Source organism: Artemia franciscana, chromosome 17 (genome assembly GCF_032884065.1).
Source record: "Artemia franciscana chromosome 17, ASM3288406v1, whole genome shotgun sequence".
In the NCBI taxonomy this organism is placed as follows: Eukaryota; Metazoa; Arthropoda; class Branchiopoda; order Anostraca; family Artemiidae; genus Artemia; species Artemia franciscana.
In genome coordinates this window covers 8,070,752-8,319,533 of record NC_088879.1, presented here as the reverse complement: position 1 = coordinate 8,319,533, position 248,782 = coordinate 8,070,752, and the positions used below count along the sequence as shown (strand labels likewise).

Genomic DNA, 248,782 nt, shown 5'->3' with positions numbered 1-248,782 from the left:
CATGATAATACTCTAGTATGCTCAATAGTGCGAACTCTTTGATATCTTAATGACGAAACAAACAAAAAAGTTTTTGACACGAGATTAGTGAAACAAAGCAGCCAACCCCAAATAAACGAAAGAACTGAGGATGGATTCAACATGTCAGTACTGGTCACTGATCAGGTCATTCAGTGACCTAATTTTCAAGATGGCTGAACTGTTTTCCGGTTTGGCTAGCACACGGCCACCATCAGTCCAAACATTCCGAGCTCCAAATTTGTTGTGTGCCAGATTCAGCAGTTGCTTACGTTTTGGCGTTAAATACTCAGATATATTTTTGAAAATATATATTAATAAGTATTTAAATATTAAAAAATAAGTATTAAAAATAAGTATTTTCGATCGCCCGATCAAAAATACTTTCGATGGGGCGAGCTTCTTTTTGTTCATGAACACGCGCTTTGCACACTCAGATGAATGAAAAGTGACGAGAACAGGCGGGATAACATTTTCTGATGATCTAACTCGAGTACGTAAGCGCTCAGTTGACTTGATGTCACTAGCAAGCACACGGATCTCCATCTTAGCATTGAATAGCTCTAGAACGCTATTGGGCAGCGTTTCTCCACCTATCTGAGACAGTCCATGGATTAGAAGAACGTTCGATCTCCTTTCCTGTTCCAAATCGTCGTTGCGGTATTTTAGAATTTCGATGCGATTTTCTAGCGCCGTTATTTGAGCTTGAAACCCCTTGAGCATCTTTTCAAACTTGCAAATTTCGAACTGTAATCGAGACTTATTGCATCATAGATCTCGGTAACAATAGTGTTAATTGCTTGTTCACTGATCACGCCTTTGTCACCTGAACATTTCTCAATCACCTGTTTGTGAATATCCTGATGAAAATTTTCTTTCAATCTGGCAATTTCACTCTGCGCATTTACTAGGGTAGACGAGAGTGAAGATACACTCCTTGTCGAAGCAGCACCAGCAATTCCCATTATTTCTTGATACACATCCAGAAATGTGGCTAGTTCAGTAAAAGCACCTTGAACTCCTTTCGACTTTTTCTTTGAAGCTTCGGGGAAATTTTCTTTGAACAGCAAAATGAATCCGTTACTCAGTGATGCTTTTTTGTATGATCCGTAGCAAAATACTTGATAAGATTTTCCCTTCTTTGATGCAGTTATACCAACTATTCAAACAGGCCACAAAGGGTAGCCGTAGAATTTGCCAAACGCAACATCATTAACACTGTAAGACATCGCAAACTTGATAATGTCTAATTTCCTGAGCTTCCAACAAAATGGGAAGTGCGGGACCTGGTACACCTGTCCCCAGCAGAAACTTTTTGATATTTCAAAAACAAGAGACTACCAAGTTGGTATTTTCACATATAAATTTATTAATAATATACTTCCCTCTTCTTTCAAAAATTGTTTCTCCATTAATTGTGATCTTCATAGCCACGATACACAAGGGGCATCAAATCTGGTACACCCATTTAGAAATACAGCTAGAGCTTCTTTTGTGATTAGAAATTTTGCCCCCTCTGTATGGGATATTATTCCAACTGAAATAAGAAATTCGAGTCATTTGGCTTCCTTCAAGGCTGTTGTTAAGAGATTCTTCCTTGCAAAAGAATAGTATGATAATGATGCAAAAGTATAGTAATAATGCGTGAGTGTCATAAGTAGAATCTTTGTATGTAGTAATATGCAGAGTAGAGATGACTGCCACCTGCTGCCAACAAGCCCCTCGGGGCTTTCTTAGCAGGTGCAGCAAAATGTTTTGTATACATGTTTTTGAAATAAATTAATCTAATCTAATCTTAATGTTAGTATCTAAATCACAGACAGATTTAACCTAAGACAAGTTTTGAAGAGCAGAATAATTGTATTTAAATAGGCTAGGGTGTAGAGGTAAATTTTTCTGTATTTAAATTTTTTAAAACAATAAGTTTTCAAAGATTGTAGTCAGCCAATCCAAACTAGAGTAAGATTCTAGACTACTTTTTGATATCTTGGAAAGTATTTAGGTTAGGAAACAGAAACTTTCAGGGATAGATCAACAGACTAAATAAGGTCCTTGGAAGTTTTTTTAAGTACCCACCTCTACATCTTCCCCATCAAGGGGGCACTGACCTTCAAAAATCTTTGTTTTATAAAAGTGAAACTTTACAAAATAAATCTTCTGCTTTAATGAAGCACAAGTACCCACCTCTACTCTTTCTCTCTCTAGAGGGTCCTGACTTTTGATGACCTTTAAAAATGTTTGTGTTATAAAAGTGAAAACTTGCAAAATAGATCTTCTGCTTGAATGAAATACAACAAAATTATTTCAGCTTCACAACTTTGCTCAATCCCAATTTAGGCTATAAGGCTTTAAAGCTATGCAAATACATTTCCTAAATTTTTGAAAAAAAAACTGATATGGCTCAGAATTCTAATCAAATAACAGAAATTGCATTTTTAGAACTAAAGGCAGAGAAAAGGCAACTGATTACCAAAAATTAAGGTAAAATGTTGTTTTGTCAAATTTTCAATAGGTATAGACCTGTCAGATAGGCAAATTTCAGGGTCCTTAGAAAGAGAAGGCGCGGAGGTGAGTAGCATACCTTCCTGGGACATACTTTATCCTTTAGACCCATCCATGAAAGCTTCATCTTCCTGACCTAACCCCTTTAAAAGATATCCAAAAGTTAATCAACTAGAATTTTACCGAGAAAGGTGTCCTATTCTGAGCAATAAAAACTGGAAGGGAATAGGCCTAGAGAAAGAAGCGTAAAAACATACAAGTTAGCTTAGACTCTAGATTCTTTCCTGGAAGTTTCATAAGCCTATTCTAATTTAACCAGCCCAGCTCCTGAGATAAAAAATAGCTTGCAATTTATAAATTTACACGGACTATTTCCACAATTAACCCCCCCACACTTAGAAAATTCTCTAACACAGCTTATGCCTCTAAGCTGTAGGTAATAAGGCCTGAAAATTTTGATAAATCTAAAAAACTAGTTTCAAAATACCGTTTAGAATTTTAGATTCCATTTCAAGATTTTTAACAACTGATTTTGTCACAAATTAAGACACGTTGAATAGATTTGAGGTTTTCGCGTTAATGTACAGTGTTGTCGCTAAGGTATTCATGATAAGAATCCACCTCAATAGTTATTTTTGCAATAGAAGAGAGAAAACAAAACAAAATGCATATATCGTCTTTGAAACGTAGTTTTCATATTTATACAACCCTATTTTGGTTGTTTCTTCTTCTATGCCCATTGGCTTATAATTGATTGATGTTATTTAACTGCCTTATGAAGACAAGGGCCCTCTCAATGATTTTACTTACCATTCCTCAGTTTTGCCAAAACTGTGGTTGTAACACACATCTGTAAATAACAGAGTTATTTTATAACTCTGGGTTTAATTCATTATCGTATAGCATAACGTATTCTGATTCATGCTCTAATCTGGGCTCATGGAAAATTTGTTTCAGACATTAAATTATAAGCAGAATTCATTAGAATGTGAATGAGCTCACTAAATTAAGGTTTGGAACGAATCCATCAATTTTTAATCCTTTTATAAGTAAGCTCCAAGCTGACCTAGAAAGTCTTGATGTTTTTCGCCCCTATATGCAAACGGTACTTGCCATCATCAACTACTTGCTTGTAGAACATAACGACAAATACAAATTTTGTCAACGATTTGTCAATCTTAGTCGTCTATCTTCTTCACGGCAATGTCCCCCCCAAGCAATTCTCCGAAATCACTTTCGATCAACTAAGTTCACAGCACTCCGATGCGCAATTGACTATTAACTCTATTATTGACTATAGAACGAATCCCTATATAATAGTATAATACCGAATAATTATATAATAGTCAATAGCCATTGACTGCTCACGTTTTGAACAATTAAAATAAAGAATGTTAGCCCCAGTGTTTTTCTTAATTCTTTGGGGATTATTTCAAGAATTTACAACATTTATTACTTATTTATCCATCAATTGACGAAAGCGTCCTCTACTTTAGACTTCGAAGTGATTCACTGATACTGAGGAGAGAAGAGCACAAATAAACAAAAAGAGTGGACCAAACCGAAGACTTTGTTCCAGGCACCTTACAACATCTGATTTTCAGATGCAAAATTACTGCAAAGTTGTAAAACAACTTGTTGTAATCAATAAGAAATACTTTCTTAAGGCTTAAAATAAAGCCATACACAAGTGAGCTGCTAAATATCAAGCTGCCAAGATTAAGGAGTCCGAGATATTAAAAGTTATAATAAGCGCATTAATAGAGATTAAAGGCCCTTACCGCTAAAACTTGCTTTAATTAATTGTGATCAGGTTACTCTGAAGAAGAAGAAGATGGAACGAATATAAGTCGGTAAAGATCTCTCCAAACCCAAAAGTAGCCCAATTCGGATTTCATTTGCCGATTTTAAGAAGAGTAAGAAAAAGAATTGAAAGTTTATTGTTTTGTTGAAGAAGAAATAATGTTTCATTTATTTTTCGCTTTTAATTTCATTTGTAGTGAATGATTGCATACATTTATTTATTAGGACCGCCAAAACAGGCCTGTAATACGCGTGGTCTATGTCAAGTACCGAAGTTTTTTTCGTTATTAAATAAAAAACAAGTTTTTTGAAATGAAAGTAAGGAGCGACATTAAAACTTAAAACGAACAGAAATTACTCCTTATATGAAAGGGGCTTTTCTCCTCGACACCCCGCTCTTTACGCTAAAGTTTTTTATTGTTTTAAAAAGTAGAGTTGCGAGAAAGAATCAAACTTTAGCGCAAGGAGCGGGGTGTCGAGGAGGAAAAGCCCCTTTCATATACGGAGTAATTTCTGTTCGTTTTAAGTTTTAATGTCGCTCCTTACTTTCATTTCAAAAATCTTGTTTTTTTTATTTAATTTCTGAAAGATTTTGAATTAATGCATGTCTGATTTTGGCTCTCCGTACATAGATTATTAAAATGAAATTTGTATATTAATTCTTTTTTTGGCTAAATGGCTTTCTCTTAGTTTTGATCAGACGATTTTGAGAAATAAGGGGTAGGGAAGGAGGCCTAGTTGCCCTCCAATTTTTCGGTTACTTAAAAAGGCAACTAGATCTTTTTTTTTAACGAATGTTTTTATTAGTAAAAAATATACGTAACTTAAGAATTAACTTACGTAACAAACTTTATATCCTTATATTTTTGATTATATATATGAGGGGGTTGGTCCCCTCGTTAATACATCACTCTTCACTCTAAATCTTGTTTTGTCCCAATTCTTTAGGAATGACCCCTGAATCAGAAAGGCCGTAGAACAAATAGTTGAAATTACTTAAAAATTTTTTAGCATAAAGAGCGAAGTATTTATCTCCTCCTAAGTACCTCGCTCTTTATGCTATAGTATTTTTAGAACCCCTCATATGCGTAAAAATCTCTGTTCGTTTTAAGTTTTAATGCTTCTCCTTACTTTCAATTGAAAAAACTTTTTCATGTTTATATTAATGCTAGAAAATCCTGCGCCCTTTTCATTGAATTTCTCTTCCCCCATGAAACATTCCTCCAAGGACAGATCCTCTCATATAGCCCCCTCCCCTGAACCCCACACCCAAACCAAAAGAATCCCCCTGATAAAGTCGGTACACTTCCCAGTAACCATTACTGTATGTAAACATTGGTCAAAGTTTGTAACTTGCAGCCCCTCCCCCAAGGACTGTGGGGGGCAATTCATCCCCAAAGACATAGTTACTATGGTTTTCGACTATGCGGAACAAAATGGCTATCTCAAAATTTTGATCCGTTGACTTTGGGAAAACAATGAGCGTGGGAGGGGGCCTAGATGCCCTCCAATTTTCTTGGTCACTTAAAAAGGGCACTAGAACTTTTCATTTCCGTTAGTATGAGCACTCTTGCAACACTCTAGGACCACTTGGTCGATACGATGATCCCTGGAAAAAAATAAATAAATAAAATGAACACGCACCCGTTATTTTTCTTCTGGCAAAAAATACGAAATTCCACATTTTTGTAGACTGGACCTTGAAATTTTTTTCTATAGGGTTCTCTGATACGCTGAATGCGGTGGTGAGATTTTCGTTAAGATCCTATGACTTTTAGGGGGTGTTACCCTTATTTTTCAAAATAAGGCAAATTTTCTTAGGCTCGTAACTTTTGATGACAAAGACTAAATTTGATGAAACTTATATATTTAAAATCAGCATAAAAATCTGATTCTTTTGATATATATTTTAGCATTTTTAGAGTTTCGTTTACTATTGAGCCGGGTCGCTCCTTACTACAGTTCGTTACCACGAACTGTTTGATTAGTTCGTCTTTTTAGTTACGATCCAAAGTTAAAAGTTAAAATTTTTTTTAGTGTTACAAATTTCAAGTTCAAAATTTGAGCATTATAACAGGCCATTGAGCCCTTTGGGATATTGTTTTTTTTATTTTACGAAAATAAATAGAAAAAAAATAGCAAAAAATTTATACTTCAACTAAAATTTCCTAAATTTAAATATGTTTAAATTTGCGGCTTTATTTTTTTTTTAACTCGTTAATTTTTTTAGACTTACAAATTTCGAATTCAAAATTTGAGTACAAAATTTATGCTTTAATTAAAATTTTCCGAAATTTAAATATTTTTAAATTTGCAGCTTCAAAATTTTGAAGGAAAAAAAAATTCAATTAGCTTTGGATAAGGCTAAAAAAAAAAAAAAAATAAAGCCCCTTTTTATATTTATAAATTGTGTACACTGTAAATAGTATATAATTAATTAATTTTATATATTCGGATTACTCAAATTACAAAAAGCAAGACACTATCAGAGATTAAGAATCAGAACAAAAGAAAAAAGCTTTAAACAAAATTATACATTTTGGCACAACAGTTACGGTACCACAAAAGGCAGTATCTAAAAAAACACAAATTGTTATTGAAGATCTGAACACTGAAAAAACTGTCACTATTTTTTTTACTTTTATTAATAGATAGCTGACTGTAAAATTAATAGCTTCTTATAAAGTATAGCAGATCTAGTAGGAAATATACCCTTCAAAAACGATCTACATAGATCACCAGTTTGAGAAAATTCGTCTAGAGGTTTAATTTTGGAAAAAAATGTATATGAGTGACGTCATATATTATGACGTCATACTGTGACATGCACAAAAAAATTGCTGTCACAAAAGGTATTATGTAAAAAAAAAAAAAACACAAACTTTTCCAAAGGTCAAACAATTTGTCATTAGTTTTTTCACTCTTATTGATATATAGATGACTGTAAAGTTAACAGCTTCTTATAAAGTATAGCAGATCTAGTAGGAAATATACCCTTCAAAAACGATCTACATAGATCACCAGTTTGAGAAAATTCGTCTAGAGGTTTAATTTTGGAAAAAAATGTATATGAGTGACGTCATATATTATGACGTCATACTGTGACATGCACAAAAAAATTGCTGTCACAAAAGGTATTATGTAAAAAAAAAAAAAAAAAACACAAACTTTTCCAAAGGTCAAACAATTTGTCATTAGTTTTTTCACTCTTATTGATATATAGATGACTGTAAAGTTAACAGCTTCTTATAAGATATGTCAACAACTGTTTTGATATTAAGAGTTGCGATTTCGAATTCTCTCTTGGTTGAGATAAAAACCTCTCCCTCTCAAATTTTCACGACTTGTGTTTCTGTTCTTCCCCCACCCTCCCCGCTTAGATTTATTTGTGCCCAAGACCATAAGCTCAAATAACATTAAAGGAAACAGATCAAACTAATCAATACAAATTTACATTGTACTGTATCAGATTAACGACGCTTCTTGACTACTAAGGTCCCTGCGTCGGCGCTGCAGTGCATTCCTGCAGCATGATTCGATCTCTGGGTCCCGTATTACCAAGCTAAGGTCAAATCCACTGCGCCACCACAGGACAATACAAATTTACACTGCTTTTGGGGCAAGGAGTTTAAACCTTCGCTTTCACAAATACGTTAAATAAAACCTTTTGAACTATTGTAGATGGAAAGTGCACTTATCGATTATCCAGTGTGTAGAAACTTAAGAAAATATAAATAAAATTCGTGAGATATCCAATTCCCCTGTTGTTAAGCTTCAATTCAATGTTTATAAACCCTGTAAATAAATCTGCAACCAATAAGATTTAAACCCAAGACCTGCACTATTCTAGGCTGCAACCAGATGGATCAAAAAGGCACATGTAACGAATATATTATCAATCCAAGGCATTTGGGCAACGATTTTTCGCTCTGTAAAACATTATAATATTTTTTTTCTGGGATGCAACACCATTCTAGGCTGCAACCAGATGAATCACAAAGGCACATATAACGAACATACTATTTGTCAAAGGCACGTGAGCAACGATTTTTCTTTCCGTAAAACATAATAATATTTTTTTCTGGGGTGTAACCCCATTCTAGACAGCAACCAGATGGATCACAAAGGCACATGTAACAAATATGCTATCTGTCAATGGCACATGGGTAACGATTTTTCTTTCTGTAAAACTTAATAATATTTTTTGGGGGGTGCAACCCCATTCTAAGCTGCAACCAAATGGATCACAAAGGCACATGTAACAAATATACTATCTGTCAAAGGAACGTGGGCAACGATTTTTCTTTCTGTAAAACATAATGATATTTTTTTCTGGGTTGCAACCCCATTCTAGGCTGCAACCAGATGGATAATAAAGGCACATGTAACAAATATACTATCTGTCAAAGGCACGCGGGCAACGATTTTTCTTTCTGTAAGACATAAAAATATTTTTTCCTGGGGTGGGAAATAAAATATAATAATATTTTTTTCTGGGGTGCAACCCCATTCTAGGTTGCAACCAGATGGATCACAAAGGCACATGCAACAAATATGCTATCTGTCAAAGGCACGTGGGCAACAATTTTTTTTCGGGGGTGGGAAGGACATAAACACAAAAACTATTTTATAACTTAAATAAGAAGTGCCCTGAAATTCAAGAAATTTTGGGATTTCAGAAGGAGTGAGGATGCCCGGTTCTAATCCCTCCCCACCTTGTTTTGCTCCAATAACAGAACTTCCATCCGCCCTATAGTCACAACAGCCTTATTAAATTGCAGCTTCACCATTTTATAATAACTAAGATAATATTTTATAATAGATATTGTCACAAAATAATCAAAAAGAGCAGCAATGCTAACATATTAATATCGTAAAGGTATTACAAGCCGATGTGATAACGTAGAAGGGACAAATAATTGACAAAGATTTCAGGGGTGTCAATACACAAAAACGTACGGAGGGGAATAAAATATTCTTCGAAGTTTTTTTTTTGCTTTTTTATTTTATTCAATGAAGATACCAAAAAAAGGTATCTTCCAATGAAAATACCAAAAAAAGACGTTTTTTAGTATCTAGTGCAGAGCTGCACTCAGCAGCTGAGGGCGAAGAGCAATTGCACCCCTGATAGATTTAAAAAAAAAAAAAAACAGTCGTTATTATTTCGAGGATGTTACAGGAGAACCAATGCTATTTCCAAAAATTTTCTTCCCTCTGAGAGGTGAGAAAACTAAGATGTATAAAAACTCACTTTAGATATAATTGCTTACATTTCCTATATACATAAATGCCCACTCTTATTCAGACATACAAACTGAAGCAAAGGGGAGGGGGAGACGATAACCATTCCCCTAGATCTTTAAATACGCTTCTTGGTATCTTCATTGAAAAAAGCCCGTAAAAAACTTTTAAGTTTTTTCCTTTTTTGTTGCTTCAATAATGAAAAATGATAAGATGGCAAAAATGATAAAAATAAAAAAAAGCTCCCTCTGTTTTCGTAAGTTGGCGCCTGACTATAAATAAGTAACTATAAATAGGTTAGACATTGAAAATATACGAGATTGTCTACAAATAACCTTTTCTCATGATGCTACCCCTATAAATAAAAAAAACTCGTATTAGATGTAAACAAATAGCAGAGAAAACTTAAAAAACTAGGTCCCCCTGAAAAATAAACATATTTTTCTTTACGTAAAACATCCCCTAACTGGCTACCATACAAAGTTTATTTTGAAAAGGCACCATTTGGAAGCACTTCTAATCAAGAATCACTAACTTATTTCTGGCAAGATCTATAAAATTCAGATTTCTCGGAGATAAATGTTAAATAATCAGTCATTCTGTTATTCAAATATGACAGTTCGTCTGATTGGTTCTTCAGTCGGCTTTCGTATTTGTTGTATTCTTCTTCCATTTCTGAAAAGAAAGTGAATTATTAGCTCTAACTAAAGATTCCTGTGTTTATACCAAAGATTAAAAAAGATTTATATAATATTGGAGTTTTAAATTAGTATATATTAGTATAATATCAATATATTAGCATAATTAGTGTACTGTTTTAATAGTCCAATATTAGCATAGTATATCAGTTTGATCAGTATAATTTTATACTAGCACGATACTAGAATAATTTTATTTATTTTTAGACAATTTATTTATATAGTGTAAAATATATTTTATTTACTTTAAATTTAGTTATTTTATTTATTCATATATTTATCATTTATAAAATTTATTTATTTTTGGGCATCAAAACGAAGTACTGCATGTTTCTGTAGCATACGCTGTTTTGATGACGATAAAGAAAAATAGCAGAGGAGCTGCCAGTGGCAGCAATAGAACTTTTAGGACCCTGCGCAATATCGATTTGTAAGGTCCCAATGGCTATTGTTACATACTGGAGAATCGCATTTAAGTCACTTAGTCTATTAAATCTTATTGTGTAGGTGGTATTGTAGTCTCAAATGAGATTTCACGGTAAGTTTCCACCATGCAGCGTGAAGGACCCTTCTGCAGTATTAGCATGTAGCGAAGAGAATGCAGGGTATTCACGCGGCCTCGCATTTAAGTTATGCCTACAATGATATGCGAGGCCCCGTGCAGCAGCACAGTTATCACGAGCCTGGCGCCACCATTACCTGGAATACCAAACAAAAGCATACTTTTCCCCACACGGACGCATCTTAAATATATTCATACCTGAATTCAGTTTTAAATAGTTAATTCAACTCAATTTCAATAATAATAAGTCGTTGTTTTAGTTCTCATAATGGGGAGGGGAAGCAAGGCATACCATAGGAGTTTAAAAACATAAATTAAGAGGAATTTTTATCTTTACATACCTTTAAATTCCTGAAGTTTCCCCAGCACAGACGTTGCCAAACGACTTGCACGCTCTTGCAACCTCTGAGACCTCTCTCTAGCTTGAATAGCTAAATCTGACTGAGATTCAAGAGTTTCGGTAGCTGTCTTATATGCTTTCTCTAGATCAAGAGCGCCTTCGCGAGCTCTCTCAGACAACTGTATTGCCTCGTCAACTTCTCTTGATGCCTCGCGAACATCGCGATCGTTCTTTACGATGGTAATCTGAAGATTCTTCAGTCTGCTGCTCAGATCTTCCACATCACGAACGGAGTCACTTGCTTTCTGTTGAGCGTCAGCGGTTTCGCTCGAAATCTATGGAATATAAGGGGGCATTATTGAAGTAGGGAAAAAAATAGTTATGCGACGAAAAATCATAACATTTGAGTAACTTTAAAGTCCTAAATACGATATATAATAAATACGATTAATAAATATATTAAGCATTCGGTTAATAAACATAATGAATACAATTCCTGAATGCCACTACTACTACTAACTGCAACGGACTCACTGCAGCACCAAAGCGTCTGAGGCCAACACAGCTATGCACGCTTCTCCTCCGCCCCAATCTATTCAAAGGCTGGCTCTTTCCCCTCCCAGGAAGTTCCTATTTCCCTTAAATATTTCCTTACGACGTCCTCCCAACCCATTTGGAGATGACCTACTTTTCGATTGGCCCTCGACGGCTGACCGACAAGGACTATCTTTAGAAATATGTCACCCTTCATACACAGTACTTGGCCTATCTCAACCTTTCTCTCATTACAGTCCTAGATAGCAGGTCTTAACCGCCCTTTTTGTACAGCTTACTGTTTGAGATACAGTCAGTCAGTCGGGTACCCAAAACAATCCGCAGGCAATTTCTATGGAAAACAGCCATCAAGTCCTCCTCTGTTTTTCGGAGCACCAACGCCTCAGAACCATACTTGACCACTGTCATCACTGTAGCTCCCAAAATTGTAATCTTGGTTTGCAGAATTGTCTTCCTATTCTTCCACACTTTTTTCAACTGTGAAAAAAACACCCTGGGCCTTGCCTGTTCTACTTTTAACATTATCACTGCTCTTACCGTCTTTACTAATAATACTGCCTAGGTAGGTGAAGCTGTCCACTTAATCAATCTGCTCTCTACCCAACGTCACCTTTTCTCCTTCAGTTATTCCATAGCGACTTAGTCTTCTTAAGATTATTTTTTCAACCCCTTCCTACATTCTAAACTCGCAAAGCCGCAAAAAGTTCATTCATTTTGCAAACGTTTTCGTCTAGGATGCTTAAACCATCAGCATAATCTAAGTCCAGGAGATTTTTTGCCACAATTTATTTGAATTTTGGCTTTCTTGCATATTCAAAAGCGAATCATATTTAACTATAGGCTTATATAAAACAGGCAATAAAGAAAATAGGCCATTTAGTCCTTCAGCATTGTGAAGAACTGTCACTATGTGACAGTACTATGTACTATGTGATAGAACTGTCATGGATCTGTAATGCATTCGAATCCAAATTTAAAAAAAAGGCAAAATATACTTAAACATACGCTCGTGTAACATAGGCTATAAAAACAATAGACTCTTTCATTTAAATACAGGCAATTAATGTGTTAATATACCTTTTTTCATTTAAAGATTCTTTAGTTATTGAGGCACTGTGACGTATGTAATAGGATCGTGATGGCTCTCTATGAGCGAATACAATTCGCACAAGGACGAAAATAAAACGATTTCTTTCAATATTACCAACAGATCTTATTTGTTTTTTTGTTCATCTGAAAAATATTTGTAAAATTTATGTGACGTTCATGGGGAATAATTTTTTTTTTAAATTGATAAATGTATCCCCCTCCCCCAGTAGATTTGAAAAGTTCTCTTGTTGGTATTTCATTGAAAAAAAAATCGAAAAACAACAAGATTGATCCTAGATTTTGAAAAATAAATTTTGCCCCCTATTACATTTTCGTGAGTTAAGGCCACTGGGGGCGCACCACATATAATAAACTTTCCCATAATCATTTTTATTATCGATCAAAATTATCATTTAAAGCATTGTTTAGTAGCTATCATTTAAAAGCTTTCTTTATTTTATTATCTACTATTCTATTATTTGAAAATAAACTATTATTCAGTACGACATAATTAATATTAATCTCTTATTTAATTTTATTATTCTAATACTTAATAATAAATTTGAATATTATATACACGAGGTAAAGTTTTGCATGATACAGTTTTTCAAATGCCCACGATTAAATTTCCTAGCGGCCGTCTTGATGTACAGATAGAAACTCTGTGTAGTTAAAGGAGGGCCTGGGGCACTATTTAGATGGGGGGAGGTAGAAAAAGGCCCCCATCACCCTGAATTTCGAAAGAAAGTACCTTTCGCGATCCTCGGAGAAGGATTAAATTCAGCACCCGTTAAACATTGGATTATACAATTTTGTATATAAAATAAACAGTTGTCTCTCTACATTTCCATGAAGTGGTGCCCCCTACGCAGGGTTCTTGAGATCGACTCTTACAAACGAAAATTTGAAGATTCTTTCCCTTAATATATATTTAATGAAAAGAGAAATCACCAATGCAACAGCACAAACACACACACACAAAAAAAAGCAGAAGGAGAAAAGGAAGACTGTTTTCCTACATTAGTGATTAATATAGATCAGCACTTGAATAAGACCTTAACCCTATCATCCATACAATCACATAGGTCAAACAGCATAGCCACACACAATCAACCATAAAGAATAATCCATGGACAGGCAGTATATATATATATATATATATATATATATATATATATATATATATATATATATATATATATATATATATATATATATATATATATATATATATATATATATATATATATATATATATATATATATATATATATATATATATATATATATATATATATATATATATATATATATATATATATATATATATATATATATATATATATATATATATATATATATATATATATATATATATATATATATATATATATATATATATATATATATATATATATATATATATATATATATATATATATATATATATCTGTCTTAAGCACAAATATATTAGGTAACAGGCTAAATGGGATGTATTTTTTTTCACAGGCGATGAAGTTACAAAAAGGCCAATGTTGGTTTTTCTTCGTACTATCAAAATACGCGTGAAATACCTCAATTAATAATTCATGGCTAGCAAAATGAACAAAAATGATTTAAACCTACTTTCCCAAACCAACACATATTTGTAAGCACAATAGGTGAGCATCGGAAAGTTCCAATAATAATTGCAACAAAGGACCCTCCAAAAATTTAAAAATTTAACAAAATTGAAATTTCCATTTGTTTGATAATCTTTTGATATGCTAAGGGTTGAGTAAATGTGAACTTGACATTACTATACACACTGATGAGTTGCTTCAGACTTTCAAATAAAAAAGATTTTGTATATATATATATATATATATATATATATATATATATATATATACATATATATATATATATATATATATATATATATATATATATATATATATATATATATATATATATATATATATATATATATATATATATATATATATATATATATCTGTCTTTCTGAAGATTTCTTCCTCTTTCCTTTTTTATAAGTTTGTGAAATTACCACTTTATATTACCTGTGCCAAATCCTTTTCAACAGCACTAATATCTGCAGAGGCATTATCTATAGCACCACGAGCTTCTTCCTGAGATTTCGTTGCCTCATCAAGTGCCTCCAAGACCTCTTGAACAAGGTTCAATATTTCCTCAGCATCTAATCTATAAATAAAAGAGTATAAAGCGTTTACATACCTGCACAATTTAGCAAATTGATGATCATCATGTACTTTTTTTTATTGACTGATATAACAACCACCACCAAGAGAAGGCACAAGTGTACTTGATAAAAGACAACTGTAACCCTTTGAAACTTCATCAATTATTGAGTCATTTAAAAAAAACAAAATTCTTCCATTATCCCTTTTTCGTAAGGTCTTTGTTTTATTAGTTTATTTATTTAAAAAAAATCTTTGTTCATTCTAAATTTAAATTTTATTTTGAATTTACTCATAAAGCATATGCAAATAATAAGTAGATGTTTTTTTATACTTATTTTTTAAATAAAAAAAAAAAACAATCTCGTTTTCTGGCTCCTGTTATGGCTACATTGAACATTCTTATATCCAACCTTCTTAGTTGTATATTAGTTGGAATGGGGTAAAGCTTTGGAAGTACCTCGTTCGTTTCATCGTATCCCAATATCCTACACCTATTCACATCCAATACCAACAGCGGCACTGAGAAATGGAATATTTTTACATTTGAAAAAGTTGCTTTTTTTTATTTCAACGACTAAAAAATCAGCTATTTTATTTCATAATAGTTTGTCACTATGCATAACAGGAAGAAAAAAAAAGAAGAATTAAAAACAAAAAGAAAGAAAATAAGCGAACAGAATTTAACAAATGAAAATGTAGAGAAGAACAAACGGATATGATATTCAAATAAAGCAGCGGACCAAAAAAGATTAAAAGAATAAAAGTCCAAATATTCTATTTCATAATAGTTTGTCATCATGCATAGCCCGAAGAAAAAAGAAGAAGAATTAAAAACTAAAAGAAAGAAAATAAGCAAAGAGAATTTAATAAATGAAAATGTAGAGAAGAACAAACGGTTATGATATTGAAATAAAGCAGTGGACAAAAAAAAACTTCATATAATTAAAGTCCAAATACTCCAAAGACTCCAAGTCCAGGAGGCTTTATCAACGGGAAAAAATGAATTAAGCTAAATTAAACACAACATAAAAAAACAATTTTTTTTTCTCTATATATTTTCATTCGTTAAATTCTGTGAATTGAAAGGTAGGGTGGTCTAAGAAACTATTAGCGAAGAAACAGAGAGTATTAAAAGAAAATAATTAATTATAAGTAATATTAATAAATTAATAAAATAAATGACATTTATTAAAAAAAGGCAAATAAAAGTACCCAATCTCAAGATTACTTACTTTGCAGTATCGGCACGGGCCTTCAGTGTGTTAGCAGTTTTCAGGTCATCCGAAGTAGCCGCTAAGATATCATCAATATTTGTGAGGGATGTTATGGCGTCATTAATCCTTTCTGATAGCTCAGTAATTTGCTCAGGTTGTAGAGAAATAGCTCTCACCATAACCTGAGAATGAATTATTCAATGAGTGAATTTAAGTGAGCAAATCAGTAAATACATGACTGAGAGAATACAAGTCAAACAACAGAAAGATAAAAACTAGGACAAATTTTCTTGAAAATTTATTCCAATTCATCGTTATTGATTATTTTAATAATTATTAACTAATTATTTTATTATTTTATAAATTTATTAACTGCGCCCTCAACTTTATGTAAGCTCAAGTCCAAGTCTACATAAAAATATAATATATTTATATGCTGGCACTGATGCCACTAATTGTATATTTAGTCTTTTAATTTTATTCGGCTTTTTTTTCTATTTTGATTCAACATTTTTAGTGTTGTTCTTTGTCGTCTTTGTATCCTTTTTACGGTTTTCTTCTTTTTTCTAATCCGTGTTTTTTTTAATTTCTTTTCGCTGTTTTTATTTATTATCATAGGATTAGAACAAGTAACGTCAATTTTTACGTTTGGTACCTTTTAATTCTCTTTTTGTATCTCGTTAGACTCATATGAGTGAAAATAGTACATCAACCTTAGTAGAAGTGTATATAGATGCATCCAATAGCTAGTGAAATATAGTAAAAAGTAAAGTAACACTTAACATAGTGATAATGTGTATCAATTTGACTGAAATTATATATCAATTCTCAATTCTCCTGACCTCAGGTATTTCTTGTTATTTAAGGAGAAGAAGAAGAAAAAGAAAAGCCAGCTGAACAAAACCACACAAGGACATTTTCAAGCCAATGATCAACAATAATGATTTTTTTTTTTGACTGGGAATTATCTACGTTTGACCCTTATCTTTATATTTTTCCCCTTTCCATTTTTTTTCGCAAAATATTATATGGATTTTAACCAGTTGTAGCAGAGTGGGTTGATGCTCTGCTTGGCAATACGGAGCACCAGGGTTCGTTCCCCGCTGCAGCAAGGTTGGGCGACAAGCTTGCTACTTGTCTCTGTAAAAAACACCCAGCAACTGAAACGTCGAGTCGACGCCCTAAGGACCAGCAATGGTACAGGATGATCTTTATCCTAACAAATACAAAGTAGAGACAATAGGGAAAATCTTTTCAAGACAGTGGAAATTAGTTCTGTGGATATTTCGGCCCTATGTCCAAGTGCCGTCTTCAGCACAATACAATATTAAGAGAGAAATTATCTATATATATATAAATGAACTTACATCAAATTGTGAGAATTAAAACTAAATAATTAAAAACAATTTTTAAAACACATTTTTATATGGATTTTGGATTTTTTTTTTTAAACGTTATGGATTCAGCTTAAAGTCCACCGATTGAGTAACTATAAATTAAGGCTTATAAGTCTATAAATTACCTCACTACCAAGCTGTATAATATCTGATACTGAACAAAAATGAACCAGGATGTTTTTAAGCCAATGAAGAACTAAAATAGTTTTTTTCACTGGAAATTATCTTCGTTTGGCCTTTTTCTTAACAACTTTTACCCCTTTAATTTTTTTCCAAAACGTTTTGTAAAACCACTATTATCTCAGAATGTATCGTTGAATAAGTCTATGTATCGATCTATTTAATAGATTTTGATTCTGAGTGACTCATATTGCATACCACCGTTTGAGTAACTATAAATTAAAGCTTATAAGCATATAAATTACCTCATTAGCAAGCTGTCTAATATCTGATACTGATGCCCCATTTTGAGACATAAAATCCTCAATTTGTTTCACCAAATCTTCTAATTGAGACTTTACTGTTTCTGATTGATTTTTCACACCCAAAGCAGATTCGTAGGCCACTGTGGCAACATTCAAAGCCTCAGTGGATTCTTGTTCTGCTTGACGAACCTGAAATTCAAAATTCATTGAAAATATGGAATTATTTTGTGTTAGCATTTCGCTGGTTATTGTAAAATCCCAAAACAAAACTTTAAGCTTTGCTTAAACTTCCAAGAAAAACAAAATAAAGTGTCCACCCCCCCCCCTCTCAACACATCTCAGGTATATTTATACTTGAAAAACACGATTTTCCAATATTTTTCTTTTGGTTGCCTATAAACTATGCAGTTATTAAGGGGGTACCATATTTTGGTCAGTATTGACACGTTGAGTAATGACACGTTGCGCGCTCCGTCTCCAGTTAGATCCGTTCAAAGCTTAATTATCAACCCCCCCCCCCCCTCTTGTCAAGTTCGAATTTTATTTAAAACCTTTCTTACGAACATTTCCCAACTCATTTGAGGAATTTGGATTAGATGGACACCAAAAAGCACAATCTTTGGCAATATATCATCCGTGGCCTAGCCATCTTAATATTTCTTTCATGGAACTTGTAGGCTATAAAGTGAGATAAAAACACATAAAATTTAGAAGATTCTGAATAGGTTAAAAACTAAAACTGAAAGGAGACAACGGACTGTCAGTAGATATAGCCAGCCTGTTTGAGACAGTTTAATATAATAGAGATTTTTTAAGGCTTTAAATATAAGTTTTACAATAAAATCACATCACTTTTTTTGAATTAGTGCAGCCTATTCAGTTTCGGTACTATTCATTTTCATTTTTCTTTTTTGCCTCCCCTCCAAAATATCTAACTGACCACAAATAAAACAGAAGAGAAGTAGATTTAAAAGCCAAAAGAGAGCTAGGGACATTTGCCCTCTAGGTCTTTTTATGCTCCTTCCTCCTAGATTTAAAAAAATATTATTTTTTTTATATGTTATTGAAAAATATCTGTTTTTTGCGCTTCCATCGGTAATAAATTGAAAAAAAATTCTCCCTTCTAGATTTTACAACTATTCATTTTTATGAAATTGATTCAATGAATGACTATTTAAAATTGAAGATGTCTATATTTAATTTTTTTGCTAGTGACTTCTTTTTTCTTTTCCACACCAAAACTAGGTGGGTGCATTTTTTATACACTCATTTTTTACTCACATATTTTCATTCACATATATACACCCATTTTTTATTTACCTATTGGGCAGTTCTTTTTTTTTCCAAAACAACAGGCAAGCAATACGCAGTTAGTTTCAAGAGACATTGGCATGCACGGCCATATTCTAATGACTTCTTATGTGAACTTTTAGTTGTAGAGGTTGTTCATGATATGTATGGGAAGCTGAATACTCAGGCTGAATATTCAGGTTTCTTCCTTCTCATTGTTTATTATTATTCTTTTTTTTTATTCGGCTAACCTTCCAAACATACAATATTTTGTTTCACGGTTAAGCGCTCCGGTTAGCGCTCCAAACTTGAAATCCTGAGGTCAGAGGTTCGAGTCCTGGTGTCCTTGGTTATTTGATTTGGAACTGGGGTCGATGGTGTGACCCTGTAAGCTCAGCCAGAGTCAACCCAGCTCTAAATGAACACCTAGAGAAATCTCGGGGGAAAACACGGGAAGTTTCGGAGGATTACACCAAGCATTGCACTGCACTCCCGGCTGAAGGCATCGAGTCTGTATCTGCGCTACGCAGAACTTAGGTCAGTGTGCGATAGTAGAATGCCGACAAGGTTGACATTGTTTTATGTCCACATAAAGTAAAAGAAATTGAAATAAAACAGAAGAGAAATATAATTAGTAAACAAAACAGATACGAAAAGGAAATATATTAAATTACACTAAATGAGAAAGGAGAGACAAATCGAGCCACTTAGTAGACACTGGCTAGTTTGGGGGAGTCTGCTTTAAATCTACTACTGCTAACAACTCATCACAATACCAAGCCACCTGAGGTAAACACGGCTACGCACGCTCCTCCTCCATCCTAATCTATTCAAAGCCTCCCTTTTTACAACCTCCCAGTAAGTTCCCGTTTCCTTTAAATCTTTTTTATGACGTCCTCCCACCCAAAATGAGGACAGTCTGTTTTCCGTTTAGCCCTAGACGGTCGGCCAAAACGGGCAATCTCCGGCAATCTGTCATCCTTCATCCGCACAACTCGCTCTAGCCATCTCAATCTCTCTTTCATCATAGCCCTAGAAAGCGGAATTGAACCACATTTTTCGTACAACCTACTGCTTGAAATACGGTCAGTCAGCCGGGTACCCGGAACAATCCGTAGGCAATTTCTCTGGAAAACATCTAGTAAATCTTCATCCGCTTTTCGGAGCGCCCATGTTTCAGAGCCCTATTCGACCACTGTCACCACTGCACCTTCTAATATTCTAATCTTTGTTTGCAGATTTATCTTCCTATTCTTCCAAACTATTTTTTAACTGTGAAAAAACACCCTGAGGCTTGGCTATCCTACTTTTAACATCTTCACTGCTCCCACCGTCTTTGCTAATAATAGTACCAAGGTAAGTGAAGCTACCCATATGATCAATCTTTTCGTTACCCAACGTCACCTTTTCATCTCCATTTATTCCTAGCCTTAGTTACTTAGTCTTGTTATAAATTATTATTGATTCCAAATTATATTATTATTTTTCAAACCAATTCTAGCACTCTGAACTAGCAAAATCTCTAAGAATTCATTCATTTTGCTCACACCTTCGTCAAGGAAGTTTAAATCATCAGCGTAATCTAAGTCCAGGGGAGGTTTTCCTCCCCATTTGATTCTGTGGTCTCCCATTGGTTTTCCTGTGCTTCTTAATATAAAGTCCATCAAAATAATCCATATAAAGGGGGATAGAACACAACCTGCTTAACTGCTGAATTATTAAAAAACCAGTTGCTAACCTCATTTCCTACCTTAACCGCAGCAGCGTTATTCTCGTACATAGCATTAATCACTTTCATGTATTCTTCTGGCATATCATACAAGGATAAGACCTTTGCTAAAGCTCTTCTATCAACAAAATCGAACGCTTGCTCATCTATATATATAAAAATAATCTATAAAACTGAGGACCAAAGGTGGTTGACAAATCAGTCACTTCTCAATTATTAACCTAAGAGTGAAAATTTGCTCGAATCATCCTTTACCTTTTCTAAAACTGCACTGTTCTTCTCCTAAAACTTTGTCTACAGCATCTCTCAGTGTAAAAAGTATCATATTACTAAGTAATTTTCTACCTACAGACACCAGACTAATGCCTCGACAATTACCACACTCACTTTGATCACCTTTAAAATCTAAACTTAAGAAAATCAGATAACAACTTTTGAATTACCACAGCTGATATAGATCAGGGATTTTCTTTTTTTTTTCACTTACCTAGATAAGATATTTTAATTTCAAAAAATGACTATCACAAGCCCCAGAGGACCATAATTAAAATAGATTAGACCACTCACACCACGTAGCATTTCCTCAGCTTGTGCTTGCTTCCCTCTTAAAATACCCTCTGCTTCTCTTGCTACGTTAAGAGCATTGTCAGCTTTTGTTACAGCACCATCATCACAAGGTAAAGCCCCACATTTTCCACAGCCTGCACCACCACACTGTGAGTCACACGGATCCCCACGTCCGTCACACACCTATAATGCAAAATTTTGACTATGAATAAATAATTTTTCGAAAAGGCCTTTAACTCATGTAAAAAAGAGTAACAAGTACCAAGGAGTAAATATAGATTTGTGGGAGAGAGGTTAAATTCAATGAACGTGATATATGCCGTTGATAATATGAGCAAAATTTCAACAAATATTAAACAAAACCATGACACATAAACAAAACTATGACGCTTGGGGGTGGCGGTAGGGAGGGCGATCTCTCTACATACGTACCTAACGATTAAAGGATAGTGCGTTTCCTAGGTAACAATAATAATAAAAATTAATTTTTACCCTCTATACTAACATTTGCTGTTAATTAGGAGTAGACAATGAAATAAAGCATAAAATGTAAATATAATAAATGAAAAAAAATTCGCCCATAATTCAAACTATATATTACATAGAAAATAAGTAAATGAAAATTAGTTTGTTAAATAGCAACATTTAAGGGTACAATGAAGAGAAAAGTCAATAACACGCATCTACGCTTTTGGAATACGTCTCTACACTTTCGGATAAGGAACAACATGTTTCTACGCTTTTGGAATTTTACCAATAGCTCATTCATTTTATCTATTATGTCAAACACCTTATATTTATCGACGATACAAGTATTCCTTGCCCAAAGCGGAGGGCCAACAAAAGACTTAGAGTATCTGAAGCTCTGTCTTCGGATTATAAGTTGTTCAGTCTTGTTAACGAACTGCCAAACTGGAGAAGTAGTAAAACATGTTGCGCACAAACTGCATTGCAAAGGCTTCATAAAAAACTCCGATCAAACTCCCCTTCTAGCCTGGCAAGCTTACGACAAAGCCTTTTTTTCTATAAGTCCAGGGAGACCATGCTCCAGAAATTTGATCAATTAGTCAGTGGTCTAAGATCAAGGAGATATAGGGAGAGGGGGGAATAAATTTTTTAAAATTTAGGGCTCAGTTTTTATGAAATTTCTATTATTTCAATGAAATAAACAAAAAGGCAATTTTTCAATGGAAATATAAAAAAAGGTGTTTTTCAAATTCTAGGAGGGGTGCTAATCACGTTTCTGATAATTACTAACACAAGAAGCATACAAATCCTACACTACAGTTGAATCACTAAAAATGAAATGACTTTAGTACCTTATCATTAAGATCTGGTATCTTTTGTTCCATTTCTGTCAACGTTGCTTCTAATTCGCTCAAAGCTTCTCTGTTCCTGTCTTGAGTTTCATTGAACTGCTCTGCAGAACGAGTCAATAACGCTTCAGTTCTTCTTCGCTGCCTTTCTGAGTCCACCACGTGAGACTGACTCATTTCGCAACGATCCTGAGCTTTTTGTGCTCGAAGGCGAGCTTCTCGAATAAGAATTAGGGCGCCTAAAGAAAAAAAGGGATTCAAATACTAGGGATTTCTGATTAGGAAGCAGGGGTACCTGTAGGTTTTTTTTTACATTTTTTATGCATATGTAAACTACTTGAAATAGATCTGACAACAGTAAAAAATAGTAAAAATCCAAAATATAAACAAAAACAAGTGACAATTCCACGTTATCAAACGATCTGTCTTTATGCTAATATCAGTAATTTTAGTCAAAAATTTTAAGGGATTTTAGCACAAATGAACTAGTATAGCATGTACAGGACCGGATTTAAAGCTTTGACGCTCCTAGGCACAAGTGTTTTTGCCGCTCCGTTTTAGCAACATTCTCGGGGAAGTCCCCGAAATTCGAGGATAGTGCAAGCACTGAACAGAACGTAACTGATGAGCCAAGAGTGATCAAAGAGAGAATTGATACCAAACTCTCAGCTGTCATTCTTGGGAGACATCTGACAGTTTATAAGTGGCAATGGAATTCCTGTGATGTTTTAAAATCACTTTTTTGTGAATAGGCTGCACGGCAGCGGAGTGAACCTGGCACTTTGATGATAAATCACATCGGTCCAGTTTTGTTCAGAAAAAAACACTTAGTGATAATTTATTGCCCTCCTAGGCTCGGTCCTAGTGGACTTATTGGTAAATCCAGGCCTGAATATGTACTAGTATGTACAGTATGTAATAGCACTAGTAATAGTATCACAACCGAAAAACTTATTAGAATCGAAGTATAAAAGCAAACCCTTTTACGTAAAATCAGTCCATTTTATGCACTTGTTGTGTCCTAAAGAGCTGTAACAGCCATCCAGACGAAATACAACTTTTTTGGCTTTTCTAAATTGATTTACATGAAATATAGAGTCTAGTAATGTAAGGTCGTTTATTATAACAAAAGAATAAAGCCTTGTCTTAATTAGTACAATAAGGACCTTAAGGTTAATTGGTACGGTAAAGACTATAACCCTGGAAAGCTTTTACACAAATTGGATACCAATTAGAATAAAGTTAATTAATTCTAATTGTATATACAATTGAGTGATATTGTCCCATTCCTTCTTCTTTTCCTTGTTTGGATTGGCAGGGAAATTATGTTGATGATTATTTTATGATGATGATTTTATGATGATTATGATGATTGCAAATTTATATTATTATATGTGATTATATTATTATTATATTATAATTATATTATGATCATAATATGATTATATTATTGTATGTGATTATATGTGATTTATATTATTACTAGCTGTTGGGGTGGCGCTTCGCGCCACCCCAACACCTAGTTGGCGGGGGCACTTCGCGCCCCCAAGCCCCCCTGCGCGCGTAAGTCGTTACGCGCCATATTAGTTACGCGCCATTGTAGTTGTGTCCCTGTGTCCCATCTGTGAATATAGATAAAAGAGAAAAGATTTCTCTTTTCGTTATAGATATATATGTTTTTAACTACGTAAAACTTGCGAATATACAACATTCTTCGATGTCCCATTGTCTGTGCATATAAATAGATTGTCAGGTTTACCGACTCTTGAACATGCAACATAAATTGTCCATGGGAAAAACAATCCGTATTCAGATCTATACCTCATTATTCTAATGATTGCCCTTGAGCTTTGTTGATGGTGATTGCTAATCGAACATTCCCTGTGTCCCGGTCGTCATTTATATTCCCAGTATCCCGGTCGTCATTTGTGTCCCAGTGTCCCAGTCTGTAATTTCTCTTTGAGCGTCCCGTTCGTCATTTATATTCCCTGTGTCCCGGTCGTCATTTGTGTTTTAGTTTTAGTTTTTTTTTAGTTTTTTTTGTAGTTTTTACCTTTTTTTAGTTTTTTTTATTTTTTTTATTTTTTAGTTTTTTTTTACCTTTTCTTGTTTTTTTTTTTGTTTTTTAGCTTTTTTAGTTTTTTTAGTATTTTCTTTTTGTTTTTTTTTGTAGTTTTTACCTTTTTTAGTTTTTTTCTTCTTTTGCATTAATGCTAAAGCAAAGGTTCAAATCTGGAGCCTCTCGGACCTAGAACCTGTTTGTGTCCCAGTGTCCCAGTCTGTAATTTCTCTTTGAGCGTCCCGTTCGTCATTTATATTCCCTGTGTCCCGGTCGTCATTTGTGCCCCGGTGTTCCGGTCTGTAGTTTATCTTTGAGTGTCCCGGTCGTCATTTATATCTCCCGGTCGTTATTTGTGTCCCAGTGTCCCAGTCTGTAATTTCTCTTTGAGTGTCCCGGTCGTCATTTATATTCCCTGTGTGCCGGCTTTTAGTTTTCTTTTTCTCCTTTATTTTTCAGTTATTTTCCTTTTTTTAGTTTTTTTTCTTTTTCAGTTTTTAGTTTTTTTTTCTTTTTCAGTTTTTAGTTTTTTTTTAGTTTTTTTATTAGTTTTTTTATTAGTTTTTTTTAGTTTTTTTTGTAGTTTTTACCTTTTTTAGTTTCTTTTTAGTTTTTTTTCTTTTTTATTTTTTTACCTTTTTTTGTTTTTTTTTTAGTTTTTTAGTATTTTCTTTTTATTTTTTTGTAGTTTTTACCTTTTTTAGTTTTTTTCTTCTTTTGTATTAATGCTAAAGCAAAGGTTCAAACCTGGAGCCTCTCAGACCTAGAACCTGTTTGTGTCCCAGTGTCCCAGTCTGTAATTTCTCTTTGAGCGTCCCGTTCGTCATTTATATTCCCCGTGTCCCGGTCGTCATTTGTGTCCCGGTGTTCGGGTCTGTAGTTTATCTTTGAGTGTCCCGGTCGTCATTTATATCTCCCGGTCGTTATTTGTGTCCCAGTGCCCCAGTCTGTAATTTCTCTTTGAGTGTCCCGGTCGTCATTTATATTCCCTGTGTGCCGGCTTTTAGTTTTCTTTTTCTCCTTTATTTTTCAGTTTTCTTCCTTTTTTTAGTTTTTTTTTCCTTTTTCAGTTTTTAGTTTTTTTCTTTGTTTTTAGTTTTTTACCTTTTTTTAGGTTTTTAGTTTTTTTAGCTTTTTTAGATTTTTTTAGTATTTTCTTTTTAGTTTTTTTGTAGTTTTTACCTTTTTAGTTTTTTCTTCTTTTGTATTAATGCTAAAGCCAAGGTTCAAACCTGGAGCATCTCGGGCCTAGAACCTGAAACATAACGCTTTACCAACTCAGCTACTTCGGCTTGAATACATTCTTTTTCAGCAGCTTCCTCGGGTGTTGCCATTGTAGGTTCTTCAGTCATTTTACAATTAGAAATTTCTCTTTCAACAATCTTCTTACAATTAAAAATTTTTCTTTGAACGATATTCTTAAATACCTGTGTCCTGGTCGTCATTTATATTTCCTGTGTCCCGGTCGTCATTTGTGTCCCGGTATCCCAGTCTGTAATTTCTCTTTGAGTGTCCCGTCGTCATTTATATTCCCTCTGTCCCGGTCGTCATTTGTGTCCCGGTCTGTAATTTCTCTTTGAGTGTTTTTTTCTTTTTAGTTTTTTTTTAGTTTTTTACCTAATTTCTTTTTTCAGTTTTCTTTTTCTTCTTTATTTTTCAGCGTCACTATGAAATACATATCGCCGAACCTTTGTTTTTTTTAACTAAAATCTAGTAGGCATTGATGACCTTATCCAAGTCAAAATCCCAAACCCAATCATCATCGGTATCATTTTCAGTTTTGATATGTTTTGACTCTCGCTGTCCAGGTGGATTTTCATCTAACTGCGCGGTTTTGCGTTCTTTAGCCGCAAGCCTGTTTTCTTGCTGTTCTTGTGATTCCTCGGCACGCTTTCTTTTCTTACTTTCTCTATCAGCCGCAACTTTTTTGGCATAGACTCTTTGAGCAGCTTCCTCGGCTGTTGCCATTGTAGGTTCTTCAGTCATTTTACAATTAAACATTTTTCCGTCCACGATCTTCTCACAATTAAAAATTTGTCTTTGAACGATTTTCTTAAATACTTTTAGCCTTCTTTTTTCACTTTCTCTTTTAGCAGCAAGTCTGGTTTCGCGTTGCTCTTGTGATTCCTCGGCACGCTTTCTTTTCTTACTTTCTCTATCAGCAGCAAGTTTTTTGGCATAGACTCTTTGAGCAGCTTCCTCGGCTGTTGACATTGTAGGTTCTTCACTCATTTTACAATTAAACATTTTTCCATGAACGAATGTCTTAAATACATTTAATGACGTCATCGTCATAATGACGACATGACGACCTGATGACATGACGTCACTCGACACACAGACAACTTATTTATTTATATATATATATATATATATATATATATATATATATATATATATATATATATACATATATATATATATATATATATATATATATATATATATATATATATATATATATATATATATATATATATATATGTTATTTATATATGTGATTATGAATGATAATTATGATGTTTTTATGCTTTCGCATAAAAATCATCATCAGGCCTGCTGAGTTCGAACACTAGACCGTGTATTACCAAGCTGAGATTAAACCCACTGCACCACTACAAGACTGTTCTCATTCTATTTCTGTTTGTTTTTAATTTGAAATTTAGTCCAGTTCTGTGGTGACACAGTGGGTTTGATCTGAGTCTGGTAATAAGGGACACAGGATTAGAACCCAGCTGTAATAAGATACTGCAGTCCGACGCAGGGACCACAGTAGTCAAGAAGAGTCGTTAATCTGAACCATCCATAAATTTTAATCCACTGATTACTTTTTATGGGATAAATATCTTTTTATGAAGTAATTTACGTCCGATTTTTTAGTGACAGTTTCCGCAGTAATTTCTGCCTTTTATGGACAATAATAAGCCGTCAATTTTAAATCAAAAAGTATTTTTTAATTTACTATTTTAGTTTGTTTTCTTTTTGAATGTTTGCTTGTAGGCCTATTATTATTGGCAATCAATAAGAATCATGGCGGATTGTGTTGCGTCTTAATTCATTTATAAGAAAATTAGAAGAGACCATCCCTCCTTCTTTTATCATGGTTACAGTATCCGCCACAACCTAGTAAAAGGCGAACTCTAACCCATAGTAACGAAGAACTTTAAAACAGCCAATTGTAAGATCAGCTTGAGAACTAAATATATGGAATGGCGAAGGGTATTAAAATAAAAACTTTCAGTGCATGTTAAGGGTTATAATGACCTAAATTAAAGGACACTATATGCATTATTTTCAAACCGGCGTGTCAGCAATATCGCAGAAACTGCTAAGGGTATTAAGTGGAAACTATCAGGGTATATATGAATTAAATGAATGACACTATAAGCATACAATGTGTCAAAAGGTCATATCAGCAAACCTAGGAAGTTGCTAAAGGCATTAAACTGATAATTTCAGGGCTAAAGGTATCAAGTTAATTCTTTCAAGGAATGATGAGTTAAATCAAAAGACACTATGCGCATCTGGGTCGTTGAAGGGCCGTGTCTGCAATATTTTAAGGATGGCTTTCTGGGTCGTTGAAGGGCCGTGTCTGCAATATTTTAAGGATGGCTTAGGTCATTAAGTTGAAACTTTCAGGGAAAGTTGACGGGGAGTTACACTAAATCAAAAGATTCTACGTGTAACCAGGTTGGCAAAAAGGCGTATCAACAATATCAATCGAAGGGCTAAGGGAATTATGTTGAAACTTACAGGAAATTTTTAGGAAGATATTGGACTGTTTTCTAGTTATGGGTAAGTTAGGTAAGTCACTTTCAGGTTACCCTCTTTCTAATACCCGTTCAGTTAAAGAAAAATAACGGTTCCATAATAGCATACCTTCCACGTTCGCTTCCTGTAGCTTAGTGGTATTATCCTTGAGTAAATTGGCAGTGGATCTGAGATCAGCGACCTTATTACGAAGGTCTGACAAATCGAATTGAGCAGATAATATTCTTTGTGTAGTACTATCAACGGCAGAGTCCAAATCGTCCATGTCTCCACGCATCGATGAAAGTTGTGTCCTGCAAAATTATTAATTCTCTAAATTAAATTCAGGTTTAATAAATCAAACTGTATCACTTCCGGTCATATTATTCAAATTTCCCTGAATACTCAATAAAAAGGTTAAGCAATTATGAATTATGTCATCAAACACACTTCCGAAGTCATAAAACAAACTCTCTGAATGTTAGACTCGAGGACCAAATAAAACAGGGCTTTAGATGCAAGAAAGATACATTTACAGTTTTCTTAGACATGAAGTCTGCTTTTGACCGAGTTGACCTGCATAAACTTTTAAAGAAAACAGGGGAAATAGGTATACCTGCCAATTGTATAAATTGGATTTCTAGCTTTTTGAGAAATCGCGAGGTTAGGGTAGCTTCTAGTGGGTATAGTACAAATTTTCAGGTTAAACATGATTTGGGTCTATCCAAAGGGGGAGTTTTAACTCCTATTCTGTTTGTAATTTATTGCAGTGACTTGGACATGTCCACTGTCCTTGGCTGCAAAGCTTATATATATGCTGATGACATTGCCCTGGTAACAACTGGGAAAACACCTCTTCTTTTAAAGTCAGTGATGCAAAAAGCATTAAATAATGTTCAACAATGGTGTAGCGAGAATAACATGACATAATCACCTTAGAAAACACTTGGTATGCTTTTCTCAAAAAATAATAATACTGCAGTACCACAAGTAAATGTTGTAAATCAGCCCATTAGGCTGGATGACTCTTTCTGCTACCTAGGCCTAATTTTTATAGTAAAATGACATGGTTGAGACACATTGAGTATTTGTTAGGCAATATTAGGAGTAGATTAAACCTTACAAATGTAATGCACCTAGGGAAAAGGGGTGCTCCTTTTAAGTGTCCTTTAAGTCCTTTAAGCTCCTTTAAGTAAAATTATAAATGCTGTTATTGTTAGTAAGCTTGATTATAGTAGCTTTATATATGGTGATGCTAGTCAGAAGAATCTAAAAGAAATAGATACAGTGTTCCACAGTGTACTTAGGCGATCCATTGGCTGCCTAAATAGTACCCCTAATCCAGGTATGATGATTGAATTGGGGGTGAGCCCGCTTAAGGTACGACGTGACAGGTTACTTGTGAAGTATTTCACTAAAAAAATTACTTCAAATGAGGATATAATCAAGATGGAAATTATAAATATATAATAGTGATGTTACTTTCAACGATAGGAATACTCCAGTCTTTTATAGGTGTAATAACTTGCTTTCAAATGAGTGCCTAAATATAGTACCCATTAATGAGATAGCTTTTGAGAATAATATTGAATAAGCTAAGTGCAATAAAGAATAATGTGTATTTCCCTGTACCTGATCCCTGATCGTGGGGATAATAATAACTTGACTCTCAAACATGACTGGCTAAGACAAACTGACCACCTAAGAGACTATATACAGGTTTTTACTGGTGGCTCCAAGTCAGATAAGGGTGCTGGCTGTGCAGTGGCGGTCCCCAGTATGTCAGTTTCATGTAGTATTAAGTTACCAGGCAGCCTGTCTATTTTTTTAATTGAAATGATTGCTATATATAAGGCATTGGAATTTATTAAGTCATATGGGTATGCCTGGAGTTAGATGACGTGCTCTGACTCAGCATCAGCCCTTAAGTACCTGATGAATGAGCATGAACCTAGTCGTGAATTAGTTTGTAATATCCACCAAATAATTAGGTCTTTAGAGCTTGTGGGAAATAATATATTTGTAGTCTGGGTCCCTGCACATGTGGAAATTGCTAAAAATGAATCTGCTGATATAATGGCAAAGTGGGGTATTTTAAATGGTCAGAGTATAAGTGTAAAACCCACTCAAAATGAATATTTTGCATGTATTTATAAGGTGTTATGTGATAGAAAGACCAATAATTTTATTAGACGTTGCATAAATCCAATTTTAGAACTTTATGACTATAAGGCACCACCTGATGGACTTGTGCACGATATTAGATCTGTTGCTGTTACTGTTTTTAGATTGAGGACAGGTCATGCCAAAACCCGTTCAGTTTTACATAAATGGGGGAGAGTTAGATCGCCCTTCTGTGATATTTGTAATATGATGATGTTAGGCATATTCTCATGAAGTGCACAAACTATGAAGTACAAAGAAATTTGTTTAGAAACCAAATTATAAACTATTTTGGTGCATTTACAATGAGAGTAATCCTAGGTCAGGCTAAGTCCCCTAAATGGATCCATTGAAAGACTACGTTGTTGTTGACTAAGTATATAAAGAGTTGTAATCTGCATAACATTCTCTGATTTTTTTTTTAAATTATAACGTATTGACTTTTATGTTCATTGTATTGACCTTTCTATTTCGTATTTACGTTTAATTTTATAGATGCTTTAATTGTAGTAACTGCATTAACTTCTATTTTTATTGTATTGACCTTTTATCTATTTATTTCTTCTTGTATTTTAGCCTTATTTAAATCTGAGTATGTTTCTTTTCACATATATTTTAAGCAATATTAGCCGAATAGAGGTATGATATTCATACTAGTGCCAGTGATTTAAGCAAGAACACTCTGTACAACGTCTTAATACTCTCCCAAGACATCCTAAGTGTTGACGTGGCCTGTGCCAAAATTTTATTTGTGTGTTTCTCAAAGTGACGTGGCTTCATCAGCCCAGGTTTTAAAAGAGGATCGCACGTATAAGAGCGGTTGATTCGCTCAAACGTCAATTAAACAACAATATATCTCTGAATTAGGTGTTTAACAGCTTCGGAATGATATTCAAGCTAATACTTTTCAAGTTTAAAAATACCGTCGTTATTTTACATGTGGGGAAAATTTTCAAGGGAAATTTTCGATAGACTCCGCGGGGAGGGGAATTTCTCCTATCAAAATTAATTTGATCTGTATATCTCCAACGTAACACCTTAAATTAGGTATTCTTTTCTCAGACCACACTGCCTTTCTATAAAGAACAAATAAATGTTCAAATTGGGATAAATCCATTTATTTAGATAGTAAAAACAGGTACAAAAGTCTAGATATTTCGATCACATATACAGCGACCGTCATTTCTACTGGGGACGGTCTCTATATATGTGATCGAAATATCTAGACTTTCGTACTTGTTTTTACTGTCTAAATAAATAGATTTATCCCCATCTGAACTTTTATTTGTTTGCATATCTCTTTCTGACTCTTTGCATGTACAACTAAAATTAAGTAATTTATACAGATGCAGTGAATAGGACAACTCTATTTAGAATGGGATTAAGTCTATTGTGGAAAGCCTGATAGTTGAAAAAATGGACACTCACAATTTACACCTCCCCCCTACAAAAGCAACAAGAAACCAACGAGATTCCTTTCTTTCATATCTTTGATGGTTCCTTGTCATGCATTAAGTAATTCAAAAGTATTTTAAAATGAAGGTAAGGAGATGTAATGGAACCCAAAACGAGCAGAAATTATCTAGCTAAGGAGTGGGTTTACCGTACCCTAGGTCCCCCATCCTTTGCACTAAAGTACAACTTAGTCTTTCTTGAGGCTTTGGTTAATGTCAATAATAAATTACGCATAAACATTAACCTCAATATCAATATTCAAAAGCTATAAGAAATTTTAATCTGAAAAAATTTAGATATTTACAAAAAGAGTAAACTTTAATTGTATAATTCTAAATTATGCGCATAAAAGACAGCATTAAATAAACTGCAGAATTATAAAAAAGAATTAAAGCGTTTTTGAATATCTTTGTTTAGTTCAACTTCTCCCCTCCAACATACGCTGAAAATTTTAATTTAATACCCTTAGCCGTTACTAAGATATTGCAATTACGCCCTTTCATTATATGGATCCAGATACACATAATGTCTTCTGATTTAGTTGAACATCCCCTATAGTATTTCCTTCTGTTTCACCTTTATACTCTTGGCCGTTTCGGACACACCCAGGATCCAATATTACTTCCTCTCCCAATAATAAATCATCTATATAAAAGTTGCTACTGCATGACTTATAGCCCTTTCCCCAGGGGGTGATGTGGAGTGGTGGGGGTCAAGTCATCCATGGAGGCATAGTTATCGGATCTTTCGACTACTTAGAACAAAATAGCTATTTTGAGCTGATGTATTTGGGAGAAGGACAGCTAAAAAAGGGAATGGGATGGAGGCTGATTACTTTTCAATCCCTTTTTGCTCTCTAACAATGGCTCTAATTTCCAATCGAATGAGCCCCCTGCTAAGTTTCTACAGCAACTTCTCCAAAAAGTGACCTGGTGAAAAAAAGAATTTATATTACGCTGAAGCTATATAGTTCTTTACTTAGGCGGCGTTATTGCGCTGCCTTTGGCTTACGTTCGTTTTTAACTGAGTTTTTTTTTTGCAATTTTGATTAATGCCTTTTATGAAAAATAGCTTTATCCTGTTTAGCTTCTTAGTTTTTAATAGTTTTATTCAGTTCAATCATGCTTTTGGTAAACTTTTTAATTCAGTCTCGTTTAGTTGAAAATCTTTGACTTCCACCAACTTCGGGTCAAATCCTAGCCCTCTGCATTGTAGGTGAGCAGTCTACCAATATGCTTATGATATAATACTAATAAAAAGAAAGTAATTAAAATCGATGATTTAGTTGGTTAAACGTAATTTATTTATTCGCCTTTTTCGCTCATTTTAAGTGTCAAGCTCCCTCTAAGTTTCGCGCAGAAAACTTTACTTTTACAAAAATCTGAATTCCAATTTAAAGTTTAAAAAAATATTCTCATCACAAATGAAGAATCGTAAATGTAATACCGATAAAAACAATATAGATTGGAATTATTTGTTTAATTGATTAATATTAATCGGATGTAATATATTCGTTTTCAAAGTTTTCGCTCGTTCTAAGCTTCAAACTTGCTCTTTGTTTCTTATGGAAACAATTTGCTTCAAAAATTCAAATGAAAAGGTAAAGGAAGGAAGAAAGGGAGGGAGAGAGAGAGAAAACTTATTATATCATTTATCTGACCGTTCAAACGCGTGTACAGCTATTACGTTCTGTGTTTTATGCAAGGTTGCTGGCGAAATATCTTAAAGTGTGAAATATCCAAGTAATCGTCCAGCCAAGATTCAGCCTAATCCACGCGGTCAAAGTGCCAATGGTTGGCCATAATATCAGTATGAGGTGCTTAACTATAAACATTAACGGTGGGTTCGTTCAAAAGTCTTCAGTTTTGATGAAGTCGTGTCAAAACATGACGTGATTTTCTTACAAGAGTATGTCTCAAGTCAGTTAAGCTTCAGTCTTACGGATACCACAGATAAGTTAGCTTGCTACACAACACGTGCTAAGCAAAAAAGCGCTGGTGGTAGACCGTCGGGAGGTTTTATGACTTACGTTAATTCCATTTTATGTTTGGTTCTTGTAGATCCCATTGATTACTTTCCTGCTATTAAGGTTGATAATGTGTTTATCTGTAACGATTATTTGCTGACTAATTACCATAATAATACGTCTGAGCCTTTTTGCTCTTACCTCCGATTAGTTAGGCAGAAGCATTTTAAGTATTATTTCTAGTAATTCTGCATGTCTAATAGTTGAGATTTGTAACCTAACTAAACTGTAACCTAACTGCTCTATCTTCCCGCTCTTCTCTGGTTGGTGAAATATTTAATAATCATTTGTATGTTGCTGATAAAGACATAGATCTCACATGCATTCACAATTCCTTGTCCACATCAAACATAAACCATTTTATCGCGTCTCTATCCTTAGATGTATCTCAACCGGAGGTTCTTGGTGATTGCTTAATATCTATTCACCTGCATGTATCGTTTTCTTTCTAACCAAATCAAACTTCACAGATGCCTACTGGTGACCCAAAGATACCAATTTCATCATATATACGTAATTGGGCGTTAGTCAACACAGAACTGTACCGAGATATTGTTTCTACAAATTTCTACAATCCTTCCCAAGATTAAAGTACCATCTGTCCTGCTAATCAGTTACTCACCGCTGCCCACTGAGGAAAAACGTATTCTCCTTGGTATTTATTGTGCAGAGATATGCCACGCTTTACAATATCTAGAATCTCGTGCTGTCCCATTGAAGCGTCGCCATCTAGGAACTGTTCCAAGGTGGCACGAAATTCAAAGTCTCTTTCAATGACATGATTCAGAAAAGTTTTGGCTACGTCTACAGATTGAATTCAACCAACCAAGGCCCGGTCCTGTTAATTTTATCCGCATCGCAACAAAGAAAAAGTATGCCAAGGAACTTCAGAACTACCACAAGCGAATCACAGAACTGTCAGCACAAAAAAAAAAAAAAAAAAAAAAAAAAAAAAAAAAAAAAAAAAAAAAAAAAAAAAAAAATCAAAGATAAACCCTTATTTCTTTCGATCAACACCCCGTCCTAGGATCCCCCACATCTCCCTTTCCGCTGCTGATGGTCTTCTATCTGAGTGGTATTCTTTCTATGAGGTCGAATTCTCTCCACCAGATCCCCAACTTGAACACAAATATTCTGAAGAGCTTGAAAAATTTTTGCATACATTCTCTGGCTCTGATTTAACAGTGTCTGTTACATCTGTGGCTGATGCTCTATGCGCCTTAAGCCAAAAATGTCACGAGATATGGATGGAATTCACGCTCCACATATCAAAAATGGTGTTCCTGCGCTTTAAGAACATCTCACGTTACTTCTTCAGATGATACTTACCCAAGGTTTGGTTCCGTCAACATTCCGTTTGGGAATCAACATTCCGTTGCAAAACCTCCAATCAATGCATATCCTTCAGACCCATGACTGCATCAACCAGTTTATGCAAGCTTTATAAAGATCTTGAGAAAAATGTTCCATACACCTCCACATCAATTTAACTTTCAACATGGCATTGAATGTGCAGACTCTCTTGTGGTTGTTGCTAACGTTCTGATTGATGCTTCTTGTACAGGTAGTTCACTCGCACTGGTGAGTCATGATGTGCACCACACCTTTAACTCTTTGATCCACCACTTATACTTTTAAGTGCTGCTAAAAGAAGATTAAATCCGACTATCACCGGATGTCAAAGGGATATATATGCTAAAATACGAGTTTGCCCTGAAACCCCTCTTAAGAAACATGTCATGGCAAGGCCAATAGATAGAACTATACCAGTTAAGAGAGGAGCCAGGCAAGGTGCCACTGCCACACAACACCGGTGTGAGATGTCTTCTGTTCTTTTATGGCCAGACAGGACCAGTGTGAGATGTCTTGCGTTCTTTCTGGCTCGATGACATTTTTAATCTCAGCCGAACTTGGGAAAAAATTTCTGAAACTTTTCAAAAAAGACAAACAGAATACTTGAAAATTAGTCTTGAATTTAATGCAGAAAAGTCCGACGCAGTGCTTTTTAACTGGAAAGGCCCACTTCCTGATGAAACTGTAGCTGGAAATTCAAAGATCCGCCCGTCATACCAAATCGTTTATATTGGTATTCCCATTCGAAATACAATGTCTCAAACTTGTCATCTCCTAACAGAAGGTATCAAACTCCACATATAAGCTTCACATGCTTCCACAGTCTCTACTTACCTTCGTTTCAGTCGCCGTTATCTAGCAACGCTGTACAACATTGTTGTTCTGCCCCACACCCTCTACATTGCACCATTTTGGAAGATTCCGACACACGCTGATGAGTTAAAAATTCGCTCCACTTTCTTCCGTTTAAAGAAAATACCTACTAAGATATCCAATTGGGACACGCAGTTCAAAGCTTATCAACAGTTTTGATATAGCAGATCCAACTATAGTCGTTTATGGAGTCGATTTATGGAGAAACACAAAAGAAAGATTTCAAAACATGATTGGAGCCAACTACTTCTACACAAGTTATATTGTTATAGTTGTAAAGTGCTCTTTTGCTTTTGTTGTTTGTAGTACTCCGTTATTTTCTTTTTCAATGAAGACGGGTTTACAATAAATAATAGCAATAATATGACAAACGACAACTAGAACTTAACGACCGCCCCAGTAGTTAAAAAACTTGTCCGAGGAGTTAGCAAACTACACAGTAAACGAACACGAAAAAACTCACAGTTCACAACATAATTCTAAATCAGCACAGAACACAGAACAAACAACAGCTAAGAGCTCAAAAATACCTCAATTTTTCTAATTTTCCCTCTCCCTTCAGCCCCCCAGATGGTCGAATCGGGGAAAACGACTTTATCAAGTCAATTTGTACAGCTCCCTGACAGGCCTACCAATTTACATCGTCCTAGCACGTCCAGAAGCACCAAACTCGCCAAAGCACTGAACCCCACCTCCTAACTCCCTTAAAGAGAGCGGATCCAGTCCGGTTACGTCAATCACGTGTCTACGAGATTTATAAGCGTTTTTCAAGATTTCCGTTTTCCCCATCCAACTCCCCCCAATGTCAACAGATCTGGTCGGAATTTGAAATAAGAGCTCTGAGACATGAGTTCCTTCTAAATATCAAATTTCATTAAGATCCGGTCACCCGTTCTTAAGTTAAAAATACATATATGTTTCTAATTTTTCCAAATTAACAACCCCCAGCTCCCCCAAAGAGAACGGATCCGTACCAATTATGTCAATCTCTTATCTGCAACTTGTGCTTATTCTTCCCATCAAGTTTCATCCCGATGTCTCCACTCTAATCGTTTTCCAAGAATTCCGGTTAAGATTTCTGTTCCCCCCCCCAAACCCTCTATGTCCTCGGATCCGATTAGAATTGAAAATAGAGCATCCAAGACATAAGATTCTTCTATATATCAAGTTTCATTAAGATCCGATCACCCATTCGTAAGATACCTCGATTTTCACGTAATCCAAGAATTCCGGTTTCCCCCTCCAACTCCCTTCAATATCACCGGATCTGGTCAGGATTTAAAACGGAAGTTTTAAAGCACAATATCCTTCTAGATATCAAATTTCATTAAGATCTGATCACCCATTCGTAAGTTACAAATACCTCATTTTTTCTAATTTTTCCGAATTACTCCCCCCCCCCAACTCCATTAAAGAGAGCGGATCTGGTCCGGTTATTTCAGTCACCTATTTTGGACTTGTGCTTATTCCTTTCACCAAGTTTCATCCCGATCCCTCCACTCTAAGCGTTTTCCAAGATTTTAGGTCCCTTCCCCCCACCAAACTCCCCCAACGTCACCACTTCCGGTCGGGATTTAAAATAAGAACTCTGAGACACGATATCCTTCCAAAATTCAAATTTCATTAAGATCCTATCACTCTTTCATAAGTTAAAAATATCTCATTTTTTCTAATTTGTCAGAATTAACACTCCACCCCCCACCCACCCCCCCAAATCCCCCAAACAGAGCAGATCCATACCAGTAATGTCAATCACGTATCTAGGACTTCTGCTTCTTTTTCCCACCAAGTTTCATCCCGATCCCTCCACTCTAAGCGATTTCCAACATTTTAGGTTTCCCCCTCCCCCGACTCCTCCCAATGTCACCGGATCTGGTCGATATTTAAAATCAGAGCTCTGAGACACGGTATCCTTCCAAACATCAAATTTCATTAAGATCCCACCATCCATTCGTAAGTTAAAAATACTTCATTTTTTATATTTTTTCCGAAGTAACGGGCCCCACACTTCCCCCCAGATGGTCAAATCGGGAAAACGATTATTTTTAATTTAATCTGGTCCGGTCCCTGATACGCCTGCCAAATTTCATTGCCCTAGCTTACCTGAAAGTGCCTAAAGTAGCAAAACCGGGACAGACCGACAGATCGACAGAATTTGTGATCGCCATATGTCACTTGGTTAATACCAAGTGCCATAAAAATCATAGAAATTTTCTCACCTCAAAGCTTGAATTAGATCTTCAAGCATATTGAGTTGTTCCGAATCGACGTTGGCCGTATCCAGTATTGTTCTAATCTGACCCAATCGTTCTTCCATATTTTCAAATTCAGTGGTATATGCACCAGTGGCACCGGTTTCTCGGATCTCCCTAGCCGATTGGACTATTGTTTCTGTCTGGGCTACAAAAAAAAGTAAAAAAAATAAAATAAAGTAAATATTCATCAAAATTTTTGGCACCAGGTTAGCCATATATACATGGCTAAAAGACTTAATTATTAGACATTTCTAGGGGAACTAGTTATAACATAGATTCTTCTTACGAGAAGGCTAACATCTTACGATGAGCATTCAAATTTGGAAATTCACAAATCAGTGATAAAAGGAAATTAAAACCTTTGGCTACTAGACGAGGGGAAAAGGGAGGACAAAACATGAAACTAGGTCCCGTGGGGAATGGCATGTAAGACAAGTGCCCCATAAACATCATCAAAGCTGTATCCAGGGGGGCGGTAGTAGGTTTGGACCCTTTTGGGTCCAAAAGTTTGAGTAATTGGACAATCCTGGATACGACCTTGACCATCACTGATTGTGACCATTTTAAATTCTAGTTAATTTTCTGGCGGTTGTTTACATGCTCACATGTTATAATGGTATTTCTACATTATATGATACCTATTCTGTTACTGAATGTGCAAAACGGCATAAAAACAAGCACATTATCCAATGGTTTTGACCAGGTTTTGATTAGTAGGCTAATTACAGATTATACATTTGAATTAAACAAATAAATTACAGCATTTTGTTAATCAGAGCCAATCAGAGCCATCTAAGATGAAAAACCAGCCTAAATGCATTTGATATTTAAATGTTTAAGCGTTTTCTAGCACATAAAGTGCCCAGTCTTTAGCCTATGGGGACGATATGAAAAGAAGCAATGACAGTTTTTTATTTAATGTAACCTGTCGCAACGTAAAGTGTAGCGACATGATATTAAAATTTCCTGTCTACTTATAATTAAGAAAACTAACAAGAATATTCGCTTAAGTTACAGCAAGCTTGTCTCTAAAGTTTAGCCTGGACAGGAAGATTCTTGAAAAGCTTTACACCGCTTTAACTGCTTTATGTATCTGCTTTATGGGACTGTTTCACGGAAACTGATAGTTTGAATCTCCGGCCTGTTTGCTGTAAATACCAAAGAGTATGGGTAACTGACAAGAATGGGAACTAGTGTGACAAAAAAAAATCATCAACAACATCAAGCGTTTGGCAACACCAGGTGATTTTTTCAGTGTAATAGCAAAAATAATTAATTTAATTTATGTAGTTAGTAAAATTAGTGTAGCAACAAGTGTCTATCTCAGTTATTGACAGAAAAATGATTACAAAGCTTGAAAAAATGCCAAGTGTCGCCAAACGCTAGACGGTGTTGATATTTTTGTCAATACTAGCGCCAGTTGCAACTCTTTTAAGTTGGTAAATAGCAAAATATTTGCTTCGATACCCGCCAGACGAGAAGAAGACATTCTTCTTTAGATATCAGGAAATAATAGCAAGGGAAGCCAGAAGCCAGGCCTGGTGACGTGTGTGACGCCAGAAGCCAGGCCAAGGTGACGTGTGTCAAGCGTCAAGGACACTGCGGCAGAACTGATATTTATGTCAGGTGGCGTGAAGGGTGCCTTCCTTCGTATAGTAAAAGCCGTTGTCGTTGTGCCAGCTGTTGAAAAAAATTACTTAAGAAAAGAAGTTTAAAACATTACTTAAGAGTAATGATGAAGAAGTTATTGTTTGATTTTATTTTGTTGGGTTTTTTATTTTAATTTTATTCGCATTTTATTCAATTTCATTTTATTTTTTAGGTTTAGTTTGAACTATTCTTGCTTTTCTCTTTATTCTTTCCTATTACTCCGCTTTCATGTTTGTTTTTTTTCATGAGCAGGCAAAAATAATAAATGCTATTATGTTATTTAAATATCAATACATTAAATGAAATATTGCTATATTTAAAATCCGCTGAGTATTGTCAATTTCTTCTTCGTTTTGAACAAAAGGCCTCGATACTGGGATTCTAAAATTTCAAATAGTAACACATCTTTTCCTTATGTACCAAGCTTAGGTGAGTTATTTCTGCGTTATTTCATCGGATGCCAGCAAAGGGTTATTTCTGAACAGAATGATTAATTTTTGTTTTTTAACTGTTTTTTATTATCTTATCGTCAGTTGATTCTGTCTTCTGATGGGAGTAGCTTACATACCGTGTATTCTACTTCCTTAGTTTTTACGTGGAGTAGTTATTGTGCATATTATGTGGCGTGATTTTGTCAAAATCTGGGGGGAAATCCCAAGTAAAAATGAAAAAATCCCAAGTAAAATGAAAAATGATCCACGAAAAAATTGCCTTTTGCCCATAAGGACAAATGATAAACTAAAGAAAAATATTTCTTTCTGCGGATGCTTGAATTATTTAGGCCTATCTTAGTTTCGATAAGATCTTTGAAGACGCTAAATTTCAGCTAGAGAGGACGAACTAGGGTTTGGTGGAAAGTTGTCCCCCTGCCAAATAAATTAGGCCCCTGTCCATGTTGGCTTGATTTTTTTCTCTCTTCTGATCTAGATTTTTTCTTCTGATTTTAGATATTTGTTTGATAGCTCTTTCGTCTCCTATTAAGGAGACCTCATACCTCATAAGATTGTACCTCATAAGATTGGCAAATGACATCAATGGTCAAACAACCTCATCAGATTGCCTCATAATGTTTTCAAGATTTATTTCTTTGATTTTAAAATAAAGTTGAGCATTGAAATCCATCTTTACACAGGAAGGGAGACGGTATAAGTCTAGATTAGGGGCTATTGAGAAGGAAGCATGTCAACAAGACAATTCTTACTTCATAATATACTGAATAGTGTAGCTACACATTTTGACCGCAGTTCCACTATACTGTATCCCCTACCTCCTCTGCCCCTAATTTGCAAATAAATAGCCCAATTATATATTTCCCATGGGTTGTGCCAATGTATTTCTCTTGTTTCAACATAGGTTGTCAACTTTTTGGTCCATGAATGTGTCCCCTGAGCATCCAAAAGGGGCGGATTTAGAGCAAAATCTTAGGGAGGCCAATGTGATAAGGGCGCCAATGAGCAAAATCTTGGGGGCCCTTTGCGACAAAGGTGCCAATAATTGACCAAATTGACAAATTTATTCTAAAAAAGAGTGAAAAAAAGAAAAAAGGTGAAGATCCGCCAGTGGTATCCAAAAATGATCATTTTTAGCTAAAATGTGCCCATCTTGAAATCCCAAAAACGAGAAGTTATTTTTTTAAGAGTTGTAATATTGACCAAAAGACACTTTGCAAAACGAAAAAAAAAAAAATCCATGTAAAATATTTATATAAATGACTAAGAGTGAAAGCACGAAATTCATGTAAACATTTAAATCCCTTACTTTGGAGAAAATTCGAGAAAAAAAAACGAGAAGAAGCACTACCTTGGTGAAAAGGGAGATTTTTTTTTACCGAAAAATATATCCAGTTGGAAAATGTTTTGTTTTATTTTGTAAATTTTACAAAATGTGCCCATATTTATCCTTTTATGACGTTGTGTCCCGGCACATGGTAATGTGTCTTTTTGACATATAATGTGTGCAGTTGGCAACCCTGGGTTCAACCCATGTGTCCGTAAATTGAATTTATGTGACGAAACAAAAACAGGAAAAACAAGAGTGACAGGTGGTGGGATGTGTTGGAAATTTATGATTTGGGATTTGGCTATATATTTTCAAAATAGGTGGGGGGAGGAAGTATAGTGAAGCTGCAGTCAAGATGTGTTAACTAGAATTATTCTGCATTTTATAAGGTAAGAATCGTCTTCTTTACATGTTTCCTTTTCAATAGCCTCTAATTTAGGCCTATACCAGGGAGACAATTTAAGAGTTAATCTTCTTTGAAATTATGATATTAAGAGAAACAAATCAATCGCACTCCAAGCCATATAAGATTGTTCCAAGTTGAAGCTTATACTTAGGTTTATTTAAATTTAAATGAACTTTGTCAGCGAAGATATCAGATTATACATACTCTATAGATAAATTGGAGAATGAGATCCTCAAAATATTACGTAAACTCTGTTCAGTTCTATATTTCATTGATTTTTTGTTTTACTTTTTTTTTTTTACTTGATTTTTTGTTTTGTCAAAATTACGTAGCGCATCTCTAGATTTCTCAATGAATAATCTCGTGCAGACTGCTGGAAGAACTGCTTCATATGGCGCTGCATCTCCATTTGGAATGGTCTTCCGAAGGATTTCATCCCTGAAAACCCGTCTGCCGGTTCCTTCAAAAAGAAATTCAACAGGCACAATTCTGCAAAGAAAACCAAGGTGGACGGCTGAATAGCGGCGCCAGGTGTCACGAATTGACTTACAAAAAAAATTCATACCTAGCAGAAATATCCTCAACATCTTACCTAAAGTCTTTCAAGTTCTATCTTGGTTAAAATAAAAAATTATACATCATTTCTTCAGATTTCTGAATGAACATACCTTTCAAATCGGCCAAAATTACATCCCAGTTATCAAAACATTCTCCACAGGGAGAGCACTGTGGGGCCTGTCCAACATATCCTCTATCGCATACGTCACACTTATAGCCACTGATTCCTTCCAGACAGACACACTTCCCAGTTTCGCGGTCGCACTGTGCGGTGGCTGATCCTTCCAAGTTGCAATCACAGGGCTGACAGCTGTTGAGACTTGGGTCTCCCCAATAATCAGTCAGACATTCGTCACAACGACGACCACCAAAGCCTTCTCTGCATGTGCATTGTCCAGTGTACTAAAAAAAAAATTATAGACAAATACGTGGTAAAAACCCCCTCTTGTACACAAAAGTTGGGTCATTGGGTTTGTACTACACCTTGAAACCTCGAGTTTGTAAAAGTTTGGTGATTCTGTTGATTTATATTCTTTTTGGTACTATATCTATCCAGCGCTTTTTCATAATGAGAAATAAAACCAATCTAAATAAAATTAGCATGGCGTTGTATGTAGTCTTCTACTAATATGACTCTACTAACAACTCACTGTAGCACCAAGTCACCTGAGGTAAACACAGCTGCGCAAGCTCCTCCTCCACCCCAATCTACTCAATAATTTACTTGTACCCCCTCCCATTAGGTTCTATTTTCCTTTAAATATTTTCTCATGACCTCTTCCCAACATATTCCCGGACGACCAGCTTCATGTTCAACCTCAGATGGATGGCTGAAAAGAATAATCCATGGCAATCTGTCTCTCTTTCTCCGTAAAACGTATCTTTGCTATCTCAGCCTTTCTTTCTTTATAGCCCTAGAGAACCATTTTTCGTACGACTTGATGTTTGATATACGGTCAGTCCAAAAGGTACCTAAAACTATCTGTAGACAATTCCTCTGGAAAAAATTTAAGCAAGTCCCCCTCTACCTCCAGAAGCACCCCAGTTTCAGAACCGTTCTTGACCACTGTCATCACCGTAGCTTCCAGTCTTCTAGTCTTGGTTCTTGGACTAACTTCCTTTTATTCTAAACTTTTCTTAACAGTGAAAATTTTGAATATTGACTTTTCTACATTTCACCTCTTAACTAACAGTACTACTACAGCTTAGATATACAATACAGTTATGAAGACTCGATTTATTTTTGGGACACAGTGCGCGGTAGCGATCCTAGCGTCTAGAGACAGGAAACTGGCAGTCTGAATTTAAAAGTCGGAGTATTTGGACTGACGTCGTGAATAGAATCGCAAAGCTGTGATTCATTGCTATGTGAAAATTATGCCGGTTGGAAACAAAACAAAATTGCGTTCCCGCCTATGGTATTGTAGTACGATCTACGCGTCGGAGCGCGGGCTTGGAAGAGGCGCCAAGTTCAGAGCTCTGTGCCAAAAGCTTCTCATGGGCAAGATAGAAGTCTTCATAAGTATATCTAAGCTGTGAGTACTACCCAGGAAACCCTTGGTTCCTATTGATGCGATTTTTTAACGCAAAACGGCTCACGGATAGCGGATGCAGGAAAATTGCACACAGAAATGGTTCATAGCAGCCGTTAAATTGCAGTCAATATTAGGAAATATTTAAAAAGAGAAAAAATACATTTTTATTTCGTAAAAATATTATTTGGTATTTAAATAGCAGATACATAGAATATGCTAAATCAAGTTCTAGAAGCCAAGAGCAGTATTCAAAGGTCTATGTAAAAATGCAGTTCTTACCTTGTATGTTCATTTACCTGGAAATATTCCCCCAGGAACTAAGGACTAAAATCTTGGATTAGAAAGACATGGCCCTCTTGTTTTTGTCAAATATTAATGAAAAACTTAAGAGACTTGATTAGGTTCTCAGTTACTTGCAATTTATAGGTAGGTTTACTGTCACTTAAAAATAAGAAATAATGTCATTTATTGTTCATTTCAATTTTTTTTATTTGTGCATACTTTCATCTATACTAATTTCTACTTTTTTAAGCTAGAATTATGGTTTGGCCATAATTTTAGTCGTTCTAAGTTTTAAAAATGGCTCTCCCTTTTCTTTTAAAAGCTTCTTTTTTGAAGAGTTTTAATTACTACCCCACTACTGCTGGCAAAACTGCAATACCAACCCACCTGTGGCCAATGTACCAGAAGGAGTCACTGAAATCTAGGCTTTCAATTGCAAATTAGAGAAGAATAGCTCTGTGGACTTCTAATATGTTTTCCTACTGCAGAAAGAGGAAGCAAAAAAAAAAAAATAAAAAATAAAACGTGTTCAATTAGTCTTTTCAGTTAGGATTAAAATCTTGGATTATAAAGACATAGAAAAACATCTCAGTTAACATAGAACTGGTTCTAAAATGCTTTCAATTCAGAATCATGGATGGAATTTTCAACGGCTCAGTAGAAATATTTCAACTCAGCCGTTAAATCGTTGTGACGCATAGAATTCGAGCAAGAAACGGAGGAAATTTGACGGGTCAAGCAAAAACGACCGTTTTTAAGCGAAATCGCATCAGTGGGAATCCAGGGTAAGTGAAGCTATCCACCTGATTATTCTTGGCACACAATAACCGATTTTAGAAGTCAAAGTTAATAATGTAGAGTCGACTTAGTAAAGAGCAATGACTCCTATGCAATTGTTTTTTTTTTGTTCAATGGGCTACCACTATAGAACTCAATCTAAGGAAATTGAGAAATGACTCATTTATAAGTGACAAAACTAACCGGGTGAAACCCAACTGCCAAAAGTATAAAGAGGAGTTTCAAAAACTAAATCACCGTAACTAGCAGACTCTTTCAGATGGTTACATCTCAAGCGGAACCGAAATGTGTGATTTTTGCGTATTTTTATCAAATTTTTATTTTATTATTTTGTTTTGATTTCACGTATTTTTTTTAAATCGACTTAGTTTTCATAGAGTAGACTGATCACGTTCTAGAGCGGTTTAGTCCCACGGGTGCAGCTAAAATTTTGTCATAGGGGGGGGGGAAGTCAGTCATGCAATGGGGCATAATCAGCGTCTTTACTTTTTCATAAAATTTTGTCATAGGGGTGAAGAAGACAGCCATGGAATAGGGTATAATCTACGTCTTTGATCAGAGCTTAGATTCAGGTAAATTATCCGATTAGCTGAATATTGGGTACTTCCGTATTATATGGTACACATTAGAGAATTCGGATTGCGAAGATGAGACAATAATCGGTTTTCACAGCCTTTATACGAGACAATTAACTTCGGCTCGGTGGAAAGCCACATTGCTGCTATATTTTAACTAAATATTTAGTTGGTTTTATGGTTGGTATATGGTTAGGTATTTAATATAATGCGTTCTGTGCAGCCCCACTACTTTAATTCTTTGTTGTAGTTCTCATATTTTTGGTATTCAAGTATTGTATTTTCGTCACATTTTGTTTATTTCATTAGCATTCACCAAACTTCACTTCTCGAGTGTGTACCATATAATGCGGAAGTACCGAATATTGACATTAGCTAAGAAAATTGACATCCAATTAAAATTATAATTTCCTCTTGAGCCAAAATATAGCATGCATTTGCGTCGCAAATGAACTTTACAACTTTACCCCACTCCACCCCCAACTATCAAATACAGGCTATAGCCCAAACTTTCCTTACGTCACTCTTTTCTTCAAAATGATTCAAAAGAATATCAAAGCAATAAAGAAATTCAGTGCATATATAATTCAGGCTATATATTTGACCACTATGGGGGGAGGGGGAGGGAAGGCTAAAGTTCATCTGCGACGCAAATGCATGTTATATTTTGAGTAGGATGAAATTATGATTCTTAAGATGTCTATTTCTTAACTATATCAAGATCGGAAAATCTACATAGATTCAAACTCAGGTCCGAGGATATAAGGTAAATTTAAAGAATACGATGTAAATCAGAGAGGAAAAAGAAAATGTTCTATTAAATTCCTCATTTAATGTTCTTCCCAAATATAATAATCACTGCAATCACAGTTGCCCACTCCCAATACAGCCTGACATAGCCCTAGGCTATCTACAACGGTTTGTTGATTTTTCTTTTTAATTGGCTTTATTTGACATTATGAACCATCAGTTGATGATAAATAACCATACAAATAACGTTAACCCGAAAATTCAGCAAACATTCGCACATAGCCCAAGGCAATATCACACTCTAATAGGGGACTGGGGCTAGGGGCCGTGATTATTATATTTGGAAAGAGTATGGTAAACAAAGAATGGTATATTTCTTTCTGTTTGTATGTTTTTCCATCAGTGCAGTAGATGTGTAATGTAAAGAGCTATAATTGTGTTCATTAATAAAGTATCGTATCGTATCATTAATTTACGCATTTTTCTAGAAGCCAATGCGTTTTTTAGAGAAAGGCGGGCATCATCTACCCTTGCCTCCTATACGCACCCATGCTTAGCCCGCTTTTAGTCAGCCCAATGCCAGTCCGAGAGAACTTAAAGCCCTGTCAAAGCTCTTTCTTTGATTACCAGTTTCACAGAAGAAACAAAGGAACCTACTATAAATACTGAAATCCACAGACAAATGTTTACAAATTTTTGCATCATATCCAACTCCTTAAGTCGACTGAGAGGAAGGCAAATTGAGATTCAGCTATAAGATGTTGACTGATTCACGAGTATCAGCGAATACACGCAAGGTAGAAACTCAAGTTTTTCTAAGGAGTTGCACATTGTCGGTTTCAGATGTACACGACTTCATTCCTCCAACTGTGCTGTTGGTTCAACCCCTGTCGTAATTATTGGCTTGGATGTCCGTCTGCGGGCTTAATATTCGTGCTTCTAGTCCTCGCTCTGTACTCCTGGTATACATAAAATGATCTAGTTCGCAACCCCTGGCATTTTTCTGACTGACTGTTTAGTTCGTTTAATTTATGATGACGTTTGCTTATGCAGAATTTGATGAAGCAAACGAAACCGCCCTATGAAGTATTCTTTCCTTAGACTACCTAATTGGTGGGTTGCTGTATTCCCGTCAAAACAGATTAACTAAATTGAATCATTCATGGTTAAGGGGGACAGGCATTTAAGTGAAAGTTGTTTCATGTTGAGGGGGAGAGGGTAAAACCACTTATTTGGTAATTCAAATATAAACTGTCCAGAAATTTAGCAAAATTTGGGATTTTTTAGGGGGGTGAGGCAGGGCAAGGGCCAAAGGGTGGCTCCTTGGTTATATCCCTGGAAGGAGGGTATACCTGGTAGAGGGTAATAATCGCGTATCTGATTTTTCCAAGCCTTTCATTACAGTTGAAACGCTTCGCATAACTGAAAGCACCAAGAAACTAAGAATAAAAACAGTCCTGCCCCCTTGACCCATCTTATGTTAATTCAGACGACATTGAACGATGCGACATCGTCCCTGAGACCCTCGCCTCGTAAGAGATGCCTGGATCCTGCTGTCACTACAACAAAGTCTTTTGTACCGTCAATTCAGGTAAACAGGGGGAGTGGGGATATATTTTCAAGATTTAGGAGGGGGCGATTTTTTTCAACGAAAACAACAAAAGGTTTTTTTTCAATGAGAATACAAAAAACAGGCTTTAGTACTCCTATACCCCCAATAAATTTTCAACAAAATCTTTAACTGGAATTTGATCCTTTGAAAATTATTTCAATCGCTGATTGGGAACCTTTTTGTCCAAATAGGGGTATTACTCTGTTTATGGATCCAAACTGTCAGTATGAGTAACAATTTTGTGAAACGTTTAATTTCCCCATGGTTTCTTGGGATTTCTGGCAAAAGTAGGATATTTATTAAGAATCTAGATACATGTGTGAAGCCTTTTTTGGGGGATTTTACAACATACAATTATCCGGTCAAGTCACTGCCCAATTATTAACCCATTTTCTGTCTAACTTTTTACCCTCTTTGAAGTAATTAGCAATTGTGCTGTTATTTCTTTTTGTTTTGTTTTTGTAAAGAGAGTTTGCTTTCCACAGCAAAATAGATTTATCCTTGGTATTAGGGCGTTTATCCCCCCTTTTTAGGATAAAGTACAGCTTATAATGGATCAATTTTGGAAACTATCATTCTTCATTAAAATCTACGTTTTTGCAATAGAAGAACTACCCCTAACAGCACCCATATTGCACTGTTAACCCTAAAATTTCCCTTTCAGTGGGATATAGTAGATTAATCACTGGTTTTAAATCGCTACGAACCTGAGCATAACCTGAGCCTAAAACGTACTTTTGAGGCTTTAGTCTTCTTCCCCCCATCCGCTACAATACTACAGATTAAATTTAATCTGTATTTTCCGATATATTTACTTTTTGCATTACTAAATAAGAAATTACTACTTTATATCTGCTGTTTCGAAGGTTTTGCCCCCCCCCTCGAAAAAAATTCCTGCGTACGTGCCTGGAAAGGGATTATCCCCTCCTCAACGTCCCGCTCTTTACGCTAAAGTTTGACTCTTTGTCACAACTCAACTTTTTAAAACAATTAAAAACTTTAGCGTAAAGAGCGAGGCGTTGAGGAGGTTGTGGCCCTTAAGATAAATACTAGATTGCTAGCTACCGCTACAGCCCAGATATAACCAGGAAGCTGAAACACTTTTGAACCATAGTGTGAGCCAAACGCCTTTGTAAAAACAGAAAACTACAACAGAAAAACTAAAAAAAAATACATTTCCAGCTTTTTGTTTCTATTAATAAGGATTCAAAAAAGCGTACTGAATTTTGGTTACCATACCATTTATAAAACTTCCAGAAATTCGATGTGTTACTAAATAATTATTTTGGGAAATCAAGCACTAAAGAAAGAAAAAAAACGAATTCTTTGAGAATGGAAGAATTTAATCATAAGTAGGCAACGTATCGCTATTAATTCGAAATTAGATGTTTAAATAATAATGTAACTGTAAATACAGCAGATTTCTATTCATTAATTTGTATGTAGCAGAATTCCTGAGAATTAGAAGCCTATTGCAAAACCTTCCTTCTTGGGATGTAGTGACTCTCTAGGCGAATTTATCAAAAATCTGAAAGTTTTGCGCCATTATGTGGGCCTCAGACGGTTTTGTAAAAACAGAAACCCCCCACCCCCCCCCCCCAAAAAAAAAAGAAACAGAAAACCTAAGAAAAGCATTCCAAGCTTTTCATTTTATTAACAAGGATTTGTTTTTCATTAACAAGGAAACAATAAAATTAATTTTTGACTATCCAAGGTAATTTAAGCATTTTATTTTCAGGTCGTTTTTTTTTTTCATGAGTATAAGGTTTATGCTCTCTGTATAAACTTTTGCTATATTACCTTTCTGCAGCCTGACGATTTTGATCTTCGAACGTAAGACAGTTATCATTCGATAGGCAACACTCACTTGTATCCATCAACCAAGTCACACCACACTTTTAACGTTTTTTTTTTCAAAACTTGAAAAATATGCAGAACAAAATTAAAAAATATAAAGGATGTAAGTGACAAAGGCGTTTTTACAAGACACAAATCTTGCAGGAGGACGAAAAAAACTGAAAAAAGTACTTGTCAGGCTTCTCCTTTTTATTTATTAAATAAAAAACAAGTTATTTTCAACTGAAAGTAAGGAGCAGCATTAAAACGTCAAAACAAACAGAAATTATTATGTGTTTGAGGGGGGTTGTGCCTCTCTTCAATACCCTGCTCTTAACGCCAAAGTTTTTTAGTACTTTTGCAAAATTTATTATTGTTCTAATTAAAAAACATAAAGGGTGTAACTGACAAAGAGCGTTTTTACAAAACACAAATCTTGCAGGAGGACGAAAAAAACTGAAAAAAAATTATTGTCAGGCTTCTCCTTTTTGTTTATTAAATAAAAAACAAGTTTTTTTTTTAACTGAAAGTAAGGAGCAGCATTAAAACTTCAAAACAAACAGAAATTATTATGTGTATGAGGGGGTTGTGCCCCTCTTCAATACCCTGCTCTTAACGCCAATAACGCCGAAGTTTTTTTTAGTACTCTTACAAAATTTATTACTGTTCTAATTAAACGATTCTCGTGTTTTAGGAGGCGTGATTAAAGAATTGGGACAAAATCCAAACTTTAGCGTAAAGAGAGAGGTATTGAGGAGGGGCAACCCACCTTATATACTTAAAAATTTCTGTTTATTTCAAGTTTTAATTGAAACTTGATTTCAAAATCAAGTTTAAAAAACTTTTTAAGTTAAAAAACTTTTTAAAGGAGTTAATTAATTAACTCCTTACTTTCAGTTGAAGAAGCTGTTTGTATTTAGTTAATTTCTTATCGTTTTTTAAATAATGCCAGGAAATCCAGCTCAACTACCAAGAAAAAATCTCCCTTTCCCAAAAAAAATTTTCTCAAAAAAATCCTTTCGACAATTCAATCCCTGCTAAAAATTTCCCCCGAACAATCACCCTTAACTTCTCCACGCGTAAAATTGAGTCGGAAGAGGGAAAGTAAGACAAATAAAAAGAATTTCGCATAGGAATTCTGAAAAATCCCTCAGTGTAAACTTTCCCTTAAAAATTTAATACCCTGAATATTCCCTCCCCACAAAAAATTCTTCCCGTGGAAGATCACCAAAGCACAAAATTCCCTGTCTCTCCACCCAAAAAATTGTATGCATACTTCCCAATAACAATTACTACAAATAACCAATGGGCATATTTCAAAACTTAAAAGACCTTTTTCCCAGGGAGTGTGAAAGTGTTACAACAGTTACAATGTGATTGTAAGGGTATTTGGTCAATAGGATCACCCCTGGGAAAAATTAAAATAAACACGCATCAGTTGATTTTTTTTTTTTTGGCAAAAATTACCAAGTTTCCCATTTATGCAGATAGGAGCTTGAAACCTCTACAGTAGTGTTCTCTGATACACTGAATCTGACGATGTAATTTTCATTCAGACTTTTTCATTTTTAGAGTTGTTTCCCCCCTTTTTTGAAAATTAGTCAACTTTTCTCGGGCTGGTAGCCTTCGATTGGCAACAATAAGCTTAATAAATCTTATATATTTGGAATCAATATAATAAGCTGATTCTTTTGATATATCTATTGGTATCAAAATTCTTTTATTTCGAATTTTGGTTAAAATTGAGCCACGTCACTCCATACTTAGAGTTTGTTATCACAAAAAAACACCCTGAGCCTTGGCTATTCTACTTTTAAAATCGTCACTGCTCCCACCGTCTTTACTAATAATACTACTATGGTAAGTGAAGCTGCCTACCTGATCAGTCTTTTCGTTACCCAGCGTTATCTTTTCATCTTCACTTATTCCTAGCCTTAGTGACTTAGTCTTCTTTACAGGTTGCAACAGATTGTGTTTTCCGGGTATTCATCTGGGTCAAGGGAAAAGAAGGTCATCCCCAAATAGAGGACAACAAGTCACAAGGGAGGAACTAAAGCGGAACTTCATGGGACAGGGCAAGAAATTGACTGGGGTGGATCAGGAGCGAGCAGAGCCGTGCTGGCCTCAGAGACTTGGTGCTGTGGTGAGTTGTTATCAGTAGTATAGATGTATATTTGTATTAAAGTCTATCTATTATGTTAAATTATTTATTAAATATTTATTCGTTAAATATCTACGTTTCATTCATTTATTAAAATATACTTTGTTAAAATAATATTTTTAATACACAACATTTTTTTACAAAAATAATTCTCTTATTTTTTTACACTTTTACCTTATATTTTATTTTTATAATAATATTTTATAAATAATTTTTTATGTCTTCTTGCCCTACTTTTTGTTAGGCATCCTTTTTACGTTTTTCTTAGCTATTAAGTTTCAAAACATACCTCGTTACACTGAGGTGATTCAGATCCAATTGAATCGCAATCACACGCCTCACATCCTTCGCCACTGGCCAGTTTCCAATGAAGAGGCGCACAAGTGTCACATTGCCACCCAATCACATTTGGCAAACACGGACACTGACCAGTAACCCTGTCACAAGGGCCCTGTGAAGCATCAGTACCTAGAAAATAATGTATTCTAAACTTGAAAACAGTTTACCTTGTCCAGGAGGCTGGAAATTACCAGGAGGTAAAAGAAATTAAGTTTTATATTTTTATTTAACTAGCTGCGATTCATCCTCAATTATTTCGAAATTAGGATCTTACAATAACAAAGCAACATAAAAAAAAAAAACACCATCTTTGACACGGAGACTATTAAACAACGCCTATTTTCTATATGAAGAGAAGGACAAAAAGCCTCACCTAAAATGTCGCAGGTACATTCAGCGCAAGTCTTATTTAGAGCGTCACCATAAAATCCTGGTTGACAGACTCCACAGTCAAATCCATCTGTATTGAACAAACACTGTAAGCATTGACCCGTAATAGCATCACAGTTCCCAGGTCGTCCTAGGTCAATATTTCCATTGCAATTGCAAGGTTGGCATCTACCACCCGGTGTATCTGGATTACCATAGTAATTGTCATCACAAACATCGCAACGGGGGCCTGAAAAGAGAAAATAAATACATAAGGGATATATGTACATGTGGATGAATAAGAAAAACCTTCCTATAAGAAAAACATACTACAGTCGGGGGCACTAACTAGGAAGGGGTTACTTGATTTCCGTATATTTTGAAACAACTCTTTTGATATTCTCATTAAAATAATAAAAAGTAGTACCCCCCCCTAGATTTAAAAGTACTTAAAAAAAAAAGAAAATTCCCTGTCCCTCTTCCAACATTTACATGAATTGGAACACCTGACTACAGTTAACAACACATGAAGCTATGCTTCACCATTTCTTTTAGATTTGTATTTACTTGTTCTCTCTGAAAGTACTTTCAGTTGTTGAACCTTCAAAGGTCAAAAAATTATCAGTACCAGAGAGTAAAGAAATGAAAGTAGTATTTAGAGTGTAAAGAGTAGGGAGGTATGTGGTCAACTAAATCACGCAGATGTTGCATGGTGAGTCATATTTACCCATTGCAGTAAGATTAAATAGTTTTAGCATTCATAATTTATCTTCATAATATTTATTTCCTTTTATTAGCTTAATGTTTTAGTATAAATTAACTAAATAACGTATTATAGTCGGCTAAAATATTATTAGGAAACTTTAGCCCTTTAGTATATCATTTAAACTATTAGGATCATATTTATCTGAATTTTACCCATCAATTCTAACATCCACTCTTTTTTTTGAAAGTCAAATAGACTAAATTATCTATTCTCCACGAAGCGTTATTCTGGAGAAATTAAACTGTAACGTAAAGAGTGGGGTAGGATGGGGTAGTAGCCCTGCTCATATTTAGGGTTACTCTTGGCGTAGTGCAAAAACATACAGAATTTAGAAAAAAGGTGACATTAAAGCTCAAATAAACAGATAATACTCCATATATGAAGATATTCCCCCTCCTCAACTCACTGCTGAAACAGTAGCCCCTCTCCTCAGCTCCCAATGCTTTATGAGTGAGTGTTCAAACGAAAGTTCAAATGGAATGGGATAGAGTATTTTCGGAAAATCCAATAAAAGAAATAAATACTATAAATAAAGAATAATGCTATAAAAAATACTATAAAAAGAAAAATACTATTAAAGAAATGCGAGAGCATATTGATGCACATTTGCTTAAGAAAAATAAAAATTTAGTTTAAATATTTTAAAAGCAACCAGTAAACAAAACACTTGCAGTTATCCATTAATTTCGCCTATTGCACTCATATGCCAGGGACAGGGACAGGGACTACTTGTCCCTGTAAAAAGACCCAGCAACGGAAACGTCGATTCGACGCCCTGTGCACCAGCAATAGTTCTAGAGGATCTTGCCCTCATAAATGCTTTTAGTATAGCACCATAAAACTTTAGCGCAAAGAGCAGGGATTGAAGAGGGGGCCGACGCCCCGTATAGTGAATAATTCCTGTTCCTTTTGAGCTCAATGCCCCTCTTTACGTTTCATTGAAAAAAAAATGCGTTTTAATTAGATTTTTAAACAGAAATGACATCTCTGTAACAACAACAGCTACTACTACTAATAACCATCACAACATCAAGCCACCTGAAACGCATACAGCTTCAAACGCTTCTCTTCCACTCTTCTCTCCTCCTCCTCCCCTGCTCTACTGAAAGTTTCACTTATTAACTGCTGAATATATGATAACGAAGAAGATCACACTTCTTTATCATCATGCAAATAATAAAGAGGGTAACGCAAAGATAAACTTTTACTAAAAATCAATTATAGAAGGAAACCAACTGAATATTTCGGCAATATGTCAAATACCCATCTCAGCAAAACAAAAAAGTAGAAAAAAGATAAAACTCAACTTACAATGAAAAAAAAAAGAAAATTAAAACTTCAACCATCAATGCAACAGTCCTAGCATCTTTATTTTAAGCAGGTTCAGCAAGGAATAACAAACAAGATGATTTACCCAAACACAATCATATTAGGAGCAAAAATTGTTTTAAAAACTTCCTATAATAAGTCAAGCTTTCTTTATTTAAATTTACATGTGTCTTTTTAGATTACAGCCGCTATTTTAGTTATTTGTAAACTAAAAGTAAAATAACTTGAGTGGTAGTTCACGGGACAGTCCGTGTAGCAGTCCACAAATATAAAAGTCCTCTAAAAGAAAAGCTAGGTTTACCATTCCAACTGACCTTAACATCACTTCTAATATTACTTTCAAATCCAATTTTATTATACCGTACCAGCATATCCTTCTTCGCATTCACAAATTACGTCCTGAGATCTGGGGTCCAGGGTACATCTAGAGGCGAAAGAATGTCCTGAATCAGCCGTTCCGGGACAAGGACAGGGTCGACAAGGTATATCTATTCCCAATCTTGGGTCTCCGTAATATCCCTCCAGGCATCTATAATTATACAGACAACGTTTAAAGGGTTCATTTTGCGAATAGTTCGTTTTTCTTAAAATGAAATGATAAAATGTTAATTTCTTCTTCTTCAGATAACATTCAAATTTTGAGAACTTGAAAGCGTAGCTTTTCAAGTAATCAAAATTTTACAGCCCCATTTCAAAGGGTATTAAACTCGTTAAGAGAGGGGAGGGCTTATGTCTGACAAGCATTTTACATACAATTTTCTGCATTTTACAAGAAAGTGTTACCTATTTTGAAAATTTTCTCCCCAAGGCTGCTATATTTAAACAATTGATTTGTTTTCAATTTCCACGTTTCTTGTGTATGTTTTCCACAGATTTCAAACATCTTGACTTTACTTTTTATACTAATAGGGGGGAGGGCACTCGTGCCCACCGAGCATTTTACGCACAATTTTTTTCATTTTAGAAGGAGGATTTTATCTCGTTTGGAATTTTTTCTCTCAGACTCCACCATTTGAACTGCTTTTTTTCGATTTCCATGTTCCTTTAGAATATTTTTTCACTTATTTCAAAAAATGATTAAGAAATATTTCAAAAAATTTCATATATATATATATATATATATATATATATATATATAAATATATATATAAATATTTATAAATATATATATATATATATATATATATATATATATATATATATATATATATATATATATATATATATTATATATATATATATATATATATATATATATATTATATATATATATATATATATATATATATATATATATATATATATATATATATATATATATAGACCTTCTTCCTAATATTTATCCAAGACCGTATCCAGGCAGGAGGGGGGGAGGGTATATATATATATATATATATATATATATATATATATATATATATATATATATATATATATATATATATATATATATATATATATATATATATATATATATATATATATATATATATATATATATAAATATTTATAAATATATATATATATATATATATATATATATATATATATATATATATATATATATATATATATATATATATATATATAGACCTTCTTCCTAATATTTATCCAAGACCGTATCCAGGCAGGAGGGGGGGGGGGTTAACAACGTGACAAAAATGAATATAAACAAATTTCGATACGTTATTTTGAACTTTTTTCTGGAACTCTTCCTCCCCCCCCCAGACCCCCAGAACAAGTCTTGAATACGGTCCTGTATTCATTATCTACCCTTTCTATGAAAAAAAAAGATAAAAAAAGGAAAAAAGTGCAGTTTATGCTCTTTTCAAACAGTTCGTGGTAACGAACTGTAGTAAGGAGCGACCCGGCTCAATAGTAACCAAAACTCTAAAAAATGGAATTTTGATACCAATACCTACATCAAAAGAATCGCATTTTAATGCTGATTTTAATTATATTAAGTTTCATCAAGTTTAGTTTTACCCATCAAAAGTTACGAGCCTGAGAAAATTTGCGTTATTTTAGAAAATAGGGGGAAACGCCCCCTAGAAGTCATAGAATCTTAACGAAAATCGCACCATGAGATTTAGCGTATTAGAGAACCCTACTGTAGAAGTTTCAAGCTCCTATCTACAAAAATGTGGAATTTTGTATTTTCTGCCAGAAGGCAGATCACGGATGCGTGTTTATTTGTTTTTTTTTGTTTTTTGTTTTTTTTTTCCAGGGGTGATCGTATCGACCCAGTTGTCCTAGAATGTTGCAAAAGGGCTCATTCTACCGGAAATGAAAAGTTCTAGTGCCCTTTTTCAGTGACCAAAAAAATTGGAGGGCACCTAGGCCCCCTCCCACGCTAATGATTTTACCAAAGTCAACGGATCAAAATTCTGAGATAGCCATTTTATTCAGCGTAGTCGAAAAACCTTATAACTATGTCTTTAGGGACGACTTACTCCCCCAGAGTCCCCATGGGAGGGGCAACAAGTTACAAACTTTGACCAATGCTTACATATAGTAATAGTTATTGGGAAGTGTACAGGCGTTTTCAGGAGGATTTTTTTGGTTCGAAGAGGGGTTGAGAACAGGGGGATATACTGGGGGAACTTTTTATCGATAATTTGTCATGGGGGAAGAAAATCCCCATGAAGGGAGCGCAGGATTTACTAGCATTATTTAAAAAAAAAACAATGAAAAAATAAATATGAAAAGTTCTTTCTGCTGGAAGTAAGGAACAGCATTAAAACTTAAAACAAACAGAAATTATTACCCATTTGAGGGGCTCACCTCCTCCTAATACCTCGCTCTTTACGCTAAAGTATTTTTTGTAATTTCAACTATTTATTCTACGGCTTTTGTGATTCTGGGGTCATTGTTAATGAATCGGGACAAAATTTAAGCTTTAGTGTAAAGAGCGAGGATCTGACAAGGGGGCGAACCCCCTCATATATATAATAAAAATATGAGAATACAAAAGTTCTTTACGTAAGCTAATTCATAAGTTACGTAAATCTTTTACTAATAAAAATATTCGTAAAAAATTAAAAGTTCTAGTTGTCTTTTTAATTAACCAAAAAAACGGAGGGCAACTAGGCTTCCTCCCCCACTCTTTTTTTCTCAAAATAATTCGATCAAAATTATGAGAAAGCCATTTAGCCAAAAAAAAAAAAATGCAAATTTCGTTTTAATTATTCCTCTGCGGAGAGCCAAAATCAAAACATGCATTGATTCAAAAACGTTCAGAAATTAAATAAAAAAAACAAGTTTTTTTAACTGAAAGTAAGGAGCGACATTAAACTTAAAACGAACAGAAATTACTTCGTATATGAAAGAGGCTGCTTCCTCATCAACGCCCCGCTCTTTACGCTAAAGTTTTTACTGTTTTAAAAAGAAGAATTGATAGACAGAGTCAAACTTCAAAATATTTAGAAAAGTTATATTCATTGCATTTGCAGAGTCTCTTTAAGTTTAACTATCACCCCTAATGCCTAGCTATAGCCCTTGAGTAGACACAGAACTTTGCGTCAAATAACTTTTAAATTGGTAATATATTGGCATTACGAACGAGCTTTTGATGAGAAACGAGTCCAAAATATATAAGACAAACCGGTAAATCCGGCAAAACTGGTAACACAAACCGGTCACAAAAAAACATTTCATATAGCCTAGGGTCATAACCAGGCACTAGGAGAGGGGGGGAGTTGGATCCTCAGTTGCGATTAAACAGGAAGTAACCCAAGAAATCCAATAAACTAAAAATGTCTTAATGTTTCGAAACAAGAAATTTGTTATTCTAAAGTTTAGTTCACAATACTGCTTTTTTAGATTTTAGTTCACAACAGGGGATAAACCATACTGTTTCCAAACAGAATGAGTTTAATATAGAAATTACAATCATAAGATATTTACATGAAGTACAAAATAAATATATCAATTAGTTCAGAAATGACAATACCTAATGTAAATACAGTTTATAACATATGATTCCAATTAGGAATAATTTGGTTATGTAAAGAGAATGTAAAGAGAAGCAGCTAAAAAGAGACCACATTAAATCACATGAAAAATTGGCCATATAAAATTTTTGTTACCTCTATTCTAGGTACGCATTTCAAGAGTGGTTTTAGGACATGGGGATTTGAAAAATATGTGAAGTATGTCGAGAACCAATAGCATTATCTAATAGAGATTTTGGGAGGGGCCCAGGATGTGGAATTTGATTATACATAATTTCATTTGACGAAAAAATTAAAATATTACTGAATAAAAAAAATTTCAGAATCTAGAGGTTCTTTAGTGTCTAAACATTGATCAAGAAAAGATAAATTCTATTTCAATCCTTTTAAAATATAATGGAGCATAAGAGCGGTTTGTCACATGTTGACAAAGCATCTTATTCTGTCAATGCTGCTTGCATTAAATGCCCTTTTGTCTATACCTTTTTCGGAACATATTTGCAAGCATAAAAACATCTTGTTGCATGTTGACAAAACATTTTGTTTCGTCAATGTTGCTAACATCAAATGCCCTTTTGCCAATGCCCTTTTTGGAATACATTTGCAGCATAAAAACAAATTGTTGCATGTTGACAAAACATCTTGTTTCGCCAATGCTGCTGACATTAAAAGCCCTTTGATCAATGCCCTTTTTGGAACATATGTGCAGCATAAAAACATCTTATTGACAAAACATCTTGTTTTGTTAATGCTGCTGGTATTAAACATTTCTTAACTGCTACGTGTATATAAAGAGAGCCCCTTGTGTACATACTGGATAATATTTGAACACAAAATGCTGTGTGACGAAGAAGCAAAAATTTAGGGAGACACAACTTTCATTGAAAACAAACCATAGGCAAACTATATGAAAAAAAGATATACTTGGAACAAACCCCAAAATCATGAGTTTTCACGTATCCAAACGCCTCCCCATGCTTGCATCCCTGGCTTAAAGCATTTCAGTGTCAATTGTTAAAATTTTATTTAAAATATTAGTGCGATTTTTAGAGCAAAACTTTTATCATATATAATTCTTTATTCACACTTTATACAGCTTTTTCAACTTTAGGTATTTTATTTAAGTTAATTTCATATAACTTTTTACACTTTAAAACTTAAAAGTTTTGGGACTCACGGAGGAAATCCTCAATCTATTTCTTTTCTTTTAATTTTAAGTTAACATATTTATGTATACCAACTACTAACAAAACTGTTTTAATTTTAAGTTATCATACTTATGTATACCAACTACTAACAAAACTGTTTTAATTTTAAGTTATCATACTTATGTATACCAACTACTAACAAAACTGTTTTAATTTTAAGTTAACATATTTATGTATACCAACTACTAACAAAACTGTTTTAATTTTAAGTTATCATACTTATGTATACCAACTACTAACAAAACTGTTTTAATTTTAAGTTAACATATTTATGTATACCAACTACTAACAAAACTGTTTTAATTTTAAGTTATCATACTTATGTATACCAACTACTAACAAAACTGTTTTAATTTTAAGTTAACATATTTATGTAAACCAACTACTAACAAAACTGTTTTAATTTTAAGTTATCATACTTATGTATACCAACTACTAACAAAACTGTTTTAATTTTAAGTTAACATATTTATGTATACCAACTACTAACAAAACTGTTTTAATTTTAAGTTAACATATTTATATTTGCCAACTACGGACAAAACTGTCTTTTAACTTAACATATATATGCATGCCAACTACCGACAAAAAGTATGGAATTTTCGTTAACATATGTTAACATTGTGTAAAGGGGAGGGGTACTCCTATCACAAAATTGAAAAACTGCGGCTGAAAACTGTGCTTTAAAGTACATGGATCTCCCCTCCCCCCGTGTTTCATAGCGTAAAAACCTTCAGTTTAATAACGAGTTAAAATTCCTAATACGAAGTATATTCTTGGAATAATTACTACCTGTCACATCCATATCCTTCTGTCGCATCTCTGCAGTCAATACATTTTCCCGTTTTAGCATCACATATATCAGCATGACCGTTACACTCACATCGTTGACAATTTGGGAAATTCCAATATCCAGGTTGGCATTGGTCACATTGACGACCATAGGTGTTTGGACGACATCGACACTGGCCAGTGGAAACATCACAGAAATTGTCAAGCGATCCTACTGGGTTACAGTCACAGGTGGTACAACCTTCAGGGCTAAAACCATAAGTTCCAGGGGCACATTTGTCACACTGTCTGCCGACGACATTATCTTTACACTGGCAAGCACCACCCAGAGGATCACAGATGCCACTTAGAGAACCAGTTGGATCGCAATTACATTCTAAAAATTAAACGGCAATTAAACACGCCTAATTAAAATAACGAAAATTTATTTTAAAAAATCAATAAAAAAACCAAACAGGCCAATTAAAATAAAAAATAATCATTATAGAACATTTAATATTGCATATCTGCCTTACGTTATTTTTAATGACAAAGTTCATATTCCCAAGCTGCTAAGAACTGAAAGTCAGCCTTCACCTATGTTTTCTCCTTAGAGCTGCGTCTGTTTATTTCCCCTACACTGTCAGTCACAGAATAAAACTATAACAGATACAGTTCCTTTATAGTACTAAAACATATTAATAAATGACGCAATAGGGATTATGACGTGCTTAAGAAATTTAGTCACAGTCTTAGACTTGCCATTATGTGTCACAGATGCCACAGAATCAAACCCACTTTCTATAGATTTTTTTTTAATCCGTCTTTGAATTGAGGTTCCCTTGGCCAAAAGACTTGGGGATATAAGTTTCAAGTCAAACTGAGAATAAAATTTTCGGCCCTCTTTAGTAACATGTATGTTTTTTTTTCGAGGACAGCGGATCACCCGCGAACTTAAAATATCTCATATATATTAGGGGCTCCTTGGTCCAGTGGCTTACAGTTGTAAGTTTAAAGTCGTTAAAAAAAAAAAAAAAAATTCGGCCCTGTTTTGGGTTCCAAAATCATCAAAATCACATTATATGCAGTTTTTCCAATGGATTGGGTTCACAAGAACTTACAGATATAAGGCTCAAGTCAGAAAAGTTTGTTGACGCTTTTCGGGCTGCATTTTAGGCGGGCTGTGCCCCTAAAACATTTTTTTTGTACATATGGGTCTCCTTGACCTGGTACTTATACACAAGTATCAAATTTATCAGAGACGAAGGAGTTTTTTGCCCATTTTCAGGCCCAATATACCCCTCCCAATAAATATCTAAAATCTGTAATCTTCTTGGCCAAGGAAATGATCCTTGAATGTTTTTAGCCAAATGAATAGTCCTGATTCAACATCCCCCCTCCTTTTCTCCATTCTGAACTGATCTATAAACGAAAGGTGATTTGAACAATTTAGATCTATTGCCCCAGGGTGTGTGTGGCTTATACTGACCCCACTGTCACACTGAATATATTTTTCAATTATTCTGAACGAAAGGACAGTAAAAAAACAAACGTAAACAAAAAAGATGTACTCACCAAACCCACTTCCAAGGGTATATATACCCATGCTGAAGATATACTTTTTACAGTCTTCAGGGACATTGTCTTTTGCATTGTAGAGACCATAGAAATGCTCTCCGCATCTATTATAAGAGTACTCTTGAAGGCGAAGGTCCGCGGCTTGGTCTCCGTGGAAGAATGGAATAGCATCAGCCCGAGGAATTAAGGCAATCTGTACATAAAAGAAATGCGTTTATATGAAAAGGAAAAAGAGCTAAAGGAAAAGTCATAAAGTAGTACTTTGTATTGCTTGACAGATTCTGAATACAGTCAAGGTCTTCTAGGACAGAAATTTTCTCTTTTCTTTTGTTTGTTGTTTTTATTCGAATCATACTGTCCATAAATACTGGTTCTTTGGTGGCATAAGCCTTAAGCAAAAATCTCATTGATTGTACTAAATACAATAAATGTCGTAAAATATACATTAAGAGTTTTATTTTTAAACCTAAGATATTTGTATACAAATATTTTAGATATACTTTAATCATTATAGTATACCTACAATACTACAATACAGTATAATAACATGTGACCTAAGCGCAGCCTGCGCAATATCCCCCCGTAAAATATTGGCCCTTTTACAACAAAAAGTCGCCGACCTATACCTTAAGGGTTTAGAGCATTTTTACAGAACCATATTTAAGAATTAGTGCCCTTTGAATTTTAGCTATCATCTTTGGTGGCATGTATCTTGACACAGACTTTTATATTTTGGCACAACAAAAATGCCACTACACGATTTATTTTTAAATTTTAGCAAACGTGAATAAACAAAGCCACAAAGGTAAAAACAAGCCACAAACTTTTTTATAAGCTTTTTTATAGCCACAAACTTTTTTATAGCCACAAACTTTATTATATACAATTTTAGCATACGTGAATAAACGAAGCCACAAAGGTAAAAACAAGCCACAAAACAGCCACAAACTGAACCCTTATAGAATGCAAGTTTCATTCTAAACTTTCAGATACTATTATTCTATTCATACTTGCTTAGGTATTCCCACACCGACTGGAACATAAGGCGACAACGGCGCCCCTCTACGATGATCTCTCTAGTGCTTTAGACTAAAGATCTTTCAACAGACGACCTTGACAAAGCAGTACCCTTTTCAGAAATAACGTCTAAGTGTTGCTCTCTATCTCTGCATCTTTTGATCCCGAGAAGAACCTAACGCTATATATTATATGGTGGGTGATTTTTTCCCATTCTTACTATGTGCCTCCAACAGCATCATCGACTACCTTTAGTTTATTAGTCATTAGTGGTTGTTTTATCTTTTCTAGATACAGACAATTTTTGAGCCTGTCTGTTATGTGAATATCAAGGATGCATCACAGATAATTATTTTCAATTCACTACACTCACTTTTCAAGCTGCTTTGTCCATACCGTGACTCATATTGATACATCAGCACAGAGAGCGTTGCTGTTCAAAAGCTGAAATTTATGTTACAGGGAGTATGCTGTGTTTCTTTTCTAAGTGGATTAACTTGTCAAAGTCTTTTTCTGAGCAAGCAATACGGATAATTCTAGTAGAAATATTTCTAAGAAAGAAGCATAGAAGGTTCGTGGCTTGGTCTCCAAGAAAGAATAGAACAGCATCTGCGCGAGGAATTTACCCAATCTACGCATAAATGAAAGCATTATAGCCCGATGTATAAACGTAATTAAAAATTTTGTACATCACGTCAATCATAAAAATTCGAAACAGACATACAAGTAAGAGAAAGAGCGTTACTTCTAATAAAGTGTTATAGAAGGCGTTTCATTGACAAAGACCTAAGGCTAGGGCTATCTGAATGGGATATCATTAGCTGTCAAATAAAACAAAAATCAATATCTGGAGTAAAAAAAAAGTTTCGTATTGCCAAAAATTACATTTCAGGTTTACAGTTTTTCCAAAGAAAAAAAAACAGACAAAATAATAGAGGGAAAAAACGAAGTTGTAGTCTTAATAACAGAGGAATAACTGACTTGTCATCAGGGGTGTAATTTGCTATAGGGCAGGGGGGACTGCCCCCAGACATCGGTTTGTCCCCACCTCCCGACCAGATTTATGAAATTTCTCCAGCTTAAATTTAGCGTCTTCAAAAACCTTTTCAAGACTAACATATGCCTGCATAATTCAAGCATCACAGAAACGGATTAGTTTTCTTAAGTATATATTTACCTTTATAATACTATAAAGTGTCTTTATGGTATCTTTATAGTACTATATAGTACTTTCATGGTACCAAATGGCTCATTTTTCAGTTTTTACTGTCATTTTTACTTCATTTGGGAAAATTGGCTCCAGCTCCCCCCCCCTCCCCCCAGGATTTTGACGAAATTACGCCACTGCTTGTCATACCGGCTTGGGAAGACAATTGCATGCTCTTTTTGATAACCCAGCTACAAAAGCTAAAGTGAATGGCATGAAAAAGAGGATAATCAATAAAAACGAAGCTCAAATAAATGTGATAAAATAATTATTGAGACCACACTGGCTAATCATGACAAATCAAAAAATTGTGAAGAAGAGAAAACGAGAACAATAACAGCCAGTGAAAAAATTAGAAAAACTACGCAAATATTTCGGTCAATACCTCCACTTGACCGTCCTCAGTGCAGAAACAATACCGATAAAAATATAAAAGCCAAACCTTAAAACAAATACAAACTAAAATAAGATGACCCTTTCAGGGTAACAGTGAGAGGGTAACTGAGATAAAAAACAAAACTGAATACCATTTCACATTTTCCTCTTTCGTTTAAAAGCTAATCGCTTGCCAGATAAAGTATTATATCGGTCAAGCGGAGGTCTTGACTGAAATATTTGCAAAGTTTTTTTTTTAATTTTTTTACTGGCTTTTATTGTCCTCTTTTTCTCTTCTTCGCTATTTTTTTATAAAAATGATTAGAAAGCAAGCGAAAGTAGAATCGCAATAGCTAAAGCAAAAGGCATAAAAAAGCGACACCAAGAATCATATTGCATAGCAAAATAAAATTTTGAACAACGGTCTACGGTTAGAGACGTTTTTTGGTATCTATGACGTCTTAATAATTTATGGAAGAAGATGCATGAATCTAAACTGAAAAGCAAAAGCCTACATTTTCATTGCACTTGTTTTCTATTAATAGTTTCTTTTAATGTTTTAATGTTTCCTTGTTTTATATTAATAGTTTCTTTTAATGTTTTAATGTTTCCTTGTTTTTTATTAATAGTTTCTTTTAATGTTTCTTTAAATTAATAGCTTTGCATTTAATGTTTCAGATAAAATCCATATGTGCATAAAAAAAAAAAAAAAAAGAATTCAATTACAGAAAATCAGATTTTAGGCAACTAGTTCTTTCAGACTCCAGGGTGGAGCGGTTCTATATTGATCTCTGCTCCTTTTTTAATCCCTACCTAATAAATAATTTCTTAGACCACACTGCTTTTCCATTTACGAAACAAATAATTGAAGAAAAACAACGGGTTTAATTTTTTTAAATAAAGCAGTGACAACAAAATAAAATAAAAACTACACTTTAACTAACAAAAAATAAAAATACTCCGAATATTTCGGCCCCACCTCCGGGAGCCTTTCTCAAACGGGGAAAAAAAAAACAAAAAGGGAGAAAATTACAACAATTTAAGACTATTTTAAGACATTTTAAAAATGCCACGACAACTAAACCAAACTAAAAATATAAACAATCAAATATAAAAGAAACAAGAACTCACATTTTTAAAACAAACACTCCCGCACTTGACTGTAACTTTAGAAAAAAACTGCAATAATTGTTTCTATTGGCACTTTCCTCTGCCACAATCGCTGTATAAATGGGGTTATACAGCATTATCGCTGTATAATGGTTTGTTTTAAAAATATCCCCATTTATACAGCGATTGTGGCAGAGGAAAGTGCCAATAGAAACAATTATTGCAGTTTTTTCTAAAGTTACAGTCAAGTGCGGGAGTGTTTGTTTTAAAAATATCCCCATTTATACAGCGATTGTGGCAGAGGAAAGTGCCAATAGAAACAATTATTGCAGTTTTTTCTAAAGTTACAGTCAAGTGCGGGAGTTGTTTGTTTTAAAAATGTGAGTTCTTGTTTCTTTTATATTTGATTGTTTACATTTTTAGTTTGGTTTAGTTGTCGTGGCATTTTTAAAATGTCTTAAAAATAGTCTTAAATTGTTGTAATTTTCTCCCTTTTTGTTTTTTTTTCCCGTTGAGAAAGGCTCCCGGAGGTGGGGCCGAAATATTCGGAGTATTTTTATTTTTTGTTAGTTAAAGTGTAGTTTTTATTTTATTTTGTTGTCACTGCTTTATTTAAAAAAATTAAACCCGTTTTTTTCTTCAATTATTTGTTTCTACCTAATAAAGGTAGGAATTCAAGAAAGGTGGCTGATATACTGCCGACCATGGTTGTCATTCTTCCTCTTTCGAGGTCTTCCGCGTGGTCGACGCTCTTCAAAAGTCCCGTCGAGTGAGATTTTCTTCTCGATACTTAGATTTTCTTCTCAATGCTGAGATTTTCTTCTCGATACTGAGATTTTTTTCTCGATACTGAGATTTACTTCTCGATACTGAGATTTTCCTCTCGATACTGAGATTTTCTGATCGATACTGAGATTTCCTTCTCGATCCTGAGATTTTTTTCTCAATACTGATCTTCAATCCCATAGGAACATCTTCGTGTTTGGGTATATGTTTTAATGATCGTATTCATAAGACGTTCAGCTGTACGAAAAATATGGTTCAATCTCACCTTCTATTACTATAATGAACACAAGAGCCAAGAGATCATACGGCACTTGTGACGAGGTCCTAGCATGTCAAAAAGCACCCAGCTCGCCAAAGCACTAGAAATCGCCCGAACTCCCCCAAAGAGATCAGGTCCGGTCCAGATATGTCAGTCACATATCTAGAACTTGTGTTCATTCTTCCCATCAAGTTTCATCCCGATCTCTCCACTCTGAGCTTTTTCCAAGATTTCCGGTTTCCAAGATTTCCGCCCCCCCCCCCTCCACCCCCAATGTCCCCGGATCCTATCAGAATTGAAAATGGAGCATCGGAGACATTAGATCTTTCTATATATCAAGTTTCATTAAGATCCGATCACCAATTCGTAAGATAAACATACCTCAATTTTCACGATTTCCCCTCCCTCCAGCCCCCTCAGGTGGTCAAATCGGCGAAACGACTGTTATCAATGTCCAGAATGCACCGAAATCGCCAAAGCACTGGAACCCCCCACCCTCCAACTCTCCCAACGAGAGCGGATCCGATCCGGTTATGTCAATCACATATCTAGGACTTGTGCTTATTCTTCCCACCAAGTCTCATCCCGATCTCTCCACTCCATGCGTTTTCCAAGATTTTCGGTTTCCGCTCCAATTCCCCTCAATGTCACCGAATCCCGTCGGGATTTAAAATAAGAACTCTGAAACACGAGATCCTTCTAAATAAAAAACTTGATTAAGATCCGATAACTCGTTCGTAAGTTAAAAATACCTCAATTTTCTAATTTTTCCGAGTTAACCATCTGGGGGGATGGAACATTCCATCCCCCCAGATGGTCGAATCGGGGAAGCGACAATTTCTAATTTAATCTGGTCCGGTCCCTGATATGCCTGCCAACTTTCATCGTCCTAGCTTATCTGGAAGTGCCCAAACCAGAAAAACCGGAACCGACAGACCGACCGACGGATGGAAACTGCGATCGCTATATGGCACTTGGCCGACGGCCAAGTGCCATAATAAGATTAAAATGGCTAGGCCTAGTTTATGAAAGGCGATGGCTTTCCAAAATCTTAGTCTTTGGCAAACGAGTTGGAGCCAAGCGAAAAATAGGGCGTCTTCGAATAGGTGGAGGATCATGAAAAAAATTAAAGTGAGCATGGCTGTTTGGCTTCATGGGAGGTTGTGAAGAGTGAAACCCTAAAAAAAGTAGAACTGAGGCGGACCGTACGCAGATGTGTTGGCTTAGGGTGGCTTGGTGCTGCACTGAGTTGTCGATAGTAGTGTGCAATGTTTTATCAAAATTTCGCATTAAACAAGTGGAGCAAAATCTTACCGAGTCGACTTGGTGCTGCGATGTCGACGACAGTGGCTTGGTGCTGCCCGCCATGGAAAAAATATAGCAATGCTACTCGACAGTTTTCAAATTTGTTGGCAGATTTTGTCTGAAATTACCATTTCCACATATAAAAATACTTTTTGCTCAAATAAAATATGCCAAAACCCAAGTTGTGCTGCTAAAGTGTCGACACCTTTTTGAATTCTGTCAAATTTTGCTACTTGCAGCTTTGGAACTTTGTCCATACATGGGTGCTGCAATGAGTTGTCAATGAAAGTGTACCAAGTCGACTTGGTGCTGTAATATCAACGATGGTGGCTTGGTGCCGCAAAGAATTGTCAATAGCAGTGTATAATATATAATCGATACTAAACGAGTGGAGCAAAATCTTACCGAGTGGACTTGGTGCTGCAATGTCGGCGACATTGGATTGGTGCTGCCCGCCATGGAAAAAGTGTAGCAATGCTACTTGGCAGTTTTCAAATTTGCGGGCAGATTTAGTTTGAAAATGCCATTTTCATATATACAAATACTTTTTGCTCAAGGAAAAGCTGCCAAAACACAAGTTGTGCTGCTAAGGTATCGACAGCTTTTTGAGTTATGTCGAATTCTGTTACTTACTTGCAGCTTTGGAACTTTGTTCATACATGGGTGCTGCAATGAGTTGTCGATAAATGTGTACCAATTCGACTTTGTGCTGTAATATCAACGATGGTGACTTGGTGCTGCAATGAGTTGCCAGTAGCAGTGTATAATATATTATCAAAATTTCATGTGAAAGGAGTGGAGCAAAACCTTACCGAGTAGACATGGTGCTGCAATATCGAAGATGGACCTGCAATGGGTTGTCAATAGCAATGTGTAGTATATTATAAAAATTTCACGTTAAAGGAGTGGAGCCAAATCTTACCGAGTCAATCAGAACGGATGCCCTTGGTTGTTCTCCTTGTGTGTCGTAGCTCTTGAATTCTATTCGAACTTTGTACTTTTTACCCCTCTCAAGGCAAGTTGGCGGGTAGGCAATTACATCACGGGATCCTGCAAGTAAATAATTAAACAGGGTAAAAAAGAAAACTATCCTGGTGGTTAAAGGGACTTAGAATCCCAATTGAGAAAGAAATTTGAGACAAGTTCCCTAACGAATTTTTAATGTATTAATACAAATTCTGTTCCTCCTAAATAATAAATAGGGTTACCTACTACCTTTAGAAAAGTTAAAATTTAGCTCCTTAATCCTTTAGTTTACTTTTCTCGACAAAAAAAGTGTAGAGGAAACGTGCATGCGATAAGTGCTATTACCCTTCCACTATCCAATGAAACATATTTCTTTTTATTTTAACCACACAAAAAATGTTACAGCTTTTTCTTCCGTCTTATTTCCTGTTATAAGTAATATCTAACTTTTTCTACCCTCGAATGGAAAAGGTTGAGCTTGCGTACATAAAAGAGAAGATTTTCCTGATGACATACACAGTGCAAAATGGATGAAAGGCTTGCATTGTGGCGAAGACGGTATATAAATAGTTTAGTGCCATACCCTAAGTGAGATGTAAGTGAACATTTCTAAAGTCAAATCCCATGATATTTATAGGCAGTTCTGACGGTAGAAGGATTATGTCAATCACTGCTCTCAACTTCGGCCAATAACATAATTTCTTGATTAAAGTGATCATATTTATAAACCTTTCCACTGATTGACTTAAATTTACAAAACTGTATTTGGGTTATAAGTCTTAAAACTGAAATTGTAACAAAGCATATATAGGAACTGGGCTTTAGTTTGTTCTTGGTATTTCTGTTTTTGAAATATTTGATATATAAATAAATTATTCATGATATAACGAGTTACTGCTTTACCTGCTAGATGGCAATTTAAGTTGTTTCAAGTAAACCAAAACCGAGTTTTTTACTCTATTTAGTTTTTATTCTATCCAAGTTTTTATTCTATCCGCAGTACAAAAAGACTACAAAACTAAATCGACTGCGTAATCTTACAGATTCTTTTTTATGAATGATGCCTGTATGAATATTTTGACATGATTGAACATATTAAGAATGAAATCGTCAACAACATACGCTGAAATACAGTAAACACAAGCAGGATTTAGTGTATTATTAGTCGCGGGCATATACTTAGAAATTAAGTATGGAGGGGGGGGGGGGGTTAAAAGGTCTGGGAGGGCAGTTACACTCCTGTCTCATAGCAAATTACGCCACTGAACCCTAATTTCAATACTAGATTTATAGCTACCGCGTACGTGCGGTTATTTAGGTGTCAATATGTTCACCCTTACCATAATACTTTACCGTAAGTTTCAAGCCCTGTGCGCAAATTTTTGGTATATTATTTTTCTGAAGCCCTATAGTTTTAATGTTTCAATGCAGAAATTTGATCTACATTTTTTTAAATTGCAAAATAGTCAAGACAGAAAAATTTCCTCCCTGAATTTTGAAAATATGTAAAATAAGTGAGATAAGTTCTGATAAGTGACAACTAAATTCCTGCCTTTAGTTTGTCATATTTTACATCCGATCGGACTGCTTATCATGCAACATAGGAAAATAGGTATATTATAGGGAAATTGGTATATTACTTTTCTACAGTCCTATAGCTTTAATGCATCAACAGTGAAGTTATGCTATAGTTGTCGAAAGACGACAGCTATACTATCATTCGATAATAGGAAAAGAGGCATCAATACCAATTTGGTATCAATCCATCAATTGGGCATAATCGGATTTCTGATTTTACGATGTAGAACGTGGTATGATTCCTTTTGAGTCGGTCCAAAAGCGTTAGCTCAGGATCATTTACAAAGAATGCAAAATTCTATACTCCTTCCTCCTTAAAGCTGCACGCATTACCACCTTAAAAGAAAGGAGAGAAAAAATTTGCCTGCTTTTCGCTAAATCAGTCATTTCCAATCCCTGTACTGAGGACTTACTCCCTGATTTTCACAATCCCATTAGACTCCGACTCCCCCGGTCAGCCTCCTTAGCAATCCCAACTTACTCTCCGATCCATGCTGTTACAGAAAGGTTTCGTAAAAGTTTTATACCCTTTATTCTGGAACACCTTAATAATAATTCGTGATTATGTACTTGCCAAATTCCCCTTTTCCTCTATTGCCGTTTTTATTCTTTTTGATTTACTGCAATGTTTTGTAATTTAATTGTTAAGTTTACTGATTTGCTCTTTATCTTTGGTGATTTTGCTTTTTTAATTCCTTTTAATTTTAAGTGTTTGACTTAATGTACTGTTTTGATTTTTTTTTTCTTAGCCTTTACTGACATATAAAGCGAATTCGGCTCTATAGAGCTTGTGATAGTCTTTTGAAAATAAATATTATCTCTCTTCTTATTATCTGTTCTTTTGTGAGGAGTCTTTAGCTTTCCCTGGTATGGTGTGATTTTCCAGTCGCATTTTCAGGCCCGCTCACTACTCTATTTCTCGAATGCGAACATATATGTTCCTGAGAGGTAAAGTCTAGACGGTATCTGACCTTTAACCTATTTCTAGGCCCATCTGCACAGCATTCAAAGTTCCTACAAACAAAATCACATGGAAAATATGTTCTTATATTTTGCGTGATGTGTTATTCTTAGAATTCCAGGAAATCTTATTTGCCAAAAATGTTTTATATCCTGACTAAGATTATTTAGTTCCAACCACTCTAGAATATCTCATCATCAATCAAGTCTACTGGGACAACTTTTAAATTTAATGGGGGATATCATATTTCCGTTTCTTCAAAAATTGTTTACTTCGCGTACGGTACACATGTGGTACAGAGAGACATGATTCTAACATGGTTTTGGACCCCCCCCCCACCTCTCCCCGTTAGACAGGTAATTTCTACATTCTCTCACGTTTCATCGAATTTAACCCTCCTTATGAGATGTCCTCACCACTCAAATCTAAATCTTTGTGGTCTTACACAGACCGCAAAGAATAAAGTTAAACGGGCTGAACCACGGGCCTATCTTGTTACAAGCTTTTCTTCGGGACAAAACAGTGGTTGGAAACAAAGCGCAATATCATTACAGAATAAAACACCAGTTGACTGCACCCCTCTTTAAAAACAAAGCGGTATACCATTACACAATTTGTGACGTAAATTTTGCGATAACATCGCAAAATTTAATAACTTATTTAATTATATTATATAATTAATATTAATAACTTATTATTTAATAAGTTTAATTTTAATTTTATTAATAACAATTATTAATTTTTAATTTTAATTATTAATTTTATTAATAATAAGAATTAATTTTATTAATAATTAATATAATAACTTATTAATATAATTAAATTATATTAATAACTTATTTAATTATATTATATATTATTTAAAAAAATAACTTATGTCTTTTTTTTTTTTTTTTTTTTTTTTTTTTTTTTTTTTTTTTTTTTTTTTTTTTTTTTTTTTTTTTTTTTTTTTTTTTTAGATCTTAGTGTCTTGAATTTTATCCTGATCTTCGCAGAGTTCCAAATCTTTGCCAGGTGATTTTGCGGAAAGTGCTCCAGGAAAGTAGCAACGGCAGGGTCGTATACAGATTTTAATTGCTTCTTTTAAGCCGTCAATATGGTAAGAAGCCCCTGAACGTTCCAAACATGTGACCAAATCCATATATGACTTGAATACTGTATATCCGAAAACCGCCGGTTTGTGCTGGCCAAAATTATCCCCGGTTTTTTCAATTATAGATTCGAAATCCGCAAAGATTTTGTATTCCATATGAATTATATACAACAAACTATTAGATTGGCGTTGGTTTATCTTTTGGTTGCGTTTTTACTACCTGTAGCCCGTGAGGGGAATAATATTTCAAATGGTCCCGTAGCCCCTCCTCGCTAGATTTCAGAGCCTAGAGCGGGGTTGTCTCAAATTTTGAGGCGGTACACGGGAAGAGGAGGTTATGGGACGCAGTCTTTTCATCATATTTCAGGGAGTTTATGTATCCCTTCGGATCGTCTAAACAAAGTAAATATTAAAAGTTTCATGAGTTTTTTACCTTTTGGGAGATTTCCTATGAAGACCCACTTTCTTTTGGTAGGTAGTTCCAGGAGCCCAAAACATATATCACTCTTTTTTCGTTAGTCAAAAATTTCTATCTTATCAATTTACATCAAACTTCTTTTGTCAAGGTCGCATGACTTAAAGGTGGGGAGTAGGTTCTACCTACTTGATGGCAGTGTTCAAAACTTTCTTTCGGTTTTCTTCTTTTTTAAGTTGTGTTAGGACAAAATTACGATTTTATGACATATTTTCATTTTTTTTTATGGTAATACCTTTTTTTTCAACTGTTATTATGTTTGGATTGATGAAACGCATAATTTTCTCTATAGTTTAAGATTTCTTTAGCATTTCTCTAATAGGTTTAATTACATGAAAATTCAACTTCATAGATAGAGTGGCAAAGCGATAGGGGGTAAAATCGGCCAGATGTTACAAAAGGCAAGGGGGGCGAATACAGTTGGAATTTTGAAATTCTCAAAATTCTCTGGAATTTTGAGGCGTTGCATGGATGGAGGAGGTCAAGGGGCGTAGAATTTTCATCCCATTTCAAGGTGGCTTTTTACCTTTCGTGGTATAGAGTAGAATTCTCATCGCATTTTGTATTGACAAGAAAATTATTGACCTTTTTTTCAACCCCTATAGCACCATTAATTTCCGAATAAGTTCTCCAAAGTTTGTTTTCTACTACTCAAATATTTGAAGATATAGTAGAAAAAATACATTTTTTTCTGTATTTTCACTATTTTTTAGTTTTTACATTTTTCGAATTTCAAAACCTTATTTTACATTTTCATGGGAGGGAGGGGGGATTTAGATTTCCCAATATGGAGTAGCTTTTCTATAGCATTTACTTGCTGAGCGTCATTTTTTCATATATCAAAGACTTGATGCTATTATTTTCTTTTTCCACGAACATGATTTTTACTTCTTGAACGCACTCTAGCACATGCGCAATCCATCACATTGGACGGGATATCAATGTAGCGTTTCTACAAAGTTGTTTTCTGGTACACAAAATCTTACAAACAAAATTTTTTTCCAGATTTTCTCAAACTCGAAGGGGGGTAATACCGGCCAGAAGTTACAATGACGGAAGGAGGGCCTATACACTTGGAGTAGGGTTGTCTTGGATTTTGGAGCGCTACATGGAGGAAGGAAATCAGGGAATATAGGCTTTTAGTCATATTTCAGGGAATTTATGTATCCATCTAGATCATCAAAACAAAACAAACATTTAAAGTTTCAGGAGTTTTTTACTTTTGGAGGATTTCACATGAAAACCCATTTTTTTTTTGTAGGTAGTTCCAGGGGTAGAAACATATATCACTCTTTCTTCGTTATGCAAAACTTCAGCAAATGAAGAAGTAATAACCACTATTTCCAGTGTACTTGGTAAGAGCATGTGACGAAAAAGAGGCAATTTTAGACCCAAATTTCTTAAGAATTTTAGTGAGCCACCAGATAAATATAGAAAGAGTGGGGGTATGCTAAACGGAAATAAGTTTAAAAAGATGATAATCTTCTAATCGAATAAAACAGAAAGTATAAGAAACTGCGACAAGAAGAAACAAATCTACAGGTGTTGTATAAAGAATAGCAGACCGTACGGGACGTACTCTCCCCTCCTAGACCTTCTTACCTCTCCCCTGAATTTTTAAAATATGGAAAACAAGTGAGATAAGTACTACTCAGTGAGTAATACCTTCCTGTTTTTATTTTGCCGTATTTTACCTCCAATTACACTACGTATCATCTCCGTAAAATAAACCCCACTCAAAATCCTTTTACTCCCTTTATAAAGTTACTCCCTTTATCCCAATCCTGTAACGACGAGTCATACTGTCATACGCAACGGGACATCTGAATCAAAATCAAATGAGTAGCTTGCTTGACGTCTTTATTGAGTTCAAATTTTATTTAATTATTTCTGTTATTATTTTTTATTTATTTATTATTTTTTTTAGTATCATATAGCCCTTTTTCTTTCTCTGGGCTATTAATTAAATGACGTGCCCCCCCCCCCTTTAAAAGCCATGGAGAATTTAGGGAAATTAGTGATGCGTAACTATTTTGCGTTTAATTACATTTGTGGGTGCGTATTGGATATTTATTGATATGTGGTCAATTTTCAATAAATTATTTTTATATGAAGAGTTTTCAACATTCCTTGAGATAAATTTGATTTGAAAATCGAATGAAGTACGATGCAAATAACTTACCAGATTCGAGTTGCACAAATTTTATATCATCTTCTGGAAAGGCATTAGCACAGGGTCCGTCAGGATCAACCGGCTCAAATCTATCGACTATTACTCTCACATCTTCCCATCGGCCGGGCAACTAAGAAAAAAAAATCTTAAATCTTAGATTCTATACGAAATATGGTTCTCTGGTGGGTTCATAGCCTCCTCCCAATTCTAGATAATTGACTGAATTCAAGCTTATTGATCATTTAAAAAATTATCAATTGTTAAAAGCAATCACGAATTCATTGAAGGAACGTTTAACTTTAAGGCTAGGATTTCAAATCTCGGTGTGGCAGCAAGGTGTGTGGCAGCGCTGTGGACAGAGCTCAAATCTCACTGGTAAAAGCCGGACTAAATACCACCAAGTTTAAGATGTATTGTTATCAATTATAGGCGTAAATTGAAACTACAGTTTCAAGAATTTATGCCGGAGAGTTAAATTCCAACTTCGCCGTTTCTTTTCCGGCAAATAAGGAAAAAAAAATTACGAGTGGCTGGTACTTGATAAGCAGATTGACACTTGAAACTCAATTATCATCTACAAAAGACATAAAAATAACTTTATATCCCTCCCCAAAAAAAAATTCTGAATCTATGCAACTCCTTCCCCACGATTTCCTGTATTTCTCACACAATCTTTTTTTTTTTGGGGGGGGGGTGTTCTATTGAACAGGAACGGGGTCCTATACACAAGGGGCCTCAGTTAGTCATATAAAAAATTAAATGGTTTAAAGATAATAATTTAGTAAATTAGTTAAAATAAGTTTTATTTTTCAAAAAATTGATCTTTGGATGCTAAATTACCCTGATGAAAGGGATTAAAGTGCTGGATGGAGCACATGTCCAAAAACCTTGCTTCAGGCGCTTCAATCATATAGATTGAAAATCTTTGTATAATTCTGAAAATGGTGCAGAATTTATTTTTAAATGTTAACACTATTTATTTTATTAAACGCCTTAATGTTAGGGAAACAAGCATATACAATTTGAATAGCTTTATATCCTACCTGAACCCCATGAAATACAAGATACAAAATTTTAATCGTGTCCTGACAGAGACCAATTGAACACTAGGCACGATAAAAGCAATTCACTTGAGAAATTCCAACTATAATTATTTTGAAATTTTGGGTTAAACTTTTTTTTTTAATTTCCAGGAAGGATTTTTGTTACTGACAATTTTGATTCCAAGCCTAATTTCATTTAGTAAATTAAATTTTAAAAAAAGTTTTTTTAAATGAAAGTTAGGAGCAACATTAAAAATGGCTATCTCAGAATTTTGATCCGGTGACTTTTGGGAAAAAATGATCGTGGGAGGGGGTCTCGGTGCCCTTCAATTTTTCGGTCACTTAAAAAGGGCACTCGAACATTTAATTTCCGTTAGAATGAGTCCTATCACGACATTCTAGGACCACTCAGTCGATGCGATCACCCCTGGGGAAAAAAACAAAAAAAAACAAAAAAAACAACGCATAAACAAGCATCCGTGATCTGTCTTCTGGCACAAAATGCGAAATTCCACATTTTTGCAGATAGGCGCTTAAAACTTCTACAATAAGGTTCTCTGGTACGCTGAATCTGATGGTGGGATTTTCGTTAAGACTGTATGACTTTTAGAGGGTGTTTTCCCATATTTTCTAAAATGAGACAAATTTTCTCAGGCACGTAACTTTTGATGGGTATAAGTGATATTGATAAAACTTATATATTTAAAATCAGCATTAAAATGCGATTCTTTTGATGTAACTATTGGTATCAAAATTCCATTTTTTAGAGTTTCGGTTAGTATTGAGCCGGGTCGCCCCTTATTACAGTTCGTTACCATGAACTGTTTGACAAAATATACTTCCAATGTTTCAGGTATTCTCATGAATATTTTTTGTTTTCTGGGTGTTTCCTTACTTTCCAATTTCAAATTGAGAATAAGCTAAACTCTCCCATGACTCCAACTCCCAAATTTAATAGCAGACAAATTTTTATTTTACCAGGTGTATTTGAGAGAAAAAAAGTACCCCTCCTGGTTTTAAAACACTAAATAAAACACTAAAGTGAAAAACTAAATAAAACCAGAATTGTTGATTCATTTTTTGTAAATATAAACTTGTTCATTAATAAAATATTGCCTCTGGCGGTTTTCCAGCTAAATTAATTTTGGAATATTTTTATCAGTTTCTGTTTCTTCTTGATGAACGTCACCAAATTATAAGTTGGGATTTATGGAGTTTTAGGGAAAGGTATATCCAGACAAAAAGAAAATATTCATAAAATGAAAAATTGCGTTTTTTGTAGGCAGAAATATTTTGATTGGTCCACTTGAGTTTTCACCCAATGTTCGAGGGGATGGTTATTCAATCCAATATAAAAAGAAGTTCCCACACATTCCCTATTCGTAAGCAGGCAAATCAAAAAGATTCTATATACACATTTGAAGATCCATATAATAATAATGAAATTTCATAGAAAATAAAACTTAGAATAGGTTTTACCTGCGGTTCATATCTAATCACTAAATCGTAGTCCATACTCTGTGGAATACCATCAATGTCAAACTCTAAGAAAGAATCTTTGAAGGCCCTTACAAATCCAGGGCCTGACCACGTTTTATCCCTTCCATCTCTGTATGGCTCACGAATAATAAGTTGACCGCTTTCAGGAAAGTTCGAATACTCAGCTTCGAATACTTGGTAGTCGGGTAGACCGGCAAAATATCCCTGCTCCAGCTCATCACAACGTCGACCCCGAACGTTTGGTCGACATCTAGAAAGATTCCCTGTTAAATTCACATGAAAAATCTTGTCTGTTTAGATTACAGTAAAATATAATACATTTTCACATTCATCATACTTACTTGTGCAGTAACATACTTACAAGTACTTGTGGTACTTGTGTAGTAACACCCACCATATATACCAGAATTTTTTTTTTCCTCAAATTCGTCAAAACATTTCCAAAAACGTCATTAAATTTTGCATAATTTTGTTCCCCTTATTCACCATGTTATATTTGCAAAGCATATTTTGTTTGATTTAGAATAATAGTAATAAATTTTTACATTCATCACGGCGCCATCTTGCTCTAATTCATCATAACGTCTACAATGAAAGTTTGGACAACATCTAGGAAGAGTTTATGTTATGTTTACACAGGAGATTTTATTTAAATTTGAATAAACGTGATGCACATTTTAATATATAAAACATTTGAAGATAAGGCGAAAATTAACCTTTTAGGCCACAATTTATTTCCGTTTTTTAGTAGCAGTTCTGGCTCTTGATGATTTATAGGCTAAGCTATTTAGCAAGTGTTTTTGTATATTTTTTTTCTTCTCTTTTTAAGTGCTTGATCAATATTTGATAGGTTTTGATTGTAAGTGTTATCATTTGTATTTTCTTTATATTATATTGTAGCGTACTCCTCATTTTTTGAGGGAAATAAAGAAAATAAATAAATAAATTTGCAACAGTCAGAGGGATAAATAGGTAATTGCAACTGAAAGAAGGGAAGTCACTATGATTCAGATAGAGAAGCAGAGTTTTCCTGCTCTAGTTCATCCCAAAATCTACCAAGAAAGCTTTGACGACACTTTCGAAAATTTAGTATGAAAGTCTTCATGCTAAATTTACGTAAAAAAATTTTGTTTATTTAATTAAGAATGAAACGTAAGACATTTTACACCCATCATAGGCGGGTAGCGGTGTAGTAACACCGACTATATAATGGGTATTCAAAGTTAGTTGACTAGACAAGCAAAACGTCCCTCCCCTAGCTCATCAGAACGTTTCAACGTCATATATTTTTACACTCATCACAGAGAAGTAACCGGGTAGCGACACGCCTTAGAGAAGGGTAGTCCAGCAGCTCTTTGTTGCTCAACTTTACGATAATATATGCCGTGACAGATCAAGCAGCATCTAAAAAGTTTTCGTGTTAAATTTTCATAAGAATATTTTGTATGTTTAGTCAAAAATAAGACCTAGGGTATTTTTACACCCATCATAAGCGGGTAGCTATGTATTAACACCCACCATATATGAGTGGTCACATTTAGTCAGATAAATTAGCAAAATTTCTTCCCCCTAGTTTATCACAACATCTACCACGAAAGTTGATCCAACATCTAGAAAGGCTCCACGTTAAATTTACAGACATTTTATTATTTAACTAAGAATGAAACGTAATATATATTTATAGCCATCATAGGGTATAGTTGTGTCGCTAGACCCATTATTTTCCCCAAAAATTCATCATAATATCGATAACGTGGGTTCGGGCAACATCTAGAAAGATTTTCAATTTTATACTTACAAGAAGATTTTGTTTAACTTGGAATAAAATATTACATATTTACACCCAGTATAGATGGGTAACTAGGTAGTTAGACCCCAAATAGAAGATAAACCAGGTAGATTGGTAGTAAGGTAGGCTAGCAACGTTTTGTTGCACTAGTTTAACAAACGTTAGACCCCAGATAGAAGATAGACCAAGTAGGCTGGTAGTCGGGTAGGCCAGCAACGTTTTGTTGCACTAGTTTAACAAACATTAGACCCCATATACAAGATAAACCAGGTAGACTGGTAGTCGGGTAGACCAGCAACGTTTTGTTGCACTATTTTAACAAGCGTTAGACCCAATATAGAAGATAGACCAGGTAGACTGGTAGTCAGGTAGACCAGCAACGTTTTGTTGCACTAGTTTAACCAACGTCAACCACGAATGTCTGTTCTACATCTAGAGGGATTTCATGTCATATTTATTCTTTTGTTTCACAAAGAACAGAATGCAATAAGTTTATGCCCCTGTTAGATGGAAGTAGTCACGGGGTAGATGGGAGAAATCTTTACAGGGGGCAGAAAAATAAACTAACAAAAAAAAATTGTTGCCTTAATTCATCACATTATTTACTACAAACATTCGCGCAAAATCAATGAAATTATCATTTTATATTTATACAATTCGTTATAAATAAAAAATTAAATTTAAGATATCCTCACTAGAGATATCTGAGCCACGAGTCCTTTTATAGACAGCTCTTGAGTTACAAAAAAATTACCAAAAATAAGCTCTCAAGTTGCAAAAAAAAAATTACCAAAAATAAAACAGAAGACTCAAAAGTCTATTCGGAATTAGAATAAAGATTGTAATATAATTTATTTCAAAATAAATACGAAATAGGTCCCAATCACAAAAAAAATATAGCTGTCGCAACATTTTTTTTTTCACTTGACAAATCTGTGTTAAATTAAGAAAAACTTTACACAAGCCAAAAAACTAAGCATAAATTACAAATAAAAATACATTTTTAAAAAGAACAAAAATTAAAAATACAATGAGTCCAAAAACTAAATCTCACCTGCATTGTCCACTAACAACATCACACTGATTATCGTACGCGCCACCTGGGTCACAGTCACACGGTTTACACCCGTCAGGGTGCTCAGACAATCCATAATGCTCAGGCAAGCATACATCACAATCTCTTCCAATCACGTGACGCTTGCACGAACAACTACCAGTAATGACATCACATCCAAGGTTTCCAACAGTTCCGAGAGTATTGCAAGAACATTCTAAATTAAAAGATTGAAAATGGGAATTGTTTTCACTTAATTGATAATTAATTTGGAAAGCGGTTAATCATGTAAAAGTCAAACTGAAAGAGAACAGAAATTACAGGGATTGAATACACTAAACCAAGAAACAACTGAAGTTAATCAAATCAAATTTAAAGCGACCGTAAATTAATTTGAATAAAGAGATAAACCTCAAACAAACAAGAATGAAAATAAATGACCAAGTCCAAATACAAATTAAAGCCTAAAACGAGTAATAATGTATAACTAAATATATAAAACCTGAAACGAACAAGAATTTAGACAACTAATCATGTCAGACTTAACGTGACAAAATAGATAGATGAAACCTAAACAAACACAAATGCAATTGAATAAGCTAGTAAAAATTTGAATTAACAGAAGCTACCAAAAAAAAGGGTGCAGCTGCCAACCCTTAAATATTCCAAAGGCTAGATGTATATTTTTGCTACACTGAAAACGACAAGTCTTAAGTAGCGGTTTTTGTTATTGCACTAACATGATTCTCAAAATAAATGAAATTTATAGGAAACAAACCTACAATTTCTTAAAACTTTCCTATTTTAGTTTTACTATTTCTATTATCTTTTAATTTTTCTATTTCAAAGAACCCTTTTCTGTTTCGTTCCATTTCAATAAAAAAAATTTATATCAAAACATCCCCGAGAGTTTGGGAAATATCCAATTCTTTTAAATTAGAATGAAACAGAAAAAAATATGAACAAAATATACTCTGTTTTCAGAAAAGTGGACATAACATTCAATTGAAAGGGTTGAGGAAGTGGCAACTCCAATTTATTTTTAATCATTTCTGTACATTTTTAAATTTAACTTGCTTATACATTTTAATATGTGTTAGTTTTAAATTTCATCTATTCTTTCAGTCAACTGTATAGTTTAAAGTTAAACTTTTATTTTATTTCCTGTTCTTTTCAAGTTTCAGAAGCATTCAAGTATATTTTTGCTTCTTTTAGTTTTTAATTTAATTGGAAAACAAGTTTTTAAGATAAAGTAAAGAGTTAAAACATGTAACAGGAACTATGAGCCCCTTATACTCCTTATCAAGTACGCTAAACTTAGAATAATGCCTAATGGAAAGTATTTTATGGGTTCGGCATATATGACAAGTTATTAATTTATGCTATACTACTTTATGTTAATATATGTTAGTAATATAGGTAATTTATAGCAAGGTGGTAATTTAAGTTGGCAATAGCAAGTTAGTGATTAAGAGCGTTTATTTACCGATTGCCATTCAAAAGCTTCGAACTGATGCCAATAAAGAAGCCGTTCAAGTCTTGAGGCATATGTATAAAACCAATTAATGTTTGTATTCGATTGCTACTGTTTTGGTTCATCCGTTACAAAAGGTACAGAAAACTTATAAGATTGGAAACAGACGCTAGCGTCGAAAAAGAAAAAAATCACGACGGCGACTTTATTTGACCCAAAACTGATTTACACTTGAATTTTCAAGTACTTCAAAAACCAGACGGGGGAGGGAGGAGGAAGTAGAATTCTGTCCCCAGTATCCCTAACAGCTTAAAGTCAACTAGCCTACTTCACCTGCTCACCAAGCTAACCAAGGCCTACTTTGCGCAGACTACATTTTGACTTAATATAATTCTTGAAAATAAAGACGCTGGTTAGTTACCACTTACAGATAAATTTTAGCTTTAATCTATTGCATTGTAGATTTATAATATTAAATGTTCTTTTTTTCTTTACCTTTTTTTTTTAATGAAGTCACCAAACGCTGCAGTGTAAGTGTCACTAGTAATTCTAAGCCCCTATCTCCCATTTTCTAAGCCCCTATCTTCCCATTTTAAATCACCAAATATTCCCTCCTTGTAAGTTTCCTATTCTTTGTTATTCGTTCTTTAAGCATCGGAACAAAAATTCAGGCTTTTGAGCAAAAAGGAGTAGGGTAGCCAAGAGAATGGAGCAAGTAACCTTCTCCCTGTATGACCCAATTTATACCGTTTTAGGTTTTACTGTCGTTGGTTATTTTCGTTTGAAAAAATACTGTCTTTGCTTTATTTTCTGTTCGTTTTTAATACCATATTGAGGGATATCCCAAATAACAGTATTTGCCACCTCCTTAGACTTCTACTCTTTCCGCTTAAGTTTAACTTTACTATAGCCATTTTTGGAGAAACAAAGGTTTATTTGGTTCATTTTGGAGAAGAAGAAGGGGATGACATCTCAATCAAACACCCATACCTTGCACGTAAGTTCAAACTTGAGAAACAAAGGTTCATTAGGTTCATTTTGAAGGAAAACGGAAGATTACACCTCAATCAAACACCCATACCTTACACGTAAGTTCAAACTTGGAGAAACAAAGGTTCATTTGGTTCATTTTGAAGAAGAAGACGGAAGATGACACCTCAATCAAACACCCATACCTTACACGTAAGTTCAAACTTTAACCACAATGTTTAAACACTTAAAAGAAACGCAACTTAGAAACAATAAGGAAATTTTTCGAAGACAGTGGAATTTAATTCAGTAAATATTTCGGCCCTATGTCCAAGGCCCGTCTTCAGCACAACATCAGAAAAAAAATGTATATAAATATAAAAACTTACATTAAAATGTGAAAATTAAAAATGTTTTAAAATAACTTTTTAGAACAGCCCTAGCATCCTTACTTCAACGAAGTTCATCCAGGACTTCGCTGAAGTCAGGATATTAACATTTTGCTTTTAGTTTTATGCGAAAAGACATGAAAACAAAGGACATACACGAAAAAAATATCATAATAGCTAAGAGTTATGCATCAAAATTTAAATGGCGAAAATCCCGCAAGCCAGTGGCACGACCATGTTCTTATTTCAGAAAAAATCAATGATATCAACATGCACAAATCACTCATGTAATCACACATACAGAATAATGAATTCGCACATTAATTATTATTAATGTATTAATCATTATATCATTCATAACAACATTGTTTAACAACAATGTTAATTAATAACATTGTTAAAATTATCAATAATAACTAATAAATTGACTATTCATGATAATGATAAGTTAATTAACATTATTCATTGTTTTTATAAAATTGACATTATTAAGATAATTGTTTTAAGTTGCTTTTCTCCGTTATTTTATTTTTCATCAAAATTTTCTTGGACGATATATTATTTAAATTTATTGCTCAGCACTAAGTATTTAAATCTGTCACGAAAGAATCTAAATGACCTTTTAAGCTTTAGATGCTTATGATGCTTATATATTTTTAAGCTTTTGATATTCATTTAAATGTTTTTTTGTTTTTTTTTTAAAGAGCTTTGCTTTTCCAATTCATTCGAATGACTATATGACTGTCACCCACTAATCGAATCAACTTTCATAAAAAAAAGAAAAAAAAAGTATTTTTGAAGACTACACTGCCTTTCCATGATGTACAAATAGCAGTTCAAATAGGGATAAATCCTTTTATTAGAAGACGATGAAAACAATGACAAAATATCCGGATATTTTGATCACATACACAGTGATCGTCATCAGCAGATAAAATGTACATGTGATCGAAATATCCAGAGATTTTGTAATTGTTTTCACTGTCTAATACAAGGATTTATCCCTATTTAAACTGTTATTTGTAAAAAGAAAGAAAACAAATATTAACATAATAATTAATGATCAACAAAAAAAACTTAAACTCTTAAAAAGATAGCAGAAGTATTAATGATTAATAACACAAAGACTTGATGAAGTTTCCAAGTTCTAAGAAAGAAATAGATAAATAAAGATTTTAGGCTACACCACCGAAAAAACACACACAACACTCAAAAAGCACATGTAATATAAATACTTATGGAGCCCATGTATTTGACTATTTCTAATAGATTTAAATGTCAGACTAGATGTAGTCCGAATTGCGGTCTGCGGACTGGTTCGGATGGATCAGACATCTACTAAAAACATATTTTACGCTCATATCTAACGGGTCTAGCCAAAGCTTCCACGAAAAAAAGATGGTACATCGAAGGAAAACGTTTCGTACAAAGCCACATAATATTAGCCATATAAAAGCCATAAAAAAGCCACATACAATTTATATATTAGCCACATAAAGCCACACGTACAGTAGCATAATATTGTTTTATGGTTAAATAAGGGAGAGAATATGGCATTTTATAGTCGCTACCAGCGGTGCACTTCATTTCAAGGCTTTTCAGCCAGGAAGTGCAATGAGGAGTTCGGGGCTAGCCATCCCGTGCTTTAGCACACCCTTATTGTTTACGCTCCCCAGATTTTTCTGGGTACCCATTTAGAGCTAGGTCGACTCTGACTGAGCTTACGGAATCACGCCATTGAACCTCGTCCTCATGGACTAAATAGCTAGACGGGAAGTTAACACATTTAGTAATGGTAATGTTTGTAATTGTAATTGATGCTTTACTCATTGTATATCAGGAATGATATCAACCAAATGGGTATATCACCCAGTTAGAGCTAGGTCGACTCTGACTGAGCTTACGAAATCACGCCATTGACTCTCGGTCTCGTGGACTAAATAACTAGGTGGCAAGTTAACGCATTTGGTAATGATAAAGTTTCCAATTGTAATTGACGCTTTACTCATGGTATATCAGGAAAAGATTTTGTAGAAGATTTGAAAGAAAAGACTTTTAATTTGACAACTTAACAACAACAGTTGTGACAATAACATGAGTCGTAACAATTTAACATGACAAGTAGAGTTTGCTGAACAAATAACAATTAAATTAAATGTTGAAGAATCAATTCTTTAACTTCACTCTTTTGTTTTCCCTACTTCAGTTTCTTCCATAAACCCATGGCAAGACCCTAACTTCCTCATATGGTTGTTTAGCTTTTAGAATCTTACCTTGGCATCCATCAGGATTTTCAGAAGTAAAGTTCCAGAAACCGTTCTTACACCGATCACACTGTCTTCCCTCAACATGCCTCTTACAGTGGCATTGACCAGCGTCAAGCCCGTTTCGTACATCGGTATAGGAGTCACAAATACCTTCGTCGAGAGAACCTCTCATGTCGCAATTGCATGCTAAAATGAAAACAGGAAAAGTAATCTAAAGGGAGGGGATCTGAAATGTCAAAAATCATGTTTTAGACATAATTATTTGAACTTTTCTGTTGAGAAGGGGTTCGGGAAAATTTTATTCCAGGGTAAATGTAGCAACACACGTTTTGATAAAAACTAGCTAGTGAATAAAAATTGACCCTTGTAGCTGATTCAAAAATGGTAACTATTATCTTGATTAGTCTTAATAGTAAATGTTATTCTGAAGCCAATTTTATGGTAGTTTTGAGGAATAGCCTGAAATCTCCGAAAAATTACATCTATTTCCATTTTATATTTTCTAATTTTTACATTATTGCCCTTTTTATTGGAATGAAGACCAGGCAATATTAAATCACATCAAAAATTAAATATCGAGACGTAATTTCCATTTTTTAAGCAATTGGGTTTTTCTTGAAATGGAAAAATTAAAAATGACGGGAATGTAAAACAGGAAACAGTCTATATCGGGGGGCATAGAAAGACGTACGGACTTATCCTTAGGGCTTAGCTTTAAGGCTTAGGGAACAACGATAGATTTAAGTTGTTCCGGAGCAATGTTCTGTATGTTTTGAGTTACTCTACGCAATGCCTAAATTTAACTGCAGAAAGGGAGAAACGCATTACTGCATTTGAAAATAATTATCTTCACCTAAGGATCAACTGGAGTGAACATGTCAGTAACGGTGAGGTTTGTGCTCATTCAGGCCAACCAGACGTCCCCTCCATTGAGAGACAATGAAGATGGCAATACCTTGGATATACACTCCACATGCCAAACCATAGACTCCCAAAAATGCGGTTACACTGGTACCCAGAAGGCAACCGTCACCGAGGAAGACTAAAGAACACGCTCCTCACGACGTACGAACACAACAGAAGAGCCCTTCAGACGATTCACATCCCAGAGGGGAAGAAAATCTACGCAGCAGCCCACCTGAGGGAAGATTGGAGGCTACTCAATGACGCCCTGTACCTCTGAAGGCACTGGATTAACTAAGGTCTAAGAAAAGGACTCGGAAAGTCTGAGCAGTATTTTGCAATCCAAATTTTTACTATCCTTTTTCTCCGACAATTTCTTATTGATTTAATATTTTATAATTAAGTGGAGGAACAAGTTAAGGTTTAAACGCTAATGCTCATTTCGCACGATCCGTAAAATCAACCATTTTTTGAAGGTAAAACTATTTAAAGGTTACGTTATAGCAATAAGATTATTTCAGCATTGGGTTAAGCGGCTTCCACGCTATATAAGTAATTGTCTATGCTAAGAAGTTAAGTTACGTTACGTTAAGCGTATCCTTTCACATTTAAATAAGACCTATCCATAAAAAATTTTAATTATCGTCTAAATCGTCACAATCATCATAAGCAAACCATTCAAAAATTGAAAACGTGGAATAGAGATATACAAGCTCTGATCAAGCGTATAAGGCTTTCTAGGAAACCTTTGTAAATTATATTTCAATACTTGTAAACTTCTCACCCAGAAATTCATCTTGTTGCCGCTATATTGAACTTTTTCATTACATGATATAAACTTATGCAGATCTAAATTTCAAGTATAGCTCAAGTTTACTCAGCACTGACTACGTTACGGACAAACATTACTCCGTAAGATAACATAACGCAACATAAATTCTTAATTTACGCTAGCGTGAACGATTTTGAGGCATAGAGTGAAAGAACCATTATGCTCGGACGTCTCACTTTAGCATCTAGCAGTTCACTGGAATGTAAATGCAGGGTCGAAGTACCTTTTATCCTTTATTAGTGTGCTAAACACGTCAGAAAGTAAGGCAAATAAGGTTAGATAATAATAAGGTTAACAAATAAGGTTGATAATAAATAATATAATAGATAATAATAATAAGAATAATAAATAATAAATAAAATTAGATAAGGCGACTCGCGTTTTATTCACTTTTTTCCGAAATTAAATGAAAAGAAAAGCTTATAAAAAATAAATTTTAATAGATAAATCGACCCTAAGTTATTGTGCGTTTTTATCAAAGCACAATATAGATTTTTGTCAAAGAGCATAACAGATTTTAAAAATAACAAATTCAAAGGTTATTCTATGTGAAATGCGATGGTCAACCTAAACTCACTATTGAAAGCACAGTCAAGTTTGAATTTTCTCTTAATTTAAAAAGGAACAACAAGCACATTTTCCAAAATTAGCGCAAAATTTCCTTCCATTAATCGTAGTGTATGTCTTCTCAAATCTAAATTTCAAGCTCTATCAAGGTGATTTTACCCTTGGGTTACATACTGCACGTTACATGTACACAACGCACGCTTTTGTGCGTTCCAAGACCCTACCCAGAAAGTAGAATTGAGACATTTAATTTCAATATTCTAGACCTTCTTGCATTTATTATTTAGATTTTATTCACCCTAAGGTTGCTACCTTTTTAAAACCTTAAACTACTACCACTAACAAAACATTGTCTGAAGCTAACACAGCTTCCACCCCCCCCCCCCCATCCCAATCTATCCTGTTACCGTTAATTTATTTTAAACCGTTAGAACGTTTTTTTTCGCAAGGAATTTCAACTTCTTAATGGTGTTTACCATCTACATGAAATATAACTCAAAAACTCAATGTTTTCAAATTGTCCCGGAATTTCTAATATAGCTTCATTGAAGATTGGAGTCTAGCATATAAGACTTATCAAACAGATACAAGTTCCCCTGCTCCTGAAAACTTATGTTATAGTTTCTAATTTTTCTATATAAATACCTGTTTTAAATAAAAATTTTTTTTTTTGATGAAATCTTATAGCAAACTCGAAAACAAAATCTCTATTTAGTTGAAAGAAAAGTCAAAATAAAATTCAAAGCTTTTACCAGCGCAAATAGACGGATCTTGGATGTCTATTCCAGGCTGCTGATAGAAGTACGGTTTGCACTGCTCGCACTGCCTGCCCATGGTGTTATGTTGACATCCATCACAAACACCTCCACTTGTTTGACCAGTTGCCTCAAAAACCACAGGATCAAAATGACAAGATGTTGCATGATTGTTGCAGTTGCAACCTAAAAAAGAAGTTCCATGTATTTAAAAACCTACTAAACTATTTCAATGAAAAGATGTTGCATGACTGTTGCAATTACAACCAAAAAAGAAGTTCCATGGATTTAAAAACCTACTAAACTATTTCAATGAAAAGATGTTGCATGACTGTTGCAATTACAACCAAAAAAAAAGTTCCATGTATTTAAAAGCCTACTAAACTATTTAAATGAAAAGATGTTGCATGACTGTTGCAGTTGCAACCTAAAAAAGAAGTACCATGTATTTAAAAGCCTACTAAACTATTTCAATGAATAGATGGTACATGACTGTTGTAATTACACCCAAAAAAGAAGTTCCATTTATTTAAAAACCTACTAAACTATTCTAATGACAAGATGTTGCATGACTTTTGCAGTTGCAACCTAAAAAACAAGTTTTGAGAATTTAAAAACCTACAAAACTTCAATTTGTTAACTTCAACTTGTTGCCGATTAACATTGGACTACTAACCCTTTTATAAACTATGCAGTCCCCCCCCCTCAATTACACTATTAGCCCAATAAACCCAATTAATACAATTGGTGGACTCACTAAACTCAGTCCATGCTCAAACCCAAAAGGCAAATTGTCTCCCAAAGAATCGCATAGAATCATATTTATGACAATTTTGGAGCCGTAAAAACATCTATAAACTATAGATACACTTCAATAAAAAAGACAATTACAGGAAGCTTGAGTTGAATAACACCAAGCAAGTGCCAAAGGCATTAACAGCTACCAAATAGAGGGAATGTTATTTGTAGTAGCTCCAAACGAAACAAGTGGCCGAGTTTCAATGAAGATTTCCCCCCGGTCTCACAGGAATTTCCCATTTGCTTATATGTGCTATCAATTAATGAGTATTGAGTTGTTGTTTAGAGAAAACTAAAAATAAGCTTTCACGTTAACGTTGTTACCAAAATCAAAACAGTAAATATTTCAAATGTTACTGCCAAATTGCAGTACAATAACTAAATGAGCGTAAATAATCAGGTAAGCACAGTACGGCTTCCAGCTAATATACTTCAATCGATAAAACAAGGAAGGGCTTGAATAGATTATGTTGGAGGAGGAACGTGCGTAGCTGTGTTGGCCTCAGGCGGCTTAGTGCTGCATTGAGTTATTATTAGCAGTAGTAGTAATGGTTTACGTTTATTTACCTTGCATATGCTGTCAATTGGTGTGTATCAAGTTTTCTTTCTTTTCCTTGTTGTTAGGAACAAAACTAAGTAGATGCTTACACCTCTAGTTTGGCACCAGAATTAGAAAAACTCAAAATATTCAAAATTTACTGTGAAATTTCACAACAAAGTTACTCATCAATTGAACGCATTAATCAGGTAAAGCCTCATTCACACGAACGCTCAGCCAGACAACATCTAGGTTAATCATTAAATACCGATCCTAATTTCCTCCTATTTTTAAGCCGCCCTGATTGACCTGAATCAATAATGGCTAGATATTTATGTCAAGCTAAACATATGTTTGGACGAGGCTTAAAGGTACACAGTATGCCTACTAGCTAATACAGTCCAATACATGAAACAAACATCTCAATAGAATAAGAGTCCTTTTCTTACGTTTGCAAGCATTTGACTGTCTTCCCACAGCTGGTCTCCATGGTAAATCATTATAAAAATCTTCACACCTCTCACAGTTCAAACCAGTTGTAAAATGCGTACACTCGCACCTTCCATGTACCATATCAGTTTCCTGTAGATCAGAGCCATCTAAAGGGAGACATCTTGACGCATGACCATAGCACGAACATGACCCACGGACAACCATTTCATAAACAGCATAGTAGTATTTCTGGTTAATATCTAGGCGATTGTCTAGCAAGTCATCACCAAGAGTGTGGAGCTTGGTGAAGTTGACACGTAAATTGGTGATTTTTAACAAATCTTGCACTTCTGGTGCGTAAGGATCTCGGATTTGAAGATTCGGAGGTAAAACTCTGAAGATTACCTAAAAATAATATACAAACAACTCAACAGTCTAGGAATAATCTTGTGTTTCGTGCATGATTTTCTTTCTTTCTATTTCTATCTTGCTTTCTCGCTCTCTCTCTCTCTCTCTTTCTCTCTCTATCTCTTTATATATTTCTGTTATTATACGAGTATATCCCATATTTACACAAACCTCGTTTGGTTTTTGTGTTTTAAATAGAATATACTATACAAATATATCTATATATATAAAAATAAGTTGTCTGTGTGTGGATCTGTGGATCAGGTGACGTCATGTTTGTCCGCATATGACGTCTGAATTATTTCACACTAATACAAAAGAAGAAAAAAACTAAAAAAGGTAAAAACTACAAAAAAACTAAAAAGAAAAAAAAACTAAAAAAGCTAAAAAACTAAAAAAAACTAAAAAAAGGTAAAAATCTAATAACTAAAAAAAAACTGAAAAAAATAAAAAAAGGCAAAAACTACAAAAAAAATAAAAACTAATAAAAAAACTAAAAAAGCTAAAAAACTAAAAAGACTAAAAAAAACCTAAAAAAAGGTAAAAAACTAAAAAAAACTAAAAACTAAAATAGAAAAAAACTAAAAAAAAGGAAAAAACTGAAAAATAAAAGAGAAAAAGAAAACTAAAAAAATATGAATAAATATATATAAAAATAAGTTGTTTGTGGATTATGTCTGTCTGTCTGTCTGTCGAGTGACGTCGTGTTTGTCCGCATATGACGTCTGAATTATTTCACACTAATACAAAAGAAGAAAAAAAACTAAAAAAGGTAAAAACTACAAAAAAAAACTAAAAAGAAAAAAAACTAAAAAAGCTAAAAAACTAAAAAAAACTAAAAAAAGGTAAAAAACTAAAAACTAAAAAAAACTGAAAAAACTAAAAAAAAGGCAAAAACTAAAAAAAAACTAAAAACTAATAAAAAAGCTAAAAAAGCTAAAAAACTAAAAAAACTAAAAAAAGGTAAAAAACAAAAAAAAACTAAAAACTAAAAAAGAAAAAACTAAAAAAAAGGAAAAAACTGAAAAATAAGAGAAAAAGAAAACTAAAAAAATATTAATAAATATAAAAAATATAAATATAAATATAATATAAATTAGCAATCAACAAAGCACCGAGACACAAATGACGACCGGGACACAGGGAGTATAAATGACGACCAGGACATAAGCAAAAAAAAAACTAAAAAAACTAAAAAAATGGTAAAAACTGCAAAAAAACTAAAAACTAATAAAAAAACTAAAAAATCTAAAAATCTAAATAAACTAAAAAAGAAAAAAAAGAAAAAAGGAAAAAAATAAAGGAGAAAAACAAAACTAAAAAACGAATGTATATACAGACCGGGACACCGGGATACAAATGACGACCGAGACACAGGGAATATAAATGACGACCGGGACACAGGGACACAACTACAATGGGGACGCCGGGGGGCACAGGGGGATATAAATGACGACCGGGACACCGGGACACAAGGAATATAAATGACGCCCGGGACACTCAAAGAGAAATCACAGACTGGAACACCGGGACACAAATGACGACCGGGACACAGGGAATATAAATGACGACCGGGACACAGGGACATAACTACAAAGGGGACGCCGGGGTGCACAGGGGGATATATAAATGACGATGGCGACTCAGGGAATGGTCGATTAGCAATCACCATCAACAAAGCTCAAGGGCAATCATTAGAATCATGAGGTATAGATCTGAATACGGATTGTTTTCCCATGGACCATTATATGTTGCATGTTCAAGAGTCCGTAAACCTGACAATCTATTTATGTGCACAGACAATGGGACAGCAAAGAATGTTGTATATTCGCAAGTTTTACGTAGTTAAAAACATATATATATATATATATATATATATATATATATATATATATATATATATATATATATCTATCTATATTCACAGGTGGGACATAGGGACACAACTACAATGGCGCGTAACTAATATGGCGCGTAACGACTTACGCGCGCGGGGGGGCTTGGGGGGGCGCGAAGCGCCCCCACCAACTAGGTGTTGGGGTGGCGCGAAGCGCCACCCCAACAGCTAGTAATATATAAAATGAATCATAGCACAAGGGGGGTGAGATTAGGGGGGAAGATCTGAGAGGAAAGGATTCACCCTGACAATGTTTCTGATAAAAATTATATGAAAAATGAAACATTGAATGACAATATATTAAAAAAAAGGCTTAATCTTTGGCCTTGGGCCAGAAATTCGATAGTAACCATAAAATATGAAGCAACAGATCCTCTTACAGCTCTTATTGAAGGATAAATTAAATTCAAAAGTTCGCTTCATTGGAGCCATGATTTTTACATATTATTTTATTTTCTTAACGTCTAGTGTAACTTCTGTGTAGTTGTGCTTAATTCACGATTTTTATTTGTTTTTCTTCTGTTTTACTGATTTAATATTTTAAAATAAGAATAGAAATTATTTTATTCTTTTCACACTTTGAACGTTTAATTTATTTTGAAATACGAGATTTTATTTTATCTAATTTAGTTTTAAAGCAATTTGTATACATTTCATATATTCTGAAACGCTTAAATATATTTTGTACTCCATTCTATTGTAGAATTTAAGAAATTAAAATAAAGCAAAAAAGACGGGTAGCACCGGAGACAACCTAATCTGTCACTCCGTGTAGCGCATCCATGCAGTTTGCACTACCAGTCTATTGGAAGTGATATTGATATTGGTTCAGCGATATTGGAAGTAATTAAGATGTATGTTTTTCCTTTATGTGTTGTGTTTAATTTAGCTTAATTCATTTTTCCCGTTGGCAAAGGCTCCTGGACAGGAGTAGAAATACTAAGATTTTTTAAAGTTTTCTTTTTTCCACGGTCTTGTTTAAATACTATACCTGTTTTTTCTTTACATATTTTCATTTGTTTAATTCTGTGAATAGAGAGGCAGTGTGATATAAGAAATTACTTAAATTCTACTGTATTAAAAATACTTTTAATCACTATTGTCACAAAACCAAGAGTCGGTCATAGCTGACAGGTTATCAACTTTTAAAATAAATGACATCTTACCTCCCCCTCAGTAGATGGCGCTACTCCTGAATATCGAGATTCGCAGACAACATCAGTTAAGTTTCTTGACGGTCCTCTAGGTACTCCAGGGAAGGAGGTAGCACAATCATAGGCAAAGTAGCGGTATATCTAAGAAAAAAAAAACTTGATGAAAGTAAAGTAAAAACTCGATAAAATTAAAGTAAAGCAAAGTAAAAATTTGAAGATTCCAATCTTCTAGCTCTCTCCTCTTTAAGTAAGAAATAGTTGCAAAATTTCTAACAATTTCATTTATGGTGGACTACTTCAACAAACTAAAACAAAATGATGTATCTGACAAAAAAGTGGCACAATCATAGACAAAGTAGTGGTATTATGAAGAGAACAACATGGTTGAAAGGATTTTCCTAGATTCTAACCCTTTCAGCATTCTAGCCCCCTCCACCAACTTGAGTATATAATAGGTAAAATGTTGGTAATGACTTTATTGCTAAGCTTTTGTGTGTGGGAATATTTCTATAAGCCAAAAACTAAAGGGCATATCTGGGAGGGAGGCAATGTAATCAAAGTAACAGTGGCGGTACAAAAAAGAAAAAATACACTAAAATAAAGTTAAAAGTAGATTAATCAGCTTTTACAGCTCCAATATTCTAGCTCCCTCTTCTTTAAGTGTAGAATAGGTATAAATTTCCCTATAATCTTACTATTTACCTATATGAAATTATTTTGGCAAGCCCAAGCAAAATGACGTATCTAAGAAGAGGGTCACACAATCACAGGCAAAGTAGCAGGATAACCCAGGACAAGAAGGAACTGAAATAAAATTAAAAGCTAATTCCTTGACTTTAAAGGCTCCAATATTCAAACTCCCTCCTCGTTAAGTCACAGAAAAGTGTAAAGTTCCTAAAAATATTTTGTTATATGTCATTATTTCAGCAAACTGAAATAATGACATGTCTGGGAAGGAAGTGGCACAATCATAGGCAAAGTAGTGGTAATTTTAAGATTAAATCATGGTCAAAATTATTTTCCTATGCTTTAACACTTTAAATATTCTAGAGCCTCCCTCCTTCTGAAGTACATAAGTGGATGTTGCTAATAAGTTTATTTTTTATTTGCGAGGGAGTATTTCGAAAAGCTGGAAACTAAAAGAACTATCTGGGAAGCCGTTCAATCATAGTAACAGTCGAGGCATAAAAAAAGAAAAAAAAAAGAAATTAAAGTAAAGTTAAACGTAAATTCTTCTACTTTAACGACTCCAGTATTCTACCTCCCTCCCATTGAAGTACAAATTAGGTGTACGATTCTCAATAATCTTATTGTTTATGTATGTGAAATTGTCAGGGAGGTAGTATAATCATAGGCAAACAAGCGGTATACCTAGAATAAGAATAAGGCTAAAATAAAATTAAAAGCAACCTCCTTGACTTTAATGCTCCCTCCTCTTTATGCACTAAATAGGCAAAGTTCCAGTAATTTCATTGTTTAATGGTGTTGGACTATTTCAAAAAACTGAGACAAAATTATGAATATGGAAAGGAAGATGCACAATCATTTAAGAGTAATTTTTAAAAAGTATTTTCATTTTTAAGAGTAATTTTAATTTTTAAAGAGAATATTTTTGAGAGTAAAAAATAGTTAGAAATGTTTTCCTCGAAAGTAACCCTTTCAGTATTCTAACCCAAACCTAACTCAACGTAGATAACTGCTGGTGATGGACACTGTATATGTGTTCGAAATATCCAGTTAAAAAATTTTATATTTGTTTCACTGTCAATTAAAAGGTTTCATCCCTATTTTGAACTGTTATAATATCCTTCCTCAAGAGTATAATAGGTATGTTACTAATAACTTTATTGCTTATATGCGTAGGAATATTACGATAAGCCAAAAATTAAAGCTCGTATCTAAGAAGAAAGCCGTACAATCATAGAAAAAGCAGCAGTGTAATAGAGAAAAAATAGTGAAGCTAAAATAAGGTTAAAAATAAATTCTTTGACACTAGTTATTTCAATATTAGAGCCCCCTCCTCTTCAAAAACCTAATAGATACAATGTTGTAAATCATTTTGTTTTTTTTTATTTCATCAAAACCAAACAAGGACGCATCTAGAATGTTTCCAAAACGAGCAGTAAATTGAAAAATATTCATATTGGGCTTTTTAATCATTGATTTAGCTTCCAGAGGCATATTTGCCACTGCTATAAAGGGTGTAATAGTACAGACTTACCTTCCAGTTAGAAAGGTATAATAGAGGTTAGACAACAGGATTGGAGAGAGGTGGAAAATAGGCTAAGGGTGTAATAGCACAGACTTACCTTCCAGCTATTACCCAAATCATCTGCACAGTGTGCAAGATGTGTAATAGCACAGACTTACCTTCCAGCTATTACCCAAGATCTGCACAGTGTGCACCCGTTTTCTATCTGTACCTGTTTTGAATAAACATCCTCATCTTTCAATTTTCCTATTTTCAATAAACTTATTTATCTTCCAATTTTCCCTAAGAGGGAAAATCTTGTCTTTTTTAATCTATTGTAGAAAGGTATAATAGAGGTTAGACAACAGGATTGGAGAGAGATGGAAAATAGGCTAAGGGTGTAAAAGCACAGACTTACCTTCCAGCTATTACCAAAATCATAAGATCTTTCAACAAACATCGCTGCTGGGCGGAAGGTCTTGAAAGTCATAATTAAATGAGTGAAGTGGAATTCTGCTTCCAAGTCAAGCTGAATGCTGACTTCCTCCTTGCCATTTTCTGATTGCCACCATGATCGTTTCCTCGTACTGCAATAATAAAAGCATAAAAAGAATAAAAATATAAATTATTATAATTACAAATAATAACAAAAATGACTAGTACGGTGATTATCACTATGAATGAGTGCCTGGAGAAATCTAGAGTAAACAGGAACTAGGTAAACAGGATCTATCTAGAGAATCTAGAAATCTAGAAAAACAGGAAATCTACAGTAAACTAGGTAAATCTAGAAATCTAGAAAAACAGGATATCTAGAGTAAACTAGGTAAATCTAGAAATCTAGAAATCTAGAAAAACAGGAAATCTAGAGTAAACTAGGTAAATCTAGAAATCTAGAAATCTAGAAAAACAGGATATCTAGAGTAAACTAGGTAAATCTAGAAATCTAGAAAAACAGGAAATCTAGAGTAAACTAGGTAAATCTAGAAATCTAGAAACCTAGAAAAACAGGATATCTAGAGTAAACTAGGTAAACAGGAAGAGCGTGCAAAAGCAAAGGGTGCTGGCCCCCAGCCCCCATTGCACCTCCTGGCTGAGGATCCATGAAACGGAGATCAGAACCGCCGGGAGTCTAGTGTCGCATCTTTTACATTTTTTTCCACCAGGGTAAGCCACCCAGCAGTCTGTTGGCTTCGCGATATGAGTTTTATCAAAACTTTAAAGACAGATTATAACTAAAAATCACATTTACATCTTTTGATGTTCCATGCGTCTACTATCTTGTGCAAGCCTCTTTTTATAATATGGCTTCTATACTTACACCTAATATAATCGAAATATGTTATTTTATTTAAAAAAAGGACTAAATACATATTTCTTGAATTAAGTTACATAAGTCATTATTTAGATTTTTTAGGAAAAAGGCAAGATTAGAAAAAAAACTCTATTTGTTTTCATTTATTTGATTTGGTTGAGAGTAAAATGGTTGCAGTCGTCTTTTATTAGGCGATTTGTTGGCTTCCCTCAGCGGTTTTTATGATAGATTAATTTTTTACGTAATTTGTAAATAAATCTATTCAGTTCAGTTCCAACAAAATTGAGTTCTAGCTACAGCCTGCCTCCTCCGTGGACTCTTAAGAAGAAGAATAGGGACAGTTGCAGCTTAAAGCACACTTTGACTTGACACTTCAGAGCCCCCAGCATCTGAAAAACCATTTGATCTTCTTGAGAGGTTCAGAGTGCATGCATTTGTACTATTATATTATTTATACAATTATCTTATAAATTGTCCGAAAAAGTTATTAAAGTCTTGGACAACTATAATCATATTCTTAGACGGAGTTAGTAGTGAGAAAGTGGATTTAGATTACTTATTGTCTGCTAAATGTTGTTGTTCAATATATTGTATACAAAAAAGTAATTTTAAATGTTTATATATTGATGCCATATAAATTTGTTATTTTATCTTCTTCACTGATGGGCTATCAAGCTATTGCGTGATAAATTTTTCTCACAGCTAAAATGAAAGGAAGCAGTAAAACCCATAACTATATTTACTTCACGCCAGTGGGTGATAATTAGTTTGTTTTTTTTTATATAAAAACGGAGAAGCAAACCAAAGAAAGAAACGCAGCCAATTCTATTCTAGACTTTTACTCAAGACCTGAAATTGCTTCCCAGAGTGTATGGATTCTCCCTGTCATAAAGAATGATTATAATAGTAATAGAAAAAAATTAGACTGAGACCTGAATAAGCAAAATGGTATGTCCAATATTTTGGCTGTAAGGACAACATGTGAAAAGATGAATCTTAAATAAGAATCTTTACGTGAGCCTGGTCGTCCCAGTGGCGCTAATTAACGAAATTGTAGGGAGGGGAATAAACTTCAAAAATCTAAGAAGGGGGGCAGTTTTGTTGTTGTTTTTTCCAATTTGTTCAATGAAAACACCACAAAAGCCATTTTTACTGAAAATACCATAAATTGATTTTTTTTTTTAGATCTAGCTGGGGGGGCAGACATCTACCCCTCCTCCATAGAATTGAAGCCGCTGACCGCCCCACTTACATTTCCATACGAACAGGAACGAATACTTGGTTTAGTGTAAACGATCGGCTTTCCGATAAGCATTCCTTAAGTATTTCTTAAAGACAGTATTTCTTAAAGATAGTATTTTATTAAAGATAAGTAGTTATTATTCAAGCTTTATTTTTATAAAATATGGGTGATATATTAAATATTATTTACATATTAGATAAATAAAATACATTACATGAACAGAATACTAAACAAGTAAATTTGTTTACATTAAATATTAAACTATATATTAAATAAATAAAATATAGGTGAATAAAATTTTCAGACATTTCTATGTTTGGTATCTGAACCGACTTTCAAAACTTTCCTTCACTTGACTCTCCTGTTTCCTTAAATATCAATGAAAGTTTGAATCCAAAGCGATTGCTTCCCTCCAATAGCAGAAAGTTCGCAGTTCCAGACTTAAACCTCTTTGACAAAAAATATATACAGAATGCGTAATTGCTAGACTAGAAATTTATTTTTAATTAGCCAAACCTCATTCAAAAGGCTGAGAAAATCGAAAGGGTTTAGAAGAGCGGAGGATTAAAGTATGATATTTTTTCCGTTATGTCATGAATAATACTCAAACAGTGGCCGGTGTTAAATTCTGCTTATTTTGGGTTTAATGTTACCCTTCACTTTCATAATAAAAACGTAGACCAGAAATACTCCCAGAAATCATAAGGGAGTAGATATTATTTTCACATTTTTGATGCATTTTTAGATGTTTCTTTTGTATTCCCCGAAACCATCCCCAACAAAAATCCTGGTTACAGCCCTGGGGATTGTATGTTCTATCTTCACCCTATTCGTCTCTCCCTTAAAACTAATTTTCTATTTATTTCATGGCTCAATGAGAGCTGGGACAGGACGTTTTGGCATTAAAATGCGTATCTCCCTCCCTGCGGAGGGGGGAATTATTTTCTGCGGGGGTATTTTCCACGGGATTTGGTGTTTTCAGAGGGGTATTTTCCGGGGAGAGGTATTTCCCGGAGGGATAAACGCCTAGAACAAATTCAACCCACCAGGAAATTAAAGGAGGTGGTGGTTCCATTCTTATTCGCGGTAAATGTTGCTGGTTCTTACGTTTTGTTTTTTAGGTTTTATCTATTCAAACATAGCAGTAGGACTATTTATGATTTTTATGTTCGCAGTGCTGAGTTCATAGTGTAATTTTAAGGGAGCTTCTTCTTGGGTTATCAATTGTAGAAATATTTTTTTAAAAAGCATGAAAATATAAAAAATCCGCATTGGGTGGATTTATGCGGGGGGGGGGGGTATTTTCTGCGGCTGGTGTTTTCCACGTATTATTTTCTAGGGGGGTTATTTTCTGCGGGAAGCATTTACCAGGGGGAAGTGCAGAATTCACAGTGTAATTTTAAGGGAGCTTCTTCTTGGGATATCAATTGTAGAAATATTTCCAAAAAAGCACGGAAATTTAAAAATCAGGGGCAGTTTCAGCTTAAAACACACTTTAACTTAAAGCTCAAGATCGATCAATAAAAAAAATCATCTGATTCTCCTCAGAGCTTTGAAGTGCATATACGACTTATACACACAATTAAATTATGAGCTATGTGGAAAAGTTGTTAAAGTTGTCTGGCAGTTTCAGCTTAAAACACACTTTAACTTAAAGCTCAAGATCGATCAATAAAAAAAATCATCTGATTCTCCTCAGAGCTTTGAAGTGCATATACGACTTATACACACAATTAAATTATGACCTATGTGGAAAAGTTGTTAAAGTTGTCATCAAGTTGTCATCAAAGTTGTCATCATCTATGTGGAAAAGTTGTTGAAGTCGTCAAGACCTTTCCATCGGAAAGGTCTTCAAGTTGAAAGTCATCAAGACCTTTCCATCGGAAAAATTACATCATTCAATATTCTGTTGATAAAACGAAGCAATTGAAAAAATAGACACTAATGTCATCTTCATATTATATGCCATCGCAATGACGCAATCGCAATTATATCGCAATGACGATTGCGATTGCGTGATACATTTTTCTCACAGCCAAAACGAAATGATACATAAATATCTTTTACACATATTCAATAACATGTAGTTCACACCAGAAGGTTCTAAATATTTTTTTTTCTTTTACTGAAACAAACAAAGATAGAAACGTAGCAATTTTTTTCTAAGACTGTGAAACATAAAAAACGTTATTAAGCGTTTCAACTACCACGTTTTAACTCTTCGTGTTTGTGGTTTCAAAAGTGCTGATGACAATAACCTAAAAAATGTAAATACTTACAAAAGTTTTTTTTTCAGTCTTGGAAAAATTGTTATGTTTCTTTCTTTTTAACCCCCCCCCCCCACCAACTTATTACCTAAAAAATGTAAATACTTAAAAAAAATTTCAGTCTTGGAAAAAAGTGTTATGTTTCTTTCTTTTTACCCCCCCCCCCACCAACTTATTACCTACAAAATGTAAATACTTGAAAGTTTTTTTTTCAGTCTTGGAAAAAATTGTTATGTTTCTTTCTTTTACCCCCCCCCCAAACTTACTTATTAAAACCATTGCTTTAGACACGTAAATGTAGGCACGGGGCGCAATACTTTACGTGTAACGTAGAAACAACAAATTTATAAACAACACTTTAAAAAATGTTTTGATCAACAACATTCTATAAACAAACAACAAAATCTATAAATGACTTGCAACTCTATGCGACAGTGAAGACGAAGGGCATTCCCTCCCCAAAATTTGTTTTGTCGTTGAAAAGATCGTCAAAGAATAACTTTTTTTGTATTTTCATTGAAAAAAATAGCTCCACCCCCAGATTTTGCAAAGTGAGCATTTGCCCCTCCCTTCTCCTTCCTACATCTCCGTCAATTGACATGTAACTATATATCTAACTATAAATTCAACATTTCTTTTGCAATTAGAAGACAGAGAAGGCTGTGTCACCTTCATTGGAAATTCAATTTACATTTAGGTAAGACTTAAGAAGAGAATTTAAATCTCAAGACCTTGAATGAACCCTGTTATTGAACTCTCTCAGAAAAATCTAGGGAATGACCCGGAATTTAGTTATTTTGCTTTGTATAAATATCTTAGTTCTATTTTAATACCTCATTATTTCTACTGATTACGATCGCTGTATTGATCGAAATATCTAGATTTTTGTACCCGTTTTTACTCTCTAAATAAATGGACTTATCCCCACTTGAACGTTTATTTGTTTATACTGAACAAGATAGCCCCTTTGATCAAATGTCTTTGGGAGGAAATGTACGCGGGAGGGGAGGGTAGTTGCCTTCCAATCACTTTCAACTCTTAAAAATGGCACTAGAATTTTCACTTTCAAATCAGATGAGCCTCTTCCGAAGTTTCTACGAAAAATCCTTCCATACGAAGTGCCTCGGTGAAAAAAAGTGCGCAAAATGCACAGAGCGAAGTGTACCCACTTCGCTCTTTACTTAGGAAGCGCTATTCCACTGAATATGATGTCCTAACGAATAAAAACATATAGCTCAAAGTATTTATTTTTAGTTTTTCAAAATTACAGGTATAAATTAATGATATTATCTATAAATTATTATACCATAATAAGTTTTAATAATTCTAATTGTTACTCAACATAAAAATTCAAGTAGGCTTACGATTAATCTGCCATAGAGAATCAAACAAACAGACAGCCAATTCGGCGAAATGCAGGGAGGGGAGAATTTAAAACCGATATGTTCAAGATATACAAAAGGATATTCTGAAAATCTAGAGGAGGGAAGCAATTATTTTCACTAAATTGAAAAAAACGTATCTTTTCATGCATTTTAAGGGCCCTATAAGCTCATACATAAAACCAATCCGACAAAATATTCAAAGTAATGATCAACACAAAAAAATACTAAGGTAATAACTCCTTACAGAGAGTTAACTTTCCTACCAGCCATTCAACAGCCCAAAACCTCTGGCAAAAAAAAATATTACCATTGGGTTGGGTTACATTATATAAAAGTATAGTTGACCATATTTAGTTCACTATAATATATAGGTCTATACAGGGGTGTCTCAAAGGGGATGAGCGGAAGGGGGGTGAATCACTCCCTTGGGTTTTTACAATGTCATATAAGTCGTTTATTTCGGCCTCATTGAGGTCCCAGGCGATCAATTCTGAGACACTAAGTAGTATTCCCTTTTGAAAACACTTATGCATTTTCAAACTTCTCGGTACAGAAATGGCTAATTTCGATAAATATCCGCTTCAATTGTAAAAATCAAATACCGAATTCACATGTGAATAGGGTAGAGTCGTTTAAATTAAACCAGGTTTAAGGGAGTTGGACTGGTAGCTACTCATTCCGTAAAAACCTGCTTATGCCCGCGTACGGTTTGTTTTTGTCAGGTCATTCAGATCTACTTCATACTTTTTGTGAAGTCATTTAAGTCGTCATTTTTGGCCTTATGCAGTTCCCAGGTGCTCAATTCAGTAAGAGACAGTCTACGTTGCATTTTCCTTATCCCGAGAAGACTTTTGGATTTTCAGACTTCCAGTAGAGAAATGGTTGATTTTAGCCTTGCTGAGCTTCAGTCGTAGAAATCAAAAACTGAATTTGCATATAAGTAGAATAGAATCGCTTCATTTTATCGTTTATTTCTTCTTTTAAATAATCTCGGATTTAAACAGAATATTTTAAATTAAACCAGGCTTAAACGGACTGGTCTTGTAGCCAAAGAACAGGCCTTAAAAATCAGTTTATGCTCGCATTTGATTTATTTCTCTCTGATGGTTTAGTAGTTTGGGAGAATTCAACTGAAGCCTGACAAGTTCATATGAACAAACAAAAAGCAAGAGACAAGGTTACACACATGGATTTTTCGGTTTAACTTTGACTGCAAGTGGAAAAAAAGGCAAAAAGTTTTCAAAACAATAGAGACGTAATTAGAATTCAAAGAAAAGGAGCCCCATGAGACCCTTTCAAAGCAAGTGTATACAGATAATGAAAATAACTTGATTACAATACGAGGTTGAGAGGCATACAACGCTTGAGAAGGACAAGCAAGACTCGGCTATGAACCCAGAATTCTTCCCCTGGGACAGGAGTGTTTTTGAAGACTCTGGGATAGCTAATTCAAGTCAGGAGGTAAGTTTTTACCTGGGATGAAAGTAATGAGCATCACTAAAACTTATAACGAACAGAAATTAGATGAGAAATTATTCCAGATGTGTGTCTCCGTCTCTTTACGGTAACTTCGGTGTTACGCCATCGATCAACACAGATTATGAGAGGGAGTCAAATACAGGGAGATACATTTCCGATCAAACACTGAACAAGGTATTTCTTAAATGTTTTACCAAGCTCGAATACATTACATCATTAGTTGTTGGTTCCAATAAAATTGTTAAGACTGTCTGGGAGTCAAACATAGTCATCATGTTCAGTGTTTGAGCTGTGTAACAGTCGATTTAACTGAAGAACTTCAATTTCAACGATTAGAGGAGTTGTAGTCGAAAGCTGCAGTGACGATTTTGAAAGTGTAGTTCACAAGGGTCCAGCAATAAGGAAGCCAATCTCTAGTGAAAACGAAAGGAAGTGCCTTATTTCATGTGGTGTTAATCAACCAAATTTGACTGTCCTCCCAGTTGATCCTTCAATATGAAAAATGAAACATTGGAGTTTTCATCCGGGATGGTATGAGGATTACCAGCTCTTAGAACACAATATTGCGATAGATGCTACCTTCTGCTTCCTGTGTTTCCTTTTCTTTAGTGATCCCAGGAGCAACAGATTCGAAAAAGTTTGGGCGGAAGTCGTTCTGCGGCAAGGGCATAAACCGAAGAGCAAATAAAAGGCAGAAAAATGAAAACTGGTTTGTTAACAATTTGCCGAGAAATGCCGCAATTGATTTTTGACTAAATTCCTTATGTTGTTGGCGAATGAAAAGGACCTCACCGATGCCACTGATTCCTTATGTTGTTGGCGAATGAAAAGGACCTCACCGATGCCACTGATTCCTTATGTTGTTGGCGAATGAAAAGGACCTCGGCGATGCCACTGATTCCCTATGTTGTTGGAGAATGAAAAGGACCTCACCGATGCCACTGATTCCTTATGTTGTTGGCGAATGAAAAGGAACTCACCGATGCCACTGATTCCTTATGTTGTTGGTGAATGAAAAGGACCTCACCGATGCCACTAACTTAAAAAAGATTGCCCCGCGGTGGTCCAAGTTGAAAAACAGGCGAATGGAAACAGAGATATCCTTAGTTACGCTTGGTGCATTCCGTTTTAGCTTTATCTTTGTCTTCGTAAATAAGTATAAGTTTTAGAAGGTTAATTATAAAAAATTTTCATGAGTAGTATAATTTGACCTAGGAGTCGTTTAAATGATGGGATCTCCCAACCCCCGGCCTTGGCACTCCGAGCTACCCCTGGGCTAATAATAAATATATACATACCGTAAGTAAATTATTTTTTCTCTTTTCTTTTTACATGATCTAGAAAATTTACAATCTATAGACGTGTTTACCAAGTCAATATTTCTATGGAATTTGAAACTATGCTAATGAATTGCTGAAAGAAATCCCTATGTTAGAGTAGTATGGATTCATTTTGCTAGGTCAATCTTAGACTGATCATTGTCAGACCAAAATGTAGTCTTAACTTTTAGCCTTAGACCTTTTGTTTCTTTCTCTGACGAAAAAAAAAGAATCTGCAAATTTATAATTAAAAATTACGATCAGATAAACTCATTTTGTTAAATAAATTATTAAATAATTTTACTAAATAAATTAAATAAATTATAATAATTAATTATAATTAAGACAGCCATATAATTAAAAGAGCCTGTAAATATATATAATATAAAAGAACATTCGTTAAAAAAGAATAATCGACCACGTTTCTAAATATGTTTTTGAAGCGGTAAAAACAAGATTGTAATATAAATGTTTTTTTTCTTATTGTTTTTGTTGGGAGGGGAGGATAATAAATACTTATTTCATCATATTGCGACGTTCTTTATTGTGTACAATAAACATGTTGTCCTTTGTATTAAATGAAGGTTTCCTAACACTGAAATAATAAAAATTATAAAAAAAAAACAGTTTAAAAGATTAAAACAAGTTATTTTCGTGGTCCAAAAAAACTGATAGGACTATTATAAATACGAGTAGTTTATACTCATGTGAGCAATGCCATTCAGTCGACAATCAGCTTTTTACATCAGTGGCAACGATTCACATAAATATACGAGAGGCGGAGGGGCCGAGAGGACAAAAATTCACTTTCAAATTTGAAGATTATTTTTTCCATGATTTCAATGAAGATACAAAAAAAAACATTTAAGATGAAAATAGCATATATATATATATATATATATATATATATATATATATATATATATATATATATATATATATATATATATATATATATATATATATATATATTAAAAATAAAGGGAGGGAGTGGAAAATATTCGGACATGGCAAATATCCCTACCGTGTTGCCACCACCGTATAAGGTACGTGAAATATAGGCATAGTCCCGTCGATAGTTCATATGTTATGAACGAAAAAAAGAGAAAATTTAATTATTTAAATTATTTAAATTTATTATTTTATTTATTTATATTATTAATATTTAAATTAATAATTAATTCAATTTATATAATAATTAATTAATTAATTTAAATTAATATATTAATATTATTTAAATTATTAATTATTTAATTATTAAAAATTTTATTAAATTAAAAAAGGCGTCTTACCCTGGAAAGTATCTATAAATAAGATTTTCAACTCTATGGGAAAGAGAAGGCTTTTTCCTATTCGCTTCGGTCGAGTGGCATGAAAAGCATTTCTTGGTATCCTGTAAATGGGACACAATGCAATATTTTTCAGGCACACTGAGGCCACAAGTAGAGGTGGCACTTAATTGTTCATCTCGGCCAATCAAAAGATTTCCTGTAGCTGGATAACATGATCCCTGCTCACAAGGAGATGGTCGCTGAGAGTTTATGCCTGGAAAGTATACAAATAAAAAAGAATTAACAGTATTACAGTGTTCCAGCAAAGAATAGGTACTATATAGTAACAAAATTAGTTTTCAGAAATGGGACAAATCATAGCGCCTTACAGGGACGGTGGATCAGGGTACATAACTAATGATTATTTTCGTAATAGCTTCATTCGCAGAGCATTGGTGACCAGCCATCGCTAAAAATTCTTCATTGTGGAAGCGCAAAGGCGGAGTCAAGATTAACTGTATGAGACATGATGCGTTCCAAAACTCTTCAATGGAGAAGATAGGAATTCTTGTTACTGTATAGTACAATGTGGTGTGCCCGCATTATGTTATAGCTTTGTAATACTGCACTATATTATCATAGATTGATCTGGATGCGACATCCAGATGCAATCTGGATGTCGCATAAGACAGTCAGTGTTTTCTTTGAATTAATATTATTTAAATTATTAATTATTTAATTATTAAAAATTTAATCAAATTAAAAAATGTGTCTTACCCTGGGAAGTATCTATAAATAGGATTTTCAACTCTATGGGAAAGAGAAGGCTTTTTCCTATTCGCTTCGGTCGAGTGGCATTTTTTTTTCAATCAATCAATATTTATTAATTCAAATTAAAAATATACAAAAACAATATTATGCCCCAACAGAGAGCAGAGCTCGTAAGGCTGGGGATTCTTCATTGTGGCATGAAAAGCATTTCTTGGTATCCTGTAAATGGGACACAATGCAATATTTTTGCTTGGAGCTATTGCCCGAAATAACACACCATGCTTTCATTGCCTTCAAGGCCAATGGCTTGATTTGCCCCAAGCTAGTATATTTATGTCTCTATCAAACAGTTCATGTTTATGAAATTTGAGTAAGGAGCAAATCGGTCCAATAGTAACCGAAACTCTAAAAAACAGAACTTGAAAACAATTGACACACAAAAGAATTGGCTTTTTGTGCTGATTCCAAATATTAAAAAAGTCGCTAGGTCCAATGTTAACCATCAAAAGCTACGAACTTGAGAATATATGCCCAATTTAAAAAAAGTGGGGAGGGGGTGAAACACCCCCGCACAGTCACGCTATCTTAAAGAAAAACCACATTCTCATATTCAGCATATTGAAGATCCTTCTGTAGATTTCAAGCATCTATCTACAAAAAAGTGGGATTCTGCATATTTTGCCAGAAGAGAGATGACAGATTTGTTTTTTTTTTTCTTTTATTGGGATGACCGTACCCAACCAATGGTTAAAGGAGATGGGGAGAGGGCTCATTCAAACGAGAACCATAAGTTCTAGTGTCCTTTTTAAGTGATAAAAAAGATTGGAGGGAAACTAGCAGGGCTGTAAGTTTCGCAATTTGCCCGTTATTCACATACAGTATTTGTTATTGAGAAATTTAAGGAAATTTTATTGAGGGTAATTTTCCGTGAGGGCAGATGATTTTCTGTGGGTAGGAAAGTTTTTGGGAGAAACATTCCATGGTAAATTTTACACAGGGGCGGGGAAGGGAAGGGGATTTCCTGACATGGTTTGAAAACTGTCAGAAACTATTAAAAAAAATTTTTGACTGAAACTAAGGAGCAACATTAGAACTTAAAACAAGCAGACTATTCCGTACATGAGAGGAACGCTTCTCTCTTCTACACTTTTTGAAAGTTTGACTTTCAAACTTTCGACTAAAGTTTGACTTTCTGTAGCAATTCTTTAAGAAAGACTGTTCAAACACAAGGCCCGCTGAATTTCAGTGAGAAGTGTTTTTAAAGAACTTTAAGACTTTAGCGCCAAGAGCGAGGGGTGAGGAAGGGGTAGTTCCCCTCATATACAGAATAATTTCAGATCGTTTTAAATTTTAATATTGCTCCTTACTTTCAGCCAAAAAACTTGTTTCTTATTTAATATATTTAAGCATGTATATCGCTTGATTCAATCAAGGTATAAATGTCATCATGTTAATGAATCGATGATAAATACTAACAAAAATAACAGTTAAAGCAAAATGACCCATGAGACCACACTGGCCAAGCTTGACAAAAAGAGAAAAAAATATGCGTAAAGAAGAAAAAATGAGGATAGTTTCAGTCAGTGAACTAATTAAAATGGAACAAATAATATTAAATATTAAATATTAAAATATTTTAATAAATATTTTAAATATTTTAATAATTATATTAAAAATATAAATCAAAAATAATATTAAATTAAATAAGAATATTAATATTAAATTAATATTAAATAATATTTAAAAATATTTTAATAATTAAAATATTTAAATATTTCGACCATGACCTCCGCTCAGCCGTCTTCAGCGCAAAAATAAGAAGATAAAAACCAACCGTAAAAACGACCCCAAACATAAATAAAATACACCGTGAAAAATAAACAGCCTATTGAGACAAAACTACCATTTGAAGTTGATTAAGAGATCATAACTAGGATTTCCATATACTAGAGTTGTAAAAGTTTATTATGAAAACAAATCAATGGGAATTTCAAAAAAGCCTTAAAACCAAGAGCGTATCCAGGGGCTTAGAGGGCTTGAACTCCACTTAAAAAACTTTTTTTTAATCCATATGAAATTGTTATATCAACGTGCTTTCTGTAATTACAAAAAATTATATTGAAAATGAAATACGGTTTTTGAGGAAAATAACATATCGGGTAAGATAACCTATTTGAGTGACCCTGCTCTCTGATTCCCTTGGGTTCGTTCTTTAATCTTTACTAGACTTGGTTGCAGTTACCGCTGCAAATCCTGCTAAGAAAAACTGCTAAAAAATCCTGCTAAGGTTGCAGATCCTGCTAAGAAAAACTCGAAGGCTTAAACCTGTGTGGAATATATATCTATACTCTGTGGACAACAGGATTTTGAAATTGAATTAATAGAGTAATACATTTTTACAATTTCATAATCTCTCTTTGCTCCGTTATGGGTTTTTACTTAAAAATTTTTACTCTGAAGTTTAATATTCAATCGTTCCTGGAAAGTTTCTCTCAAATTCTCATCCTGGAGTCTACCAACATCATAAATTCCCGGGAGGTAGTTACCCTTCCGAAATTTCAGCTTTAAATTAACCCTAGACACTACTAGATGATGATTTTAACATTAATAACAGCTATAGGGTGACTAGATTTTAACATCAATAACAGCACTCCTATATACCCTAGTATCTTGTACTGATGACCCTGCCAGTCTTTGGTTTATTTTAATATAATATATAAGGTTTGCTGTCTTACCATTTGAAGTTGATTAAGAGATGATAACTAGGATTTCCATTTACTACAGTCATAAAAGTTTATTATGAAAACGAATCAATTGGAATTTCAAAATAAAACCTTACAACCGAGGGCGTATCCAGGGGGTTAGGGGGCTTGAACCCCCCTTAAAAAATCATTTTTGATCCATATGAAATTGTTATATCTACGTGCCTTCTGTAACTACAAAATATAACATTGAAAATGAAATACGATTCATTTTGTATTTCATGGCCCATAAGTTGACCATGTCAACTTATGGGCCATTTTATGACCAAACACCGTATTGGTTATAACTAGACTGTTATACCTACAAGATTGCAAAAGTCAGTAGCCATTACTGTTTTCTTTTCCTACACCAAATTTACCTAGGCTAGGATACCATCTATCCCTATTTCTACCGACATGGACGTTGAAATCTCCTAGTAAAACACCATATTTCTACCTGGGACTCTGTCTATTTGCTCCTGTAACTGTAAGCAAGATTCACCTAAGTCACTAACATCTCCATTATTCGGTTCAACAGGGGCATATACTACTATAACAGATACCCTGAACTTTTTAGTCATAAAATGAGCAATTATTATCCTATTATTAGACCTTCCCAGTCTAAACAAGACTCACGAAAATTCAACAATTCTTACTACATAATATGCAGAATATTTGTACCTAACACATCAGGTTTACAGACCAGATATACTTTATACCCTACCCCACCCCTAATTTAAAGTATGTCGCACAAATTTGTTTCTAAAGTATATTTTTATCTGTACTTGTCGGTTATATAATACACAATAGAAAATTTCCATTGCGAATGATTTGAACATGACACAAGAAACTGGCCAAGCAACTTCTTAATTCCAGACAAATAGCTTCGGCTTGCTTGGAAAATAAATTGTTTCAGTATTTAGTTGGTATTTCGGTCCAATTAGGTTACATATTTAATATTTGCTATGCTTTACCTCCACCCCTCTAATGTACAAATATATAGCCCAAATTTGTTTCTAAACTATAATATTTTCATCGCATTTTGTTTGATTTCATTAGCATTAACCAAACTTCACTTCTTGAGTGTGTATATATAACCGAAAAGTAATTTTTATCTTACTTTGATATATTTCATTAGGATTGAGAGTTAGAGAAACATTAAAAGAACATTAGGTAGAGCGTATATCATGCAAGTACCTGCTTTATAATCAACTTCGTACGTCTAAGGAATGACAAATAGGGTGTTCAATTCATTCAATTTCCCGGAAGTGATAAACGCCCTTTCAAGAACATGATAAGAGATTCTCCAGTGTGAATATTGGCTAGCTCAGCATTTCTTGCATAATTTCTTATTATGGTTATCCATAGAAGAAAATACCACCGTGACATATAACGTGACACAGTTTTTATGAGTTCATAATTTCCTGACTTTTCAAGGAGCAGTGAGAAAACAAATTTGGCCACTGGGAGTCCTCAAGGCATTTAAATGCGACTCCAATCCCCTTTTGCAGATATTCATCTCATTTATTTATGCAGATATTACATACAATTTGCAACGATCGTGTCGTAAATGGTGTCATGCATTCAAAGCCGTTCCCGGGAAGAGGGCAACTGGGGTAGTTGCCCTGGGCTTAGTGGCTTGGTAGGGCACCACGGCTAGAGAATAGCCCATTTTTATTAAATTTCCACCTTTGATTCGGCTTTTTTGCTTATATTTGAGTCAGGAGGGGGGGATGTAATTAAATTTTCCCCGGGTGCCACCAACCCTAGGATTGGATCTGCATGCATTAACCACATATCGTCACTGTCACCCCTAAAGGATGTATCTAACATGTTCAGTCTTTAGTTATTGTAATAAATTGTATTTTATATTAAATTATGATTTGCTAATTACAAAAGGCAATAGATATAGCAATTTCCTTTAAAATGAGCCCACGCCTCTCTCCGATTTTAAAGTGCCCGGCTAGCAGTGCAAAAAAAAGAGAAAAAAGAAGACACATCAGCGCTACCCAGGCAAAACAGGGATTTACCTTGATATTCCAGCCAAGGGGTTGTAAGTTATCTTTACACGGTTTTCGGCCATGCAATTTCCGTTGTGTAGTTTTATGTCGATCCAGTGCCGTTTTTTGGGAGGGGGGGTCAGGCTATTTTCGATATTCATATCATTTTTTACGAAATAATATATTATTATCGAAACTAATCGAAATAATAGCAACCATTCCTAAATAACGTCTCAGCAGACATATTTGCACATTTCTCTCTTTCGCTGGCTGCGATTTACCACGTTTTTCTTCGTTCTTTTACGTTATCCTATTTTGTTAGGTTAGAGTTGCTAGATACTGTTTAAAAAAATGGAAAAACCAAATTTAAAAGATGAAAAACATAATTTGAAAAACCAAATATTTGAACAGGCACATAAAGCGGAAAAATTTCACGGTAAAAGTGAAGAGGCTTGGAAGAATAATATTGAGTATGTGTGTGGGTCCTGATGACCAAACACGATATTTAGGCCGTAATATTTACTGTGCCACTCTACTCTAGCCAGTTTGACTATTATATTCAAAAAAGCTGAAACAATCGCCAAACATTTAACATGTACTTGGCAGATCTGGATTTCTGTGTCTTTAATTTAATTATGCTCATATTTGTAATCAGTAGGCCTATAAGCCCTTACAAATTAATTTTGATGGGGAATTCCTAAAAAGTGTAAAAAAAAATTACGGTTGTAGCCAAAGTGGCTTGGGAAAAAATCATGAAAGCGTGGTTCCTTCAATACCAGAGACGTTTATGCGCTATTTTAAAGATATATTTTATTAAGGTACTCTTTATCAACCACAGGCAACACACACATAAAACTGATGCTTTCTAATCTCGTTTATTGAGCCGGTAACCGGCTCAATAGAAACCGAAACTACAAAACTGAATTTTGATACAATGGTTACATCAAAAGAATCGTATTTTAATGCTGATTCTAAATATATAAGTTTCATCAAGTTTAGTCTTACCCATCAAAAGTTACGAGCCTGAGAAAATTTGCTTTATTTTAGAAAATAAGGGAAAACACCCCCTAAAAGTCATACCATCAGATTCAGCGTATCAGAGAACCCAACTGTAAAAGCTTCAAGCTCCTATCTACGTGATCGTGATCGTGTCGACCCAGTGGCCCTAGAAGGTTTTGAGAGGGCTCATTCTAACGGAAATTAAAAGTTCAAATGTCCTTTTTAAGTGACCATAAAATTGAAGGGCACCTAGGCCCCCTCCTACGCACATTTTCCACCAAAGTCACCAGATCAAAATTTCGAGATAGCCATTCTGCTCAAATTAGTAGAAAACCTAATAACTATGTCTTTGGGGACGAACTAATCCCCCAAAGTCCCCGGGGGAGGGGCTGCAAGTTACAAACTTCGACCATTGTTTACATATAGTAATGGTTACTATGAAGTGTATAGACGCTTTCAGGGGGACTTTTTCGCGTTAGGGTGGGAGTGGGTCGGGGGTTACGAGCGAGGATATTTCCATGGACGAATTTATTACAAGGGAAGAGAATTTCCATGAAGGGGGCGCAGGATTTTCAAGCATTATTTAAAAAAGAAGAATGAGAAAATAGATAAAAAAAATTTCACCTGGAAGTAATGAGTAAATTTAAAACTCAAAACGAACATAAAATATTACGTATACAAGGGGGTTCGTCTCCTCCACAATACCTTCCTCTTTATGCTAAAGTGTTTTTAGTAATTTTAACTATTTATTCCACGGCCTTTGGGATTCAGGGGTCGTTCTTAAAGATTTGGGATAAATTCAAGCTTTAATGTAAAGAGCTAGGTATTGACGAGGGGGCAAACCCCCTCATAAATGTATTAAAATACACAAATATAAGTTCGTTACGTAAGTTAATTCGTAAGGTACGTATGTTTATTACTAACAAAAACGTTCGTACAAAATATTAAAAAATCTAGTTGCATTTTTAAGTAACCAAAAATTGGAGGGCAGCTAGGCCTCCTCTCCCCTCCCTTTTTTATCCAAATCATCCGATCAAAACTAAGAGAAAGCCATTTAGCAAAACAAAATTAATATTCAAATTTCAGTTTAATTATTCATGTACGGTGAGCCAAAATCAAAACATGCATTAATTCAAAAACGTTCAGGCCTGTAAAGGCCTGTAAAGGCAGCTTACAGTCCCCTGACTTATGAGAATTAAAAAAAAAAAAAAAAAAAAAAAACAGCCTAAAAACCCAAGAAATGTTGTCAGATCCAAAAGATTCAAATCAGGGGACTGAAATTTTCCTTTAAAGGGTTTCTGGTCATGCCAATTCCATTGATTTATTTTTTATAACCATATAATATTTTTTTATATTTTTATAACTACTACAATATTTATTGTTGATATCCAATGGTCATACCAATGGTTTATGTTTTGTTTGGATCTGACACCATTTCTAGGGTTTTTAGGCTGTTTTTTTTTTTTTTTTTTTTTTTTTTTTTTTTTTTTTTTTTTTTTTTTTTTTTTTTTTTTTTTTTTTTTTTTTTTTTTTATTCCCATAAGTCAGCGGATTGTAAGCTGCCTTAATAGGCCTTTCGGCCATGGCGATTGCAATGACGTATTTTTTGTTTTTATCCGACGCCATTTTCGAAGGTTTTCAGGCATTTTTTTTGCAAAATTCCCAATTATTTTCAAAATTGTTTTTGAAATAACATATTACTATTAAGACTAATCGAGAAACCATTCCTGAAATCAGCAGCAAAATGCATTTTTTTTATTAGCTAGTTTTTTTCATAATTAGTTATTATAGCAATGGGTTAAGATTTGTTCTTTACTAGGTTGCAGCTTCTGCTGCAACTAAAAACCGTGACCTACACTCTTCTCCAAGGGACGATTAGCAGGGTGAATGACAAGAGTAAATTCTTGATAGAACATACATCCAGGGTTGCCGCTCCTAGTGATTTTTTCTATTGGTTAAACAAAAAAAAAACCCACTAACTCAGCACATAACTCACTAGATTATTGAAGAAAATCACTAAATTAACCAACAAATCACTAAAATCTAGTTATTTTTTTCCTCACCGGGTGGTAACCCTGCATAAATTGCCCTACTGATCCGCTCTTCGAGAAGACCTTAGTAGACGGTCTTAGGCGACGGTCATTTCACAAGTTTGAAAATGTTAGATGCAATATTTAGGCTTAACATAAGCGATATACTTATCGACATGGAGATTGAATCAAGCATTATTACACGTTGGAGCTCATATTGCTAATATAAATAATATGATAAATACAACAATCACACGATTATTTATTAATTCATAATGTGGTAAATTAACCTAAATATAGATTTTGTGCTATTAATTACAATTTTATGTTAATTATTTCGTATTTTTGTACATAGGATCCCGAATTAAATTAACAACTCCATTTTAGAGTTCTAGAATAAGGGTAAATTTCACCAGAGCCACTTATTTGGGTTCCTTTCCCTCTTACAATTTCTTCAATTAAAAATTTTTGAAAGGCAAATTGAGACCAAATAAATGTTATGTACTTGAAATTATTTATTTGCTTTACTATTGAAAATAATTTACAATATATGCTGCTATAATATATTCTATATGAAATTATTTATTATTTATATACAACATTTTGTGCACTTAAATTATAAATTTATTTGAAAAAAATATTTATTTTATTTGTTTATCTACAACAAAACATATAAAGGACGAAGAGACACTGGGGGGAAAATGAGCACACGCAAAACGACCTTCTACACAAACGAAACAGCAGTATCACAAAACAACAACAGACATGACACAAAAAGAAGAAGCAGCAATTAAGAAAAACAGATAAAAGACAAAAAATGATAAACAGCCGTAGCAGTCCAAGAGACTGTAGTTTTTTGTATTCAACAGACTAAGTCTTGAAGACTTAGGATTTTGGATTCCTAAACAATCTTGGAAACCATGAAAAAAAGCACATGCTGTAAGTAACTGAATATAAATTGTGTCTAGTAGTAAGTATTATCAGGACCTCGTATGTAATCAGTGGTGTTGATTCGTAAGAATTCGGGGGTAGGGGGCAAAATTTACTTTTTGAATCTAGGTGGAGGGGAATTTTTGTTACGTTTTTTCAATTTTTTCAATGAAAATGCCAAATAACAACATATTTTCCAATAAAAATAGCAAAAAGAGTATGTTTAAAAATCTGGGAAGAAAGAAAAGTCTCTCCCCCGTAAGATGCCACAATATATATTATAAGTTGGTAATAAGATGAAACAACATTCAGCACAGCGTATGTCTCAACTATTCCAGTTACGCTCCAGTGAGAATCTGTCGAAGAATTTAAACAAAATAATGACTAAACTTCAAATAGTTTAGATAATACAAATTAATAATTTGAAACTCATCAACTAGCTTTCTCGCTGCCAAAATTTTTTTTCACTAAAATTCTGAAGCCTGGACTAATATTGCAGAAAAGACCCTATATTTTTGAATTTATTCCTTTGCGCATGCTGATGGGCCAGGTACTTCATCTGGATATGATAGTCGTTCGAGTCAAGTCTATGTGACTTAGTAGGAGGCAAATATATGTTTATTTGTGTGTGTGTTTTTTTATGGCACTTGGTATTTACTAAGTGACATATAGCGATCGCAAATTCTATCGGTCTGTCGGTCCCGATTTTGCTAGTTCAGGCACTTCCAGATAAGCTAGGACGATGAAATTTGGCAGGCGCATCAGGACCCAGACCAGATTAAATTAGACATAGTTGTTTCCCCGAATGGATCATCGGAGGGGGGGGGCGGTTAATTCGGAAAAATTAGAAAAAATAAGGTATTTTTAACTTACGATTGACGATCGGACCTTAATGAAATATATTCAGAAGGATATCGTGTCTTAGAGAGCTTATTTTAAATCCCAACCGGATCCGGTGACATTGGGGGGAGTTGGAGTTGGAGAGAGAACCCTAAAATCTTGGGAACGCTTAGAGTGGAGGGATTAGAATGAAACTAGGTGGGAGAAATAAGCACAAGTCTTAGATACGTGATTGACATAACTGGAACGGATCCGCTCTCTTTGGGGGAGTCGGGGGTAGGGTTAATTTTGAAAAATTAGGAAAAATTAGGTATTTTTAACTTACAGAGCAGTTATCGGATCTTTATGAAATCTCATATTCAGAAGTGCCTCGTAACTCAGATCTCTTATTTTAAATCCCGACCGGATCCAGTGTCATTGGGGGAGCAAAAATCTTGGAAAAGGCTTAGAGTGGAGAGATCAGGATGAAACTTGGTGGGAAGAATAAGCACAAGTCCAAGATACGTGACTGACATAACCGGACCGGATTCGGGGGGAGTTGTGTGAGGATAATTCAGAAAATTAGGGAAAACGAGGTATTTTTAACTTACGAAGGGGTAATCAGATCTTACTGAAATTTAATATTTAGATGGATCTTGTGATTCAGAGCTCTTATTTTAAATCCCGACCAGATCTGGTGACATTTAGACAGTTGGAGGGGGAAAACGAAAATCTTGGAAAACGTGAAAATTGAGGTATCTTTATCTTACGAATGGGTGATCAGATCTTAATGAAACTTGATGTATAGAAAGATCTTATGTCTCAGATGCTCCATTTTCAATTCGAATCGGATCCAGGGACATAGGGGGTTGAAGGGGGAAACAGAAATCTTGGAAACCGGACATCTTGGAAAACGCTTAGAGTAGAGAGATCGGGATGAAGCTTGGTGGGAAGAATAAGCATAAGTTCTAGATGCGTAATTGACATAATTAGAACGGATTTGCTCTCTTTGGGGGAGTTGGGGGGAGGGCGTTGATTCGGAAAAATTAGAAAAATTGAGGTATTTTTAACTTAAGAACGGGTGACCGGATCTTAATGAAATTTGATATTTAGAAGGAATTCAAGTCTCAGAGCTCTTACTTTAAATCCCGACCAGATCTGGTGACATTGGGGGAGTTGGAGGGGGAAACCAGAAATCTTGGAAAACACTCAGGATGGATGACATAACCGGACTGGATCCGCTCTCTTTGGGGGAGTTAGGGGGGTCCAGTGCTTTGGCGAGCTTGGTGTTTCTGGACGTGCCAGGACGATGAAAATTGCTAAGCGTGTCAGGGGCCTGCACAAACTGACTTGATAGAGTCGTTTTCCCCAATTCGATCATCTGGGGGGCTGAAGGGAGAAGGAATTAGAAAATTGAGGCATTTTTAACTTACAAGTGGGTAATCGGATCTTCATGAATTTTGATATTTAGAAGGACCTCGTGTCTCAGAGATCTTATTTTAAACCCCGACCGATATTAAGCCTCTGATTTTCCTTTTAAATCAGTGTAATGATTCTTAGAATTTTGCTAGAGCTCATGCCATATGAGCTCTTGGCTGTTCCGACCTCCTCACAATTTTCATAGTTTTTCCTCAGTTGCTTTGATGTTGTCATTGAAGTAACTGTAATAGCTTCTTTTCCCTACGTGGATGAGTAGCGACAATTGTATTTATTATTATTGGTGGTAGTTTTATCTTTTCTTTTAGTTGTTTTTAGTTTAGTGTCTTCACTTTTTATCTTGTGCTGAGGACGCCTAGTTTAGATACAGGCGAAATATCCACGTCATTTTAGTCTTGTCTCTCTACTGGTCGGAGTCTCGTATTTTTTTTATTTTTTTGTCAAGTTTTATCTCTGTTTGTTGTTTGTTACCACTCAGAGAAATAGCCCTGGTTTCCCTGTTAATCCTGAGCAGCTCTGAATCATTTGTTATATTATGGCAAGACAGTAATTGATGCTGTTTGTCTAAGTATTTTGTATTTGAAATACAACAAAACAGTATAAACGGTATAGGCTACTATTATATAAAAGGTACGAGGTAGATATAAAGACCTATTAAAATATTCAAGCAAATCACACAGCCTACTGGGTATCTTACCTTAGCCTACATGAGATAGGCCTATAAGTGGAAGTCATTGATTTTGCACAGCTACCAATAGGCTACAAATTGATACTTTCTTTCAGAGCTAGCAATGTTTACCTGTGAACTGCTTCATCAAACAGTTCGTGGTAACGAACTGTAGTAAGGAGCGACCCGGCTCAATAGTAACCAAAACTCTAAAAAATGGAATTTTGATACCAATAGCTACATCAAAAGAATCGCTGGTTTAATTTTTTTAATGCTGGTTTTAAATATATAAGTTTCATCAAGTTTAGTCTTACCCATCAAAAGTTACGAGCCTGAGAAAATTTGCGTTATTTTAGAAAATAGGGGGAAACGCCCCCTAAAAGTCATAGAATCTTAACGAAAATCACACCATCAGATTCAGCGTATCAGAGAACCCTACTGTAGAAGTTTTGAGCTCCTATCTACAAAAATGTGGAATTTTGCATTTTTTGCCAGAAGGCAGATCACGGATGCGTGTTTATTTGTTTATTTGTTTTTTTTTGTTTTTTTTTTTTCCCCAGGGGTGATCGTATCGACCCAGTTGTCCTAGAATGTTGCAAGAGGGCTCATTCTAACGGAAATGAAAAGTTCTAGTGCCCTTTTTAAGTGACCAAAAAAATTGGAGGGCACCTAGGCCCCCTCCCACGCTAATTATTTTCCCAAAGTCAACGGATCAAAATTCTGAGATAGCCATTTTATTCAGCGTAGTCGAAAAACCTTATAACTATGTCTTTGGGGACGACTTACTCCCCCACAGTCCCCGTGGGAGGGGCAACAAGTTACAAACTTTGACCTGTGCTTACATATAGTAATGGTTATTGGGGAGTATACAGGCGTTTTCAGGAGGATTTTTTTGGTTTGGGGGAGGGGTTGAGAAGAGGGGGATATGCTGGGGGAACTTTCCTTCGAGAATTTGTAATGGGAGAAGAAAATTTCCATGAAGGGAGAGCAGGATTTACTAGCATTATTTAAAAAAAAACAATTAAAAAATAAAAGTGAAAAAGCTTTTTCAGCTGGAAGTAAGGAACAGCAATAAAACTTAAAACAAACAGAAATTATTACCCATATGAGGGGCTCACCTCCTTCTAATACCTCGCTCTTTACGCTAAAGTATTTTCGGTAATTTCAACTACTTATTCTACGGCTTTTGTGATTCAGGGGGTCATTCTTAATGAATTGGGATAAAATTTAAGCTTTAGTGTAAAGAGCGAGGTACTGACGATGGAGCGAATCCCCTCATATATGTAATAAAAACATGAGAATACAAAAGTTCTTTACGTAAGCTAATTTATAAGTTACGTAAATCTTTTACCAATAAAAAGATTCGTAAAAAATTAAAAGTTCTTGTTGCCTTTTTAATTAACCAAAAAATCGGGGGGCAACTAGGCTTCGTCCCCCGCTCTTTTTTTCTCAAAATCATTCGATCAAAATTATGAGAAAGCCATTGAGCCAAAAAAAAAAATATGCAAATTTCGTTTTGATTATTCCTCTGCGGAGAGCCAAAATCAAAACATGCATTGATTCAAAGACGTTCAGAAATTAAATAAAAAAAAACAAGTTTTTTCAACTGAAAGTAAGGAGTGACATCAAAACTTAAAACGCACAGAAATTACTTCGTATATGAAAGAGGCTGCTTCCTCATCAACGCCCCGCTCTTTACGCTAAAGTTTTTTACTGTTTTAGAAAGAAGAATTGAGAGAAAGAGTCAAACTTTAGCGTAAAGAGCGGGGCGTTGATGAGGAAGCAGCTCTTTCATATACGAAGTAATTTCTGTGCGTTTTAAGTTTTGATGTCACTCCTTACTTTCAGTTGAAAAAACTTGTTTTTTTATTTAATAGCTAAAAGGTCCTGGAGTTCTAAAAATTGTAGTAATATTAAGAACAGGCCTAGCCAAGTACTTTTCAAGAAGCATGGCTTAAAATTATTTTTCAAAGAAAAGAGCTTTGCTGAACTAGATCCCAACTCCTCTTTTGTGGGAACAATCAAGAAAGAACACTTTCTAAGTTATATGCTGATCTATTTTGTGGCTCATTTTCTGCTGATTAGTAACACACATTCTTTTTTTTTTTAAATTTGCTAAGAACTTACTTCCAGAATACAGTCATTAATTGAAGACCGTTTTTCTCAAAAATTGAATTTCTGGTTTTCAAAATTTTTTAAGACGTATATTCTTGTACAAGTTTTCACTTGACCAATTTAAAGAATTAGTTTTTGTTTTTGGTGACCTTGGTGTTTTAACGACATTACGTATCGTGTTAACATATCATCCAAGGGTTAGCTTGTCTAGGGTAAGCTGACAACCTTCTGTAATTTCTACTGCTACGTTAGGCACTCTAGGTTTCATTTCGCCATTGGTAGCGCCTTCAATATCCAATAGAGTAAAAACATCCGTTACTAAAGAATATGCCAAGAACAATATCCTCGATGGTGACATTTGAACTCTTTTTTAATATTGAGGCAAGTCAATCCTAAGATCTAACATGCCGCGTGTCGCTGCCCTTCAAAACCAGTTTTAGCTGGATTACAAATAACCACCGGAGCCAAAACAAGTCACGAAAGATTGAGTCATCTTCACCTGTAAACAATGGAATATGACCATTTTTTTACTCCCGGGACTTTCCCACTGACTATCGACCTCTGAACTCTAACAAGTCCTATTACGTACCAAGTAAATCTTGATTTAGCAAGGCCTGAAGATTTTTTTTTCATGACCGTTGTAGGTTTTTAAATAATCAAAGAAACCCTGATGTAATGTCTACGTTTGCAGCTTGACTAGCAGATCTTGGAGGTCTGCTACATCTACATCTCTAGGTCTTTTTCTCACTACATCTCTAGGTCTTTAAACAATCAAAGAAACTATTACGTAATGCGCACGTTTGCATCTTGACTAGAGGGCTCTAACAAATTCTATTACGTAACAATAACCTACATCCATTTGCATAGGTAAACATTCGCATTGTGTAACATCCAACGAAATCCTGAAGAAAACAAGCACCTGTTCTGCAACAATCATGCGTACTATACCGTTACAGGTGCACTAGAGCATTACGCGAGACCCAGGTGTGCGCAGTAGCGTCTTTAGGGGCTATTAGCTCCAATAGTATATCCCCTATGGCTGTCATGGGATCCACAATGCTGTCACTACTCCCCTCCAACTTTTTTCACCCCCGGAAAATTTTTAAATACATTTTTTGGTATTATTGTTTTAGCATTTCCATTGAAGCAAATCGAAAATAGCAAAAGTGCATATTTTATCCCTATAATTCCACAAATTGGCACCCCTGGAACTTACAAACCAATTTTAACCATCTAAATAGATTCCAAAGCTTTTTTATAAAAATTCCAAGTAGTTAGTCTAGGAGGCCCTGACTTTCAGAAATCATGTGCACCAGTTGGAACGCGCCTAGCGTTGCAGGCACCATTCGGCCTACGTGTGATCGGAGATGTAAACCAGGTGGTGGAAAGTGAATGATCCCTCAAATCTAGTTAATAATGTGAGGTAAAAATTATATTGTTAATGTAAAAGATTGGAAGGAGAAAGCTCTTGTAAAATTACCATATTCCTTTTTCAATTGAATAAGTGTCAAAAGCAAGCTAGGGATAAAATAATGTCGAAAGCCTCATTTTCAGTACATTATTTCAAGGTCACACGGACAACGTCCATTTGAAACTTCAGAAACCTCTTTACCAGCTATATACACTGAGACCAAGATTAAGAGGTACTTAATTGGTATCTGCGAGTACAAATTCCTTCATAGTGTTAGAATGAAGCAAAACCGGACCGGACTTCGGAAAAGTTTTTCAAACATTGAATTTTTGAAACTTCTAGCGGCTCTATACGTTGAGACTCTCATCATCCTAAATACCCCACCCCAGCATTTAGAGAATATTGTTTCTGTATCTTCATGAGAAAAAATTGCCCTCCCCAGATGCATTGCTTCTATTATGTTCTTGGAAATAGCCTATTGTAAGCATTTCAGGCCAGCAATACTTAGCATAGGATCATGAGGACTGGAGAAAGCATATCTAAATTCTATCAGAAATTTTCATGAAGGCAACCACTAAATTTGGAGAGAGCATAACTAAAGAGTCAATTGGCAATGTTATTTTGTTATTATTGTTTCCTTCGGAAGAGCTGCTACACTACATTATTATCAAGAGTTTAATAGCAAAAACGGGAATATCATTTAATTTCCATTCAACATTTTTCAAACACTCATTATTTTATTTATGATACGTTCATAAATACTAATAGCATCCCCTGAAACCTCCGAAGCCTCTCTAGTGGCTCTATACATTGAAGCCAAGATTAGGAGGCACTTACTTGGTATCTGCGAGTACTAATTCCTTAATAGTACCATAGAGTAAAGCTAAAGAAACGCCATTTTAGTTTCAGTAATCAAGCCATTTGTAAAACCTCTCTAATGACTCTATACATTGAAGCCAAGATTAGGAGGTACTTACTTGGTATCTGCGAGTACTAATTCCTTCATAGTACCAGAGAGTAAAGCTAAAGAAACGTCATTCTAGTTTCAGTAATCAAGCAATTCTTTATTCATGGCCATGACTTTCCGAGCAATGTTTCTAACAAAATTTTTGACTAGTAATTTTTCTAAGGCTTGGTCGACGAAGTATTAGAAGAGTAAATATTTAATAATGGTATATGAACCTCTCTTCTCCCTTTCATTTAGGTTTGAAATGAAAACAATCAAGTTCCTTTGTTTTTTCTATATTATTTAATATTACCTATTACGTTGCAGTAGTTTTTGCGTCATTCAATAAGAAAAAGGGGTGTCACCCCCCTCCCCTAAGAGGTCTTAAATTTTATTGTATTTTTTATGGAAAAGTGCCTTTTTGTTTTTTATTCATTTTTAAATTGAAAAATTACCCTTTTCGGAAATTAAAAAATACATTTGCATCTCCTCCTCCTAGGATTCCGTGAAGTGACAACAGTGTAGAAAAAAATACATAACGATAGGACAAAGATCTTCCAGAGCCACTAATGTCGCATAGGGCGTCAACAGTTGTTGACGTTTTAACAGTAAGATCTTTTTATAAAGTAAGTCTGTCACCTTACAAAATTTATTTTTAGGGAAGGCGAAAGTAATTGCAGTGGTATCAACACGAAATCCATGAAAAAGTCTATTGACTGAAGACAATTCTATGGAAAAAAGTATAGATAGCGTTCTGTTTCAGAAAAACAGCCAGAATCTTGAGTTGACAATGCTGCAATTAGCAAACTTTTCAAAGTTAAACAAATATTAATGTAAACAAGAGCTAAGAGCTCATACGGCACTTGTGACGAGGTCGGAAGAGCCAAGAGCTCATATGATCTTGGCAAAATTCTAAGAATCAATAGATTGCTTTAAAAGAAAAATCAGAAGCTTAATGCCGGTCGGAATTTAAAATAAGAGCTCTGAGTCACGAGGTCCTTCTAGATATCAAAATTCATTAAGATCCGATCACCCACTAATAAGTTAAAAATACCTCAATTTTTCTAATTTTTCCTCTCCCTTTAGCCCCCCAGATGGTCGAATCGGGAAAACGACTTTATCAAGTCAATTTGTACAGCTCCCTGACACGCCTACCAATTTTCATCGTCCTAGCACGTCCAAAAGCACCAAACTCGCCAAAGCACTGAACCCCACCCCCTAAATCCCCAAAAGAGAGATGATCCAGTCCGGTTACGTCAGTCACGTATCTATGACATTTATAAGCGTTTTCCAAGATTTCGGGTTTTTCCCTCCAATTCCCTCCAATGTCAACAGATCCAGCCGGGATTTGAAATAAGAGCTTTGAGACATGAGTTCCTTCTAAATATCAAATTTCATTAAGATCTGGCCACCCGTTCTTAAGTTAAAATACCTCAATTTTTCTAATTTTTCTTAATTAACAACCCCCAGCTCCCCTAAAGAGAACGAATTCGTTCCAATTATATCAATCACATATCTATAACTTGTGCTTATTCTTCCCATAAAGTTTCATCTCGATCTCTCCACTCTAAGCGTTTTCCAAGATATCCGGTTTCCAAGATTTCTGGTTTCCCCCTCCAGATCCCCCCAATGTCACCAGATCTGGTCGGGATTTAAATTTAAAGTTCTAAAGCACAAGATCCTTCTAAAGATCAAATTTCATCAAGATCTGATCACCCGTTCGTAATTTACGAATACCTCATTTTTTCTAATTTTTCCGAATTACTTCCCCCCCCCCGAACTCCAACAAAGAGAGCATATCCGGTCCGGTTATTTCCGTCACATATCTTGGACTTGTGCTTATTCTTCCCACCAAGTTTTATCTTGATCTCTCCGCTTTAAGCGTTTTCCAAGATTTCCGCTCCCCTCCCAATGATAATGGATCCGGTCGGGATTTAAAATAAAAGATCCGAGTTACAAGGTCCTTCTAAATATGAAATTTCTTTAAGATCTGATCACTCCTTCGTAAGTTAAAAATAACTCATTTTTTCTAATCTTTTAGATTCAATCTCCCCCCCCCCCAGCTCCCTCAAAGAGAGCAGATCCATTGCAGTTATGTCAATCACGTATCTAGGACTTGTGATTTTTCCCACCAGGTTTCATCCCGATCCCTCCAGTCTAAGCGTTTTCCAAGATTTTAGCCCCCCCCTCCAAGCTCCCCGCAATGTCACCGGATCCAGTCAGGATTTAAAATAAGAGCTCTGAAACATATCCTTCCAAACATCAAATTTCATTAAGATCCGATCAATCCTTTGTAAGTTAAAAATACTTCATTTTTTCTAATTTTTCAGAATTAACCCTCCCCCCAATTCCCCCAAAGAGAGCGGATCCTTTCGGGTTATGTTAATCATGTATCTAGGACTCTTCCTTATTTTTCCCATCGTGTTTCATCCCGATCCCTTCACTCTAAGCGTTTTCCAAGATTTTAAGTTCCCCCCATCTCCCCCCAATGTCACCGGATACGGTCGGGATTTACAATAAGAGCTCTGAGACACGACAGCCTTCCAATCATCAAATTTCATTAAGATCTGATCACCCGTTCGTAAGTTAAAAATACCTCTTTTTTCTAATTTTTCCGATTTAACCGTCCCCTCACCCCCCCCCCCCCTCAGATGGTAGAATCGAGGAAACGACCATTTCTAAATTAATCTGGTATGGTTCCTGATACGCCTGTCAAATTTCATCGTCCTAGTTTACCTGGAAGTGCCTAAAGTAGCAAAACCGGTACAACCAGACCGATAGACCGAGAGAATTTGCGATCGCTATATGCCACTTGGTAGATACCAAGTGCCATAAAAATCTGTGAATTTCTTAGAAAAGTGGCCCCCTGGTCACTTTTTCTTGCAAGCAGCATAAGATACAAGCTATTTCTTAAACTCTAATATAATAATAAATAATAAAAAAAGAGGAACATAACAACCAAACAACAAACCAGACTTTTTCAACAACATCATTTCCATATCACAAACATACGACAGCCCCCGTACTTTCCTGCCACCCAATGGATAATCATTTCAAGAGTGCTTTATTGATGATAAAGTATTCTCAATAAAATATAGGCTAGTTATTTTGTTGAATTCCTTCTTCGAAACTTAAGCTTTCTGATTAAACATAAAATTTAATGTTTAGCAGTAAAAATTCTTCCTACTTTATGATTTAGTATAAGATAAAGTGCACTTTAAAGCCAAAAATATGGTCATGTAAAGGAAAAACACAAACAACATAAATGTACATCAGCGATCCCTGCTCTTCTAGACTCCTATTACAATGAAAACACTTGAATGAAACGTTACACTTACTGAATAACTAGATTTTTTTTTCATAATTTTCAGACACGTCACTATTCTAAAGATAAAATCAGGCGACGTTCTGTTTAAAACACCTGGAAGGACCAGTTCAATTTTTCCTAGTATATCTTCCTCTATCGCAGAGAGCCCCTGGAACCGGCTCAAGCAATGCCCCAAAACATCCTTCCCGTCGTTGCAAAGCGGGCAAGCATGCCTGTCTTCTTTGCAATTTCTTTCTTTTGAAAAACTTTTATATCTTGCACTAATTGGAAGGTAATTACCCCTGAGCTGCATCCACAAAGTAAGATATCTAGCTGGTGAATTCAGCTTAAGGTAGAACTCCTTCCCATAAACTACCTTAACAACCTTATAAAACTTTAACGTTTCCAATTTCTTTGGCGCCGCACTCCTTTTTTGGATCATTTGATTTTCTGATTTCATTAGATAATTCAATGCCAAAGCTGTTAGTACCTTTAAAATATCATTCAAAAAATTCATTGTAGGGTGTCCCTTACAAATTACGAACACTGAACCATGCACATGGAAAAAATAGAAATAGAAATGAATATACTAAATACTGGTATTAAGTAGAACTTGTAGGTATTTCAATGAAAAATATCAGACAAAAGATCACTATCATCCGATTTTTAGGCGAGAGGTGGGGGGATGGAGGGTACCAGCATAAAAGTGTGCTGCTAAAGTTTTGCTCAATAGGATTCATTTCGATTGTGAAAGTTAAAGTCTGCCTTCTTCGTTAAAGTCCAGCCCTGACTTCTGACTCAAGGGTAAACAATATTGACTTATTAAGGCCAGAGTTAGTGGAGATTTATGTTGTCATCTATATTTTCTAAATCTACAAGTACACCTGCATACAGATAGCACTTTCAAATATGTATTCAAAATATTAATGTCCAATCTCATTCTCACAATTTGCATGTACATCCAGTGGTCCTCAACCTTCATTCCAAACCAAAGAAATCCCTATTTCATCTAAAATATGTTTATTTGAAATGAACATGATCTTTTTTCCCTGCGAAAAAAAGTAACTTTTTGCGAAAAAAATATATTAATTAGATCACGCATAATCTCCTCCAGCTTTACATTGGGCTGTAGGCATCCCGGGAATACGTCCTATATTTTCTTTTCTCCGAGCCAAGTGAATATCCTTGGGTGTTCTCCCCCATTTTTATTTTTTATTTTCATTGGCAAAAAATAACCTAAAATTCACAGTTTTCAAATTCGTCAGATCATTATTAAGACGAATTATAGGACAAATGAAAACGATCATCTAACCTCTGACTCAAGCACTGACTGAATTTGTTCATTGAGTTTAAAAAAAAAAATTGATAGTTTAAATTAGCACAAACCAGACAGCCTCCTTGAAAAGCGTCATAGTCAAAGTTAGATCAAGAGAGAGAAAAGCCATCAATCATAATGGCGCATTAAAAGTAAAGAGCGGCGCATTAATTGCAGAAACCATAGGTTCTCTAAAATATGACGTCATTTTGCTCAAAGATCGGCTACATCCATACCATACACATTATGGATACTCAAATCTACCACCTTGTTACAGCATAGTGGATAAACCCCGGCCTGGAAACTTTAGGGCTTAGGTTCAATCCCGGCTGTTGCAAAAAATTGCCCAATCATTTAAGCTGGTCGTTCAATTAGGTCTTGAATTTTTTTTACTATACTCGTTCATTTTTTATATATCATTTTCCAAACCAACTCCTCCAGGACTTGTGGTGGTAACTATTCAAAAAATTGGTTTTTGCAGAATATGCAGAATATGCAGAATATTTTTAACTTTTAATCTTGTGTGATAGCACCCATTTATAATTTTCAATCCATACCTTTCTTATTATATCAGCCCATTTTGTCCCCATTTTTTCTCAATGGCAAAAGATAATTTAAAATTGGCGGTTTTTCAATTTGTCAAATCGTTATTAAGACGAATTATAGGACAAATGAAAACGATCGTCTAACCTCTGACTCACAGGCTAACTGAATTTGTTCATTGAGTTTTAAAGAAAAGAAAATTTTCAGATAGTGTAAATTGGCACATACCAGACAAACTCGTTGAAAAGCGTCATAGTCGAAGTTAAATCAAGAGAGAGAAAAGCCATCAATCTTAACACTGAACAAATAGAGAAAAAATTGCATAGCTACCCACTGCTGAAAAAAAAAAAAAAACAACAAGAAATGAATACAATAAGGCACATTCGCGATGAGATTTTAATAATACCAAAGTCAGTCCGTTCAAAAATGCAATTAACTAACGCTAGTGATAAGATTTTACCATATGCAATCGATAATTTGAACATTGAAATTAATCAATACGATAATTACCCCTTGCCTTTGTCTTTATATCAGATCTCATATAGGCCTCGTTTCCCTTGTCTTACAAGTATTTTTCAGCTTTAACGAGCTCTTCAAGCATTTTTGGTTGTTTTTTTGCCTGTCCTGTCGTTATTTTAAGCTGATTGTCTGAAATTTATATATAAGTTTATGCGAAAAACTTTAACGGGGTAGAAGCAAATTAACTAAACTTTGGGCTCAACATGCCTATTTAATCTTGAAGTGAGAGTCAGTCAAAATTTTGTTAATATTTATTCCCCGGTGTAATCTGCTTAACTAGAAAGTCCAGCTAGCCAGGGGCGTCGTTTGGGGGGGGGGGGGGTAAGGGGGCAGTTGCCTCCAATAATATGAAGAAAACAATATTATGTCTGGATAAGGACCCTTCTCGCCTCCTCCCCGATAAAAATGCAGGATATTCACCCCTGTAACTAGCTAAGGAACCTGTAGGACGATAGGAGTTTTTCTTGATATTGTCAAAGCAAATATTCACCTGTGAAAAAAAGACTATGCCTACTGAACTCTTCTTAAAATTTGCCATAAAATATTTTTAATTTGTTTTTTTTTTCGGAAGTATATCATTAACTACTTAAGAAATGCATACCTTGACTATACAGGGTGATAGAGCACTTCCTTGTCAAACCCCTTTCCAAAACGGTACGGTATATTTTTTTTAAAATAAACAAGCAAACTTTAAGCTTAGAGGAAGAGTAAAAAATTTTTTAGAAGAATACTCCTCAATTAAATCAAAAAAGCAAATTTGCACTTTTTATTAATACAAGTATCACTAAATCTGAATATCCTTATCTAATGAATAGCCTATTTAATCTTGAAATGAGAGTCATTCAAAATTTTGCTAAAATTTGTTCCCCGGTATAATCTGCTAGAGGGTCTCGTTCGCTTGAAGCATTACCATGACGGCAATCTAAAATGATAAAATGCATTTTTGATTTTGCGGATCTTACAAATAGGATTTTTAGCTGCAGTCCCAACCCCACTCCTCTAGTTTCCTTCGGATGAAAGATGGGCATGTTACATCTCATTGAAATCAGAATCATACAAGGATTTGTAGCCTTTATGACTAACGGTCCAGTTCGCTTGAAGCATTGCAAAGATCGTAATCTAAAATGATAAAATGCATTTTCGATTTTGTGAATCTTCCAAATGAGATTTTCAGCTGCGGTCAAATTCCACTTCCCTAGTTTTCTTCGGGTTAAAGATGGGCATGTTACATCTCATTGAAATCAGAATCATGCAAGGATGTGTAGCCTATATGACTAAGATACCGTTCTATGTGATTAAGTAATAGCCTATATGACTAAGATACCTATATGACAATATGACTATACCATTCGCTTACAGCACTGCCATGACTGCTGTCCGAAAATAAAGAATACATGTTTCATGTTATAAATCTTCTAAATAGGATCAAAGCTCCCTCCCTCCAATCAGTTTTGGATTAAAGGTGGGCCTGGTACACCACTTTGGAACTAATATCATACAGGATCCCTCCCTCCTGATAGCTCCCTGCCTCCATCCTCTCCTGCGGCCTAGAAAAAATAGCTAAAGGTGAGCCCGCAGAGAAGGATAGGGTAGGGCCAGTCCCCTCCTTACCCTGGGAGATCAAAAGGTAAAACTCTATATTATAGGCATCTCACTATACTCATCTCACTCACTATTAGCACACGCCTGATCTCCTCTAGCTTAAGATTGGGCCGTAGGCATCCAAGGAAAAAATTTAGAATTACGTCCTATATTTACTTTTCTCCGAGCCAAGTGAAAATCCTTTGGTGTTCTCCCACATTTTTTGTTTTTCACTGGCAAAAGATAACGTAAAATTGACGGTTTTCAAATTCGTCAGATCATTATTAAGACGACACGCACTGATTGAATTTGTTCATTGAGTTTTAAAAAAGAAAAGACAAATTTTAGATAGTGTAAATTAGCACAAACCAGACAGCCTCGTTGAAAAGCGTCACAGTCGAAGTTAGATCAAGAGAAAGAAAAGCCATCGATCTTAGCGGTGCATTAAAAGTAAAGAGCGGTGCATTAATTGCAGACACAATAGGTTCTCTAAAATATGACGTCATTTCCGCTCAAAGATCGGCTAAATCCATACCATACATATTACGAATACTCAAATCTGACACCTTGTAACATCATAGTGGATAAAGCCCGGCCTGGAAACTTTAGGACTTAGGTTCAATCCCGGCTGTTACAGGGAAACCACCCGATCACATAAGGTAGTCGTTCGATCAAGCGATATTGAAATTTTTGACTTTCATTCATTTTTTGTACATCATTTTCAAAACTTACTCCTCCAGGACTTGTGGTAACTATTCAAAAAATTGATTTTTCACCTCACCCATGTAGCGCATTTTTAACTTTTGAATCTTGTGTGATGGCACCCATTTATACTTCTCAATCCATACCTTTTTCCCTTTTAACTCAGCCCATTTTTTTCCCATTTTTTTCTCAATGGCAAAAGATAACCTAAAATTGACGGTTTTTAAATTCGTCAAATCGTTATTAAGACGAATTATAGGACAAATGAAAACGATCGTCAAACCTCTGACTCACGGGCTGACTGAATTTGTTTATTGAGTTAAAAAAAAAAGAATCAGATAGTGTAAATTAACACAAACCAGACAACCTCGTTGAAAAGCGTCATAGTCGAAGTTAATCAAGAGAGAGAAAAGCCATCAATCTTAACACCGAACAAATAAAAAAGAAATTGCATAGCTACCCACTGCTGAAAAAAACAACAAAAAGAAATAAATAAAATAAGGCACATTCACGATGAGATTTTACTAATACCAAAGTCAGTACTGTTCAAAAATATGCAAATATGCAATTAACTGATGCTGGTGATAAGATTTTACCATTTGCAATCGACAATTTGAACATTGAAATTAATCAATACCGTAATTACCCCATGCCTCTGTCTTTATATCAGATCTCATATAGGTCTCGTTTCTCTTGTCTTACAAGTATTTTTCAGCTTTATTTTTCAGCTCCAAACATTGTAGGCTGTTTCTTTGCCTGTTCTGTCGTTATTTTAAGTTGATTTTCTGAAATTTATACAACAGCTTATGCGAAAAACTTTAACGGGGTAGAAGTCAGTAGCAGATCCAGTTGGGAGGCACGCGCCCCCCATAACGTGACGGTGGATTTTGGGATAATATCATGTTGCCATATTAAGCATCATATTTTCGTAGAGGGTGAACAGCTTTTCATTTTTTTATGGCGGGGTGGTTTCTATAATTTACTGTTTTTTATTTATTTATTTATTTATTTATTATTACGAATAGCGGTAAGCATCAATGCTTGTCGCAAAAACACAAAAACACAAAATCATAATACTAATCTAAAGTAAATTGGCAACGACAAACTAAACAGCAAAAACTTCTAAATAACACGACACTAAACAACAAAAGCGTCTAAATAAAAAGGCGTATTTACTAATGCACTCTTAAAAATTCGAACACTCTCTGCCTCGACGACCTCCAAAGGCAAACCATTCCATGGTCCAGCAACTCTACTAACGAAAGATAATTGACCAATTTTTTTCAGTGGTTTTGGGGGATATAATTTATAATCATGCTGACGAGTAGAGTCATAATGGCTAAATTTAAAAAATAAATTTGGATCAACATCATCCACTCCTTTGATTATACGAAACACATTTACAAGGTCATTACGACGTCTACGAAACTTCAACGACGGGAGTTGAAGCCTAGAAAGTCTCTGCGGATAGGAAAGGCGCTGAAGATATGGGACCAATCTAGTGGCCCTTCTCTGAACCTTTTCTATCCTATGCTCATCCGTTAGACTTAATGGAAACCAAACAGAAGTATTATACTCAAGAAGAGGGCGGACCATTGATTTGTATAGTAGTAAGAAATTACGAAGGTTAAACCTACTAAAGCTTCTCCTTATAGACGATAAACGATAATTTGCATTCTTTACAATTTCTGAAACATGCTTATGTCAATATTTTTACATTACTTTAATTTCAACAGGTTTATTAGAACTTTAACCCTATTAACTTGTTTAAAATTAATAAATTTTAGCAAAATTTTGACTGACTCTCTTTTCAAGATTAAATATCAGATTTCAGATTCAGTGATACCTGCATTAATAAAAAGAGTAATTTTTTATTTCAACAGATTTATTAGAACTTTAACCCTCAGCAGATTTTAGATTAAATTTACGACCATTTCTATAACCTAACAAATTTTAGCAAAATTTTGACTGACTCTCTTTTCATGATTAAATATTAGATTTCAGATTTAGTGATACTTGCATTAATAGAAAGTGTAAATTTTAATTTCAACAGATTTATAAGAACTTTAACCCTCAGCAGATTTTAAATTAAATTTACGACCATTTCTATAACCTAACTACGGCGTATAATCGTTGAGGTTCCCTTTAAATTGCTTGTATTTCTTTGTTCGCAAGTTTATCGGAGTAAAATATTTTGCCCCCCCCCCCCCGCTAAAAAAAATCCTGGATCCACCCCTGGTAGAAGCAAATTAACTAAATTTTGGGCTCAATTACATCAAAATCAAAATCTATACTTTTTATTAATGCAAGTATCACTAAATCTGAAATCTAATATTTAATCTTAAAAAGAGAATCAGTCAAAATTTTGCTAAAATTTGTTCCCCCGTATTATTTGCTTAACTAGAGGGTCCCGTTCGTTGAAGCATTGCAAAGATGGCAATCCAAACCCTGCAAGGATTTGTAAACTATATGACTAAGATACCGATCTATATGACTAAGTAATAGCCTATATGACTAAGATACTTATATGACTATCCCGTTCGTCTATATAGTATAGCCTATATAGGTAGCCTATATAACTAAGAGTACCGCTCGCTTACAGCATTGCCATGACTGCTGTCCAAAATTAAAGAATACACGTTTCATGTTATGGATTTTCCAAATGACATCAAAACTCCCTCCCTCCAATCAATTTTGGAATAAAGGTGAGCCTGTTGTACCACTTTGGAACCAAGATCATACACGATCCCTCCCTCCTGATAGCTCCCTACCTCCATCCTCTCCTATAGATAAAGATAGCCCACGGAGTAGGGAAGGGTAGGACCAGTCCCCTCCTTTCCTTAGGAGACCAAAAGGCAAAACTGTATATTATAGGCATATCTCTTTATTTGATAGCACACGAGTTATGTGAATTTAACTTTCAAAATGGACCCAGAGGCTAAATCATGCATAGGAAGGCCTATCCCGCTCCTTATCCCTCCAAGGGGCACTAATCTTGGATTACTACGGGAAAAGTCTCAGAAATAGATCACAACACAATGAGGCCCAAGAAGACTATTTTGATCCTCATATAGTAGCTAAAACCTAAATTATAAAGTTTTAAAGTTTATAAAAATGTACCTTAAATTTGAAAGAAATTTCATGTGTGACTTTAAATCTTCTTTTATCAGTGAAATTTTGTTTCCAGAATTTTATTTAAATAATTTACCCTCCAATGAAATCTTCTAAGAGAATGGAGCTCCGAGCTCTTATCCAACAGATAGAACGACTTCCAGGGGCATAATCTGGTCTCTAAGTCAATTCCTGAGAATTGACTTAGGGAATTGCCCTGAGAATATATCTCAACTATATCTCAACTAATTTCAAGATAGTAAAAAGGCCAGTATCAAGAATTTTGACAAAAAAAAAACTACAAAAGCACTTTGGTTTTCTGGCAAAGTATGAGTTTTCCGTAAATTTATACCCCCTAGGAAATTTCAATGGCAGATTCCACCCCCCCCCACACACAAAAAGAAATTATTGGGCGTCCTTGCAGGGAATAGGATTTAGCTAGAATATAAAAGAATATAAAAGATAAACATCAGTTTTTATAAACACCCCGATTTCTTGGCTTAGCAAAGGATCAACCTTCATTTACTAATGTTTAATTTACCAATTACGTTAATTGGTTTGTTAATTACCAATTAACAATATATCATCTAATTAAAAACAAATTTATATGAATAAGAAACAATTTTTGTTATTTATTAAAGAGTATTAGGTAAAGGTCTAGGTGGGGCTAACACGTAAAAAAATAATTCTTATGTTATAATATAAAGAATAATTGTGTCTAAGACATTTTGACTGCAGCTTCACTATACTCTACTCCTCCTCCATGAAAATATATAAGCCCAAATGACATACTTCCCATGCATTCTGCCAATGCGCCTTTTTAGTTTCAACCCGTGTACCCGCATATTGAAGCAACTTTGACAAAACAAGAACCAGAAAAAGAATTGTGATGGGTGGCGGAATGTATGACAAATATATAATTTGGGCTATATATCTTTTTCTTAGGAGAGTTCGGGCTTGGGAGGGGGAAGTACAGTGGAGCTGTGGTCAAATGTGGTAGTTACAATTATTCTGCATATTATGAAGTAAGAATTGTTTTCTTAACATATGTCCTTCTCATTAGCCCCTAATCAAGACCTTTACTATTATTTCTGATTCTAGTAAAAGATTTTATTTAACAAACGTTCTCATTTGAATAAAACTTTTAAACAATTTCTGTATCCTAGATTGTAACTGTAAAGAATAAACCCAACTCACCTAAGATTGATACAAGGGAAACGATAAAACTGCCGAAAAACTTCATTTTCTTTTATATTAAATCCAAAAATGAAGAATCTCTAACGCCATGACACCAATCAAACGAACTTCCGACACACTGGCAAAATTGGGAAGAAACCAACCAGATGCTTTTCTCGCCTCCTAGCGCCGCTCAACACCCGCCTGGAAGGAAACCGTTATGGAGAATTTTTATCGCTGGAAATTTCTCTAATCTAGGCCACAAAAAGGCCTTTCCATTGTCAAATTTTATTGTTGCAGATTAGGCATAGTGTTGTCAAAATTTGGAACGTGGGACTTTAGTTTGTTGGAATTTGGGACTGCTTGGGAACTCGGAAAATTAATTAAATAGAAAGATTCTAAAAGCACCAGAATGTGCTCAATATTAATCAAAGAAATCACAGATGCTCGTAAATCTATATAAATTAATTTATCCGTCTGTCTGTCTAGCTGTTCTTTGATTTGCAACTAAACTATTGCAGCCAGAGATATGAAACTCTTTCTAAATAATTCTGAAGAAACGAGAATGCAAAACAATTACAGAGATAAAAAAAACTTTCTGAAATGATTCTGAAGAATAATTTTGAATATATATATATATATATATATATATATATATATATATATATATATATATATATATATATATATATATATATATATATATATATATATTAGGACTCAAAATTGAGTACGTCACCTCACAGCAACAAACTAATTTATAACGATTCCTTAGTCTATTACACGAGTTGTGATGGTTATAGGCCTTTACCCCCCCCTCCAAGAGTTTACCCTGCTGGAAAATACTCCCGCGGAAAATACCCCCGCAGAAAATACCTCCCTACCCCGGAAAATAAGGCCTTCCAAATTTGAGAATTTTATTTGAGTTTCGCTTTTATATTTTCCGTAGGGAAAAGGAATTTTGGTACTTTTGTATTAAACGCCACTCACTCAAGTTTACGCTATGTAAAATTCGAGGAATAACTGGTTTGGTCGTTAGTCTCTTTGAGCTTATCGCGAGACAAGACAGAGGCAAGTGACAGAATAGATGCAAATATATAAGTTGGGCTATATATTTGCACATAAGGGGGAGGGGGTTAAGTATTTGGGCAGTTTGAAATCAGAAAACAATTCTTCTTTCATAATATGCAGAATAATAGTAGCTAACACATTTTGAATGCCAACCGGCTAAACTTTAACCCCCCCCCCCCTAATGTGCAAATATAAAGCCCAAATTTATTTCGAAAGTAATGAAGAAACTAACGAAGAAACGGGTTTGTTCAACAATTCTTGCTTCATAATATGCAGAATAATTGTACCTACCACATTTTGCATACAGACCGGCTATACTTTACCCCCCCCCCCCGTAATGTGTAAATATATAGCCCAAATTTATTTCTAAAGTAACGAAGAAACTAACGAAGAAAGGAGTTTGTTCAACGATTATTACTTAATAATATGTAGAATAATTGTACTTAACACATTTTGCATGCAGACCCGTTAAATTTTACCCCCCCCCCCCCTAATGTGCAAAGATAAAGCCCATATTTTCTACTAAACTAACGAAGAAACCGGTTTGTTATCGAGTTTTACACACAGTAAAGTAGAGTGAGTGGTGTATAATACACAATTACCAAATTCCTTTCCCCCTACGGAAAAAAACTACAATAAAAATCTCAATTTTGGAACGCCTTATTTTCGGCAGGGGGTGTTTCCCCTGGAGTTTGTTTTCTGGGGGGTGGGTAATTTCCGCTTGGAGTATTTTTCGTGGGGGGGTATTTTCAAGGGGGAACTTTCCGCGGGGAGATATTTTTCGCGAATGGAGGGGGTCGTTTTCTGGGGGGTGAACGCCGGGGGGGGGGGGTAAACGCCGGCCACAAGTTGTTATATCAGTAACTGTCACCAAATATTCTTCTTTTTTATGCTTGACTTTTGTGTTTTCAGTAAAGCACCAGTTTTATATAATCCTAGAAACATAGGGAACTATCCCCAGTTGCTTTATTTGCACTAGTTTTATCGATGTATGTTAGATAGGCTGTGAAGTAATAATTTTTGTTCGTCTTAAGGTTTCGCCAAGTGGCCATCAGTCTATCTGTTTGTTCTGTGCTTTGCAACTAAACTATTTAAGCTAGGAACTTGATATTTTCTGCAATTAATTCTGAATCCACGATGGTCTACAGGTCTAAACATATGTAGACTTCATTTTTTTTTATAAAACTGGAAATGTAATGTCATGAAAGAATAGCAATCGCAAAAATGACAGTGCATAAATATTTTTATTAATTTAAACTCCTAAAATGTCTTACATAAAGATATCTGCATTTAAGCTGTTTAGTGTACTAATTAGAGAAAAGGTTTTTTAAAAACAAAATCTTTCAAAGGAAAGTAAATGGTCGTTTTAAAACCTAAGAAAAGCATAAATAAACGCATTTATTAATGCAAACCTAAAACAAACGTAGACTACTATCAATAAATAAATCAAATCCAGAAAGAACAGAAATTAAAATGAATAAGCATATAAACATAAAACAAAAATATTGTTAAAGATGAATCCCGAAACGAAAAAAATAGAACAAGAGCTAAGAGCTCATAAGGCACTTGTGACGAGGCAAGATGAGCTAAGAGCCAAGAGATCATATGGTATGAGCTCTAGCAAAATTCTATGAATCAAAAGATTGACTTAAAAGGAAAATAAGAGGCTTAATGCCGGTCAGGATTTAAAATAAGAGCTCTGAGTCACGATGTCCTTCTAAATATCAAAATTCATTAAGATCCGATCACCCACTCGTATGTTATAAATCCCTAATTTTTTTCTAATTTTTCCTCTCCTTTTAGCCCCCAGATGGTCGAATCTTGGAAAACGACTTTAACAAGTCAATTTGTGCAGCTCCCTGACACGCCCACCAATTTTCATCGTCCTAGCACGTCCAGAATCACCAAACTCGCCAAATCAATGAACCCCTCCCCCCAACTCCCCCAAAGAGAGCGAATCCAGTACGGTTCCGTCAATCATGTATCAAGGACATTTGCTTATTCTATCCACCAAGCTTCATCCCGATTCCTCCACTCCAAGCGTTTTTCCAAGATTTCCCCCTCCAACTCCCCCCAATGTCAAAAGATCTGGTCGGGATTTGAAATAAGAGCTCTGAGACATGAATTTCTTCTAAATATCAAATTTCATTAAGATACGATTAATAACGTTTTCCAAGAATTCCGGTTTCCACCTCCAAATCCCCCCAATGTCACAGGATCTAGTCGGAATTTAAAATTAGAGCTTTAGAGCCCAAGACCCTTCTAAATATCAAATTTCATTAAGATCTGGTCACCCTTTCGTAAGTTAAAAATACCTCAATTTTCAAAATTACCCCCCCCCCCAACTCAACCAAAGAGAGCAGATCCGGTCCGATTATGTCAGTCACGTGTCTTAGACAGGTTCCTATCCTTCCCATCCAGTTTCATCCTGATCTCACCGCTTTAAGTATTTTTTAAGATTTCCGGTTCCCCTCAACTGCCCCCCCAATGACGCCGCATCCGGTTGAGATTTAAAATTAGAGATCTGAGTCACGAGGACCTTCTAAATATGAAGTTTTATGAAGATCCAATCACTCCTTCGTAAGTTAAAAATACTTCATTTTTTCTAATTTTTCAGAATTAAATCCCCCCCCCCCCAAAAGAGAGCGGATCCATTCTGGTTGTGTCAATCATGTATCTAGGACTTGTGCTTATTTTTCCCACCAAGTTTCATCCCGATCCCTCCACTCTAAGTGTTTTCCAATTTTTAGGTTTCTCCCTACCAACTCCCCCCCTAATGTCACCAGATCCGGTCGGAATTTAAAATAGGAACTCTGAGACACGGTATCCTTCTAAATATCAAATTTCATTGAGATTCGATCACCCGTTCGTAAGTTAAAAATACCTCATTTTTTCTAATTTTCCAGAATTAACACCCCTCCAACTACCCCAAAGAGAGCAGATCCGTTCCGGTTATGTCAATCATGTATCTAGGATTTGTGCTTATTTTTCCCACCAAGTTTCATCCCGATCCCTCCACTCTAAGTATTTTCCAAATTTTAGGTTTCGCCCTCCCAACCCCCCCCCCCCCAATGTCACCAGACCCAGTAGGGATTTGAAATAAGAGCTCTGAGACACGATACCCTTCTAAATATCAAATTTCATTGAGATCCGATCACCCGTTCGTGAGTTAAAAATACCTACTTTTTCTAATTTTTCAGAATTAACCCCCCCCCCCCCCCAACTACCCAAAAGAGATCAGATCCGATCTGATTGTGTCAATCATGTATCTAGGACTTGTGCTTATTTTTCCCACCAAGTTTCATCCCGATCCCTCCACTCTAAGTGTTTTCCAGGTTTTAGGTTTCCCCCTCCCAACTCTCCCCTCCAATGTCACCAGATCTGTTCGGGATTTAAAATAAGAGCTCTGAGACACAATATTCTTCTAAATATCAAATTTCTTTGAGATTCGATCACCCGTTTGTAAGTTAAAAATACCTCATTTTTTCTAATTTTTCATAATTAGACCCCCCCCAACTACCCCAAAGAGAACGGATCCGTTCCGGTTATGTCAATCATGTATCTAGGACTTGTCCTTATTTTTCCCACCAAGTTTCATCCCGATCCCTCCACTCTAAGTGTTTTCCAAGTTTTAGGTTCCCCCTCCCAACTCCCCCCCAATATCACCAGATCCAGTCGGGATTTAAAATAAGAGCTCTGAGACACGATATCCTTCTAAATATAAAATTTCATTGAGATCCGATCACCTGTTCGAAAGTTAAAAATACCTCATTTTTTCTAATTTTTCAGAATTAACCCCCCCCCCCCCCCACTACCCCAAAGAGAGCGGATCCATTCCGGTTATGTCAATCATGTATCTAGGACTTGTGCTTATTTTTCCCACAAAGTTTCATCCCGAATCCCTCCATTCTAAGTGTTTTCCAAGATTTTAGGTTTCCCCCTCCAAACCCCCCCCCCCAATGTCACCAGATCCGGTCGGGATTTGAAATAAGAACTCTGAGACACGATATCCTTCTAAATATCAAATTTCATTGAGATCCGATCACCCGTTCGTAAGTTAAAAATACCTCATTTTTTCTAATTTTTCAGAATTAACCCCACCCCCAACTACCCCAAAGAGAGCGGATCCGTTCCGGTTATGTCAATCATGTATCTAGGACCTGTGCTTACTTTTCCCACCAAGTTTCATCCCGATCCCTCCACTCTAAGTGTTTTCCAAGTTTTTGGTTTCCCCCTCCCAACTCCCCCCCCCCAAATGTCACCAGATCCGGTCGGGATTTAAAATAACAGCTCTGAGACACGATATCCTTCCAAACATCAAATTTCATTAAGATCTGATCAACCATTCGTAAGTTAAAAATACTTCAATTTTTCTATTTTTTCCGAATTAACGGGCCCCCCACTCCCCCAACTGGTCAAATCGGGAAAACGACTATTTCTAATTTAATCTGGTCCGGTTCCTGATACGCCTGCCAAATTTCATCGTCCTAGCTTACCTGGAAGTGCCTAAAGTAGCAAAACCGGGACCGACAGACCAACAGAATTTGCGATTGCTATATGTCACTTGGTTAATACCAAGTGCCATAAAAATACTAAGTCAAACTTAAAACAAATTACCACAAACAAGAATAGGTCTACCGTCCCTTGACCATCTAGAACATTGTTTACTGAAAACGTTTATTTGTTAAAAAATAAAATTAAAAACAATATAGCAAGGGTTCACAAATACAACTAGTGTAATTTCCCTTTCTCTTAAACACTCCAAACGACTTGAGTGTTATTTGCACAAAAAAATCTTCTTTCACAGAATTACTGTTGATTTTTAATACCCTCGCCAGGAATACTGTAAATATGAGAAAGCCTACCGCCCTCTCAAACCCCACCCTTTAAATCGAAGTTTAACTTTTGTAAAACAATACTTCGAGGAAGAGCTCATCTAGTGTACCATGTTTGCTTTTAGATACAAAATATAATTTGCGAAGTAAAATCATGCCCTCGCGATAAAAGAGCTTTTGCCGCCTTAGTACCCAAACTGCATGTTTCATTCTATATCCGTGTATTTGTATCATTTTTTTTAATAAAGTGAAAAGTGACATTATAACTTAAAACAAGCAAGATTATTTCGTATCTAAGGGGTTCCTCCTCACCCGTCCCCATTTTCAGTTAAAGTTCTATAGTCCTATGCCAAAAGAGTACAATAAATGTGCATCCAATAGCTTCTTAAATAGTTTGACAATTTGGGCAAAAAAAGAATTTTTGAGACTTCCGACAAGCCCCCCTACCCAAAGCTTCCAGCAGGCTCCCCTCCCCAGGCTGCACAAGAATTGACAAGCCTCCTGCCTAATAGCTGAGACTTAATTCCAAACAAAAGTACAAAATTTATCAACTTATTTATGTTAAGCTTTTCCACCATTTTTTTTTTTTTTTTAATGAATGAATGCTTTATTATCTACTAAATTACAAAAACTATACATACACACAACCGCCCGGGGAAGGCTCAAGCAGCCTGATGTTGGACGGCTGCAATCCTCTGATTCTCAACCTATTTATTTAAAAAATAAAGAAGGACAAAAAAATTCTCACTCAATTACCCTTTAATATCAGATACATAAATAAAGGCTAACAATGATAAGAAAAAAAATATCTCCCCACTCCCAATAAATGTTTTGTTTTAATTTTTACTTTAAATGACCCAATGTGTTCTGCCTCCCTAATGCCAGCTGGGATATCATTCCAAATAGCCAGAGCTAAATACCTAATTCCGAAAGCTGCACGTGTAGTGTCTCGGTACTCAACAATAAAATTATCCGCCTCTCTAGTCTCACACCTGTGGAATTAACGATTTACTCGAAAACAATTGGTAAAAACTGGAGGACATACATCATTGTAACATCGATACGCAAAAACGGCAGCTTGATAATCTCGAATCTGACCAATTTTAAGCACTTGTAATTTCTTAAAACATGACGCAGTATCATTCACAGTTTCTACATAATTACCAAGAAGACTTACTGTTTTATTTTGTAGGATCTGCACTCTTTTAAAATTTGCATAGAAATTACTAGACCAAAGGGCACAACCATAAGAAATATAAGGCGCAACAATGGTGTGATACAATAATAAAAGAACAGATAATGGTAAAACATGCTCTAATCGAGGCAAAATTCCCAAAACTCTAGCAGCTTTAGCTGCAACAAGATCACTATGGTTCTTCCAAGATAGATTACAATCAAGCTGGAATCCCAAATAACGCACTTCATGCACCTGTGACAAAGGCCTACCATTAAAAAATATCTTTTTATCAACACATGGAGGCTTACCAATTCTCCTATAAATCATAAAATTATTTTTACTAACGTTCACTGACAAATGGCTCAAACTTGTAAATACAAAAAATGCCTTTAATACCCTATTTACTTTCAACAGCAAATCATTGACAGATTGACTAGACACAGTTAAAGCAGTATCATCCGCGAAAGTCGTAATACCACACTCAGGTAAGTAGAAACGCATTGAATCAACATACACAAGGTATAGAAGTGGTCCCAAAACAGACCCCTGAGGCACACCACACCTCACTTGAAAAGGAGAAGAAAACACATCATTTAATACAATTTGAATAGGTCTACCACTTAGAAAACTATCAAACCACTTCAAATAGTTACCACGAACTTCAAGGGGTTGTAGACGTTTGAGTAGAATATTAAAATCCACTGCATCGAATGCTTTTCTAAAATCGAAAAAAAAAAGTCAAAGGGATTTGACCACATTCAAAGCCTTTCCTAAGGCCGAACTGGTTTTCACTTAACATTCCCGTTTTCATAAGGTGATCATAAAGCCTTTTATGTATATACGCGTTTTTACCTTTGGGCAGCCACGATTTTTGTGATATATATACTGTTATCAAAAAGATATCCTGTCTTTTCTCCTCTTGCAGAGCTGCTTTTATTGTGGTAATTCTATTTGTTTTAAGTTTGATTTGAGCATTCATTTTCATGTCTGTTTGTTTCAAGTTTTAACTATGTGTTCCATAGCAGTATCTGTCATTTATAATATGATTATCAATTCTGATTTATTCTTGCTTTGATTTTCATTTAATCATTCCTATTAATTTATGGTTGTTTAAAGATTTTGGTATAGCTTATTACTCTTATTGAAAACCTTTCCTAATATTCTATGTGTTCAAAGTTTATTTTTCAATTACCTTTTCCTGCTTTATCATTATTGTATTAAGATACGTATATTGTCTACGTGTATAAATTTCGTCTACTGGATCCAGTAATAAATAACTGTTTACTGGATGTGGTGTAGGATGGCTTCAGCCCTGTAGACAACCAACAATTACGTATATTTTCAATTCCTATGAATGATAACAATAAATACGTTCTGAGGCCTATCTGGCTATGCATGATGAATGAAACCAAGAAAGGAAATAACAAATGAAAAAGAGAAAAATCAAAAGGTGAAAAACAAGGGTTTTGTCAGCCAGTAGCAAAATATGAAGACGAAAATCAAGCAAATATTTTGACAAGGACCTCCACCAAGTTGTCCTTAGTGCTCAGAAATAAAAGGAAAGAGGAAAAAAAAAACAACAAAATCTAACCTTCTGAAGTGAACTTTTTTTGTTCTAAACCTTCTAAAAACCAGAGTGTCATTTGCACCAAAATTTTTTACTAGGCTATAAAACTGCCAATTAGTATTGTTACTATGCTATCCAACTTTTTGCAAGGTGGAGTACACCTTGTGTTTGACAGCTTTTTTGAGAAAAAATTGTTTTTATGGCACTTGGTATCTACCAAGGTGTATCAGGAACCAGACCAGATTAAATAAGAAATTATTGTTTCCCTGATTCGACCATCTGGGGGGGGAGTGGGGGAACAGTTAAATTGAAAAAATGAGGTATTTTTAACCTTCAAATGGGTGATCAGATCTTAATGAAATTTGATGTTTGGAAGGATATGGTGTCTCAGAGCTCTTTTTTTAAGTCCCGACGGGATCCGGTGACATTGCGGGGAGTTGGGGGGGGACCTAAAAACTTGGAAAACACTTAGAGTGGAGGGATTGGGATGAAACTTGGTGGGAAATATAATCACAAGTCCTTGATATGTGATTGACATAACCGGAACGGATCCGCTCTCTTCGGGGGAGTTGGCGCGGGGGGGGGGGGGTTAATTCTGAAAAATTAGAAAAAATGAGGTATTTTTAACTTATGAAGGAGTGATTGGATCTTAATGAAATTTAATGTTTGGAAGGATATTGTGTTTCAGAGGTCTAATTTTAAATCCTGACTTGATCTGGTGACATTGCGGGGAGTTGGGGGGGGGGGGGGGGGCTTAAAATCTTGGAGAATGCTTAGAGTGGAAGGATTGGGATGAAACTTGGTGGGAAAAATAATCATCAGTCCTAGACACATAATTGACATAATCGGAACGGATCCGATTTCTTTGGGGGAGTTGGGGGGGGGGGCAGGGTTGATTCTGAAAAATTAGAAAAAATTAGGTATTTTTAACTTACAAGTGTTTGGATCTTAATGAAATTTGATATTTGGAAGGATATTGTGTCTCATAGCTCTTATTTTAAATCCCGACCGGATCCGGTGACATTTGGAGGAGTTGGGGTGGGGGAGAACCTAAAATCTTGGAAAACGCTTAGAGTGGAGGGATCAGGATGAAACTTGGTGGGAAAAATAAGCACAAGTCCTATATACATGATTGACATAACCAAAACGGATCCGCTCTCTTTGGGGGAGTTGGGGGGGAGGTTAATTCTAAAAAAAAATAGAAAAAATGAGGTATGTTTAACTTACGAAGGAGTGATTGGATCTTAATGAAATTTCATATTTAGAAGGACCTCATTACTCAGATCTCTTATTTTCAATCCTGATTGGATCCAGTGTCATTGGGGGGGGGGACTGAAAATCTTAGAAAATACTTAAAGCAGAGAAATCAGGATGAAACTTGGTGGGAAGAATAAGTGCAAGTACAAGATATGTGACAGAAATAACTGAACTAGATCCACTCTATTTGGTGGAGTTGAGGGGGAAGTAATTCAGAAAAATTATAAAAAATGAGGTATTCATAACTTACAAACAGTGATCAGATCTTACTGAAATTTGATCTCTGAAGGATCTTGTGCTTTAGAACTCTCATTTTAAATCCTGACCAGATCTGGTTACATTAGGGGGAGCTGGATGGAGAAACTGGAAATCTTAGAAAACGCTTAGAGTGGAGAGATTGGGATGAAACTTGATGGGAAGAATAAGTACAAGTTATAGATATGTGATTGAAATAACTGGAATGGATCCGTTCTCTTTAGGGGAAATGGGGGTTGTTAATTTGGAAAATTAGAAAAATTAAGGTATTTTTACTTAAGAATGGGTGACTGGATCTTAATGAAATTTGACATTTAAAAGGAACTCATGACTCAGAGCTCTTACTTCAAATCCTGACCAAATCTGTTGACATTGGAGAGAGTTGGAGGGGAAAACCGGAAATCTTGGAAAACGCTTATAAATGTCATAGATACATGATTGATGTAACCAAACTAGATCTGCTCTCTTTGGGGGTGTTAGGGGGGTGGGGCTCAGTACTTTGGCTAGTTTGGTGCTTCTGGACATGCTAGGATGATGAAAATCAGTAGGCTTTTCAGGGAGCTGTACAAATTCACTTGATAAAGTTGTTTTTGCCCAATTCGACCATCTGGGGACCTGAAGGGAGTGGAAAAATTTGAAACATTTAGGTATTTTTAACTTGAGAGTGGGTGTGGGCTACCACACCTTTTGCACAGTAGTGCACAGGCTTCCCAGATGGCATAACAAGATTACTAACATCAGCTGGTGTTCTTACTATACAGAAGGTCATGAAAATAAAGTTCATAAAAACTTCAAGCCTTGTCAACATTTTATTAGCTTTTTGCACAAGCTCATTAACAGAACTTGAGCAAATTGTTAATATGGAGTTATCAGCCAAAGCAGTGTCATAAACATCTTGAAGGTAAAACCTCATGGTGTCAAAATATACCAAATAAAGCTAAGAACCTAGAATGGAGCCTTTCAGCATACAATGTTTTAATAGGTGGAAGGATGAAACAATGTCATTTAATACTACCTCCATGGATCTCCCATGAAGGTAACTTTCAAATTGCTGCAATAGAGCATCACAAATTCTTAAACACTTATTAAATCAGGCAAAATTCTGAAATCTACAGGTAGCTAATGGTTTTTTTTTATATCTTTCAAAAGTAACATCAGTGAATAGGCCTATCTGTCATCAAGGGCACTACTCATAGGCATGAGCTGTATAGTGGCCCTTACAAAACCAAATTGGGTTGGCATAAATGAATGTTCATCCTGATTTTTGTGCACCTATACACTGCTACCCTCTATTAAGTTGTGTATTTATTGTTTTTTAAGCTATTTGTTATACTGACTGATTAGGGACTGATAGGGACACAGACTATAGTCTGGTTATGTCCATGAAACTTGTTTTATCAGAATAAAAAATTTTTATAGATTTGAAAGCCATCAAAGGGTTAAAAGCCACTGGTCTAGGTGGTAATTATAAAAGAATTAATATTTTAGGGGCTTCAAAAGAAAAACAAGAGCTAAGAGCTTATATGACACTTGTGACAAGGCAAGAAGAGAGCTAAGAGCTAAGAGCTCATATGGTATGAACTCTAACAAAATTTGAATAATCAATAGATAGATTTAAAAGGGAAATCAGAGGCTTAATGCTGGTCAGGATTTAAAATAAGAGCTCTGAGTCATGATGTCCTTCTAAATATCAAAATTCATTAAGATCCAATCACCTACTTGTAAGTTATAAATACCTAATTTTTTCTAATTTTTCCTCTCCCTTTAGCCCCCCAGATTGTGGAATCTGGGAAAACGACTTTATCAAGTCAATTTGTTCAGCTCCCTGACATGCCTACCAATTTTCATTGTCCTAGCACGTCCAGAAGCACCAAACTTGCCAAATCACTGAACCCCTCCCCCCAACTCCCCCAAAGAGAACAAATCCAGTACAGTTACATCAATCACATAGTAAGGGCAATTGCTTATTCTATCCACCAAGCTTCATCCCAATTCCTCCACTCCAAGTGTTTTCCAAGATTTCCCTCTCCAACTCCCCCTAATGTCAAAAGATCTGGTCGGAATTTGTCATACAGGGTCTAGCCAAGGGCTATATCTGGGCAATATATGAGTTGCAGTACAACTAAAATAGTAAGCCTACTAGTTAATATGTGTTTCAAGAATAATGAATAAAGCATTGCAAGGTCGGCTAGGCTAATCAGGCTGGGCTATGGTATAAAAATATTTCTATATCGTAAAACAAATTTAGTTTCTAGCCCTCTTTCCAGACGGCACACCTACCCATTCAACTAGGAAACTTTTTTTATTCAGTTCAATGACAATAAATTTATTGATCAGAAAACATACTAATATTTCGTTTTTGAAATTGACGCCCTTAAAGCGGCATCTGAAAACTTAGCTTTCAGGCTCCGTCTAGACATGTATTTCTTTATTTTTTTTACATACAAAATATCGATATGGCAATGGTTTTGACACAGGCTGGAAAGCTGTGACACAACAAAAGTTTCCACGTTATGAATTTCAGAGCCAAGACACTGGGTCAGAACTGTCTCAACCGAGAACACTTTATATTTACGTTGGGAACGGACAATTTTTTTAATTGCATGTCATGAAATCGCGCTCAACATAAGTTTTTGCGTAATTTATTTTTTAGTTTAACTATTTCTTCATTAATCAATTCACTTGATTTATCCATAGCAAGCGATTCTAAATAGAGATAATACACTGTTTTATACTTAGCCTTTCTTTATGCTATTCTTAGATATTTTTCAAGTATTTCAATCAGAACTGTCCCAAGACTTAAAGAAGCAAGGGGTAAAATAGCAAAAGCAGATAAACCTGAGGCACTAAATAAAAATTTTGGTACTAAGAAAGTATTACTAACATTTCCATAATATTAGAACTTCCACAATAAACAAATAATATCTTTTCAAGTTTTTCTTCCATTTATATTTGAAAATAAACTTGAATAGAATTCTGTGCATCCATTCCCTTAAATTTTCTTTCACAAAATCAGCACACAAATGACCACAATTCATTTCGTTAAATATTGGGCTTGAAAAAAATGATAGGCTATTTGATTATCTGAAGTCTTTAAGTAGTTGACGATTTTATTTCCAGGTTGAATTCCAGATGAATCATAAAATTCCACAAAAGAGTATTTGGGATCATTGAAATAACAAGTCCAATGCGTCCCAGACAATTCCATAGAGTCATAATTGGTTACATCACACTCTTTTTTTTTTATTTTAATGAGTTAGTTATACCGAGAAAAAATCTCTCGAAATTAAGGAATAATCAATAAATCAATATCTGCCAATTGTACCATGTGATTTTTAATTTTTTCTGACGTTCCCCGTTTTTCGTAATTGAGTATTCTTTGAATTGTGCAATCTCAGCTTTAGCAAAATTTCAGGGTCTACCGTGCTGTTTAAAAACTTTAATCAGTTCTAATTGTATAAATAAACCTTCACCTTTAGTATTTGAAGAATCAGTAATTTTATCAGCAATTTTCTTTCCTGTACATGCAGCTAATGCAGCTCCACCAGCTTAGTATTGCTAGATTTTAGCAGATGAATAATTAAAATGAAATTTGCATATTCTTTTTTTTGCTAAATGGCTTTCTCATAGTTTTGATCGAATGATTCTGAGAAATAGGAGCGGGGGAGGAGGCCTAGTTGCCCTCTGATTTTTGGTTACTTAAAAAGGCAACCAGAACTTTTAATTTTTTACGAATGTTTTTATTAGTAAAAGATATACTTAACTTACAAATTAGCTTACGTAACGAACTTCTGTATTATCATGTTTTTATTCCGTATATGAGGGAGTTCACCCCCTCGTCAGTACCTCGCTCTTTACACTAAAGCTTAATTTTTGTCTGAATTTCTTAAGAATGACCCCTGAATCACAAAAGCCGCAGAATAAATAAGCAAAATTACTAAAAATACTTTAGCGTAAAGAGCGGGGTATTAGGAGGAGGTGAGCCAATCATATGCGTAATAATTACTGTTCGTTTTAAGTTTTTATGCTTCTCCTTACCTTCAGCGGAAAAAACTTTTTCATATTTATTTTTTCATTGTTTTTTTTTTAATAATGCTAGAAAATCTTGCTCTCACTTCATGAAAATTTTCTTCCCCCATGACAAATTCCTCCAAAGGAAGTTCCCCCAACATATCTCCCTCTTCTAAAACCCCCAACCTAAAAATCCCCCTGAAAACTTCTGTACACTTCCAATTAACCATTACTACATGTAATTACCATTACCATTACTATATGTAAGAACTGGTCAAAGTTTATAACTTGTAGCCCCTCCAACGGGGACTGTGGGGGAGTAATTCGACCCCAAAGACATAGTTATAAGGTTCTTCGACTACGGTGAATAAAATCTTAGAATTTTGATTTGGTGACTTTGGGAAAATAATTGGCGTGGGAGGGGCCTAGGTGCCCTCCAATTTTTTGTCACTTAAAAAGAGCATTAGAACTTTACATTTCCGTTAGAATGAGCCCTATCGCAAGATTCTAGGACCAATGGGTCGATACGATCCCCCTGAAAAAAAACAACAAAAAAACAAATAAACACGCATCCGTGATCTGTATTCTGGCAAAAAATGCGAAATTCTACAATTTTATAGATAGGAGCTTGAAACTTCTACAGTAAGGTTATCTGATATGATGACCTTTAGGGGACCTTTAGGGGGTGTTTCCCCCTATTTTCGAAAATGAGGCAAATTTTCTCAGGCTCGTAACTTTTGATGGGTAAAACTAATCTTGATGAAACTTATATATTTAAAATCAGCATTAAAAAGCAATTCTTTTGAAGCAACTACTGTATCAAAATTCCATTCTTTAGAGTTTTAAGTACTATTGAGCCTGGTCGCTCCTTACTGCAGTTCGTTACCATGAACTGTTTGATAGTATTTTCTAATCGAATTCGACAATTTTCTTTTTTCTTAAAACATCTTCTTATTTTTCTTTTTGAAGAAGGGAAAATTGAATCCTGTATTCAGTAAATTCAGCTTTTTATTGATTTCAAATTTATCAAGAATAGATAAGAACGATAATCTTGGATGATTTGAAGTAGTTGTTTGTAGGATAAATCAATATCGCATCCTTTATTTTTATTTTTACATTTTTCAATCTTAGTTACCTGTCTTTTATGAAGTGACAGTTTAACAGGTTCTCGTTCATTCACTTTTGCATGCGTTACTTGCGCATTTTTGTTTTGCGTCGAAAACGCGATTTAATTTTTTCTTTTTGAAATTATGATAAATACATTGTATGCTCTTCCCTTTGCTATAGAATTATTTTTAGAGATAAAACTCCAACGTAAAGATTTTCGTAATACTCTTTTCAAAAACTTCGTGTGATTGATTTTTACTTCAACCTTCCTTTCATTCTCTTTTGAAATGCTTCATCGGGTTCTTTTTCAAGTAAATTTATTATATTATTTTCGAAATTGTCTAAACGTTCAGATAACTGCATAAAGCCCTTCGAGTATACCAATAAAATTGACAAATTAATTGCATCTGCACTATTTTTTGGGTTTGCAACATTTTTAATTATTCAATTTTCTGGATGAATATCTTTTGTTACTTTTAAGGTTATTTTTTTTTACTAATAATCCTTTATCATCAACTCTTGTCAATATATTTTCAGGTGATTGATAAAACCTAGTTAATCTATTAATTTTCTTACTTAAATACTGATTGGTGAGAATTTGATGTTTAAAGTCTTACCTCTCAGGGACATCTCAGTGTTTCAGCCAATAGTATTTCTTCATCTACTGTGCCTATATTGAAAGGTGTTCCACAGGGCTCTGTGGTTGAACCACTTTTGTTTTTGATTTATATTAGTTATTCTGTTAATGTTCTTCATACCCATGTGCACCCTATCCTTTTTGCTGACGACAGTAACTTTTTCATTGCTGCAGTGGACCTGCCACATGCCCTTTCCGTAGCTCAAGGTCTTCTTGATAAAGTAAAGGATTGGTGCTGGTCAAATGGTATGGCTCTTATCAGCTAAAAGAGTTTCATCGTACACTTCAAGATCCCTTATCGCATGAAAGGCGTACAAGAGACAATAATACTGCCTTATGGGAACGATAGTATACCGCAAGTATACCAACAATGGTGACATTCTAGGTGTGTATCTTGACTGTTTTCTTCCTTTTATTACCGTGTAGCTCATACTGTTTCCTCATCTTTCAATATTTTACCTTCAACGTTGCACTAAGGTAACTCATTTCTTCCCATAGATGTTATGCATTCTCTTTATTATGTTTCTATTTTTCCTTACCGTTCTTATTGTTGCTCTGTCAGGGGTAGTACTATCAAATCTCTTCAGTGCTCACTTCAAAGAGTCCAAGATGAATAAAGGCTACTTTTCTTCTCTCTGGGCTTTACCGTTCCTCAGATCTTTCTAATGATACTCAAAAAGTATCACATAATACAATCCCCTGGATCGTATTGTGGGCAAAAGTAATCTTTATTTTTAGCACATTCTGCTTTTTTAGACAAACTTCCATCGTCTCTGCAACAATTTTTCTCACGGACAGGCTCAGGTAGGCACTCTTCTTCTTTACGTAGTTCTTCTCACAGATTTATTTTACCTAAATGATCATCAACAGAAGCTCAGAGGTCTCCTGTTTATCCATCAATTCTACAATTAAACTGCATCCCTCCTGATGCTCTCTATCTCTCTCTGTAAAGGCAGTTTTTCTTCGGGTCTTTCCAGTTTTGTAATTTTTCTACTTTTTTTCAATCCTATATAATATATCTCTCTTCTCTTTATTTAAAATCGTTTTCAGTTAAAAGTTAAGTCTCCTTCTAAATCTCCTATCTCTTAAATGTTTATGTCTTATTCTAGTGCTTTTTAATGTACATATTTCATAAAATTCCTTTATTTTTGTTTTGTGTGACCCATTGCAAGCGATACTTCTTGGTCTAACCGGTTTACTGTTAGCCCAACGTAAACCGGTTTAGTAACCGGCTTATGTTTGTAATAGTTTTTTTTTTAATAAAATGATTGATGATTAATTAAATTCACTCCTAAGACACGTTCTTTTTACAATTGGAATGCACATACTTTTGAATTACTTTAAATTTCCCCTCTCAAATTTTCACTTCATACCCTTAGCCGTTATAGAGCTAATATCTTAGTAGTAAGGGTATTAGTAGGAGCAGTATTAATGCTATATTAGTAGTAGTAGTAGTAGTAGTGACACCAGTATTAATTGTACTAGTAGTATGCACATGTTACTTTTTATTCAGTTGAAAATCCCCACAAGATGCCCTGGAAGAATCAGCTTGATAAGATTAGCCATTCCAAAGATATTGTTGATGCGTCCATTTGACAACCTGTATGCAGATAAAATATTTTGAATCAGTTTACCTTTCCCTTCAACATTTCCTAAAATTTTCACTTCAGTATCCTCAGCCTTGGTAGTAAATGCTACAGAAGCAGTAGTAGTAGTTGCAGCAGTAGTAGTGGGTAAATATTGTATTGTCAGGCAATTGATCATCCCCCTCTTCATTTCCTGAGAGTTACAAATCAATACACTCAGTCATTCCTGAGTTACGCCTATTTGACAACATGCATCCACATAACATGTTTATTTAGTTCAATACTCCCCTGAACTTTCTCTGAAGGTCCACCTGAATGTCTTTTGTCTGTTTGGACACTAAAGGTCAAACATCCCCATCTTTCTCAATATCAAACACTATTTTGTCCCAAAGGGCTTTTGGTAGGAGGGGGCTGAAACTATGAGAGACATAGTTTCTGGGTGTTTCCACTATGCTGAACAAAACGGTTATCTCACGATTTTGATCGGATGTGTGTGGGGAATTTGTGGGCCTGGGAATCAATTCACTTTTGACTCTATAAAGGCACTGGATATTTCAATTTCCAATTTATTGAGCTCCTTCCGAATTTCTACGACAATTCCTTCTATGCAAAGCGACTTGGTGAAAAAAATAATAATAAATAATAATATAGCATTTTGCCTATATCATTCTTTGTTTAGGCATCACTATTGCGCTGCCTATAAATTTCGGTCGTTTACAGTTTTTTACTTTTACTCTTTACCATTCTTTGGAAAAAAATTTTTCGAAAATCTTTTTAGTTGAACTGGGTAAGTGGCTAAAAGTCAAAATACTTTACAGTCTCAAAGTGTAAACAAAATGCATTGTAAAAAAACGATTTTTGTCAAAAAATCTTATTATTAGGAAAATCAATCATAACAGAAACAAATGTTCAAATAATAGACTAATATTACTCTTGGTACAAGTGTGGAAAAGGCAAGCTTGAAGTAGGTTGTAACCAATTATCAGTTGGATACTTTACATCTTTTTCTTCCAAAACATGGAACGTGTAAATATGTCTCGACTTCGACGACCTGTTTTGCTCACTTTTGTGAACAACCTGACCATGAATGACAATGCATGACCCTGAAATAAAAGAGCCATAAACAGACCCGCCACAGAGCAGAGATGTGAGCCCAGAGTAAAACTTCACACATAAATGTCGAAAATGTCCTTATCAATATTCACCAATGGAATTTAAAAACATTGAGCAACGAAATATAGGGCCGACGCAGGGATCTTAGTAGTCAAAAAGCGTCGTGAATCTGATTACATTGCATTTTACAAGATGCATGTTACCTATAATTATAGCCGTTAATGTTAACAATAATATAAAACAACACAAATTTCTGAAAGTTTCAATTAAATTACTTCAGCCGTTCCTGAGATATTGCTGATAAGCGCTTTGGAAAACCTATATGAATATAGTGTATTTATTCACTCCAATAGCCGCTTGCATCTCCCCTGGAAGTATCACCTCAATGCCCTTAGCTATTCTAAAGCTATTGCAGATACACCCTATTGACAATGTAATTATACTTAACGTCCCCCTCAACATGCCGCAAATTTTCAAGTTAATATATTTTAGCCGTTACTGAGATATTGCGAATACAAACTTATGACAAACTTGGATGCATATAGCGTCTTTAAATCTAGCTCGCCGCCTTCAATATCTTGCTCTGACAATTTTTATTCAAGTTTTCAGCACTTTTCAGTACATTGTGTTGCTGAAGGAATTCCAAGATTGATAGAGTTTAACCTAAATTCTTCCAAACCATTACCGAAACCGAACCGGTCCAAGGGATACATTTGGGTCAAAGTAATAAATTTGGGTAAAAATAATAAATTTGGGTCAAAGTGATAGATTCCATTTTGTCAATTTTTCCAAAGTTCATATTCCATAATTCGAAAACTCTTCATATTCGAATTTTGGACAAGTAGGCCATGATTAGTTTTAAAAAAGATCAGTAAAGACTTGTTAGCCTAGTTAAAGTAAGGCCAAAACAAGTAAGTAAGTAAAGTAAGGTCTCTCTGACAAGTTAAGCTGGCATAAATTTTTCAGTCAGAGTTGCTTCAAAATGATAAATCTCACTTATTTATCATAGTTTACATATCCTAAGGCAAGCCCATAAAGTTCGAAGCTGGGCGAGGATAAAGGAAATAATTGAGCCAATTTAATTGGCGTTTACCCAATTAAACTGTTTTTTTTTTACTGTTTTAAAAAGTAGAGTTGAGAGAGTGTCAAACTTTAGCTTAAAGAGCGGGGCATTGGGGAGAGACCAGCTCCTTTCATATACGAAGTAATTTCTGTTCGTTTTAAGTTTTAATGTCGCTCCTTACTTTCAGTTAAAAAAAACTTGTTTTTTATTTAATTTTTATATAAGATAGGATAGGTGGATTATCATGAGTTGTTATGTTTAGGTATTTATTTATAAAATATAAATCTTAAAAGTAATTTGCAGCACAAGTCCTAAGGACTTTCTTTTTACTGCAATAATTTACTAATAGTGTCATTTTTATTTATGTTTATATTGTGGATAAAAATAAAACCTACCTACCTACCTACCTACTAAAATATTGTACCAGTTACCAGACGCACTACTCGCCATCCACTTATTATATTGTTTCTAGCAGACGGCTCACCGGTGATAGCAACATTTTTTATATGAAAATTGTAAATTTTAAAATCTGCAGTTCATGCAATTTGCACACAAGATGCATTACGAAAGTACCACTTTAATTGTTGTAGATTTCAAGTCAAACTATTTTGTCGAGCATCAAAGTAAGGTTTTTCTTGTCGGTAGCTGATAAATTAGCCCCCTCAATTTTACGCACAGGATTATGGATATAAACTCTAAGCCGATCAAAAAAAAAACAAAAACAGGGACCTCTTTAGGGTCTACGTTCCTTGGTAGCCCGTAGCCCCATCTAAACTTTTTGTGTGAATTGTGGTTCACTTGGTATGGGCACTTCTAGGTATTAGTTTCAACGTGTTCAAAGAAATATTGGCCATTTCGTGCTCAACGTTCGAGGAGCTAAATTTTACTTTAGTTTTTTTCTTACAGATAGGGGTTCAATTGGCCAAGGGACTAGAGGAATAAAAGTTTACCACTGTTCAGTAAACAACCTTTTATAGCCCCTTTTCAGATTTTGTTTTTGGGTTAACCAGTTATTTTTATGCATCGGGGTTCCCTTGGTCCAAGGGCTATAAAGTTTGTCATAGAAAGGTTTATTTTGATTCCAGCCCTAAGGGCAAGAGTTGTAAGTTATGCTCTGGGGGCATATAAGGTATATATAGAAAGGGTGGTCATGTAAACTTTGAAGGGGGCTCATTGGATTCACAATCTAGTGCCCTTTTTAAGAGTCAGAGTAACTGGATGGTGGATACTCTCCCCAAACACATCATATTTTCCCGAGATGCATCTGATAGAAATTTTGAGATGTCCACTCGTTGGCGCAGAAACTTCGAAAACAGCTCATTCGATTGGAAATTGAAAACGCCAGTGTCAAAAGTGAATGGAGGGCAACTATTCCCCCTCCTTCGCCAACGATTTTCCCAAACATATCCAATGAAAATTTTGAGATAGCCATTTTGTTAAACGTAGTTGCAATGTTCGGAAATCATGTCTTTGAGGATGAATGCCCCCAGCCCCTCCTTAGGGCCCTCAGGACAAAGGTTGTAAGTTATGCCCTGGGGGCGTATAAGGTATATATAGAAAAGGGTGATCCTATAAACTTCGGAGGGGGCTTGTTGGATTGGTAATCAGAAGTTTTAGCGCTCTTGTGAAGATTCAGAATGATCAGACGGTGGATAATCCCCAATCTCCCAAACCTCGCATTTTCCCGTAATGCATTTGATAGAATTTTGGGATGGCCATTTGTTGTCGTGGAAACTTCGAAAAAAGCTCAATTGATTGGAAATTCAAAGGGCTAGTTCCCTTTACATTAGTCAAAAGTGATTGAAGGGCAACAAGTTCCTCCGCACACCCATCAGTTGCCAAGACACATCTAATCAAAATTGGGAGATTTTTTTCAGTGTAGTTGAAAGGTCTGGAAAACATGTCTTTGACAACCCCCCTACATTCTCAAGACCAGAACATAATCTGCACTTTACTAAAAAAAATGGCTGTGGATTTTCAGTTCAGTATATATATACTTATTTATATTCGTTAGATTTATAATAAATTTTAATTTATTAAAGTTTAAAAAGTTAAAACATTTTAAAGGTATTATGTTTATTTAAATAATATAGTAAATAACCAAGTCAAACTCAAAACGAGCAAAAATTAAAATTAGTAGGGCTGACAACCCCCATGCCTTCTTAAGACCAGAACATAATTTGCTCTTTTCAGAAAAAAATAATTTTTAAATCTTTTCACTTTATTTTTACTTGTTTAAAATTTTTTACTAGAGGAAAGGGGATGTGAAAGGGGGAAATCTTCCCCTTGCACTCCAGTTACAGCGCGAGAGTCTGATGCCCTTTTTAAGAGTAAAAAGAGATTGGAGCAGAGAGCAAAAGAAAAGCAGCCCTTCTCTCAGCCCCGTTCATTTTCCAAACACATCGAGTCGAAATTTTGGGACAGCCATTTTGTTTAGCACAGTAGACGCATAGTAAGTCATGCCCAGGGCATAAATTACAACACTGTAAGGCATAAACACCAATGACTCCAATGACTTTCAACTATCAAAAAGGGCACTGGCTCTTTCAATTTCTAATCTAATGAGCTTTTTTTGAAGTTTTTTTTGACAACAAATGACCATCTTAAAATTTCTATCCGATGCACTTCGGGAAAGTACGAGGTAGGAGAAGGGTATCCACCCTCTGATCACTTTGAATTTTAAAAAGGCACTAGAAATTGTGATTACCAATCCAATGAGCCCCCACCGAAGTTATGATCAGGGCTGTGGGGTTGTCAACCTCCAAGAAATAATTTATGGACCTTTCAATTACGTTGAACAAAATGGCTATCTCGAAATTTTGATTGGATGTGTTTGGGGAAATAGTGATCATGGGGGGGGGGGTATTATGTGGATGACTAAAAAATGGTCATCTCAGAATTTCTATCAGATGAATTTCAGTTAAATACAAGGTGTGTGGGGGAGGTGTCGACCTCCGATCACCCTCAATCTCAAAAAGGACACTAGAACTTCTGATCACCAATCCAATGAGCACCAACGGAATTTTACAAGATCACCCTTTCTATATATACCTTATATGCTTCCAGGGCTAACTTATAACCCCTGGTCGTGAGGGTTGTGGGGGGATTGTCATCCTTAAATACATAATTTCTGGACCTTTCAACTACGTTGAACAAAATGGCTATCTCAAAATTTTGATTGGATGTGTTTGGGGGAATGGTGAGCGTGGGAGAGGGGTTAGTTGCCCTCCAAACCGGAAAATTCTTACCTCCCTAAAAATTTTCTCCGGATAATTCCCCAAGAACATTTGCAAACATAATGAAGTCACCAAAGAGAAAGTAAGACAATTAAAACGAATTTTGTATATGAATTCTTGCAAATTTATCCACATGTAAAATTTCTTCTGGAAAGTTCACCCTTCAGAACTTACCTACCAACGGAAAATTATCCTCGTAGAAAATACCCCTTCCTCCTGGAAAGTCCACCCTAGAATAAATCTGTATACTGCCTAATGACCAAAACTATATGAGAGCAGTAAGCAAACTTCATAGCTTGTAGCTATTCCCCCGGGGGTGTGGGGGGTCAAGTCGTCTTCAACGACATAGTTTTTAGATCTTTTGACTATGCTGAACAAAATGACTATCTCAAATTTTTTATCGGACAGTTTTGGGGCGTTGGAGCTGCCCTCCAATGTTCTTGATCACTTAAAAAAGGGCGCAAGAACTTTTCAACCAGAGCTTCATCCTAATCTTACAGGATCACTGATTCACCTCTGGGAAAAATAAACACAGATCCGTGATCTTTATCCTGGCAAAAAATGCAAAATTCCACATTCTTGTATGTAAGAGCTTAAAAATTCTACAGAAGGGTTTTCTGATACGTTGAATTTGATGGTATGATTTTCATTAAGATTCCTTGACTTTTAGGGGCTGTTTCCCTCTTGTTCGAAAATCAAGCAAATCTTATCAGTCACGAAGCTTTGGATGAGAAACACTAAACTTGATGAATTTTACATATCTGGAATCAGCATAATAAACCAATTCTTTTGATGCATCTGTTGATATCGAATTTCCGTTTTTTTTACTTTCGGTTACTATTAAACCACGTCGCTCCTTAGTTACAGCTCGTTACCAAGAAAAGTTTGATAGGTTCCTAAATATGCATAGTAAAGGCATTTAATAACATAGAGGTATAATATAGGGGTTTCTTCTATAATATATATAAATATAATTTTAAATATATATATATATATATATATATATATATATATATATATATATATATATATATATATATATATATATATATATATATATATATATATATATATATATATAGAAAAGAAAATATATAGAAAAGAAAACTTACAAATAAAGAAAATTACTGTTAATTAAAATTTTGAATTGCCAAAAGTTCCAGAGATTAATATTTTTATATTTTAAACATTCCATTTATTTTCATTAGTTCTATTCAGTAGTTTTTATTATTATAAAGATTTTTTTTCACTTTTTTGCCAATTTTCTGACACGAAACGATGTTCTGCACTGTTCAAAATCCATATAGTTTTCAATAAAATACAAAAATAGCAATAGACTTTATAAAGTTCAAAAATAGCAGGGAGGGGGCAGTAGTAGGGAGCATTTTAACTTTTACTCGTTTTAGGACTTATTTATTCGTCGTTATCAGTATCTTTTATCTGCATGTTTGATACACTGATTTATTTTAATTTCTCTTCGTTTATTCTTTTATGGTAATTTCTGGTCTTTTCAAGTTTGAATCATTATAAGACTTTATTTTTATCGTCTCAACTTTTAAGAGGGCTCTTTACTTTTTTTGAAACAATTATTTTTCGGAAAGTTTTTTTTTACTGGTAGCAAACAATGATAATTTTTCAGAGAGCCCATATTATTACTGTTTTCTTTGACTTGTATTACTGTTTTACTTTTCTTTGAAACACTTCTTTTTCGGAAAGTTTTTCTAATTGGTAATAAAAAATGATAATTTTTCGTACAGTCGATGTTATTACTGTTTTCTCCTAATTATCGTTGAAGCTAAAGTGCTGGTCTTTAAGCCTTTGAGCTCTTTGAGCCTTCCCCAGGGCGGTTGTGTGTATTTATAGTTTTTGTAATTAGTAGTTAATAATAAAAAATAATACTAATTTAAGATCTAAAGGTCGTAAGGAGCGACACGGCTCAATAGTAAACGAAACCCTAAAAAACGGAATTTTGATACTAAAAGATACATCAAAAGAATCGAATTTGTATGCTGTTTTAAATATTAGTTTCATCAAATTTAGTCTTTGTCATAAAAAGTTACAAGCCTGAGAAAATTTGCCATATTTGGAAAATAGGGGGAAACATCCCTAAAAGTCATAGAATCTTAACGAAAATCACACCATCGCATTCAACGTATCAGAGAACCCTATTGCAATAATTTCAAGCTCCTATCTACAAAAATATGGAATTTCGTATTTTTTGCCAGAAGACAGATCACGGGTGCGTGTTTATTTGTTTTTTTTTGTTTTTTTTTCCCAGGGGTCATCGTATCGACCAAGCGGTCCTAGAATGTTGCAAGAGGGCTCATCACTTTATCAGTAAAGTAAATCAGTAAAGTAAACTACAAGGTAAATTATATACAAGGTGCCTGTGAATCTATAGTGTTAGATCTACTGACTAGGCTGTATATAATTATCGTTAGAGTAAATCATCGTGATTAAAATTTACCTTTTTTGCACGGCGCAGGCACAAAATCTTTCTCATTATATGTTTCTAAGGGTCCAGTATAGGTTAAAGGGGCGCCTTTTATTCCCGAAGGATTCCTTGTAAGTCGAATATTGATCGGTTTTGTTTGTGAGCCTGGAATGAACCACAGACAGCCATTTTCGATAGTGACGTCTTCCAATGCAATCCAAAATCCGACAACTTTCATAGGTTCTGTGTACAGGTAGGAACCATCCTGGTGAGGCTTCACTGTAACAAAATTATTTTTTTTAGTTTTTATGAATGGGTGTTTGGAAATAAAATAGGGCATGCACCCCTCCCCAGTGAAAATACGTACAGAATGTAGAAATTTTATTGACGAGGCACTTCCTGGGCCAAAAGTAGAAATGTGGAACTTCTGTTTCGCATAAGGGTTACTGACATTTTTAAACTCTAAAAAAGTGATCAATTGATCGTTTTCTAAATCGAACAAGTGATTTTGATCAATGTTGTAATTTTTTCCCCTAGTAAATATGGAATTGAATAGCAAGCGCTCTGTAGCCAATTTAAACTTACTCTAATGCTTATCAATCATTTATTTTTAATGTAGTAAAACATATATTTTACCTTATAAAATTGCTAGGGGAAATCAGGGTTAAACCGGTTAAAATTCGGCAATCGCAAAGGTCTTGTTAGCTTATGAATGGAAAGCGGAAATTTGACGTTCTCTAGATACTTCTCAGAATAAGGAATGCTTGAGATTTTTTTCAGATTTTTCTTCGAATGTTCTTCAGTTGTTTTTTTTCAAAATCCAAATTTATACTTTTGGTCAAAGTGTCCGAAATAACCCCACCTGGTGAAGGTTTAAAGGAAAACTGAGCGTCTTCAGGTTGGTTGACTAAGACATATTGTGCGGTGAGAAATCAAATTTAAAGCGAAGGATTTGAAGCGTTCTGCTGGTTCTTCTGCGGGAAGAACGTTTTGGCAGGCTTTAGAAAATATCCAAAAAATCCACCCTTGCCAAATCCTCCAACTCGGGAGAGACAAACTTCTGGCTTTTCTTGCACATGTAGCTGATCGTAGCTTCAGCATCTACACTATCCTGGACTAAGCAAACGTTACAGCGTGTTCACTGTTGGTACTTGACAAGCACTACAGACAAGAAAGGTGGGCTGAACAGCAGGTAATCATAGTTACCTTCTTCATCATGGTGGAATGACCCATCAGATGAATCACACAGCTTGAGCATGATTAATCTGATGCATGATTAAGCATGATAGGGAGAGTCACGGGCTTTTCCTTAGACTGTTTTCGTCTTCCTTTCCACGCCTTTTTCCTAAATTTCTTCCTTTTCTGGGGTTTCAGTGAATATCATGGTCCTTCCAGTTTACCGACGCTTACGAGAGCTTGCGTGAACACTCCCATATGCGTGAAAGGTCTAATCATTTCTGGGTATATTATGGCAAACTGACCTTGAGGAGTGGTGACTGATGGCCTGGGAGCAGGAATGGCGACTACAATTGATTTTCTAAACTAATTCCTTTGCTGCAACAGTTTGTAATTATTTTTAATTAGCTGCAAACAGTTTGTAGCTTTATTCTACTTCCCATTTCAATGACATTTGAATTAAGACTTTATTGTTTTACCCAGTAACATTTTTACCACATTTTAAATTATGTCTATTTTAAGTTATACTCATACCTAATTAAAGCCATAATTACACAATGCATTCCACAATTACAATTACACTTATACATTTACAATTACACTTGCACTATTATAATACCCAAATTACGGAAGTGAAGCCCCAATATAATTATGTAATCAAAAACTAAATTATTGCCATATTCATCAGAATTTCGGGTATTGTCTTCTCAGAATTATTTTATAAAACTGGTATAACGATACTCTAATTTTAACCTTTTTTTATAGGTTATTTTCTAATTTATTAAAAATAAAAGCCTGGATTAACGCTCAGAAGCACAAAAGTGCAAAAATCATATACAAGTCAATAAAACGGATTAAGGAATTGAAATTTTACTTACCTTCCCCACCTATCTGTGGCTGTTTGAAAATGTACATACTCTGTGCCACAACGGGCTGCTTGAAATTTAATACCCTGCAAACATCTGCAACGTTTTTGCTAAAGGTCACTTCCTTGAAACTAGACTCTAGCCAGTGGAGTGCATGTCCAATTTTATTCAATGCTTTATCTTTAGAAACACACAGATTGCCTTTATTGTCGCCTGCACTTGCTTCAAAAAAATACCGGATCTTGTCTCCACTTTCGATAAAGTACAGATCACTTGCCTGAAAAAAGGGGGGAACGTCATTCAGAGGCCAAAAATAATCCAGTCTCTGTTACTAATTTAAAAAGAAGATATCGCTTGAAATTTTTTTGTGTGTAAAATACGTATTATTTTTAGAAAATGAATATTTACTTTCAATATGGTATATGAATAAAAAGGGAGTAATTATTGACTTTGTGATGATGACTTAGCAATGACAAATCGAAGTCAAATTTTCTTTTGCCCAACATCCACTTTCCTAAAACGCAAAATATGAGAACGATTAGAAAGTATTGGAAAATACAGGAATAATCAAACAAATCTGGGAGCTACGATGTGATATGGCAAAGGCTCGAAAGCCTCCGTGCAGCCCATCTCCCATTCCTCATCACTTCCATTCAACTCTCATCAACTACATACAGCTACACAGGTGCACGGATGCTTAAGGCCGTGAATGATTAGACCGTTGCTCAAGCGGTAACCATGTGGTACACCAATGCCAACAACAGGCTCATTTAGACTGAGATCCACTTTAGACCATGTACACTGCTTCCATTCAACAAGCTCAATTTTTCTTTTTGGCAGTGACCCTCTCATATAAGGTCTGGGGATTATCGACAGGGGTTCTGGTTGCAAATTTATAATTTTAATTAATTAAACACACTTTTAACATTTTTCAACATTATTTATGTTCAAAATATTTATGTGCGTTTCCCTGAAACGCACATAAATAGTCATAGAATATATCATATCAGGAAAAATGCTCACAAAAGATAAACTCTCCTTACCAATTCTTGCCATATTCCATATCCTTACCAACTCTTACCACCAACCTTTGCCATATCCTGACCAATTGTAAAACTGCTTTAAAGTTCCACAAAGCTATTAATTTGCACATTTTTCCACTGATTCCAGTCAATATGAAATCGCCCAAGTAGTTGTTAATTGAGCCAGCAATGGGTATTGGCAGTCACTATTGATACTGATTGCAGGCAGTGTCTTAGTTAACATTCTATTTTATTTTGAAACATTTTCGTGGTTGAGAGAGGAGGAACCAACATTGAAAAGACCTAATAGCAGCCAAGCCCTAGAACATTTCATTAGTTTTAATGGTTGAGGGTGGGGGGGAGGTGGTGAACGCAGACAAAATTAAAGTGAATAAAAAACCCATGGTAAATCCCTTTGAGTAATTCTATAAATAAATAAAATATTATTAATAATAAATAAATAAATATTAATATTAATATTAATAAATATATTAATAATAAATAAATAAATAATAATTAATAATAAATAAATAAATAATAATTAATAATAAATAAATAAATAATATTAGTTTATAAATAAAACTAATTCTATTACCTAATTAATTAGTTGCTTAGTCGATATTTATTCAACTTTAAAAAGCTTATTTTTTCATTACAGCTGCCTTAAATGTTCATATTTAAATCATAGTTTTTTTGGCTAGTTTGCTCAGCAACAGTCAAATTAACATTTAAGCTGAATTGAAAACCCGCAATTATTACTACTTGAAGCCAATAAATTGCAGCGGGGGGGGTGAACTGGGGTTGAAACATTTCACCCTATAGAAAATGGTGCACTTGATGTTGAATCTACCGAACCTTATGTAAATTCTCGCTCATCTGAAATACTACATCTATTATTCGTTCTGAATGTATAATGTCACACATGAATATTTAAGATCAAAACTACTTCAGCTTGTTTAAATAAAGAATATCGTTATTTCCAATAGACTAAGATTCCGAATTTTAATGGTGCTTGATGATATTGTTTATTGATGACTGTCACAATTTTTGTTTGCCCTGCTCTATATCAGTTGTTGCCAGTTGTTGGAATCATGTTGGAAAGGATAAATAAGCTCTAAGGATTTTATTTTGCTTTAATTTCATTTTACTGTTCTCTTTGTTTCACTTCATTTATTTTAGCTGAATAAAATTGAGCTGAATTGATAATGGGTTTTAAATATACTAAATCAATTTTCTCTGAAGTTATGTTGTCTCTTTGTTGCTTAATAAATGAATCAGTTTCACTTCAATGACAATAAGTTTTTAAACTTGTATTAACTGGTATTAAATTAAAAAAAATCAGTATTTATTTCAAGTCAAAAAGAACAAGTAAAAGTAGCCAGCATTAAGAGCCCTTCAAAAATGTAACTGCAACACAATTCATAGCATCTACATACATAAATTTATACACAATAGCAAGCAATCTAAGGGGAAAAAAATCTTGTAACATCGTAAATGGTGTTACCATACAACGGTTGGTAACCTAAAATCTAAAATCTGAATCACACTAAACACAGGGTGAGTCAAGGGGATAATAGATAATGATAAAAGCAAAGAACATAAAAGCATAATAAGTAAATTTTTGCAACGATTAGCAACAATTACAGAAACAATTTATCCCCAACCAGCCTCACATAGCAAAAAAAAAAGCTTACCTCAGGCAAAGTTGGAACTTTAGTACCGACAGATCGAGACAGTAGATACTCAGATGAATTTTGTTTACAGTTATTGGAACAAATAGACAGGATCCGGGGTAGAAACATGGTAAAAAAACTACCCCGAGCAAATGGAGTAAGCTTTAGGGAGATGAAAAGAATAGATCTTGAAAGAATGCAGAAATTCTTAGCCAGAGACGTGACAGTTGCTTTGTAGATTGTGACAATAATGCAGATCAAATATTTCTCAGTGCTTCTTACAAATTATGCCCAGGTTTTTAGGTAATTAGATGATATTTTTACTGCTCATACTAACCAGCTTACTGCATCACCAAACCGCATGATGTCTCTGATTGTTCCTCCTCCACCTACTCCACCTCCTCTCCTGCTCCCCCTCCTCCTCCGACCTACCGAACGCTATTCTCTTTACAACCTCGCAAGAAGTTTCAATTTTCTCTACATCCTTTCTTACGACCATATCTCATCCTATTCGGGAACGAGATACTTTTTTAGGCCCTATATGGATGGCCCAAAAGGACGTTCTTGGGCAATGTGTCATCCCTCATCCAAGAAACGTGTCCTAGTCATCTCAATCTTTTTCATGATTGCAGCAGCAGCTGCAACGTAGTAAGGAATGGATCATTGCAAATAGTACCCAAAAACTAAAAAACACGTTTTAAACAAAACTTGTAAGCAAGAAGAAATTGTCATTTCTAGCTGATTCAGGAATAACAATTGAATAAAAAAAACGGTATTTTCAACTGAAAGTAAGGAGCGACATTAAAACTTAAAACGAACAGAAATTATTCCGTATATGAAAAGGGCTGTCCCCTTTTCAACGTTCTGCTCTTTACGCTAAAGTTTGACAATTTGTCACAGTTCTACTTTCTAAAATAATAAAAACTTTAGCATAAAAAGGGGAACGTTGAGGAGGGGACAGCCCCTTTCATATGCGAAATAATTTCTGTTCGTTATAAGTTTTAATGTCGCTCCTTACTTTCAATCGAGAAAACTTGTTTTTCTAAAATTTGATTTATGACCGTTTTGAATTAATGTATGTTTTGATTTTGTCTCACCACACATGAATAATTTAAACGAAATTTGCATATTATTTTCTTTTTGGCTAAATGGCTTTCTCGTAGTTTTGATCGGATGATTTGGATAGAAAAAAAGGGTGGAGGAGGAGGCCTAGTTGCCATCCGATTTTTGGCTACTTAATGCAATCAGAACTTTTTTTACGAACGTTTTTATTAGCAATAAATATACGTAACTTACGAATTAACTTGCGTAATGAACTTATATATTTGTATATTTTTACTACGTAAACGACGGGGTTTGCCCCCTCGTCAATACCTCATTCTTTACTTTAAAGCTTGAATTTCGTCCCAATCAAACAGTTCGTGGTAACGAACTGTAGTAAGGAGCGACCCGGCTCAATAGTAACCAAAACTCTAAAAAAAATGAATTTTGATATCAATTGCTACATCAAAAGAATCGCATTTTAATGCTGATTTTAAATATATAAGTTTCATCAAGTTTAGTCTTACCCATCAAAAGTTACGAGCTTGAGAAAATTTGCCTTATTTAGGAAAAGAGGGGGGAAAACCCACTAAAAGCAAATCACGGGTGCGTGTTTATTTGTTTGTTTTTTTGTTGTTTTTTTTTGTTTTTTTCCCGGTCATCGTATCGACCAAGTGGTCCTAGAATGTAGCAAGAGGCCTCATTCTAACGGAAATGAAATGTTCTAGTGCCCTTTTTAAGTGACCAAAAAAATTGGAGGGCATCTAGGCCCCCTCCCACGCTCATTTTTTCCCAAAGTCAACGGATCAAAATTTTGAGATAGCCATTTTGTTCAGCATAGTCGAAAACCATAATAACTATGTCTTTGGGGACTTACTCCCCCACAATCCCTGGGGGAGGGGCTGCAAGTTACAAACTTTGACCAGTGTTTACATATTTTTTCTATTGTTTGGTAAATGACGACTTATACTTATTGACGACATGACTGCCTGTCCATGGATTATTCTTTATGGTTGATTGTGTTTGGCTATGCTGTTTGACCTATGTGATTGTATGGATGAGTAGGGTTAAGGCCTCATTCAAGTGCTGGTCTATATTAGTCACTAATTTAGGAAAATAGTCTTCCTATTCTCCTTCTGTCTCTTTTTTTATGTGTTTGTGCTGTTGCACTGGTGATTTCTGTTTTCATGATATAGTAATGGTTATTGGGAAGTGTACAGACGTTTTCAGGGGATTTCATTTTGTTTGGGGGTGGGGCTGAGGAGAGGGGGCTATGTTGGAGGATCTTTCCTTGGAGGAATCTGTCATGGGGGAAGAAAAGTTCAATGAAAAGGGCGCAGGATTCTCTAACATTACTATAAGAAAACAATGAAAAATAAACATGAAAACATTTTTTCAAATGAAAGGAAGAAGTAGCATTGAAACTTAATACGAACAGGGATTATTACGCATATGAGGGGTTCTAAAAAGACTTTAGCATAAAGAACGAGGTATTTAGGAGGAGGTAAATACCTTGCTCTTTATGCTAAAGTATTTTTAGTAATTTCAACTATTTATTCTACGGCCTTTCTGATTCAGGGGTCATTCTTAAAGAATTGGGACAAAACTTACGATTTAGTGTAAAGAGCGAGGTATTAACGAGGGTACAAACCCCCTCGTATACATAATAAAAATAAAAGGTTAGGAAAGTTTGTTACGTAAGTTAATTCTTAAGTTACGTATATTTTTTACTAATAAAAACGTTCGTTAAAAATTAAAAGCTCTAGTTGCCTTTTTAAGTAACCGAAAAATTGGAGGTCAACTAGGCCTCCTTCTCCACCCCTTATTTCTCAAAATCGTCTGATCAAAACTAAGAGAAAGCCATTTAGCCAAAAAAAGAATTAATATACCAATTTCATTTTAATAATTTATGTGCAAAGAGCCAAAACCAAATATACATTAATTCAAAAACGTTCAGAAATTAAATAAAAAAAACTAATTTTTTTAGCTGAACGTAAGGAGCGACAAAAACTTAATTAAAACGACATTAAGTTTGACTCTTTGCCACAATTCTACTTTTTAAAACAATTAAAAGCTTTAGCGTAAAGAGCGAGGGATTGCGGAGGGGACAACCCATTTCATATACGGAGTAATTTCTGTTCGTTTTAAGTTTTAATGTTGCTCCTTACTTTCAGCTTAAAAAAAATTGTTTTTTTTTTATTTAATTCTTTAAGAATGACCCAAAGGAAGTTCCCCAACATATCTCCCTCTTCTAAAACCCCCAACCTAAAAATCCCCCTGAAAACGTCTGTACACTTCCAAATAACCATTACTACGTGTAATTACCATTACCATTACTATATGTAAGAACTGGTCGAAGTTTGTAACTTCTAGCCCCTCCAACAGGGACTGTGGGGGAGTAATTCGACCCCAAAGACATAGTTATAAGGTTCTTCGACTACGGTGAATAAAATCTTAGAATTTTGATTTGGTGACTTTGGGAAAATAATTGGTGTGGGAGGGGGCTTAGGTGCCCTCCAATTTTTTTGTCACTTAAAAAGGGCACTAGAACTTTATATTTCCGTTAGAATGAGCCCTCTCGCAAGATTCTAGGACCAATGGGTCGATACGATCCCCCTGAAAAAAAAAACAAAAAAACAAATAAACACGCATCCGTGATCTGTATTCTGGCAAAAAATGCGAAATTCCACAATTTTATAGATAGGAGCTTGAAACTTCTACAATAAGATTATCTGATATGATGACCTTTAGGGGGTGTTTCCCCCTATTTTCGAAAATGAGGCAAATTTTCTCAGGCTCGTAACTTTTGATGGGTAAAACTAATCTTGATGAAACTTATATATTTACAATCAGCATTAAAAAGCAATTCTTTTGAAGTAACTACTGTATCAAAATTCCATTTTTTAGAGTTTTAATTACTATTGAGCCTGGTCGCTCCTTACTGCAGTTCGTTACCATGAACTGTTTGATAGTATTTTCTAATCGAATTCGACAATTTTCTTTTTTCTTAAAACATCTACTTATTTTAATTTTTGAAGAAGGAAAAAGTGAATCCTGTATTAAGTAAATTCAGCTTTTTATTGATTTCAAATTTATCAAGAATAGATAAGAACTATAATCTTGGAAGATTTGAAGTAGTTGTTTGTAGGATAAATCAATATCGCATCCTTTATTTTTATTTTTATATTTTTAAATCTTAGTTACCTGTCTTTTATGAAGTGACAGTTTAACAGGTTCTTGTTCATTCACTTTTGCATGCGTTACTTGCGCATTTTTGTTTCGCGTCGAAACACGTTTTAATTTTTTGTTTTTGAAATTATGATAAATACATTGTATGCTCTTCCATTTGCTATTGAATTATTTTTAGAGATAAAACTCCAACGTAAAGATTTTCGTAATACTCTTTTCAAAAACTTCGTTTTCTTTCCTTCGTTCCTTTCATTCTCTTTTGAAATGCTTCATCGGGTTCTTTTTCAAGTAAATTTATTATATTATTTTCGAAATTGTCTAAACGTTCAGATAACTGCATAAAGCCCTTCGAGTATACCAATAAAATTGACAAATTAACTGCATCTGCACTATTTTTTGGGTTTGCAACATTTTTAATTATTCAATTTTCTGCATGAATATCTTTTGTTACTTTTAAGGTTATTTTTTTTTACTAATAATCCTTTATCATCAACTCTTGTCAATATATTTTCAGGTGATTGATAAAACCTAGTTAATCTATTAATTTCCTTACTTAAATACTGATTGGTGAGAATTTGATGTTTAAGGTCTTACCTCTCAGGGACATCTCAGTGTTTCAGCTAATAGTATTTCTTCATTTACTGTGCCTATATTGAAAGGTGTTCCACAGGGCTCTGTGGTTGAACCACTTTTGTTTTTGATTTATATTAGTGATTCTGTTAATGTTCTTCATACCCATGTGCACCCTATCCTTTTTGCTGACGACAGTAACTTTTTCATTGCTGCAGTGGACCTGCCACATGCCCTTTCCGTAGATCAAGGTCTTCTTGATAAAGTAAAGGATTGGTGCTGGTCAAATGGTATGGCTCTTATCAGCTAAAAGAGTTTCATCGTACATTTCAAGATCCCTTATCGCATGAAAGACGTACAAGAGACAATAATACTGCCTTATGGGAACGATAGTATACCGCAAGTATACCAACAATGGTGACATTCTAGGTGTGTATCTTGACTGTTCTCTTCCTTTTATTACCGTATAGCTCATACTGTTTTCCTCATCCTTCAATATTTTACCTTCAACGTTGCACTAAGGTAACTCATTTCTTCCCATAGATGTTATGCATTCTCTTTGTTATGTTTTTATTTTTCCTTACCTTTCTTATTGTTGCTCTGTCAGGGGTAGTACTAACAAATCTCTTCAGTGCTCACTTCAAAGAGCCCAAGATGAATAAAGGCTACTTTTCTTCTCTCTGGGCTTTACCGTTCCTCAGATCTTTCTAATGATACTTAAAAAGTATCACATAATACAATCCCCTGGATCGTATTGTGGGCAAAAGTAATCTTTATTTTTAGCACATTCTGCTTTTTTAGACAAACTTCCATCGTCTCTGCAACAAATTTTCTCACGGACAGGCTCAGGTAGGCACTCTTCTTCTTTACGTAGCTCTTCTCACAGATTTATTTTACCTAAATGATCATCAACAGAAGCTCAGAGGTCTCCTGTTTATCCATCAATTCTACAATTGAACTGCATCCCTCCTGATGCTCTCTATCCCTCTCTGTAAAGGCAGTTTCTCTTCGGGTCTTTCCAGTTTTGTAATTTTTCTCCTTTTTTTCAATCCTATATAATATATCTCTCTTCTCTTCATTTAAATTCGTTTTCAGTTAAAAGTTAAGTCTCCTTCTAAATCTCCTATCTCTTAAATGTTTATGTCTTATTCTAGTGCTTTTTAATGTACATATTTCATAAAATTCCTTTATTTTTGTTTTGTGTGACCCATTGCAAGCGATACTTCTTGGTCTAACCGGTTTACTGTTAGCCCAACGTAAACCGGTTTAGTAACCGGCTTACGTTTGTAATAGTTTTTTTTTTTTTTAATAAAATGATCGATGATTAATTAAATTCACTCCTAAGACACGTTCTTTTTACAATTGGAATGCACATACTTTTGAATTACTTCAAATTTTCCCTCTCAAATTTTCACTTCATACCCTTGGTATTAGTATTAGTAGGAGCGGTATTAATGCTATATTAGTAGTAGTAGTAGTAGTGACACCAGTATTAATTGTACTAGTAGTATGCACATGTTACTTTTTATTCAGTTGAAAATTCCCACAAGATGCCCTGGAAGAATCAGCTTGATAAGATTAGCCATTCCAAAGATATTGCTGATGCGTCCATTTGACAATCTGTATGCAGATAAAATATTTTGAATCAGTTTACCTTTCCCTTCAACATTCCCTAAAATTTTCCCTTCAGTAGCCTCAGCCTTGGTAGTAAATGCTACAGAAGCAGTAGTAGTAGTTGCAGCAGTAGTAGTGGGTAAATATTGTATTGTCAGGCAATTGATCATCCCCCTCTTCATTTCCTGAGAGTTAAAAATAAATACACTCAGTCATTCCTGAGTTACGCCTATTTGACAACATGAATGCACATAACATGTTTATTTAGTTCAATACTCCCCTGAACTTTCTCTGAAGGTCCACCTGAATGTCTTTTGTCTGTTTGGACACTAAAGGTCAAACATCCCCATCTTTCTCAATATCAAACACTATTTTGTCCCAAAGGGCTTTTGGGAGGAGGGGGCTGAAACTATGAGAGACATAGTTTCTGGGTGTTTCCACCATGCTGAACAAAACGGTTATCTCACGATTTTGATCGGATGTGTGTGGGGAATTTGTGGGCCTGGGAATCAATTCACTTTTGACTCTATAAAGGCACTGGATATTTCAATTTCCAATTTATTGAGCTCCTTCCGAATTTCTACGACAATTCCTTCTATGCAAAGCGCCTTGGTGAAAAAAATAATAATAAATAATAATATAGCATTTTGCCTATATCATTCTTTGTTTAGGCATCACTATTGCACTGCCTATAAATTTCGGTCGTTTACAGTTTTTTACTTTTACTCTTTACCATTCTTTGGAAAAAAAATTTTCGAAAATCTTTTTAGTTGAAGTGGGTAAGTGGCTACAAGTCGAAATACTTTACAGTCTCAAAGTGTACACAAAATGCATTGTAAAAAAACGATTTTTGTCAAAAAATCTTATTATTAGGAAAATGAATCATAACAGAAACAAATGTTCAAATAATAGACTAATATTACTCTTGGTACAAGTGTGGAAAAGGCAAGCTTGAAGTAGGTTGTAACCAATTATCAGTTGGATACTTTACGTCTTTTTCTTCCAAAACATGGAACGTGTAAATATGTCTCGACTTCGACGACCTGTTTTGCTCACTTTTGTGAACAACCTGACCATGAATGACAATGCATGACCCTGAAATAAAAGAGCCATAAACAGACCCGCCACAGAGCAGAGATGTGAGCCCAGAGTAAAACTTCACACATAAATGTCGAAAATGTCCTTATCAATATTCACCAATGGAGTTTAAAAACATTGAGCAACGAAATATAGGGCCGACGCAGGGATCTTAGTAGTCAAAAAGCGTCGTGAATCTGATTACATTGCATTTTACGAGATGCATGTTACCTATAATTATAGCCGTTAATGTTAACAATAATATAAAACAACACAAATTTCTGAAAGTTTCAATTAAATTACTTCAGCCGTTCCTGAGATATTGCTGATAAGCGCTTTGGAAAACCTATATGAATATAGTGTATTTATTCACTCCAATAGCCGCTTGCATCTCCCCTGGAAGTATCACCTCAATGCCCTTAGCTATTCTAAAGCTATTGCAGATACACCCTATTGACAATGTAATTATACTTAACGTCCCCCTCAACATGCCGCAAATTTTCAAGTTAATATATTTTAGCCGTTACTGAGATATTGCGAATACACTCTTATGACAAACTTGGATGCATATAGCGTCTTTAAATCTAGCTCGCCGCCCTCAATATCTTGCTCTGACAATTTGTATTCAAGTTTTCAGCACTTTTCAGTACATTGTGTTGCTGAAGGAATTCCAAGATTGATAGAGTTTAACCTAAATTCTTCCAAACCATTACCGAAACCGAACCAGTCCAAGGGATACATTTGGGTCAAAGTAATAAATTTGGGTAAAAGTGATAGATTCCATTTTGTCAATTTTTCCAAAGTTCATATTCCATAATTCGAAAACTCTTCATATTCGAATTTTGGACAAGTAGGCCATGATTAGTTTTAAAAAAGATCAGTAAAGACTTGTTAGCCTAGTTAAAGTAAGGCCAAAACAAGTAAGTAAGTAAAGTAAGGTCTCTCTGACAAGTTAAGCTGGCATAAATTTTTCAGTCAGAGTTGCTTCAAAATGATAAATCTCACTTATTTATCATAGTTTACATATCCTAAGGCAAGCCCATAAAGTTCGAAGCTGGGCGAGGATAAAGGAAATAATTGAGCCAATTTAATTGGCGTTTACCCAATTAAACTGTTTTTTTTTTACTGTTTTAAAAAGTAGAGTTGAGAGAAAGTGTCAAACTTTAGCTTAAAGAGCGGGGCATTGGGGAGAGACCAGCTCCTTTCATATACGAAGTAATTTCTGTTCGTTTTAAGTTTTAATGTCGCTCCTTACTTTCAGTTAAAAAAACTTGTTTTTTATTTAATTTTTATATAAGATAGGATAGGTGGATTATCATGAGTTGTTATGTTTAGGTATTTATTTATAAAATATAAATCTTAAAAGTAATTTGCAGCACAAGTCCTAAGGACTTTCTTTTTACTGCAATAATTTACTAATAGTGTCATTTTTATTTATGTTTATATTGTGGATAAAAATAAAACCTACCTACCTACCTACCTACTAAAATATTGTACCAGTTACCAGACGCACTACTCGCCATCCACTTATTATATTGTTTCTAGCAGACGGCTCACCGGTGATAGCAACATTTTTTATATGAAAATTGTAAATTTTAAAATCTGCAGTTCATGCAATTTGCACACAAGATGCATTACGAAAGTACCACTTTAATTGTTGTAGATTTCAAGTCAAACTATTTTGTCGAGCATCAAAGTAAGGTTTTTCTTGTCGGTAGCTGATAAATTAGCCCCCTCAATTTTACGCACAGGATTATGGATATAAACTCTAAGCCGATCAAAAAAAAAACAAAAAAAAAAAAACAGGGACCTCTTTAGGGTCTACGTTCCTTGGTAGCCCGTAGCCCCATCTAAACTTTTTGTGTGAATTGTGGTTCACTTGGTATGGGCACTTCTAGGTATTAGTTTCAACGTGTTCAAAGAAATATTGGCCATTTCGTACTCAACGTTCGAGGAGCTAAATTTTACTTTAGTTTTTTTCTTACAGATAGGGGTTCAATTGGCCAAGGGACTAGAGGAATAAAAGTTTACCACTGTTCAGTAAACAACCTTTTATAGCCCCTTTTCAGATTTTGTTTTTGGGTTAACCAGTTATTTTTATGCATCGGGGTTCCCTTGGTCCAAGGGCTATAAAGTTGGTCATAGAAAGGTTTATTTTGATTCCAGCCCTAAGGGCAAGAGTTGTAAGTTATGCTCTGGGGGCATATAAGGTGTATATAGAAAGGATGATCATATAAACTTTGAAGGGGGCTCATTGGATTCACAATTAGAAGTTCTAGTGCCCTTTTTAAGAGTCAAAGTAACTGGATGGTGGATACTCTCCCCAAACACATCATATTTTCCCGAGATGCATCTGATAGAAATTTTGAGATGTCTACTTGTTGGCGTAGAAACTTCGAAAACAGCTCATTCGATTGGAAATTGAAAACGCCAGTGTCAAAAGTGAATGGAGGGCAACTATTCCCCTCCTTCGCCAATGATTTTCCCAAACATATCCAATGAAAATTTTGAGATAGCCATTTTGTTCAACGTAGTTGCAATGTTCGGAAATCATGTCTTTGAGGATGAATGCCCCCAGCCCCTCCTCAGGGCCCTCAGGACAAAGGTTGTAAGTTATGACCTGGGGGCACATAAGGTATATATAGAAAAGGGTGATCCTCTAAACTTCGGAGGGGGCTTGTTGGATTGGTAATCAGAAGTTTTAGCGCTCTTTTGAAGATTCAGAGTGATCAGACGGTGGATAGCCCCCAATCTCCCAAACCTCGCATTTTCCCGTAATGCGTCTGATAGAAATTTTGAGATGGCCATTTGTTGTCGTGGAAACTTCGAAAAAAGCTCAATTGATTGGAAATTCAAAGGGCTAGTTCCCTTTACAGTAGTCAAAAGTGATTGGAGGGCAACAAGTTCCTCTGCACACCCATCAATTGCCAAGACACATCTAATCAAAATTGGGAGATTTGTTTCAGTGTAGTTGAAAGGTCTGGAAAACATGTCTTTGACAACCCCCCTACATTCTCAAGACCAGAACATAATCTGCACTTTACTAAAAAAAAAATGGCTGTGGATTTTCAGTTCATTATATATATACTTATTTATATTCGTTAGATTTTTAATAAACTTTAATTTATTAAAGTTTAAAAAGTTAAAACATTTTAAAGGTATTATGTTTATTTAAATAATATAGTAAATAACCAAGTCAAACTCAAAACGAGCAAAAATTAAAATTAGTAGGGCTGACAACCCCCATGCCTTCTTAAGACCAGAACATAATTTGCTCTTTTCAGAAAAAAATACTTTTTAAATCTTTTCACTTTATTTTTACTTGTTTAAAATTTTTTACTAGATGAAAGGGGATGTGAAAGGGGGAAATCTTCCCCTTGCACTCCAGTTACATTGCGAGAGTCTGATGCCCTTTTTAAGAGTAAAAAGAGATTGGAGCAGAGAGCAAAAGAGAAGCAGCCCTTCTCTCAGCCCCGTTCATTTTCCAAACACATCCAGTCGAAATTTTGGGACAGCCATTTTGTTTAGCACAGTAGACGCATAGTAAGTCATGCCCAGGGCATAAATTACAACACTGTAAGGCATAAACACCAATGACTCCAATGATTTTCAACTATCAAAAAGGGCACTGGCTCTTTCAATTTCTAATCTAATGAGCTGTTTTTGAAGTTTTTTTTGACAACAAATGACCATCTTAAAATTTCTATTCGATGCACTTCGGGAAAGTACGAGGTAGGAGAAGGGTATCCACCCTCTGATCACTTTGAATTTTAAAAAGGCACTAGAAATTGTGATTACCAATCCAGTGAGCCCCCACCGAAGTTATGATCAGGGCTGTGGGGTTGCCATCCTCCAAGAAATAATTTATGGACCTTTCAATTACGTTGAACAAAACGGCTATCTCGAAATTTTGATTGGATGTGTTTGGGGAAATAGTGATCATGGGGGGGGGGGGGGTATTATGTGGATGACTAAAAAATGGTCCTCTCACAATTTCTATCAGATGAATTTCAGTTAAATACAAGGTGTGTGGGGAAGGTGTCGACCTCCGATCACCCTCAATCTCAAAAAGGACACTACAACTTCTGATCACCAATCCAATGAGCACCAACGGAATTTTACAAGATCACCCTTTCTATATATACCTTATATGCTTCCAGGGCTAACTTATAACCCCTGGTCGTGAGGGTTGTGGGGGGGATTGTCATCCTTAAAGACATAATTTCTGGACCTTTCAACTACATTGAACAAAATCGCTATCTCAAAATTTTGATTGGATGTGTTTGGGGGAATGGTGAGCGTGGGAGAGGGGTTAGTTGCCCTCCAATCTGTTTCGACTATTAAAAAGGGCACTAGCCCTTTCAATTTCCAATCGAATGAGCTCCTTTTGAAGTTTTTACGACAAAAAATGGCCATCTCAGAATTTCTATCAGATGCATTTCAGGAAAATACGAGGTGTGTGGGGAAAGATACAATCTTCCCTGGGGAAAACATACAAAAAAAATAAATAGACGCGAATTCGTGATCTTTCTTCTGGCAAAAACTGTAAAATTCCACATTTTTGTATACATGAGCTTGAAACCTTGACAGTAGGGTTTTCTAATATGCTGAATCAGGTGGTATGATTTTCATTAAGATCCAATGATTTTTGGGGGGTGTTTCTCCTTTTTTTTCAAAAATTGGGCAAACTTTCTCAGGCTCGTAACTTTTGATGGGTAACTCTAAATGGGAACGTTTCTACCGCCCAAAATTTCTCCATTGACAATTTCTCCCGGTGATATTTACCCCATGGGAAAGTCTCCTGTGGATAGTCTTCCCTCCCTCACAGAAGAATATCCCGGAAAATTCTTACCTCCCTAAATATTTTCTCCGGATAATTCCCCAAGAACATTTGCACACATAATGAAGTCACCAAAGAGAAAGTAAGACAATTAAAACGAATTTTGTATATGAATTCTTGCAAATTTACCCAAATGTAAAATTTCTTCTGGAAAGTTCACCCCTCAGAACTTACCTACCAACGGAAAATTATCCTCGTAGAAAATACCTCTTCCTCCTGGAAAGTCCACCCTAGAATAAATCTGTATACTGCCTAATAACCAAAACTATATGTGAGCGGTAAGCAAACTTCATAACTTGTAGCTCTTCCCCCGGGGGTGTGGGGGGTCAAGTCGTCTTCAACGACATAGTTATTAGATCTTTTGACTATGCTGAACAAAATGACTATATCAAATTTTTTATCGGACAGTTTTAGGGTGTTGGAGCTGCCCTCCAATGTTCTTGATCACTTAAAAAAGGGCGCAAGAACTTTTCAACCAGAGCTTCATCCTAATCTTACAGGATCACTGATTCACCGCTGGGAAAAATAAACACAGATCCGTGATCTTTATCCTGGCAAAAAATGCAAAATTCCACATTCTTGTATGTAAGAGCTTAAAAATTCTACAGTAGGGTTTTCTGATACGTTGAATTTGATGGCATGATTTTCATTAAGATTCCTTGACTTTTAGGGGCTGTTTTCCTCTTGTTCGAAATTAAAGCAAATCTTATCAGTCACGAAGCTTTGGATGAGAAACACTAAACTTGATGAATTTTACATATCTGGAATCAGCATAATAAACCAATTCTTTTGATGCATCTGTTGATATCAAATTTACGTTTTTTTTACTTTCGGTTACTATTAAACCACGTCGCTCCTTAGTTACAGCTCGTTACCAAGAAAAGTTTGATAGGTTCCTAAATATGCATAGTAAAGGCATTTAATAACATAGAGGTATAATATAGGGGTTTCTTCTATATATATATATATATATATATATATATATATATATATATATATATATATATATATATATATATATATATATATATATATATATATATATATAAAAGAAAATATATAGAAAAGAAAACTTTCAAATAAAGAAAATTACTGTTAATTAAAATTTTGAATTGCCAAAAGTTCCAGAGATTAATATTTTTATTTTTTAAACATTCCATTTATTTTCATTAGTTCTATTCAGTAGTTTTTATTATTATAAAGATTTTTTTTCACTTTTTTGCCAATTTTCTGACACGAAACGATGTTCTGCACTGTTCAAAATCCATATAGTTTTCAATAAAATACAAATATAGCAATAGACTTTATAAAGTTCAAAAATAGCAGGGAGGGAGCAGTAGTAGGGAGCATTTTAACTTTTACTCGTTTTAGGACTTATTTATTCGTCGTTATCAGTATCTTTTATCTGCATGTTTGATACACTGATTTATTTTAATTTCTCTTCGTTTATTCTTTTATGGTAATTTCTGGTCTTTTCAAGTTTGAATCATTATAAGACTTTATTTTTATCGTCTCAACTTTTAAGATGGCTCTTTACTTTCTTGAAACAATTCTTTTTCGGAAAGTTTTTTTTTACTGGTAGTAAACAATGATAATTTTTCAGAGAGCCCATATTATTACTGTTTTCTTTGACTTGTATTACTGTTTTACTTTTCCTTGAAACACTTCTTTTTCGGAAAGTTTTTCTAATTGGTAATAAAAAATAATAATTTTTCGTACAGTCGATGTTATTACTGTTTTCTCCTAATTATCGTTGAAGCTAAAGTGCTGGTCTTTAAGCCTTTGAGCTCTTTGAGCCTTCCCCAGGGCGGTTGTGTGTATTTATAGTTTTTGTAATTAGTAGTTAATAATAAAAAATAATAATAATTTAAGATCTAAAGGTCGTAAGGAGCGACACGGCTCAATAGTAACCAAAACCCTAAAAAACGGAATTTTGATACTAAAAGATACATCAAAAGAATCGAATTTGTATGCTGTTTTAAATATATTAATTTCATCAAATTTAGTCTTTGTCATAAAAAGTTACAAGCCTGAGAAAATTTGCCATATTTGGAAAATAGGGGGAAACATCCCTAAAAGTCATAGAATCTTAACGAAAATCACACCATCGCATTCAACGTATCAGAGAACCCTATAGCAATAATTTCAAGCTCCTATCTACAAAAATATGGAATTTCGTATTTTTTGCCAGAAGACAGATCACGGGTGCGTGTTTATTTGTTTTTTTTTTGTTTTTGTTTTTTTCCCAGGGGTCATCGTATCGACCAAGCGGTCCTAGAATGTTGCAAGAGGGCTCATCACTTTATCAGTAAAGTAAATCAGTAAAGTAAACTACAAGGTAAATTATATACAAGGTGCCTGTGAATCTATAGTGTTAGATCTACTGACTAGGCTGTATATAATTATCGTTAGAGTAAATCATCGTGATTAAAATTTACCTTTTTTGCACGGCGCAGGCACAAAATCTTTCTCATCATATGTTTCTAAGGGTCCAGTATAGGTTAAAGGGGCGCCTTTTATTCCCGAAGGATTCCTTGTAAGTCGAATATTGATCGGTTTTGTTTGTGAGCCTGGAATGAACCACAGACAGCCATTTTCGATAGTGACGTCTTCCAATGCAATCCAAAATCCGACAACTTTCATAGGTTCTGTGTACAGGTAGGAACCATCCTGGTGAGGCTTCACTGTAACAAAATTATTTTTTTTAGTTTTTATGAATGGGTGTTTGAAAATAAAATAGGGCATGCACCCCTCCCCAGTGAAAATACGTACAGAATGTAGAAATTTTATTGACGAGGCACTTCCTGGGCCAAAAGTAGAAATGTAGAACTTCTGTTTCGCATAAGGGTTACTGACATTTTTAAACTCTAAAAAAGTGATCAATTGATCGTTTTCTAAATCGAACAAGTGATTTTGATCAATGTTGTAATTTTTTCCCCTATTAAATATGGAATTGAATAGCAAGCGCTCTGTAGCCAATTTAAACTTACTCTAATGCTTATCAATCATTTATTTTTAATGTAGTAAAACATATATTTTACCTTATAAAATTGCTAGGGGAAATCAGGGTTAAACCGGTTAAAATTCGGCAATCGCAAATGTCTTGTTTGCTTATGAATGGAAAGCGGAAATTTGACGTTCTCTAGATACTTCTCAGAATAAGGAATGCTTGAGATTTTTTTCAGATTTTTCTTCGAATGTTCTTCAGTTGTTTTTTTCAAAATCCAAATTTATACTTTTGGTCAAAGTGTCCGAAATAACCCCACCTGTTGAAGGTTTAAAGGAAAACTGAGCGTCTTCAGGTTGGTTGACTAAGACATATTGTGCGGTGAGAAATCAAATTTAAAGCGAAGGATTTGAAGCGTTCTGCTGGTTCTTCTGCGGGAAGAACGTTTTGGCAGGCTTTGGAAAATATCCAAAAAATCCACCCTTGCCAAATCCTCCAACTCGGGAGAGACAAACTTCTGGCTTTTCTTGCACATGTAGCTGATCGTAGCTTCAGCATCTACACTATCCTGGACTAAGCAAACGTTACAGCGTGTTCACTGCTGGTACTTGACAAGCACTACAGACAAGAAAGGTGGGCTGAACAGCAGGTAATCATAGTTACCTTCTTCATCATGGTGGAATGACCCATCAGATGAATCACACAGCTTGAGCATGATTAATCTGATGCATGATTAAGCATGATAAGGAGAGTCGCGGGCTTTTCCTTAGATTGTTTTCGTCTTCCTTTCCACGCCTTTTTCCTAAATTTCTTCCTTTTCTGGGGTTTCAGTGAATATCATGGTCCTTCCAGTTTACCGACGCTTACGAGAGCTTGCGTGAACACTCCCATATGCGTGAAAGGTCTAATCATTTCTGGGTATATTCTGGCAAACTGACATTGAGGAGTGGTGATTGATGGCCTGGGAGCAGGAATGGCGACTACAATTGATTTTCTAAACTAATTCCTTTGCTGCAACAGTTTGTAATTATTTTTAATTAGCTGCAAACAGTTTGTAGCTTTATTCTACTTCCCATTTCAATGACATTTGAATTAAGACTTTATTGTTTTACCCAGTAACATTTTTACCACATTTTAAATTATGTCTATTTTAAGTTATACTCATACCTAATTAAAGCCACAATTACACAATGCATTCCACAATTACAATTACACTTATACATTTACAATTACACTTGCACTATTATAATACCCAAATTACGGAAGTGAAGCCCCAATATAATTATGTAATCAAAAACTAAATTATTGCCATATTCATCAGAATTTCGGGTATTGTCTTCTCAGAATTATTTTATAAAACTGGTATAACGATACTCTAATTTTAACCTTTTTTTATAGGTTATTTTCTAATTATTAAAAATAAAAGCCTGGATTAACGCTCAGAAGCACAAAAGTGCAAAAATCATATACAAGTCAATAAAACAGATTAAGGAATTGAAATTTTACTTACCTTCCCCACCTATCTGTGGCTGTTTGAAAATGTACATACTCTGTGCCACAACGGGCTGCTTGAAATTTAATACCCTACAAACATCTGCAACGTTTTTGCTAAAGGTCACTTCCTTGAAACTAGACTCTAGCCAGTGGAGTGCATGTCCAATTTTATTCAATGCTTTATCTTTAGAAACACATAAATTGCCTTTATCGTCGACTGCACTTGCTTCAAAAAAATAACGGATCTTGTCTCCACTTTCGATAAAGTACAGATCACTTGCCTGAAAAAAGGGGGAACGTCACTCAGATGCCAAAAATAATCCAGTCTCTGTTACTAATTTAAAAAGAAGATATCGCTTGAAATTTTTTGTGTGTAAAATACGTATTATTTTTAGAAAATGGATATTTACTTTCAATATGGTATATGAATAAAAAGGGAGTAATTATTGACTTTGTGATGATGACTTAGCAATGACAAATCGAAGTCAAATTTTCTTTTGCCCAACATCCACTTTCCTAAAACGCAAAATATGAGAACGATTAGAAAGTATTGGAAAATACAGGAATAATCAAACAAATCTGGGAGCTACGATGTGATATGGCAAAGGCTCGAAAGCCTCCGTGCAGCCCATCTCCCATTCCTCATCACTTCCATTCAACTCTCATCAACTCGATACAGCTACACAGGTGCATAGATGCTTAAGGCCGTGAATGGTTAGACCGTTGCTCAAGCGGTAACCATGTGCTACACCAATACCAACAACAGGCTCATTTAGACTGAGATCCACTTTAGACCATGTACACTGCTTCCATTCAACAAGCTCAATTTTTCTTTTTGACAGTGACCCTCTCATATAAGGTCTGGGGATTATCGGCAGGGGTTCCGGTTGCAAATTTATAATTTTAATTAATTAAACACACTTTTAACATTTTTCAACATTATTTATGTTCAAAATATTTATGTGCGTTTCCCTGAAACGCACATAAATAGTCATAGAATATATCATATCAGGAAAAATGCTCACAAAAGATAAACTCTCCTTACCAATTCTTGCCATATTCCATATCCTTACCAACTCTTACCACCAATCTTTGCCATATCCTGACCAATTGTGAAACTGCTTTAAAGTTCCACAAAGCTATTAATTTGCACATTTTTCCACTGATTCCAGTCAATATGAAATCGCCCAAGTAGTTGTTAATTGAGCCAGCAATGGGTATTGGCAGTCACTATTGATACTGATTGCAGGCAGTGTCTTAGTTAACATTCTATTTTATTTTGAAACATTTTCGTGGTTGAGAGAGGAGGAACCAACATTGAAAAGACCTAATAGCAGCCAAGCTCTTGAACATTTCGTTAGTTTTAATGGTTGAGGGTGGGGGGGAGGTGGTGAACGCAGACAAAATTAAAGTGAATAAAAAACCTATGGTAAATCCCTTTGAGTAATTCTATAAATAAATAAAATATTATTAATAATAAATAAATAAATATTAATATTAATATTAATAAATATATTAATAATAAATAAATAAATAATAATTAATAATAAATAAATAAATAATAATTAATAATAAATAAATAAATAATATTAGTTTATAAATAAAACTAATTCCATTACCTAATTAATTAGTTGCTTAGTCGATATTTATTCAACTTCGAAAAAGCTTATTTTTTCATTACATCTGCCTTAAATGTTCATATTTAAATCATAGTTTTTTTGGCTAGTTTGCTCAGCAACAGTCAAATTAACATTTAAGCTGAATTGAAAACCCGCAATTATTACTACTTGAAGCCAATAAATTGCAGCGGGGTGGGGGTGAACTGGGGTTGAAACATTTCACCCTATAGAAAATGGTGCACTTGATGTTGAATCTACCGAACCTTATGTAAATTCTCGCTCATCAGAAATACTACATCTTTTATTCGTTCTGAATGTATAATGTTACACTTGAATATTTAAGACCAAAAATACTTCAGCTTGTTTAAATAAAGAATATTGTTATTTCCAATAGACTAAGATTCCGAATTTTAATGGTGCTTGATGATATTGTGTATTGATGACGGTCACAATTTTTGTTTGCCCTGCTCTATATCAGTTGTTGCCCATGTTGGAAAGGATAAGCTCTAAGGATTTTATTGTGCTTTAATTTCATTTTACTTTTCTCTTTGTTTCACTTCATTTATTTTGGCTAAATAAAACTAAGCTGAATTGATAATGGGTTTTAAATATACTAAATCAATTTTCTCTGAAGTTATGTTGTCTCTTTGTTGCTTAATAAATGAATCAGTTTCACTTCAATGACAATAAGTTTTTAAACTTGTATTAACTGGTATTAAATTAAAAAAAATCAGTATTTATTTCAAGTCAAAAAGAACAAGTAAAAGTAGCCAGCATTAAGAGCCCTTCAAAAATGTAACTGCAACACAATTCATAGCATCTACATACATAAATTTATACACAATAGCAAGCAATCTAAGGGAAAAAAATCTTGTAACATCGTAAATGGTGTTACCATACAACGGTTGGTAACCTAAAATCTAAAATCTGAATCACACTAAACACAGGGTGAGTCAAGGGGTTAATAGATAATGATAAAAGCAAAGAACATAAAAGCATAATAAGTAAATTTTTGCAACGATTAGCAACAATTACAGAAACAATTTATCCCCAACCAGCCTCACATAGCAAAAAAAAAAGCTTACCTCAGGCAAAGTTGGAACTTTAGTACCGACAGATCGAGACAGTAGATACTCAGATGAATTTTGTTTACAGTTATTGGAACAAATAGACAGGATCCGGGGTAGAAACATGGTAAAAAAACTACCCCGAGCAAATGGAATAAGCTTTAGGGAGATGAAAAGAATAGATCTTGAAAGAATGCAGAAATTCTTAGCCAGAGACGTGACAGTTGCTTTGTAGATTGTTACAACAATGCAGATCAAATATTTCTCAGTGCTTCTTACAAATTTTGCCCAGGTTTTTAGGTAATTAGATGATATTTTTACTGCTCATACTAACCACCTTACTGCATCACCAAACCGCATGATGTCTCTGATTGTTCCTCCTCCACCTACTCCACCTCCTCTCCTACTCCCCCTCCTCCTCCACCTACCGAACGCTATTCTCTTTACAACCTCGCAAGAAGTTTCAATTTTCTCTACATCCTTTCTTACGACCATATCTCATCCTATTCGGGAACGAGATACTTTTTTAGGCCCTATATGGATGGCCCAAAAGGACGTTCTTGGGCAATGTGTCATCCCTCATCCAAGAAACGTGTCCTAGTCATCTCAATCTTTTTCATGATTGCAGCAGCAGCTGCAACGTAGTAAGGAATGGATCATTGCAAATAGTACCCAAAAACTAAAAAACACGTTTTAAACAAAACTTGTAAGCAAGAAGAAATTGTCATTTCTAGCTGATTCAGGAATAACAATTAAATAAAAACAACCAGTATTTCCAACTGAAAGTAAGGAGCGACATTAAAACTTAAAACGAACAGAAATTATTTCGTATATGAAAAGGGCTGTCCCCTTTTCAACGTTCTGCTCTTTACGCTAAAGTTTGACAATTTGTCACAGTTCTACTTTCTAAAATAATAAAAACTTTAGCATAAAAAGGGGAACGTTGAGGAGGGGACAGCCCCTTTCATATGCGAAATAGTTTCTGTTCGTTATAAGTTTTAATGTCGCTCCTTACTTTCAATTGAGAAAACTTGTTTTTCTAAAATTTGATTTATGACCGTTTTGAATTAATGTATGTTTTGATTTTGTCTCACCACACATGAATAATTTAAACGAAATTTGCATATTATTTTCTTTTTGGCTAAATGGCTTTCTCATAGTTTTGATCGGATGATTTGGATAGAAAAAAAGGGTGGAGGAGGAGGCCTAGTTGCCATCCAATTTTTGGCTACTTAATGCAATCAGAACTTTTTATTTTTTTGCGAACGTTTTTATTAGCGATAAATATACGTAACTTACGAATTAACTTGCGTAATGAACTTATATATTTGTATATTTTTACTACGTAAACGACGGGGTTTGCCCCCTCGTCAATACCTCATTCTTTACTTTAAAGCTTGAATTTCGTCCCAATCAAACAGTTCGTGGTAACGAACTGTAGTAAGGAGCGACCCGGCTCAATAGTAACCAAAACTCTAAAAAAAATGAATTTTGATATCAATTGCTACATCAAAAGAATCGCATTTTAATGCTGATTTTAAATATATAAGTTTCATCAAGTTTAGTCTTACCCATCAAAAGTTACGAGCTTGAGAAAATTTGCCTTATTTAGGAAAATAGGGGGGAAAACCCCCTAAAAGCAAATCACGGGTGCGTGTTTATTTGTTTGTTTTTTTGTTGTTTTTTTTTGTTTTTTTCCCGGTCATCGTATCGACCAAGTGGTCCTAGAATGTAGCAAGAGGCCTCATTCTAACGGAAATGAAATGTTCTAGTGCCCTTTTTAAGTGACCAAAAAAATTGGAGGGCAACTTGGCCCCCTCCCACGCTCAATTTTACCCAAAGTCAACGGATCAAAATTTTGAGATAGCCATTTTGTTCAGCACAGTCGAAAAACATAATAACTATGTCTCTGGGGACTTACTCCCCCACAATCCCTGGGGGAGGGGCTGCAAGTTACAAACTTTGACCAGTGTTTACATATTTTTTCTATTGTTTGGTAAATGACGACTTATACTTATTGACGACATGACTGCCTGTCCATGGATTATTCTTTATGGTTGATTGTGTTTGGCTATGCTGTTTGACCTATGTGATTGTATGGATGAGTAGGGTTAAGGCCTCATTCAAGTGCTGGTCTATATTAGTCACTAATTTAGTAAAATAGTCTTCCTATTCTCCTTCTGTCTCTTTTTTTATGTGTTTGTGCTGTTGCACTGGTGATTTCTGTTTTCATGATATAGTAATGGTTATTGGGAAGTGTACAGACGTTTTCAGGGGATTTCATTTTGTTTGGGGGTGGGGCTGAGGAGAGGGGGCTATGTTGGAGGATCTTTCCTTGGAGGAATCTGTCATGGGGGAAGAAAAGTTCAATGAAAAGGGCGCAGGATTCTCTAACATTACTATAAGAAAACAATGAAAAATAAACATGAAAACATTTTTTCAAATGAAAGGAAGAAGTAGCATTGAAACTTAATACGAACAGGGATTATTACGCATATGAGGGGTTCTAAAAATACTTTAGCATAAAGAACGAGGTATTTAGGAGGAGATAAATACCTTGCTCTTTATGCTAAAGTATTTTTAGTAATTTCAACTATTTATTCTACGGCCTTTCTGATTCAGGGGTCATTCTTAAAGAATTGGGACAAAACTTACGATTTAGTGTAAAGAGCGAGGTATTAACGAGGGTACAAACCCCCTCGTATACATAATAAAAATAAAAGGTTAGGAAAGTTTGTTACGTAAGTTAATTCTTAAGTTACGTATATTTTTTACTAATAAAAACGTTCGTTAAAAATTAAAAGCTCTAGTTGCCTTTTTAAGTAACCGAAAAATAAGAGGTCAACTAGGCCTCCTTCTCCACCCCTTATTTCTCAAAATCGTCTGATCAAAACTAAGAGAAAGCCATTTAGCCAAAAAAAGAATTAATATACCAATTTCATTTTAATAATTTATGTGCAAAGAGCCAAAACCAAATATACATTAATTCAAAAACGTTCAGAAATTAAATAAAAAAAAAAATTTTTTTTAGCTGAACGTAAGGAGCGACAAAAACTTAATTAACACGACATTAAGTTTGACTCTTTGCCACAATTCTACTTTTTAAAACAATTAAAAGCTTTAGCGTAAAGAGCGAGGGATTGCGGAGGGGACAACCCATTTCATATACGGAGTAATTTCTGTTCGTTTTAAGTTTTAATGTCGCTCCTTACTTTCAGCTTAAAAAAAATTGTTTTTTTTTTATTTAATTCTTTAAGAATGACCCCTGAATCACAAAGGCCGAAGAATAAATAGTTGAAATTACTAAAAATACCTTCACGTAAAGAGCAAGGTTTTGAGGAGGAGACGATCGGCCTTATATACGTAATAATTTCTATTCGTTTTAATCTTTAATGCTGCTTCTTACTTCCAGTTGGAAAAACTTTGTTTATTTATTTTCTCATTTTTTTTAAAATAATGCTAGAGAATCCTGCGCCCCTTCATGGAAATTCTCTTCCCTCATTATAAATTTCTCCATGGAAAGATCTTCCCATGTAGCCCTCTCCCCCCAGACCCACCCTCGCCCCCAAGCGAAAAAGTCCCCCTGGAAACGTCTGTGCACCTCCCAATAACCATTGCTATATGTAGAGAATGGTCAAAGTTTGTAACTTGCAGCTCCTCCCCCGGGGACTCTGGGGGATTAAGTCGTCCCCAAAGACATAGTTATTAGGTTTTTCGACTATGCTGAACAAAATGGCTATCTCAAAATTTTGATCCGGTTACTTTGGGAAAAAATGAGCGTGGGAGGGGGCCTAGGTGCCCTCCAATTTTTCTGTCACTTAAAAAGAACACTAGAACTTTTAATTTCCGTTAGAATGCGCATTCTCGTGACATTCTACGGCCCCTTGATCAATACGATGATCCCTCGGAAAAAACAAATAAACACGCGTCCGTGATCTGTCTTCTGGCAAAAAATACAAAATTCCACATTTTTGTAGATAGGAGCTTTAAACTCCTACAGTAGGGCTCTCTGATACGCTGAATTTGATGGTGTGATTTTCGTTAAGATTCTATGACTTTCATGGGTTTTTGCCCCGAATTTTCTAAAATGAGGCAAATTTTCTCAGGCTCGTAACTTTTGATGGGTAAAACTAAACTTGATGAAATTTATATATTTGAAATTAGCATAAAAATAAGATTGTTTTGATGCAACTATTGGTACCAAAATTCCGTATTAGACTTTCAGTTACTATTGAGCCGGGTCGCTCCTTACCACGTTCGTTATCACGAACTGTTTGAATCTATATATATAAAAATAAGTTGTCTGTCTGTGGATCTGTGGATCAGGTGACGTCATGTTTCTGTGTCGGCTGACGTCATGAAATTAGTTGTCGTCATTTTTGCTTTGACGGTGAAGTTATTAATGGTGTTTAAGACATATATGTTCACGTAGAAATCTATTAATGTTTAAGTTTAAAATGACTGATGAACTTACAATGGCAAAAGCCGATGAAGATGCTCAAAGAGTCTATGCCAAAAAACTTGCTGCTGATAGAGAAAGTCAGAAAAGAAAGCGTGCCGAGGAATCAAAAGAACGGCAAGGAAACAGGCTTGAGGCTAAAGAACGCAAAACCGCGCAGTTACATGAAGATCCACCTGGACAGCGAGAGTCAAAACATATCAAAACTGAAAATGATAGCGATGATGATTGGGTTTGGGATTTTGACTTGGATAAGGGCATCAATGCCTACCAGATTTTAGTTAAAAAAAACAAAGGTTCGGCGATATGTATTTCATAGTGAAGCTGAAAAATAAAGAAGAAAAAGAAAACTGAAAAAAGAAAAAATGTAAAAAACTAAAAAATACTAAAAAGAAAAAACACTCAAAGAGAAATTACAGACCGGGACACAAATGACGACCGGGACAGAGGGAATATAAATAACGACCGGGACACTCAAAGAGAAATTACAGACTGGGATACCAGGACACAAATGACGACCGGGACACAGGGAATATAAATGACGACCAGGACACAGGTATTTAAGAATATCGTTCAAAGACAAATTTTTAATTGTAAGAAGACCGTTGAAAGAGAAATTTCTAATTGTAAAATGACTGAAGAACCTACAATGGCAAGAAGAAAAAGAAAACTGAAAAAAGAAAAAATGTAAAAAACTAAAAAATACTAAAAAGAAAAAACACTCAAAGAGAAATTACAGACCGGGACACAAATGACGACCGGGACAGAGGGAATATAAATAACGACCGGGACACTCAAAGAGAAATTACAGACTGGGATACCGGGGCACAAATGACGAGCGGGACACAGGTATTTAAGAATATCGTTCAAAGAAAAATTTTTCATTGTAAGAAGACCGTTGAAAGAAAAATTTCTAATTGTAAAATGACTGAAGAACCTACAATGGCAACACCCGAGGAAGCTGCTCAAAACGAATGTATTCAAGCCGAAGTAGCTGAGTTGGTAAAGCGTTATGTTTCAGGTTCTAGGTCCGAGAGGCTCCAGGTTTGAACCTTGGCTTTAGCATAAATACAAAAGAAGAAAAAAACTAAAAAAGGTAAAAACTACAAAAAAACTAAAAAGAAATATATATATATATATATATATATATATATATATATATATATATATATATATATATATATATATATATATATATATATATATATATATCTTCTATATATATAAAAATAAGTTGTCTGTCTGTGTAACGATGACTCTGGTCAAACATTTTCAGATCAATTGCTGGCAATTGGAAACGGAAAGCTCCCAGTAGTGGGAAAGCCAAGAATGTTGTATATTCGCAATTTTTATGTAGCTTGAAACACATATATAAATCTATCTATATTCACATGTGGGACACAGGGACACAACTACAATGGCGCGTAACTAATATGGCGCGTAACGACTTACGCGCGCGGGGGGGCTTGGGGGGGGGCGCGAAGCGCCCCACTAACTAGGTGTTGGGGTGGCGCGAAGCGCCACCCCAACAGCTAGTAGTATATAAATTCGTCTTAATAGACGAACCTTAATTGTAACTTAATAGACGTTTAATAGTAAAATTAATAGACGTCTTAATCTTTGTTTAAAAACAAATTTGAGAAAATTTTGACTTGTAGCCTGAAACTTGTAAAAACTAGCGAATTGAAAAACTAGTTGAATTGAAACAAAAAGTACAAAATTGGAATTGCCATAGCCGAAAACCTATAATGAGGAAACTTACAGCTCCCTGGCCTAGATAACAAGGAAAATCATTTATTTGCACGGGGAGCACTGACATGTCTCTTTTTTCATTTCTTTTTTTTCTCCAAGAATAGCGGGGCACTGGAATACCACAGAAAGGTATTTAATGGCTCATTTTAAAAGAAATTCCAACATCTACTTACTTTTGTAACTAACAAAACTGAAGGATAAACATGAAATCCACTTTTTGACAAAAAAACTGCATCTTCGCATACGAGATGATGAATGACGTAACTATCGTAGATTACCTTCATAAATGACGCTATAGTGAATCTACATGATGATGTCAGTTGCATTTAGGGTTGGTTCTTTACCATATCCAGCTAAGAAAAAGTCGAAAGCTTTTTCCTGTTTGTGATACATAGTCATCGTTACAGCTATAGTTTTACTCATGACCGATGTAGCCAATGCGTAAAATGTATTTATGTCATTATGTATAAGCTATAATATTAGGTTTAGTTTGTTTGAAAACAAAAACTTAAAGTAATGAACAATAAGTTCCTGTTTTCAGATTAAATCTAGTTTAGAGCAAACCCCAGGGAAATACGCAGCAAAGTCGCTTAAATGAGACATTATATCCCAGACGAGCAATTTATTAGAAAAAAAGCATGTTGTATCATCATCAACCAACTTGGAAGCCACAAGAATCCCAAATGTTGCGTGTTTAAGCACTTTTTGCTGAAGAAGAGATCATGGTTCCTGGCATAGGTGGCAGCTGCAACCTATTAAAGAACGAAACATGGGCATAGTATTTTTGTCAAATTTTGTAGTTTGTTTTGCTTTAAATACACTTTTTTTTTATCTTATTAACTCAAGAAATCCCACTATTTTTGTCAAAAAATTCTTTTTTGACAAAAAATTTTAATTACAAAAAATTTTATTACAAAAAATTCAAGTTATGAAGCAGACTTTTGAAGTTAATCTTCCGTCCTAATACTACCAAAAAAAATACTACATACTAATAAAAAACTAATAAAAAAGAATAAAAATAATAAAAATAAAAATAAAAATATATAAAAAATAAATAAAATAAAAATAAAATAAAAATAAAAAATAAAAAAAAATAAAAAAATATAAAAAATAAAAATAAAAAAGATAAAAAACTAATAAAAAAATACTAATACTACCAAAACATCTTAAATTTAGGTTTGACTATAACATAATCATGAATTACTCCTTTTTAGACAAATAAGAAAGCCACTTTTTGTGTTGGGGCAGTTTTGTAGAAATCATGCTAAATTAAGTGTATTAGAACCATTAGATGTTCTGCAGCAGAATAAAAATGCTGAAGCGCTTGATTTTCCTATTGTGCTACATCCCTTTTTTTTTTTTTTTTTTTTTTTTTTTTTTTTTTTTTTTTTTTTTTTTTTTTTAGCAAAGTATTAGCTTTTCGTAACTTTTACAAAACATAGGGAATTTTTTTGATTAAGTTCATTTAAGCCACTTTACTAGAAATTTTTACCATTTTGATAATTTTACTGTTTATTTTCTTTGAAAGATTTTGTAAAATCAGAAAAGAAATCTAAAAAATGATAAAGATAAATATTTTCTTTTCTTTATTATGAATGGCAAAAATCTATGCTAAGCCGTCTTTACCGCTCGTAAAAATATTCATACCTGCCGAGAGTCCGTAGTAGTAAAAATGCATTTATGTTCATTTGGATCCAGCTTATCAACTATATCTGAGCAGGCTGTGCGCAAAGTTTCAATCTCGACTTGGGTGAGAAAGTCCTCAATAATGACAAAGCCATCTTGTTCAAACTGCAAAAAACACACAAAAAAATATATATAGAAATTTATAAATAAGATATAAAATATTGAAGAATTTATGATAAACTATGATGACAGTATAGTATCAGAATTCAAGGTGAAAACATCTATCTAGACCGGATTTATTAAATTTGAAATCCGGTATGTTCTTGAACTAATACAGTGACCGGAATTGATTAAGAGATCATTTAAAGACTTTTTGGTTGCGATTGAAAGTATCGTTGTCTACTGAACTAGCTTCAGAACATTTATTTATATCTTGAATTATTAGTTATTCCATTTAAATCAGGTTTAATTTAGGTGTGACAAGCCGTTTTTCTTGTATTGTCGGAGATAGAACGTGCAGAAGGGAGCGACAGCCAACATCAAGTGCCGTAGTACGGGCTGGATTTTTAAATCCTTTAACCACTGGGGATAGGCGATTCGAGTGTCCTGCGGTGGCGCAGTGGGTTTGAACTTAGCTTGGTAATACGGACCCAGAGATCGAATCATGCTGTAGGAATGCACTACAGGGCCGACGCAGGGACCTTAGTAGCCAAGAAGCGTCGTTAATCCGATACAAAATACAAGGCGATTCGAGTATACGCACTTCTTACAGATTATATCTGCTGCGGGATGTATCATAGACCCTGATTTAACATTGTTAGTTTGGACTTGCTTATGAAATGGTAAAAACCAACGAATCAAATTCTATAAGTCAATCCGCTACTTGTGTGTTTATTCACCCGTGCTGAACTTTTTACAAGTAAACCTCCGGGCAGGAATTGATGATGACTCTGTTGATAAACACGCCGTTGGCTTTTTCATATGAATATTATAAAGAGCGCAAAAGCGGAACTCTAGTCTTGTGCCTCTCTTAACCAAACCTCAAGAGGACGAAAAGGTAAACTGGCTTCACTAAGTCATTTAACGCGAATCTCCCTGGTTAAAAGCGAACAAGATTTCCCAAAACGTAAACGACATTTCATCCTTTCTCATTGGCTTAGTTGCTCCTTGGGGGGTCTGCCAGAATATTTAAAGACTGTTGACTTAAGCCAACTGGCCAACTTAAGCCAACGAGAAATATGGAAATCTTGGATATTAACAATTATTGCTAAAAATCATATCTTATAACAACAGACTTAAGAATCTTTGGGATTGTTTATTGGTATAAGATCTACAAAACGACACAAAAATCAAAGCTGTATGATTAGTATAACCCTTATAAATAGTAAAGGAAGCATATCTTAAATGGCCAATTTTAAAGAAAACTGATAAAAAGTAAAAAGTAAAAAGATAAAAGTAAAATTCACGGCCAAAAATTTTGGAATCTTGTGGCAAATCAAGACGCCACTTTACAATGCTCTACGTCTTGTAAAAATAGTCTTATTACTACTTTTAAAAATTAGAGGTGTCCCCACTAATTAATTTTTTATCAAGCTCTAAAGAAAAAAAAAATACAAATTTGTCCAGCCTATTCATGTTCAAACTTTCAATGAAGCCACAGTAATTTTTTCATCAAAGAATCTGCTCGTGTCTGTTGTTAATACGCATTTCACTGCTATAGGAAAATAGCATTGGCTTACAACCTGGGAGATCGGCCTTAATTGTATTGTATCAGATTAACGACGCTTCTTGACTACTAAGGTCCCTGCGTCGGCCCTGCAGTGCATTCCTGCAGCATGATTCGATTTCTGGGTCCCGTATTACCAAGCTAAGGTCAAACCCACTGCGCCACCACAGGACTCGAGATCGACCTTAAATGATATGCTTGAATTTGGTTCAAAACTTTATGCGGTGAAGCTCTGAGCCTTCAACGGGGATACTGACAGTCATGTTTCAATTGAAACCACCAATTTCTCTGAGCAAAAAGGAATCCTCCCTCTCACATTCTTGATCCATTATTCACACTGCCTTCAACCACTGGTCGTTTGAAACGCACTGTCAAAGAGTCCTACGATTCTTTGCCAGAGAATATCTGTGTATGATGTCGTACAACATTTGAACCTGCCATTTATTCAAAATACGAGTTTTCAGAATATTACCGTGGGGTTTGTAAAGAGAGGCGTATGGCTATTTAAGCAAGTTTTCAGTAGCTGATTTTCGTCCAGCATCTGTGACTGACAGGCCCGAGCCACAAGAGGAAACACAAGCTATTTGGCCAGAAGTCCAAGAGATAGCAGCTACAATTCAATCACCTGAGACAATGAGGCCATATCACAAAGCTACCGTTGTACGTCAGTAGGGTGGTAAGAGAAAATGTTGAAGGACAAGAATCCTCACCGTTAATCATGAAAAAAATGAGTTCAAATCACGGACTCAAAGGGTAGTTACCCTGTGTATAAAAACTAAGCCTGTTGGATGAAAAATAAGGCAGCAGAAATGGTGGAAATCGTTCGGAGTGGCTCCATCTCCCCTAACCAATACCCTTAAAAATTAAACTAAAATACAAAATGAATCAACTTTTTTTTGCTGATTCCAATTATATGAAATTATTTAGGTTTATTGATATACATCAAAAGCATAAGCCTGAGAAAATTTGCTTTATTTTCCAAAAGAGGGATAAACATACCTAAAACATCAAGCGATCTTAATGAAAATCGCACCATTAGATTCACTATGTCAGAAAATTCTGCGGTAAAAGATTTCAGGCTCCTATCTACTAAATAACGAACTGTAGTAAGGAGCGACCCGGCTCAATAGTAAACGAAACTCTAAAAAACGGAATTTTGATACCAATAATTATGTCAAAAGAATCGGATTTTTATTCTGATTTTAAGCATATAAGTTTCATCAAATTTAGTCTTACTCATCATAAGTTACGAGCCTGAGAAAATTTGCCTTGTTTTGGAAAATAGGGGGGAAAACCCCCTACAAGTCATACGATCTTAACGAATCACACCATCGCATTCAGCGTATCAGAGAACCCTACTGTAGAAGTTTCAATCTTTCAGGCTCCTATCTACTAAATAACGAACTGTAGTAAGGAGCGACCCGGCTCAATAGTAAACGAAACTCTAAAAAACGGAATTTTGATACCAATAAATATGTCAAAAGAATCAGGTTTTTATGCTGATTTTAAATATATAAGTTTAGCGTCTCAGCGTATCAGAGAACCCTACTGCAGAAGAAATTGTAGAACCCTACTGTAAAATTCATAGAATCTTAACAAAAATCCCACCATAAGATTCAGCGTATCAGAGAACCCTACGGTACAAGTTCAAAGCTCCTATCTGCAAAAAATGTGGAACTTCGTATTTTTTGCCAGAAGACCGATCACGCGTGCGTGTTTATTTGTTTGTTTGTTTGCTGTTTTTTTTTTCTCCAGGGGTGATCGTATCGACCAATTGGTCCATTAATGTCGCGAGAGGGCTCATTCTAACGGAAATTAAAAGTTCTAGTGCCCTTTTTAAGTGACCAAAAAAATTGGAGGGCACCTAGGCCCCCTCCCATGCTCATTTTTTCCCAAAGTCAACGTATCAAAATTTTGAGATATCCATTTTGTTCAGCACAGTCGCAAAACATAATAACTATGTCTTTGGGGCTGACTTACTCCCCCACAGTCCCCAGGGGAGGGGCTGCAAGTTACAAACTTTGACCAGCGTTTACACACAGTAATGATTATTTGGAAGTGTACAGATCTTTTCAGGATGGCTCTTTGGTTGGGGGGAGGGTTGAGGGGAGGGGGCTACGTGGGAGGATCTTCCCTTGGAGGAATTTGTAATGGGAGAAGAGGAATTCCATGAAGAGGGCGCAGGATTTTCTAGCATTATTTAAAAAAAAAAACGAAAAAATAAATATGAAAAGGTTTTTTCAACTGAAAGTAAGGACCAGCATTAAAACTTAAAACGAACAGAGATTATTACGCATATGGGGGTCCATCTCTTCCTAGATAGCTCGCTATTTACGCTAAAGTATTTTTTAGCAATTTCAGCTATTTATTCTACAGCCTTTGTGATTCAGTGGTCAATCTTAAAGAAGTGGGACAAAATTAAAGCTTTAGTGTAAAGAGTGAGGTATTAACGAGGGGGCAAAACCCCCTCATATACATAATAAAAATATACGAATATAGAAGTTCGTTACGTAAGTTAATTTGTAAGTCGTGTATCTTTTTTACTAATAGTTGCCTTTTTGAGTAACCGAAAAATTGGAGGGCAACTAGGCCTCCTCTTCCACCCTTTTTCTCAAAATCATCGGATCAAAACTAAGAGAAAGCCTTTAGCAAAAAAATTAATGTGCAAATATCGTTTTAAATATTCATTTGCAGAGAGCCAAAATAAAAACATGCATTAATTAAAAAACATTCAGAAATTAAATATAAAAAACAAGTTTTTTAAACGGAAAGTAAGGAGCGACATTAAAACTTAAAACGAACAGAAATTACTCCGTGTATGAAAGGGGTTGTTCCTCCCTCGGCGTCCCGCTCTTTACGCTAAAGTTATTTACTGTTTAATAAAGTAGTATTGAGAGAAAGGGTAAAACTTTAGCGTAAAGAGCGGGACGTTGAGGGAGGAACAGCCCCTTTCATACACGGAGTAATGTCTGTTCGTTTTAAGTTTTAATGTCGCTCCTTACTTTCAGTTTAAAAAACTTGTTTTTTTATTTAATTCCCAGAAGATAGATCGCGGCTGTGTGTTTCTTTTTTCAATGGGTGAAATCTTACCGAGCCAATCGTCCTATAAATCGAGATAGGGCTCATTTGAAAGGGAATTCAAAGTCTTAGGGCCTTTTTTAAGTGATCAAAGAGATTGTACCGCAGGATAGGGGCGTGTTCTGCACCGAGCTACGATTTTACCCGAAAAAGGACGAAATTGCTATCGATGGAAAATTCTGATACATCCAATCGATTTAAAAGTATCAAAATATGAAAAATATCAAAAGGCGATTGCATTGAACCAATAGTCCTAGAATATTGGAAAAGGGCTCATTCCAACGGAAGTTATAACTTCTGGTGCTTTTTTTTAAGTGACCACAAAGATTAGAGAGAAACTAGTCCCCAATTACATCCACTTTTTTTCCTCAAAGTCGTCTGATCAAAAATTTTAGATAGCCATTTTGTTCAGGATAGTTGAAAACCCCACTAACTATGCTTTGCAGGATAACAAGACCCCCCCCCCCGAACGCAGCCCCTGAGAAGAGGTCTGTTAAGTCATGAAATTCTCCCATGGCTTACGTATAGTGTTTTGTTACTGCGAAATATACAGACATTTTTAGGGGGAGGGTGCACTTTCTGCTAAAATGATTTCCTCTGGGAGAGACGTTTCCAGGGGTTGAACTTTCCAGGGAAAATTTTACACTGGGGGAATTTGCCCGAATTCCTATACGTAATTCTTTTTATTTGTCTTACTTTCTCTTTGCCGAATCAATTTTAGATGTGGAGATGTAAAGGACAATTGTCCGGGGGGGGGGGATTTTTCCTCGAATGGAACTGTCTAGATTATCTTTCCTTAGGGGGGGGGGGTAACTGGAGGAATTTTCCGTGGGGGAGGTTTCAACGTGATAGATCCTCCAGAGGAAATTTTTTACGGGAGCAAGTGTCTACTAGGGAGAAGCGGAGGGGCATATTTGCGGGAAAGCTTTTTTTCAATTTTGAAAACACACAGAAATTAGTCTTTTTCAAATGAAAGCCCGCTGAGAAAAATTTTTCCCCGGAATTATCCACAAGAAATTTTCCTGGGGGAACTTTCAGCTAGAAAGGAGTTGTTAGGGGAATTTTCATGGCTGTATTTGACGTGAGAAGAACTTCCGATGGAGGTATTTTCCGTGGAGGTAAGAAATTTTCCAGGGAGAGGAAGCCGTATTTCCCGATACTATTTAGAAACGATAAAAAAAAAAAAACAAACAAACAAGTTCTTTCCTACTGAAAGCAAGGAGCTACATAGAAACGTAAACCGAACAGAAATTATTGTGTATTTGAGGGGGGCTACGTCTTCCACAATACCTCAATATTTACGATAGTTTGAATTTTTATCCCAATTCTTTAAGAACGACTCCTGAAACACAGGGCCCGTTTAACTGGAATAATAAGCCTTTTTAAAAGTTCTAAAAAAGCTTTAGCTAAAGAGCGAGGAATATAGAAAGGGGCAACCCCCCTCATATACGTAAAAATTTCTATTCATTATAAGTTTCGATTTTTCTCCTTATTTTCAGTTGAAAAAACTTGTTTTTTTTTAATTTGAAATCAAGGCCAAAAAATATCTGTATGTGCGATTTGTATATCTGCACAAAGCGTTTGATAGCGTCACTTAGCGCTACTAGTTTTGGTTAAGTTAGGATTCATTAGAATTTTTCCTTTAATTTGGTTAATTAAGTTTTAGATTAAAATGGTCCCAATGCATGAGGGAGAAAAATGGAATAACTGTTTTACGGAATTTAATTTCCAGGATTTTCTGCTGTAAAATAGGACTGAGGCAAGGACGCCCGCTATCACTTAGGCTATTTTCTCTATGTATTAATCATATGGCAGGTTCTTTCCAGAGTATCTTGTCTTATGACAGGGGCATTTACTTACCAAGGACACAATAATGTTTGTTTCCAAGAGTTAGTGACAAATGACTACAGATATCAGTAAACAAATCAAGGGGTTTCCTATCTTCAGAAATGGTGTACACTATATGTTGCGTGTCAAGCGGGTAAATTTTTCGCAGTTCATACAATTGGCTTACCAATAAAGTAAAAATACCGATCGATAATTTTATTATGTTCTTTACAAATATTATGATCGCTTCTATCGCAAATTCAAATTTAGGAACTTTTTGATTTCTTAAAAATGACGAATTTGCAATTAAAGTATGAGTTATCTGTCGTTTTCAACAAAATAATGCTACGTTTTCTCAGCGCCATATTCTTGGTCGTTTCCAACAAAATACGACACTTTCTCAGTGCCAAAATTATTTATACTAAAGTTAGTTTAGTTTGGGTTAGGTCAAAAGGTGCTTAAATCGGAATTTGCAAAAGAAACGATTATTATATTTGTAAAGAACATAAAATGAGGCATCGAGTGGTATGTTCACTTTATTGGTAAGTCAATTACGTGAACTGCGAAAAATTTACCGTCAAGCGTAGCAAGGGTTTGCAAAGTGATTCAGAACTACGCCAACTGTTTCGGGGACTGTGCCAAGCATAGCGGAACTGTGTGGCACATTTGGCACCCTGAGACGTACACTAGGTGGCGCAGAGTGCGAACCCCTCGTAAATAATACCTAATTATATTTCGTGAAATGAAAACTCTTACTTTTTTCAGGTGATCCGTAGTGAACATATTCAAAAAATTGTATACTCTTCTCAGGCATACAAATGCGTCTTCGTCACCTGCTCATCACTAGCTACTATTTACGAAATGGGTAAATCAAACGAGTTTTAATCTTATCTACAAACTTATGGTTTGTTTTTTGACTGCGTTCCTAGCAACCGGAATATGTCTATAAATCACACACCTTTCGCACCAACCTATTGAAGTACCAAAGACGGTGAAAATCAAATCTGCTTATTTGAATTGGTGAAGTTGAAAAAAGCAAGGAAAAATTGGAATTCAGATTAAAAAAAAAAAAAAAAAAACTCAATAAGCAGTTACAAAAATGATGTTAGGTGAAAATCAAATCTGCTTATTTGAATTGGTGAAGTTGAAAAAAGCAAGGAAAAATTGGAATTCAGATTAAAAAAACTCAATAAGCAGTTATAAAATTTTGATAGTGTACCGAAGAAAAAGAAATGGAACATAGATGAAAAAATTTGCCAAAATAAGAGCTAAAATCAGGTGGCACCAAGTAGCAGAAAAAAGTATAGCTTTCTTTTAACGATGGTGTAATTTTCATCAAGACCACCTGCCTTTTAGAGGATACTATCCCCTTCTTTTGAAAATCCAGCAAATTCTTTGAGTTTCATAGCTTTTATCTATTTGGTGTTCGCATTAATAATATCATAGCTTCGTAATTCGGCTTTTATTTTTTTAGCGTGACTGGTATGTATCATATTTGTTTAAAAGAAATATTAAAAAAATCATTGAATGAAATATCTTCAAAACAATAATCTCACTGCAAAATCTTTAAATAAAGAATTTGAAAGACGTGGTTTATAAATATGACATTAAATAAAAAACAAGTTTTTTTAACTGAAAGTAAGGAGCGAAATTAAAACTTGAAACGAACAGAAATTACTTCGTATATAAAAGGGGTTACTTTTTAAAACAGTAAAAACCTTTAGCGTAAAGAGCGGGGCATTGATGAGGAAGCAGCCCCTTTCATATACGAAGTAATTTCTGTTCGTTTTAAGTTTTAATGTCGCTCCTTACTTTCAGTTAAAAAAACTTGTTTGTTTTATTTAATTTCTGAACGTTTTTGAATCAATGCATGTGTTGATTCTGGCTCTCCGCAGAGGAATAATTAAAACGAAATTTGCATGTTTAGTTTTTTGGCTAAACGGCCTTTTCGTAGTTTTGATCGAATAATTTTGAGAAAAAAAAAGAGCGGTGGAGGAAGCCTAGTTGCCCGCCGAGTTTTTGGCTACTTAAAAAGGCAACTAGAACTTTTAATTTCTTACGAACCTTTTTATTAGTAAAATATTATACGAAACTTATAAATTAGCTTACGTAACGAACTTTTGTATTCTCATGTTTTTATTACATACTAGCTGTTGGGGTGGCGCTTCGCGCCACCCCAACACCTAGTTGGTGGGGGCGCTTCGCGCCCCCCCCAAGCCCCCCCGTGCGCGTAAGTCGTTACGCGCCATAATAGTTACGCGCCATTGTAGTTGTGTCCCTATGTCCCACCTGTGAATATAGATAGATATATAGATATATATATATATATATATATATATATATATATATATATATATATATATATATATATATATATATATATATATATATGGTTTTAACTACGTAAAACTTGCGAATATACAACATTCTTTGCTGTCCCATTGTCTTTGCATATAAATAGATTGTCAGGTTTACCGACTCTTGAACATGCAACATATAATGGTCCATGGGAAAACAATCTGTATTCAGATCTATACCTCATGATTCTAATGATTGCCCTTGAGCTTTGTTGATGGTGATTGCTAATCGACCATTCCCTGTCCCGGTGTCCCGGTCGTCATTTACATCCCCCTGTTTCCCCCGGTGTCCCCGTTGTAGTTGTGTCCCTGTGTCCCGGTCGTCATTTATATTCCCTGTGTCCCGGTCGTCATTTGTATCCCGGTGTCCCGGTCTGTATATACATTCGTTTTTTAGTTTTGTTTTTCTCCTTTATTTTTTTCCTTTTTTTTTCTTTTTTAGCTTATTTAGATTTTTAGATTTTTTAGTTTTTTTATTAGTTTTTAGTTTTTTTTTCTTTTTAGTTTTTTTGTCCCGGTCGTCATTTATATCCCCCTGTTTCCCCCGGTGTCCCCGTTGTAGTTGTGTCCCTGTGTCCCGGTCGTCATTTATATTCCCTGTGTCCCGGTCGTCATTTGTATCCCGGTGTACCGGTCTGTATATACATTCGTTTTTTAGTTTTGTTTTTCTCCTTTATTTTTTTCCTTTAGTTTTTTTAGTTTTTTAGCTTTTTTACTTTTTTTATTAGTTTTTAGTTTTTTTGTAGTTTTTGCCTTTTTTTAGTTTTTTCAGTTTTTTTTTTAGTTTTTTATTGGTTTTTACCTTTATTTTAGCTTATTTTTCAGTTTTTTCCTTTTTTTTAGTTTTTTTTAGTTTTTAGTTTTTTTAGTTTTTTACCTTTTTTTAGTTTTTTTAGTTTTTTTAGTTTTTTAGCTTTTTTATTTTTTTTATTAGTTTTTAGTTTTTTTTGTAGTTTTTGCCTTTTTTTAGTTTTTTTAGTTTTTTAGCTTTTTTATTAGTTTTTAGTTTTTTTTGTAGTTTTTGCCTTTTTTTAGTTTTTTTCGTTTTTTAGCTTTTTTTTTTTTTATTAGTTTTTAGTTTTTTTTGTAGTTTTTGCCTTTTTTTAGTTTTTTCAGTTTTGACGTCACCTGATCCAGTTTTTTCAGGTGACGTCACCTGATCCACGATCCACAGATCCACAGACAACTTATTTTTATATATATAGATAGTTTTTTTTTTTTACTTATTTCCTGGTCGTCATTTATACTCCCTGTGTCCCGGTGCTTTGTTGATTGCTAATCGAACATTCCTTTTGTCCTGGTCGCTTTCTCTTTGAGTTTCGTCATTTATTTTTTTCTTTTTTAGTTCTTTTAGTTTTTACCTTTTTTAGTTTTTTTTAGTTTTTTAGATGAAAATTTTTTTTAGTTTTTTCCTTTTTTTCTTTTTAGTTTTTTATTGGTTTTTACCTTTATTTTAGCTTATTTTTCAGTTTTTTCCTTTTTTTTAGTTTTTTTTTATTTTTTATTTTTTTTTAGTTTTTTACCTTTTTTTAGTTTTTTTAGTTTTTTTAGTTTTTTAGCTTTTTTACTTTTTTTATTAGTTTTTAGTTTTTTTTTGTAGTTTTTGCCTTTTTTTAGTTTTTTCAGTTTTTTTTTTAGTTTTTTATTGGTTTTTACCTTTATTTTAGCTTATTTTTCAGTTTTTTCCTTTTTTTTAGTTTTTTTTAGTTTTTAGTTTTTTTCGTTTTTTACCTTTTTTTTAGTTTTTTTAGTTTTTTTAGTTTTTTAGCTTTTTATTTTTTTTATTAGTTTTTAGGTTTTTTTGTAGTTTTTGCCTTTTTTTATTTTTTTTTAGTTTTTTACCTTTTTTTAGTTTTTTTAGTTTTTTTAGTTTTTTAGCTTTTTTACTTTTTTTATTAGTTTTTAGTTTTTTTTGTAGTTTTTGCCTTTTTTTAGTTTTTTCAGTTTTTTTTTAGTTTTTTATTGGTTTTTACCTTTATTTTAGCTTATTTTTCAGTTTTTTCCTTTTTTTTCCTTTTTTTTAGTTTTTAGTTTTTTTCGTTTTTTACCTTTTTTTTAGTTTTTTAGTTTTTTTAGTTTTTTAGCTTTTTTATTTTTTTTATTAGTTTTTAGTTTTTTTTGTAGTTTTTGCCTTTTTTTAGTTTTTTTAGTTTTTTAGCTTTTTTATTAGTTTTTAGTTTTTTTTTGTAGTTTTTGCCTTTTTTTAGTTTTTTTAGTTTTTTAGCTTTTTTATTTTTTTATTAGTTTTTAGTTTTTTTTTTAGTTTTTGCCTTTTTTAGTTTTTTCAGTTTTGACGTCACCTGATCCAGTTTTTTCAGGTGACGTCACCTGATCCACACATCCACAGACAGACAACTTATTTTTATATATATAGATATGAGGAGGATCGCCCCCTCGTCAGTACCTCGCTCTCTACAGTAAAGCTTAAATTTTGTCCCAATTCATTAAGAATTATTTAAATAAAAAAAACTAGTTTTTTTAACTGAAAGTAAGGAGCGACATTAAAACTTAAAACGAACAGAAATTACTCCGTATATGAAATGGGTTGTCCCCTCCGCAGTCCCTCGCTCTTTACGCTAAAGTTTGACTCTTTGCCACAATTCTACTTTTTAAAACAATTAAAAACTTTAGCGTAAAGAGCGTGGGACTGCGGAGGGGACAACCCATTTCATATACGGAGTAATTTCTGTTCGTTTTAAGTTTTAATGTCGCTCCTTACTTTCAGTTAAAAAAACTAGTTTTTTATTTAATTTCTGAACGTTTTTGAATTAATGCATGTTTGATTTTGGCTCTCCGCACATAAATTATTGAAATGAAATTAGTATATTAATTTTTTTTTTTGGCTAAATGGCTTTCTCTTAGTTTTGATCAGACGATTTTGAGAAATAAGGGGTGGGGAAGGAGGCCTAGCTGCCCTCCAATTTTTCGGTTACTTAAAAAGGCTGCTAGAACTTTTAATATTCAACGAACGTTTTTATTAGTAAAAAATATACGTAACTTAAGAATTAACTTACGTAACAAACTTTTATATTCTTATATTTTTATTATGTGTACGAGGGGGTTTATACCCTCGTTAATACCTCGCTCTTTACACTAAATCGTAAGTTTTGTCCCAATTCTTTAAGAATGACCCCTGAAAAAAAAAGGCCGTAGAATAAATAGTTGAAATCACTAAAAATATTTTAGCATAAAGAGCGAGGCATTTATCTCCTCCTAAATACCTCGCTCTTTATGCTAAAGTATTTTTAGAACCCCTCATATGCGTAATAATCTCTGTTCGTTTTAAATTTCAATACTATTCCTTACTTTCATTTGAAAAAATGTTTTCATGTTTATTTTTTCATTGTTTTTTTTTTATAGTAATGCTAGAAAATCCTGCGCCCTTTTCATTGAATTTTTCTTCCCCCACGACATATTACTCAAAGGAAAGATCCTCCCACAAAGCCCTCTCCCATCAACCCCACCCCCCAAACCAAAAAATCCCTATGAAAACGTCTGTACACTTCCCAATAACCATTACTATATGTAAACACTGGTCAAAGTTTGTAACTTGCAGCCCCTCCCTCAGGGATTGTGGGGGAGTAAGTCATTTCCAAAGACATAGTTATTATGGTTTTCGACTATGCTGAACAAAATGGCTATCTTAAAATTTTAATCTGTTGACTTTTGGAAAAAAATGAGCATGGGAGGGGGCCTATTTCCCCTCCAATTTTTTGGTCACTTAAAAAGGGCACTAGAACTTCTCATTTCCGTTAGAATGAGCCCTCTTGCGACATTCTAGGACCACTTGGTCGATACGATGACCCCTGGGAAAAAAAAAACAAAAAAAAAAACAAACAAATAAACACGCACCCGTGATTTGTCTTCTGGCAAAAAATGCAAAATTCCACATTTTGTAGATAGGAGCTTGAAACTTCTACAGTAGGATTCTCTGATACGCTGAATCTGATGGTGTCATTTTCGTTAAGATCCTACGACTTTTAGGGGGTGTTTCCCCCTATTTTCCTAAATAAGGCAAATTTTCTCAGGCTTGTAACTTTTGATGGCTAAGACTAAACTTGATGAAACTTATATATTTAAAATCAGCATTAAAATGCGATTCTTTTGATGTAGCTATTGATATCAAAATTCAATTTTTCAGAGTTTTGGTTACTATTGAGCCGGATCGCTCCTTACTACAGTTCGTTACCACGAACTGTTTGATGATCCCTGAACCACAGAAGCCGTAGAATAAATAGTTGAAATTACTAAAAATACTTTAGCATAAAGAACGAGGTATTAGGAGGAGGTGAGCCCCTCATATGCGTAATAAATTCTGTTCGTTTTAAGTTTTAATGCTGCTCCTTACTTCCAGTTAAAAAAACCTTTTCATGTTTATTTTTTCATTGTTTTTTTTTAATAATGCTAGAAAATCCTGCGCTCCCTTCATGGAAATTTTCTTCCCCCATGACAAATTCCTCGATGGTAAGTTCCCCCAACATATCTCCCTCTTCTCAACCCCTCCCACCAGCCAAAAAATCCCCCTGAAAACGTCTGTACACTTCCCAATACCCGTTACTATATGTAAGCACTGGTCAAAGTTTGTAACTTGTAGCCCTTCCCACGGGGATTTTGGGGGAGTAAGTCGTCTCCAAATGCATAGTTATAAGGTTTTTCGACTACGCTAAATAAAATGGCTCTCTCAGAATTTTGATCTGTTGACTTTGGGAAAATAATTAGCGTGGGAGGGGGCCTAGGTGCCCTCCAATTCTTTTGGTCACTTAAAAAGGGAACTGGAACTTTTCATTTCCATTAGAATGAGCCCTCCCGCAACATTCTAGGACCACTTGGTCGATACGATGACTGGGAAAAAAAACAAAAAAACAAACAAACAAATAAACAATTGAACACGCATCCGTGATCTGGCTTCTGGCAAAAAATACAAAATTCCGCATTTTTTAGATAGGAGCTTGAAACTTCTACAATAGGGTTCTCTGATACGTTGAATCTGATGGTGTGATTTTTGTTAAGATTCAATGACTTTTAGGGGTTGCTTCCCCCTATTTTCTAAAATAAGGCAAATTTTCTCAGGCTCGTAACTTTTGATGGGTAAGACGAAACTTGATGAAACTTATATATCTAAAATCAGCATTAAAATGTGATTCTTTTGATGTAGCTATTGGCATCCAGTTTTTAGAATTTTGGTTACTATTGAGCCGGGTCGCTCCTTACTACAATTCGTTACCACGAACTGTTTGATATAATTAAATATTCTATCCAAGAATCATAATAAACCAGCCATTGAACTGAAAATAATTTCATTATAATTTTTTTTAAACTTAGAATCCTCAAAAGAAGGTGACTCTGATTTTAGGGAGGCCAGGATTTATCGATAGGCACAATAGGCCCGGGCCAAAGGGTGCAAAATTCTAAAGAGCGCAATAAACTATCGCTGAGTGAATTTCCTTCTTAAGAAAAACTTGACTGATGTGATTTATCTTCAAAATGCCAGGTTCACTCTGCCGCTTGTGATTTTAAATCACAATGTGAATTCCATGGCCACTTACAAACTGTCAGATATCGCCACTTATAAATTGTCAGATGTCAGGAGCTATATTAATAAAAGTGGTAATTGTAGGAATTGTTCCACTGTGCCGATTTCAGATCTTCAATGGGTGCCGTGCCTACTGTGGGGTCTGATACATTTCCTTCCACCCTCCCCCTTAAAATTCTCTAGAGAACTCCCAACCATGCAAAAAAAAATTCAAATTTTCCCCCCGCATAAAATTCCCCTCGGAAAGCCCCCCAATAGAAATTCACCCTGATAATCCTCCCCTACAACTCTCCCGCGGAAAATTCTTCCCAAAGATAAAATTGAGAAGCAAAAGGAAAATTAAGACACATCAAAAAATGAAGAAAAGAAAGGATTATAGAAACTCTTGTGCACAAATTGGAATTGTGTAGAATCAAACAGTTCGTGGCAACGAACTGTATGCAAGGAGGGACTCAGGACAAGGGCCAACCAAAACTGTATAAAAAATGAGTATTGATAGGAATTAACACATCAAAGGAATTTACTTGTCATTCTGATTCCAAATAAATAAAGTTTGTTAAGTTTCATGTTATACATCAAGCACTGCAATCCTAGTGCGAGCGAAAAGTTTCGAAAAGCACCAGAATACTTCCGTATTTGAGGAAAGCACCAAAATTGGCTGAGATGTACTTTCGAGTATGCTCTTTAATATGGCTTGATTAAGCGAGCGAAATTTTTCGTCGGAATGCCGCTAGGTGGCTTGAAATCCAAGATGGCGGACAAAAATACGAATTTGTCAAAATGAGAAGACATGGCCGTTCAAACAGGCTAGTATGGGGTAATCGATGGCGCAGGTTCCGAATATGAGCTTAAAATAACCTAAGTTTTACCGTAGTGCCGCTAGGTGCCTCAAATCCAATATGGTGGACAAAAATACGAGTTTGTCAAAATGAGAAGACATGGCCGTAATAACAGCTATGTTGGTCAAGAATTGCATTGCCATATTTGGTGGGTCTAAGAAGAAAAGACCAACCGCAGCGAAAACTCAGCTCAGCGCCGCTAGAAATAATGTATCACTGTTGGAGCACTTTACGTGGGAAGGGACTCAATACTTCTGGGTTACTTCCAGACCGTCTTACCTCTACCCTATCCTGGAACAAATTATATGATGCCTTCGACCTAGAGAATCATCCCGGAAACTTTTAAACTACTGGACGCACAAGAAAACATTTCTAAAACCTTTTTATAAAAAAGGCTGAAAATGTACGGCCCTCTTCCAAAGGGCTCTGAAGGTCAATTCATGCACGGGGGAATATTTACCAGTTCCTTGAATTCTTTCCTGCATAGTGACTATTTTAAAGTTTGATCAGGTGTCTTTAGGAGTTTTTCTGGTAAAAGAAAGGGGAAGGAATGCGGAACATTTCCTTAATTACCCCATTTGATTTTGAAAAATCCTCAAGCACTTTCAGTTTCTAATCGAATGAATCCCATCACAAGTTTCTATGACCGTTTCTTTAATTCGGAATTTGTGGGGGAAAGACAGCAGAAACAAATAATACATTGGATGCACACTCCCAATTTAAGTTATTTACTTTTTTTTGCTTAATTTTTTTAATCTCTACCTTAGCACCCTGAACGCTTAAAAAGTAATAAAATTTATTCGTGCAGCCAACAATGTTACCTAGACCACCGGAGTCCTTTTTATATTGTATTCCTAAGAAAACACTAATCAAGAGACCTACCAATCTCTGCTACGTCGTGTAATTTTGGATCACCACTTGTTTCACCATCATGGTTCACTCTCCATAAAATGTAGGGAATTTCTCTCAATAAGCTTGGCGTGTGCCAACTGGAGCACACAGTTTTGAAAGTGGGAAGCACATCCATACGCCTTCCATTGCATAGCTCCTATATTCATTAATGTAATTAGTACTATGTTCAAGAACATAGTACAAATGAACGAACGAACTTTAAGTTGTTTTGGTTGCTCATGGTGCAAGAATAGGTTTGAAAATTAATATTTAGAAAAGCGAGATACTTAGACTAAGAGGGAATGAAGGGGAAGAGGGTTAAACTTGAAGACCAATCAATAAGATAGCTTCACTTAGCTGGGTCGTATTTATTAGTAAAGATGGTGGATAAAGTGAAGATGATAAAGTGGATTAGCCAAGGATTTTTCACGATTGAGAAAGTTTAAGGAATATAAGACCCATCCAAAGGGATGGGAAGAGCTCACAAGGAATGATTTAAATGAAATCAGGACTTCTTGAGATGGTGTAATAAGGGAAGTTTTCAATAAGTTTGGACGGAGGAGATGTGTATGTAGCCATATTGACCTCAGGCGGCTTGTGCTGGAGTGAGTTTTTAGTAGTAGTGGTACTAGTAGTCTCTACATCCCAAGGTGGCTCTCTAGGACCTACTGAAGAAGGTACTTGTGACATTTCCCCCCTCTCACTTGTGTTTGTGTTTTTTGATCAGGTGTCTTTTGGAATTGAGGGGGGGGCCTGGGAAAGAAAAAAGGGCAGAAAAACGGAAGCGTTATCCTAATAGCCATTTTTGAATCGTTAAAAGGCCCTTAGAAAATTCAATTTCCAACCAAATGAGTTCCATCAAAAGTTATTTTTTTGCTACATCTTCTATGCAAAATTGGTGGGGGGGGGGCATTAACAAACCATGCATATAAGGCACAGCCCTAATCTAATTTGCTTAGTATTTTCTCATTTAAGTAAAACAGTTCAAAATAGGGATGAAACCTTTTAATTGACAGTGAACAGATATAAAATTATTTAACTGGATATTTTGAACACATATACAGTGTTCATCATCAGCAGTAAAACTCTGCTCATCATCATCATCAGCTCATAATCAGCTTCATTATATCTGTTTCATAATCTGTTCATCATCGCATAAAAAGCTCATAATCAGCTTCATAATCTGTTCATCATCAGCAGTAAATCATCAGAGTTTTACTGCTGATGATGAACATTGTATATGTGTTCGAAATATCCAGTTAAATAATTTTATATCTGCTAGACGTAATTTTGTTAAAAGCTTCCCTCTTTACACCCTTCCAATTTCAACTTGTATTGTTTGTATTACCTTTTCTTACCACTTTGGGGGATGACCTGATTTTCGTTAGAAAATCAGGAGAGATAATACAAACAATACAAATTGAAATTGGGATGGTGTAAAGAGGGAAGCTTTTAACAAAATTACGTCTAGCGGATATCTTTGCAGCTGTGTCGGTCTTAGGTGGCATGGGGCTACAACGAGATAATAATAGTAGTAGCAGTTGCATTCAGGTACCTTTTGTTGCAATTTCCCTGTGATTGATTATTCGGTTAAGATTCAGCTTGAATTCAATCAAAAGCTCGGGTCTCCTGGTAAAAAAAAAAACACTTGAAATTTTTTTTTGCTGGAGCTATAGTACACAGCGGATTTTAACGCTGCACCATAGACGGTTCAGATTCTTTCAAGAAATAACAATTCATTTGAGAACAGATACTTTTTCAGTGTTAATTTTCACCAGAACAATATTACAATCTTCCTCATTTTTTTGGATTTTACTACGTTAGTAACCAAAAATTAAGATTTTGTCTCATAAAAGCAAATGTTTTCCCCACAAATAGTTGAACACCTTTAAAGTTAATATTAATCTCTACAAAGAAGCATGATTTGTTGTGCTGTCAAATTTGAAAAGAAAGATTAAGCTTTTGTCTAAAAATGATATATATCTTTTAGTAATCATCGTTGTAATGAGAACCAAATATTATTTACAATTTTAAACTAATTCCGAGCTCTATTTCATACCATTTTATGCTTTTCCCAAAATTCTACCTAAAACAAGGGCCGAACTGAGGATTTGCTCTGTGGTTTAGTCTGGCGTATCGTCTGAGGTAATTTCCATCATATCCTAGATGGCATTTTCGTCTTTTCCGATCTAAATTCGCAATTTGATTCATTCAAAATACAGGCCATTTAGGATACATATTGGTCTTCCTGCCATTTTGAATAAGTTAAAGGTTTGTTATAAACTTATTGTATCTCTATTAATAGCAAAGGCTAGCAAAAATCACTGTTTTGGGGCCTTTTTAATCCCTAAAAGTTTTGAGCTAAGTGTATAGCCTACTTTCAGGAAGCAGTTCAGGTTCTTTAAAGGCTAGGTTAGATTAGGCCAGAAATCACATAAACAATAAAATATTAACAACCCATATATGGGTAAAATCCTATTTTAGCTACTTTTGGCTATATTAAAAAGGATTAGCCTAGGAAAATGAAACTTTGGTAAAATTCTACTTTAGCTAGGCTACTTTTGAATATGTTGGGAAGGGGTTAGGCTAAGAAAAACGAAACTTCTGTAGAATTCTACAGTATAAATCTAGTTTAGTGACTTCTTGCTATCTCAGAAAGAGGTTAAGTTAGGAAAATGAAACTTTAAGGGATGGGTCTACAGGCTAAAGTAGGATATCTCACGGGAAATTTATTTTAAAGTTCCTACCTCTACACCCTCTCCCTCTAGAGGGTCCTGATCATTGATGATCTTTAAAAATATGTGTGTTATAAAAGTGAATCCTTGCAAAATTGATCTTCTGCTTGAATGAAGTAGCCTAATTGATGAAGTGAACTTTGCTCAATCCCAATTTAGAAGGTTTTAAAGATAGGCTATGCAAATACATTTCTTAAATTAAAAAAAACATTTATCTGGCTCAGAATTCTATTCAAATAACAAGATTTGCATTTTTCAGAACTAAAGGCAAAGAAAAGGAACTAGTAACTGAAAATTAAGGTAAACTGTTGTTTTGTCAAAATTTCAATGGGCAAATTTCAGGGCCCTCTAGAAGGAGAAAGAGTAGAGATGGGTACTTTAAAATACCTTCCCAGGATATACTTTAGCCTGTAGAACCATCCTAAAAAGTTTAATTTTCCTAACCTAACCCCTTTCTAAGATAGCAAGAAGTCATGAAACTAGAATTTTACCAAATTCTACTTTAGCTGCTTTTGGCTATCTGGGAAAGGGTTTAAGTTAAGAAAATAAAACTTTTAGGGATGGGTCTACAGGCTAAGTAGGCTATATTATAGGAAGGTATTTTTAATTAGGCCTACTTACCTCCACTCCTTCTCTCTCCAGAGGGTGCAAGAACCTTGAAAAATAAATATTCTGCTTAAATTAAGTCTAACAAAATTGTTTTCAGCTTCACAACTTTGCTCAATTCAATTTATTAATATAATAAGCATAACAAATAAAATACACTGGGTCACCACAGAGAGACAGAGCTTGTGATTGTGGTGACCCCATCAATATTTATAACATAAACAATATTAGTTGAAGATCCAATACCCAAGTCCACTACCCACCACACAGAGCAGAAAAATAAAATAAAAATCACAATAACAAAACAATCAACCAAAGGTGCACAGAGAATAACATCATGAGCAATCAGAGACAATGAATAAAAAAAAATAAATAAAATCCATAGAGAAAAAAAAGATTAATGGTGAAAAGTTTCTAGGAAAAAATTTACAAGTTCATGTCTTATTATATTAAATGATTTAGTATCATCATAAACAGTATGAAATTTTCTCCATGCACTTGTTACCATGTTCCTTGGTGAAAATCTCAATTGCTCTGTTATAAATTGAGAAGAAATATGCTGGTCTTTATGCCAAGTCTCATAACAATGAAGTTCACCCTTTCTCCCAAGCATATGGACTGAAATAAAATAAAATGGACTGAAAATAAACTGGGAGCATTTGATGGTCATACTTAATTTTAAAAAGCACTGAAGAAAAATTACATAGACAAGAAATAAGAAGAATATGCATTAACAAATAAAGAGTTTCTGTTGTGGTCTTACCAGGGTATGATGAAGGTGAGAGTAGATACTTATGTAAAATCCTTAGAGCCTGGTTTTGCACAATTTGTAACAGTTTAAGATGGGTTTTAAATGTTGCCAGATAAACAATAGGACAATATGATAAATGGGAATGAACTAAAGAAAAATATAACAATCTTAATATTTCATAAGGGAAAAAATGTTGCAACCTATGCATGATTCCAACTCCTTGTGCTGCTTTAATTTGTAGATGACCTTTAAACAAAAGATTATAATCAATCTCCACAGGTACCAGATTGAACTTACTCTTTGGATGCTTATATTTAGGCCTTCAACACTCACCTTATCAAATCCAATAGGCTATAAATGTAGCTGTAAACCATGAATTTTGTTTTAGCTATGTTTAGTGACAATTGATTAGCCTGTAACCACTGAACCAATGCTGTTAAAACTCCCTTAATCTTTTGCTTCAAATCATCAGTGGACTTGCCAGCAACAGTTGAACCTGTATCATCAGCAAACAAAATGTTGAGACTCCCCCCGTTAGAAGAGTTGCAAAAATCATTAATATAAATCAGGAATAGCAAGGGACCAAATATGGACCCTGTGGAACGCCAACCTTTTCTGACTGATGACAAGGCATAGACAAGGAATCATTAACTTGAGTTACCTAATACCAACCGTGTAAATATGATTTCACAAAATTCAGGGTTGGGCCTCTAATACCACAATTATCTAACTTATACAGCAATATTTTATGACAAATTGTGTTGAAAGCTTTTTCTAAATCCAAGAACAGCGTTTCAGGAAGAAGCCCTTTATCTAAACATTCATGAATATACTGCAGCATGGCAAGAACTGCATGCTGGGTAGAATGTTCCTTCCAAAACCCAAACTGAAACTTAACTGAAAAATTGCCACAATTCCAAGAACTTATACACTCTATTTTAAAAACACCTTTCAATTGCTTTAGAAAAACCAGATAATATGGATATTGGCCTGTAATTAGATAGGCTCGCTGAATCCCCCCTTTATGCAATGGAATTATCTTAGCACTTTTAAAAAACTTGGGAACATTCGTGTTGAAAATGCAAGGTTAATCAAATGAACCATAATTCTACTAATACTAGGCATAATAGACTTGACAATATTAGTCAAAGATCTGTCAAGTCCTTGAGAATCACTCTTCTTCATTAATAGACATATATTCAACAGTTCACCTTCTGTTACAGGAGTCAAAAATATTGATATATCTGATGAACTCATTAAATACTTTATAAATCTATTATTACTATAAAAATTTTCTTTCTGCAATTTTTCAGTCACAACCTCTCCAATTGAAGCAAAGTGATCATTAAGGCAATCTGCCACATGAACATCATCTTTTATAATTTGTCCAGCTAAATTATGTATCTATATAGGACTCTATAGAAGGCAGGTTTTGACCAAGACAAGAATTAATTAGTTGTCAAGTCGTCTTAGGTGAATTTGAAGCATCCCAAAATGCCTCAAAATAATATCTTTTCTTGGCTCTGCAAATTATTTTAGTTAGACAATTCTTATACTCCTTAAATTGGATTTTATTTGATTCAGATGGGTCCATCAAAAATAACTTAAACAACTCATTTTTTACCCATATTGATTTGAGTAGACCTGGTGTTATCCACGGTTGCTTTGGGGTATTATATTTATTTCTACAAATTTTAACCTCAGGGCAACTATCATCAAGAGCCAGGCGGAATTTTTCTAAAAAAGATTCTGTAACAACATCCACATTATTGCAATTTAGAAGATTAGACCAATCATTAGAAGATAGAATAGCATTAAGTTTAGCTAAATTCAATTTACTAATTTTATGTTGTGTAGTTTCAATAAACTTAACTGACCATACCGCATAATTTACATCAGCTAAAATTAAAAAATGGTCAGAAAAATCAGTCAATACCACTTTCAGTGATGTAACTGATCTTGTAAGAAAAATGTTATCAATTAATTTTGCTGAAGAAGCAGTCACACAACTGGGAATATTACACACATGGGAAAGAAACCTTGAAAATAAAAGGGAAAGGAAGTTAGATGTAGGTGTATCATTTTCATATTCTATTAGGTCAATATTATAATCACCCATTAGCATCACCTCACAACCAGCCAATGACTCTAATAACTTTTCAAAAATTACTAGAAAATCATTAACAGATGACAAAGGTGGCCTATATACAACACATGCTTGTACAGTTTGTAGCCCTAAATTAAATTCAATTTCAATAATTTCACAAAGCATTTCTGTGCTAAGTTGCTCTATATCAGAAAGCTGGCGAGATGAAATTTCCTCTTTAATAAAAAGTCCCAAACCTCCCTTACTCTTAGTCGACCAATTTTTTGCTGTAAAAGCATAACCAGGAACTTCAACATTTGGTACAGTTATTTCATTCAAAAAAGATTCACAAACACCAAGAATACTAGCAGATTTTGAAGGGAGTGAAGTAATTATTTCGTTTATACTACTCAGAAGACCTTTGGTGTTCATGAGTAGCAACATCATGCAAACATGAATAACAAGCTGATGGAGAATTGTTTACAACTGAATTATCATTTTCATTATCAAAAATACAGAAAGATTTGCAAACAGAAGCAAGATTAAGTGGCCTTGTCTCAAAAGACATCAATCTTTCACTCCCCAGCACATCCAAATGATTGTCAATCATATAAACTTACCATTATGGAATCCTGCCCTGGGCAGCTGAACTACAAAACCTGGAATATTGTATCTCAAGTCTACTGAGTACTGATAATAACTAAAAAGCACATATGATTTTTGAACTGATGTTTTTAAAAATAAACCAAAATACGAAAGTAAAACAAAAAAAGAAAATAAACCTCGTGAGAAACATAGTTAAACGTTGGGTAATTTAAAAGCAGAAAAAACATCTTTGGCAGCCCACACAATGATAATTAGATTAGTCACTGTCATCAATGTCTGACCACTACTCATTTGATGCACTGCAATACTCCAACTTAAGAACAGTGCCAATTTGCCTTAGTTGTACATACGTGTATTTTTTTTGAGTCCTTTAAAGCCTTAGCTTTGGCAAGCAGCTGGGCCCTAATTGCATTTGGGGTGGGTGGCAAATCAGTGCAAATACGCAGTGCTGAACCTTTTGGTTTACCCACTGATTTCATGATAGTAAGAATGTCCAAATCCTTGTTGCAAGAAAAGACAACAGGCGGTAAACTAGGTTTCTTGGTATTCCCACGAACAGAAACATTGCTTTGTTTTTGCTTGACTCTGAATATTGTCTTTAATCTCTAGAGAACTTCTGAGTAAATCCTGAAGGTTTTGCTCAAGGGTTTTGCCTTTTTTTCTTTCTTAAACCATGCACAACAAGATTGAGTTTATGGTCTTTAACTTCTAGTTCTAGTAATTGTTGCTCCTGTTGTTCAATCCTCGAGTTCAGTTCGGAGATTAGTTTGTCCTTTTCTGAGAGCTTCGAATTCAGCAACTGAATTTCAGACTTCATTTCGGAGAATTGTGCAGATAACTGACCTTTAATTTCTGATTGCAATGCAGCAATGGCCACAAGCTAAGCTTCAAGTTTCGAAGACAAGTCCTTAAGGGCTTTCTCCAGAGTAATCTGAGTGACTGACATTATCCTTTACTGTAATGACACATTAATAGCTGCCAAGGTTAAATAACATTAAACGGACATAAGCCCCACTTGCTTGGCTATGCTATTGCTCATGGTTACTTCACTCAAAACTGGTCAAACGAGTTGACGCATTAGATCCTTCGCAAATGAATGCTAAATCAGTACCCCTGATAATAAAACTAGCAACAAACCTTAGCCAATGTTCAACCAATTGGGTTAGATTATTAGGTCTACTCAATTTGATAGGCTACTGTCCTTGCAGACTGCATTCATATTTATAAACACATATCATATAATTGGGCTCAATCCCAATTTATAAAGTTTAAAGATAAGCAAATACATTTCCTAAATTTTGAAAAAACAACAACATTGAAATGGCTTAAAATTCCACTGAAACAACAGGAATTTCTGAATTAAGCATTTTCAGAACTAAGACCAGAGAAAAAGAAATCATAACTGAAAATTAAGGTAAAACATTGTTTTGTCAAAATTTCAATAGGCAGGCTATTACCAATTGATGCCTTTTTTATGTTCTTTATGAATATAATAATTGCTTCTACCAACTTCCTGTGTGACAATTTCTTCCTATGCCTGCTTGCCCTGGAGGATTCATCGAATTGAAAGGCTATTGACAGGAGAAGTTAGCATTCAAAAGCTGATAAGTCATTATGACATTGCCTCTTAGATGTCTGTACACAAGTAATTGAAGCTGTAGCTTATTAAGTTGAGATTATTGCATCCAAGCTTTTGTAACTTGTCTTTGGAAAGATTTGGACTGATGGGGCATTACCACATTTCAATGAAATGCGGCAATGCCCATTTGCACCAGCAATGTCCACACACACATTGGCATATTTTACATTGGTAAATGTAAACATGGTAAATTGGTAAATGTAAATATGGCACATTGGTAAATGCCCACATAAATGTGGCCATTGCCACTGTGGCAATGCCCACATACACATTTCAGATTATAGCAATGGCTGCACAAGATCCTTGCACAGTTTGGCCATAATTTGGATGATCTTCTGCATGATGCATGCTTGATTATGCCAAAAGGTCTAGGATCATTTAATTTCTGCCATTTGTACACATTGGTTAAATTTTAATTCCTTGTCAACAACAATTCCCAGATCTCTTGCAGCTGCTGAAGAGTCACTCAAGCTGTCCTCTCCAATCATAAGGCACTGACACCTTATGTTCTTTCTCCCAAAGTGTGCTTACTTGCACTTTAGAATTTTAAATTCCAGCTGCCTTGTAGGCCCAAAGTGAAAGCAAATACATGTCTGATGTAGAACTAATAGGCCTTGACTCATCTTATTTCTTACAGCTTCTGCAGAACTAATAAGCCTTGACTCATCTTATTTCTTACAGCTTCTGAAGTGTCATTAATAGAAATATTTAACATCATTGGATTCTCTGCTTTCTTCCTGTAAGAAGCTGAATTGCCCATTCGACAACCTCCATATAGATGCTGATAGCTATTAGTTTCATTTTCTGCTAGTAATAGCAAACTTTATGTAATGTTTTGGCAAAATCTAGAAAAATCATGTTAACCAGAGTATTATGATGTAGAAACTCAGTGATACAGTCATCAAACATCAATAAGATTTGTCTCAACTTAGTGCCCTGAACTGATGCCATGTTGACTATCTGTGAGCAGTTTGTTGTCGATAAAATATTTCATAATTGTGGTATTCACAGTTTCTTTAAGAATTTTAGTAATTGTTGAGGTGATGCTAATGCATGACATTGTTCCTACTTCCACCCTTGTGGATAGGTGTACTATTTGCATTTTGCCAATCTTGAGGAATTTCTATAGTATGCAGAGGTTTTTTGAAACAGGTTTGCTGAGGGAGGGGCAAACTCCAAGTGGGCTTCTTTCAATATCCAAGGATGAGCTCGATCAGGGCCAACAGATTTATTTGGATTCAATTTTTTGAGCTGCTGTTCTATATCCAGAGGTTTGATAGTCATAATATGTATATGCTTCTCAATATTGTACTCTAGTATTTCTGGCAAGAGATTTTTGTCTGGAGGTGCAAAAACTGACTTAAATTGCTTGTTCAGGGTTTCATCTATATCTTCAGGATGGATTGTAACATTCTTATTGACTGAGAGTTCTGTTACTGAATGTCTACTGGGCTTTTGAACTGAGGCATATTTCCAAAACTTCTGTGGATGGGTTTTGATGCTGATGCTTATGACTCCTCATGAGAAACCTTTTTGGCAATTTATATCCCTTCATCCATAAATCGTGGCCTTGACATATTTAAGTTTCTTTCATTACAGCCATAGATTTTGGAATCAAACTACTGTTTATGTACAAGTTATTGTCTGATATGTAGTCAGCCATACAAGTACCTAAGACTACATTTAGACAACCTCTGAAAAACATTTAGAATATCTTCCTCAGTCCCTCAAAATGCCTACATTTTTTATTTATCCCTGACCACTGGCATTGCCATGCTTCCAATATTTTAATCTTAGTTCACATACTAAACATTCTATTTTTTCATATGCTTCTCAACCATGAAAAGCCACTTTATTGTGGTTTAGCAAATTCTCAAAATGTTCTGCTCATCTCTATGTAACACTTTAGTATCAAATATTGAGGTCCTGTTCCTATCTTTAACTAAGACAAGTCTAGATTGACTACTTCCTCTCAATTTATTGACATGCCAATGCTATAGGCTATTGTTATGCTGTTTGGCTGCATCTTCCAGATACTTGGCAATTTTATCTATGGCTTTCATTTTACTCGCGCATAAGAAAATGACTCTTCTGACTTTATCTATGGACAGTGAAAACATAGGGAGATTATTTTGTCAAAGCCAATCCTTAGGAACTGCTGTAAAAATTTTTAGGATTTTTGCCCTTAGCTTATTGTGCTTTTAGCTTATCAAATCACATCCCCTAAAATATGTCTTGTGAGGCTGCTTTATTGTAAAATTTTGCTTATGTCCCCAGTCAAGCTATGGAATGAGGGTTGCCCTCATGTATGTATGTATGCTGAAGATGCTTATATTCTAGAAATTAACATCATAGAATGAATGTATTATTGTAAAAGTGTTTTATTTGCTTTTTCTTTTTCAGATAAGATGGAATTTCCTGAAGACCAAGAAGCAGACATAAGTGGCTCCTTAGATTTAAATCAACAAGGAGTTGCTGAAAAATATGCTGGAAACCAACAACAAGAAGATTCTGCAACACCTGATCATTCATTGACTACTCTACCTGAAATTGATTCTCCAAGTATACTTGAAATGGAAGCTTCTGATTATAATCAGCCATTAGATCATAAAGCTGCACAACCTAATCTTCAGCTGGATTTAGAACCCTTGTCATCACATTCTAACATGAAGATGACAAAGGAAGGTGTGCAACTAGTTACAACACCCAAATCTGAAGATGAATCAACTGATGCTACTTTTAAAATTAACACAGACACCACCATTAATGAAAGTACAGAAAGCAATAAAAAGCCTACTGAAATTAATGGTGAAGGAATCATCTTTGGTCATGCTAAAGTTGATTATGATCAGCCATTAGATGATGAAGCTTCACAACCTCATCTTCCGTCAGATTTGGAAGCCTTGTCATCAGTTTCTGATATGACAATGACAGAAAAAGGTGATGTGCAACCAGCTATAGTAGCTATATCTGAAGATGAGACAACCAGTAATTCTACTAAGTTTAAGGCTGAAAATACTGGAAATGAAGCTACTGGAAGTGTTGCAAAGCCTCCTGTCATTGACAATGGACATAGCAAAGTTGGTGATAGTAATGAAGAATTACCAGCAATTGTCAGAGACATCAATGATGATAAGGATATTATAAGAGTTGGCTATAATAAAATAAACTCGAAGCTTGAACAAGGTTCTGTTACATTAAGGAACATGAATGAATCTGAAGGTGCTACAGAAAAAGAAGTGACAACTGAAAAAGATTCTGAGGACCCCACAAGAAGTGAAAAAAGCATAATGCGTAATGTGGAAGTAAATTCTAGTTTGGATACCGGTGAACCTAGTCAAGAGATGCTGAATAGATTCACTTTCGTTTTCAGTGAAAAAACTGAAAGTAAAACTGCTGTAGAAATTCAGAATACATCATTGGAACCCAAGAGTGATAAAATCAAACCCACTAAACAAACACCCACTATTCCAAAGTCTGCTCCTGATGGTTTCACAGAAGAAGAAGAATCTGATTCTAGTCAACCTATTGATATTTCTAATAAAGAATCTCTGATACCTGAACAAAACTGGGCTTCTGGATCTAGTGTAAGGGAAATTGCTGATAAAGCATCCTTGCTTTCAGGTGTGGCAGTTGGTGCTGCAGCTTCAGCTGTGGCAGTTGGTGCTGCAGCTTCAGCTGTGGCAACTTTACCCGGTAACAACTCTGGTGAGGTTGATACCATTCTGGATACAAATGCACTAAAAAAAGCTGATTCAAAAAATGATGTTCATCAAACTGAAGTATCTACTCTTGACGAAATTGTAGTATTAAGTGCTTCAGAAATAACCTCACAAGAGAGTTCTCAATTCCATTATATTAAATGGATTATGTGGAAGGGTATTAAAACCCCAATTGTTACACAGAATGCCAATGGCCCTTGTCCTTTGCTGGCTATTGTGAATGTACTGTTATTAAAAAGGCAGATTGACTTTGCTCCTGGAACTGAGATTGTCACCTCAGAAAAACTGTTAGAATTGATTGGAAATTTTATTCTTGAAAATGTACCCAAGGTGAGAGTTTTCTTATGTCCTTTCAGTACGTTTCCAGTTTTTTAATTTGAATAATGCTCAAGGTTTAAATGAAAAAAGGAATTTTAAATATATTGATTTGAAATTCAACTACCGAAGCTTTTGGATATACTAATCCTGTGAAGGGGATTGTCCTCTCAAACTTCCTTAATTTGAAGGAATATATTTGAACTCAGTATAAGGGTTTGTGTCCTAAGGCGGTATTTCGTTGCAAAAACGGTGAAATCATATCAGCGAGTGACAATAACATGTTAAAAATAGTTAATATTAAGCAGAAATGGTTAATATTTCCATATTAACCATAATGGTTAATATGGTATAATATTAAGCAGTATGGTTAATGGTTATATTAAGCAGAAATGGGGTTGGGGTTTCAGGGGGAAGCAGCCCTCTCATATTGAATAATATCCTGCTTCATTGTATACAGCAAACTCGCCTGAATTGAGTTGCTAATGTCATGGTATTTTCTTATACAAAAGTGAAATTTAGGCATAAGAGCTTTTAGGAGACACCCCTCATTTTGATTAGCCTTAAAATTGTACCAAATTGAAATTGTACCAACTCATATGGTAAAAAAAAAAAAATGTGCTCGTATATATTTCAAAGAAACATGATTCTAATTATAGCTAGTTTGGTAGAAGGTGTTTTAGCGACTGGAAGGAATAACTGATAAAGCTATATCTAATATATTGATCGCAGCACCATAGCGGTGCAGCACCTCTTATCAAGCGTACCACAATGCCAGATATTAAACAGGTAAATTTATAGTTATTTTTACCTTTTAATGCTACTTCTATGGTGTATTTGTACTTTTACACATTGTACTTTAATCTAGTTCTATTGGTGTATCAAAACAACTACTAATGCACTTTACAGTAAAACAAGAAAACAAATTGATAGTCACAACAACAGATGACGAGCTAATCGGATAAGATTCTAAAATGATTCATTTAGCCGAACAAAAGGAAAATAAACAATACAAACAAATTAATACCCATATGTATCCGCATTTTCAACGGAAAATAGACTGCCTCATGCCTCAAAATAGACTACCCCTCATTTTGATTAGCCTTGACTATGACTCTGCACATAAAGACAGCAAACAAAAACTAAATATGAAGAAACCGATTTTTTTTTCTCGTGACAGTAAAGAGCAAGGTACTTACATGCTATAGCAACCATACTCAAGTTACTGCTCTGAGTAAAACCGGTTTCCCTGTCTGCATTTGGAGATAATTAGCTTAAATTCAGTGAGATAAACTACTTTGCAGATATATATTAATTAAATATTTAATATATAGTTGTAATTTAGGTTAGTTATATAATATAATGCGTTCTGGGTGGCCTACTTTCCATAATTCTCTGTTATAGCTTCCATAATTGTCTTACTAAAGCATTAAATTTTCATCATATTTTGTATATTTCACTAGGATTAATCTAACTTCACTCCTTTGGTTCCGTCGCTATAGCACGTAAATACCAAGAGCAACATTAATCTTCTGATATTTTGATTTCATTTAAGAAATAAAGTGATCTCTTTTTTTTAACATTCTATGTTGCTGTCAAAAGCTACAAAAGGTTGAAACGCAGTTAAAATACGTTTAGGTTTACAAAGGCCAGGAATAAAACCGTTCATTATAATAAGCCATGGTCAACAGAAATCAAAACTCCAAAAATTGGACTTTTTGAAGCCATACGCCTATACAAAAGAAATCCGTTGTTGTCGTTGATGTCCAATATTTTATATGTATTAAGTTTATATTTACCAATCTAAATATTTAGCATTAGATACTTTGCACAGTCTTAGAAAAAGTAAAATCACCCCCAAAAATAAAAAATTTTAAAACACAAAGTTTTCGAATATTTCTTACAGAAAACGATATTAAGATAAATATTTATAGTGTATAATAGACCATCAATTTTTGAGTCGTACATGAAAAAAGGAGATCTGAAGGATCCCCTTTTTGTGATAGTAAAAGGCCACTGCATTTTTGAAAATAAATACCGTACACAAATAAAGCCATTCAGGGCCTTCAATCCTATACACCATGCTAATTTCAACGAGCTTGCGTAAATAGAGCTAGCAAAATAATATGTGGGCAGTATTGTGCATGAAAACTTATTGTTTGAAACGTATTTGTATAATTTGTCCTTAAAACTGAAATATTGGTTTAATTTCCAGGTCAAGTATTATTTACTCATTTTTATACTGAAGACACTTTACTTTTATTTTATTCTAGTTTATCTTATTGTACCTCTGTTAGTGCTCTAATTCCCGGTTTGTAAATCCATATAAATCCTTGCTAAACTGGAAATAAAACCACTAAAGTTGTTTTCGACCTATAACCACTGCTTTAAAATAAGAGTTAAAGTGTATCCAGGGGGAGGCTTACAGAGTCTGAGCCTCCCCCCACTCCAAATTCACTCGTAAAAGCGTAGGGTAACTAAAATGTATATAAACAAATCTTTGTCTAAAGTTTGCTTGTAATTCCCCTCCCCCCAAATGAAAAATTTCCCCGAACATAAATCCTAGATATGCCCTTGATTATAGGCTATGGTATTTCAAATTTAATAATTGCTAAGATAGTCTTTCAATCTTTGAATGGGATTAAATAAAAAAAAACAAGTTTTTTTAACTGAAAGTAAGGAGCGACATTAAAACTTAAAACGCACAGAAATTACTTCGTATATGAAAGAGGCTGCTTCCTCATCAACGCCCCGCTCTTTACGCTAAAGTTTGACTCTTTCTCTCAATTATTCTTTTTAAAACAATAAACTTTAGCGTAAAGAGCGGGGCGTTGATGAGGAAGCAGCCTCTTTCATATACGAAGTAATTTCTGTGCGTTTTAAGTTTTAATGTCGCTCCTTACTTTCAGTTAAAAAAACTTGTTTTTTTTTATTTAATTTCTGAACGTTTTTGAATCAATGCATGTTTCGATTTTGGTTCTCCGCAGAGGAATAATCAAAACGAAATTTGCATATATTTTTTTTTTTTTTGGCTCAATGGCTTTCTCATAATTTTGATCGAATGATTTTGAGAAAAAAAGAGCGGGGGACGAAGCCTAGTTGCCCCCCGATTTTTTGGTTAATTAAAAAGGCAACTAGAACTTTTAATTTTTATGAATCTTTTTATTGGTAAAAGATTTACGTAACTTATAAATTAGCTTACGTAAAGAACTTTTGTATTCTCATGTTTTTATTACATATATGAGGGGATTCGCCCCATCGTCAGCACCTCGCTCTTTACACTAAAGCTTAAATTTTATCCCAATTCATTAAGAATGACCCCCTGAATCACAAAAGCCGTAGAATAAGTAGTTGAAATTACTGAAAATACTTTAGCGTAAAGAGCGAGGTATTAGAAGGAGGTAAGCCCCTCATATGGGTAATAATTTCTGTTTGTTTTAAGTTTTATTGCTGTTCCTTACTTCCAGCTGAAAAAGCTTTTTCACTTTTATTTTTTAATTGTTTTTTTTTTTAAATAATGCTAGTAAATCCTGCTCTCCCTTCATGGAAATTTTCTTCTCCCGTTACAACTTCTCGAAGGAAAGTTCCCCCAGCATATCCCCCTCTTCTCAACCCCTCCCGCAAACCAAAAAATCCCCCTGAAAACGCCTGTATATTTCCCAATAACCATTACTATATGTAAGCAAAGGTCAAAGTTTGTAACTTGTTGCCCCTCCCACGGGGACTGTGGGGGAGTAAGTCGTCCCCAAAGACATAGTTATAAGGTTTTTCGACTACGCTGAATAAAATGGCTATCTCAGAATTTTGATCCGTTGACTTTGGGAAAATAATTAGCGTGGGAGGGGGCCTAGGTACCCTCCAATTTTTTTGGTCACTTAAAAAGGGCACTAGAACTTTTCATTTCCGTTAGAATGAGCCCTCTTGCAACATTCTAGGACAACTGGGTCGATACGATCACCCCTGGAAAAAAAAAACAACAAATAAACACGCATCCGTGATCTGCCTTCTGGGAAAAAAAATGCAAAATTCCACATTTTTGTAGATAGGAGCTCGAAACTTCTACAATAGGGTTCTCTGATACGCTGAATCTGATGGTGTGATTTTCTTTAAGATTCTATGACTTTTAGGGGGCGTTTCCCCCTATTTTCTAAAATAACGCAAATTTTCTCAGGCTCGTAACTTTTGATGGGTAAGACTAAACTTGATGAAACTTATATATTTAAAACCAGCATTAAAATGCGATTCTTTTGATGTAGCTATTGGTATCAAAATTCCATTTTTTAGAGTTTTGGTTACTATTGAGCCGGGTCGCTCCTTACTACAGTTCGTTACCACGAACTGTTTGATTTCATCATTTTCAATTACATGCATCGACGCCGCGAATGACGGACCATGTGGATGTTGCCAGGGAAACGAGAAATAAAAAAAATATCAAAAGATGGAATATAAGGATTACTCCCTTTTTGAAAACTTATTTCCCGATAACGCTTGCCGACCCTCATCCCTGGGACAATTTCTCATAATATAACTCTTATGCAACTCCATAGTTATAATGCAACTCCCAGCCATGATCTAACTTCAGTTTCACCAGAATTTTGGGAATTTTTAAGTTAAAGAACTATCACTAATGTCTGGCTTGCGTAGACGTATCTTAAGATGATAGGGTACCTTAAATACTCTATCGTGACCATTATAAAGTTTTTAGGTTGTGTAGCCAAACAATTTTGAATTGATTTGATGACCTTGCTGTTGCTTGTATATCTTGTATAAAAGGTCAAATCAATGGTAGAAAACTAAAAGCCAACAACTACTTCCTGGAAATCTTAGTAAAAACTATGCAACTTCCCTTTTTTGACGGATATTGAGATATTCAGTTTTGATCAAACTGAAGAGACGTTCTCTAAAAATCTTGTAGTATACCTAGAAGTATTTAGAAGTATACTTAGAAGCATCTTCTAGTATTCCCTTTTTTGACGGATGTTGAGATATTCAGTTTTGAGCAAAATGAAGGGACGGTCTCTGAAAATCTTCTATTTTACCTAGAAGTATTTAGAAGTATACCTAGAAGTATCTTCTAGTATTCCCTTTTTTGACGGATATTGAGATATTCAGTTTTGACCAAAATGTAGGCACGGTCTCTGAAAATCTTCTATTTTACCTAGAAGTATTCCTAGAAGTATTTAGAAGTATACCTAGAAGTATCTTCTAGTATTCCCTTTTTTGACGGATATTGAGATATTCAGTTTTGACCAAAATGAAGGGACGGTCTCTGAAAATCTTCTATTTTACCTAGAAGTATTTAGAAGTATACCTAGAAGTATCTTCTAGTATTCCCTTTTTTGACGGATATTGAGATATTCACTTTTGACCAAAATGAAGGGACGGTCTCTGAAAATCTTCTATTTTACCTAGAAGTATTTAGAAGTATACCTAGAAGTATCTTCTAGTATTCCCTTTTTTGACGGATATTGAGATATTCAGTTTTGACCAAAATGAAGGGACGGTCTCTGAAAATCTTCTATTTTACCTAGAAGTATTTAGAAGTATACCTAGAAGTATCTTCTAGTATTCCCTTTTTTGACGGATATTGAGATATTCACTTTTGACCAAAATGAAGGGACGGTCTCTGAAAATCTTCTATTTTACCTAGAAGTATTTAGAAGTATACCTAGAAGTATCTTCTAGTATTCCCTTTTTTGACGGATATTGAGATATTCAGTTTTGACCAAAATGAAGGGACGGTCTCTGAAAATCTTCTATTTTACCTAGAAGTATTTAGAAGTATACCTAGAAGTATCTTCTAGTATTCCCTTTTTTGACGGATATTGAGATATTCACTTTTGACCAAAATGAAGGGACGGTCTCTGAAAATCTTCTATTTTACCTAGAAGTATTTAGAAGTATACCTAGAAGTATCTTCTAGTATTCCCTTTTTTGACGGATATTGAGATATTCAGTTTTGACCAAAATGAAGGGACGGTCTCTGAAAATCTTCTATTTTACCTAGAAGTATTTAGAAGTATACCTAGAAGTATCTTCTAGTATTCCCTTTTTTGACGGATATTGAGATATTCACTTTTGACCAAAATGAAGGGACGGTCTCTGAAAATCTTCTATTTTACCTAGAAGTATTTAGAAGTATACCTAGAAGTATCTTCTAGTATTCCCTTTTTTGACGGATATTGAGATATTCAGTTTTGACCAAAATGAAGGGACGGTCTCTGAAAATCTTCTATTTTACCTAGAAGTATTTAGAAGTATACCTAGAAGTATCTTCTAGTATTCCCTTTTTTGACGGATATTGAGATATTCACTTTTGACCAAAATGAAGGGACGGTCTCTGAAAATCTTCTATTTTACCTAGAAGTATTTAGAAGTATACCTAGAAGTATCTTCTAGTATTCCCTTTTTTGACGGATATTGAGATATTCACTTTTGACCAAAATGAAGGGACGGTCTCTGAAAATCTTCTATTTTACCTAGAAGTATTTAGAAGTATACCTAGAAGTATCTTCTAGTATTCCCTTTTTTGACGGATATTGAGATATTCAGTTTTGACCAAAATGAAGGGACGGTCTCTGAAAATCTTCTATTTTACCTAGAAGTATACCTAGAAGTATCTTCTAGTATTCCCTTTTTTGACGGATATTGAGATATTCAGTTTTGACCAAAATGTAGGCACGGTCTCTAAATATCTTCTATTTTACCTAGAAGTATTCCTAGAAGTATTTAGAAGTATACCTAGAAGTATCTTCTAGTATTCCCTTTTTTGACGGATATTGAGATATTCAGTTTTGAGCAAAATGAAGGGACGGTCTCAGAAAATCTTCTATTTTACCTAGAAGTATTCCTAGAAGTATTTAGAAGTATACCTAGAAGTATCTTCTAGTATTCCCTTTTTTGACGGATCTTGAGATATTCAGTTTTGACCAAAATGTAGGCACGGTCTCTAAAAATCTTCTAGTGTACCTGGTAGGAAAATGCTGCAAATGAGCTCAAATGCAATATCATTTGAGCAATTTGACCGTTTTTTTTTTTGGGGGGGGGTTTCCTTGTGTTGCTACCTGTTTTGACTGACAAGCTTTCCGACAAAAGAGATGTAAAATTTTATTGTCTTTTGTATAAGATTTCATAGTAAAATCGATAGCTTTGGATGATGGCTAGTCCCCTGGGAGAATTTGCGAATGAGCTCTTTGTCTTTGGGACTGTCACCCGTCACTGAGGCCCGCAAAATGATTTAAAGGTATTGTATTCTCTTACGGCCAGTCGAGTAGCCGTTTCTGCCCCGCATGCGTAACGCAATGAATATTCTTAAGCTCGCAAATGAATGTAATGTCATATGAGTTTTTTTTTTCTAAGCGTTTAAATTATATTTTTATTTACATATTTATGTTTACATCTATTTATAATTTAAATAAAGTGTTCCTAGAACTAGAGTGTTAGTGTTTGCGAGTTTCGAATTACAAATCAAACAATTCGTAGTAACGAACTGTAAGGAGCGACCCGACTCGATAGTAACTGAAACTCTAAAAAATGGAATTTTGATACCATATATATATATATATATATATATATATATATATATATATATATATATATATATATATATATATATATATATATATATATATATATATATATATATAAATCAGATTTTTATGCTGTTTTCAAATATATAACTTTCATTAATTTTAGTCTTCCCCATCAAAGGTTACGAGCGTGAGAATATTTGCCTTATTTTCGGAAAAAGGAGCAAACATCCCCCAAAAGTCATAGAATCTTAATGAGAATCACACCATCATTTTCAGCGTATCATAAGGGCCCTACTGTAGAAGTTTCAAGCTTCTATCTTCAAAAGGTAGAATTTCGTATTTTTTTTGCCAGAAGAAAGATCAAGGATGCGTGTTTTTTTTCAGGGGTGATTGCATCGACCCACTGACCCTAGAATATAGGGAAAGGGCTCTTTCGGACGGAAATTAAACTCTCTAGTGCGTTTTTTAAGTAAAAAAATTGGAGGGCAGCTAGGCCCCCTCCTTAACTCCTTTTTCTCAAAATTGTTCGATCATAATCTTTCATTTCCGCTTTGTTCAGAATAGTTGAAAAGCCGAATAACTATGCCTTTGAGATATCATGACCCTCAGCCCTTGGGAAAAGGTCTTTAAGTTACAAAAGCTGCCCATTGTTTACGTATAAGCTTGTATTTGTTATTGGGAAGCATGCCATACATTTTTCGGATGGGGTGAATTTTCTGCTGGTGGGATTTTCCACGGGGATGATTTTCCATGGGGAGATAAGTTTTCAGAGAGTGGATTTTCAGGGAAAATTTTACACAGGGTTAATCGTCTTATGTCCAGGTTTCTCTTTAACACCTCAATTTTACGCGTGGAGATGTTAAGAGTATTGTACGGGGGAAATTTTCACCAGGATTGAATTGTGTAGATAATTATTCCGTAGGGAGGAGGGATTTTTCCGTGGAGATTTAGCTAGATTTCCTGGAAATATTAAAAAAACGACAAGAAATTAAATAAAAATAAGAGCTAAGAGCTCATATGGCACTTGTGACGAGGCCAGAAGAGCTAAAAGCCAAGAGATCACTTGGTATGAGCTCTAGCAAAATTCTATGAACCAGTAGATTGATTTAAAAGGGAAATAAGAGGCTTAATGCCGGTCAGGATTTAAAATAAGAGCTCTGAGTCACGATATCCTTCTAAATATCAAAATTCATTAAGATCCGATTACCCACCCGTATGTTATAAATACACAATTTTTTCTAATTTTTGCTCTCCCTTTAGCCCCCCAGATGGTCGAATCTGGGAAAACGACTTTATCAAGTCAATTTGTGCAGCTCCCTGACACGCCTACCAATTTTCTTCGTCCTAGCACGTCCAGAAGCACCAAACTCGCCAAATCACTGAAACCCTCCCCCCATTCCCCCAAAGAGAGCGAATCCAGTACGATTCTGTCAATCATGCATCAAGGACATTTGCTTATTCTATCCACCAAGCTTCATCCCGATTCCTCCACTCCAAGTGTTTTCCAAGATTTCCCCCTCCAACTCGCCCCAATGTCAGAAGATCTGGTCGGGATTTGAAAAAAGAGCTCTGAGACATGAATTCCTTCTAAATCTCAAATTTCATTAAGATCCGATCACCTATTCGTAAAATAAAAATACCCCAATTTTCACTTTTTCCAAGAGTTCCTGTTTCCCCCTTCAACTCCCCCCAATCTCCACCGACTCCACCAAAGAGAGCAGATCCTGTCCGGTTATGTCAGTCACGTGTCTTAGACAGGTTTTTATTCTTCCCATCCAGTTTCATCCTGATCTCACCGCTTTAAGTATTTTCTAAGATTTCCGGTTCCCCTCAACTGCCCCCCCCCAATTACGCTGGATCCGGTTGAGATTTAAAATAAGAGATCTGAGTCACAAGGTCCTTCTAAATATGAAGTTTCATGAAGATTCGATCACCAGATTAGGTCGGGATTTAAAATAAGAGCTCCGAGACACGATGTCCTTCTAAATATCAAATTTCATTGAGATCCGATCACCCGTTCGTAAGTTAAAAATACCTCATTTTTTCTAATTTTGAAGAATTACCCCCCCCCATTACCCCAAAGAGAGCGAATCCGTTCCGGTTATGTCAATCATGTATCTAGGACTTGTGCTTGTTTTTCCCACCAGGTTTCATCCCGATCCCTCCACTCTAAGTGTTTTCCAAGTTTTAGGTTTCCCCCTCCCAACTCCCCCCCCCAATGTCACCAGATCTGTTTGGGACTTAAAATAAGAGCTCTGAGACACGATATTCTTCTAAATGCCAAATTTCTTTGAGATCCGATCACCCGTTCGTAAGTTAAAAATATACAAGTTTTTCAACTGAAAGTAAGGAGCAACATTAAAACTTAAAACGAACAGAAATTATTACGCAAATGAGGGAGATGCTCTTCCTCAACACCTCGCTATTTACACTAAAGGTTTTTAGTACTTTTAAAAAAAGCTTCTTATTGTTCTAATTAAACGAATATAGTGTTTCGTCGTTCTTAAATGATTGGGACAGAATTCGAACTTTAGCGTAAAGAGCGAGGTGTTGAGGAAGAGCATCCCCCCATTTACATAATAATTTGTGTTCGTTTTAAGTTTTAATGTTGCTCCTTACTTTCAGTTGAAAAAACGTGTTTTTATGGCACTTGTTACTAGTGACATATAGCAATCGCAAATTCTGTCGGTCTGTCGGTCCCGGTTTTTCTAAAAAATTAGAAAAAATGCGGTATTTTTAACTTACGAACGGGTGATCGGATCTCATTGAAATTTGATATTTAGAAGGACATCGTTTCTCAGAGCTCTTACTTTAAATCCCGACTGGGTCTGGTGACATTGGAGGGGAGGAGGACACCTAAAACTTGGAAAACACTTAGATTGGAGGGATCGGAATGAAACTTGGTGGGGAAAATAAGCAAAAGTCCTAGATACATGATTGACATAACCGGAACGGTTCCGCTCTCTTTGGGGTAGGTGGGGGGGGGGGGGTTAATTCTGAAAAATTAGAAAAAATGAGGTATTTTTAACTTATGAACGGGTGTTCGGATCTCAATTAAATTTGATATTTAGAAGGATATTTTGTCTCAGAGCTCGTATTTTAAATCCCGACCGGATCTGGTGAAATTGGGGGGGGGGGGATTTGGGAGGGCGGAAACCTAAAACTTGGAAAACACTTAGAGTGGATGGATCGGGATGAAACTTGGTGGGAAAAATAAGCACAAGTCCTAGATACATGATTGACATAACCGGAACGGATCCGCTCTCTTTGGGATAGTTGGGGAGGGGTTAATTCTGAAAAATTAGAAAAAATGAGGTATTTTTAACTTATGAACGGGTGTTCGGATCTCAATGGAATTTGATATCAGAAGGATATCGTGTCTCAAAGCTCTTATTTTAAATCCCGACCGGATCTGGTGACATTGGGGGGAGTTCGGGGTAAGGGAACCTAAAATCATGGAAAACGCTTAGATTTGAGGGATCGGGATGCAACTTGGTGGGGAAAATAAGCAGAAGTCTTAGATACGTGATTTACATAATTGGAACGGATCCTCTCTATTGGGGGGGGGGGCTAATTCTGAAAAATTAGAAAAAATGATGTATTTTTAACATACGAATGAGTGATCAGATCTTCATGAAAGCTCATATTTAGAAGAACTTCGTAAATCAGATCTCTTATTTTAAGTCTCAACCAGATCCAGCGTAATTGGGGGGGGGGCAGTGGGGGGGACTGGAAATCTTAGAAAATACTTTAAGCGGTGAGATCAGAATGAAACTGGATGGGAAGAATGAAAACCTGTCTAAGATACGTGACTGAAATAACCGGACCGGATCTGCTCTCTTTGGTGGAGTTGGGGGGGGGGGGTAATTTTGAAAAATAAGGTATTTGTAACTTACGAAAGGGTGACCAGATCTTAATGAAATTTGATATTTAGAAGGATCTTGTGCTTTAAAGCTCTAATTTTAAATTCCGACCAGATCTTTGACATTGGGGGAGTCGGATGGGGAAATCTTGGAAAACACTTGGAGTGGAGCAAATGTCTTTAATATGTGATTGACGGAACCGTACTGGATTCGCTCTCTTTGGGGGAGTTGGGGGCAGGGTTTCAATGATTTGGTGAGTCAGGTGCTTCTGGACGTGCTAGGACGATGAAAATCGGTAGGCGTGTCAGGGACCTGCACAAATTGACAAATTGGGAAAACGATAAAGTCGTTTTCCCAGATTCGACCATCTGGGGGGCTAAAGGGAGAGGAAAAATTAGAAAAAAATAGGTATTCGTAACTTACCGGTAGGTGATCGGATCTTAATGAATTTTGATATTTAGAAGGACATCGTGACTCAGAGCTCTTATTTTAAATCCTGACCGGCATTAAGCCTCTTATTTTCGTTTTAAATCAATCTATTGATTCATAGAAATTTATTAGAGCTAATACCATATGATCTCTTGGCTCTTAGCTCTTCTTGCCTCGTCACAAGTGCCATATGAGCTTTTAGCTCTTGTTTTTGTTATTTAATATCAAAAAAGGAGTGGTAGTCCTTCAACAAAAGTGTCCAAAGGTTCGTTTTAATCATGATTTCATTTGGAGTGTTTCTTGCCTTACTGTTTTAATAATTTTTAAAATCTTTTTGTGTTTCGTGGAAAGAATATTCCTCTCTGGTGATGTCCATGGTTTCAGTAATCTGGCAGCTTTATCAGAGAAAATATTTTATTGCAACCTTTCCCTGTATGGGAAATTTTATTGCATCATTTTATTTCATACATTTTGAATCATCTTTATCCTGAGATTTTGGACATAATCCAACTCTATTTTATGTTGTTACATATTACGAAATGTACATTTGAATTATACATTTGGGCCTCGGATTAAAACAAAAAGAAAAAAAAAACTGTTAAACCAAATCCCCTGAAAGTAATAAAAGAATCCATTTGAACCGTTCAGTCGAACTAAGTAAATGTGAATAATGATTATCATCACTTTTGAGAAATTTAATTTGTAGGTTCGTGAATTTAAAGAAAGGGGGGGGCACTTGTATGATATAGCCCCGACCACTCAATTTGTTCATCCATTGACGCATTGTAGAACCGGTATTTTCGTTAGTTTCTTTCAGCTTAGCGTGAGATAAGAAAAAGAGAAGTGATAGAATAGATGGGAAATATATAATTTGGGTCATATATCTGCTCATTCGGGGGGGGGGGGGGGTAAATAGTTGTATGGTGTGAAGTAGAAAACAATTCTGCAAATATATAGCCCAAATTTGTTTCTAAAGTATTTTATTTTTATCATACTTAAGAATATTTCATTAGAATTGAGTGTCAGAGAAAAAGGTTCTACTTAGATAAAGAATATTAGCTCGGGACTATATCATACAATCACCAAAGGGGGAATGTAAATATAACGAAATTGAACAAACGATACTAGACAGTTGGGTTCCTACGGCAAATAGACCGTTAATGATTTTGGCGAATACAAGGGGAACATCACACATTAAGTCAGTAGCATAGCTAGAGCGACGGCTGCAGTCTCAGGGAGGGGGGCAAACCGAGTTTTTCTCGTCAATACTATGGTCTACTTATATTGTGATAGTGATTTTGGCGAAAGGAGGGACAAAAACTGATATTGTCCCCCAGCGCTGTTAACCATAGCTACGCCTCTTCATTGAGTGCATGGACAATGTGTTGCCCACTCCGCCAAATGGAGTACATCCCGGGGTGCTACTTGTTCTGCCACATGTGGTAAACCTCGGTTTCTGCTTTAGACAGTTATGCCACATACAGTTTGTGCCACTTTATAATCCATGATGTTGGAAATTAGTCAAACCCTCGGTGCAATGTGGAGATTATTATTGATTGAGAAAACCTAAACTATGAACATAGACTGGAAGAGAAAAAAAAGACTAACCACTTAAAGAAAAAAAATAATTTACCAGAAAAAAAACAAAGGAAATTCATGAGACTTGGGGGTATATACGTGTAATCCTTAAGGTGGGTTAGAGGACTTTTTGGGAGTGGGGGGAGGGGTAGGAAGGGGATCTCACAAGTGTACTTGTAGGCCACTATTTTCACTTTTTCTGTTGGTCATAGGGACGGGGGAATTCTTTGGAGCAATCCTGGGCAATATCTCTTTCCCCCTATATGTACATACATGACGTATAAGAAAACTATACGCACAATTCATCCACGTGAATTTACGAGATCAGCTAAAGGCAGAGATAAAGAAGAAAAATACAATTTGAAGTTCAAATGGTGAATACTGACAGGAAAAAGAGTTGCATATGTACATGTAATTTCAGGTTTGTAATCTCAGGAGTAGAACACGCGAAAATATTAAAAGAAATAGTTCCGTTATAACTATAGCTGAAAAAAAAACCCGAGGGGACGTGAGTTTGCTGCATAATAATAAAAAAAAACATAAATAAATCTACTCTGGCGCTTCAACAGATCTAACGTATTGGGTTTGTTATATAACATTTTTATAAATACCTTTTCTTTTTTCCGTCACTGATGCTACCTCTCCCGACTTTTTTGTGCACATCCGTTAATTCAGGGATGTGATAACAGATGCATTATTTACTAAGTATTCAGTATGTTTGCAACTGGGCTGATTAAATTTTTAAGCGGCTTTGAAATGTTTTGAGATCTCATTTTCTAAGAATGTCCAATAGTTAGGTCGAGCCCCCCTTCCACCTATGAGTCTTATCACAGTTTGAGTTGTTTCTGTCTAGTTTGATGGCTGAACTGAGTCTGCTTAAGAAATAGCAGAAACTTCGATACAATATAAAATTTGCTAAAAAAAAGAATTTGCGATTTTAGCTCTGATGCTTCCTGAATTGTTTCTAGGAAATTTGAAAGACAGACATGATTTGGGTCTCAGGTTTGGAAGGGATTATTTCATGTTCTAAGTAGTCTGACGTTTATGATCCCTAAGAAATTTATTGTCGGAGATGAGACAGTTTGTTTGGCTTCTTTTATAATGTTTATTAGGCGAGAAAAAACTAATATTTGTCTAGGAATTAGTTGGAAATTTTTGAACTTAACGAGTTTTTAGACTCTGGAAAGGACCTATATAATTCAAAATATTTTAATTTTTATGTCTAACTGTTTCGAAGCTTCAGATCGCTGATCACGAGGAATTTATTTTTTGAGTGCCTACGATGTCAAAGCAGTCATTCTGAAAACAGCGATTGTCTTTTGATAGTTCCATAAATATGAAGTTTTTAAGGCTTCTTCATGTTTTCGTCAGCATTGCCATGTTGAACTGTGAAAAACCAATTTGTTACATTCGGCGTAAAAATTCAAAAATTAACAGTCTGTTGATTCCTAAAGAAAGCTACGCTTTAAAGGAAGTTCTATCATCTTAAGCGGTTTTGTGCTAAGTTGATTTAACTGATTTTAATCCATGTTTCTTTTTTTTTCATTTCTGTTCTCGCTCCATCAAAAACTGCAAATGGTGGGTTTTTCGCTGAAAATCTAATTCCTAAGTTTTTATGTGTGTTTTTTTAGATAAATATTGCAGATGTGTTCACTAAATCATTTAAAACAAATAAATTTTATTTTTACTGTCGTGACCAGTGCTGCCAGCTGTCTAGTTTAAAATTACACCGTCATAAAAGTGGCAACTCTGGTCGTGACATGATAAAAGTAGCAGCTTTGCTCTGCAAAAAAAGTGATTTAATTGAATCTATTTCAGAACATTGGTGATGCCGCGGAAAATTATGAGCAGAATCTGAGTGATGTGCTAGCTATACTACCGAAACTTCAAAGTGGAATTGATGTCAATGTTAAGTTTACCAGGTAAATGGTTCTTTCATACTACACCGTAGAAACTTGGAGCAAATTTTGTCCATAATATAAGCATTGCCAAGTATATTCGAACTCTGCTTAAATTAATATTATTTAACGTTAGGCTACTTGTGTATTATCCTGACCACAGCCAAGTTCTTGATCTGTTTAGAACCGGTTTTTATGACACTTGGTATTAACCAAGTGACATATAGCGATCGAAAATTCTGTCGGTCCCCGTTTTGCTACTTTAGGCGCTTCCAGGTAAGCTAGGACGATGAAATTTGGCAGGGGTATCAGGGACCGGACCAGATTAAATTAGAAATAGTCGTTTTACCGATTTGACCATCTGGGGGGGAGAGGGGGCCGGTTAATTGGGAAAATAGAAAAATGAAGTATTTTTTACTTACGAACGGGTGATCGGATCTTAATGAAATTTTATGTTTCGAAGGATATCGTGTCTCAGAGCTCTCATTTTAAATCCCAACCAGATCCGGTGACATTGGGGGAGTTGGAGGGGGGAACCTAAAATCTTGGAAAACGCTTAGAGTGGTGGGATCGGGATGAAACTTGGTGGGAAAAATAAGCAGAAGTCCTAGATACGTGATTGACATAATCGGAATGGATCTGCTCTGTTTGAGGGAGTTGGGGGGGGGAGGGTTAATTCTGAAAGATTAGAAAAAATTAGGTCTTTTTAACTTACGAAGGAGTGATCGAATATTAATGAAATGTCATATTTAGAAGAATCTCGTAACTCAGATCTCTTAATTTGAATCCCAACCGGATCCAGAGTCATTAAGGGGCGGGGAGTTGGGGGGGGACCAGAAATCTTGGAAAACACTTAAAGCGGAGAGATCAGGATGAAACTTGGTGGGAAGAATAAAAACAAGTCAAAGATACGTGATTGACATAACCGGAACGGATCCGCTCTTTTTTTTGGAGGGGGGGAGGGCTAAATTTGAAAAATTAGAAAAAATGATATATTTTTAACTTACGAAGGAGTGATCGTATCTTAATGAAATTTCATATTTAGAAGGACCTCGTAACTCACACCTCTCTCTTTAAATCCCGACCGAATCCAGCGTCATTGGGGAGGAGGGATCGGAAATCTTGGAAAACACTTAAAGCGGAGAGATTAGGATGAAACTTGGTGGGAGGAATAAAAACTTGTCCTAGCTACGTGACTGACATAACCGGACTGGATCCGCCCTCTTTGGGGGAGTTGGGGGGGAGGGTGTAATTCGGAAAAATTAGAAAAATGAGGTATTTGTAACTTACGAACGGGTGATCAGATCTTAAGGAAATTTGATATTTAGAAGAATCTTGTGTTTTAGAGCTATTTTTTTAGGTCCCGACCAGATCCGGTGACATTGGGGGGAGTTCGATGGGGAAACCAGAATTCTTGGAAAATGTGAAAATTGAGGTATCTTTATCTTACGAATGGATTATCGGATCTTAATGAAACCTGATATATAGAAGGATCGTATGTCTCAGATGCTCCATTTTCAATTCGAATCGGATCCGGGGACATAGGGGGTTGGAGGGGGGAAACAGAAATCTTGGAAAACGCTTAGAGTGGAGAGATCGGGATGAAACTTGATGGGAAGAATAAGCACAAGTTATAGATACGTGATTGACATAATTGGAACGGATCTGTTCACTTTGAAGGAGCTGGGGGGTTTTGATTTGGAAAAATTAAAAAAAATTGAAGAATTTTTAACTTAAGAACGTGTGATCGGATCTTAATGAAATTTGATATTTAGAAGGAACTTCAGAGCTCTTTTTTTTAATCGCGACCGGATCCGGTGACATTGGGGGGAGTTGGGGGGAACCTAAAATCTTGAAAAACGCTTAGAGTTTGGAGAGATGGAGATGAAACTTGGTGAGAAAAATAAGCACAAGTTCTAGATATGTAATTGACATAACCACATAGATATGTAATTGACATTGACATAACTCAGATATCTAATTTGAAATCCCGACTGGATTCAGTGTCATTGAGGGGAAGAAGGAACCGGAAATCTTAGAAAACGCTTCAAGCGAAGAGATCAGAATGAAACTTGGTGGGAAGAATAACCATAAGTCTAAGATACGTTACTGACCTAGCCGTACCGGATCCGCCCTCTTTTTTAGAGTTGGGGGGGGAGTAATTTCGAAAAATTAGTAAAAATGAGGTATTTGTAACTTACGAACGGGTGATCGGATCTTAATGAAATCTGATATTTAGAAGGATCTTGTACTTTAAAACTCTCATTTTAAATCACGAACAGATCCGGTGACATGGGGGGAGTTGGAGGGGGAAACCAGAATTCTTGGAAAGCGTAAAAATCGAGGTATCTTACGAATGGGCGATCGGATCTTAATGAAACTTGATATATAGAAGAATCTTGTGTCTCAGATGCTCCATTTTTGATTCGAGTCGGATCCGGGGACATAGTGGGCTGGAGGGGGGAAACAGAAATCTTGGAAAACGTTCAGAGTGGAGATATCGGGATGAAACTTGATGGGAAGAATAGGCACAAGTTATAGATACGTGATTGACATAATTGGAACGGATCCGTTCTCTTTGGGGGAGCTGGGGGTTGTTAATTTGGAAAAATTACAAAAATTGAGGTATTTTTGACTTATGGGTGACCGAATCTTAATGAAATTTGATATTTAGAAGAAGCTCATGTCTCAGAGCTTTTATTTCAAATCCTGACCAGATCTTTTGACATTGTAGGAGTTGGAGGGGGAAACCGGAAATCTTGGAAAACGCTTAGAGTTGAGATTTCTGGACGAAACTTGGTGGGTAGAATGAGCAAATGTCTTAAATACGTGATTGACGTAACCGGACTGGATCCGCTCTCTTTGAGGAAGTTAGGAGGTGGGGTTCAGTCTTTGGCGATTTTGGTGCTTCTGGACGTATTAGGACGATGAAAATTGGTAGGCGTGTCAGGGAGCTCCACAAATTGACTTGATAAAGTTGTTTTCCTCGATTCGACCATCCGGAGGGCTGAAGGGAGAGGAAAATTAGAAAGATTGAGGTACTTTTTACTTACAAGTGGGTGATCGTATCTAAATGAATTTTGAAATTTAGAAGGACCTCGTGCCTCAGAGCTCTTATTTTAAATCCTGACCGGCATTAACCCTCTGATTTTCCTTTTAAATCAATCTATTTATTCTTAGAATTTTGCTAGAGCTCATACCATATGAGCTCTTGGCTCTTCCGACCTCGTCACAAGTGCCATATGAGCTCTTAGCTCTTGTTCTTTCTGCATTCAGAGATAATTAACCTGTCCTGAGAGTGATGAACTAGTATGGAGGTATATTTTAATGAAACATATAATATGTAGAGTTGGTTAGGTTAGATATTTAATATAATATTTAATATAATATAATATTTAATATTTTAATATAATATAATATTTAATATAATACGTTCTGAGCGGCCTGCTTTCCATAATTTTCTTTTGAAGTTTCCATAATTTTTTTTACTAAGTATTACGTTTTCATCAGATGTTGGTATGCTTCATTGCGATTAACCTAGCTTCACTTCTTGAGTCTGTCGGTATAAAACACAAGTACCTACTTAAGTTTATCTTACGTCATGGAAAAATGCATATATAGCCTTAATTATATACTTTAATATAAAATATTAAATAAATTTAAAATATTTTTGCCAATATTTAAAGCTGAAATTTTCTGAATGGTAATTACCTTCCAGGAAGCTAAGACTTTGGTAAAGTCCAGAATAAAAATTTGTGATAAAGTTTCCAGGAACGGTTAAATACTAAAGTCCGTATAGCACCAACGAAATGAGATGTACGTATGAGCAATTAATAAATTTTGAAGAGATTCTTGGCAGAAAGCCAAATAGCCTAAGAGCATGTAGCTTTCTTTTACAGACGTAGTTTTCTTCGGGATTATTAAAACTAGTTTATTACAAAGTTAGGATTCTTATCTTTGGTCCAGAACTCTGGAGCCAGAGTACTTCGTCCTTAGCTCCAACCTTTCTTTTTTCACTGAGAATTTGGTTCGTCTTATTTTATTTTAATTTCCGGTTTTCCTTCCAAAATAAAGTTTCTAAAAATAATGTTCAAACTACTAGGAAAATGATCAAAGCTAATTAAAACAATTGCCTCGTTAGCTGTTTTGTGGGACATGTTTAGTTTCACTAACTAAGGAGGCTGAGGCTGGGAGGGTGATTATACAAGAGGTAAATAGCGACGAAGACCACACTGCCTTTCCATCGCAAACATCAAAAACAAGAAGGACAATAGAGGAATTCTTTTCGCAAGACAGTGGAAATCTAATTAGAATGAATATTTCGGCCCTATGTCCAAGAGCCGTCCTCAGCAAAACATAAATATATAGAAGAAGAAAAACTTACAACAAGATATGACATATAACTATATAAAAAAAAAAAAAAAAAAAAAAATCAAAACAGTCCCAGCATCCTTACTTCAGCGAAGATAAAACTCCTGGTTGAACTTCGCTGAAGTAAGGATGCTGGGACTGTTTTAAAAACATATTTCATTTTAGTTATATTGGTCGTATCTCGTTTTAACTTTTATTCTTTTATATAAATATGTTTTGCTGAGGACGGCCCTTTGACATAAAGCCGAAATATTCATTTTAATTAGATGTCCACTGTCTTGCGAAAAGAATTCCTTATTGTTTTTCTTTTTTTGATGTTTATTATACAAGAGGGATTGCTAAAAACTTTCGACTAAGGATTTTGGATAATATTGGCATCCTTTTCGTGATTTCCTGCCTTTAAATAGTACGAAAAGTGTAATTTTTCGTGTTAAATGGCATTTAAGATGACGCAATGGAGACAAACTTACAAAAAGCGCGTACGATCAAGACGTACGCGTAAGCGTTCGCATACGATCAAGAACCTCGAAAGAAGACATTAAGCATTTCTCTACGACATTACAGTAGCCTGCTAGTTTTACTAGTCAAATTGTCTGAAGTTTAAAGATGAATGGCGTTGTCGACTTTAACTAATTACTTTTGCCTATTTATTTTAATGGCTCAATGTGGCAACACTGGGAAAAATTTGATACTGCCCCAATGACTTTATGGCTGAATAAGGTGCTTTAAGACTGACAGTGATCAATAATTACTTCACAAATAAAGATAAAGGGTACCGCTATAGGTAAATAAATGAATTTTAGACCGAACAGAAATTAAAGTGAATAATACAATCAAACCTAAAACGGTAAGAAATCACCACAAACAGGAGTAGGGCTCCCCCCTAAACTTTTGTAAAGGCCATAGTGTCATTCGAGCTTTACTAAAAATGATTGGTAAAAAACACAGTTTTTGGGGCTCAAGCACACTCGCCCCACCTGCACAACGATCCACCTGTCCTCCACCCCAATGGTTAATGGGCAATTATACACAACTGTACATAAATTTATCAAGCCTCGAATGAGTCAACTTATTAAAATTAAGCTCTGAAATATCTTTAAACTATTCATCTTTAGGGAGGAATGCGGCATCGTTTGGCATTACTGCATCTGAGACTGGAAAGCTCATTATATAGTTTTCTGTAATTCTAGATGGATTGGGTATCTGGAAATGATGGCTTTTTGGATCCCTTGGTCCAAAACTGTCGTTTTGGGCCGCATAATGACAGAAAACGCCACTGACCATTCATTTGGTACGATCCACCCTAAAAAAAAATAATAAAAAAAATCGCAAATTCTGTCGTTCTGTCCCGGTTTTGCTACTTTAGGCATTTCCAGGATGGATCGGGATGAAACTTGGTGGGAAAAATAAGCACAAGTCCTAGATACGTGATTGACATAACCGGAGTAGATCCGCTCTCTTTGGGGGAATCGGGGGGAGAAGGGTTAATTCTGAAAAATTAGAAAAAATGAGGTATTTTTAACTTACGAAGGAGTGATCGGATCTTAATGAAATTTCATATTTAAAAGGACCTCGTAACTCAGATCTCTTATTTTAAATCCCGGCTGGATCCGGTGACATGGGGAGGAATTGAGGGGGGAACCTAAAATCTCGGAAAACGCTTAGAGTTGAGGGATCAGTATAATACTTGGTGGAAAAAACAAGCACAAGTCCTAGATACGTGATTGACATAACCAGAAGGGATCCGCTCTCTTTGGGGGAGTTGGAGGGGCTTAATTCTGAAAAATTAGAAAAAATGAGGTATTTTTAACTTGCGAAGGAGTGATCGGATTTTAATGAAATTTGATTTTGGAAGGATATCGTGTCTCAGAGCTCTTACTTTAAATCCCGACCGGATTCGGTGACATTGGGGGATTTCGGAGGGGGGACCTAAAATCTTGGAAAACGAGTGTAGGGATCGGGGTGAAACTTGGTGGTAAAAATAATCACGAGTCCTAGATACGTGATTGAAATAACTGGAACGGATCCGCTCTCTTTGGGGGAGTTGGGGGAGGAGGGTTAATTCTGAAAAATTAAAAAAAGAAGTATTTTTAACTTACGAAGGAGTGATCGGATCTTAATGAAATTTGATGTTTAGAAGGATATCGTGTCTCAGAGTTCTTATCTTAAACCCTGACCGGATCCGGTGAAGGGGAAGTTGGGGGGGGGGGCGGAACCTAAAATGTTGGAAAACGCTTAGAGTGGAGGAATCGGGATGAAACTTGGTGGGAAAAATTAGCACAAGTCCTAGATAAGGGATTGACATAACCGGAACGGATCTGCTCTCTTTGGGGGAGTTGGGGGGGGGGCTTAATTCCTAAAAATTAGAAAAAAATGAGGTGTCGCACGAAAGAGTGATCGTATATTAACGAAATTTCATATTTAGAAGGACCTCGAAACTCATGTCTCTTGTTTTAAATCCCAACCGGATCCACTGTCAGGGGGGGGATCTTGGAAAACGCTTAAGGCTGAGAGATCGCGATGGAACTTGGTGGAAAGAATAAGCACAAGTCCAAGATAGGTGAATGACATAACCGGACCGGATCCGCTCTCTTTGGTGGAGTTGGGGGGGAGTAATTCGGAAAAATTAGAAAAAATGAGGTATTTGTAACTTACAAACGGGTGATCAGATCTTAATGAAAGTTGATATCTAGAAGGATCTTGTGCTTCAAAACTCTCATTTTAAATCTCGACCAGATTCGATGACATTAAAGGGAGTTGGAGGGGGAAACCGGAATTCTTGGAAAACGTGAAAATCGAGGTATCTTACGAAAGGGTGATCGGATCTTAATGAAACTTGATATATAGAAGAATATTATGTCTCAGATACTCCATTTTAAATTTGAATCGGATCTGGGGACATGGAGGGCTGGAGGGGGGAAACAAAAATCTTGGAAAACCCTTAGAGTGGAGAGATCGGGATGAACTTTGACGGAAAGAATAAGCACAAGTTATAGATACGAGATTGATATAATTGGTACGGATCCGTTCTCTTTGAGGGAGCTGGGGGTTTTTAATTTGGAAAAATCAGAAAGACTGAGGTATTTTTAACTTAAGAACGGGTTTCCGGATCTTTTTGAAATTTGATATTTAGAAGGAACTCATATCTCAGGGTTCTTATTTCAAATTCCGACCAGATCTTTTGACATTAGGGGGAGTTGGAGGGGGAAACTGGAAATCTTGGAAAACGCTTATAAATCTCGTAGACACGTGATTGACGTAACCGGACTGGATTCGCTCTCTTTGCTGGAGTTAGGTGGTGGGGTTCAGTTCTTTGGCGAGTTTGGTGCTTCTGGACGTGCTAGGACGATGAAAATTGGTAGGCGTGTCAGGGAGCTGCACAAATTGACTTGATAAAGTCGTTATCTCCAATTCAACCATCTGGGGGGGGGCGGAAGGGAGAGGAAAAATCGAGGTATTTTTAACTTACGAGTGGGTGATCGGATCTTAAAGAATTTTAATATTAGAAGGACCTCGTGACTCAGAGCTCTTATTTTAAATCTCGACCGGCATTAAGCCTCTGATTTACCTTTTAAAGCAATCTATTGATTCTCGGGATTTTGCTAGAGCTCATACCATATGAGCTCTTGGCTCTTCCGACCTCGTCTCAAGTGCCATATGAGCTCTTAGCTCTTGTTTTAGATAGGAGCTTAAAACTTTGATAACAGAGAACTTTAAATATCTGTGCGATCTGTAAAAATCTGTGCTCTTTTCCAAAAGGAAACAATTTTTTCAGGCTCGTAACTTTTGAATAAGAACCTTTAAGCTTATCAAATTTTATATATTCGGAATCACCATAAAAATTTTATCTCAAAGTAATCTTACTTTAAAAGTAATCTTAAGATTACTTAAAAAAGTAATCGGAACATTATTAAAAAAAAACAAACAAGATCCTAAACTTGCATTTAAATTCTATCTAAATGCAACTCTTCCCTTGCATAATTGAACTCCATAAATAAGGGTGTTACAGGGTCATAGATTTCTTCGTGTTGCAGATAAATGTTATCTTTTGCAACATGAGAGATTTTAATGTATTTGTGTTCTAAAAATACACAGATTCTGTTAAAATCTGTTAATGCAGGCTAATGCTAAAAATCGGCTAAAATCAGCTAAAAATCTGTTAATGTTAATGTTTTTTAAGAGTCTTTTTGTTTTATTTTAGAGTGTTTTAGCGCGAGTTGCTTCTTAATTACTGTTTGTAATGAGAAGCTATTTGGTGAAGTTAAGATTTGATGAGATAAAAGAAGCCTTAGTCTATACTTTTATATTTTTTTTATGGTTTTTAGTTCAGTATTATTTTATCAAAGAGTTTTGATTGGGTTGATTTTAATCTGTTCCTTCTTTTTTGTCTTCGTAATATATTTCGCCTATGATGGCTATTAGTCATAAATCCGGAGAAATCACTAAAGTCTCATTTTCTTCACTTTCTTCAAATATTCCTTATTTAACATCTTATTTTTTTGCGGACAACAGACTAAAAAAAAAAAAAAAAAAAAAAAAAAAAAAAAAAAAAAAAAAAAAAAAAAAAAAAAAAAAAAAAAAAAAAAAAAAAAATCCTTTCCCAAGTTCCGAGGAATATCGAAGACATATTTTCATTTGTCGTGTAGACCGGAACGATGCTTTGTTTTTTGTAGGCCTGAATGGTTAAGGTCTTAATAAGCAATATATTTTTTGTTCGTAATAGTGACTTGAAAGGTTGAAAATATGTTGGGCTTGACACTTTGGATGGAGATGAGAAAAAAAATGTATTTATGTGTCTCTTGATGCATTTAGAGATAATAAAAAGAGAGCATAAAATGGCCAGACCACGGAAACCCTTCTATCCTAGGGTTTAGGCTACATCATTCTTTCTTATTCCTCTTTATTAGTTCATTATATTACACTTACATTTATTGTAACAATATTGGTTCAATATAATATTATTCCTCTATTAGTTCACACAGTTTTGTACTTAATTAGGTGGTATTCTGAGTTTTTAATTAATACCTTTGCTAATGATTGTTTTAGCGTTTCCGATTTTGAATTTACTCCTGAATTGGCCTTATTTGATCTTGTGCAAATCAAACTCTTTCACGGATGGGTCATTGATCGAGAGCAATTAGAAGAAGTGAAAGCCGTGGGCAAAAGATCGTACAACCAACTTGTTGAAATGATCATTTCGTCCAAGTGCGGTGATAAGCAGGATTGTCTCAATGGTAATGTTTTCACGTAAAGCCCATTGGTTTAGCCCCAAAACCCTTAGGGCTATTGTTTGTCATAATGGGTGAATAATGCTAAAAAGGTCCCTTCATTTTTGGTAAATCAGGTGAATAAGAGGAATAAGGGCGTATCCAGGATTTTGCTCGAGGTGGGATATAGAAAAAAAACTGTACATCAAAAATTTTTATATGTATTTTGTTACTTTTTTACAAGTCGGGAAAAATTTTCAGGGGAAGGGTTCAAGCTCAGTGACCCCGTCTTCCCTGGATAAGGCCTTGTATGAGGAACTTATAAGGAGACTAATAAAATAGAGGAAAGTGGTCGAGGTCTTCCCTAATCCTCTTGTATATGAATAAGACGCCTCAAGATCTATTTTCTGCGAATTGCATATAAGGTCCCTGGGATCTATAATGCTTCTTGTCCAATTAATAAGGGGCTAATATTACACTCGTTAATATCTATTCTAGATATTAATAGATATCTATTAATAGATATCTAGATATCTATTTGCTGCAATTTGCATATATGGTTCCTTGAATCTATAATCCTTCTTGTCTAATTAACAAGGGCCTAATATTACGTCTTAATTATACCAATTAAGAAGGAGTTTGAATAGATAAGCTATTAAAGCCAAGAAACTAAAGAAAAAATTGATTCTCAATTAATAGCATTTCAAGTTTTAATATGCAACAACATGAGCTGAATTTCTATTTTAAACTGTGATCACTTATATGTCCCATTAAGGATGGTCCTGGCTTGCAATATATGTCTAGGGTAAAAGAAAACAAATCGTGAGTACCAATGGAAAAAGGACCTAAAACGAGGATGTTTTATTAAAACCAAATGTGAAACGAAATGTTTCTTATAACTATTATATTTGAATGGCCTGGTATCCCAAAACTTAGTGGAACAGAGGACCGAGCAACCCACCCCAGTTTCAGCTTTCAAGCGTTCATCTTTTTCTTCTATTAGTAGAGA

At 34.9% G+C, this 248,782-nt stretch overlaps 4 protein-coding genes across 7 annotated transcripts in view; 1 reads left to right on the top strand and 3 right to left on the bottom strand.

Moving 5' to 3' along the window:
• The window catches only part of LOC136037783 (vacuolar protein sorting-associated protein 52 homolog), a 116,716-nt gene extending 113,620 nt beyond the window's left edge, over nt 1-3,096 (bottom strand). The window contains exon 1 of the mRNA XM_065720616.1: nt 3,008-3,096. Coding sequence (XP_065576688.1) covers nt 3,008-3,029 — 22 coding nt within the window. The 5' untranslated portion in view covers nt 3,030-3,096. The remainder of the gene's footprint in view (nt 1-3,007) is intronic.
• A 3,657-nt stretch (nt 3,097-6,753) lies between these two features.
• Nucleotides 6,754-149,341, bottom strand: LOC136037782 (laminin subunit beta-1-like). Of its 2 annotated transcripts, none has more exons than XM_065720611.1 (27): nt 149,246-149,341; nt 136,825-137,007; nt 107,705-107,957; nt 97,823-97,991; nt 95,226-95,354; nt 91,772-92,159; nt 89,984-90,172; nt 86,936-87,115; nt 81,831-82,047; nt 78,967-79,237; nt 76,454-76,574; nt 70,121-70,248; nt 63,137-63,332; nt 61,583-61,958; nt 55,995-56,158; nt 53,539-53,784; nt 53,116-53,294; nt 43,388-43,679; nt 38,849-39,029; nt 28,889-29,073; nt 22,954-23,189; nt 21,635-21,817; nt 18,049-18,237; nt 16,245-16,408; nt 14,872-15,013; nt 11,166-11,499; nt 6,754-10,239 (listed from the first exon to the last, which is right to left on the bottom strand). In XM_065720611.1, exons 2-27 carry the CDS (start codon nt 136,868-136,870, stop codon nt 10,100-10,102), a joined length of 5,298 nt encoding a protein of 1,765 aa, XP_065576683.1. In that variant the 5' UTR covers nt 136,871-137,007; nt 149,246-149,341; the 3' UTR covers nt 6,754-10,099. The 2 variants fall into 2 exon arrangements, with proteins under 2 accessions (XP_065576683.1, XP_065576684.1); XM_065720612.1 differs by having other exon boundaries at nt 10,037-10,239; nt 149,312-149,330.
• Nucleotides 149,342-155,169: 5,828 nt separating this feature from the next.
• Nucleotides 155,170-201,730, bottom strand: LOC136037780 (phytanoyl-CoA dioxygenase domain-containing protein 1-like). Of its 2 annotated transcripts, none has more exons than XM_065720610.1 (5): nt 201,572-201,730; nt 194,206-194,349; nt 164,207-164,471; nt 162,186-162,431; nt 155,170-155,409 (listed from the first exon to the last, which is right to left on the bottom strand). In XM_065720610.1, exons 1-5 carry the CDS (start codon nt 201,596-201,598, stop codon nt 155,234-155,236), a joined length of 858 nt encoding a protein of 285 aa, XP_065576682.1. In that variant the 5' UTR covers nt 201,599-201,730; the 3' UTR covers nt 155,170-155,233. The 2 variants fall into 2 exon arrangements, with proteins under 2 accessions (XP_065576682.1, XP_065576681.1); XM_065720609.1 differs by lacking the exons at nt 155,170-155,409; nt 162,186-162,431; nt 164,207-164,471 and adding exons at nt 174,151-174,398; nt 181,659-181,904; nt 183,678-183,942.
• Nucleotides 201,731-212,594: 10,864 nt separating this feature from the next.
• The window catches only part of LOC136037779 (ubiquitin carboxyl-terminal hydrolase MINDY-1-like), a 57,646-nt gene continuing 21,458 nt past the window's right edge, over nt 212,595-248,782 (top strand). For both annotated transcript variants that reach the window (XM_065720607.1, XM_065720608.1), the window contains exons 1-4: nt 212,595-212,706; nt 221,262-222,910; nt 238,116-238,219; nt 247,613-247,800. In XM_065720607.1, coding sequence (XP_065576679.1) covers nt 221,267-222,910; nt 238,116-238,219; nt 247,613-247,800 — 1,936 coding nt within the window. In that variant the 5' untranslated portion in view covers nt 212,595-212,706; nt 221,262-221,266. The remainder of the gene's footprint in view (nt 212,707-221,261; nt 222,911-238,115; nt 238,220-247,612; nt 247,801-248,782) is intronic.

What these genes read in the sequence shown, in the direction of transcription:
- LOC136037782 (XM_065720611.1), bottom strand. Translation starts at nt 136,870, where the DNA reads ATGAAGTTTTTCGGCAGTTTTATCGTTTCCCTTGTATCAATCTTAG. An exon ending in ATTTTGGTAATAGCTGGAAG is followed by an intron (nt 95,355 to 97,822) that starts GTAAGTCTGTGC and finishes TTTTTTTCTTAG; the next exon opens with ATATACCGCTACTTTGCCTA. An exon ending in GTTGTTAGTGGACAATGCAG is followed by an intron (nt 79,238 to 81,830) that starts GTGAGATTTAGT and finishes GAATCTTTCTAG; the next exon opens with ATGTCGACCAAACGTTCGGG.
- LOC136037780 (XM_065720610.1), bottom strand. Translation starts at nt 201,598, where the DNA reads ATGTTCACTACGGATCACCTGAAAAAA. An exon ending in CTACGGATCACCTGAAAAAA is followed by an intron (nt 194,350 to 201,571) that starts GTAAGAGTTTTC and finishes TGTTTTTTGCAG; the next exon opens with TTTGAACAAGATGGCTTTGT. An exon ending in GCCTGCGCCGTGCAAAAAAG is followed by an intron (nt 155,410 to 162,185) that starts GTAAATTTTAAT and finishes CTTTTATTTCAG; the next exon opens with GGTCATGCATTGTCATTCAT.